This window comes from Alligator mississippiensis, chromosome 3 (assembly GCF_030867095.1).
Source record: "Alligator mississippiensis isolate rAllMis1 chromosome 3, rAllMis1, whole genome shotgun sequence".
Classification (NCBI taxonomy): Eukaryota; Metazoa; Chordata; order Crocodylia; family Alligatoridae; genus Alligator; species Alligator mississippiensis.
Window position 1 is genome coordinate 87,752,694 of NC_081826.1, and position 225,245 is coordinate 87,977,938.

General features: G+C 42.2%; 1 protein-coding gene across 4 annotated transcripts; it reads right to left on the reverse strand.

The window, feature by feature from the left end:
* Window positions 1-78,856: 78,856 nt before the first annotated feature.
* On the reverse strand, window positions 78,857-201,155 carry MIB1 (MIB E3 ubiquitin protein ligase 1). 4 transcript variants are annotated; one of them, XM_019487062.2, is made up of 21 exons: window positions 200,862-201,154; window positions 184,825-184,996; window positions 182,423-182,552; window positions 179,959-180,063; window positions 172,730-172,796; window positions 171,605-171,809; window positions 168,722-168,905; window positions 168,230-168,374; window positions 163,020-163,153; window positions 161,753-161,860; window positions 155,372-155,569; window positions 149,107-149,258; window positions 125,208-125,340; window positions 124,275-124,361; window positions 113,984-114,145; window positions 104,613-104,794; window positions 102,103-102,295; window positions 98,027-98,105; window positions 96,317-96,403; window positions 95,618-95,718; window positions 78,857-85,040 (listed from the first exon to the last, which is right to left on the reverse strand). In XM_019487062.2, the coding sequence occupies exons 1-21, from the start codon at window positions 201,088-201,090 to the stop codon at window positions 84,900-84,902; spliced, it is 2,994 nt and encodes a 997-aa protein (XP_019342607.1). In that variant the 5' UTR covers window positions 201,091-201,154; the 3' UTR covers window positions 78,857-84,899. The 4 variants fall into 4 exon arrangements, with proteins under 4 accessions (XP_019342607.1, XP_006268458.1, XP_019342611.2 ...); XM_006268396.4 differs by having other exon boundaries at window positions 96,290-96,403; window positions 200,862-201,151; XM_019487066.2 differs by lacking the exon at window positions 78,857-85,040 and adding an exon at window positions 85,055-87,435 and having other exon boundaries at window positions 96,290-96,403; window positions 200,862-201,155.
* Window positions 201,156-225,245: the final 24,090 nt, after the last annotated feature.

Consider the following 225,245-nt stretch of genomic DNA (forward strand, 5'->3'; position numbering starts at 1 on the left):
CCAGGATGAGGAGAACTGAGAAAAGCTGCAATGGAGAAAGACAGCAAGGAGACTGAGGAGTGTGACTGAAACACTGTTTACCAGAACAGGGTTGGAATGGGGGCAGAGTCCAAACATAGATATCTGGGGTGAAACAAGAAGGCTTAAGATCTAAAAGCTGCTCCTGCTGATGAGAGAAACAGGATCTACCACTTTTGTCAAAGTTGCTCCATTTGTTCCAGCTCATGGGGTTGGGATTTGGGTTTGCATATCAGCTGGAACAATAGTGTTGTCTCCAGCAACAGAGAGATAAGGCTTGTGGGCTGGTAGACTGGACACTTGAGTATTGTTTCTAACTCTGCCTCTAACCTGTTATGTTGACTATGGGCGAGTTACCTTTACAGTGGGCACATCTGCACATTCATTAATGCACAGTAGTTACTGCGCATTTAGCTTAGTACTTGCACAGTACAGTAGCACTGGCACACAGTTTTTTTGTGATGCTTACTGAGCAGTAGCTTAATAACACTGCACAATAGCATATTAGCAGTTTTTAACCAGCATCCTACTGCGCAGTGTTATTATGCGACTGCATAGTAAGTGTCTTGTGTAGATGCACCAAGTGTCTATTTAAATAGCAAGTACGGCTGTGTGAAACCTGTGCGGGCCGGGCCCCGATCCCGCCCTCGTCGCCATGCACGGCGGTGATTCCGATCCCATTCTGGCCGCCATGGGCAAGCCGGGAGCGAACCAGGGTCGTACGGGACCCGTCTTCAGCGCACACAGGCTGTGGCCGGAAGCCCGGGCACGTGGGGTGGTTTAGCGCACGCGAGTTAGAATTAGTTATGGAGGCATAATGGTTGATTGAAAAGATTATTTACTTACACCCAAAGATGGTATTGGTGTAGGCTGGACAGGTTTCCAGGCACAGCTCCCGCTTGAACCCTCGTTGGAGGACTCTGACAAATTGATTGCTCCCACGGAGTTTGCTAGGCTCCGCGGGTCCGGCTAAGTTGGGTTCGAAAAGTTTCCCCGGAGTTATTTAGGCTCCGCGGGTCCGATAAGTTTTCCCCGGAGTTTGCTAGGCTCCGTGGGTCCGGTTACAGGAAAGGGATACATCTAGGATTGCGCTCAGTGACGGGGAGAGGCGAGAAGCAAAAGCTCCGTAGGCTCGGTTCTATTGCCTCTATTGCCTGCTTAGGGGAGGCGTGTCGGGTCCGCAAGGGTCCACAGCGCTTGGAGATCTTCACACAGAATCTCTCTCGTCCTCCCTCCTCCGGCTTGGGCGGAAACTACCCAAGCCTTTTGTACGGCTAGCAAGCCAATCACTAGCCACCACGTGTGCCTAAATTAGGAATCAGCCAATAACATGGCACGGATCCTAATACAAATCGCGGGAACTTCTTTACAACGTGTATCACTACGGTGCAAGAAAAAGATGCACACTGCAAAGAAGCTGCAATCCGGCGGGAAATCCCCCGCTGCACCAGAGTTCTCTCTAGCAGCAGAGAACTCTACCGTGCAAAGAAAGTGACAAATTGGCGGGAAATAATTTAGCGGTGCCAAAGCGCACACACAAACAAAAAATCACAACTTTGGGTTGTGACAAAACCCAATTCGGTGGCCGAATCTCCAAATCCAAATCGAATCAGAGGATCCTTTAATCTCTCCGAATCGAATTGATACCCTCCGAATCAATTCGGAGAGATTCAGAAAGATTTGGAGATTCAGACATAGACACAGTTTTAAATGTTTTTTTCTACATACCTCTAGGTAGCAGGCAGCTCATAAATGCTGCAATGGTGGGGTGGATGGAGCATCCCACAGAAGGGCAGGGGGCCCCCCAGGGCACTCGGCAGCAGACCCGGAAGTGGAACAGAAGCACTTCTGGTCCTCTTCTGGGTCCGCTGGGGCATGCGCAGGGGGCCCCCCCACACCTCCCCCAGCTTGGTGACTGGTGCTTCCAGGGTCTGGGGGGGAACCTGGGGCCCCCCTGCAGCCGATTGCCAACCCGGGAAGGAGTGGAGGGGGGCCCACCAGCATGCTCCCTGGCAGACCCAGAAGTAGACCATTGAGTATGTCGAGGCCCTCCCTACCTCACACTCCTGTTGGGACGCTCCATCCGCCCCAGCATTGCAGCATTCACGAGCTGCGCCTGCTGCCTCAAGGTATGTAAAAAAACCATTTAAAGCTGTGTTTATGTCTGAATCGCTGATTCTCTGAATCAGCATCAAATCTTCAGATTCGGATTTGGCCAAATCGAATCAGGGACAGTGATCCGAATCAACGAATCGAATCACTGTCCCTGATTTGGGCTGAATCCGAATCTGAATCGACAGTACAAGAGTGATGGAAGCTGCTAAGTCTTGCTTCTCTGGCTGCTGGGATAGCTGTAATCCATTTCAGGTGACATTGTAATAAATGCTGATAATTCTTTGTTACTGGGAGAAAGGTAGGGGGAGGGCAAGACACTCAGGCTGGCAACATTTACTGAAACGCTGTGGGAAAGGGCTGAGGTGCTGGCAAGCCCCAGTGCTGCTATAAATGTCTGAGCAAAGGAAAACTATTTAAACTGCCATCAGGGCCCTACCTTTACTCAACTCCCTCCTCCCCCCCAAAACCCTCCTGTCCAAGTTAAGAGTACTTCACAGACAGCAGTTAAGATACTTCCCTCATATCTCTACATGCCCAGACCCACTCTTCTAGTTTTCCTGTTGCTGTTATAAGACAGCCAAGAAACATCTGTCCTCATCTGTGCATGGACCTCTTGCAAAAGAACTCCCAATTGGGCTATTTATATGAATAAGGACTGCATAATCCGGTTATAGGGTTATTAGCAGGAACTCTATGCAGAGAGGTCCTGTGGGACTAAGCTCTTCATTTGTATAAAGCAAATAAATCTAAGAGCATTTGCCACACACATTCATCACTCAGCTCAGAACTTCCCATACAGGTGTTTGCCATCTTCATGTAATAATTCTGAAAAATGATAAATTACTATTGTGTATAAAAGGAGCAGATCAGAACATGGAATTTACATTTTGCAGGAAATAGTCATTTTAAAAATGTATTTTCATTCTGACATGGAACTTTTTTGTAAACGGAAATTCCAAAATATTTTCTTTGTATAATGGTAAAATGTTTCATTTCAATAATGTCCAAACATAATGCTAAAATTAATAGCTTAATAATTTGAAGGTAAGCAAGATAAGTTAAAGATAGCTGAAACTAAACATTTAGACATTATTAAAATGAAATTGGAATGTCCCAATGATTTGTTTTAACATTTCTCCAATACATAGCTCATAAAATTGACATATTCCCTGACACGTTTAATTTTGAACAAAACTTATTTTCTACTAGAAAACCATTGCATCAAAAAATAGTTTGACCAGTTGTATTCATAATGGTAACAATGTCATTATTACATTTTGCTTGTTTGTCTATTTTATAATTAGCCTTACTCTTTTCTTCCCTTTACAGGTAAAAGTTAGGCCACAGATACAGTTGATTATAAGACGTATTGGAAGGGATCACTTCAAAGATTCAGAGAGGTGATTAGCTGTGTTAGTCTTAAGTCAGGCAGAAAGTAGGGCAGGGTGGCACCTTACTGATTCAGTGAGGCGTGAGCTTTCGTAAATCATAACCCACTTTGTCAGATTCTAACTGATGTAGTAGGTTGTTGCCTAGGAAAGCTCACAGACAATGTCATAAGGGCCCATGTTAGGAAAAATGAAACTAAAAACTGTATTATCAAGTCTTGAGATTCCAGATTCCCACCCAGATCACCCATAATTCTCATCATTTTTTACCATTTTTGTGAAGGGTTTTGTTCACATTCATGGTTAGGGAGCTGTCATTCCTCATTTGAATACCTATATTGGTATATTATCAAGAGTGTTTACTATTTGCAGACACAAATAGTCAGCCATGTTAGTATGAAGTCAGGCAGAGAGCTGGGTAAATTTGCACCTTATAGACTAACTAAATTATGGGTGTATAGTATAAGCTTTCTTCCTGCAGTCCCTTCACAGCATCTGATGAAGTGAGCCCACTGCTTATGAAAGCTTATGCTTTACATCTCTGATTTAGCTAGTCTATAAGGTGTAAATCTACCCTGCCTATTTCATTCTCCCCTTAAAATCAAGATATAAAAACTAGCACTATGTGATTTAGTGCCAACACACCACAAACTGTTTATGATGAACATTTCAGAAGTGAACAATATGCTTTGAACTACTTATCACAAATAAAGACGAGCATTTCCAAACAACACAGATGCAAATCTGAACTGGTTTACAAATGAAGAGAGTTACCAAATGATTTTATCTCCTTTCCAGTGACTGATACGATCAGCTTTTGTCAGTTCATTATTCATAAATTCAGGACCATCAGGGCTATAGCAACACTCCAGCTCTTCCTAAATTCCAGTATTCCACCTCTAGCAGCAACTAGTGTCTGGTGTTTAAATGAAAAGTTTAAACATAAAGCCATAAAACACCTAAATAATTGTGCAGTCCTGTATACAGGTTGCACATTTACTTACCCATCACCTTTCGGCTACAGGTGGATTGTGTAGTTACATAATAGGGAATTAGGAAAGTAAGAGTGGGGGGGGTGAATTTTTCTCTGTAGATGGCATCAGTGATATCTTCACTGAAGTACTAGGTCCAATTCTGGCATCTGCATTTTCAAAAGGAAGTTAAATAATCAGAGGCAGTGCAGAAAAGAAGTGCAATTTTTTTTCCCAAGGACTAGAGAAAATTCCTTATACAGTTATCTTATCATAAAGAAGTACTTTCAAGAGGCAAAGATACCAGGTAGTAAAGGGTTCTTTTAAGTTAGTGGAGAAAAGCATGACAAGAAGCAAGGGCTAGAAGTTGTATCCAGAAGAATTAGGAATTACAACTCAAATCAGAAGGCAGGCATACATTTTTAACTGTGAAGATGATTAGCTACTGGAACAAACCACCAGAAGCAGTGGTAAACTCTCCATCTCTTGATATCTTCAGATCAAGAATGAATGATGTTCTGGAAGATATGGCTTTGCTCAAACATAAGTTATTGGGTTAAAAACAGGAGGAACAGGGTAAAATTGCATGGCTTATGTTAAACAAGAGGTCAGAATAGATGATTTCATAGTCCCTTCTGACCTTTTTATCTATGGGTAATACTGGTAATCAAAGGAGACCTATTTTTCATAGAGCCCACATTGACTAACTGATGTCAGCCATTGTCTGTCAGAGCAGTGGCACTCAACCTTTTTGGCCCACAGATGAGTGGTGCGGGGCCAATTTATGAGCTGCATTAGGCTCTGCAGCCCCGTGCTGCTTTTGCCCCGACCTTTCATACCAGGATCAGGCTCTGCGACCCCATGCTACCTCCACCCAGCCCCACGCCCTAGGATTGGGCTCTGTGGCCCTGTGCCGCCACCACCACATGGCACTATGTGCTGGGATTAGGCTCTGAAGCCCTGTGCCATCTTGTGCTGAACCACACACTGGGATAAGGCCCCACATGCCCAATCTAGTGCATAGGGCCATGACCTGCATGGTGGATTACCTGGCACTACGATTGAGCACAGGCCAGGAATTGAGCACCACTGTGTTAGACCGTTTTTCCTCTTCCACCTCAACTTGTGAAATCATTAATACTATTTGTAGAATTTCCTCAGCTTCTAAAATTAAGGATCTTTATTTTTTAATGCAAACATTTTCATGTAAATTGTCACAGCACAGTCCATTGCCATATACTTTTTATGGTACCAGCTTGCATAGATCATCCCATTTCTACATGTAAAGAAACAGTCACCAAGCAGGTTGAAATTTACAAGTACTAGATATAGTTCCCATATCCAAAATTACACTATGACATTAACAAATATTTTCATGACAAACCTGGTGATAACCACAGGCATATTGGATTTATGAAGAGTATCAGCTGTTTGGGATGTTCTGAGGATGACATATGAGTTGGCATATTCAAAGATATGTGCAGTGGCCAAAATGGGAATGTGATCATTCACATGTCAGGAGCTGAAGAGCCAGTAAAGTGACTAGATTTCATAGACATTAGGGATGGAAGGGACCTCGGAAGATCATCGAGTCCAGCTCCCTGCCCCAGGGGCAGGAAGTCAGCAGGGGTCATAGGATTCCAGCAAGATAAATATCCAGATTTCTCTTGAAGGAGTTCAAGTAGGTGCTTGAACCACCTCTGGTGGTAGGCTATTCCAGACCCTGGGGGCTCAGACAGTAAAGAAGTTCTTTCTTATGTCCAGCCTGAAACGGTCTTGGAGGAGTTTATGACCGTTTGACCTTGTCATCCCTTGGGGCGCTCTGGTGAACAAACGTTCCTCCAGATCCTGGTGAACACCCCTTATAAACTTATAGGCAGCCATCAGACCACCCCTGAGCCTGCACTTTTCCAAGCTGAATAGTCCCATAGCTCTCAGCCTCTCATCATAAGGCCTATTTTCCTGACCTCTGATCAGGAGCGTCTCTTCTCTGAACTCTCTCAAGCTTCTCCACATCCTTTTTGAATTGCAGTGCCCAAAACTGGACACAGTACTCCAGCTGTGGCCTCAACAAGGCCGAGTACAACAGGAGAATGACATCCTGGGATTTGCTTGAGAAGCATCTATGGATGCAAGCCAGCATTTTTCTCACTTTACTAGCAGCAGCATCATATTGAAGGCTCATGTTCATCTTGTGGTCAATCATGACCCCCAAGTCCTTTTTGTCCATAGTGCTAGTCAGCGTAGCACTGCTGAGCCTATAAACATGCTGCGGGTTTTTCTTCCCAAGGTGGAGAACCTTGCATTTTTCAGTGTTAAACACCATCAGGTGTCTGCCCATTTCCTGAGCCTGTCAAGGTCGGCCTGGATCACCCTCCTGTCCTCAGACGTGGATGCTTTACCCCAAAGTTTGGTGTCATCAGCAAACTTGGCCAGTCCACTTCTGACTCCAATGTCCACATCATTAATGAAGACGTTAAATACTATGGGTCCAAGGACAGAGCCTTGAGGGACCCCACTGGTCACAGTGCACCACAACGATTGATGTGAGATGCAAAACCATAAGGTTTGAACACAGTCTTGAGCTGGAATTCTATTTGGCAAACTTGTGATATACACTATATACGAAACTGTCAAGTTGGGGAAGTTTTTAACTTCCCCACTCTCTGTTTTTTTTAATTGTACCTTTATCCACTACCAGTATTTCCAACTCCAACTTCCATCCTCAAACCTAGTTTTTTGTTTCTGACCTATCTCCATTAATAACAGAGTAAACCTTAAATGCAGCCTATGTTAATAGACATGTTAGAAACATGTATTATAAAATACCTAATAATATTGTTATTGTCTTGAAACTAGGAATCTATAGACACAAATGGAATTGTATCACCATCCCAGCACAGCAACTTTCAGCGTGCACTGACAGAACTAGGCTACCTGTCCTATTTACACACAGCAGCACATTTCTTCTCCCTTCCATTCAGTCCAGTTAAAGAATATCGGGCCTATCAAGACGACCTATATTATGACTAAGGCAGAAGGCCACATATTTAGTCAGTCTGTATCATTTGCAATGATTCAACTGTTTTAATGAATAGAAAGACCTTGCGGCCTGTGATGTTACAGATAAGAAAGTGTGGAAAGCAGCAGATGTGTGACCTTGCCTCTCTCATTACTGCTTTTTTATTTGTTGAGTACATTATGGTTCTTCAAAGTTTTCATACCAGAAAAGGGCAAAGGGGAAAGAGATGTGATTATTAGCATAATTTAAAAAATTAATCTGTGGTGCAATCTAGTGTTTGTTGATCCCATCTACTGAAGTTAATAAAAAGATATAGTTTGGTCAAAATTTTAAGTTTCATCCAATGGGAAACAGCAATGTTTAAATATTAAGACCTTTCATCCTAATTTGACATGAAAATAAATATTCAAAGTTTTTGTGGATCAGAAAAGTCCAGAAAACTTTCCATTCATAAATACTGAATCAGTTAAAAGAACATTTAGACAACCCTAGATTGAACTATTTGGCTTTTATTTGCTTTGCTATTAATCTGTGACATTAAGCTGGACTGCTGCAGGGCCTCCTGGGAGCTGGACACCCAGACAGTAGATCTATAAAAGGACTAAGGCACCTAAGCCCAGTAATTAGATCCTCAATACTTTGCTCCACTACCACCAAATCCTTGAGATGTCTGGTCTGTAGACACCTAAAGTTTTCCTCAGCAAAGCTCCCTAGGTATCTAAAGATCTGTTTCTGGGCATACCCCAAGCTACACAACAAAAGCTACTGAGCTACAAAGCAATTAAATCATGTGAGGCTCTACAAAATGGGCATTTCCTCAACCTGTCTCATCTATTGGGCCTGCTCTAGCATTTCCAGAGCACATCTATTATACAAAACACAGATAGAGAAGGAACAGGTGCCTCCAGGACCCTGCCTTTATCTGAATGCTCAGGGGATAGATCATTTCCCCAGGATGTGGTATCTTGGCTTCAATTCCTACATCTCCCAAATCAATACTCTAATCATGAGGTGAGATTGAACAGGTGCTCTGCTTGCCCTGCCCAAGTTATGCTACTGCTTCTACTTAGTGTTTCTGATTGGCTAGTTAAGTGGTTTTCTGTAAAAAAGGGGTTGGCTTATGTGAATCCTGTTCTTAGGTGTTGTATAAGGAACTCAGGTGACTAATTTGAGACTGTGGATTTCATTCAGTAACAAGGTACCTAACCGCTAGGGTTCATAGTATTCAACATTGTGATACCTAAGTCCATTTGTGCATTTACCTTTAGGTACCTCATAACCAGGGATCTGATTAAAAAATATCCCCAATTTTCAGATTTAAAGAAATAACCCAAAATCCACATTTTTCCATGATTAAAATGAAACACTACTGTATATACATCTACATATTAGTGGTGCTTCATTTTAATCATGGAAATAGGTGGATTTTGAGTTACATTTCTTATTCCAAAAATTGGGGATTTTTTTTTTTTATTAGAGAAAACCAGGATCCCTGTTCATAACCTATTCTCTTCTCTGGGCCAGACTTCCTGCCTAGACTATACCTCCCATGATGCACTGTGGCTAGGGGACTTCAACAATGCACCTCTGGAAGGGTAAGCTAATCACAGAAGAAACAATGGTGTATTAAGGGGGGTATACTCTAGCCAGGAAGCCTTCCCATGTAAAGCAAAATGTGTCCATATATAAAATATTCAAAGTCCCATCTCAAAAGAAAAAGCATGTGCAGTAAGCTTCATCTGGCTCTAGCTCTATCATTTGGCAACCAGCACTAAGCCCAGATACCACAAATGAGTTGAAATCCAGTAGGCCCTGTGGATTACTTTGCATTAAAATGGCCAAACACCTTTTTCAAACAAGGCCTAAGCAAAAATTAGGTGATACCTCTTTTTTATAAAATAGAAGCTATCCCAAAATCAGTCATTACACATTTTGATTATTTTTTTGGTCCTTGAAACTTGAGGTTCCCAATGACAGTGGTTATTACTACATTCCATATATTATCTGTCAAGGCTGAGAGGATGACACTGGACATGCCTAGCCCACAAACTTACCATGCTGAGTAGTGGCATACTCAAACCCATCAGGCTGCTCCATACTCATTACAGCCCAAACCAGAAAAACCAAAGTCATTCTCCTGATGCACTATAGATAGCTTAGTTGGCACTGTGCTCAGTGATCAACTGAGAATTTCCATTTTTGCCTTTTTTTTTTTGGAAACAGTAAGTCTCCATAGTTTCATAGTTTGAAAACATGATGGGAGGGTACCATTAAAGATACAAAACCTGTAAGGCAAGGAAAAGGACCCTGAAAACTAGTTGTTTATTAAAATCCCATAGCTGCTTGAAACCTCATTTGTGAACCTAAGACTCTATATCTGCAGAGAAATTTGGAAGGAAAAAATAGATTTAAAAAAAAAATCACCTTGAGCTGAGTGGTATTCTATAACAGGGCCTTATCGACCCCTGGAAATTAGCTTGGCATATGCCCCCAACCGAGCGTTGTCTGATATTTCAGCAGCCAACAGCTCTAAGTAATCCAGCCAGTTACCAACCCCCTTCCCTCCCTATACAGTATTTTTTTAAACCTATTTTTAAAGTGAATTTAGTGCTGGTGAAAGCTGCAGGATAAACATTTCCAAGGAACAGAGTTCCCTGTTTATCCAGAGAGCAGGTAGGCACAGGCAGTGACTGCACTAGCTTCCCATTCACCTCCCAGAAAGCAGTACATTGTAATTCTTATCTGGATGATGCACATTTTTGTTCAAGGTGGCAAAATGCCCAGGAGTTCAGCTCTGCCAGGCTGCCAAGAGTTCAACTAAAAATAAAAATACCAAGTGACAGATCTAAGCTTAGGTCCACTTAAAAAATAGGGAATGGATAGCCTAGCCACAATAACAATTAAGTGAACCAGGAGCAGGGAAAAAAGAGAGACAGAATGAGACTGGACAAAGGGAAATGGCTAGAGCTGAAGCCAGCACTTTACAAGTAGTCATCTTGGCTTTAGCTCAATGTTTGGCTTCTATCACTATGATCCAAGGACAAAGTGAACTGAAGAAAATGTTCAGGCACTTCAGTGTCTGACCAGGCCCTGGACTGTAGCAAAGGTTTGCAGTCAGCACTGTCACATTTCAGTCCTCCTGCATGACCTGGCTGATAAGGCCAAACTGGGAACTTAGCTTAACTTTGCCTTTCCATCTTCTGCTATCCATAGCTTTGTCACCATTAATCCCCCCCGGCAGACATCCTCATATTGAAGGATAGCCGATGATCCATAGTTTTGTTAACAAAGGAAAGGAGAACCTGGGACTAGATGACGGGTATGAAGGTGTGATTGCAGTGGCTGAACACATTTATGGTAGCTTTAATCTAGCTAGCATGAATAACAACAGTGAAAACACAGTGGTATTCACTTCAGGAAAGCCTGCAGTCAGAATATAAACCCTCTGGGCCTATGTATCTACTGTGTGTCTAGTCCATGCTTCCAGGTCTTCACTGTTACCCTTAGATTACACTATCACAGGTGTTTCTGCAGGTGTTGCATACACTTCCACATTTTGCTAAATGGAAGTACTCCACGTGGAATAAACGGCTGAAGTCCCTGATTCTACTTTCTATCATCTCTCCCACTGCTGAGTAGGGTTTGCTTGTATAAACCACTGATGTGTTTACTGCACTGAATGCTGCTCTCACAAGCAATCACTTTGGTTATGTACAGACTGTCAAAAAGCCCAAGGCTGAATCAATTCAATCTTTGCAGGTTAGTCTAAACTGCACAGATTAAATTGAAACACAAGTGAACAGACATTTAACCTTTGATTCTGGAAATGCAGTCACATGCCTGCAGTGGCTCAGGCCAGAAGCTGGGGGGGTGCTAGAGCAGGCTCTCTGGCTGTGTGTTCACTTCCTCTTCCGACTGCCCCTGAGGTCTTTGGGATTTGCAGTCTAGAATTACAGCAGTAGGAATCTGCAGGGTTGCTCATCAATTCCTCTTCCTGCTTCCAGGTGCCTCTGGGATTTGTAGTCCACAGTCGCAGCCAGCAGTATGTTTGAGCAGAGGAAGGGGTATTTAAGCCCCCTCCCTGGCCCCAGACTCAGCTGGGGTTTAAAGGGGGTGGGGGGAAGTGGGGGGTAGTCCCCCTCCTTAGACTGGGCTGCATCCCCAGCCAGGCTTGTCTCCCCTCCCCCTTGTCAGCCAGTCCTTATTGCTCCAGCTAGGGAGCAGAGTGGTGCAGCCAGCCCTGCTCTTTGGGAGCAGACAGCACAGCTTAGCCCAGGGCTGGAAAGCATGCTGGAATGCTGGGGGACTCTGGTTTAACTTAAACCAGGAAGGGGTCTGGGATAGAAGTTTCATAAGCTGGTTTGACCCAAATCAGTTAAGTCTGATACTACATTCAACCAGGTTTATCTTAAACCAGTTTCTGCCATTTTGAAACTGGTTTATGTGCACCGAGCTTCTATTCTGTTACAGGTTTAAACCAGTTTCTGATCACTTAAACTGGTTTATATGTAACTTCTATCCCTAGCCTGTGGGAATGTAAAGCGAATACTTATGACCCCGTCTTCCCAGAATGTTCATTTCCTGATCCCAGAAGGAGTCCTGGAATGAAGTGGACAGAGACCTGGACTGAACAAGAGAAAGGGAAAATCTAGGTGAAGACAAGTGATAGGAAGATAGATCAAAGGAAGCCTGGAAAGGGTCAGGAGTAAGGAAGCCTGGCAAGGAAACAAATGAGGCTTGAAAAAAAGGTCAAAACAGGGACAGAAGTGCACCTACACACATACAAAGATGAGTGCAGGAGAAGGTTGCAAAAGGAGAGTGATATTTAAGGGAAGAGGAGAAAAAGCAAAAGGGAGTGTTAAATGTGAGACAGAAGCCAACTCAAAAAGAAAAATCCAGGAGGGGAAAAAAAAAAGTCAGAGCAAAGCAATCACCGGAGGTAACATATCATGTATCATGAAAAGTACAGCAGCATCCCCTGGCACTACTTTAAGTAAGGGAGTATCCAAACTTGCTTCCAGCCAAGAAACGTATTTGGAGGGAGAGAGAGAGAGAGAGAGAGAGAGAGAGAGCGAGCTTGTAACATATTTTGGAAGCCAAGCAGGATGCCAGCCCACATTTCAAATTCCTTGGCTTTTGTCAATCGGTGCCCCAAAGTTAACCTTAATTCAGTGGAACCTGGGTTGCGTTAGCAATTTGCCAAATGTCAGAAACAGTCCTCTAAAGATGAGAGGGGGTTTCAAGCTGAGAAGAGTTAGTTTTTAAGAACTGCCTAGTCCATTTGTTTGTTTATTTTGCACTCTGGCACTGTATTAAAAAATAATGAGAACTTTAAAACCTTCACTAATACAAACTGTACTTCTTTTTGACCTTGCAGATAACTCTGAAGCAAAATGTACAGCTATTTAATTGTTGTTCCCTATGTGTGCTCCCAGCCTGTGCAAAATTTAATGAGAAGGAGAATTTTACTGAGAACTTTTCCAAATCTCTCCTTCCCTTTGCAGACAGGAGGATTTCCAACATGGCATGATATATCTTGAACTGAAAGCAGCGACTATGTGCACATATTATTGTATAGAGCTAGTCTAGGATGGGATTTCAGCTTGCATATGCATGTACACATGCACATGCCTGTACCCATATACGTCATTATTACATATACATATCTAGAGCATTATTTATACATACACATACACAGAGCATATGTCTTCTGTGTTTCACACACACAAACACATGCTGAACTCAACATCTGGCCTTATCAGTAAATATACGTACAATGTTGGAAAGGCCTTATTTTCCTCCCACTCCCTCCAAATTCCCTTCCCTATGGTCAGACTTATTCTATGACCATGATAATTCCAGAAACCTAACACCAGTCCTAATATATCTTTAGTAGTGCTTTTTACATTTTAAAAGGTTTTTCAACTTGAGGAATCCCAAAGTGCTTGACATCACACGCACTCGCGCATGCTCTCGCTCTCTCTCACACACACGCACCCACACACACCAAAGTAACTTTAACCTACTGCCAGTGTGAAAACATCTCAGAGGTGGATCACAGCAGCAGTTCCACAATGCACACCAAGGCAAGCCAACTAGGTCAGGAGCCAAAGTAGTACTCATGACCAACTGAAGCTACACAAGTAATTTGGGATGTCGCTTTCATAGCTGAGCCAAAAGGGGAAAACCGATTAAAAACTACAAGTGTATAAAATAACTGTTGCAGCATGAAGTTTATCAGGAGCACATGTCACAAAATGGGAATCAGAAGGAGAAGTCTGCCATTTAGTCCCAGCTCTACCACTGACTTCTCTAGAAAGAAAGAGAGGTAGCTTGCTGTGTTAAAAATCAAGCAGAAGGCAGGGCAGGAAGAAGGCAGGACAGGGTAGCACCTTAGCATGTACAGACAATTGGACCGGTCTAAGTGAACAGAAACCGATCTAAACCCATAATTGGACAGAAGTTCAGCACACACAGATGGGTCTAAAAATGGCATAAGGGGTTTAAGATAGATCTGATAAGTGGCACATTCAATTCAGATAGATTTAGGTTAGATTGGTGCAAACTTCTGTACTGTTTCTCAGACTGAGAAAACTAAGTGGTTCAGAGAGCAATGTGCTTTCACAGGTGGTGGTATCTGACAAAGCAGGATATCACCTCTGCCTCTCTGAATCAGTTGGCTAAGGTACCCCTTACCTTACCTTCCACCTGACATCTCTATGACGATGCTTCCCCTCTCCTGCCTTACTGATCTTGTCTGGTTAGACTGTGAGCTCTTCAGAAGAAAGGACTCTCACTGTTTTTCTTCTAGCTCCCAGCACAATGGGATCCAACTTAATTTCTACTTTAACAAATAACCACAGCAAACTGGACCCACAGACAAAGTGTTCTTGATTACAAGGGAGAACGTACTTCGTGCTACACTGCAAGCCAGGTGGTTGTGTCTTTCACAAACACATTTTATTGTTTGGCTCTTTAGAAAGGAGAAATCAATGCCTATGAAGATGGAACATATGCCCATTTCACCATCAAATCACACAAAAATGATCCATCTCTTAAAGTAAGAGGAAGGCTCAGCATATGGAGTAAGAAGGAGAACATAACTGTGCAGAAAAACCATGACAAAAAGTGGAGAAAATATAAGCTGAGAAAACTCCTGTACAGAGCTACAAGAAATAATGAAATGGAAAATAACAACATCTTCTCTGGAGTTGGAAGAGAGTTTTTTTTCCACAAACCAGTGTAGCTATTAGGGACAAGAGAGGTAAAACAAGGGTTTCTCAAGTATAGAAGAATCACGTGTCATGAAGCTGATTTGGGTTTCCCAAAGTGTGGAGCTGGTTACCAATTCCAGAAAGCTGGACAAACTTTAAAAAGTCACTAAATGACACTATGTCAGCCTTCTAATGTTGTCAAAAAGGTTACTAGACAGTTTACCAAGTATTATATGCAGTAAAATGACAGAGGATCTTTAATGCATGCCACTAGGAAACACCAAAAATCATTAGATAAGATCACAGTACAGTAACTAAATTGCTAAACTGGCAATACAGGTGGAGGGACCATCCCCTTCAAGGAGCATCCAGAGACTAGCTAGGGGAAAGGGTCATGGAAGCTGTGTAAATGAAAGTTGAAAAGAGTTTAACAATAGAAATCTGGGCTGAAGATAGCAGTTGCAGTCAGTTTCCTATTCCTGAAATGTGCTCATCTTTCAAAAGCTTAGGAAATGCTGATGTAGGCATATTAGTAAGAAAAAGAAATAGATTAAGTGCATCAAATGACATTTTGTCAAATGCTTTGGGTGTTCTGTGTTTCCATGCAGGACACAGACTCCTGTAGGAACACATCTAATGTTGTATTACATTTCCATTAGTCCAATCAGGTCAGAGTAAGCTATTCACCAAATCACCTGTATAATTTATTTGAAGATCTGAAGCAGAGCCAGCTTCTTGATTTGGTTTACTGTGTCTTGGTTATAGCATAGGACCCTTAAGTGTTACAGTAACACAATAAATAAATACCAACAATAATAAGTAGTAAGACTTAGGAATATTCCTACCCTGGACTATCAGGATGGGTAGGTCCCGCATCTCTAATTTCAACAGTTCTATCACAGATATATATAATCTGTGGGGAATCTCTTTGGGTTTGTATCTCTACTGACATAAATCAATTATAGGTTCTGTCACTGCTGGAATTTAAGCTATTGTGCTGTCCTGGGGAGCCATGATGTCTGTGCTGAAATATAGGTAAGAATGACCACATTAAAATGTTTTATACAAGAAATAATATATTCAGATGCAAAGGCCACTGATTAACACCAGGAATCATGTGGTTAATAATAATCTTTTCATTTTCCTAACTGCCCTGTTCCTTAGGACTTAAGTTAACAATTCAACAAAGCTGTCTACATCTTAGCTTTGAGTGACTGCATTGAAACTAGGACAAACTCAAACAGACGCCTATGAAAAGCAAGGACTTATCGTGTGCTAGGAGGCGGTGGAGAGAAAGAGTGTGGGAAGGAAACAATGCATGTCTGAGTGGAGTGTTTATCTGCTTGACATCAGAACAGACCAGTCATGTTGTTTTCCTTTCCGTTCAATGCATGAACACAGGACAGTGTATAGTACCAGGCTGTGCAAAAGCCTCTGGTTGTGTCCTTCTGTTTGTATGGTTTGTTGACATAAGGTGGAGTTCAGGTTATTGTTATGTAGGCAGCTTCCGGCCACCGTTTCTGATAGCTATGAATCAGAACAGCAGTACAGGCCTTTTTCTCTAAAAGACCAGAGCCAACACTAGGCATGTTGTTAAAATCTATGCTGTGTCCAGCTTGGGGGAAGTAGCACTTTCATCCACATTTCCAGAGATGTTTTATTATGAACTAAACTTTTTCTTTGTAAAGGCTAGAAACCCTGGAAGCAGTTTTTCACAGCAAGGCACCCTTATACATACATATGATCCCACTGAATTATTTTCCCTTGTGGTTAAGAGTCTCTGCAATCTGATTCTTAGGTTATTTCTGAGAACAATTGGTGCCAAGAGAGGTTCAACCTATAAGAAAAGCAAAGAAACTGAGGAGGAGAAATCAGTGGAGCTCCACTGACTTCAGCAGAGCCATATTCATTTACGCCTACTGAAGATCTGACCCCACAACTGTCACTAACCTTGTGGTGATGTGTAGGATTTGACAGTACTAACTCTAGTCCCTCATCATAGGCACCTGTTAAATGGTAAAAACAAATTAAATAAATTCTTTAGTACCTACAGATACCCATGAAATGACTGACATGGGACACAAAACAGCCTGAAAAGAGAGCAGCATACTGCAGCATGTACAGCACCAATAACATGTACAAGAAGATAGACAGTACTTACCCCAGATTTCTCTACCCTATGGCAGAAAGGCAAGCTCCAGTCTTATTCCACTGGGAACTGAAAATTGGTTTGTGTCTATGTAGAACATATTCAGAGCCTCAGAGTTGGAAGCATCCTGAATAAGTGTCTCTAACATGTTTCTTCCATAAAAACTACTCTGTAGTTGAAATAGTTTTGCTGGCCACCTTTGTGGCTGATAATCACACAGCACAATAAGCTAGCTGGTACAGAGAATACTGTCACCTATATTTGATGCCTTCTGTGAGATGTGTATGGATTCCCCTCCAGAAGGAAGACAAACCAAAGCAAGACATTTCTCACTTCATTGAAGTTGACACCCAGAGGAAAATCTGAGAACAAAAAAACAGGTGGTAGGAGGACAAAACAAAAGATATTTAAAAGTCTGCTGACAGCCACAACATGCATAGTTTCTGCAGCATAATCAAAACTGTCTACGAGCCAAGCGCACAAGGCACCGTCCCTCTGAGGTTTGAGAATAGAACAATAATCTTTAAAAACAGCTCCACCATTAACACAGTGGAAGGAACCACTGTCAAGAGCTGCTGGACTGACAGTCTAATGCCAAAGACAATACCAGTGAAGCCATTCCACAACACAGCCTTAAAGAAAGAGTACCTTGCAGATCCACCAACTCTTCAAGAGACCTTGAAAGCCAATAAGGAGATGGAGAGCAATAAAGCATGTGGTTTTGATGGAATTCCAGCTGAAATTTATAAACAAGTTGCAAAACAGCTCTTCCAGATTATTTTGCAGCAATGATGATGGTATTGCACTCCTGCCTATAAGCTTGGAAGATCCTCAACTCACATTCTCCTCAATAAACTCACTTTCCACACTGAGGAGATTCTATTCGAGTATCAGTGTGATTTCAGACCACTCAGTAGGTAGAATAGATATGATCTTTGTTGCTAGATAGCTGCAGGAGAAGTGCCGTGAACAACACTAAGTTCTTTACGTGGCCTTAATTGACCTGACTAAGGCTTTTGATTCAATCAAGAGAGAGGTCCTGTGGAAGATCTTGATAAGATAAGAATGCTCAACAAAATTTGTGACCATTATCAGACTTTTTCATGATGACATGACAACAATCATCCTAAGAAATGGCTCAGAAACAGATCCCTTCACTACTAGAATTGGAGCCAAGCAAGGATGTGCGATTGTATGAAGACTCTTTTCCATCTGTTCTATTTTCATCTATTCTATATTTCATTGGATGCATCTACACATGCTGATTTAAGGCACATTAGACATTTTTAAGATGCACTAAGGGTGTGGGTTTACATGTGCGTACCCTTAATGTGCCTTAAAAATGACAATTTTAAGCTATTTGCTCCTGCAAAAGCAGGTATCAAATTTAGGCACAAATAGCAACGCGCATGTAGATGCACTGAGGCACATTAACGCTGTGTATGTTGACTGATTTGGGACTAACTTTAATCCCAAATCGGTCTGCATACCGCGTTAATGTGCCTTAGCATGTGCACATATAGACATGCCTAAATTGGCCTAATGTGCTTTAGGCAAACATGCATTAAGTTTAGGTGTGCATTAAAAGCGTGTAGACATGCCCATTGTTCCTAAATTTCCATCTGGAGTCAGCATCCAATGGATGGGAATTTCTTTAACATCAATCAGTTACGTTCCAAATACAATAATCAACACTTCCACTACTGATCTTCAGTATGCTAACAATTGTGTTGTGTGTCCCCACTCAATTGAAGAGCTCCAGGAAACTTAATTGCTTGGATTCACTGTCAACATAACGAAAACCAAGATCCTTTACCAACCCACCTTCAGCCAACCAGTTGCTCCTCCACATTTTACTATTAGAGGGCAATCCTTGGAGAATGGTGAGCATTTTTCCTACTTGAGTAGCAGTCTTTCCCAAAAATAAACGTAGATGACAATATTCAACATAATAAAATTTACCAGTGCTGCCTTTGGACATCTCCAAAATTGTCTTTGATGATCATGACATCAGGACCCAAACCACACTTCTTGTCTACTAGGCTGTTGTCAACCCTACCCTGTTTTATGGGTGTGAAGCTTGGATGACATACTAGAAGAATGAAAAATCTTTGGAACACTATTGTCAGTGATGTCTTCAGAAAATCCTGCCTATCAGTTGGAAGGACGGAATAAAAACCAGTGTCCTGGCTCAAGCAAACGCTATCAGCATTGAAGCTATGTTTATATGGCACCAGGTTTGTTGGACAGGGCACATCAAAAGGATAACTGGGCACGTCTACATGTGCAAATGCTTCAGGGTGGGTTTCCTCTAGAGTAACTTACTCTAGAGGCAGTTATTTAAATGTGTGGGGAAGTGGGAGCAGATTTGCTGCTCATGGCAGCAGTCTGCTCCCATCCCCACTGGCCCTGCACCAGCCCCCTGCAGCAGCCAAGGGGAGCTCTTGGCTCCCCCTGGGTGTTAGTCCAGGAGCTGGCAGGGAGCACAGGGCCAGGAGAAAGCTGTCTCCTGGCAGGGGCTGGGAGATTGCTCCCTACCCCTGGAAGCTCCCTGCTGCCAGGGCAGCTCTACCACCGAAGCTCAGATGGGGACAATGTCCCCCTGCCTGGCAGCAGGGAGCTTCCTTCCCCAGGGCTGAAAGATTCAAATCTCACAGCCTCTGCTCTGTGATTTTGAGCGTGGAGCAGGGCCTGGGAGCTCCCTGCTGCTGGGCAGGGGGACATTGTCCCCACCCTGGCAGCAAGCATCTCCTGGGGGCAGAGAGCAATCTCTTTCCCTTCTGCCCAGCTGACCAGGAGCACATTTGCTCCCAGTCGGCTGTCTACATGTGCCATACGATGCAGTAAGTAATCGGAAGTAAATTTGCTATTTGTATTTACAGGTAGCAGATTTACTCATGATTAGAGCAAATTTACTGTGCTGTCTGCATGTGTAGATGGTGACACTTACTGCACAGTAATTTGCCCTAATCTTGAGTAAAGCATCTCATGTAGATACTCCCACTGACAATCAGCTGCCAAACCGGATCCTATACTCTCAACCCATCGATGGTCACTATAGAGGTGAGCTAAAGAAGAGATTCAAGGACAGCTTGAAGGCCAATCTGAAGAAATGTGATATTAACAACGATATCTTGGAGACTCAAGCACTGAATCATCCCCAGTGGCACAAGACATTGCCTCACTATGGAGGTCAATAGACAAGAGATACAAGGGGAAGGAGCTGTGACCCGACATCACCAGGATCTATTTCATCTCAGAACTGTTTGCCACATCTGCAGTTGAACATGCCGATCTGAGATCTGCTTCCTCATCTATGGACTCACTGATGACTTTGCTATTTATTGGAAGACTGCCATCCTTGTAACGAGGGATTGCCAACAATATGTATGAAGCCCCATGCTGACCTTTATGCTGCAATCCATAGCTGCAGTACACATCACATTACCGTCACCTACATGCATTCTGCTGGCTCTCTGAATGAATTTATCAGGTACTTAGGCCAAGACTGTGACAATGATCTGATATGCATGCCAGTTCAGGTCAAGCTCAATTTGTTCCAACCAGTTTTGCAACTGGTTCCTGATGATTCAGAGCAAAGAAAGAGATGGTGAAAATATTTAGGCTCCTTTCTATGGAGGAAGATCCCATAATATTTTGTTAAAAATAAACAGTATTATGTCCTGTTCTGTATAAACTGCTGCAGATGGAGCCCTTGTAGGGACTACCAGGTTTTCATGTTAGTCAAACAGATGATAACTTGTCCAACTGCACATAAGCATCAAGAACCTTCCTGTCACATTCTCCCTGCTCCAGACCTTCTAGGAAACTTTACCTCAATCCACGAACAAACTCTCCTCTGCAGGGAAAGACAAAACCAAAGGTGACAAGCAAACTGATATGGGAAATTGTTGCACTTACGATAGGGAACATGAAGGGGTGGTTCTCTTTCATCCTTCCATCTCTGCCTTCCTCCCACCCAGGACCAGTTTCTTGGTTTTCCACTAGGAAAAACCTGGTCACCCTGTTTTATTCTAGAGACAGGCATGGCAGAGCACAGTCATACTTGCAATCAGAGAAATGAAGAAATTGGATTCCTTGGTAGCAAAAGCTGTGCTCCTCTTCTTAAAATGGCTGTTTACCTTTCTTGGAGCAGGAGATATTTAGGCCAGAGCTCTACTGTCACCATTTTAGGTACTGTCCTGACCATTAAACCTGATTAAGGCTTTGAAATATTAACCCCATTCAAAAAGTGCATTTTTGTGAATCAAACCCTTGCTCCCACAGAGAACTCATTTGCCCTGGTTACACTTATTTATTTATTTAGCGAATGCAAATCTGCAAAGCCAAGCAATAGCCTCCTCAGTTATTAATCTGCCTCTTAGTTTGTAGAGGGGACGTTCCTCAGTAATGTGCAACATTGTTTGTATCTCTCTGCAAGAGCGCAGTGGCTTAGCACTGAAACCCCAGTGGTGGAGGTTGGCTGTGTAGGGGCCTTGGCTTGTCCTGAGCCTGTTTAACAGAAACCACTCTTGCCGTGTTAACTCAAAGCCAGTAAGTTGACAAGCGGGGTTTGTCACAAGGAACTTGTTTGTGACTTCCCGTGTTTCCCATTCCTTGATCCAAAGAGTATCTACAGACAGGTCCTGGTCCGGGAGGTTGCATCACAAGGAGTGTCAGGCCTTGGATAGATTAAACAGATCATTGTAAAGTGGTAGGTGAGGTGCAACATGAACGGTTACTCTGAGAACAGGGCAGTTTGTGAAAGCAGAATCTATTCATTTTCACAGTGAGTAAAATTGATACATGATACAGAAACCAGAGACCTTTCAGATTTATGTAATAAGCGCTACCTGCTCCTCAGACTTGTCAGTAAAACAAAATACACTATCACTAATGCTCCATTACTGCCATCTCAGGAAGCTGGACAGTCCCTGACCCCTCCAGTGAATTTGGAGTTTAAACAGTTCATGCCATTATCCTTTATACCCAGCCACAATGGCTTGTGTTTTCATTAAGTTAACCGGGTCACTGAAGGTATCCCACACTAGCTAGTGAGACTGGACCAAGTATTTTAACATAAATATGAATGGCTCTTGGATTTCAAAAGTTAATTTTGCTGGGTCTTCAATAACATCCACCCCTACAGTTTGCAAAAGAGTCTTTCCATTCATTGCTTCTTTCTATGGAGAGAAAAGCATCAGTCATGCTATTCTATTCTGATTGCAGATTTCACTGAATGCCCTTGGAATTAACCATAAATGCCATAGGAAACATATGAGGCTACAAGCCATAAGTGAACCATTCACTGTAGCTTGGTAGCCATATATAGTGGAATAGTTAAAAGATGGCCTGCACAAGATACAGAACTACTAAGGTATAAGTGGGGTTGAAAACTAAATTAAATTTCGAAATCAGGATCAAATACAATATTAACACTAAAGAATAGACACACACTATGCAGATCAAAGCCAAGAAAGAAATCAGAACAATGTAATTATTTTCAACTAATTTGACATGTCCAGTCATCTCACTATTACCTTGCACTCTTCATCCATTTGTCCCCTGTTCAGAGAGGAGAAGAAATGACTAATTCACAGGGGATTGGCTAACTGGGTTTTTAACTATGGGGATTCACTGCATTCCCAGTGCATTTAATTAGAATTCTGTTAGCTCTGCTTAGTCACAGGCAGGAAAATAGAGAAAAAGGGAAGGCAGAAAAGACAGATTGAGAGAAGGAAGTCCAGATTGAAGAGATAGCAGAGAAAAAAGACACAGTAAGGGATAAAACAATTTAAGAATAAATGCATTGCATCCTGAAATCAGTCCAATAATCTGAGACCTACATTTTCTCATGACTTGGGTATCCACATGAAAACACCCTAAAAGGTCCTGACTTTCCAGATTTGCTGAGCACTCACCTTTTGATAAATTAGGTCACTTTACAGCATCTCAAGTTGAGTAACCCAAATCACTGATCACTTCTGCACATTTCAGGCCTGAATCTCTTGTTATAACACATGTACCATGTAGAACAATGCTTCATGTATTCCACTGTTTTAACAAGACAATGTTTTTCTTTGCCGGAATGACTGTTCTTCATAGGATACGTCCATAGTACAGAGCAGACTCATGTTTGCACAATGCATCTGTGTGCATCTGCATAACAAAGCAGTACATGACCTACACTCCTGTACCCCAGTTCACGCAGAACTGCATCCACACAGGTGTGGCACTTGGATTTCTCAGGTTGCATCTCTGGTTTTCTAAGGCCTCACTAGCTTGAGTCAATCTGCTGCTGGTTCATGGTGTACAGTGTTTGCTTTTCCAGGCCCCCCAACAGGAGTGTATTTTAACCTGCCCACTCAGTTTGTAGGAGGCACATTCCAGATGGCACCAAGCCATGCATCCAAGCACTACTGAACACAGAGGTAGCTAGCTGTACTAGTCTAAATGCATTGTTTCTTCTTGTGACTAACCCGTCATTGAAGCAGGCTACTGATAGACAATATAGGAGGAGGTAGAAGATACTACAACAACAGCTTCTAACCCTCAAAAGATGGCAGTGAGCCTCAGAGAGGAGTTGATTTCTGGCAGAGTAAAGGCCACTAGTGCACAGAGCAATGGCTGTTGGTGATGGACTGTCACTTCTGGCACAGGACAAGTAGTAGAGAATTATGGGATCACAATGTCATGCAGGCCTAAAAAGAGCAGTAAGGCTAAGTACAGACAGTCAAAAAACCCAAGGCTGAACCAATTCAGTCTTCTCAAGTTAGCCTAAGCTGCAGAAATTAAACTAAGAAACAACTGGACACACATTCACTTTTGGTCCAGGAAATGAAGTCGCATATCGGCAGTGGCTCAGGCCGGGAGCAGGGGGGGGGCATGGCTCTCTGGCACATAGCCAGCATGGGCTGTGTGTTCATTTCCTCTTCCTACTGCCCACAAGGTCTCTGGGATTTGCGGTCCATAATTACAGCAGCAGGACTATAGAGTTGCTTATCACTTCCTCTTCCTGTTTCCAGGTGCCTCTTGGATTTGTAGTCCACAGTTGCAGCCTGCAGTAAGTTTTTAGCAGGGCAGAGCAGCTTGGGGGAATGGAAGTACAAGCAGGGCAGGGCAGTACTTGGTGGGGAAGGGAACTTTAACCCCCTTCTCTGGCCCCAGAACCCAGCCGGGGTTTGCCGGAGGGGGGGCAGTTCCTGCCCTCTTCACACCCCCCAACTATTCTCTGCTGGAGCAGACAGCCCAGCCCACGGGCTGGAAAGCCTGCTGGGGGACTGTAATTTAACTTGAACCAGGAAGGGGTTTGGGACAGAACTTTCCTAAACCAGTTTGACCCAAATCAGTTAAGTCTGATATTACATTCAACCAGGTTTATCGTAAACCAGTTTCAGCCATTTTGAAACTGATTTATGTGCACTGAGCTTCTGTTCTGTTACAGATTTAAACACTGGAATTGGGTGTCGGAGGTGTATGTGTATTGTTCTCTCTAGCATTGGATATGTTGGCTGTACATGGGTAGAGTAAACACTGCCTATTCTAGCTCACAAAAGGGTTCAGAGACTGACTGCCTGACTGACCAGTGGTAATGTGCACTATAAGACATGGTATCATGGAAGAGAGTCTTTGGGAAGTGGTAAAGATGCAGGAAGAGTTGAGGATTCCAGCTTGATGACTACTAAAATGTCCAAACATCTCCTCCTGCGTTTGTCCTGCTTCCTCATCCTCCAACTGTGCAATAGTGCAACCATTTTCAAGTCCACCCTTCAGCTTTCTCCCTCTCAGTCTATGACAACATCAGGCAACTGTATATTTGGAGTGTCCAATGGGACACCCTGCTTCCAGGCATGTTCACCTGTCTCCAAGCTCCAGTCATTGCTGACCAAACTGAAAAGCAAGAGGGTGGAGCAGATACAGCACGAAAGGGTGCATAGTGCTAAACAGTAGGGGAGTGGAGAAGCAGAGCATGTGAGAGCAGTCCCATTTTAATCATGTGTCCTGGGCATCCTCCCCAATGGGACAAAAGAGATAATTTGATAAAAACCCATGGGACACCCAGGACTACAGGGCTGACACAAAGATATGTCACCTATATCATATCACCCTAATTATATGTTCCTTTTTTTTCTTCCAGTTGCACAGGTGTTCATTTGACCCTACAGGTCTTTTCTAAGTTTTCTCCTTTTTCAATTCTGGTTCATGAAGGTTTCTTGTTACGTTGGTGGGAAGTAGTAGTAGGCCCAGAGAACGGGCCTGGTTTCTATTCTCAGCTGACTCGGATCAACAACAAACATATTTTTGGTTATCACCTGGACATCCATGCCACTCATCTACAGGCCAGATAACACAGGTCCATAGGATGGATCTGGCCTGTGGACATAGAGAGATCACCATTGGTTTAAACTAAAAGCAGCACCATTACACACAACCAGAGGCTTCAGCTGCTTTGGATTCAATTGCTTGATCAACACTCATCCTGGGTAAGTAACTTTCAGAGAAAACTGTCACTAAGTAGACAATGGGCTTGCAGTTAGCAGAAGCAGCAGCTTCATGTCTAAATGTTTGCAGACACTTGGGTAAAATGTCTCAAGGCAAATTTCAAAAGGACATCCCCACCCCCTACTGCTGCATGTGTTTAAAGAGGCAATCTTAGAGATAAGAGGTGGCTTTCCTTCTGTTTCTGTGCCAAAAATGTCAGAGGGAGACAAGTTTTGTGAATTATACTGTAACAATTGATATATGATCTTCTGTCTCATTTCCATACACATTTGTACACACAAATGTTGTGGAGCTATATAGAGCTATAGAAATCCTCTATAGAGGCTCTGGGCTGCCTTGAAGCATCCACTATATACAACAAAAAATGATGTATACTCAATGATATCCCACATGAGCAAGTCTCCGGGGTGAGTTTACAAGCATCTGAACATTGTGAAAATAACTGGCCCTGCTCTATGGTTTAGTTAATGTATTTCTTTTGACTCCAGAGAAAAGCAAAACAGAACATCAAAAAAGAACCATCAATTTATTTTGCCTAAACTCATCGTTACTCCTCAGTTGTGGATGCTAACTCACTGTCTGAGATTCTGGCCAGACAGATACCAGCCAGATCTGAATATCTTGCCTACATGAAAGTGTTGTATCAATTTATAAACTAGATTAATTAAAATCACCGTGACCCCCTTTTGTGAACATTTCTATTTTGATTTGAAGACAATGCCTTCCAGTAATTCACCCTGAATCAAATCCCTGCCAGTTTAAATTGGTCCATCTTTCTCACAGAGATGGGGCATAATAGCTAACCTTAACCTTTAGTTTAGTGATGATCTTCTGCCATGTTACACAATCATTTTTCTACAGAGCTCTCTCCCTGTGCTGAGTTGCTTAGACTGTTGCACAGAGATCTGAAATATAAAACAGCATCCAAAACACATTTGCAAAAATCTGCTACCCCAAAAATCCAAACCCTATTGCTTTACTTCTCACTCAAAGGGGTCATGCGGACTCATTTTGTATACAATCTTAATCCTTTCTGTTGGTAGAACTTGTGGGGGCATCGTTTTGCTTTACTAGAAATAAAAATGGCTGTTCAGAAAAATAAGTCATTTTCCCATGGCATTATAGAGTACACGTAAAATCTTTCATGTTACACATCTTTCCCTGCTTCCTGTATAGTTAATACAGTACAGTGCTGTCAGACAATTAATAAATTATCCATTCAGTGGCTATAACCTAGCATTCTGACCCATCATGGAACAGCTCCCAAATCAGGACTTCATGATGTTAGGAAGAGTGTGGACAAAGTGGGAATCAAGAAATCTAAGTCATATTCTCTCCTCTCCCACTGACCAGTTGTGTCACATTGGACAAATCACTTCACTGCTGTTTCCCCTTGTTCATTTGGACTGCAAGCTCTGTGTGCACGCCCGTCTGTGCAGTCTGGTTTCCCACTAGCAATGCAATGTTCCTCACTAGTGGCAGCCCTTCCTTGGCAAACGTGCCTTGCATGCTGCTGTCAATAAAGCTTGAATCGAACACTCCTGTCTTTTGACCAAGTACCTTGGCTTTCCTATTTGGGGAAAAAAAAGAGATCTTCCAGACCTCCTGGCTGCACAGAAAAGCTCCAAAATACAAAAACCTAAAGATTCAAAAGCCAAGACGGAAAATAAACTCTGACTGTATCATTTGTCCTCTTAGATTCTTATTATTTTAGACTCAGTCCTGATCTGGGGATGTTTGGGGTTGACTACTATTTGGCCCTGCCAGAACTTAGCGGGACTTTGTCTAGGGGGGCAAGTTCCCAAAGTTACATAGGCTGAAAGTAGTAAATGCTGCCCATTCATTTCATTTGTACTTTTATTGCTTCGCGCTCTCAATAGGCTTAAACTAGAGCCCACAAAGTAGGCTACCGTACCTCAGAATGAGCCACCCTCCATCTATTAATCCATCCTGGCAGTTCTGTTGTCCTCATCCCTAAAATTTCTGAGCGTTTTACTCAAAGGACAGTTATGGTCTCCTTTCCCTGCACTGAGAATCTTACTCTCCTTGATGTGTTAGAGGCCTCTCCTCTCCCATGGTCCTTCCCCTGGGCTGCATGCCTGACTTTCAGACCCCATGCCTTGCATCCCTGGGAGGGTTGCAGCACCCCCTACTTCTTCCATGGGTAAACACACAACCAAAACATCCAGCTCCAGGGAAGCTTGACCCTTCAGCGACCCTTAGTCTAACCTAACACGGGTCACTCTCACCAGCAGATTTGTTTATCTCGAGACCTCAAGGCTCCAAATCCTAAAGCACCAGCTTTGTCTCTAAACTCCAAGGCCTACCCAAGCTCCTAGACATGTACATGTCAACTCTGAGGGAAACTGGGTTGTATTTTCTAGCCTCTTGCTTGCTATTTATGCTGGCCTGTGATATGGAGAGGCCACAGACAGTTGCTTTTAGCAACTCAAAAGAAAACTAATGCAGCGCAGGGAGCAGACTCAACTGTAACTGCGATACTCTTGTTATCAATCTGCCTCTGACAAGGAGTCTCTTCCCCTCTCACTTAGTAAATTATATGTATGCTCTACCTGTGGTACTCCAAGTGCCTGACTCAAGGAGAAGGTGGGGAGACGGGGCGGGGGGGGGGGGGAAGAGGAAGAATATTTGGTTGATAGTATTTTGAAATTAATAGATTTTAAATGGATCTTTATTGTGGTCTGCAGGATCTCACTTGGTAATAGTGACCTTGATTGTGCAAACATGCACACACATGCATAACTTAGCCTATGCAAGCTCTTCCAATATCCAGCAGTACACAAGAGTAACGGATATGTCTGTCCCTAAGTGTTGGCAGGACTGAGCCCAAAATCTGGATATTCTAGGGCCGAAATGATTTAGTGTTGTGAATTAAGTTATTAGATGTCAATATTTGATTAATTCATTGCAACTGGGAATAGAAAAGAATAGGGTGTTTTTGTTTTGCAAAAAACATGCATCAGGTATGAGTTTTGCAAAACTCAATACAAGTTTTGTTTCTCCTCTAGATCCCATTATATCCAAGCATGCAAAACCAGGGCAACCCAATGAAATAACTATACTTCAATTGTTGCTAATTTTAAGAAGACTGGTGAATACAGACATCAGAAAATTTCTGAATAGTTTCTTCCTCTTTAAACAGTATTGGGGGGAAATTAGTCTCATGCTTTCTTTCCCATTTAAACAGAGTTGGAGATAGGCAAAATTGCTGTGACAGCAGATGCCAAAATTCAGGACAACTTTTCTCTTATCATAAGGACTATGCAAAATAGAGGAAAGAAACAGCAGCAGGATGCATCATTTTGGGAATGTCTGCTATCACAGAAGTGGCTGGAAACAACTCATTTGAAATATGCAGAGCCATTATCAGGCCTGGGCTTAAATAAACTTTACTGTCCATTCAGTGATCAACCTCCCTCAGAGCTGCTGGCTCCATTCATCACTGTCACTTTTTCAAAGTGACTGTGATGACAGTTCATGATCATTAACTAGTAATGGTGTGCTTTGCATTAAAAGGGAGGGCACATCAAACAGACTGACCCCGAATTTGAAGTTAACTAAATTATATAATAGACATTCTCAGGCTAACCATATACAGATGGTGACAAAAGGTGGAACAAAATGGTAGGTAAGAAAAACAAGGAGGTGGGGGCACATTTCATGTCATATCTATTGGTTTCTCAAATTGCTTGTTGGGATGTTTAATGATATTAATTAATTTAAAATTAATTAAAGAAATTACCATCACAAAAATGGGCAGTTACAGTGATGCTTCTCGGACTGAAGTGAGTGGGTAAAGCAAAGTTACAAGTATTAAAAGACTTCAGATTTCTGATTTGCTCTATTTGGGCTTTTCCTGATACACATTCATTATGATATTTCATTCTAATCAAAGCTGCAAAACTGGTGAGGGACAACCATTAATGATGGAGATGGAAACACAAAAGGGTAAGATTTGAAACACCTAATTGAACCACATAGCAAAATCCTTCCTCCTCAAGGATGCCAATCCTGCCTCTGCCCCCACCCTCCTCCTACAGTTCACTCCCATTCTCATTACCTCTGTAGGCATAAGGCACCTAAACTAGAGATCTCCCACAGCCCTGCTGCATGTTCCCAGGCAAAATCATATTCTAGCAGGATTTTCTATCATTACTTATTCATGCAAGGAAGAAAGGAAAGAAGATCTTATGATTAAGACACTAAACTAGCATTCAAGGTGAGCAGCTTAGTTCCCAGCTCAGTCAGGGGACATTACAACCCCCTGTGATTTATTGCAGGCAGCATGTTTTATGGAGGCAGCATGAATCTTAAATATCTCTATCAGTTCCTGATCCGTCCACTAATCAAGAATTATTTACAAAAGAAATCTGTGAGCTGCAGATAGCAAATAAATCTGAATTTCACAATGATTATGTAAATCAAAACGTTATGGAAGAGCCTTTTTTTCTTGGCACTGGTCAATATGATAAATTGGACCAAGAAAAAAAATCTCAAGTGTTTAGAATTAAGTCTTAAGTGCACACCATGGGACCTCAGTAAACTGATTTGAAAAATGTAGATTATGAAGTCAGTAGGCACTACTGAATGCATAGGATGTCTATGAATCAGGCTACTGATTGAAACCCATTGAAGTCAAGAATCTTTTTTATTTAGATGCTTAATGAAATATTTAGAAGCGTAACTTTAGATACCTTTTTTTTTTTTTTTTTTAATCTTGGTCTTAGTGTTGGTAAATATTATACAGCAACTGTCCCATGAGGCCTTTGCCTTCATTTGAAAATGGATCAGATAGAGACATTTGAACATATTTCATCTTCAGCACACTCCTTCGCACCTCAATCTCTACAGCAGTCTAGCAAGTTGCATACTTTTATCCTTCAGAAAGAGTTTATTAAAATGCCTTAATAGGAGCATACTTGACAAGAAACTGTCTGGGTGTCTCCATACATTTAGACTGTATGCTTCTTGGCACAGGGATTATCCAGCTACTAGTGTGTACTTTTACAAGGCCCCATACTATGATGCTCTGATCTTCACTAGATCTGAAGGCATTGCTATAATAGTGATAAGTAAGTGGTAGGAAGGTTACCAGTGACCCAAATAGAAGTTAGGTACCTAAATGCCCATTGGTTTTCAAAGGAAGTTGGTTATTCAAATGCCCTTTGTGCCTTTAAGCATACATGTCTTGGAATTGAATTCAACCTTGGCTGGCATCCTGTAACTTTGTCCAACTCACCATGGCTCAAACTGTTTTGGAAGAGACCTCTACAGCTGGATGAAACCATATCTGAGTACTCAACTCAGGCCTGGTTTTCTGAGATGCCAAGTACCCAGAACTCTCATTTGTGATTAACAGGGACAATACTTACACTCAACAGACAGGAGTGTGGTGAGGTACAGATCAAGTCCCAAACAGCTGCAAAATCTTCAAAGCCTTGGGTTTCTTTACTATTCATTCCATCCAGGAAGAGCACATACCAACTGCAGATGCTTCCTCAGCCTGACGAAGATTATTTATACTTGAAAGCTTGCAAAGTAGAATTTTTTCCAACTTTATGAGTTGGTCTAATAAAGGATATCAGATTTACCCAAAGATCCTTGTCTGCCTATGGATGTTCAACATTTTGTTAACTCAGTAATGCAGGCTGAACTGAACAGAGTCACTCCTGATTAGATTAACATTTTCCTTTGCTCAGTGATTCCCAGTTTATTTTAACTTTCCCATATCCATCTTGCATGGTAAGCTATGCGGGATGAGGACTATGTGTATTTGTAGTTTATACTGGGCCAAGTGCTTTGTCAACAGCATACGATGGAATAATGAAAAAAGGGGAAATGAATATTAATGCTGAACTGAACCAGCTGATGAATTCAGCAAATGGCCGTAAGCTATATAGGACACCTGCTGTATGAACTTCTTCTTCTCCCATTTTCCCCTGCTATTTACCATACTCTTTCAATCATCACCTTTAAGTATTTCCTTTAGGGAAGGTTTCCTCCAGGAACAGAGGCTGGATGGTATTGTGTTATTCTTTGGAGAAGCATCCCTTTCAGAAATAGTCCAATATAAGGCAGTCATATTATTTTCAATGATACATTTTGATAACAGGAAATTACTCACCAGATTTTTCCAGGTAATCGTATTGATGCTTGTCCACACCACAGGTCCTACCCTGCTTTTATAGCAGTGTGGAAAAAACTAAGAACTGTGATTTGTAGCACGTTGTTTTAAAACTGCAGGCTTAGAATCTGCACAGACATTTCACATGACAATTAAGAGAGCTGAGGAGAGGCAGCCATGGGCAGATCTAGGATTTTGAGAAGTGGGGTGCAGAAGGTATGGTAGCTCATCACCAGGGATCCAGGCTTTCTGTTTCCCATGGAAAAACAGAGAAAAATGTGGATTTCCCATACTAACTGGAGAAAATGCAGATTTTCCCTTTTAGCAGGGAAACATGTGGATTTCCCCCTTTTGCAAAGCGCTATGCAGGCTGGCTGAGTTTCAGCCTGCAAGAGCTATTTGCAAAAGGGGCAAGAAAGCCCCAGCCCTGCCCAAAGAAGGAGGGAAAGGGGGAAAGGTCAGGACCCGAGGCAATCACTTACCGGAGGCTGCTGCAGGAGGAGGATCAGTCTTCTTTCTTACTGGAGGTAAGTGGGGCTTGGGGGTTGCGAGGCAGGGCTGGGGGCGAAGCTGGCTGGGGGCTGAGGGAGCCAGCATGTGTTGGGGGAAGGCATGGAGTGCCTGCTAGCTGGCAGGCACTCCTGGTGGGGCTTTCTCCAACACTTTCCCCTCCCTTAACCCTGGGTAGGCAGGTGGGCAGGTGGGGAGAGGAGGGGGAACAGAGCACACCTCGGGGCACAGTGGCGGAGGGTACTGCCAGTCCCTACCTCAGCTCACTCTGGCTGCTCCCAGGAATAGGGCCGGTGGGGGTCGAGGGCTACAGTGCCCCTCTGAGGGGCCACACATGTGCTGACCAGCTGGGGGAAAGGGGGAGCTCACACATGGCAGCCACTGCTGCTGCACCTTGTGCCGCTTGCCTGCGGCTGGCAGCAGGAAAGCCGCATGGGACACAGGGTGCAGTGGTGGCTGCCACGTGCAAATCCCCCCTGGCCAAGCAAGCATGTGAGGCCTACAGAGGGGCACTGCTGCCCTCACCCCTGTTCTGGGCAGAGCCGTGGTGGTGCAGTGGTGCTGGCAGCCACCACTGCGTGAGCAGAGGTATGGTGTGGGGGCAGCTGCTGGCGATGGTGCGGTGGCGGCCGCCAGCGGCAGTGTGGTGGCGGTGGCAACCACTGCATGCCAGCACCAACTGCACCGCCACAACCGTGCCCTGTGCCACTTGCCCAGAGCAGGGACGGGGGCAAGGGCAGTGGTGCCCCTCTGTGAGCTGCACAAGCCCACCCAGCCGTAGGCAAGCAGCACGAGGTGCAGTGGTGGTAGTGCAGTGGCAGCGGTGGCTGCTGCCGCGTGCGAGCTCTCTCTCCCCCACACGGCTGAGCAGCAGTGTGTGGCCTGCAGAGGGGCACTGCTTCCCTCACCCCCAGGCCCTACTCCTGGGAGCAGTCACAAAGTGAGCTGAGGTGGGGGCCTGGCAGTGCCCCGCACCCCTCTGCCACTGTGCCCTGGGGCGCGCTCTGTTCCCCCTCACTCTCCCTGCCTGCCCAGACCAAGGGAGGAGAAAGTGTTGGGGAAAGCCCCACCAGGAGTGCCTGCCAGGGGGCAGGCACTCCATGTCTTCCCCCAACACATCCTCCTCCCCCAGCCAGCTTCCCCCTCTCTCCGGCCGAGCAGCACATGTGTGGCCCACAGACAGGCACGGCTGCCCTCGCCTCCGCACCCCCCCCCCGCACCCCAGAGCAGGTGTGAAGATACACTCCTCCCTCATTCTCAATCTGCACCCCCAACCCCTTCCTTTCCCCCTGTCCCCCCACACACACCTACCAGCTGGGGGGGGCCACTAGCAGGGCTTGTGATTTTTTATCAGGGAAAACCAGGAACCCTGAACGTCACATATAACACAACACAGATTTTTCTCACAATAAAAAGAAACTAAAAGTTTCACTAATAAGTAAAGGCTGAGAACTATATTATTCAATTTAAGATTGAAGAAAAAAATAGAATGTACATTAATTTACTATAGCATATATTACAAGAACACAACAAACTAAGCAAAAATATTTCAGTGTTGTTGTTGTTGTTTCATTAGCCCTGGAATCATGAGAGTTAAATATATATCTTTTTTCAGATTCAAAATTCAAAACAAAATTAAGCCTTTTTGAGCATCTGGAGAGTGCCTCCAATGCTTCACTGAAAGTGATATCCACACCTGAGCTGTTCACCTGAGTTAATATTTCCACACATACCTGAGTTAATGTTTTTAGCTAGAGCAGTGCTTCCCAAATTTTTCCTCAGTGTGACCCCATTTATGACCCCATCTCCTCAGCATGACCCCGTTTTCTCAGCATGGCCCCTCGTTCCTAACGTGCAGCCCCTCACAACCCCAGGGCCAGAGCCCACAGCCCCCTGCTCCACCAGCAGCACCCAAGATCAGCTGCCACCTGCGGGAGGCAGCAGCTGCTGTGGCCGGAGTGGAGCACAGAGCCCAGCTTCCCTCCCCTCCCTAACCCTAACCCCTCTGCCCCCCTGCAGGCAGCACTGCTAGAGTGGAGCTCGTGATGTGCCTGCTGCAGGCTTGGGGCTCCCTGCCATGCTGCCCTCCCCCCGAGGGGCTCCATGGCCCAGTGAGCAGGGGCAGTGAGCATGGGAGGGAGGGAGTGCCACACCAGTCCAAGCTGCCATGCTGAGATGCCCCCTGCTCACCCAGCAGCATGGGCACAACTCTGCACCACCACCACCGCTGTGCCTCGTATTGGTGGCCATGGTGCTGTGGCACTGCCTCCTACAACGAGTCCTGCCCACTGGGCCACAAAAGCAGCTCCTGACCAGAGATGCCTTGGCCCAGCTGCTGCTCTGCATCCTGCTGTGGACACAGAAATCTTAGGGACACATTTATTGAGACCCCAGCCACTGATGTTGTGACCCCATTTGGGGTTGTGACCCACGGTTTGGGAACCGCTGAGCTAAACTTAAAAATAAAATAAAAAAATTCTGCAGGGCTGTGAAATGGGAGCTACATTACTAGAAGTAGCTAAAAGAGACCAGCATTGCAGAAGTAAATCATTAAAAACCATTTAAAAGGAAAGATGGTTGTTAACACTTGTGGAATGAAGAGTTTAGAAGGAATCAAGCAAATTGTGAGCCATTAAGTCAATTGACTCCCTCACTACTGCCTGAATATAAGTGCTGCTGCCATTCTTAGGCAGTTGGCTTTAAACTTTGGATGGATCAGAAATCAAACGAGTACCCTCCGCTGGATCTGCCTTTGGAGACAGACTAGCTTAGAGCAAAGGTCAACAATGTTTTTGGGCAGAGTGCCAAGCCCCTCCCCCCCCCCCCGACTTGTAAAATGTTGGTATGCCAGGGGTGAATGGCAGGGGCGCTGCAAGGGGCCCAATCCTTGTTGTGGCAGTGAAGCCCCAGCCCACTCCCCATCATCTGCCCCAAGGCACATGTGCACCAGCTGCCAGCAATGAGCCAGGCCAGGGCAGCCTCCCCACTGCCTGCTGTGAGAAGCCTGACCTCCATGGCCTGCCCAGAACCTGGACCAGCTGTGGTGTGCCAAGCAAAATGGCTTCACTTGCCATGCTCTGGCGCACATGCTAGGGGTTCCTGACCTCTGGCCTAGATAATTCTGGGTTCTGCTTCAGGCTCTGTCATTGTCCTGCCATACAACCACAGATGAGATGCATCCCTTTGTGCCTTTGTTTTCCCTCAAGCCCTCTTGCTCTTGTCTACTCAGCACTAGCCAGTGCTATGAAATTGTACCAACATACCTACATCAGCTAAGGGTGCAAAAAGATAACACTCCATAGCAAACCAGCAAAATGCCAGTCTACACACAGCTATTTCAATAGGAAAGGACTTCAGATGGCTTGGCCAAAAGTGTTTCTGAGCAGCAGGTGAGAAAGGGGATATTACTATATCAGCAGAAAAGGCCCTTCATATCCTACATCTATACTAAACAACAACCTATCTCCACCAGCATTATCACAATGGCTACTTGTCAGCTTTGTATGAGCTTTCTTACATATAAAATTAATTGTAGTTTGTACTACAAAGACAATTCTTCATCCAATCAAGAGCTGTTATTGAAAGAAGTACAATAAGGCCGATCATCAACTCAAAAACGTATCTATATAAGAAAAACCTCCACAGGATAATATTAAACATAGGGTCTGGGCAGCACTGATGCGGATTCTTCACTTTCTACTGAAGAATCATGTTCAGCTAGAAGTTATCATATGCTTTTAGAATACATACAAATGGGGACTTTTTACCATCTTTAATTTTCCCTAAGCCTGAGGAAGGGCATGCGCACCCGAAATCTTGCAGAAAAAGATTTTTTTTTGCGATTTCTTAGTTGGTCTAATAAATGGTCTCTCTGAACTAAGAGTTCTAGAGTTTTGCATTTCTATACACTCTCTCTATTGGAGAAGGCTTTTCTCTCTCAAAACTTCTTGTCCCAATTCCTAGCAAATATATATGCTTCCCTGCTGTGGTTCTTGATACCCTAACAAACCTGCCAAACAGTTAAAACTTGGGGGTCCCAGAGCAACACAATGAAAATAACTGTATTTCAATTGTCACTAGTTTTAAGAATAGTGATGAACACAGACATCAGAAAATTTCTGAAGTTTATTCATTTTGTTTTGAACAAATATTATATAAAATAAAAAAATCCATTTTATTCCAATTAAAACTATATCTATTACATATATATATATAGAACAACAAAATGAACAAATTTTATGTGCGTGTATACACACACACACACGCGCATATATATACACACACACAGACACACACACATGCATATTATATATATATATATATATATATATATACACACACACACATATACACACACACGTGCGCATATATATATATATATATATATATATATATATATATATATATATACACACACACACATACATACATACATATACACACCATTCATTTTGTTGTTCATATATGAACAATTAAAATTATAAACATATATATATGTTTATAGTTTTAATCGGAATAAAATGGAGTTTCTATATAATGTTTGTGTTTATGTTTTTACTTTGAATAAAAATGGAGTTTGCAAACAGAATTAGATTTCTCATTTCCCTGTTCACTTTTGTGGTGACCGGCAGGCAGGTTTGCCAGGGTATCAAGAGCCACGGCAGGGAAGCATATATATTTGCCAGGAATTGGGACAAGAAGTTTTGAGAGGGAAAAGCCTACTCTAATAGTGCCAGGAAGGCAGATTCATGACTGCACGGTAGAGTCTCCACCTGCTGGATTAATGTGCGTCTCCTTATAAAAATACTCATAGAGCATAGGACTGGAAAAAGCTTCCTGAGCCAAAAAAATCCAGATCCCTGTGCTCATAGGCAACCATTTACCCAAGGGTTCCACAAAATTTTCACTTCAAGCCCTAACACACAGCATAAGGCAAAACCTTGAAATACCAGGAGGACCCTGAAGCAGGCCAGAGGTAAAAGCAGAAGAGAGAAGGGCACTGCCAATGCCCTGCTGCTGCAGTGACAGAAACAATTAGTTAATATGATTCCAAGTACAGGCAGAAGGCAGGATATTTGTGTACCTGATAGATTAACTAATCAGAGATGTACTGCATAAGCTTTCATGAGTCTGAGTTCACTTCATCAAATGCTATGCAAGGACATGCGCAGTCATTTCACAGCATCTGATTAAGTGAGCTTGGGCTCACAAAAGCACCTGCCTTCTGCTTGTCTTCAGACCACCAGGGCTAACTATCTCTCTGCTGTAGGTAGAGGACCGTGTCCTGCTCTCTGGAAAAAGACAAAACCTTCCATAAGCCTTTGTCCATCTGACCTGGGGTTGGTGGAGGATCATTTCCCGACCCCAAATTTGACAGCATATACAAGCCCAACATCAAAAATGGTGAAATTGTGAGACAAAATGATTACTAGCTGGAGAGGCGCTTGACCTTGTTATCTGGAAACAGAACTGGTACCCAGGATTTCTTACACTGTAATTGTGTCTTTGATCCTCGCTTCCCCAGATTTGTCATCTTGGGTGAATCCTTAAGGTCCAAATTATCTAAAAGTAGCTGCAAATTTTGGGTTCCTATCTTTGTGGCATCCAGCTTAAGATGCTTCTGGCCTTCCCTGTCTAGGATCCTATGCACTTATAACTCGAAGTACAGCATCTCTTAAAATCTGGCTGAAAGTATTTGCCTTGGCATCTAAACAAAGAGGCATCCAAGAGCAGTGACTGCTTTTGAAAAATGTAGACTTAGCAGCTTTTGTGCCTCGGCTTCTTTCTTTGGTGATTTTGTTTGTTTTAACACAAGCAATATGGTAATACTGCATCTTTACCTTATAGGATGTAGAAGAAGGATTCATTATACGATGGCTTGAGAACAAACATGCCAAATGTTATTTGTTGACTTTGAATTATTAGTGGGGGAGTGTGGGGTGGTTGTCTGGCTGGTTTGGGATTTTGTTTGTTTGTTCATTTGTTTCAGAATTGCAAAAGAAAACATTTGGTCTTATTCATGATTCTCATTCAAAACCTTTTCTAAATTCAGGTGAAGAGGTGTCCCCCTTAGGGCTGAGAGGAGGCAAAGACTATGAGAACAAGAGAAGTTACAAAATACTTCATGGTGAGAAGGAAAGAAGGTATAACCTGCAGCTTTCAGTTGCAAAACATACATCTAGCCCTTTAAACTTGGGTTTGTCTCTTCCCAGTATAAAGGGCTAGCCAAGAAATCATCCTGATGGAAAGGGTATCTATAAAAGGCTGAAGAAAAATTGGCAAGGGTAGTCGTGACTAGGTAGTGGGTCTGGTTAATATTATGAAAGAGGCTAACTTCCCATCTCTGAGGGCCTGTCAAATAGCCTTGTGTTTTATCTATTTGTGCTTAGTTACACAGGTTTATATTTGTATTTTTCCACGATATTCTATTATATAATAAAATTCTGTGGACATTAGCCAATGTCTGTGGACTTCATTGTGACATCCCACACCTGGCCAACTGTGTAGTCCTTTATTGAGGGAACTGGCAATAAAGGAGCACCAAGAAACTGGTTTATGACCTGAAGGAATGAGGGCTGTCATCTCTCTCGGAATTTTTTACTTAACTTGTTACATGAATACAGCTGCCTATGCTATAAAGTACTCGCGTGTATATGTCAAGCCTCTTTTTAAATTCTTCTAAACAGTGTGCACCGCAATGATTTCCTACTGCAGTGCAGGCCATAATTTGTCTATACACTGGTTAAGAAAGTACTTTCTTTCATTCATTCCAAATATACTGAGTTTATTTCATCCAGCAGTTCCATAGTCCTATGTTATGAGCCTGTCCAAAATGTACAAAATCAATTTAATATCCATCATCAAGAGGATGACTTAAGGTTTGCTGTTCCAGAGCTGGGGAATAAACCAAGGGAAAAAAGAAAAAAATGGAGAAAAAGTTAGAAACTTCAGACAAATTTTATCTAGTAAATTAGTCTGCAAAGTAGAAGCTGCCTAGTCTTTTTTTTTCAAAAGAAAAGAGGGACGTTGTGTTGCTGAAGCATTTCACGCATTTACATAGATAATAGATTTATTTAAAATAAGTGGAAGTATTATTAAAGCTTCAACTTTCCCACACTGGCTATATCCTCCTGCTCAGTGAAGTGCCAGTTTGGGGTGATGATATGGAGTAAGTTCTTGCTGCATTAGATAACAGAAAAGCACCTGCTTTAATGAACACACATTTCAGTGGGGATTTTTTTCAGATGGTACATGCCCAGTCTGCTTCTTGGTTTTCTGTAGGTGCAGACAGATTTTTAGGAAACTCTTGCATAGCCCAGTCCTGAGAACATTATTGAGGAGCTAAGCTGTAAAACTCATTGTGAACATCAGGTAAAATGTAGCACCTGTTGTCTTTCTTGCATTGTGTTTGGGAAAGGTGGTGGGGATGAACATATGAACAACTTATTCAAAGATAAAAGGGAACAGAGCTTTGCCTCACATTCACTGCTTCATGGTAACTGCCCATTAATTAGGGTTTTATGAAAGACCTACAGATCTTCCAATAATAACCTAAGGTCATGTGGAAAATGACTAAAGGAAACTTTTGTATGCAACTTCAACTATTGAATCACATGTAAAACATGTCTGAGTCTCTTTAAGGCCAAAAGCAATTTGTGCTCATGAGGAAAACCCATGAAATTCCATATTAATTTTATTTTAATATTGTTATCCATTGATATCCCATCTTTGGTCTGGCTTCAGATCATTATTTGGCTATTTAAAATATCCCTGGCAGTCAAACAGGACAAATAATACTAATACTAATAATAATGCACTCATATAGTTCCTTCCATTTGAGGATGTTAAGGTATTGAACAAATGACAACGAGTGAAGTCACACCGCCTCTGTGATAGAAAAGCACTGATATTCCTGTTTTACAGTTGTGGCAAATGAAGCACGACAAAGTTAACAGCCCTCCTGTTTTCACACAGAAATGTGCCAAAGTCAGAAAGAGAACTTACATCTGATGCCCAGTCATAAGCATTGAACCCCAAATATTTTTCCCTCTATTTGTTGTAGTTCCTCTGCCTGGGCACAGAAATAAACCAGAATGTCTTCTTGTATTCATTCTGAATCTATCCAGAAGCACCTCCAATGTCAGTAACATATGCAAAAAAGTATTATTAAATAACAAATGGCATATTACCATATTGAGCAGAAAACCTGAATATTTATAGATATATAGTTTCAGCCATTTGTGAAAATGTATCTTATTCTTTGAACGGCAAAAAATCCAAGAATAGGAAAACTGGATAACATGGGATGTTGCCAGTACTCTCATGGGGCAATAAATTAGCACACCCTGACAGGTCAAGCAGCAACCTGATGCTGGCATGAACCAAGTTATACAGCTCTTTCCCAGTGCACCTTCCCTGAGGGTAAGAAGGTGCCAAATATAGGGGGCCAAATATACCCCACGGGTAAAAGCCTACAGCAGCTAGGTAATCAGCAACACATTACCCACATCTGTATAAACAATGCAGCACCTAAAGTTTTAATAGCATCCCCTCAAAAAGGACTATTCCAATTAAGTAATTACTGGTCCTACCACAAAACACGCAGTCTGTGAGAAAGTGTTTCTTCCTGAATACAATGCCATTTGCAACTAGGTACTACTAAATGATTTTAGGCTGTCCTGCATCAGGGCATCAATATGAATTATGGATCAATATAACAAGTAATATCAGCTTCTAGGTCATTAATATTAGTGGCATAAACCAAAATTTGCAGTTGCACACAATTCTCTTCAAGTTCAATTACTTGTATATACTATATACTTCAAATTGTACATCTGGTTGCAAGACGAAAACCCAGTTAAGTGCATTCTTGGGAACCAGACTCATTTACTCCTGCTTTAACACTGCCATATAGCTCTGGGCAAGCTGTTTTACCTGTTTCCCTTCCCAATGTGACTCATTTAGACTTTAAGCTTTTTGGTCACATACGTGGTCTTTCCTTATAGTGCCTCATGCAGTGGATCCCTGATAGAGCCTCTGTGCACTCTAGTACCACTCAGCCCACTACTACTCCATTCTCTGGCATGAATCTCTTTTCCCCTTGTTTCCATCAGTTGGATTAGGCTTTTCAGAGACAAGAGGGCTTGTTTTATGTACTTGGGTTAGATTTAAAGTTCACTGGATCTCTTTACTCCCCTGCACTAGGGACAGAAGTTACACATCAATCAGTTTAAGTGATGAGAAACTGGTTTAAACCTGTAACAGCTCAGTGCTCATAAGCCAGTTTCAAAAGGGCTGAAACTGCTTTAAGATAAACCTGGTTGAATGTAGTATCAGACTTAACTGATTTGGGTCCAACTGGTTTATGAAGGGCCCTTGGTGAAGATATTCGAAAAGTTGTGGAACTTGGGGGTGGTCCCAGATGACTGGAAGAGGGCTAATGTGGTGCCCATCTTTAAAAAAGGAAGGAGGGATGACCCTGCAAACTACAGACTAGTCAGTTTGACTTTGGTCCTTGGAAAAATTTTAGTTCTTGAAAAAATTGTTAAAGAGGCCACCAATCACAAGCTTGTAACTGACAGGGTATTAAGAAACAACCAGCACAGCTTTGTGGAGGATAGATCATGCCTGACAAACCTGGTGTCCTTTTACGACCAGGTAACTAACCAGCTGGACAAGGGTCATGAGGTTGACATCATTTTCTTAGATTTCAGTAAGGCCTTTGATTCTGTCTCCCATGAAATTCTCTCAAATCAAACTGGAGGGCACTGGCCTGGACCAGGTGACAGTGAGGTGGGGTGGATAACTGACTTAGAGGCTGATCCCAGAGAGATGTAATTAATGGGACGACCTCATCCTGGAGGACTGTCTCCAGTGGTGTCCCACAGGGATCAGTGCTTGGACCTGTGCTTTTTAACATATTTATTAATGACTTGGATGAGGGGGTGGAATGCTCTACAATTACATTTGCGGATGATACCAAGCTGTGGGGAAATGAGGGCACACCAGAGGATAGAGTAAAGATCCAGGATGACCTTGACAGGCTGGTTCTATGGGCTGAATGGAATCAAATGAGGTTCAAAAGGGAAAAGTCCTGGGTCCTTCATCTGGGGAGGAAGAACCTTTACCACAACTATAGGATAAGCAGTAGCCAACTGACTGGCACAGCATCTGAACGGGACCTGGGGGTCACAATCAACCAGAAGATGAATATGAGGCAACAGTGCAAGGAAGTCTCCAGCAGGACAAACAAAACTCCGGTGTGTATCAGCTGACATGTTGCCAACAGATCCAAGGAGGTGCTGCTCCCTCTCTAACTCAGCGCTGATGGGGCTGCAACTGGAGTACTGTGCCCAGTTTTGAGTGCCACACTTCAAGAAGGATGCAGAGAAGGGCCACCCACATTATTAGGAGCCTGGATAGGCCGTATGAGGAGAGACTCTGGGAGCTGGGCTTGGTCAGTCTGGGTAAGAGAAGGCTGCGAGGTGACTTGATAGCCACCTACAAATATGTCAGGGGGAAACACCAGGGTCTGAGGGAGCAACTCTTCATGAAGGCATCCCTTGGGAGGAAGAGGACCAATGGTCACAAACTAATAGAGGGAAGATTTAGGCTGGACATAAGTAAGAACTTCTTCTCCATAAGGGTAACTAGAATCTGGAACACACTCCCGGTAGAGGTGGTGCAATCACCATTCATGGAGGTGTTCAAGAGGAGGCTGGATAAGTACCTCGTTCAGGTAGTTTAAGCTAGTTTGAGCTCTTTAACTTCCTGCCTATGACAGGGGACTAGACTTGATCTTACAGGTCCCTTCCAGTCTATTGACTCTATGAAACTTCTGTCCCAGAGCCTTTCCTGGTTCAAGTTAAATCACAGGCCCCCAGCATGCTTTCTAGCCCTGGGCTGGGGTGTGCTGTCTGCTCCAGAGAGCAGGGCTAACCCCACCTCTCTGCTCCCTAGCTGAAACAGTGAGGGCTGGCTGACAAAGGGGGGGAGGGACAAGACCGGCTGGGGAGGTAGTCCAATGGGGGGGGGGAGCGGAAATGCCCTCCCAGGCAAATCCTGGCTGGGAACTGGGGTGAGGGACAGGGGTTAAACACCCCTTCCCCTGCTCAAACTTACTGCTGGCTGTAATTATGGACTACAAATCCTAGAGGCACCTGTAAGCAAGAAAAGGAAGTGATGAGCAACCCTGCAGATTCCTACTGCTGTAATTCTGGACTGCAAATCCCAGAGGCCTCAGGGGCAGTAGAAAGAGGAAGCGAACACACAGCCAGAGCGCCATGTGCTAGCATCCCTTGGTTTCTGGTCTGAGCCACTGCAGGCATGTGGCTGCATTTCCAGAATCAATGGTTAAATGTTTGTTCACTTCTGTTTCAATTTAATCTGTGTAGTTTAGACTGCAAAGTTTAGACCTGCAAAGATTGAATTGATTCAGCCTTGGGCTTTTTGACTGTCTGGGCCTAGTCCAGAAGACCCTTTTCCTTCCTTGCCCAGTCCCACAGGGCAATGAGCAATTCATTTCTTCTTCAGTTTTTCTAGCTTTCAGTGACAGCATTGTGAATTTCAGATTTCAGCATCCTCTGCTCTAATCCTGACTATTAATTGGATAGCATAGTTTCAGAACTATTGGCATAGGTACAGCAAAAAAAACATTGCCCACCCTAAACCAGGCTTCTTGGTCAATAGGGTGAAGTTACACATTATACTTAAACAATACTAAAGCTGTCGACTGTTAAGTGATGTTAATGTTAGCATGTGCTGTGAGCAGCTGCACATTTTGGCTAGGGACAGAAGTTATACATAAACTAGTTTAAGTGCTCGGAAATCAGTTTAAACCTGTAACAGAAGACAAGTTCAGTGCAGGTAAACCACTTTCAAAATGGACAAACCTGATTTAAGATAAACCAGGATGAATGTAGTATCATACTTAATTGATTTAGGTTAAACCAGTTTATGGAACTTCTGTCCCAGGCTCCCTCCCAATTCAAGTTAACTCACAGTCCCTAAGCATCCCAGGATGTTTTGCAGCTCTGGGCAATTCTGTCTGCTCCAGCAGAACAAGGCTGGGCCACCCCCAGCTGTCACAGAGCTGAGACAGTAAAGCATCTGCTTCCTAACCTGCTTCCTGCCTGCATCTGTCAGCCCTGCAGCATAGAGGGCAAAGGACTGGACTCCCAGACCCCCCTAGCTCGGGTCTGCACAACATGAGGAGAGGGAAAGCCCCCACACCACTAGGGCTTTTCACCACCCTTAGCCTGAGCCCTGCCCCCTCACCAGCCGCCTGCCTCAGAGGTGGGGGTGAGGGGGTTGAATGCACCCCCCCAGCCCAGCACCATCCTCCCCAGACCCTGCTTATTGCAGAATTATAATTAGTCTTATTATTATTATTATTAATCTCTGAGCTTCCCTTTGTACTATTAATTTTCATCTAAATACCTATTGCTACAGTCCTCAAGGTGGAGATGTATTCTTCCTATACGCTATTCTGATCCTTCCTTATATTGACAGCAATTCCTAATGCCATATCTTCAGGAAATTTCATTAGTACATTCCTATATTTTGTGTCAAGTTTATTTATGATAATATTGGATCAGACTGATCAGGAATGATCCTTACAGAGCTCTGTTAGTATCATCCCCCTCTAGCCCAAGCTGTCCCCCTTTAGCAAGTTCTTGAGCTAAAAATCTGACACTAGTCCTTGTCTTCTCTAGCTTAACTAATTATTTTCATCATGGGACCATATCAAATGCTTTACTGAAGTCAAACTAGAACAGTTCTATCATATTTCTCTTGTCTAGAAAAATCAGTTCTCTAACCAAGGGAAGTTATGAGTTTAATCTACCGGAGTCTACTTTTGATAATCTCATGTTGCACTTTACACCTTTTCCATTCACCTCCACTTCCTTAATTATTCTTTTCTCCAAAATCTGTTCTGAAACCTTGAGGGCTACTGAAGCCAGACTAATTAGGATGTAGGCCTTCCCAGTCTTTTCCTTTTTTTGCCATTTTCTGAACAAGTTAGTTTCTACCCTGCTTTGTTTTCTACCTGACTTCAGACTAACGCGCATAATTACCTGTCCCTTTTCTTCAGTATAGGTACTGATGCGTGTTACACACTACTTCTAAATTGAATAAATTTATTAAAAATCCTTTTTACCATGCTTATAACTTGATGTACCAGATTTTTTCATCATTCTGAAAACCAATATGCTAGAAAGAATTATGCTCCTTTTTAAAGTTCTGTCTTGTTTAATGAAACTTTCATTTAATCTAAAAAAAAAAATCGTTCTTCAATTAAGTAATTTACAGTAAAACCCATGTGAAGAAAAGGTAGTTGTATTTTTAACATAAATTAAGATGACAAGTTAAACTCTAGCATCCTCCACAGTCTTTAACCCAGCCTGCTAACTCATTCGACTACCTTACAGACTTTGTTACCTTCAGTAGGATTTTACCTTAGATTCGTTAATTTAACACATTATTTTATCTGAAGTGAAGACAGGGCCCTTGACTGTAAGAGCTCTTTGGTGTAAGGGCTGTTTTCTATGCTTATGTTCTGGCATGCCCTTAATTTATGTTTATCTAGTTTTTTAAAACTGTAGAAGAATTTTTAAAATTGCTCGTTTATTTTTGCCACTTCACTTAGTTTGAATGAAGTCAGGCTATTTTTACATCAAAACACTGAGGGGCACAGTGGTAAAATGAAAAAGGCATCTTGCTACAACTTTAGAGGAGGGAGTTCTAGACTTGCTCCAAACTTATGCCAAAAGCTGATTTTAATTGACCTGGCTTTCAATGGGGACCTGGTCATTCAGGCTGAATGACCAGATGGCTAAATATGATGCTAGTCACATCCCTTGAATTCTGTTGGTTAGAGCAACTAGAGTGTCATAACTGTAACAGGCCATTAGGTCAAACTGACCTTTACTTTTTCAAATCACATTAAACACGGGATGATTCATGTTTTCAAACTGAAGTCATTTTCACCTCCCACATAAGAGTATTTCTAAAGACTTATTATGCATCTTCAAACTATTTGTCTTGAATATGGGTCCAATATAATGATCAAAACAAAGTATAAAATTGGGATTTTCAAGTAACCTTGCAGTTTAGTAGACTAGATGGAAAAAACATTAAACAGGAATCTTTGGAATATAAAAAGTAGGGCTAGAAGGGACCTCAGGAGGTCAGTCAAGTCCAAGGATGTCAAGCTCATTAGGCCCCAAGGGCGAGATGAGTTGCACAATGCCAGTTTACAGACCAGATAAGACCCAAAGACCATACATGCCAGATATAGCACAGGGGGCCTGTTTGGCACTGGCACTGTATACACCACATCCCACCCTGTGTGCTACATGCAGTTATATGCTAGATATGGCCCTGTGCACTGTGTAGCACATGTATGTGCATGCAGTCTGGAGCATGCTGCATGTTGGCATGCGTATCCAGACTGGAAACCTACAGGCAGCACTACAGGCCAGCTGATACAGCCATATCATTGACACCTGTGATCCACCCCAACTCCCTTCTCAAGGCAGGATCACCTCTATCTAAACCATCCTCAACAAGTTTTTGTCCAAGCTACTCTTGAAAGCTCTGAAAGCAAACGTGTCATACAACTACCAGGCACAATATCCAAAACATCAAAAACACTTTAACTTGTCACAGGTGAAGCAAAGGGATGTTAATGTCCTGCTACTGCAAGGAAAAGAACTACTAACGGTTAAAATATGCTCAAGAGATCCAAGCAGGAGGACCATACCACCCACAGCAGAGGAAATCAAAACTCCCCATAGCCTACTCCAATCTGCCCATGAGGTTAAATTCCTTACTGATGCCAAACGTAGCTATTGGTCTAACCCTGAGCAAAGGATTGAGACCCTCTAAACAGGAACCTCTAGGTTTTTTAAGTCCCAGCAGGAGCATGAGCATGCCCTAGTCAAGTGGCACCATCACCTCCCTTACAGCTAATACTCTTGCTAATCCAGCCCAAAACTGCATTCTTTTTTTCTGCAGTTACATCACATTGCAGACACATGCAAAGTCTGTGATGCACCAAAGCTCCAAGATCTCTCTCCAAAGTGCTGCCACCCAAATAAATCCCTAAACCAGATTGACTACCCAGTCTACTTCTGCTTATAAATATCCTCAACCTTCTACTAAGAAAATGCAGTCAGAGGAATTTCCATTTAACCTCAGTTTAAGTCCAAAGAAAGGTGCCAAAGCATAGTGCACAACTCCAGCCCAGGATTTGCCTGATATTTTGACAAGTGATTCTGTTCAATTTACAAAAATCTGCATGAGTGTCAGACAAGTCACAGACTTTTGCCATCAGCTGTGTGGCAGCCCTGACTTGAACCCAAACTCCACATTCCACCAAAATTGTTGGTGGGCAATGACACTCAGATACCTCAGCAGATCTGTTGAGCTTGAACAATGAAGTTGCCACCTGGGAACTAGGACTAAAGATGTGTACACATCACACTACCATAGTTATCCTCCCAGCAACGTTCATGTCATACTTCTAGAAGGCAGGAAGCTGGGGAGCAGGGGCAATGACGCCAGAGGCAGCTTCAGGTGTCAGAACATCTGAGAATAATGCCCTGACTCAGAGTAGAGGCATCCTATAAATCATATAAGCTCTCTCCTCCTTCTCTTTTTACTGAAGACACTGGCTGCATTGTTAAATCTAACATGGCTAAAATTTGGCACAACAGCATGGGCTTTCTCTTCATTAAAATCAAATGGCAGTATTGCTTATGGACGGTTCAGAGCATGAAAGGATTAGCAGCCCTCCCCCAAGACACAGGTGAGCCTAACCCCCTTTCAATTCACTACATGTCAGTTTACAAGTAAAACATAAGGTATAAATGCAGCTATTGTTAACATGAAGCAGCCATTGTTGCTGGGGAGTTAGATTAGCAAGTCGCCCTTTGTAAAAGGATTAGCCAAGACCCATTGTTTATTTATCAATTTGCATTGGAAAAGGGGGTATATCTGACTAGGTCTGATATTCTTCACCTAATCTGAGCTGTTCCATTTACTTCCAGATTCCAAATGCCAAAGATCTGCCAAAATACCATTAACAGCCCAGAAATCAAACTGTGCCAAAATCCTTCCCCCTGACTGCTTCTGCTCGCACTCTTAATATTTTCAGTGAACAAATGTGCTGTACCATGGCAGTGATGTATGCATGAAAGACGCATCAGAGAAACCCTCCAGCCATGGCTAGTGCTAAGGAAATCTGAAAGCTGACTTTTTCCCATTTTGTGCATTCTGGGGCAGGGTAGGGGAGGAGATCCCTAATTTCCTCTGATAATTATTCAGTTTAAATTGTAGCTGTTTCTATCATGGTCATAGTTTTTGACCACCCAGGCTTTGGCACTTAGTCCGTTACCCATTTGTAATGTTTGGGCAACAAATACCAAGACGATAAGGCACTTGGCATGCAATATAATATATTTCCTATTTGGTAAGGGCCTCAGGCAACTATTATAACTTTCACAGTACCTCTGGGAGTTAGGTTATTAATATTCCCAATTCACCAATAGGAAATCAAAGGCAAAGAAAATACTTGCCCAAAGCATCTGAAGGGGTTAGAGCACCAATGAGGCCTGGACTAGATTGAAGCAGTTCTTGGCTTGCTGTCCCATGCTCAGGATCTTGGACTGTTCCTCAGGTTATATTGTGCTGAGTGCACAGAGGTCATTGGGAACCTTGCAGACTAACATTTATTGTTGTAACTACCAGTTCACTACCTACACACCACAGGGATCTGAACTCGAGTTCAAATTGAGGGAAAAGATTTCACACACAGCAATTTTGAGTATGGGAAATGGAGAACCCCATTGCCAAGCTAACTCCACCAGGAGTGCTGTCTGGCCATGTAGCAGACAACAGCTGTTCAGTTTGCTTAGGTGAAAAATCCTTCATAAGACAGAGCAGGGACTTTTTGTGGACAGGTGGGAAAGTAGACTTTAATTACAGTGACACCGGTTTGTGCGCACAGTGTTTTTCATAGGGTAGTGATTTAGGAAATCATTCTCTTAAACTAAAAGGTTTAAAGGATGCACAGGCATCCAGCTGTGCTGTTAGGTTAGTGAACTAAATGATTTGCCTGCTCTCATGGGACATAGCAGCAAACTAGAGTGAGCATGATTTATTTATACAGAGCCACTTATAGGTATTTGTTTTTGACCTATAAATCCTTACATGACTTGAGGCCCACATATCTGAAAACCTGCTCTCTGCTTAGGCTGTACTCCCCTCACAGTGCACCAGAGGAGATCCATCCAGAGAGAGGGGGCAACTAGCAATGTGCTCTCTCCCAACATCTGTGGGTTTCTGTATTCTTCTCACCCATTTAGTCTAGTACAATCCAGTTTTGTTGGCTTTCAAGCATGCTTCAAGTCTCATTTGCTTTCCTTAACTGTGTAGGAATGGGAGAGCCCTGATAGGTATCATAAAGATCCAACATATATTTTTTGCTCCTGGGATATTGATGGTGGTTGTGGATATACTGATTTACGTGTTACAGCAAGAGTTGCAGGAACAATCTGGATTAAAGATATTAATTTAAGAATCATCGAGGAGTGCTGAGGGCAAGTGTCCGGTATATGATAAAAAATGGACCTGTATAAAATCTAATTTAGTTACAAAAAATAAGGAGCAGGGTGTGCTTCACAAAGTAGACAGCCCTTGTCCCACACAGCTTACAATTTATATGTAGATCTAGTACAATGAACAGCTGCAACAAGGAAGGGAGGAACAGGATTACAACTTTGTGGCTGTTCTGTAAAGTGTGCATCACATAATTCTTCTTTTAGAAACAACGCAATATTGTGAGTTTTGCAAACTAGTGTTACTGTAATTTGAGTAAACTTGAATACGTTTGATTTAATATTATGGATCTTTTCCCAAAACTTAGGCAGACTGAATTAAAATTTGCCGTGCATTAAACATATTTGCAACTGGTCATAGCAAGTATATCAGAGATCCTCCAAAGGGGTATGTTCCAGCAGAGGAGGGCCTCCATTTTGGATTATTACCTCTTCCTAAAACAGGGTCTGGTACCAATAAGCTACCAGTAGTCTGGATCCACGTAGCTTTCACTTGGACTGGTGAGTCTAGACTGATGAAGCTGACCAATGGCAACCCAGGAACGCTGTACTATGACTGCAGAGCCACTGTCACTGAAAACTCATGGTGATTGGGAGAGGTCCCAGATAAAAGGAAAAGAGCAAATATAGAGCCCATTTTTAAGAAAGGGAAGAAGGAGGAATTACAGACTGATCAGACTTACTTCAGCCCCTGCAAAAATCATGGAACAGGTACTTGAGGAATCCATTTCTAAGCACTCTAGGAGGTGATTAGGGACAGTCAGCATGAATTCACCAAGGGCAAGTCATACCTGACTAACCTGATTGCCTTCTATGTCAAGATGCCTGGCTCTGTGGACACAGGGAAAGCAGTGGATGTGATATAACTTGACTTTAGCAAGGATTTTGATATGTTATCCCACAACATTCTTGCAAAAAAGCTAAGGAAGTATGGGTTGGATAGAAAATTCGAGCTCAGAGGATAGTAATCAATGCCTCAATGTCTAGTTGGCAGCTAGTATTAAATGGAGTACCCCATGGGTTGATCCTGGGGCCAGTTTTGTTCAATATCTTCATCAACCATCTGGAAGATGGGATACAGTGCACTCTCATTAAGTTTGCAGATGACAGCAAGCTGGAGGGAGTAGTATATATGTTGGAGGGTAGGGCTAGGATTCAGAGTGACCTGTACATTTTGGAACACTGGACCAAAAGAAATCTTATGAGGTTCAATAAGGGCAAGTGCAAAGTCCTGCACTGAGGACAGAACAATCCCATGCACCGACAGGCTGGGGGCTGACTGGCTAAGCAGCAGCTCTGCAGAGAAGGACCTGGAGGTTACAATGGACAAGATGAATATAAGCCAAGAGTGTACCTTGTGAAGACGGCTAACAGTGTACTGTGCTACATTAGTAGGAGTGTTACCAGCAGATCGAAGAAAATTATTATTTTTATCTATTTGGCACTGGTGAGGCCACATCTGGGGTACTGTGTCCAGTTTTGGGGTACCCCCTACAGAAACGATGTAGACAAATTGTAGTGAGTCCAGCGGAGGACAATGAAAATGGTTAAGGGGCTGGGCACATGACTTCTGAGGAGAACCTAAGGGAGTTGGGTTTATTTAGTTCGGAGAAGACTGAGGGGGATTTATAATAACAGTCTTCAAACTACCGTCCTGAAGGCTGGTTCTAAAGAGTATTAGACTGTTCTCATTGGTGGCAGATGACAGAACAAGGAGCAATGGTCTCAAGTTTGCAACAAGGGAAGCTTAGGTTAGATATTAGGATAAACTTCCTCAACCCTAATTTTCTATGATTCCACAAAGGCAACAAGCTTGCATTATGAGATGGAAATGGGGCTTCTCCCTAAATAAGCATAGTCTAGTTGCAGTCATTGTAAAGAAGTCTCTAACCACACCTTAACAAACCTACCTCTATGTATCACCAGCCACCATTGATGCAAGGCCATACAGTTCTATGAAATCCAACAGCTAGCTCTTACATTTTACTTCATTGTATACCAAGCTTCCTGTTCTAAAAAGGAAGTGGAGATATTAGTTGATAGTAATAATTCTCAACCTTTCCATACTAGGGTCCTCCCTCTCTAGCAATATGGAAAGGGCAAGGTGATCATGACTCCCTAACACTTATTTGCAGTCCCACAAGGGGCTGTGACCACCAGGTTGAAAGCCCATAGCACATTACACTGCCAATGTTAATGGCAAGAACAAAGTTTAGTTCATATAGGGCTACAGTGGTGATACTTAATACTAGTGATGGGAGTGGCTGTAACACTTAAAATAAATACTGTGTGAACTGGTAACAAAAATCACCTGATACAAAAAATGGGGAGGGGGAATGGTAGAAGTGAATTATTCAGAGCTCAGGATCTTCAGACAGGCTGCCAGAAATAGTCTGGTGACCTCTAGAGAATGTTAATATTTAAACCACTTTACTCTCCTCTACTGTAATAGCACTAGATTTCAGCCTAATCAATAGCCTGCTCACAAAACCTTGCTCTCTGGTTTTAAATGAGAAAACAGAAATTAATATATGATTCCTAAAGCTATCTTAGGAATCCATGTTCTAGTAGGATGACAGAACTTTAAATGCTTTGCACAAGGAGGTAGGTCTGCATACTGACTAATATACTGAACTTGGAAATAGTTCATGCTGTACTTTGCCTCTCTGCACCCCATCAATACAGCTATTTCTTAGAACTAAGCATGTAGACCAGAGACAAGAACAATGCAGTAAGACCAAGTAGTCATATTTTATATAGGATTAAAATGGAAGCAGAGAGAAGAGAAATCATCAAGAGAGACTGGTCACAGAAAACCTGAGAAAGTTTTGAAAGTAAATAAAACTTTCTCAGAACTATTCAGATGTGAAACGGATGGAGAGGCCCAAATGACTTCATGGAGATAATGAGCCATTCCTTATGGCAGGATCACTGCATTATTTGTTGGCACAGTACCAGCTAGAACGAACACACAAATTCCTATGTGGAGTCTTTTGATGCTACTGCAATAGTAAAAAAAAAAAAAAAAAATATGAATAGAACTTATAAGAAATATTCATTGTGCTCATTAACCTAAAAGGTTCCCACACTAAGGAGTCACTGGACCTAGAGGGTTTCAGTCCTTGAGTATGAAGGGAGCTCTTTTGTACTCAAGTTGCATAAATTACAGTTTCGGATTGACCTGTGCCATCAAGAGCACTGGGCCACAGGTGACTGGTTCAGACTCAAGGCTATGTGGGCACCTCCTAATGTAAATTCTGGAGACAACTATTTCAAGGTAGATTGATAGAGTTTGGATATCAGAACCAACATAACAAAGATTAACCAAGACAGCCAGGCCAGATCATTATCTAACTTTTGTTAAAGAGGTTGGTAAACCAGAAAGATTAACACCAAGAGAACTGCACCATATAAAAGTTCCATCCTTAAACTGTCTGTCACGATGATAGGATGGAAGCCTATAGCAAATTGGTTAAAAGGCACTATAAAAAACGCAAACAAGCTTGTAATGGCAATAGGTGCTAACGGTGAGAAATCAACAACAGGGTTAATTTCTTGGGCTTCTGCTTCTTATTGTGCTAATAGCCTACAGAAGTGTGGCTGTCCTCATAGAAAGACGTGATCATGGGACTAACATTTAAACAGTAACACCTCTGGTAATGCACTGTATCTCAGCAGCAGCAATAATGTAAACAGACTGGAGGAGTCATCTCTGAAATGTCTAATGGATTTTAATAGCAAAGTGTTTAGGACCCTGACGAATCTATGCCCTGCAGTATAAAAAAAAATGGAATTTATTTACTACTAGCCAGTTAAAGAGATTGGAGAAATAAAGTTAGCAGAAACATGAAGATGACATGCATTGCTCCTCTGAGAGAAATAAGTCAACAGGATCTATGAGAAGAGGACTGGAAAGTAACTCATGGGCTACCAGCAAGTTTCATCCTGTTTCTGAAGACTCACCACAAAGGGGAAGCCTCCTGCACAGAAAGCCAAAGAGACAGCCCCTATACTGATCACAAGGGGTGAGGATCTGGGCTATAATGTTGGAAGTGTTTAAGTTCATACATTATGGAAAATGGGGGAATATTTTGCAGTTTACAAACACAAACATGATAACAAAGACCTAGTTAAAGAACTCCTCCAACTAATATCAGTAGTAATATAAGCATGCTGAGAAATTTAGAAACAAAATACAGACTTCAAATTCTGCATACACGCAGCACTTTAAACTCAGGTTTTTAAAGAGGCAATTCCACATTCTGGTATTTTTGCTTTTGGAGAATCTTCCCACATTAATGATCAATGGTAGGGGAAGAGAGAGATTGGTTAGACACTAACAGTGTCTAGGGTAGGAAATGGAATGTTTGTTCACTATGGTCGTTTCAGCTTCTATTCAGAGGATTCATAACTGATGATCACCTTAGAATTAAGCAGGAATTTTCCCCAGGGCATGCTGGCAAAGGTAAAGGAAGGGTTTCCTCATATCAGGGCTTGAGTAACATTCATCAGTAGCTAAAGTTTGAGTCTAACAGGAGTAGAAATGTTATTTTTCTCAACTCGAATTTTTGCAATTAAATTTGGGTAAATTAAAGGGCTTGGAATTTAGATAATATCTATTGAATATGGATTAAGGGTTTCTGAGATAGTTAGAAACATGCTAACTTTTATTAGCTAGCTCTGAAATGATTCAAGCTCTATATTCTTTAGCCACTTGCTGAGTTTGTTTGTTTTGTTTTGTTTTGTTTTTAAGAGGATGGGGGTGTTTACTTTGGTTGTGTTCCCTCCTCACCATATGTCCTTATTGTCTCATGACATGACAGGTAGTCTGTCCTTCATTCGAAAGTTTAATGATAAATAATACTAGTGAGTAAATTTGTTTCATATTATTTTTACATCAGCAAGTTACTTTTGAAAATGTCGTCTAATCATTTGCTTAGTTTGTCTTTTGGCAATGTGTGCTATGCCTGCAGTTGCTATTTACTCTTCATGACCATATGCATCTACTTAGCATTCAATACAACTTAATTAATAAGCAAAAAAAATACAGCCATGCCTCTTTCCCCAGTGTAAACACGAACCCTCTTGAAGAGAAGCACTCAGAAGACATCAGATGCAACTGACATCACAGCCTACTCTAAACCGCAGCCAAGAAAAGGAGATACATAGAGAAAAATCTCTGAAGTTGAGGGAGTTACTGACGATAAGACAAGACTTTGGTCTCCTCTTAATGATCTCTGCCTCATAAAAACAAATGAAAAGTTAAATATCTCCTAAGCAGAACAGTTATAGTCACGTTTATATTGTTATAAGTAGTGTAGAAAATATTTGATATTTTTAATAAAATATTTAAGTAATATATATGATCTACAGGTGTTTTAAGACATGGTTAATCAATACAGTAGGTATAGATTCTATAATGCCACTACGTTGTTTACACAGTTTATACTAATATCCATAATATGCTTGTAACATGTAGCAAACCTGTGTAAATAAATGGAACCTTCAAGCATGACTGAAGTCACAGTGAAGCAAGACGGGTAAGGCTGCAAACAGTTCACTTTAAGCAGACTGTGGAGGAAGACAGGAATTCAACCCAATCTCTCTTATTATAATCAGAAGCCATAGCAAAACCTTTCCTATGCTGGTGTCAGTGATATTGCAATACAGCAGATTAAAACACACAGAAACCGCTTTACTGCCACATATAAGCTAAACTTAGGGAGGTTTATTGAATTATTAAGTAAGCAATTATGATAACCCGTGATATTAAAGACAGATAGGGTTTTGTCAACTAAGCTGAAATGCTGTTTTTATTTTTTTTATTTCAAAAGTATTGCTGCATAAAACTAAGATGACATTTCCCCTTTCAAACAAAAGAAACAATTTCCCTGGAGGACAGCTAAGAAAAAATTTAGAAAGTACAAAAAAGAAAATAATGCAGCTAACTCCTACTGGGGAATAGGGTTTTAATGAACACACAAAGCAACTAGGTGACATCTTTATCAGCCCTCATAAACCTTGATTGAATACACAGTGATAAGGCCTGTTTAAACTGTCATCCTCATGATAACACACACAGAGACAACTCGGGCCTTAGCAACGACCTGTGTAAAAAAAGTCCTTTCCAAAAGTGCAGGCACCGTTAGGTAATGAATATCACGTAAACAGTTCAAAGCTTGTGCGGCTGGTTTATTTGTGAGATTGTGGGTGGGTGGGGAGTAGGTGAGTGTGTATATGCACATATTCTTGTGGCACCAGCTTTAAGGGCATTTTCTTCATACCTAGTCTGGTTTTAGTGATGGTGAATAGTCTGGGATGGATGTGTGCTTTGAGCCAGAATGACCTTTAGCACTTAGATCTGCAAATACAGAGAACTTCATATGAGTGGTTTTAAAGGATTTAAGGAAAGCTGGCTCTGGTTTTCTACTAACATCATAAACGATGCGATGAACACAGTGCTAGGAAGCAAAGAGGCTTGTAGGGCCAGACCTTCTATTGAAATCAATAGAGGTGCAATTATTTACAATAGCTGAGGCACTGACAGGAATATCTGGGATGGTGGTATGCTTTCATATTTGTTATTTTCTCCAATAATATCTCTTGGACAGTTTTCAAGCATCCCCTAGGAACTGTTTGGCAAATATGTAACTAGCAGGTAAGGACTTACATTTGTACCCTTTTAATTTAGTTACTGCTTTTATTTAAAAATAACTTTGTATCTCTTTCCCCAGATGTTATTTCTTCACTTTAACGCCCACAGTGACACCCACTGGTAGTGGCTAGCTATTTCACTGAACAGTTACTGTACCTTGTAGAATACTGCAATGAGCTACCAGCAGTAGAGCCAAACAAGAAAAACTGGCCTACTGTCAAATAAGGTAGAAAATTAGATAAGAACATAACATAAGAATTGCCATTTACTGAGTCAGACCATAATTGCCCCGTATCCTGTGTCACAGTGGCAGGGAGTGGATGTGGAAAGGAAGAGAGAACAGGGTATGACCATGGTTTTTTTCACTCTTCCTCTTCTACTTGCAGCCTCCAGCATAGGAGGTTCAAATTCAGAAGCTGTATCCCTAACTCCGATGTTCAACAGCTACTGATGCCCCTTTCTTCCAAGAACTGGTTCAATCCCTTTTTGAATATGGCTAAAGTGTCAGCTTCCACAACACCTGGTAGTAATGAGGTCCAAACTTTAATGACACGCTGTGTGAAAAAGAACTTCCTTGTGTTAGTTTTAAACTTACTACCTATGTCCCCCCTCAAGCATCTCTTTTCTAAACTGAATAGGCCTAGCCTCTTTAGTCTCTTCTCATACAGAAGAGACTGTACGAAGAGACTCTCCTCTGCTCATGCTTGTAGGGAGGCAGTTACGCGGGCCAAAGCTACCATGTAGCTGAGGATGGCAACCCAAGTAAAAGACAACAAGAAATTGTTTTTTAGATATATTGGGAGTAAAAGGAAGGCCCAGGGAGGAATAGGACCCCTACTAAATGGGCAGAAACAATTGGTGACAGACAGGGGGGACAAAGCTGAACTCCTCAATGACTTCTTTGCCTCAGTGTTCCTAAGCGAGGGGCACGACAAGTCTCTCACTGGGGTTGGAGAGAGGCAGCAGCAAGGCGCCAGACTTCCATGCGTAGATCCTGAGGTGGTGCAGAGTCACTTGGAAGAACTGGATGCCTTTAAGTTGGCAGGCCAGGATGAGCTCCATCCGAGGGTGCTGAAGGCACTGGCCAACATCATTGCAGAGCCACTGGCGGGAATATTTGAACGCTCGTGGCGCACGGGCCAAGTCCCGGAGGACTGGAAAAGGGCTAACGTGGTCCCCATTTTCAAAAAGGGGAGGAAGGAGGACCCGGGCAACTATAGGCCGGTCAGTCTCACCTCCATCCTTGGTAAAGTCTTTGAAAAAATTATCAAGGCTCACATTTGTGAGAGCCCGGCAGGGCAAATTATGCTGAGGGGAAACCAGCATGGGTTTGTGGTGGGCAGATCGTGCCTGACCAATCTAGTCTCTTTCTATGACCAGGTTACGAAATGCCTGGACACAGGAGGAAGGGTGGATGTCGTATACTTAGACTTCAGGAAGGCCTTCGATACGGTATCCCACCCCATACTGGTGAACAAGTTAAGAGGCTGTGATGTGGATGACTACACAGTCCGGTGGGTGGCGAATTGGCTAGAGGGTCGCACCCAAAGAGTTGTGGTGGATGGGTCAGTCTCGACCTGGAAGGGTGTGGGCAGTGGGGTCCCGCAGGGCTCGGTCCTTGGACCGATACTCTTTAATGTCTTCATCAGTGACTTGGACGAGGGAGTCAAATGTACTCTGTCCAAGTTTGCAGATGACACAAAGCTATGGGGAGAAGTGGACACGCCCGAGGGCAGGGAACAGCTGCAGGCAGACCTGGATAGGTTGGACAAGTGGGCAGAAAACAACAGGATGCAGTTCAACAAGGAGAACTGCAAAGTGCTGCACCTAGGGAGGAAAAATGTCCAGCACACCTACAGCCTAGGGAACGACCTGCTGGGTGGCACAGAGGTGGAAAGGGATCTTGGAGTCCTAGTGGACTCAAGGATGAACATGAGCCGGCAGTGTGACGAAGCCATCAGAAAAGCCAATGGCACTTTATCGTGCATGAGCAGATGCATGACGAATAGGTCCAGGGAGGTGATACTTCCCCTCTATCGGGCGCTGGTCAGACCGCAGTTGGAGTACTGTGTGCAATTCTGGGCGCCGCACTTCAAGAAGGATGCGGATAACCTGGAGAGGGTCCAGAGAAGGGCAACTCGTATGGTCAAGGGCCTGCAGACCAAGCCCTATGAGGAGAGACTAGAGAAACTGGACCTTTTCAGCCTCCGCAAGAGAAGGTTGAGAGGCGACCTTGTGGCTGTCTTTAAGTTCATCACGGGGGCACAGAAGGGAATTGGTGAGTATTTATTCACCAAGGCGCCCCCGGGGGTTACAAGAAACAATGGCCACAAGCTAACAGAGAGCAGATTTAGATTGGACATTAGGAAGAACTTCTTCACAGTTCGAGTGGCCAAGGTCTGGAACGGGCTCCCAAGGGAGGTGGTGCTCTCCCCTACCCTGGGGGGTCTTCAAGAGGAGGTTAGATGAGCATCTAGTTGGGGTCATCTAGACCCAGCACTCTTTCCTGCTTATGCAGGGGGTCGGACTCGATGATCTATTGAGGTCCCTTCCGACCCTAACATCTATGAATCTATAAGAAGCCGCTTCATGCTACTATGAAGCTCTTCTCTGTACCTTCTCTAGTTCGTCTATATCCTTTTTAAGGTGTGGGGACCAGAACTGTGCACAGTATTCAAGGTGTGGACACACCATGGATTTATATGGGGCTGGGGGGGTGGATAATGATACTTAAAATGTTGTTTACAATTCCCTCCTTAATAATCTTTTTTTTTTTTTTTTTTTTTGCTTTTTTGGTGGCTGCTGAGCACTGAGCTGATGCTTTAGTGAACTCTTCACAATGACTCCCAGATCTCTTTCCTGTATACAACCCATCATAGTGTATTAGGTTATTTTTGCCCACATGCATCAGTGTGCACTTATCTAGACTGAATTTCATTTGTCATTTAGTTATGCATTTGCTTAACAGAGCCAGATCTTTCTGTACTTCTGCACAGTCTACCTTGGTTTTATCACCCTGAATAATTTTGTGTCATCCGCAAATTTGGCCACCTTTACTCACCTGCTCCTTCCAAATAATTTATGAATATGTTAACCAGCTGGTCCCAACACAGATCCCTGAGGGAGCCTGCTGTTTACTTCTTTCCATCCTGAAAACTGACCACTTATATGCTTTGCTTCCTATCTTTAAGTCAATTTCTGATTCATAAGTGGACATTCCCTGTAATCCTTTGACTACCTTAGATAGGAGCCTCTGATAGGAGACCTTGTCAAAGGCATTTTGGAAGTCCAAATATACCGTGTCAACTGGCTTGCCCCAATCCACCTGCTTATTGACAACCTCAAAGAACTCTAGAAAGTTGGTGAGGCATGATTCCCCTTTGACAAAGCTATTGTTGATCACTCCTCAGTGAGTCACGTTCGTCCATGGACTGAACAGTTAACATTTTTTTTTTAATTGTTTATACCAGTTTTCCAGGAACAGAAGTTAGGCTCACCAGCCTGTAATTCTCTGTGTCCCGTCTAGAGCCTTTTTTTAAATATTGGAGTCATATTGGCAACCCTCCTGTCCTCTGGTACCAAGGCTGGTTAGTGATCGGTTGCACACTACAGTTAAGACTCCGGCAATTTTCAACCTGAGCTCCTTCAGTATCCTAGGGTGAATACCATCAGGTGGCCAGAGACTTAGGTTTTTACCTCTGCAAACCTACTTTCAAATTTAATCGAGATTAGAAAGGACTGTTTGGCCTCAGTGTAAACTATAACACACAAAAATCTATGACAGAATTTTAAAATCATTGCTGCAGATAAGGAGGAAGACTTCACACACAGCCTTGTCATTGTCTTAGCCAGAGTTTAAAAGGGACATCTTATCATTGAGCTATGCCTTGGGTACAGACAGCATACAGTTTCATCCCAAGTGTAGCACTATAGTTTAAAATACCCTACCACCAATGAGATAAGCAAGTTAAGAACTCAGATTCCTGGGAGGGAAGAAATAAATTTAGCATCACTTTGAACCACTGTTGCTAAGTACAGATAGTCAAAAAGCCCGAGGATGAATCAATTTAGTCTTTGCAGGTTAGTCCAAGATGCAGAGATTAAACTGAGAAACAACTGGACACACATTCACTTTTGATTCAGGAAATGCAGCCACATGCCTGCAGAGGCTCAGGCCAGAAGCCACTAAAGCATGGCTCTCTGGCACCTAGCCAGCATGGGCTGTGTGTTTGCTTCCTCTTCCTACTGCCCCCGAGGTCTCTGGGATTTGCAGTCTAGAATCACAGAAGCCACACTTCGCAGAGTTGCTCATCATTTCCTTTTCCTTGCTTCCAGATGCCTCTGGGATTTGTAGTCCACAGTCAAAGCGAGCAGTAACTTTCAGTAAGTTTAGGAGGGCAGGGCAGGGCAGCTCTGTACCTCGGGGGAAGAGGGGTTTAACCCACCTCCCGGCCCCAGACTCCACCTGGGGTTTGCCTGGGGAGGTGGGCAGTCCCTGCCCCCCCCACCCTTCTCTACTGGAGCAGACAGCACAGCACAGCCCAGGGCTGAAAAGCATGCTGGGGGACTCTGATTTAACTTAAAAAGGAGTCTGGAAAGAAGTTTCATAAACCAATATAAGCCAAATCAGTTAAGTCTGATACTACAGTCAACCAGGTTTATCTTAAACCAGTTTCAACCATTTTGAAACTGGCTTATGTGCACTGAACTTCTGTTCTGTTACAGGTTTAAACTAGTTTTGGATTATTTAAACTGGTTTATGTGTAATTTTTGTCCTCAGCCTGTGAGCTCTCATAATGATGGCTGAGACAGCAACTCCTCCTCATTTATTCTGATGGAGCACTAAAATGAATTCCTCTGTTGATCTCTTTAGTAGCAGTATAGCTGAGGTAGTCTCTCAAAGAGTTAGGCTCCAAACTATTAAGAACTTTATAGGTGAAATCCAACAAAAAAAATATCAGCCAGAAATCTGCAGGAAGCAAAACACAGTAAATATTCTGCAAAATGCTGATTTATTCCTTGACTTCCCAAAAGCTTTGCAAGTCATCCTGTAGGTTAGCACCTTATTCGTTATTTTAAAGAAGTTGAGACTGGCACACTAATACACATCCACCTATGGATCACCAACAAAGATTCACAAATTAATATTAGTGAGGATTGACAAATTCTTAGATGTTAAAGACCATGAAGATTGTCAAACTAAGCCAATGCCTCAGTGTTTGCTAAATATTCACAATTTGTTTCCCTGCTTGAACAGCAGTAGTCTAAACTAAATTTCGCAATTTAAAAAAAAAATTGAAAGCCAAAACACTCAATTACTGAATGGGCCACAAGCCCACTGTTCATACCAATGGAAAGTCCAATTTGAGCACTAAACTTTATACTGTGCTAGATTTTCCACTGAGTCCAATTATCTGATTTTTATTTAGTAATACAATACAGTAATATAAAAGCAGTTATATTTGCAAACAAGACCATAAGCATTTGCCTGCAATATCAATAACTTTGTATTTTTTGTGATGATAAAATTAAGTAAGAAAGTACTGTAATTTGGATAAATTAACATTGTATTTCACTTATAAATGTTTAGTGTTGCAAAATTACCTACTAGTTTGAACATCGGCCCCATTTTAAGTCAACTGTTAAAAGCCCTCCAAAATAGTTTATATTATTCATATGTGTCTAACAAAAACATTCATTAATTTTCACCAAATTCAATTATACATGTAGCTATCTTTCCCCTAATTCTCTTAAAAAATCCACATGCATGACAAACTTAGCACACATGGAAGATACCAAATTGAGGTGTTTGGAAGAGGAAATCCTCTATCGTGCTTGATTGTGTAGCTGCTGAAATCAATAGGAATTTTTCGATTGACTTTGATGGACTGTTGATTGGGCCCCTTTTATTCACAAAACTATAATAGAAAAGGCAACAACAGTCTTACCGTTTGTTCCTACAGAGCTTGAAAATACAGTTTCTCCCTACTTTACAGCTAGACAGCAGTTCACTCACCATGTTCACTCAGGCCTCCCGCCTAAGATTGCTGCCAAACATGGTTGTAGTTTGTGCAATGAAATTCTTCCACTGAGGAAGTGATAGCAAAAAGTCATTTCATCCATCAACCATTAGGATACGGGTTCCTTTCAGGCAAAACTAACCTTGTTTGCACTCTTGATGGGCTCCAAGATGGTACTCTGACTTTGAATGCAATAATATAGTGTTTTTCAACCTGTGATCCACAGACCGCTGGGGGTCTGCAGACTGTCTAAGGGGTCTGTGAACGATGACTAAGATCAATTAAAAATACGTGAATACCCACACTTACAATTCAAAGGGACCTGCACCTCCATTCCAAATTTCCAAAGGGGTCCACACCTCCATTTGAATTTTTTAGGGGTCTGCAAATGAAAAAAAGGTTGAAAACCACTGCACTAACAGATCTATGTTATCAGCCCTCCAGTAAGACAGAAAAGTGTTACATTATCCATCTCACTGACAGGGAAGATAGAAAACAAGGTGATTACATCACTGGCCTGTGATCACATGGGAAAAGTGGAAAAATGAGATCAGAACCCAAACTCCCAGTCTGGTAACCTAAATATAAGATAATCTTTCTCTTGAGTTTTATAAATATGATTCTACATTAATTTTAAGTGGCCATTCACATAAACTAACACAGGCTCATTGGACCTAAGCTGTCGCAATGAAAATATAATTTGTTCCATTATCCATAAAGCATCCTTAGTAAAGCAAGGGGCAGTTTCATTTTGTTTTGAAGGTAATATGTTGGCTTGAAAATGCAGTTCAGCCTCAAGAAATATAAAACATATGAACTAAAAACAAACAAATTAGCTCTTGACCACACTTTTGTAGCTTGAAACGAAAAGGAAACTGATCTGGTCCTCACACATGCAAGGTACATTTGTTTACTGACCAAGATCAAAGCATTATAGAACAGTTTGTATTACTTTGCTCACTTAGGAGCACTTCTGCTCTTTCCACAGGAGGGGGAGAGAGGGAACTATTATATTCAGGGAAATCTCATATTGACGCAGGACTTCCCTCAGAGACTGGTGAAACAAAAAGTTCTTCCTTCTGATAAGAAAATAGTGTCAGTCTGGGTATCCTTATGACCTTAAAGGAACAGCTCTCCTTCCTATGTTGCTCTGATCTTGACAGCTCTGATCAACACAGTTGCTTCAATCCCTGATGTGGCTTACAGCACACAAACAGTGCCATCAGCTTTATGTTCTCCTAAATCAGGGGTAGGCAAAATACAGCCTGCAGACCAGATCCAGCCCATGAGGCCAATCTATCCAGCCCACGGGGCCCTTAAAAAATTTAGAAAATTAATATTTATCTGTCCTTGGTTCCTGTCAAAAATGACAGGAACCAGGGGCAGTAGGACCCAGGGGAAGCCCAGTGGGCTCCCACAACAGCTAGGCCTGCCCGCCCCACTCCTGGGACCATGTGGCTGCACCCCACCGGAAACTCAGGTAAGGGGGGTGGGGAAACGCAGGGGAGGACCTCAGGCAGGAAAAGGGCCCGGAGAAAAGCAGCCCCTCACCCGCTTCATGGCCGGTGCTCCCTGCTGCAGCCGCTCACAGCCCACATGGGGCTGTCCTGAGCAGGCATAGGCAGTGCAGGGCATGGGGCAGGCAAGGGGCCACTTTTCCCCACACTCAGCACCAGCTTGTAACCCACCCCTGATGCCAGCCTAGGCCCCGTGCCAGCTCTGGGCTCACACATCGGGGCTGCGCACAATGAATGCAGCTGCAGCCCCCCTGCTTGCCACGCCCAGCAGTGTTTGCTGCTGCTGCCTGCCCAGAGCTTGCACACTGGGCAGCCCAGAGGCGGCAGTGGCAAACACTGCCCGGTGCGGCAAGTGCAGGGGCCACTCCTACCACAGCGTAGTCCTGACAGGCGAGCCCAGAGCCGGTGCGGGGCCCAGGCTGGCAGTGAGGATGATTACAAGCTGGTGCTGAGCATGGGGAAAAGCAGCTCCTCCCCCCCATGCCCAGCACCCTGTGCTGCAGCCGCTCACAGCCCGCCTGGGGCTGCCTGTGCCTGCTCAGGACAGCCCCACGTGGGCTGCGAGCAGCTGCAGCAGGGAGTGCCAGCCACAGGGTGGGCAAGGGGCCACTTTTCCCCATGCTCAGCACCAGCTCGTTCCCTGCCGGGAAGCAGGGAGTCAGGGCTGCACAATGTCCCCCCGTTTGTACCACAGGGCTGGGGGACACCGGGAGTGAGCGGGTGCATGGGGCCAGCACCAGTGTCCTGGGGCCAGCATTGGCGGGGCCCAGAGCAGGGCAGCAGGAGTATAGGGTCCCGGCCAGCAGGGGCTCTATGGAGCTGGGCCAGCTCCCCCCTCCCTGCTGGTACAGCCCAGCCCGGCTCCATAGACCCCTGCCAGCCTGCACCCTGCTCTGGGCCCCACTGGTGCTGGCCCTGGGACATTGGTCCCAAAATAGTGGGACACTGGTCCCAAGATGGTGACCAAGGGGCAGAGCACCTGTCAAGGTGCGGGACTACCCATGCGGCACTCAACAGCTTGCCAAAACTGGGTAAGCGGCCCTCCACCTGAAATAACTGCCCGCCCTGGTGTAAAACCATTGCTGCAGTCACACAGGGCTGCCAATCCGAGACTTTTTAAATTGTAAAAACGTGTCAGTAAAAAAAAGTTCCTGTCAGTGAAAAAATGTGCAATTTGTCAGTAACAAAAAGAAACGTGTATTGGGTTTGCACGCCTGCTGCCTGGGGTCTGATCCACCCACTTAATGTAATCATCATTACCCTTTCCTTTGTTTACTTAGTCAGTCTGCTGTAGTTAAACAAAACAATGCAATTTTGAACTCGTGTGCATTGTGGCCAGAGCCACTCTTTATTTTTAAAGCATTTCAACAAGTACCGACAATGCTTTTAAAATGCAATGAGAATTTTCTTTTGAAAAAAAAGATTTTCAGTGCCAGTTGGCCAACACAGAATTCCTATTAATTACAAAGAGGAAACAGTGTGTCCTAAATCTCTTCAACTTTGAAAACCTCAGCCAGAATTTTTAAATATTAACAAAACTAGAGAGGCAAACAAACCCCCTAGGATCACTACCTCACAGATGTGAAATGCACTGAAATGAGCATGACAACAAGATTCCTCCTTTCCTCCCCCCCCGCCCCCCAAAATATTTTTCTACGGTTTGTTGGGATCACCTTTTAATAGGCAGAAAACAAAGTCTATTAGGAAGTTCATTCTAATCTTAGAAACCTGCTGTCATTTTATTTTGTACTTGATGACTATATGGTGTTCTGCAAGACAGAAACTCTTCCATCTTTAGTAGATGACAAAGTATATGCATCCCAGCTTGCATGTGATACAAAACTAAGGTAATCTCATGTTTTATATCAACTGCTAGTTACATATTCCATGCATCTGAGAAGTTATGTTACTATACCAGTTAAAGACTTGCATTAGAACAGAGCTAAAGTTTTTGTATGCAAAAAAGCAACAGAAGACCTCAAAGCACTGGAGTGTTACTGACAATGCTGTAGAAAACACGGAGGAGCAAATGAATGCACAAGTGCTTCCTTTTTAGTATCATTCCTTTAAGGAATCGGATGGAAGACATTTGTCCTGTCAATTTTAACTGCCATTAAAATGGTTTCCATCTGCCAATTCCCAAGTGTTTTTAATAGTTTTGATGTACCTCACTGTACAGTGCCTCAGAGGCAAGGATAAAGAACATCGTGCCTGCCCAGGAATGAGGAGAAACTGTGCTGAAGATGCTCTTGACTATCTAATCCTTCCTGAAGAACAAGCTTATGACATATACAAAGAATTTAGAGCCATGACATTCTATCCTTGTGTAACAGTTATGAAAACTGCATGTATCAAGACGCTTATTTGCTTACCTGTCTGCAAAAATGAATCTCTGCAAAAAGTTGTCTGTTATCACTTCTTTCTCAAAACATTCCATAGCTTCTCATGGTTTCTGAAAACTGGAAGTAGCTAGGACTCATGGCAGAAGGAAGATGCATTATCCAAGCAGGTTTGCCTATTGTGTTCTCCCCACCTTCCATCCCTGTCGGAAGTGTACCTAAAAATGCTAGGGTGGAATGCCTGCAGGTGTGTCATTTTCATCCTTGGCCAGCACCAAGGATTGAACAAATACTGTGCAGAACTAAGCTGTAATACAACATAATAAGTCTAAAGAGCTAGGCTTTCAAGTCACAAGTTGTGACACAACACAGATAGACCAGATACCGAGGGAAATGCATAATATCTTAAAATTGCAAGTCACGCAAGCAAAAGATATGACAAAAGACAGAAATAGAAACCTTACTGCAGAGATTCACATCATATTCACAAACCTTTTTTGTTTTTAAAGTTTCTAAATACAAATACCTATGGATGTTATATGTAGCCTCTGCCACACAGAGCTAGTAGGGTTTTAAATCTATACTTTGGATCCCTAAACTTATTTGAGCTACAGGTAACCTCTCCGTATACCAGTTACAGATTTCTAGACTTGCAGAGAACATCCAAATTTACTAAGATGAGAAGGTGAGGTGGGGAAATTTTCAAAACAGTTCTTCCGTGTCTTCTACATTAAGGGTCACAGCCTTTGTCAGTATTAACGGGTATTGAGAATCATGTGGGAATTTAAGCAGCAGTTATGAGAGGCAACATCTGAATTCCTAGGTCTCTTCTCCAGTACAGGAAACTTTCCCCAAGGCTCTGGAAAGAGTTCTCATATAGAAGAGTTTTTTTGGAGTTGTCAAAACTGAGTAACAATGTGTCATAGCCAGTTTAAATGGTGAAAAAAGCAACTTCTGTACTCAACTGAAGTGCTTTATTGCCATGACTTAAAAGAAGTGCCTGGCTTTACAACACTTAAAAAATGGATATAGTAGTTTCAATTAACCCTTGTTAACTTCTATATGCTGGTAAAATTTCTGACCCACAGAGAAGCACCAGGAGGCTGTGGAGTGCCCCTGCCTCTTAACCTGGAAAATGCAGGGACACTTAGAGGCCCCTCTCCCCCACCCCACTTTGCACTTCTGCCATGTTTAAAAGAGCTGTAACATTATAGTGCTATATAAAGTGCTCTAAATTACAGAGATGTAAAACATGCATGGAGCACTTCTGTATACACCTTTTGTTGTCAGATTCAGTTTGTTACTCAGTTTCAATATTGGTTGATATAACAAGTTCTCCAAGACAAACCTCTCTATCTTTAACATTGTGGGTACAGCACTGTCAATTTCTTGCAAAAAAAAGATAAAGAAAGAAACCTGACAATCCAATAAAAATTGCCAAAAAGGACAATTTAAATTTGTATTCTATCAATTTATTTTTTCCTCTAACCACTATAAAAATTCAGGTAGTTTATATTCTGCTTTGTGCTCTATGAGACTTTTCTTTAAAAAAGTTTTGGATATGCTCATGAACCAAACCCAAACCATATAAAACTAGGTGCAGCATCATAATGAGAATTAGGTATTGTGCAGCTACCGTACTTGGGAGAAGATTTAAAACTGATCACATCAATGAAGCTAAAAAAGTCACACAAGCCATTTTGTGATAACCAAAGTGAGTGCATATAAAAATGCCATTACAACTACATGTAGTAGCATGTGAACCTTTAAAGAAAAATGTGCATGTAAAAAAACCATGGCTTATGACTAAGTATGTACTAAGCAAATTTGTAGATGATAGCAAGCTGTAGGAATTAGGAAAGAGGTAATGGGGATATTTCATTATACCAGGTACAAATATGACAATTTTCAAAAATTCATGATCTGACAAACACACACACACACACACACACACACACACACACACACACACACACACACACAGAGTCAAAATGCTCATGTTGGCAGGAAGAAATGTGGTGAGCCACAGATTAGATAAGGCAGGAGAAAAGATAGATGAACAATTGCAAAAAGACTGGCATGCCATTTGGCACCCTGAAGTCTAAGAGGAAGCCCACCAGAACTAAGCAAAGAAACTAGGTTTCTGTATATTGGAAATAGTAAAACAGGTATGTATGCAAGTTTCCAGCTAGATTTGATAAATTTTTAGAACTCAGAAAATGATGATGTAATGAGAAATCTAAAGGAATAAAGTGAACCAAGAAAGAATGGTTCATTGATAGTGTGAGTTAATCTCCTAGAGCAGGGGTCAGCAACCCGTGGCACGCGGAGACGTTTTTCCTGGCCCGCCTGGAGGCAAGCAAAGAAAATTTTTTTTTTAAAGATGCTGCTCCGGTTGCAGCCATAAGTCGCAGCAGAGTAAGAGAGAGAGAGAGAGAGAGAGAGAATATGTATGTGTGTGTGTGTGTGTGTGTGTGTGTGTGTGTGTGTGTGTGTGACCCCTCCTCTCCCCCAGCCTTCCACATACCACTCGCAGGTTGCCTGCATACCACAGTTTAGGAACCACTGAACTAGAGAATGGTTTTAATCAAATGAAGTTCACTAAGGATAAGCGCAAAAATCCTGCACTTACTTGGGATAGAACAGTTACATGTGCAAAATAGGCTGGGAGATGTTAAAATCACATGCTCACACTGCTAATAGCATCTGGGGCTTGTGGCAGGCCTGTGCTGGACTTACTTGATCCCTGCAGCACAGGTGGTTGGGCTGTGCGCAGGACAGGCAAACGAGCTGAGCCCGGATTGGGGCATGGTGCAGTAGGCGCACCATAAATGACCGCCCAGGATTCGGGGTAGAGGACACTGGGCACCCAAGCCAGGACAAGACACTGCCTGTGGCACCAAAGGCTCATTGCCACTACCAATGGCACTGATACCACTGCAGACACAGCTTCCGCTGACACCACTGCTGCCACAGATGCAGCCGTTGGGCCACCCAGCTGGGGGCCCTGTTGATGGCCAGACCCAAGCCGCATATTGTGCACTCACATGCACGGAGACCTTGGACTATACCACCTTTAAAGAGATCATATTGTAATCGGCTAGAAATATTGCCACAGCATTACCAGCAGTGATTTTGCACCAAGAAAAACATGAAGAATCAATGGCCCTGGATGCTAGCCCAGTGCCTCAAGGTTCTGGGAGCCAGGTGGCTCAAGCCCTCAGAGAGACCATTGTCTTCAAACTGTTTCTCTGAGATTTGGAAGACCAAGCACAGAAGTGGGTGCAACAGCATCAGCCCCAGGCCTTGGAAGATGCACATAGTGGAGGCCTTTGCTGAAGCTGGTGAAAAATCCACTTGCAATTGAGCAACTCAGATGGAATAAAAGGGGCTAGTCCATCCTCCTGGATGGCCCAAATGGAAGCTTCAACTGGGGCCTACATCACAAGAAGAGTGCTGTTCCGGATGCAGGGGCACCAGCCATCTCATCAGCTCACAGGCCGAGGTGAGCATGCTGCGGGAGATCCGGGCAGCGGAGGATGAAATTGACCTGTATTTCCATTCTCTGCAGGGACAGGAATCCACCAGAGAGACCCCGCGTGCACAGTGCCCAATTGGTGGCAGCAGGTTCCTGTCAAGGCCAGGGCAGCTGGTACAACTGCTGTGCCTGCTCCCCAGACACCCCTCAGGAACAGGTATGCAGCCCTGGCCCCCCTGGAGGAGAAGGCAGAAGAACAGGTCCCCAGAGGAATTGAAGCCGCTCGACCTACATCACCAACTCAGAAGAGGCATACCCCGAGAAGAAGGAGACACAAAGTTCTGGTCATCAGGGACTCCATTCTGAGGGGAACCAATGGTCCAATCCGTCTCCCGGAGCCCTGGTCACGGCAGGTCTGCTGCATGCCCAGAGCAAGGATTCGCAATGTCACAGAGACCACCCCTAAAATCATCAAGCCCTCTGACTACTACCCATTGGTTGTGGTCCAAGGACGAGCCGGATAACATCATCGAGGACTATAAGGACACCAACTGAAGAAGACGGGAGCCCAGGTGGTATTTTCCTCCATTCTCCAGGTAAGTGGATGGGGTAGGCGTCATGAGGCCTGCATTGACATGGTTAACCGGCAGCTTCGAAGCTGGTGCTATGAGGCAGGCTTTGGGTTTTTTGACAACCCATGTTTTTGTAAGGAGGACATGCTGGGGTGGGATGGGCTTCACCTCTCCCCAAAGGGCAGACGTATCTTTTCCTCTAGGTTGGCTGATCTCGTACAGTGGGCTTTAAACTAGCTTCGCCGGGGGAAGGGGCCACTTCGAGCGGAGAGGATGCTTCACCAGCACACGAGGTGACAAAAGGAAGGGAAGCACAGGTAAGCATCAACGTCCGGGGAGCAGGGGGCCACAACTGTCCTAGGAGTGGGAGGAAGGCACATGCACCCTCAGGAGGCCTCAGATGCCTCTACACTAATGCTTGTAGTATGGGGTGTAAGCAGGAGGAACTGTGCCTCCTGATTGCGAGTAAGAACCCAGACTTAGTAGGGCTCACAGAAACCTGGTGGGACCCTACCTACGACTGGGCAGTGGACATTTGGGGGTACGCCCTATATAGAAGAGACAGGACAGAGAGAAAAGGTGCGGTGGTTGCATTCTATGTCAAAGAGCACCTCACATCATCAAGGATTAGTTTCGGGTTAGAGGAGGGTTAGGCAGAGACACTATGGGTCAAACTACAAGGGGAGCATGGAGAAAGGGACCTTACGGTGGGTGTCTACTACAGAGCACCCAACCAAGGGGAAGAGCTAGACCAGGACTTCTCCAGTCAGCTTATGGAGGCGGTTAGGTCAAGGGATGTTATTGTCATGGGTGACCTAAACTACCCAGACATTTGGTGGGAGGAGCAGACTGCTTTTGTAGGTTCCTGGCTGTATTACAGGATCCTCGCCTTATCCAGGAAGTGCACAGCCCCACTAGGGGTAATGCCTTGCTGGACCTGGTCCTGGTCACGGGGGATGACCTGGTGAGGGGACTGCAGGTCCTTGACCACCTGGGCAATAGCGATCATCACCTGCTGGATTTCACTATCCAACGCAGGGCATCTAGGGCTCACACCAAGGCTAAAGCCCTTGACTTCAGAAGGGCCAACTTCAATGAGCTTAGAAGACTAGTGGGGGAGGCACTGAAGGCCCAGAAGGTAGAGGAGATGGGAGTCCACGAGGGATGGTCGTACCTTAAGGGAGCGATCCTCCAGGCGCAAAGGATAACAGTCCCTGAGAGAAGCAAGGGGGGTAAGAGTGTTCAGAAACCCCCTTGGCTCAGCAAGGGCATACAGGAATGCCTGAGGACTAAAAGGGGGGTGTACAACCAGTGGAAGGGAGGAGCTATCACCAAGGAGGAGCATTCCTCCTCAGCCCGTGAGTGTAGGAGGGCTATTAGGAAGGCCAAGGTAGAGATGGAACTCAGGCTAGCGTCCAGGATTAAGGACAACAAAAAGTCCTTTTTCAAGTACATTGGGAGCAAGAAGAGGGCACCAGGCAATGTAGGGCCCCTGCAAGACACAAACTGTAATCTGGTGGCCACGCCAGACAAGAAAGCTGATATTTTTAAGTTTCTTTGCCTCTCTTTTCCTGAATAAGGACCAGGATATCCCACCTACCAGAGGTAGGGACAATTTTGAGGATAGCTCTATCAAGCCTTCAGTCAGCACAGATGTAGTTAGGGATCTTCTGGAAGGGCTAGACATTTTTAAATCTGCAGGTCCAGATGCCCTCCACCCAAGGGTGTTGAGGGAGCTGGCAGGGGTCATCGTGGAGCCTTTGGCCCGGCTGTATGAGCATTCGTGGTCATCTGGCCAGATGCCAGGGGATTGGAAACTGGCTAATGTGGTCCCTATTTTCAAGAAGGGGAGGAAGGAGGACCCAAGTAATTATAGGCCTGTAAGCCTCACCTCAGTGCTTGGGAAGATCTTGGAAAGAATAATCAAGGTGCACATCTGTGGGGGCCTGCAGGAGAGATCATGCTCAGGGGCAATCAGCATGGGTTCATCAAAGGCAGGTCCTGCCAGACCAACCTGATTGATTTTTATGACCAAGTAACTAAATCCTTGGATGATGGTGTCACTGTGGACATAGTCTTCCTAGACATTAAGAAGGCCTTTGACATTGTCTCTCACCCCATCCTCATCAATAAATTAAGCGACTGCAGCATTGATGCTTACCAAAGTTGGATGGGTAAAAAGTTGGCTGACGGGGCACACCCAGAGTAGTGGTGGATGGGTTGTACTCAACCTGGCAAGATGTGAGCAGTGGGTACCCCAGGGCTCAGTCCTTGGGCCCGCACTGTTTAACATCTTCATCAGCGACTTGGACGAGGGGGTGGAAAGCAGGCTGTCCAAGTTTGCTGATGACACGAAGATGTGGGGCGAGGTGGACACACTTGAAGGGAGAGAGAGGCTGCAACTAGATTTAGACAGACTACAAAAGTGGGCAGACAAGAATAGGATGGGGTTCAACGTAGACAAATGCAGGGTGCTGCACCTTGGGAGAAGGAATCCACAGGATACATACAGGCTGGGGAGTTCCCTTCTTGAAAGCACAGAGGCGGAAAGGGATCTCGGAGTCATTATTGACTCCAAGATTAACATGAGCCGCCAATGCCAGACCGCAGCCAGCAAGGCCAGTCATACCTTGTCATGCATCCAAAGGTGCATCTCAAGCCATTCCAGAGAGGTGATACTCCCCCTCTATGCGACTTTGGTCAGCCAGTGTCCAGTACTGGGCGCCGCACTTCAAAAGGGATGTGGCCAGCCTGGAAAGGGTTCAGAGGAGGCCCACCTGCTTGGTGAGAGGGCAGCAGGACAGGCCCTACAAGGAGAGACTGAAGGATCTGAACCTGTTCAGCCTCAGCAAGAGGAGGCTGAGGGGGGACCTGGTGGCTGCCTACAAGCTCATCAGGGGAGATCAAACAGCAAATAGGCAGAGCCCTTTTTTCCCCAGCACCACCTGGGGTGACAAGGAACAAGGGTAATAAGGTGGAGAAAAGGTTTAGGTTAGAGATCAGAAGGCAATATTTTACAGTTAGGGTGGCCAAAATCTGGAACCAACTTCCCAGGGAAGTGGTCCTCGCCCCTATCTTGGGCAAATACAAGAGGAGGTTGGACGATCAACTGTCTGGGGTCTTGTGAACCCAGCATTCATTCCTGCCTGTGGCAGGGGGTCAGGCTAGATGATCTGTTCAGGTCCCTCCTGACCCTAGCTACTATGAAACTATGAATCTACCCTGGCCATGCCCCATGGGGCTGCTCAGCCATAGCACTGTTTGTGAGCTGACACACTGGGAAGGGGAAGTTAAACCTGGGGGAGTGGAGTATAGTTTTGGTCTGGCCTGATCCCTGCCTGCTCTGGCATATTGTTGATGTACATGTGAGCAGCCACACCCTGACAGTAATGACAGATATGGGGTATGTGCAAACTCGCAAACACAGCAGTGCTGCCAGCCATGGCAGGCATGCCCACAATGGGTAAAACGCTGGTGTGTGTGCACGGCCAGCGGCAGACATATGAGCAGACAGCTGCCGGTCATGGTCCTTGGGCCCCTTCATGAGCTGGCAATGGGGATTTCTTGGGACCTCCCGTGGCCCATGCTGCTAGAGCAGGACTGGACATACCTCACCGAGGTCTGCAGCGTGCTATGGCTGAGGATGCCACCAATGCTGAACTGGAGGACCAGGACAGGTTTGCAGGAGTGCTGAGGCTGTGCAGCTAGGACAGAACTGGCTGGATCATTGGACCTAGATGAGATCTTGAGCTTGGGGCCTTTCCGGGTAGACCAACTACATGACCCACCGTTCTGGCACGCGTTTGGCAAAGGATTAGTGCATTTCAATGGAGCTATTTCATGGCCAGCACAGGCATCTCAAGTCCTCTGTTTTTAGATGGTCTCTTATCTCCTCTATCATATCTCCTGAAGCAAGGGACAAGAAGATGAGCTGCTATAGCTGCTGGTGCCTCAGCCTCACTGGGCAGTCCTAATTAGGTTGGCCCACAATGGGCCCATGGGAGGGTACCTGGGCTGGAATAAGACTGAGGCTCACCTGCTGCAGTGCTTCTGTTGGCCAGGCCTCTATAAGGAAGTCAGGTTATACTGCAAGATGTTTCCAGTGTGGCAGGTATCCATCACTGAGAAACCTCTGGTGGTCCCCCTGGTGCCCTTGCCCCTGACAGATAAGCCATTTGAGTAGTTTGCCCTGGATATTGCAGGTCCCTTCCCCAAGAGTAGGACAGGATACTAGTATATCCTAGTGCTGATGGATTATATATAGGACCCACTTCCCTTAGGCCACAGCCCCCAAAATTGCGGTGAAACTGCTGAGATGGATAGCATGGGTCGGGATCCCTTAAGAGATCCTGACTGACCAGGGCACAAACTTCGTGCTTACGGGACTCCACTGGGTATTCGCCTTCTGACATAGTTTATGGTTACCAGCCACAGGGCCTTCTTGGCATGGTACATGAAGGCATAGAAGCAGGAGCCTGAGATGGGAACACATGTAGCCAAACATTTGACAGAGATAAAAGCACCTAACCTGCACCCATGAGATTGCCAAAGAAAACCTGGAACATGCCCAGGCACAGCAAAAAGCCCAGTACAATAGGAAGGTAAGGGACCACACCATTGTAATATAGGTGATCATGTACTGGTTTTGCTGCTGGACCATAACAGCTGCTTACTGGCCAAGTGGCAAGGGCCATTCAAGGTGACTCGGTGCATGGGCCCAGTTGATTATGACGTCCTGTGACCAGGTAGGCAGTTAGAAAAGCAGATCTACCATGTCAACCTACTTAAACCATGGTGGGCACGTGATGGGTACCTACCGGCGCCTTATCCTGACCCGGCCAAGCTGGGGCATTCTCTGGTGGAGACAGCAACCTGGGAGGGAAAAGTTGGGAGCAGTTGTCCCAGACTCAGGAGAACCAACTCCAAAGGCTAGTGTAGGAACACCAGGAAGTGTTCCACCCAGAGCCAGGAAAGGGTAGGGGAATAGGGCACTGCAAAGGGGTGCATAATACATGAAAGCTGGAGATGGATTCCCAAGCAGCTGCATGAGGCAGTCAAAGCCAAACTGCTGGATAGGGGCATCATCCAGGAATCCTGGAGCCAGTGGCATAGCCCCCTAGTTATAGTACCCAAGAAAGATAGGACCCTGAGACTATGCATGGATTTCCAAAAGGTAAATGCCATGGCCAAGTTTGATCCCCTCCCAACGCCCCACATCAACGAAATGCTGGAAAAAGTGGGACAGGCCCAGTTCATATCCACGCTTGATATGACTAAGGGGTATTGGCAGATACCCTTAGCCACTCCAGACCAAGAGAAAACTACTTTCGGTACACCCTGGAGTTTGTTTGAATTTTGACATGTGCCCTTTAGCCTCCACAATGCAGTGGCTACATTTCAACGGTGCATAACTATTAGCTCCCCACCAGGCATATGCCTCCACATACATCAATGATGTAATTGTTTTCTCAGAAATGTGGGACCAGCACCTGAAGACTTTACGGAAGGTCCTTCAAGAGTTGTGCAAGGCAGGGCTGACAGTCAACCCTGCTAAGTGTCAGTTAGCCCAGCGGGAGACTGAGTATCTAGGGTTTCAAATCAGGCAAGGCCAGATCTGCCCATTAGGAGACATGGTCAGGGCCTTGAGTTTGTATGAAAAACCCCAAACAAAGAAGCAGGTCTGGGCTTTTTTGGGCTTGGTTAACTACTACTGTAGGTTCCTTCCACAGTTCTCCAAGACGACCATAGCTCTTACCAATCTGATGCAAAGCCAGGAACCAAACCAGATTCAGTGGACAGTGATAGCCCAAGAGGCATTCAAATGAGTCAAGCGGGCGTTATGCCAGGCCCCAGTAGTATACAACCTGGATTTTAATAAACCATTTATTTTGCAGACAGATGCTTCAGGGATTGCCCTAGGGGCAGTGCTAGCACAAGGAGAGCCATCCGAGGAATGGCCCATGGCATATGTAAACTGTAAGTTGCTTCCCCACGAGCAGCAGTATTCTGTGATTGAATGGGAATGTCTGGCAATCTGGTGGGCAGTGGAGATGTTCAGGTATGGAGTTGTTCAGTTGTTGTTCAGAGTTGTTCATTTGTTCACTTAGGTAGCAGTTTACCTGGTGACCGACCATGCCTCTCTTAAATGGTTACAGTTGGCAAAGACCAATAATGCCTGGATTACATGGTGAATTATAATTATTTTGTTTTACAGTCCAGCATTGGCCAGGCAGACAACACATGGCGCATTTTCTATCATGCCTGCAAGACACTGAACTGTGCCCCATTGATAAGCAAGTATCAGCACCACACCAATGGGCGATCCAACCACCAAGCAAAAAGAAGGTGTGTGGCAGGTCCCCATTAGACTTACCTGATCTCTGTGGCACAGGTGGTTAGACTGCACACACCGCAGCTGCTGCCACGCATGCAAACAAGCCAGGTCTGGGTGGGGACACAGTGCAGTGGGTGTGCCATAAAAGACTTCCCAGGAGCTCGGGCTGGGGCAGAGGATACTGAGCACCCAAGCCAGGATTCAACACCACCTGTGGCACTGGAGGCTTGTTGCCTCTGTTGCCAATACCACCACTACCATCACGGTCAAAACCGCCACCACAGACACGAAGATTAGTCTGTAAGTTAGGGAAACCAGCCCCAGCCTGTGAGGCCAGGGGCAGGCCAAGGTGAACAGCCAACCAGGCTACCGCCCCAGTGTGGCACAGAGTCTACGGACTGGGCAGCTCTTGCCCAGCTGAAGTTAATGTGAGCACAGGGAGGCCCTCATGGGGAAGAGCCAACCGGGGCTCAGTGGGGAAGGACCTCTCTTAGGATGCATTGCAGCACCCCGATATTCAGTGCTCACACAAAGTGCACAAGTGGAAAACCCCTGAGAACAAGGGGTGCCAAAGGAAGGAGGAGAAAAAGGGGGGGTGAAGTCAGAAAAAATCCCAAAACTCCAATGCTTAGGAGCAAGCAGCTCAGTGTGGGGCAATGGAGCCCTGCCCTGCCCTGCCCATACTAAGGGATGTTTAGTTACTCTTTTCCATTTTTGTTAGCCTTTTCATCTCAACTACAGTACTGCCTGGCCAATGGCCATGGAAGGGACATCACCCAGCTACGCTCCAATCGACCACAAAGAATGCTCAAACAGCCTGTGATCCATCAGAACACCCGAGAGGGAAGGGGTAGGGTGTAGGGGGAAAGCCCCACAGAAGACACCAAAGGGAAGCCCGAGCCTGCAGGAAGATCCTTACATCACTCAAGGAAACTGAGTACATCTCCCATAAGTCGTGGCAGGAAAGTTGGCTCAGGACAATCCAACTCCCCACATGGTAGTACAGAGGCCGGCCACAGGTTCTTATAATAAGACCATTATTTAAAATTAAAGGAAGTGATTATTCCACTCTATTTAGCATCGGCAAGGCATTACCTGAAGTACTTTCTCCAGTTTTGAGCACTGCACTTCAAATTAGAAAGGCTCCAGAAGAAAGCAACAAAAGATTAGAAGTGGGAGTTAGTCTGGAAAAAAGGCAGCTGAGATGGGATTTAATAACTGCTTTCAAATGCCTGAAGGGTAGTGATACCAAAGATGTTGATAGACTATTCTCTCTGGCCACTGGGGACAGGAGTTGGAGTCTTAAATTGCAGTAAGGGAAATCCTAGGCTGGATATGATAGTTTACTTTCTAACTATGAGGATGGGTAAGCACTGGAACAAACTACCTCAAGAGATTGTGGAATCTTCGTTACTGGAAATTTTAAAGAAAAGGTTAGGCAAACACCTGTTTGGAATGGACAGGGATGATCCTGCCTTGGCCAGGTTTTGGACAAGATGACCTCCCAAGATCCCTTGCAATCTTTTATATAATTCTATCAAGCCTCCATATTTCCCATTTCTATAGCACAAGCTGAAGAAAGTCAACAACAGAAACAAGTAGTTACCTATTTAAGAATCTATTACTATAGTTAATTAAAAAATAAATTTCAGATTGCTGTAAATAATCTCTCTGAACAGCTCAAAGAACCAGAATTAAAGTCTGGATAAAAGTCCTTCTACACCCAAGAGAACTTGATACTTTGCTGGCTGAAGTTACCACGACCCAGCCCCCTGATGTGAAGATGAAAGCTTATGAAGTAACTAGGGGTCTAGAGAGCTGCAGTCAGCAGCTGCATGGGACTTCTGATAAGTTCCACCAAACAGTGGAGTAAAGAAACAGTAACCTTTGAAATAAAAGCCACAGGAAACAGTCAAGCAGTTTGTTTCTCATTTTGGCAACCCACTGCAAATGAAGCCAGATACAAATGACCCCTATTACAAAAAGCCCAGGATCTACTGTGTTACGGAACCAAAGTACCCAGTCTATTCTGTGATGTCACGTTCCACTGTTTTGAAAAAATTACCGAACTTTTGCTCAGATTGCTCATGTACTTTTAATAGCTCTTTGGAAGGGCTCCAATGCTATTAGAAGTTTTCACTTTTAATGAAGTTCAAATAAAAAGCAAAACAAATGAATTGATCTCTCCTTTCCAATAGCCTCCACCAAAATATTAGCTCTCAGATGTTAGTTTGATGCAAACACCCTTTTATCTAAGCTTTTTGAAAAAAGTCCAAATACAACTCATTACATAATAAGTTTTATTAATAAGACGATACATTAGCATTTGTTTTGAAAAACTTAGGCCTTGCTAAGCATTTTTAAATCAAAGCAATTATGTAAGCTACTTTCAGTACAGAAAAAAAAAAAATCAACTACATTCACACACACACAACTTTGAATTTAATCCAATAAAACAGTCATATCAACACTTACATTTTACTGAATACAAAGCTGTTTTTAAACAAAAGGAAAGCACATTGCTGTGGTTCAGAAAAATCCATGTTCTACTACAGAATCAGCTGCATTCATAATGAAACTAAGCTTAGGACAAAGAACATTCTTCCTAGAAGCTCAAAGTAAGACTTGTACTTTCTTAACTAGGAAATGCCATGCAGACTTATAATTCATTTTGTTTTTGTTTTATTTTGTGGGTTTTTTTAAGAAAAAAATTACTAGGTCAGACCTATAACACTAACTTTTCTAGAAATCTGTTTATAAAATGATCTCTCCCTTCATACTAAAAACTTAGTTACATAGAATGTGCTATCCACCCTCTCACAAATGCTATTTGTGGGACTTTGAATACTGTCCTACTCACCTCTCAGGTCCCAATGATAATTGCTCTACTGGGTACAGTAATCAAACAATTTGCAGAAAGTCTAACAAAATCTAAATCTGCTAACTTTTCTTTGTAGAAATACAAGTACGTAATAAGTACATGGCACAAATGCAGGAGGTATGCTGCATTAACTCAGTACTTTTATTCAAGCATACTTGCATTCCACAAGGATTCTATGGCTGCTGCCCATTCAATAGTTCTACCAAGGCACTATACAATCATTAAAACTCTAACACTCTCCAAGATGCACTGGAGAACATTTGTTAACATGTTTAAGTTGTTAAAAAGCCCTGAGTCAGAACTTTCATACTTGCTGTAGTTATAGCTATAGAAAATGGCACACAAACTTTTTTAGACAACAGAATTTTGTTTTGTGAATAAAATGAATTAGGTATTATGTAGAAGAAAATAGCATATGAAATGCAGCAACTTAGAAAAAGGAAAAAAACCCAGGAACGTACAGTACTGTGGCAATCATATCTCTACTGTAGATCATTTATACAGTGAGCAGTAACCCATTAGGACATTATTCAGGCACCAAAACTGATGCAAAACAAAAACTGTAGTGTTCTTCTACCCCTTTCCAAAGATAAAGAAGAATTAGTGTAGACTGTAGAACTTAACTCTCTAAGAGAAAAGGAGGTAGTTACTAAATGTAACATTAGTGTTTTGCAAGTTAAAACTTGAGACTTATCCATTCAGCACTAAGAATGGTCCAGGCTTTGCAATTCCCTAGCTACCACTGAAAAGAGCAAAATTAAATGTCTGACATTTAATTTTTAATATTACAGAGTTCAGAGACCAAATACTCAAAGCATCTTCAACAAATTAGTTTATATATGCTGCAAAATTTCATTAACACTGAGATATAAATTAGTAAAATGAAATCTCTACCAACTATCTACACAAAAATAGCAAGGTCAAAGCAGATTTTTAAGAGCTAATTTCACAAGTCTGTAAAATGAGATTTAAAATTGTTAATGTAAAACTAAAATGATAACATTTTACTTGTGAAAATCCACTGTAATCTCTATACAGTTCAAGTTTAGAACTCACCTAGTTTTAAAAGGAACTTTCACATTTACAAAGTAACTTGAGTTTACTGTCTTTCCAGCTTAACAAAGGGATCCTGTTTAAAGTAACCTAGAACTACTTAGTGTTTTAAAAAAAGGAAAATATATATTAAATGGCCCAAATCCTGAAAAGTGCCAAATGCCTTCAAACTGGCGCTCACTATATAGCAGGAGGTACGAACAAGGCAATGGGCCTGAAAGGTACTTTGCTCTAAATATACAATCAGGAACATAAAGAAGTTCTGAAGTGTTTAAGCTCATTAGCTTATTAAAAAACTGCATCAGTTTGGACTTAAGACATCATGCTTCCTTTAAAAGTATGCATGTAGAACCAACTTCAATTTGCTCTTAACACATGGGAAGGAAGATGCTCAAGCGAATCTTTTAGAATATTCTGCATGTAATTGGTACACTATAACTTTAAAGCACTTGTGAAAGTGTATCAAGACATTCAGGAGGCAAGGACTTCCTAGGCGGGTATCTTTTACTGGACCAACTATGTAGCTGAGATAGAGTTAAAGTTAAAGCTATCCCAGTTACATAGCTGTCCAATAAAAGATACCACCCTAAGAAATCCTTGCCTCATATAACTTCTGGACCATCACAGCTATAATGTCACTCTTTATCATCATATCAAGATATATACAATTGAAGAAGTTCTTCCAATATATTTAATTCCAAAACAACTTTAACACTTGGGGAATTGTTCTATGACTAAGAGAAAAAAAACCTGAAAAGATGCCTGAACTTCTTAAATAAGTGCATTAAATTAATGCCAACTATTTACTGATTTTACTCTGGTTCCCTGTTTTGGTAAAAAAGTCGTCTTTTGCTCAATAACGCTCACTCACACTCTTCTTTTTCCCCTACTTGCCATAATTTTCCATCTACCTTTTTGAGTCTTACCTTTTCTTTTCTTTTTTCTTCTTTTTTTTTGACATCCTAGTTACCACATAAAGGGTATCCAAAAGGAGCCTGCAAGCGTTTCAGAAAATATTGGCTAGCACACACACTATTATTAAAGAGTGTGAATACACTGTACAACAGTCTGATAAAGCAGATTTCTTCAGTACTAGCTACATAATTAGCTTCAATCTGTATTGCAATCAGAAAGCAGGGTGTAAATCTAACCAGATTTATATCATATTGTTTATGATGTTCTTTCTTAACTAAAAAGTCATTTTAAATTAAATTTCCATTTTACAGATTTAAAGAAACAGTTGACCTGTAACTAAAATCCAATGTTAGCTTCTTAAACACCAAGTCAAAGCTGTACAACTACTAATTTAATAAAATTCCTAACCAAACTATTAGGCTCAATGTCATGAAAATATCACATTAAATCTCTGAAATGTATTTTTTATTTCCATCTGAACAAAACAGTGTTTACCAAGGATGAATACAAATTGAATAGATCTATTAAGTTGTAATAACAAAGACAAACCAAGGATGTAGAAAGTAAAGCTCTAAGGAAAAGCACCTTCAGCTCTTTTTACTTTTAAAAGCAAGTGTGGAATTGAAAAATATAAAGCAAATGGGTAACAAATTTCTTCTCACCTTCAGATGCAACTTATGCGCTCTAAGAAGCTGCAACGCCAGTAGAATTTCCCTATTTTCTATTCTGGATGCTTTTAGTTCACTAGAAAAAAAATCTCACCCAGGTGACACACTCAACTAATGCCCAGTTGAATCATGTTCAAGTATTAGTTGGATCCTAAATTAACATTTAATCAAACAAAACCAGAAAATCTGAGATCAGACAGAAGAGAAAAAGCACAGTTAGTGAAATCCTGATGCTACTGAAGCCAAAATACTCACTGACTTCAAGGAAGGAACAAGCACTCACTGAATTCTATAGGGGATAAGATTTCACCCAGAGTTTTACTCATGTGGAAAACTGCATGAAAAATAATGGTCATAATATTGGCTTGTTTCAAGGCTTAAGTTTTAGGAAAATATCAGTTGTTATGGCATAGAAATTAACCAAATGAATATAATTGGCAGGGGGTGTCAAGTTTGATCTGCATTTCCCAAGCAGTGATAAACGGACAGTCTTTATACTGATTTAATGGAAACTTTCTGAAAAATAAGGATCCAGTGCTCAAAAAATGTGTCTATTAAGGTGGAAGGATAAGGAAAGAGTTTTCCTATCATGAGGGGAAATGCTGTAGATTACAAGTCACAGAATCAGGCCAAATAACAAGAAGATAAAGCACTAGGAACTATGAAATCATTTTCCTAAGAATTGGAAAATACCTTGCATCAGAGATTCTGTAGGTATTCAAGAGCACAGAATAAAATTTCTCTCAAATTTGAGAAATCCTATATCTAGCCAGGGCAGCAAATTCCAATCTTTGCTGCTAAAGCAATCGGAATCAGTTTTGAGACAAAATGGTCACCAAAACATTGTTTCTTATAGAAATTATGAGAAACTTTTTACAGTAAAGGGTCTAAAAGAAGCAAGCGTGAGAGAACTATTTCATCCGACCAGAAATAATCTATGTATTATAGCAACACATAGGAAGAAGTGACTTAACATCAGAAAACTGAATACTGATTTGGATTAAAGTAAGATTTTGATATTCATTGCAAAACTACTGAAAAGAGTATAAAATTGAGAAAGAAGCTGGAGGGAAATTTTGCTATCGTCTTTCATCACATGATTTTCCAAGAAACCACTAGCGTTTCCTATCACCATCTAGGTTAGTAATTCTCAAGCAGGGTGTCACAAGATGCTGTCAAGGGTGCCATGCAATGTTAGGTGTGCAAAAATGATTCATAAGGTAAACCCAGAGATTTCAAATAGGAATCCACAGTATTAAAAATGCATTGAGACCTGCTGTGGTCTTTCTGAATTCTTTGCAGCAAAAGAATTCTGTAGTCAAAAGAGAGAGAAAGGGGTGCTTTGAGTCTAAAAAGGTTGAGAACCACTGGTCTAGATGGACTGATTGCATATTGCTCAGTCAGTAAGAGCAACTGTTGAAGTGCTTTGGAGTAAATATTTGCCACGACTAGCTGCACAAATTCTGAATTTAACTCCATTTCTGAAATTTGACTTGTGGTCCCATTCTCCAGGAGAACACAACTGTTACTGAGCAGCTCTCTGTGTTTAGGCATTACCGGCAGTAGTATCCGAAGAACCAAGCAGATTTTTAAGTGCCACTTAAATCATAGTTAACTCCCACAACCAGTTTCAATCCTTCTAGCCATGTTTCCTAAAACCCAAAGACCTGTCAACACCAACTTAACAATATTAGCTACTAAATGGTCCCAACTGGGTTCTGAAGTTAATACCTGACTGAGATGAACAGACATAAAATTCATCTCCTTTGCTGCTGTACAGTACAGTACAGCTGCTACTGTTGCCTAGAGACAATTTTTTGAAGGCTGACTTAATAGAGCAAACATCCATTATTTTGTTTAAGGAATACAAAATCTGCAACAGAAAAGACTTTAAAACACATTTAGAATTTTTCAACAGAACCAAAGATAAAACTGTATCACCCAGATTCTTAAAATCATAAGACCCAAAATTGTTCAGTGGCCATAGCGGCTATATTTTAAACATTTCTATTTTAAGGTGTAAAACTAATAAAATGACTAATGGTGTGATTGCTCTTCTTTTCAGGATATTTGAAAAATAATTTTACATATTAATTATTTTGCTAAATGGATTAAAATTTCTACTTTAACTTGATCCTGTAAAACTGAAGTATAATGTTGGGAACACAACCTTTGTAAATTTACTTCCTTTTATTAATTCTAGACCTTAATCTGAATCCACATATAGCTGAACAAGGCACATTAAAAAGTTATCATGGGGTTATTGTCTAATGCCCAATCTTATAGGAACTGTATGGTATTGAGTATTACTTTGAATACTTTGTGCTGATTTTGCACTACTGTACCTTTCAAGACAAAATTACTGAGGTCATTTGACAACTGAGCATACACTGAAGATGTGAAAACTAAAAATCTATATTTGAAAGCAAGTGACAGTATAAAAAGTACATCACTTGCTGGCAGACAGAGTTTACACATAAATAGAACATTTTAAAGATACAAAAACAGAAATCAAGATTGTCCCTTAACACTTGGAACTTTAAGGGGGAAAAGACTGCTTTATTAGGTTAGCCTAAGCTTAAGTGTCTCCTAACAGTACAACTACCAGCTAACTGTTCAAATACTGTTTGGTGCAAAAGAATACACCAAAGTCTTTTTGGTGCATTCACAGTCTTTAAGCAATTACACATGCTGCTTTATAAGAAATGTATATTTGTTAGAACCTTCAACAGCCTTTCAAAGCTTACGGAGATTTGACGAGCAAAACATACTAAGAACTGAAGAAACTAACAGAGGACACTTGTTTTATTACTCAATACAAAAGGATTCTTCGTTCAATAGCCTTGCGGCATATAGGGCATTCACTCATTCGGTCTCCACAAAGCTGACACGTTCCATGACCACAGAGGAAAATCATGTTCTTCAGACGATCCAAACACACAGGGCACATGGTCTGTAAAACAGTTTGACATAATTAATGTCAAAGGGAAGAAAACCCCTACTTTGTAATCTAGGAACTACTGGAAATGTAACAATATGCCACAGAAAAACCAAGTCATAGAATAGATATTCAATAACCTGCCTTTATTACTAAATATAGAATAGCAAATTTTACTAGTTGCATTTAACCTGTAATTTAATATTTCTTCCTGCAGTTTATTCACAAAAGGGTAACAATTCAGTTTTCTCAACTCATTTCTTCATAAATAAGTAAATCCTGCAGTAGGCAGATGAGAGTGTCAGCTGGGCCTTCAAATATGACATAAATAAGCAATATTCAACTGCAGTTTTTTCAAGTTCTTGATGTAATTTTCAGGAAAGAAAAATCTAAGCACACTTATTTGTTTAAATCAGTCGTTCATTCTCAAATGGAGTGCCACAATACTCTTTCATGTGTGCTGTGGCAGACAGCTGGAATTGCGCTATGTGCCTCAGCACACAGCCAGATAAACCAACAGAGACAGGCACACCAGTTCTTTCTCAGTCTGGCTCCCTCATCGTACAGGACAGTTTCTCTCTTTCCATGAGGAGCATGGGGGCCAGACTGGGAAGTGCTAACGCTATAAAAAGGAGAATCTTCAGGCTTTATGCTTACTTGGCTGTGCAATGAACCATGTTGGGCAGTCCCAGCTGGCTGTTGTAGCAGTACCTCAGTTGAGAACTGCTGAGGTAAGCCAAAGGAACACAAGAATGGTTCTCAACCAGGGATACTACCAAATTAAAAAAAATTAAAAAAATCTCTATCTATCTGGGGAGCCCTCCTGTATTTATATCTCTATTATCTCTCTGTCTATGCCTCTCTCTGTCTCCCTCTATATATAGGAGGGCTGCCCTGATTCTAAACAGGTTGAGAACCACTAGTTTAAAAAGTACAACATATTTACTTATCTCAACTTTCCACATACAAACACAAGACCTAGCAGGACCCAAAAAGAGTAAAGGTCAAAAGCTGCATCAGACTAGCACACTGTAATGTTATTACATTAACGAGCTGTTAAATAAACACACTACTTATAAAGCATAGAATTTACAATACCATCTATTGATGTGCTTACAAGACATCTGTATCATACTACTCACAACTATAGCAATGACTAGTAGAATCCTTTAAATAACATACAAATCAAAAATTTTAATATTATACACTAAGTTTCCAAATCCGTTTTCTGAACACCCCTAAACTGTGTACTGTTTTTTCTAATGTATTCTCTAAGTCACTCTACGTTTCCCATAGAAGTTCATTATAAAGAGAGGTGTACCTACAGTAGTATGACTACAGAATGTATCTTAAGTACGCCTCCAATTCTACTGACTAAATGGGCATTAACTTGGAATGGTTAAGGAATAACAATTTCTGCATTTGTATAGGAATATGGGACTAGATAACCCTCAAAGTCCCTTTCAACTATGATTTCTATGTATTAACAAGATGACATTAAATTTGGCTAAATTCCATATAACCATTTAATTTATATGAAGTCAGTATACTGAGGGAGCTACTAAAATACTTTAAAGTGAGATCTTGAACTCTTCAAAGCAATTTGCATTTGCAATTTCATTAATTCTCAAGGGGAAAAAATTGGTAACTCTAAATTAATAAAATTATGTTCTATTAAAGCCTTGCAAAGGACCAACTAAATAAGTCCTTCCACTCCATTCCTCACTCAAGCTAAATGTTTACTTTCATGTTTTATTGGGATACCTATGTAGCATCCTTATTATCTGTGGTAACTGTGTCCAAGTAAAAGAAGATTCTTCATTGATAACCTATCAGTATGAAGCAGCTTTCTCCTGTTGCATATCCATAAATCAATAGAGCAAAAGGAAATCCATGTGGAAAATGACTTGGAATATAAACCCCAAATCTCATCCTCTGTGAAAAGCCTTGAAATCCTTCTTGTATGTGCTATAGTCATGCACCGTATGTTTGAGTCTAATCATAAGATAAAAGTCAGAATCTAGAATCCATTTCTCTCCAATACTCTGAACAATAATTTGAAAATGAATATACACATGATAGAACTCTGTCAATGTACATTCTGCCCAAGGAATGAAGGTAGAATTCATTTTGATTACTCATTTACTTGCAACTTCACAGTTAAACATTAGTGTTTCAACCTCAAAATGAGGACTTCTCCCAACTGTATGCAGTGCTATCAAATAACTCATATTCCACCTTAATGTAACTGGTGAATATTAACTGCAAGTCACTAGTTTCATTTTTAATACAATATTTTAATGTCTACTCACTTCCATAATGTAGCAGTTTTAAATAACAGTCTACGAGTGGTAAGTCTTCTTGCCTGCCTTCCAAGGCTATCCTTATTAGTTGTAAGGCTCCTTTCCATCTTTTGTAATAAGCAAAGCAAACAACTGGTAGGTATTTCAGCTTTATTATTATTTTGCCAGAACACGGTTTAACCTGCTTTTGGTGCCAAGTCAATCTTTTTTATATTTGACATCCCATGTCATATAGATAAAAGATATTTAACTCCTTTCCGCTGAAGGGTAACATGAAAATTCTGTCCTTGGAGCAGATAGATATCTTCATTCTAAAATACCATCAGAAAGGCATCTAGTCTGTTCTTAGTAATATAGTGATCTACAGATAAAGTTAAGATAATTTCAAAAAGTGGCGATTGTAACAAGAAACTATTACCAGCATACAATATTGCTAAAAAGTCTATTTGAGCATTACCCCCTCATCAAAAGTCTGGTAAGGGTGTCAAGTTAGACCCTGTATCAATCCCTTATTTCTGATAACATGCCTCCAAAAAATGTACAGATGCAATGTGATATTGAAGTAAATCCATTTAAAACAGTATACAAATGGTGATTTAATTTACAAAGAATGGTAAAATACAATTTATTTGAAAATGAGAGTGGCTAATATTCAGGGAATCCCTGAAGAATTATGAGTGGAATTTAGCTGACATTAGACATCACTTCTGCCTGACATCAGAAATAGCTTCAAAAGCTTATTGCAGTAACATATCAGAGTAACAGTAAGAGTTGAAACCCAGGTTTATACCTGTTGAAAAGAGCAAGCAAAAATTAAGAACACACAAATACCAAGGTAATATTATGAGTAAACTGTTGAAGCAAATAATGAAACACTACACTTAAAATAATTCTAAGGGCTCTTGGCAGAAATTACATTTATCATGCAATTAACATGTTATCAGTTGCAGAAAACCCTCAACTGCCAGACTTGAAATGGACATTTTGTGCCACACAGACCAATATCAACATCTTGCCTTGAACTCCACACAGTGCCCACCATGTCATGGTAATGAATACAGACTTCATCACCAAGTCTACCAACACCTCCTAATGCACACTTGTGTGAGCACGCAGCTAGACACAGTGACATAGGTTCAGGACCAAGGGTGTGCACTGAAACATTGTCATATAGGGAACAATGAAACCGAAGTATGGGGAAGTGCAATCATGCTAGACGATAGGCTGGGGGTTCAGGCTGACCTGGATAGGCTTGCAAGGTGGATGGATCAAAACCTGATGACATTCAACACTGCTAAATGTGAGGTGCTCTACCTCGGGAGAAAGAACTCACATCATACTTATAGTCTTGGCAGTGCTCACTAGCACCATGACCGAAAGAGACTTGGGGGTCAAGATTAATCACAAGATGAACATGAGCCACGAATGCCATGCTGCTGCTGCTTTACTTGGCCTTGGTGAAGCCGCAGCTAGAGTACTGCATTCAATTCTGGACTCCTTTCCTTTAGAAAGGATGTGGAGAAGCTTCAACAGGCTCAAGGCATTAGTAGGAGAAGCAATGTGGGACCAGGGATGGAAGGCAAATGGGGTGCATGAAAAGCGGCCGTTCCTCAAGGGCATAATCCTCGAAGCACAAAAGAAAACTGTTCCCATGAAGAGGAATGGTACCAAAAGGGCTGGCAAGCCCTCCTGTCTCAATAGGGACATTGCGGTCCTCTTGAAAAAGAAACAAGAGGTGTACATGCAGTGGAAGCTAAGGACAGTCCTCAAGGAGGACTATACAACAGCGATCCGTGCTTGTAGGGAAATGATTAGGAAAGCTAAGGCAGCGACTGAGTTTAAGTTAGCCAAAGGAGCCAAGGACAATGAGAAGTCCTACTTTAGGTATGTAGAGAGCAGAAGCAAAACAAATGGAAGCATGGGTCCCCTGCTTAACACCTTGGGACAGCTGGTAACGGACACTCAGGAAAAAAACTGAACTCCTGAATCTCCACTTTGCTTCAGTATTTTACCAGACAAAGAGGAAAGACAAGCGAGATAAGGATCACAGGGGGCATGGTGGGAAGGACAGCCTTCCCACTGTGGATGCTGAGCTGGTGCAAAACCAACTAGAAAAGCTAGACATTTACAAGTCAGCAGGACCATATGGACTTCACTCTTGCTGATGGAGCTGGCTGTGGTCACTGCAGAACACCTGGCAAAACTCTTTCAGAAATCACGGCACACAGGGGAGAGGGCCAACATTGTGCCCATCTTCAAGAAGAGGAAGAGGGAGGACCTGGGCAACTATAAGAGAATCAGCCTAACTTCCATCCCAAGTAAAAACCTGGAAAAATTCATTAAAGAACCTATGTGCGATATGCTTGTTGAGGGTAAGATTCTGAAAGACAGCCAGCATGACTTCATCACAGGTAGGTCTGGTCTTACCAATTTCATCTCCTCCTATGAACAGGTCTCTCGCCACCTGGACACGGGAGAGAAGGTCAACGTCATATACCTAGACTTCCAAAAGGCTTTTGATCTAGTATCCCATGATATCCTTGTGGAAAAATTGAATGAGTGTTGGCTTAACTGTTCAACAGTTCAGTGGGTGGAAAACTGGCTGCATGGTAGGACTCAGAGAGTTCTCATAAATGGATCTGTGTTGTCCTGGCGAGGAGTGGCCAGTGGTGTGCCTCAGGGGTCTGTGCTTGGCCCAGTGCTTTTCAACATCTTTATCAATGATTTGGGCGTGGGGGTGAAAATCTCACTGACCAAGTCTGGGGACAACACCAAGTTATGGGGGAGCGTGGTCATGCCAGAAGATAGGTTGCAGATACAGGCGGACCTGGACAGGCTAGAGAGATCGGCAGAGCGGAACCAGATGAAGTTCAACACTCAGAAGTGTAAGGTGCTCCATCTGGGGACAAACAATTCCCAACATACCTACAGGCTCAGTGACGACAATTTGACATCCACCACAGCCGAAAGGGACCTAGGGGTAGTGATCGACCATCTCATGAACATGAGCCTGCAGGGCAATGCTATGGTCATCAGGGCAAACAACATGCTAGCATGCATTAACTGTTGCATTCCATGAAAAACTAAGGAAGTGATACTGCTACTGTACTCCGCACTGGTGAGACTGAAGCTGGAATACTGTGTCCAGTTCTGGGCACCACACTCTAACAAGGACATGGAAAAACTTGAGAGGGTCCAGAGAATAGCCACCCATATTATCAGGGACTTGCAAGACAAGCCATATAAGAAGAGGCTGAGGGACTTGGGCCTCTTCAGCCTACAGAAAAGAAGGCTGAGAGGGGACTTGGTAGTGGCTTACCACTACATCAGGGAACTACATCAAGAACTTGGTGAACAGCTGTTCACCAGGGCACCCCTGGGGAAGACCAGGAGCAATGGATACAAACTCCCGGAAGTCTGTTTTAGGCTCAATTCCAAGAAAAACTCCTTCACAGTGCAGGTGTCCAGACTGTGGAATAAACTCCCTCTGGTGGTGGTGCAGTCACCTTCCCTGGAAATCTTCAAAAGGAGACTGGACAGTCACCTCGCTGGGGTTACTTGACCCCAGCTGTCTTTTCCTTCCTAGTGCAGGGGGACTGGACCTGATGACCTACAAGGTCCCTTACAGCCCCTAACAATCTATGAACTTAAGCGTGACAGAGTCCAGAGGAGAGCCACGCACCTGATTAGAAGTCAAAGAGAGTGGGCCTTATGAGGAGAGGCTGAGGCATGGGACTCTTCAGCCTGGAGAAAAGAAGGCTCACGGGTGACTTGGTGGCAGCCTATAAGTATATAAGGGATGTGCATCAGGAGCTGGGAGAACATCTGTTCACCAGGACACCCCAAGGGAAGACGAGGTCTAATGGTCATAAACTGCTGGAAGACTATTTTAGACTGGACACAAGGAAAAAACTTCTTTAACATCCGAGTCTCCAGAGTCTAGAATAGACTCCTCCCAGAAGTGGTGCAAGCATCTACTCTGGATATGTTCAAGAAATGCCTGGATGCTCACCTTGCTGGGGTCACCTGACCCCAGCTGACTTCCTGCCCTTTGGGCAGGGGGCTGCACCCAACGATCTCGCGAGGTCCCTTCCAGCCCTAACATCTATGAAATCTATGAAGCTCTATGGCACATTCCTTCCTAACACGTTCTACTGAAAATGGCTACAAATGAGGACGGCTTGTTCTAGAACCAGCCACAGACTTCTGATTACTGAAAAAAGTATAGACTGATGGGAGAAGGGAGACAACAGCAAAAGTGTAAGAAATTCAGGAAGAGGAAGGGCATTTTCCTTGAAACCTGTGCCAAGCTAGTCCAACAGCTGCTGAAGCAGATCACCAACATTAAAATCTCTAACTGTGAAGAAGTGAATGGCAATAGTGACTTGGAGGGTGGTAACCCCTGACTGCTACTGAGCCATTCTGGTATGAGCAACTGCTGCTGGAATACTGTGTGTAAGGAGTACACAGCCATAAAGAAGGGTTTCAAGTCTTTCCTCCTGACACTTTCAACCCTCCCCCCGAGTTAGGTGGGGGTGATTAGTGGGAAACAGTGCAATTGTTTCTCTCTCCCTTCCAGGATACATCCATGCTTTTCTCCATCATGCTGCTGAGTACTGTGGACCACAGTGGGAACCTGAACCATGCCAGTGCCACACTGTATATGTCCAGCCCTATTGGTCTACTCATTCCATTTGGACATCTGCCACGTAACTACCATCCTGTGGAACTGCTGTGATTCTTTTACACTGGACTTGTGCCCAAATATAAGTACGTGCTTAGTGATCAATAAAGCTCTTTTAACAAGCAAAAGGTCTTATCTAGCAAAAACAAAAACCTAGCCACACAGTGAACAACAAAATGCACTGAAATAGCAAAGAGTCTTCAAAAGACTGGAATTAGGGCAGAATGCAAATGGAAAACTGCTTAACTTTATGAACAGCACAGGAACTTTAAATCCAGCAGGAGGCAATCCTCAGTCTCAGAAGAAAGACTACCCCCTGCCCATTGCAAGGTCAAGGGCCCTATGGACTTGAGTGAGAGGTATCAGGTTGGCACGAAGGAGGGAAAGAAGCAGTTCTCCCTGTCTCTGGTAGGGGAACAGAAGCCTAGGGCTCTGTTGTCCATGTTGTTAACCCTAGAAATCTGTTTTCACCAGGTGCTGCAGCACGTTGAGTAACTGGACTCCCACATTAAAAGCAGCTGCTGAAGACATTCATAGCAAAGGATGAGAGTGGGCAAAGGAGCTAGAGTGGAACTTCCTCAACTGGCGGGTTATGCAGTCCAGTATCAGGCGCTTCATTTACAGCTCAAATTAGAGGCCTCCCTAGAGAAACTCCAATGTCTCTTTTACCACAGTCACTGCTTCCTTGGTCATTCCAGAGCCCTCTTGACCAGGTTCTGCATCACTGTTCTTGCCTGGCTCATGTCCTGCTGCAAAATCTCCACACAATGGTCCTTGAACTGTTCCATCTAGACCTTTTTGAGAAATCCACCAAATTTCTTCCCAGGAGCATTTCGTCTGTCCTCTTCTTCCATTACTCATGTGCACCAGGTACTGGGTGTCAGTGCTTGCAACCCTTAAGCTGTAGGAGCTGCAGCTGCTGACCCTGGAAGCAGAGAAATGTACTGAATGGTCACTGTTCAATCCTCTGCTTCAGAAATCCTTCTCTTTCCTATAATTTGTGGGATGCCATACCTAGAACCTTTTCTGAATACCTTGATCTGAGGCTGGACACCTAAAAGGAGTGCATGGGTTTCGCCACACTTTCCAGAAGGTGGGAATACACTTCTAGGTCATGAGTGTGAGCAAGCAGCTGGGAAAGGGTGGGAAATGCTCTTGGGCATGCAAGTGCCATGCGCATGATACCTGCTGATTTTCCCATGCAATCCTCATTTTGGGAAGAGGGAATCCTGGTGAATGTGACAAAAGTGCAGCAGAAGTATGTGTTCAAAGCCAAAGAGAATCTTGCTAGATAAGCTTTGTTTATTCACCAGGATGATACCCATTGAGGTCTTAGAGGAGTGGGAAGCACAGCCAATTATTCAGCAACTGTGGACAAACCTTCACCTTCTTCCAGCAATATAAAAACTTGGCCAGAGCACTACACCTGCACTTCATGTACACCTTTATTTCAAAGCTGTTGTGATCCAAGTCCTACAATAATCAAAGCAAGATGGGTTTGGAAGACTGTAAGCACAACTCGGGGCTTGGGGAGACTACGCTTGTGCTTGAATTTGCTGGTGTGCATGCACCTGCTAATGGAACTGGCTGCGCTAGAAAATAGTGCTGCTTTTAACTATCTGTATTCCACTCGTAAGTGTGCTTAGGTGCTCTTACAATAAGAGGCTAGGGTGTTGAACACAACTTGATTACTTCTGTGCTTGACACGCCCCCCCAAAAGGGGAAGGAAAGTGATATGCCACTGCCAGTTCTCAGCTGTCATAGGTGTAGGACACAGGGTGCCAGACACTCACATGTGGTTATTGACGGCTCACCTCTCTAGGGATATGCTTGTTCTCAGCTATGAAAAACGGCTGCAGTGAGGCAAGGGTAACATGAATGAGCTGGCACAAAACACACATTCACTTACCGCCTTCATTGGCATCTCCAGTACTGAGGGATTTTCTGTCAAAGGCGATAAGGTGGTTGGCAGTGGGGCTGGACAGCTGAGGTTTGGTTTGACAAGACTGGACACCTCCAAACTCAAAGGCTTCCAGACTCTCCTTGAAAAGCTGAGGTAAAAGCTTGGATTCCTGATTATCAAACAAGGCCTACCTCTCTGGAACCACCTCACTGTTAGGCTCCTCCATGTCATTCATGTACATCTAAGTCCATGTTTTGGCCAGATTCAATAATGAACTATGGCTCACTGCTGGTATCTGCTGCCAGGATCATGCTGAGCTTCTCATAAGACAGATGTGTATACAAATCTGGCAGTTGAGTGGAGGGCCCTGACAGACATCCCTGTTTGAGGTCCTTCACCTTTATCCTGCACTGCTGCTCATCCCACGGCTCTCAGCAGCCATCTGCACAGCAGTGACATCCTAGGTGCCCTGGCTGTGGTGAATTTTTCAATGCCTGTTGTACTTTCACCTTGCTAGAGAGAAATGAGATTGAGGGTCTCCTTCTGGTTCCAGGAGTTAGCACAATGAGCTGAAGCAACCTTCTTGAGGAAAGCACCAGATAGCAAAGCTTAAGAGATGAAACACAGGGTAAGGGTGTTTCTGAAAAGGTTCTCCAATTCTTGAAGTACTTGAGCAAGAAACAGATTCCGAGTGTGCCAGATTAAAAAAAAAAAAAGAAACAGTTTTGGTCAGAGGAGTGATCAGCCAGCTCAGCTTAGCTCAGAGAGGGTGTAAAACTATGTGGAATGACTTGATTAACCAATCAGCTAAGTCAAAGAGAAGCCACAGAGAGACCAATCCTAACTCAAGCCATTCTACACTAATATGGTCTCATTTACACAGGAGTAAATCAGCTGAAAATTGGGCAAAGCTACACTAGTTTCAAAGTGTGTGTAGTCTGTTCATGGCGTTTTAGAACATTTAATTTGTCCAGACCCTTACAATGCTCTTAGTTGATAAACCTGTAAATACAGCCATACCCAATTACTTCTGAACGTATAAATCTGTTAATTTTTTTTTTTTTTAATAAATTTCTCTTTCCCAAGCAAGGATTTTTAAAAGCCTTAACTATAGACTTAAAAAAATCTTATCTACAACTAATTCAAAATTATATGTACATACCTACCAGTATTTCCTGTTGCAACCCTATATGAGACCACATATTTGTTGGAGCCTGAACAACCGACCTGACAGTAAATGTGCAAAAATGGTTCAATACCGTATAGGAAGGCACACCACCCCTACACTGGGACTGTAAATACTGTGCTGTGAAGAGGAACGTCCAATTGTAATGGCACTCGATGAAAAATAGCTTCACTGTAAAAGAACTATATACAATGTTGTCAAGTCAAAAGACAAAAAAAATATTTCTTTCCTCCTTTCATTCCTACATTTATCAGTTGAGTTGCATATGTCTGTACAGTTACACTAATGAAGAAAATTCCAGTAAACAGAATTGTTAAATATGGCTGCCCATTAATTGATGAACATTTATACGTCAGAGAAGCCCAACACTGCTCCTTACTACTCAAAACAAAACTCTCTAGTTAAACAGAAAAAGAGAACTGAAATGTTTATGACATTTTGTTTCAAATTCCAAGAGGTTTTATTATGTTTTGTGTTCAAGAAAAAAGTAATGTCCATTTTTTTTTTTTTATTTACCTGTTCTTTGATATCTTGTAACTGTTGTTGAAGCTTCTGTACATCTGCATTAACATTGGTGTTGTCCTTGTCTTTCTGTAAAACTGGAATGTTTCCACTCGCTATAGTTCAGAGAAAATATTAAATACACGTTATGTAGCACTAACAAAACAGAAAATCTAGTCTGTTGACAAAAGGTATTTCCAGTCATCTGAATTACAGAAATAACACTCTTCAAAAGAAAATGAGTTAATAATCCTATTATATATGACATCACTGGAATGTCAAGCCTAAAACAGAAAATGTATCCGAATAGAATTTTTATAAGCTACTTTTTCCTTGCAATTTTTCCCCCGTGTTGTTGCTTAAAGTGCCAGCAGACATCTAGGGACCTGTCTTACACTAACATTCGCATGGGTGTTACCAACAAGTGAAGTATGCTCGCATATTTCTTTAGTATACTGCTACAGACTGTTGACGATACTCATATTCTACCCAGCAGCATAACTAGGGCTGGTCAAGAGGGGCACTAAGTTAGGAAGAGAACCAGAATCACCCTCCACATCTAGAGTGCATGCCCCAACAGCACTGCTATGGGAACTCCAAAATAGGTTTCTAACTGCTGTTCCACCCCTTTTCAAAGGCTGAGAATGAAGGCTGGATGAAAAGAGCATGGGTTGTTGAGTCACTCACAAATATCATCAGTGGTATCTTCTGTACCTTTCCCACCGCAGCACATAATGAAAGGCACTCTCCTCTCAACCACTGCACGACACTGAACACACTTCTTCATCAGGCTTGCACAGTCTGAAAAAAGAAAAATACTTCATTCTGAAGTCAGGTAAATTTAGGCATTTTTATTTTAAAACTTTACTCTACCCATGAGTTAATCTACCTACAAGATGAAGCAGTTTCTTCAAAATCCATTTGTGTTGTGTATATATACACATGCAATAAAAGCACAAAAGTTTATCTGTAAACTACACATTGTATGTGACCTGCCTTAATTCCATGGAAAACCATTTCATTTATTTATTTTAACATACTTTGAAAAAGCAACTTTCTGCAAATAAACAAGGACAAGAACTCCACTATTAGGATGAAGTGGCATTTGCTTTTCAGTTTCTTCTAGTGTTTACCAGTGCTGCAGAACTTGTATGCAAGGTCATATACATCTGGGAAGACAGCTTTTAAGAATTTCTCAACCACCTGCTTGTTTCTACAGCCAAAAGTATCACTTGTCCTGGGAGCAGAAGAATGTAAGTATTTCTGAAGTCAAGTATGATGGAGGGTAAATCTATATCCTTTGTTTGCATCACAGAAAAATGTAAAATTCTTCTGTAAGAAGTGAATAGTGCATGATTGTAGCAACAGGATATCACAGTTTCGTATACGAGTTCTTGTAAATAGTCTTTAAGAAGTGTAGAGGGACATTAACTCTGTCCTAATGGACTGCTCTTCCTTTCTTGCATCTTCCAGCAAATCTAAGAATGAGCCTCTCAAATACAGAGAGTCTCTATCTTGCTCTTAACAGCCTACAAATTAGTGACATGTATTTCAATGATCAATCATCACGGTAATCCATCTGCTTGATGTGCTCCTCCATGGGAGCTAACTAAAAATCTTTCCCATTATTATATCTCAACTAAAGATAAATAAAGGAGCCCAGATCAGGATGGTAGTAAAGGCAGTAACTATCAGGTCTTTGAGCTACAGCATTGAGGACGAAATTAATCAGATTTCCTTAGTAAGCTGAAGCAAGTCATTCTCTCAGGAAGACTACCTCCCCTCATTTATGTAGCTCCAAAGCATCATCAAGCAATTGGTCTTCTCTGGACAACTGACCCTTCAGCAATGCCTCAGAAGTCCTGGTCACAAGATAGTTCTACATCCTCATCTGGTTACATAAACAAGAGAAAGCCTCCAGAGACTTCCCTAACTGGTTTCCAGATCTTTTTCAGTTGCTGTACCAGACAAATCACAGTTAGCAGAGTGATGTGTTGCAGAAGAATACTCTGACAAGTCTTTGGGGAGAAGATGACAGACCTTGTGGAATACTACAAAGGTATGTACTATTAATGGAATACATAAAAATGTTTAATTATAAACTTACTTAAAAATTATTTAACTGCATTTACACTGCTGGATGCCCTGACAATACGGTTTATAATAAAAAACCTAGTCAGAAATAAGTGACACAGGTAGGTGAAATATATAAATTTCCTAATTAATTATTTGCAGGGCAATGAACAGAGCTGTAGTTGTTTAAATTCACTTACAGATAGGTGGTTTTATGGCACTGGAAGCAAAACCAAATTTCTAATTAATTCTATTATTAAGTCATTTACTAGTTAGTTTTTAGTAACTATTTTTAATAGGAATTCTTTGCTGCAAGATGTTTTTTTTCTGGAACCTGCTAGGTCTACTTACTCTCACAAGCACACATGTGACCACAAGGTTGGAAGAGTACTGCTGCCTTTTTGTCTGAACAGACTACACATTCTTCAATCTGTAAAAAAGAGCAGAGAATATGTGAAAGATTCATCTCCCATTTTTACTGCACTTATTGTAATTTGCTTACTTCCTTTATCAAGGCAGAGGCTTTAAAATGCTCCTTCCTGTTAGCTGATTCACGATCTCAAAGTATGACTTAAATGAAAAGTTACATTTATCTCTACCAGTAATCTTTACCAGGAATGTTTCCATTCTTTTCAATATTGCTTACACGGGATTTCTGGTCATGCACATCAGCTAGGAAACAAATGGAAACAGTACTGATGCACGCATATGTATTTCTGTTAAAATAAAACAGCTCAATTTATTAAAATCTCCCTCAACAGTAATGACTAAAAAAGTTTAAATTTATTTTCAGAGGAAGGAATGTATCAAAGGACTGGATACATGGACCAATTACAACACATTCATGCTTTCCTTGGTCACCTCCTCTTCCATTCATATAACACTTCTGTGACACGTATGACAGTAGCTCTCTGTGAGCTACAGTTTGGAAATCACTAGTTTAGTCAAATTAAGTTGTAAGCTATGTTTAACAAAATATTTCATATTTACATCAAGAATATACACATTTGCTCTGTAGTTCAGGAAGAGGCGAGAGCCAGAATGGCTGAATGTCCCTAGGTAAAGATAAAAAGATACATGGAGCCGTCTCATGGTAGGAGTTTACAATAGACCAGAGGTTCCCAACTCCCAGGTTGCGGCCTAGTATCGGGCCACGAAGAGTTGGCTGCCGGTCCACAGGAGGGTTGGCTGCCAGACCAGAAGTGATCGGCATACTGTGGACTGGCTGCCAACCCTTTTTTATACTGAGTATGAAAAACTATGGGCTCTGCAGTATGCCTGTCACTTCCGGACTGCAGTTTGTTAGTCCACAGTTTGCTGGTCCACGGTCACTTCCGGTCCATGGTTTGCCAGTCCACAATCTAAAAAGGTTAGGAATCACTGCAATAAACCACCAAAATTACAGGTGAATGAGGTATTTTGAACAATTATAGGAAACATTTAAAGGACAGGACCTGGTGGTAATGAGGGATCTGACTCACTCAATCTCAACTGGAAAAGCAACATGACAAAATAAAGAGTGCATCAAACAAATTCTTGGGATGTGCTGAGCACAACTGTTTCAGAAAGTAAAGGAAAATTACCAGGTGGATAGGTATTTAAGATCAGACTCCAAGGTTGCGTCTACACTTGCGCTTTAAAGTGCATTAAAGCGTCACAAAAAGTGCTCTTCAGCTAATACACATTAAAATAAACTAATGTGCATTTTTCTAGTACCTCACAATGGAGGTACTAGAAGAGGTAAAGTGTGGAGTGACTAAAGAATCAATGACTATGCATGAGTTCAAAGAAATTGTAGAAGTGCAGGGGCAAAAATCAAGAGAGACTGAAAGTACAAAATGAGTTATAGCTATCCAGGAACATGCAAAAAACATTTCTTTAAATACATAAGACAGCAAAAAAAAAAAATTCTATAGATACAGAAGAAAGTATAGGCCTATTAATTAAGGAAGCAGAAACACAGATTTGGAGGAAAAAAACCCATGCTTTACTGGAAGCAGTGCGTTAGTTCGACCCAGCTCTGCAGCATCTGTATAGATCGTGCGCTTTAGTGGGGCTTTTTTGGCACTTTTATTTAAAGCTGAGTCAATCAGCAACTATATAAACCACCAAAAAAGCCCCACTAAAGAGCCCGATCCATACAGACACTGCAGAGCTATGTTGAAGTAACCCACTGCCTCTTTTGGGCATGAGCTTTCCTCGACACGGGAGTGCACCAAGTTTAAAGTAAAGAGTGGATTGTGGGGGGGGGGGGGGAGGGGAGGGGGGTTTGTGCGTAAGACAGCTCTGCAAACTGCTTGAAAAGCCACACGTAATACACAATGGTCAACCATCAAGTCAAACGAAAGATGTAGTGGTCTGTAACGATCTGAGGAAAGGCGTAAGCCCCACCATATACAAAAGGTTTGTTTCCAGGTTCACAGGGGTAAGTTACAATAACTAGTAATCTACTTAATTGACAGCTAAAGCGATATAGATATTGGGGATAATTTAAATACTAAAACAGGTTAACTAGAGACACTGAGGAGGGTAGGGTTTTAAGAACAAGTTAGGTAAGGAATCTCTCTGGGATAATCTGCCGCCTTTGTTTTTCCTTCAGGCTTACTAGTAACCTATTATAAGTCTGTGAATTTGTCAAACTCCCACTGCTTCAGCAGGAAAAATAAATCTGAGGGTGTCAGGTAGCCTCTTTGCCCTCTGTTCCGCCCCCCACACTACTTCCTCTTGCAGCGCTTTCCCCTGATCCATATGGTCAGATCCTGCTCTCCCTTCGACATGGAAGTGAGAGGCAAACCTGAAAAAACTGACTTTGAAATAAACATTGCTATATCAATTTGCATATAGTACCATGGAGTTATTTAACCTAGAACTGATGCATTTTACTTTTTCTGAAAACTGCTGCAGATTTTAGCACAGGTACTCCATAAACACACTTTTCAGTAGCACATTAGCACCTACTTCTATATAGTACAAACTATGTATGATATTAGTCCAAAGCCAAAAGATTCATGATTTATCATATAGTTCATTGGGCTGGGCCCCACCAGAGTCAACAGCATTTCAAGCCATGGTGAACCCATAGTTCAGCACTGCTCAGTATCCATGTGCTAATCAGCCCAACACACACGAGTGGAAATGCATGTTCTTGTCACAAAACCTGGGATCCTCCAGAATTTATATGTAGATGAGGTGCAGGGCAACCTCATCCAGCTTCATCTCACGGAAGGCAGGGCCACACTAGTTATATGCAACAGGCTGAGAGAAAAGGCAACAGAAGGATTCTGGGTGAACTGTTTCGGGTCCCCCTGTTTGGTGATGTTTCAAGTGAGTGAAAAAGTAAAAATTATTGGCAAGGGGAAAGAAAGATGCAGCTCAGCTGTGAGAATAAAAAGAAAGTCTAAAAGTAAGCAATGCAGTGGCTCACCATGACTTGAAAGAGTCAGCATTGAGGGAGAGTGCACTCAATAGGCACTACCATATATCTTATTCAGATGGAATGCATTAACCTATTCTTGTGGTAAGTTCCCATCAGCATGTTTTCCTAATATGACCCATGTACTTTATAGTTATGCTCAGTGTTGGCTACATTTAATCAACTTCATAGTTGGTTTCCAATACTGAGCACGTAAAAGCAGCAGTTTAATGATAGACAATATATTTAATACAATTTCCTTGTATGCAAATATAAAATGTAAAACAAGGGGCTTTTCCCCCCATGCCAACTGGAGAGGGAAACTTTATCTTGTATTTGGGGAAATATGATAATTGATTTTTTTGTCTTTAATTTGCAGGATTTCAAATCTGACAGGTAGTCCTTGCAAAAAGAAAAGCTTAAAAGTCCATTAGTGGATATAACTCATTGAAGTAATGATTAGTGTTCCAAGTCTCTCAAGGATTGGGTAATGTACCAGAGCTGCAAGTCTGGTACATCAAACTTCACTAGAGAAGGCAGTTAAGATCACAAGCTATGCAATACACTTGTGTAAGAACCTGAGATTGCCTCAAGCAGAGGTCTACATGGAGTATGGACATGAAATAGAACTGGTTTGAAAGTCCTAGGAAATTTAAGATATCCTGAAAGTAAGCACTGAAAATAGGGAAGACGTTTTAACAATTTGGTGTGGCTGTGACCTTCCAACCTTTATACTATTGTCAGTACAGCTTATTATAAAGTTTCAGTCATCTGCCTAACATGGATAAATCTTCTCTCTAACCTTTGTTGGACCTCTATCATTTACATATGGCAAAAAGGAGATGTCACACAAAATACTGAGCTTTGCCTCAGCCAGAGACAAGACTGATATAAAACAAATAATATCAGCTGCAAACGTTAGTACATCGTTTCCCTTTCATGATCAGTGCTCAGGAAACTCATTAAATAGCAAAAAGAATACAATAATTATCAAAAATAAAAAAGTGTTAAGTACCTTTGTTCTGGACTGAACTTGTTCTTTACAGATGAGGCATTTCTTGACCCTTGGGGAACACAGAGAACAGGTGGCAATGTGTCCACATGGGCCAAATAAAGTGTCTCTCTTCATATCTGAACATACCATACATTCTTCTAACGTTTCTGAGTCATTGCTGATCATAGAAGGACTTCGGGAGCCAACCTGACCACTAAAAAAAAAAAAAAAGGAAAGAACATGATTTATGCACAAGTTAGTCTTGGTCATACCACACCACATGGGGTCTTGAATTATTTGCTTAGGCCAGGAGTCAATAACCTCTGGCCCATGGAGTGAACCCAACCCCCAAAAAGATTATATGCGGCCTGCAATCCACTCTAGGTTCTTCTAAAGGCATACTGATCTCCTGTTAACAGCTTAGCCATCAGATCCGCCCCAGATTCTGCATACCCCATTTTACTAAGGGCCAACTAATCCCCTAGCTGTCGACACTATCCTGCATGTGATCCATGCAGAAGGCTGCTCTCTCCCCCAACACTGCAGCCTCCATTCAATGAATTAGCAACTCTAAAATTGTCCCTTGCCACATCTTTCAGAGGAGGCTGCATTTGTAGGGGTGTGGTAGAGGGGCAGATCAGTGCATAGAACAGGAACAAATGAGTTTCACAGGGGATAGCCAGGCCATGCTGCCATTGGGTCATAAGAAGCGGTTAGTAAAAATAAAATGTTAGTAAAATATAACCATTCTGCCAGACACAGGACTGTAGTAGCCAAGGGCCAAGCTCAGTTCAGGAGTTTTAACACAAATTTATTTTCCTGGCTCAAGCCCCTACCCGAAAATGTGGGAAAATAGATTTTGCCTGTGTGTTCCAGTGTCAAACAGACTCTCCCATTTGCAAGCCATATTAAACTATAACAAGGTTTATTCATGGGGTAAAGAAAACAGGATATCAAACGGATTTAGGAAACCTTTAATAATTAGTAGCCCACCTCAACATCTGAAGAAGTGAGCTTCAGTCCATGAAAGCTTGTTATATTACATACACATAGAAACCTACTTTTGGTTAGTCTGTGAGTGTGTCTTCATGTCACGCTAAAGCGACATAGCACTGGCAGACACAAACCATGCTGTCGACACTATGTTGCCATAGCGACGAGCTATAGAGTGTCGCTACGGCAACATAGCTGCTAAAAATAACTGTGCACTGCCGGGATGGCACAGTAATGGCTGTTACTGCGCCATCCTTTAGTACTTCCTAAAGCAAGTACTAAATGATGCCACAGTAACAAGCGCACCATGGAAGGCACATGTAGGACTTCCAGTAAACAGTTGTCAACTCTAACTTAGGCATATCCTATTACAGTTTGATTGCGTCACTTCTCTTGCTCGTTTTATAAGCTGTTGAGGAAAGATACCTTTGTATTTCACTGCCATTACAGAAACAAGAATTCAAGTTTTATAAGAGATATAGACATTTTCTGCCAGTGCTTGCTTTAACAAGATTCATGCTTGAATAAAATGATCTGCAGAAAGCATGAAGCCAGTGAACTGTCAAAGCAGTTAGAGAATTTGAGAAGAAAAAATCTACCACCTTCCTATGAACTTTAATATTGAAGGGACACTTACCTTAAGTTCAGAATCTGACCTAACCAAGACACTATCATAACCCCATATGAAAAAATATATATATTATAAAAGCCTACTTATAGGCAATTAAGAAATGAAGCCCCAAATGCTCAAACCAGTATTTATCTGGAATCTTTTCTTCTATGCTACTCCATACCCAGCAGAGGGAGTACATGTTAAATACATTTTTATTACCAGAACTCTGACCATGCCATAAAAGGCATTAACGCATAAACAGAATAAGCTGCAATGATCTGCAGTCTACATGGCAAGAAGGCTAAAAAGAAAATTCCTACCAAACCAAGACAGAACCAACAAGAACACTTTTTTCAGTTTTTATGAAATTAAGAAACTATTACATACTTCACAATACAGGGATAAAAAGTATAAATCTGAGATGGCTACAGGATTTGTGAATTAAGGGAGAAATTATTTTATTTATTTTTTTAAATCTAAACCACTATTGCTGGACAAGCAGTAAATGGAAACTTATCAATAAGTGGGTATTTGATGATGCATGGCATTTTTTTCAAATCAGAGTACTTTCTAGTGGATAACCTATTCAACAGGTACCACTAATTATTAGTATGTCAGAAATGGAATAATGAATGGCTGTGATACAGAATTACTCCAGTACATTAAGTATGAAGTGTAAATAGTGCCTCAAACAGAATAAAGAAACTGACACTGTCACTACTCGCCAGCTACAACTAATGTTTTTGTACCTAGCATTTAACACATTGCAGAATACAACTATGCTTACCTTTATCTTAATCTTCAGCTATTTATTGCGATTATTATTAGGGAAAAAGCATTTTGCTTTCAACTTTGATTTAATTCACAGAAAATAGGGTTTGTAAACATGATGCTTGAAAATTCCAGATTTTTGTGGTATACAAACCTGACTTTTTCTTTGTGACATTTAGCCAGTGCTTTGCAGAGGCTAGGATCAGGACAGAGATCAAGAGGAGACTGTCCCTTCTTGTTACGAATACTGAGATCAGCTCCATTGGCTGCCAGGAAACAGGCAATAGATGCTGCGCTCTTCTTCTCTCCTCCCTGTGTGCCAAGTCCCATTATTAACTGAAAAAAAGTAATTAGGTAACAGCCTTGAGATTCTCTAAATACTTGCGAACACAGATTTAAGGAAAACTAACCATATAACATGTAGACATCTGTATAAATCCAAGGAAGGATTTTTAGCTTATCTGCCCATTCTAAGACAAAAATTATAGTCAAATTATATTACCCAATAAGGCATATTCCATGCACAGGCCTACTTTCATGTCTGTACTGCAGACTACTGAGTAGAGTTACATTAACACATATTGGGTTGCAACTGCTCAGCTGTTAGTTTTATGCAAGCTAACAATTTTAGAGCTCACATGGACATCTCCCCAATGTATTCAGTAAATGGAGTGCAGAAATGCCGGGGTTTCAACCAGAACAAAAAACTTTGAACAACTGTGAGACCATAATATCACAAAGGAAGAGAAAACCGAGTAAATGATTTCCTTGTTAACTATGATGCTTGATGTCAACTGACCAAATATTACTAAATTACTACCTCAATAAAATACGAATATTCAAGGCTTAAACCAGCACTGTCCAACTGGCTGCCCCTAGGCTCCCAGTCTGGGCACTGTCTCCCTATTAGTCTTGTACTGGTACCTATGGAGTCTCCAAACTTCCCCTCTCTCTTCCAACTTCCACTTTTGCCTATGGTGGTGGGAGAGAGCACCACAGACAGAGGGGCCAAAGGACCTCTAAGGAAGACTACTTGACAATGTCCTGCACTTGTAGAAACCAGATTAGGCAAGCTAAGGTGGAAACCGAACCAAAACTAGCTACAAGAATCAAGGACAACAATAAGTCCTTCTTTAGCTACATAGGGAGTGAAAGGAAAACTAATGGGAGTGTGGGGGCACTGCTCAATGCCTCAGGATACCTGGTCACTACCACCCAGGAAAAAACAGAACTCCTAAATTACTATTTTGCCTCGGTCTTTCACAAGACCAAGGGGAACACCACACCAGGTAGGGCACAGAATGAGCAGGGTGGGATTGACACCATTCCCACCACTGTCATAGAACTGGTATAAGATCAATTAAAGAAATTAGACATCTATAAATCAGCAGGACTGGATGAACTGTACCCAAGAGTGCTGCAAGAGTTGGCCGAAATAATCGCAGAGCCCTTGGCAAAGGTCTTTCAAAAATCATGGGCCTCTGGAGAAATCCCAGAGGACTGGAAGAGGGCCAGTGTTGTGCCCACCTTCAAGAAGGGGAAGTATGAAAACCCAGGAAACTACAGGCTAATTAGCTTAACTTCTATTTCAGAGAAAATCCTAGAAACATTCATTAAAAAAGGCATGATACTGAATGACAGCCAGTATGGCCATGTCACAGGCAGGTCTTGTCTGACCAACCTCATTTCTTTCTATGGTCAGGTGACTCATCACCTGGACGAGAGAAAAGCGATTGACATCATATACCTTGACTTCCAGAAAGCCTTTGACCTAGTATCCCATGAGGTACTAATCAGAAAACTTGAAGATATCAGGATCAACTGCGAGACCGATGGATGGGTACGAAACTGGTTGCAGGGTAGGACACAGAGTCCAAATAAATGGATCAGTGTTGCCCTGGCAAGATGTGGGCAGTGGCGTACCCCAGGGGTCAGTACTTGGCCCAGTGCTGTTCAACATCTTCATCAAAGACCTGGATGAGGGGGTGAAAAGCCCATTGGCCAAGTTCACGGACGATACCAAGATATGGGGTTGTGCGGACACACCCGCAGGTAGGCAGCAGATACAAGCAGACCTAGATAGGCTGGCATTTTGGGCAGAATGGAACCAGATGCAGTTCAATATAGAGAAATGCAAAGTGCTGCATCTGGGAAGGAAGAACCCCCAGCACACCTACAGGCTGGGCAATGCTAACCTGACCAGCACTACAAATGAAAGGGATCTGGGGGTAACAATAGACCCCAGCATGAACATGAGCCAGCAATGCAACAATAGCTGCTAGGGCCAATAAAAGTCTGGCATGCATCAATCTATGCATCTCCAGTAAATCCAAAGAAGTGATTCTCCCACTTTACTCAACGTTGGTGTGGCCGCAGCTGGAGTATTGTGTCCAGTTCTGGCTGCTGCGCTTCAACAAGGACGTGCTAAAGCTCAAGAGGGTCCAGAGAAGGGCCACCCTTATGACAAGGGACTTGCATGGCAAGCCATACAAGGAGAGCCTGCGGCATCTTGGACTCCTCAGCCTAAAGAAAAGACGGCTGAGAGGGGACCTGATTGAGACTTAACGCTATATCAGAGGTGTACATCAGAGGCTCGGTGAACAACTGTTCTCCAGGGCACCCTGGGGGAAAACTAGAAACAACGGCCACAAACTCCTGGAAGATAGTTTCAGGCTGAACATTAGGAAAAACTTCTTCACAACTAGGGTGTCCAGACTATGGAACAAGCTCCCCCGAGAGGTGGTGCAACCACTTACCCTGGAGGTCTTCAAGAGAAGACTGGACGGTCACCTGGCTGGGGTCACCTGACCCCAGATGTCTTTTCTGCTCATGCAGGGGGCTGGACCCAATGATCCTTCAGGGTCTCTTCCAGCCCTATGGTTCTATGACTCTGCACCAAAGGTGGTGTGGGGGTACCAGTGAAGTACAGCAGAGGGAGGACCACCACGCTGCACATCGTGGCATGCAACCCCCAACCACACAAAAATGGGACAGCCCTACTTAAACAATGACAACGTTTAAGCATATCTTAAGGGGTGTTGACAGATGAGGAAAAATAATGCATTCCACCGGAAGCAGCAGCATGTTACTCCAACCTGGCTCCACAGCACCTGTATAGAGTGCGTGCTTCAGCTGGGCTTTTTGGTGCTTTTAGCCGAACCCGATTCAACCAGCTATTAGATAAAAGTGCAAAAAGGCCCTCCTAGAACATCCAATCTTTATAGACTTTGGGAAAACTGGGTGCAACTAAGGCACTGCATCTTCTGGGCATGTGCTGGGCTCAGTGTGGGAGCACACCGAGTTTAAAGCAAAGAGCTTTTGTCTGGAGGGTTTTTTCATGTCTGCAAGCAGCCCTAAAGTCCACGTGGCAGTATCTGGAGGAAGAAAGGCCAACCACAAGCAGCCAGCTTGGATTTAAGAGCAAATCATGTCAAACAAACCTGATATCCTTTGACAAAGTAACTACTTAAGTGGATGAGAGGAATGCTGTGGATATAGAGTATCTGGACTTCAGCAAGGCTTCTGATAAGGTATGACATGACTTTTTCATAGATAAACCGGAGAAATGTGAGATAGACAAACTACTATTAGGTGGATAGACAACTGGCTGAATAACTGCAAACAAAGGGTTATTATAAACGGATCCATGTCAGAACAGCAAACGGTTTTGAGGAAAGTCCCACAAGGGTCGGTCCTGGGCCCAGTGTTGTTCAACATGTTTATTAATGATTTGGATGCTGGCATAGAAAGTTTCTTGAGCAAGTCTGCAGACGAGACAAAGACAGGAATGATCCCAAACACACAGGAGTATGGGACAGCAATTCAGAAGGATCTTGACAGATTGCTGGGCTGGAGCTAACAGATTTATTTCAATGCTGACACACGCAAGGTGCTACCCCATGGGAGGAATAATCAAAACTACAAATACAAAAAGGGTAGCTGGATGGCAGCACTGCAGAGAAGGATCTGGAAGTCTTGGCAGATCACAGATTCAATACAAGTCTGCAGTGTGATGCAGCTGCACAAAAAGGAGAAAGCAGTTTTGAGATGCATCAACAGACACGTTAGGTGCAAGACATGGGAGGCCTCTACTTGGCACTGACTAGGCCTCATCTAGAGTACTTTGTGAAATTTTGGATTCCACATTTTTAAAAGGATGTGGAGAAGTCAGAGAGGGTGCAGAGGCAGGTCCCACAAATGATAAAGGGCTTCAAAGGCAAGTCATTCAAAGAGAGGTTGAAGGAGCTAGGCAAGTTTAACTTTTGGAAAAGACACTTAAGAAGAAGGGAAACGATAGCAGTTTTCAAATACCTAAACAGCTGCCATAAAGAAAGGGGAAAACACGTTTTTTTCTCTATTAGTACAGAGTAGGACTAGGACCAATGGCTTTAAGTTACAGGAAAACAGTTTTAGATTGGATATCAGGAAAAACTTCTTCACTGTTACCACAGTGAGGCAGTGGAAAGGATTCCCTAGGGAAGTTGTGGAATCTCCATCACTGGAAGTGTTCAAGAGAAGGAGAACAGACATCAGTCAGGAATGACTTGGGCACAGCTATGCCTATCTTCTACTATAGATATTTCCCATGTTTCTGGGCTTTTCTATTTGCTGCATGGGGTCAAGATTTTTCCCCCTCCTGCTACTCCACATGTGAGAAGGGTTTTTTAAGCCTTCCTCAGAGACACTGGGAGTTGGTTGCAGTCAAGGCTGGGGATTTTGACTGGGGTTTGCCAATGCTTCTGCTGGGACTTATACCCAGAGGTTCCTGGGTAGAGGGTCTTGCCCCTCTGTTCAGGGTCAGACTGATCATCATCTTTGGGGTCAGGAAGGAATTTTACTCCATGGTTATACTGGTATGGGCCATGGGGATGTCTGCCTTCCCCTGAGGAGGGTAGTATATTGAGTACATTTTTAACAACTTTTGCAGCAGTAGGACATTGGCTGCTGTGGCTCCTGTTTTACCACTGGCAGATTAGGGTGTTGTCTCATGTGGTGTCAGAGTCGACTATGTACGTCTGGTAAGAGCTTCAACAATGGGTCTGCATGGGATGGTTTAAACAGGGATGAGCCTGCCTCAGGCAGGGGGTTGGACTAGATGACCACTCAAGATCTCTTCTAGCCCTACTCATTTATGATTCTATGACTTCTAATGTAAATAAGCAGAGCAAAACCCTTACGGTTTACTCTATAGATCATAAAAAATAGAGAGGACAAACTCAATTTAACTTGGCATGTCGCCTCCCAGGCCAACCCTTTTTACAACTACGCCAATTCTAACTTTTAAGAAAACCAGTTTTCCATCTCCAATTCTGTTTGCAATATGCAGATATAACCTACCACATATCTGTCATAGTAACAGAGACCTTCAGACTATTATGTCAAAAAATCACAGTGTAAAATGATCATTAATCTAGCCACAGCAACTTTATTTTCAAAGGCACTAAACGTTTAGAAGTTGTGTTTTCAGAAGTTCTACATGAATTTTATAATAGATGACCATATCAAATTAACTTGTCTTGCAAAATTGACAGGGGAAGTCAGAATAGACCTTGAGTAGCATACCCAAGAATCTCATCTCCTATTAATAAGGTCTTGAAAAGGAAGTGACACAAGGCGCATTTCAAATTCCAAGATCAAAAGGCTGCTCACAGAAATGACATCTTTTCTTTTTCCATTGCTTTTAAAATGCATATTCAGCAAACTTGTCCATTTTCTAGGCATAACAGACAAGTTTGTGCAACTGCCAGGAAAGAGTCATGTTGGAAAAAAATGTTCATGACCATTTAAAAGTAAGTCTTTCCCTTTCAGGTGTTGATATCTTCCACTAACAGTTCAGGATAGATTTTTCAGCCATTGTGGTATACTTTCACCAGATACTTGTGTCAGTCAGAACAGTCTATGAGAGGTTAGTCAAGAATACCAATGAAGCACCTGAACAATTCTGATAACTCTTCTGGATTATATATATATGACAACCAACAGCAACTACCACAAATGTGAATTAAAAGGAACTATTATGATTACATAATAAAGACATTAATTCAGCCTCAGAAGAGCTCCAAAATATTTAGTAAACAAGAGATTTCTATATTAGATTTGCTAAAAAGTTCAGACTACAGAAATCTGCTAGCTTACCTTAACAAAAGTGGGAGGGAGGGGAGGCACGCTGGATAAATTTGAATTATTGGAAATTAATTTACCCAACAAGCAAGATGCAGATTTCCTTTCAAAACTTAATCTTGTCCACCAGAAATTAGCAAAGAAAGTTCAGCAACAAAATTAAATTACTAATTCAGAAGACCAAGTCATCATTCCGATTATTAAACGTTACAAAGACAATTACACAACTTCAATATTTTGTATCACTAACCTACTTGAAAAATATGATAACGTAAATCATTCCTGAAATGACCTTTACACTCCAGCAGATGCAATAAAATCTAAACATGCTTCTAACAGCTGAAATTTTACCCTTTTGTATGCTCACTATTCCAAAATTACTTGAATGGAAGCAACATGTCCATGTAAGAGTAGGGTTTTGTCCCAAAAGATCTCATTTATTAAAATAATTAGCTGAAATCTTGATTTATTACTAGTAAAGCAAGAAAATAATTTGGTACATAAAAAAAACTAATACAGGGGAGAGACAGTATCATTGCATATTACCCTTATTGAGTAACAGGTGAGCACTGAATTTATCTTCTTAACATCCAATTACTGGATATTTTCTGCAGTAGTGACAATTACATTGAACACTATTTTCGGAATAATGTGAGAATCTGCAGATGTGACATGCAGCTAGCACTTTCAATATACAAAGCAGACAAATAAAGGAATATACAAAACCCTTTCCATTTCAACAGCAGCCTTTTTCACACCCAGCCTACTTTCCAAGTATTTTGATTGGTTACGTAAAAAAAATTCTTGGGTCAAAGGAAACTTGATCTAGGGATAAACAAGAAAAGTCCTAGTCTGTTGTTCAACTTCCATGGGAGGACTTGCTGTATATTATTTTTGAAACCCAGGGCACTTGGAAGTTTGGGTATAAATTTAAGAGGTGACACTTGGGCCATTTAAAAAAATTGGTATAACACAATTCCTAGAGTGAAGGACATCTCATGTATGTAAATCATGGCACGTCAAAGACTGGAAACCCAAACTCTGAAGCATAACCGGGAAATCTTGAGAAGAGGTTGAGAAGACTGGTAGCCAAGCAAAAAAAGAAACATCTTCGCCATCTAGCAGATGCAGTCAGTGGAAAACATCCATGCAGTACTAAATCTGAGAAAATTCATATACATTCTATCCATTTCATATTTACTATATGATTGCTTCATATTTAAAATACCCCCACCACTCCACTCCCACCACTTTTGGTTAAGTTTTGCAAAGTTCATCTCAGACCATGAAGCTGAAACTAGGTCTGAGATTAATCATTCCAAGTATTAAAAAAAGTTCTATAGCATATTTTACAAAAAGTTGGAGCAGTTTTAGAGCCACACTTTGAATCCCTCTCAAAAGTACTTTTAGTGCAGTTTATATTAAACTAGGTATATTTTAATATCTTATTCATAGCTTTCAAATGTTGATAAGTGTGCTTTCCTAATGCATCTAATTGTTACTTCATTTATTACCTTTTACAGTGGATACCATTAGAGTTACTTACCACACATGGATAATCAAAGTGACCTTTTCTTTTATAAATAGGATTGTACATGATCAACAAACAGTGTGCTTTTTAATATTATTATACAATGAATTTACAAATTAGAATTTTCTCCTATAAAGCCTGTTTAAATGAAATACAAGAACAATCACTTAGAATATCAGGAATCAGAACAACTACATACATCTGGCATCCTGCTAACTCAACAAATCTGCTGTCAGTATATTTTGAACCACAAATATTGTTGTGACAGAAAAAAGTATAATTTTGTCGATGTGCCTTCAGTCAACACAGACCATCAAGATACCTGAATTCTACTCTGACTTTCTGCATCTTCAAAAAGGCTGCCCTATTCCTAACTCATATACATATTTCAGTCCCTTACACCTTCCCAACAGCAGGGTTTACAGGAATAACTGAAGTGGCAAATTCTGCTTTTATTAAGGCAGGGAGGCTGGAAGTTGCAATTGGTATAAATTTGTTCCAGATTCTTTACTAGGAGATTATGCTGCACGATTAGTATCTAAAAATCAGGCTGGATTCCTTAAGCGGAAAAAAGGGGTTCTATGGCTAACAGGAAAAAGTAACATTTCATTGTAAGCCAAGTATTTTTTGTCTTAAGACAGAGTTCACATCGTGTCTAGAACACTGTCAAAAGCAGAAATGAACTATTAGATTATGCTTTAAAATAAAGAATCATGAATTTGTGTGTAGGCACCCTATAAATGTATCTTGGCATATTTACAGATGACAACACATCAATGATGTTTTAAATAATTGCCAGCATGTTGATGTAGGTATTTTATGCACTAATACTCAATAAAATAAAATGATGGAATACTCAAATGGCAGATCAACAGGAAAAAAACCAGTATCAACATTTGTAATTTTTTAAGAAAGCAAGTCAGGTACTAAAATCAGTAAATAATTTTAACACAAAACAGATAAGTTTAAAAAGAGACAATCAATAAAGAACACTTTGTTTCTAAAGAGCATGCAAGAAAAAGAAATATCTAAAAACCCCTCAACTCTAAAGAGGGCACTATGTATTAATTTTTTGTCAAAAAAGCCTACTGAGTCCCTAAATTAGAGGCTTAAAATAAGCATCTCTTGGTCTCAGTATCAGCATTAGTGGGCACAGCTCTTAGACTGAAGAGGCAAACTGTTACAAAGATAGATCTTTTTTATTGTTACAACACAGATCTTTATCTTTGGAATAAAATTTATTATTAACATTTTTAATCACCAGAATAAAACAGTTGCCTCATTTGTTATTTTCACTTGCTGAACTGATGTATGTATCCCCAGAGCTTTTTATTTATTTGAACATTAACTTTGACCTTGTTATTAGTTGAGAAGACACCCATGTCACTTGAATACTGAAATGAACTCTGTGAAGAGAGTACGCATACATAATATACTAGCTAAAATGATCAAGCTATAGCTAGACACAATCAGACATGCAAAAGTTCTAAGAAACATATAGAGAGGAAGAATAAAATAAAACAATTGCAAGCTATAAATGAAGACATGCAAAATGTTAATTTTTAGAAATCATTTCAGTCTCACTCTACTGTATTACTGTTTGTTTCTTAAAATTTCTTAACCCCCAGCAGCCATCACGCACTGGCTGACAAATGTTTTGTTGCATAGCATATGCATTTGTCTCAAAAAAGGTGCGGTAATTAATGAGTAAATATAAGAATATTCATGTGATAACTTCATTTTATACACTGTGATCTGACATAGAAGATCTTTAAACAAAACTATGCTGTCAACAAACAGTTCAACAGTACAGGATTTTTAAGTTTGATTAAAGATAGTGTACGAGGAAAAAAGGAATAAATGCATGTATTTACTGTGTTCTTTGATGGCTCCCAAGCAGTATCTACCTTGCCCACATCTTGCATGTCTTGGAGCTGGCGAAGCTGTGACAGAGTATGATGTCTCAGGGCTTCATGCAAGGGAGTATCCCCATCTTTATCCTGAATATCCAGTTTAGCACCTGCACGGACTAAAAGCTAAAAGGGAAGGAATCTGGTTGAGATCTTGCAAATAAAAGCTACTAGGAAGAAAAATGTTAAACACATTGACAGTTTCAACAAATCCTAAGCAACTAAAATAGTCTACTTCCAATTAGGATATCAGTCATTTTCAACTGCTCTCAATTGTTCTGTTTCTGCAACAACCTGATTTACTTGGAGTTTTTTGATGGACAGCTACAAAAGAAGAACTATGTAACAGAGTGGAACTTTTAACACTTCTAAGCTGCTCTATAAACAGTGCAACATTACATTAACAATACACCAGAAAAAAGGAGTTACCAAGGTAAAAATTTCTATAAGCTTGTATCTAATTTTCCTTATCAAGGGTTCTCGTGACATTTTCATAATAATGTATTTTCATGTTATGCTAATTTTACACAAAGAAAAAGTTATTTCCCCCCAAATCAGCAAAGCAGTAAAGCCCCTGATTGAAGGATTAATCTTTTCCACTACAGCTTGAGACATCCGTCTTCAGCCACTAGCCAGTGGCAAGATTCTATTATGAACATTGCCGATTTCCATCACTTTCTGCTTGGGGTTCACCAATAGAGATTTTTTGAGCTGATACCAATGGCACATTTTAACAAGTCATATCAGCCAATACCAATCTGATTCTGTATTGGGCTGGAAAGTATGATGTAGGGAAAGCAAGGGGGGGGGTGGAAGGGTACAGATCAGGGCCCCTGCAGGGAGGGAGGGAGGGAGTAGGGCTGGGGCATCCCCAGTCAGGATGGGGCATGGGACAGAGCTGCGAGTGGCTCGTCTGGGAGGCGCGGGGGGGGGGTGGCGGCGCGCACGGTGGCGCACAGCAGCAGCTCCCACCCTGCATGCACCCCAAGAGGACATAGGGGCCTTGTGCCCCTGAATCTGCGTGCAGGGCAGGCAAAGGGCGGGCTGCCGCTGTGGGCTGGGGCCAGGGGTCATCACTGGGCTCTTCCTGGCTGGGGCTGGGCTTGGGGCAGGCAGTGGCAGTGCTGTGGGGGATTACAGGGGGGGGGCTGCAGCTACCCCAAAATTTGCTGTAGCCCCCACCATAGTGCCCTGCTAGTGCAACCGCCACCCATCCCGAGCACAGCCTGGAAATCATGAATTTTGCCACAATCTTCCAAAGGCTTTCCCAAATGACTATACCAAATGATTTTGTCAGGTCAATGAAAGTCATTTACAGGTTGGAGCTTTGTTCCTGGCATTTCCCCTGAAGTTGACAAGCTGCAAACACCATGTCTATGTCTATTATTTATAAATAATAATAAATGTATTATTTACAAAATAAATTATGATATTTGATTTCTAGTCTATATTTTCATAACACCTTATCAAAAATAACTTATGCAAAACGTAAAAGCATCATGCTTAAGAGAAAATGAATCTGTAGACACCAGACATTATCCCACAACATTCATAACAAGTATGGTATTCTACATTAGGGAGTGACTGCTGAAAAACAAAATGAAGTGTTTACCACTGCTACTGCAAGCTGTTTGAGAATAAAGATCTTGAGTTTCTAACTCCTCACAACAAAAAAATAGAGTTGATGTCACCTTGCTTTCTTCAGGGTGCAAAAACAGTCCCAGCACAATGAAAAGTGAAATAGTTTTATTTCTGCTATTAAGAAGCCTGATAGTTATAGTTAAAATGTGACTTCAACTTTCTGCTGCTTAGCAAAACAGTAAGTACCAGCAGATGCCAAAGGAAAGCAAAAACTGAGGCATTTCTGCACCCATTCTTTCCCCCAAGATGACAACATGCTTTTTGAGAGGGATAAAATATAACACATCTCCCCATCCTACACCACAGCATACAAAAGAACCTAGTCTGTTCTATGTACGAGAGACAAGACAGAGTTCCTTCTTCCTTTCAGAGTCTGAAGGGATTTTGATCTTGAACTTTCTCAGGAACTTATCAGCCAGAGTCCAAAAGAAAACAGAGTCCAAAAGAAAACAGGTAAGTATTTCCAGCTGGATTGCCCTAACTTGGGAAATGCCCTTAGTGGGTTACCCCTGGATATCATAGGTAGCTCCACTATGTTCAGCTCTAACACTGGATGGAGCCTGCAACTTTAAAACTGTTATTTTAAGTGCTGTTTTCCTCTGTGATTGTGGGAGGGAGGGATTCATTTTGAACTTGTGGAAGTTTCCCTTTATTGTTACTGTTGGGTTCTGGTCTCCACTCCTGTATGAAGGGTAAAACTTAGTCTTCTGTCTGCAGCCATTATGAAGTGTGCGTGGAACTCTGCAAAACCATGGAAACCCAAAGTGTCAGCACAAAAATCTGAGTCACCTTTCCCACTGAGGGACGGCTTTTAAAAAGAACAATCTGACTGCTACTGCAGAGATGCATGAGACTCTGAAAGAGACCCAATAGGAATGAATGATTTTCATTTATGGTAGCCAACGTATTGTTTGCACAGCTGTAAAAGTCATTTTCAGGGTTTTCCAAATTCAATCCAGTTCTAAAGTATGAATGTTCTACAAAGACAGCCAGTTCAACATTTCTGGATGTGAGCAAATCAATATGATGCACATTACATACTAATTCTTTGACATGCCTATTCTCTACTCACCTGTTAGGTCAGCACAGGTGTTTTCAAGGTAGCCTACTAGTTCCAAAAGAGAACTAGGGGCTCACCAAATATAGCTTCAGGAAAGCCTTCAGAATGCAAGTGACATTTATCTTGTATATAAAGTCACATCACATGCTTCACTATCAACATGTGTTGGCAGAAGAAACCCTACAAAACAACACTATGAATACAAGTATATCCATAAAATACAAGTAATATTTACTACTAGTAACAGGCTGTTTCTGGAGGAGGAAAATGGAAGAGAATGACAATGGATTAGCAACCTCCAGCACATGTGCCAGAGCATGGCATGTGAGGCCATTTTGCTCAGCATGCCACAACTGCCCCAGGCTCTGGACAGCTGCTGCTGGCCCTGGAGCCTGGGCTGCTTGCAGCAAACAGCGAGGAAGCTGCAGACCCTGCTGCAAGTAGCCCAGGATCCATGGCAGCCCAGGCTGGATGCAACCAGTGCACTGGGGTCTGGAGCCCTGGCCTGGCTCCGTGGCAAAAGCAGCTGCACACACAAACCTAGGAGCACACAGCGTGGAAGGGGCCTGAGGCAGTGCAACCACAGTCCCTTCCCCACCATGCACCCTTAGGGAAAAGTGCAACCACTGTCGCCATGGAGCTGGGCTGTGGTTCAGGACCCTGATGTAGCTGTTTGCAGCCTATCTGCCGCCAGCAGCCTAGGCTTCACAGCAGGTGGCAGGAGCCTGCCCAGAGCCTGGGCTGCTTGTAGCAGGCAGCCACAAGCCTGCAAGCTGCTGCACCAGGTTACTGAGCCCCAGCCCAGCTCATTGCTAGTGATGGCTACACATATGCCTTGGAGCAGACAGCAGGGAAGGGCCAGGGGCAGTGCAGCTGGCACTCTGTTCTTCTCCCTTGCCCGTGCAGGTCTGAGCTGCAAAAACAGCTCTGGCTCCCAGGACTGCAGCCATTGAGGGAGCACAGTAGGGTGAGTGCCTGTGGGCCTGGGGAGGGACCCAGCTTCTAAGCCCTCAACTCCTCTCCCTCTGCCTCAGCTGCTGCTACAGGCACTACTATGTGCTGGGCTTTGGGCACTTTTCCTTTCCCCACAGATTTGGTAAGTGTCTGCACCACCCCCAACCCTGTGGCACATGTTTGTGTCTGGCAGCTGTGGAGAGGCAGCACAGGAAGCAGAAGCCCCACTGCAGTCATGAGGGTCGGTGCTGCATGGTGCTGGCTGAGCTGCTGTCCCCACAGAGGCCCTGGGCCAGGGGCGGTCTAGGGGAAGTAGCAGCAGCAGCACTCAGACACCAGCGCATCTGCCCCTGCACCATGCTGCCATTGTGGCTGCCTGCTCCCTGCCATCACCTACCAGTCCCACAGAAGCCCCCTGCTCCTGCCCCGCCATCACACCATGCCGGCCTTCCACTGCTGGGGGGAGGAGGAGAACTGTTGTTGCTTCATGTGGCAGAGGGAGGGAAGGAGGAAGGAAAGGGCAGGGAGGCATGTGCATGCACTTGTGCAAGACAGGCAGGAAGGAGGTGATTCCCATCAGGATCTGGCCCCGATACAGCCCCTCCCACTAGGGGCAAAGTGTGGGGGGGTGCACCCCACCTCCCAGCTGCCCCCGATCAGAGACACACACACACACACACACACACACACACACACACACACACACACACACACACACACACACACACACACACACACACGTAGTCCAGTAGGGCTGAGGGTCAAAGACTCTGTACCTGGGAGTGAGGGGTAGCAGGAGCCTTCCCTGCCCCACTTGGCAGCTCCTGCCTCCCCGCCAGTCCCTGAGAGGACGGGGCAGCTGCTTCCCACCATGCCCCACCACCAGGTCTCAGTGCAACTCCCTCTTCCCTTCCTGGCTCCCCTGCAATCTCCTCCTCCTCACCTAAGCTCCAGTACAAAGGAATAGGAGAAGTCTGGAGCATTTTTGTCAAGATAGGCTTGGGAGCAACACCACCACAGAGGAAAGGGAGAGAAGAGACAGCATGGACGGCTTCAGAACAGGGCTCCTCCTCTCCCTGTCTGGTCGTCCCCCCCCAAATAAGAACTCTAAAGAGCCTGGGGGCCATGGCTCCCTCCTGTTCCTACCCCCCACCATTGGTCCACTACTGCTTACATGTATCAAGTGATCACTACAATTTGTACTTTTCTAATGCAAACATTTACAATCCAAAACTGATTTCTAGGGTCATGTGATAGAAGATGGCTGCTTACAGGCAGAGCTTCAGGGAGGATCTGGCATAATCCAAAGGTATCACCTCTCCCTGACCCCTTTCAGGCTTCAGAAACATTTTCCCCTAAATGTTAGAGGGCAGCTGCATATAAAGCAGACTGATACGAGAAGTTATCTTCTCCAAAGGAACTCAAAATAAGAAACTGCGAAGCAGCAAGCAGACCTGGAGCTGTAAATAAAGCAAGCAAGGCAGAAAAACAGGACCAAAGCAGCTTCCAGTACCACAGATGACTTTAGTGAGTTCATATCAGAATTCACATTTTTTAAATCCTTTATAGAAGTAAATCTTGGTAAAACTGCATCCGAGATGGAAGAATTTAGAAACAGAATTACAGCTACTGAGACAAATGTGGATAAACACTTTCATGCTAATATACAACTCCAAAATAAAATTAATCTTATAGGAAAAAAAGAGGAGCTCTAAGAAAAAAGTGGAAGATGTGGAAAATCATGCATAGAACTTTGAAATCAAGAATCTCCCTGAAGAGGTAGAGAAAGGAAATCTTACTACATTCTTAAAAGAAGTACTCCAAACCTCAGCACTAGATACTGACACACCAATATCCCTCCACAAACACACACAGAGATAACATTCTAAGAATAAATGACTTTAAACAAAAAGAAAAGATCATGAGAAGATCTAGAGCACTCTCTGCAGTGAAACTGGGTGGATACAAAGTACACATTTTTTAAGATAGATCATACTCCACTCTAAAAAGAAAAAAGTACTGAAAGATTACAACTTCTCTCAGAGAAGCAAAAATAAAATATTATCCCCCTTAAGTTTCAGGAAGGGTAATAACACACCATTAAAAGATATGGCAAAAGGATTCAGAGTACTCAGAAGATTAACAGTTCTAGAAGACAACTCTGAAGGAAAACTAGTGTCTAGGTGTCATATTTAAAAAAAAGTAGCCAGGCTATTTATTGTAATTTCAGTCAGAAAAATGCATGTTCTTCTTCATAAACCTAAATTAGCATTGCATTTCTCTCCAAAAATGACAGCCAAGTATGAAACTTGCTATAATTGAAATAACTAAACTAGAAGTTAAACATAAGCCTTCTGGCTGGATTTTAAACAATACAGGAACCTCTGCATCACTTATCCTTAGCTAGTAAAGCTGAATTAAATGGGTAGCATGAGATCCAGTTCAAAGTTCATTTAAAAAAAGTAATTCACCTCACACAACTGCACAACCTTTCAAATGCAAAATAATTCTGTAATTTTGCTAATAGGATTTAGACAACAGATCTGTATAAAGATGAGATAGAGATGATTCTGCTCAAGCATGGGATTAGACTGGATAACCTATGGAAGTCTTTTCCAGCCCTACTTCTCTATGACTATATAATCTGAACACTGTAAATAAAGGCAAATATCTTTGCCAAGATAAAGAATAAGATCTGCATCAATTCAGAACACTGATCAGCAGTGAAACAAAAAAAAAAGCTGCAAGCAGACCTGGACAAGTTGGACAAGTGGGCAGAAAACAACAGAATGCAGTTCAACAAGGAGAAATGCAAAGTGCTGCACCTAGGGAGGAAGAATGTCCTGCACACCTACAGCCTAGGGAATGACCTGCTGGGTAGCATGGAAGTGGAAAGGGATATTGGAGTCCTAGTGGACTCCAAGATGAACATGAGTCGGCAGTGTGACGAAGCCATCAAAAAAGCCAATGGCACTTTATCGTGCATCAGCAGATGCATGACGAATAGGTCCAAGGAGGTGATACTTCCCCTCTATCGGGCACTGATCAGACCGCAGTTGGAGTACTGCGTGCAATTCTGGGCGCCGCACTTCAAGAGGGATGCGGATAACCTGGAGAGGGTCCAGAGAAGGGCCACTCGTATGGTTAAGGGCCTGCAGACCAAGCCCTACGAGGAGAGACTAGAGAAACTGGATCTTTTCAGCTTCCGCAAGAGAAGGTTGAGAGGCGACCTTGTGGCTGCCTATAAGTTCATCACGGGGGCACAGAAGGGAATTGGTAAGTTTTTATTCACCAAGGTGCCCCCGGGGGTTACAAGAAATAATGGCCACAAGCTAGCAGAGAGCAGATTTAGATTGGACATTAGGAAGAACTTCTTCACAGTTCGAGTGGCCAGGGTCTGGAACGGGCTCCCAAGGGAGGTGATGCTCTCCCCTACCCTGGGGGTCTTCAAGAGGAGGTTAGATGAGCATCTAGCTGGGGTCATCTAGACCCAGCACTCTTTGCTGCTTATGCAGGGGGTCAGACTCGATGATCTATTGAGGTCCCTTCCGACCCTAACATCTATGAATCTAAGAAAAAAGAATCAACCTAATTTTGTTGAGAGAAGAAAACTATGAACAGCAGCAAGTAGCAGTAGCAGCACTGTAACCAGTCATGAGAGGAGCTGGAAGCTGTAGCAGGGATAAGGCATTAAAAGACACATCCCCTGCCAAAAAACTAGGAGAGAAGCAAAGCAGGACATCCCATCACAATACCCACAAGGCTCTGTTAACACAGTGAGGAAGAATGCATTCCTCCTTTCCAAAAGCAAGAGACATGGTGGAAGAACTGAGAGACTCCAGACAGACTCCTACTACCTAAAATCCACAAAAAATAAATCAAAAGTAGGATCAGGGCAACAGGAATCCTAGCATCCTTCCCATTTGTGAACGTTATGTTGGCTTCTCCCCTGCATGCTATCGAAAGCTTGGTTCATTTCTGGCAAAGTACAGATATGGACTTAGGAAATGTAAGTTTTAAAGTGACATAAGAGTAAATGACAAACAAACAAAGGAAACCCAAATGTTATGGCTCTGTAACACGGTAAAAAAAAGGAAAGTGGAGTGAATTCATAATGGAAAAAATAAAACAACAACAACAACAGAAGAAAAAGAATAGAGTAACATTTTACAATATGGAAATATATAAACAGGAAGTGATTGACAACAACTAGAGTGAAGAACAATTTCATTTCTTTAAACTGCAAGGGTTGCGATTTTGGGGAAGAGCTGCCTTGAGAGGCGTGGAAGTAGCCAGGGAAAAATGTAATTCAGGGAAGCTTACATATCTGAACTAGGAGATGCTTGATAAATTTTCAAAACCTGGGTCAATGCTGTCCTATCCTGGGGGATACTGAGCAATGCTATATTATCAGTTCCCAAAAGTGGAAGGCAAAATCACAGGTGTTCACAGTCTGGAAGCAACACTGACTAACAGAGGATAGTGTTCAAGAGGTCAGATACAAGTCTAGTATATTTATATATATACATACACTTTAGAACATCCAGCTGCTTTTATTTTTAAAAGGCTTTACAAAAATCTTTATTTTTGCTGATCTTTATTTTGGTATTTATGCTGCTGCAGTACCAAGAAACCAAAACAAGAAGAATTCGGCCCAAATCACAGGCGAGATTTGCAGGAACATCTTCAGCTCTGAAGAACTTAGAATCTACAATTTGATTCCACGATGTATGGAACGGTGCAGGAGAGTGATGCAAGCAAAGGGAATCTTGAGGCAGGATTCAAAAGATAAGACTGCTGGCCTTGTACGTTTTTTTTAAAGGGTATACTCTATGTTTAGTCATGGAATGGAAGAAAGGATCAAGGTTGCTGTGCAAGGAACAACTGCAGGAGTAACTGAGGTTAAAAGCAAGGATGAAGATGTCCTTTTTAATATTTTATATGGATATCATTTAACTAACATGCTCCAGTAAGGATCATGACAACAGGCAGATCAAGAAGAGACTTGAATGAGGATACTCTTTAAAACAGAACTCAAGTTCTAGACCAGGGGTGAGCAATTATTTTGGCTGCAGGGCCACTTAATGAGTTTTGGTGAGCTCCTGAGGGCTGCAAGGGTAGCTCTACCCCTTGCCAGATGCCCCGCTCCCTGGTCACCATTTGGGGGTGTTTGTGGGGATGTAAGGGTGTGTGAGTAGGGAGAGTGGCTAGGGGTGTGCATGTAGCAGTGAGTGGGGCTCCCACCAGAAGCGTGCAGGGGTGTGTGATAGTACACAGGGAAGGTCGTGGGGTTTGTGAGTATGGTGGGGTGTGCGTGGGAGGCCCTGCATATGCCCCCCAAGCTGGTCAGCACCTGCCTCAACAGCCCAGAGCCCACGCACCCTGTGGTGCCTCCCCGCCACTGCCAACAGTGCACACAGTCGCAGCTTGCCCCAGACTCACCCCAGTGGGAGTGAATCAGTTGGAACTTGTGGGAACAGCCCTGACCCCAGCCCACCCTGCACCTGCTGTGTCCTGCCACACCTGGACATGCAGCAGGGCTTGGGTGCCTCTGCAGCTGAAAGGCAGCCCAGGCAGTGGCAGCTCCTTCCACCTGCCACTGGCCCCAATCCCATGGTACCAGTGGGGACCCATGCTGCACAGCCCCAACCTAGCCCACCCCACACCTGCTCTAGACTCGCCCACCCAGGCTCAGCAGCAGTGGCAGCCACATAGCAACTGTTGCTCAATGTGGGGGAAAAGCGGCCCTTCCCTCTCACCGCTGCCAGGCACTTCCTGCTGCAACCACCCAGAGCAGACCCCATAACATTGACCCAAGAAGGAAAACCTGAAGCCTAGCTTCTCTCCTTGCTAGCCCAGGAAACAAATGATTTGCAAACATGTATTTCTGAAGAATCTGGGACTCTCCCAAAACAATGAACAGCCCGTGACAGGATAGCCCAATCGCAAGAGGCTCAGAATTTGAAACCAAGACAACCTGGAGGAAACCATTCCAAAGATCAAAGGAAAGACCTATTGGGAGGGAGACGGGGAAATTCAAGAAGTCATGTGTTGCAGGTTAACAGATCATCAAGTCTTTACAAGGGGGGTGGGAAAGAGAAATAGAACTCAGGAAGAAAACAACTAAAGAAAGAACAAAATACCCAAGCAAAAAGGTGAAAGAATAGGTATTACGAGCAGTTGGAGGACAAAAACATGGTCTATTTAAGTCTGCGGAAACTCGATCTTGAGTGAAGGTAGCTGAGAAAAACTAAGGAGTGGAAAGAGCTCACCTTCCTGTATGCCCTCAGCAAAAAACAGGGAGAGGCAGAGCATGTGCTGAACTGTACTAAAACTAGGAGAAAAAAAGTCACAGAGCTTAAATAACTGAAATACCTCACCCCACTCCCTCCCCACCATCAGTGTAGCTTTCATATGGACAAGCAATTGAAGAAATTAGGATTTTTCTACACCCAGGAATGCACTCTTTAAATGTTAAGGGATAGAAGAATGTAATGGACATTAAATATATCTTCAGCCTTTCTGCTTCATAAAGTATGTTTGTCTAAAGTCAACTTAAGCTGAATAAAGTTAACTTGTGGCTTATTATAGGTATCTTACCCTAACTATTTGCGTATGTTGTCGTTCAACGGCAAGATGCAGTGCAGTTTGCTGGTTCACATTCTGGATATCCAGATTAGCATTGCCCTGAAAAAGATGTTTACAGTCAACATTTTTATTTTCAACGATAAGTATGCAAGCAACATAGCCACTTGGAACATATGGTAAAATCCTGAAATAGAGAAGATTTAGAAGCAGAAAGGAAAAAAAAAATAAAGAGGGCCAAGTTTTCAGGAGTATCTGGTTTATACTTAGACTCCAGAGTGGTATCCCTTGCACCACGAGGCAGTGCCCAGGAGCTTCTTCACACATCTAAATGGGAGGAAGCCTTTTTGTAAAAACAGGAATTCAATATTAAATGTTGAGTATTGTGAAAGCTTGGCTCGGCATGTATAAATTATGGGAATAGGTAAAGGAAGGTAAAGCCAGCCTTAATTCTCTAAATGTACTAGGCATATCCTTAGTGGAAAAAAAGGCTGCAGGCTTCTTAAGTAACATTTAATTTTTAGTTTTGATGACTGCATTAAAAATGTATTAAGCTATAAAAGGGTTGGAGTCATCCTTAACCATACTGTTAAACTCAATATTCTTAACCTTACAGCCATCCATTCAGGGTGCTGGTTAACTGCCCCTTGGCTTGTTCTATTTGACTAGCAGAGGGAAAAGGAAAAAAAATACACAAATGGTATACCTGTTAATTACTCATTATTCACACAAATTAGATTATTTGGCTCTAAAGAGTTAAACTTGTTCAGGAAAGTATTGGTGTAGTTTAATCATGGTGATACAAAGGGCAAGTATGACACAGCTAGTCACATGCCATTCGCTGTGCCAGCTCTACTTTTGCAGTCATCTGCCTGAAGGAATAAACTGTTTTCATGGTGCTTAAGCAAAGATGTGTGACATTTAACTCTTCCTAGTGGAAAGCATTACCTGATGTACCAAAAGTTCAGCCACTTCTACATGATTATTTAGTGCTGCCAGATGTAAGGCAGTGTAACCATCATCTTTCTTTTCATCTACAATCCATGGTCGTGGCAATTTGGACAGCAACACACGCATTGCACTGAAACATAACATATTAAGAAATATTTACTGGATAAAATGAGCAGTATCAAGAAAAAGTTTTCATTCTCATGACAGACTGACAAAGAAAGCAACTTTTAAAAGGGGATATGAATAAAAAAAAGATTCCAGAACTTCAGAAGTAAAAATCTAATGTTAAACTATTCTGACAAAAAACTTGTATTCTGCAATTTAAGACCAATCAATCAAGTAGAAGTCTGATATTTTTTGGCTGGATTTTTTTAGATTAAAACATCAATAGCAAAGCAACTGCATGAAAAATATTAAATAAACTTATTTAGACATTTAATTTTTTAAGAGGAAATTATGTTTATATATCTACTGAATATGAATCCCTTCTTCACACTTCATTACTGAATAGGCAAGTTCCACTTTAAAAATCTCAGAAATTTTTAAAACTTCACTTAGCTCACTGTGACTCAAAGAAAAAAGACACCACTCCATTTTTTAGATAAAATGCAAAAAGAACTCATAAGATAAATAGTTTCCATTGCTTGTTTTATATGTTAGATAGTACCAACATATACGTATTGTCAGATCAGACCTAACAACTTATCTAGTCTAACAGATAAACCTGGCCCCGTGCTGTCACCACACCAAGATCCCAGCCCTGGCCCTGGCCAACCCACTCCCAGATGCCTCTCCCTGCTTGCCTGCAGCCCCATTTCATCTACCTGGCCGAGCACACCCTGCCTGCATGTCCCAGGTTGGTCTCCATGGAGACCTCACCTGCGTGCTCTATCTGGCATGCCTGGTGATGGGTGTGGGGCAGAGGGGCTGCGGTGCCCAGGCAGTGGAACCCGATCCAGTGGGGGTGGTGACACTACCATCAGCTGGCACAAGGGGCCACCACCACCAGGCCTGCCAGGAAGCGGAGTCCAGCTGCTGTGCTGTGCTGCCCCAGCCCTGCTGTGTGCCCACATCCCAAGATAATCCCCATGTCTGGGCCAGGAGGGGCCAAGGGACCCACCACATCCAGATCCAGCTTGAGACATTTTCTACACCCCAGAGGTTAACTACGTAGAGGTATTTGCAACACACTGAACTCACAAGTAAGGATACCCAATAAAGTTTTTCATTTTACCACCATTATTACAACCTAATGATAGTTAAACAAAGGCCCCTGGCACACATTCATTTAATGGGGCCTTGGGATCTGATCTCAGAACCCAACAATCACACACCTGCCATGCTACACATGCATATACTCTATGTGCTTCACTTCATCAGCTACGCACTGCACTAACCTCCTGAGCTCTGGAGTTAATTAAAAAACAGAGACTCTGGGCAGGCTCCACACTGACCAGCTGGTGAACTCACAGTTTCCAGTATATGCAGAGTGCCAATAGGGGCTGCCATTGACACGCTAGTGAGAGCTCACTGGACATGTGATACAGCCAAAGGGTGAACAAACAGCTGCACCCCTTTCTCCCCTCCAGAGCCATGCTTGGGATTATGGTTTAGCAGAAGATGCATGATCTAAATTTTAAGTTGGACAGGGATTGCACTTACTTTTCCCTCCCTCCATGACAGAGAGAGAATCAATTCTCCTTTACCCAAAATAAAGCAAGGCTGTCCAAAAAGCCAAAGTGACATAAGAACACCACACTTGAAAACTGAGTTAGTGACAGATGCCACCAGGGCTAATGAGTTTCCTTTTGCTTTTGTCTGCGTTTCTACAAGCTTACAATTCTACCCTCTGCTCTAGTTCTCCTTACCTAGGCCCGTTTTAAAACGGAGGGTTTGCAAAACAAGATTGGGTAAGGCAGTATAGCAAACAACTAAAGATGAGCACATCTGGTCAGCAGGATGGAGACGATCAGGGTACAAGTAAAGACTGCACACTGGAAAACATCATCTTCAAAGCATGTTGAGATCTTGCAGCCTTGCCTGCTGTTCTGATTAAATTTGTGGGGTGGAAATATATCTCCTGGTTGTCTCCTCTTTGTCTATTATGTGGGCAGTATGCCCCCTCAAGCCATAGGGTTCCCAAAGAGTTGAGACTTCCAGAAGCAGTAGTAACTTATATTCTGGCAGCTTCTGTTGATATTGTTCTATCCTCTTGCTTGCAATGGGATAATTTGCAGCTCCCAGAAAAGGCACAGCATGTATCTGAATTTGTCATCAGAGCACCAGTTAACAGAAGCAAAAGGCATAAACTGACACACACAACCTAGAATTCAAACAACTCATTAATTAGCCATGCAAAATTAAGAACTACAAATTAAACATGTTAGAAAGTGATCCTTTCCACAATGAAACTCCAAGCCTGGCTTAAAATAAAAAATGCCACAGATCTAGCTGAGCAACACAGTGAATCACACAAAAAACCTGACTTTAGCACCCAACATACTGATTGCTCTTACTTCTGAGAAGAACCAATCACGGATGCGGCATGATGAAGCTGGAAAAACATTTTTTTTTTTTTGGCAAGTTCACCATATGTTGTATACAGTGTTGGTTCCTTTCACCTCACAGTTCATATTAAAATATTTGAAAGCAAAACAATATTTTTGTTAAAAGTGTATGCTGGTCTTTGTCAACTTTGTTTTATTCTTGATACTTCAAAACACAATAAAAATGTACCAACATTTTTTAAAAGGCCTAGCATAACAGACTATGGCATCTGCTATTAACTCATTACAGACGCATTTTCTATGCAGATTAACAAAGCGTAGGCTGCCACGGTTTTACTGACATCTAGCAAAATAAGGAAGAATCTGTTGAAATGGTATCCCTGATAAGGCATGCTAACAGAGTTTCAACCCAGGAATGCAAATATATGGAATACAATACAATCTATGGCCAATTATAGATTCCATAGCTTTTATAACAGCATCCAGTAAGGGGAGGCAGCAAAGAGTGGGTCTGGAACACTGCACTTCTTGTCTGGACTATATCAATGCAATATACCTAGGCATGAAGCCATCAGCCCTTAGGAAATTCCAAGTAGTACAGACTACTGCAGCACATTTCAGCAACAAAGGCACATTTAACCTATCCTCTGCTTGCTACATTGACTTCCCAGAGAAGGAAGTCACATGCTAAGACTTTGTCCTCGTCTTTAAGATGCTCAGTTGGCTGAGTTTGGCATTTCTAAAAGAGCATCCACAACTCTGGAGAACTGGCTACTACTCTCCACAATTCCATAGGCAAAGTTTGTCCTAAAAAAAGGATAATGTTTGTTTGTCCAAAGGATGGTTCTCTCAGAGACCAGAGAGAAATTGTGAAACCAACTCCCACAGCAACTAAGGACTATCACATCATCATCATCTACTTTGAGTGCAAGGCACACTTCAACTTTGCCTTTGCTCACTGAATGCGACCCTCACCACCATCAAAACACCATGCTCTGCACATAATTCTGCCCTTGAGAAGAGGATGAAGGAGAATGTAAACTCTGATGGCATTTATCACATTACTTACCAAAGGTGCAGAACAACTAGAACATACAGGAAGAGATAAAGTACTCTGCTAAAAAAGTTTATGTGGTACGGTCTTAGACTGTTCAATTCTGAGTGAATTACTGTTACATCTTTTGTTAAGCATGTTAAATCACTGTGGAAGAAAACCTACAGGTAATGTTTAACTAATTACCTGGTTGCAAGGAATCATTTGAGAAATGTGCTTACATTAATAATCAGTTGGAAAAGTCAGAGTAAACTTCACAAAAAACATTACAAAGCAATCACAAAAACCCAATTTTGAAGGAGATTAACGGTGAATGACACACTAGCACAGGGTTGACAGTTTGTATGCAGAGCTCCACGAGGATGTTGAAATTTGGAGGCAGGGGAGGGGTGCCAGCATTAATTGCTGCCAAATTTCCAGATCCATGGGAAGCGCCACAGGTCAGAATACTGCCCTATATTGTTTTAACTTGCATCTTTAAAATTGTGCCATTTATATAAATCAATGGCAAATTCCCTTAAATCCCAAGTTCCCATAAGACTGTATCTCAGATATTTGATAATGTGAACTGAATATTCACATTTGAAAATATGAAAGAAAGGGGAATAGCACAATATATACCATAAAGCCTGTTTAAACTGAAAGTGTTTCAATTTAGTATTTTGTTATAGTCAATGGCTGTACCATAGGGCATTAAATCTGCTCACCAGTGGCTAGCTGAAACATCCTGCAGGGTCTGGAGACCTATAAGGGCAATTTACAGAGAATTTTAGCTTCCATTTAAAAATAAACCAACAGGAAACAAGGTTCGTTAGTTATAATCCTTAGGATGAAAATCAGTGCCAATCTCTTGCTGACACTCAAACAGCTCTACCTTCTGCTAGGCAACATCAGGGTTAAATTAACAAGTCTGTGATCAGTTTGGTTTTTGTGTTTGATGAAGTTACTGACCTAGGATGATGTAGAAAACAAAGGCTGGACAGAGTCTAGCAAAGTAATTCCCTTCCCCTTTTCCTTCCTGCAGGCAGGACCCAGACTGGTAGAAGGAAAGGACAAACAATGAATTACTGTGTCCTGTAAGTAGCTGGAGTTTCTCAAAGAAGGGTTAAAGTTATTACAGAGTTCTTTGAAAGATACAAATGTACCAAACTCCACCTAAGTTTGCCCCCTGGCTATTTGAATAAAAAGGAGAACAGTCTGGCTACTGTCTGATAGGAGTGTTAGCAATTCACGATTTGCCATGTAAAATCATAACATCATAGGAAAACAGGGTTCAAAGGGACCTGTTTAAGGCAGACGCATCCCTGAATGAGCCATTTTAGCTAAGTGTCTGTCTAACCTGCTCTCAAAAATTCCCGGGGATGGAGATTCCACAACTGCTTTTAGGTGGCCTGTTCTAATGCTTGACGACCATAATAATCACAAATTTCTTCCTAAAGTTTAAGCTAAATTTCCTCTGTGGCAGCATGAGGCCATTGTTCCTAGTTGTCCCCTACAGCCTCAGAGAAAAGCCTATCTTGATCCTCTATGATCACTATTCAGGTATTTGATAACTATTATCAAATACCCTCTCATCCTTCTCTTTTCTAGACTAAATAACCCTGCTTCTTTCAGATTTTCCTCCTAAATCATGCTTTTCAGGCCTCTGCTGGTCTCTTTCCAATCTGTCTTTCTTGAAGTGTAGGGTCCAAAACTGAGTTTGGTTTCTTGGCAAGACCTTGCCACTAGGTTTCTCTAGTGCAGTGGTGCCCAACATTCAGCCATACAGGCCAGATGAGCGAGCAGGCTGCATGCAAATGTTAAAAAAACAAAACAAACAAACAAGAAGTCCTTTACCAGAAGAAGCAGCATATTATTTAGACCTGGCTTCGCAACATCTGTATAGACTGGGTACTTCAGTGGGGCTTTTTGGCAGGCCAAGAGTTTGAGCACCCCTGCATTACTGGGTGATTCTATGTTTATATCCAACCTCCTCTTCAATAACTGGGTTTTTTTGGTCATTTTGTAATGCTATTTGTGAAGTTCACTCTGACTTTTCCATATTACTCATGCACATTTCTCAAATGATTCCTTACAAGCATATAATCAGTTAAACATACTTGTAGGTTGTTTTCTTCCAGTGTTTTAACATGCAACACAAAATATTTTAAAATGATTAATTCTGAACTAAACCCCGTGGGACAGGCATTAATTGGTTGAGGGAAACTGCATTGCTAAACTAGATCAGTATGCCCAACTGGTAGCCTGCAGGGAGCGTGCAGCCCAAGAGGAGTTAACATGCAGTCCCTGGGCTCCCACCTAGGTGCTACTGCCTCTATTGCAGCAGCCAAGGTTTCAGGGCTCTCCCTTCCTCTGCTCACCCCTGCTGCAGGCCTGTACCCCACAGAGCAGGGCAGAATAGCACAAATGCCAGGACAGCTGGAAACATGGAGCACCCATGTAGTACAGTGCCACAGGGGAGCCAGCAAGTAGCTTAAGGTGAGGCCTAGTGCTGCACTGTATGAGGAAGCACTTGCCCACCCACATGTGCCCACCTGCGCATGCATGCATGACATACACAACCTGGGGAACCCATAACCTCTCATTAGTGCTGCCCCCACATTGTGCAGCTCCTGTTGGTGCAGGCTGTGGGCCATGTAGCCCATGGCCCTTTGGAAACTGGATGGCCCTGGACTAGATTAATGCTAAATCTGAATTTTGTCAATGAAATGTGCAGTCCACTTAAAAACAAGAAAAGCAAAATACAGACAAGCTGGTAAAGCCATCTTTCTTCCACTATTGAGGTTATAAAATGAAGTGAAGAATGTTGACAGTCTTTGCAAAGTTTGTGTGTTGAGGTCCATCTGCCAGGAAAATGGCTAGAGTATATAGTATGACATGTAATATTGGGTGTTTAAGCATTTATTTCACATTCTCTACTAAGTTCCCCAAAGCCAGTGATCCATGACAATGTTCATATTTAAAATGTTAACCTCTAATTTTCATCTAATCAATTAATCATGGTGCTGTGCTCTGATATCAAGTAGCAGGGTTCTAGCAGGTTTCTTTCTATTTTTCACCACAAAGATTCCTCATCCCACCCCTCTTCTTTTAAACTACTACAAATATGCTTAAAGGAAAGCACCCTAAAGAAGAATGACGTATACAATTCAAGTAAACATTAGTAGGCCTAGAGACACTACAGGATATTTCTAACTTAACTTTGGGCCAAACAATGTCCGCATTTTGAAGAGGCTAATGCTGCCCCAAATTTTGATGGGTAAGACATTGGATTTACAATGTAGTTTAGCTACAACCTCAGCCAGGGTAGAGAACCAATCTAGAGCCCATCATTGTCAGTATTTTGCATGTCAACCCTTATATCTTGGAATACCATAACTCCAAGTATCAACAAGAACAGTTACGGACCTGCAGAGAAGTTAAGAATGAACCTATTTCCTACTTTTGTGAAGCTAAATTTAGCTCTGCATTAGCCACTGGTTCATTATGCTTTGCAATTATTTTTTTCTCCTTGCTGCTTTTAAGATTATATTTTGTGTTTTGGGAATCAGAAATACACTGTTACAAAAAGATTTTTGTCTAGACATAAGAGGTTTTAGTAAATTATTTTGGCTTCAGTTACCACTAAGTATTGTATAACACTGTCTAAACTGGCAAAAGATGTTGGCTAGTCTAGCTCTGTTACTCCAAAAGAAATATATTGTCTGCTCTATTTTAATACACAAAAATGAGCTTCCAGGTTGTGAAAGCATCAGTAGTGACCTTATTACAAATGGCTTGCATGCATCAAAAATCAGACCTTCAGACTGAGTCTTAAGTTTTAAATTTTCTATTCCTGAAAAACATTTCATCTGCTTTAACTGGAGTGTCACTACTTTGAAAAACTTAATTAAAAAAAAGCAATTTTAAAGATTTATAATCCATAGTATAAAAATCATTCACTGTTTAAACCAAATTTATTTCATTTCCCAAATCATTTCTGACTTTGCTTTCATCTGCAGGCAGACACAGCATTTTTTGCTGATCAAAAAGTTATACAATCTGTTGTGGCCACAGGGGGTTATTTATTGTTTCATATCTGCCTAAAGACCTTGTGTCTTGCTACTTGCAGAGCTTTTTTCTTTTTTGCTCCGCAGTGTTGCTAAGTATAGTGGCAGCCGCATCAGGCTTTATTAGTAGCAGCGCAAGCTCAGTACAAAGCTGGGAAATGTAAGTGGAAACATGAGAGACCGCTTTATTTGGCAGTGCTAAAAAATATCAGAACAAATGGCTAAGCAGCACTGGAACTCCAGGATGAACAATCAATAGGCAGAGAGCAAGATAGAGCCTCCCTCAGTTTCTGGATCGACAATCGACAGCTGAGAGACTATTTTTTGCAATGGTTGACTAAATATGGTCAGGGAAGAGAGAGACACAAGAGAGCCTGTTTGCCTGGGAGTGCGTGTTTCAAATGCTTAGCTGCCTATAAAGCTGTAACAGTTTTGCTTGTGCCCCGAGTGGGAAATACAGTTAGTCTCTTCTATATTGTGCATGTGGGAGCCCTGACCTCGCGCTAAGAGACTTGACCTCTGAAGATGGAAAGTAGCTTCAACACAGATCTGCCTACAGTTAAGCCTGGAAATTTAACTTCAAGCAAGAAAAGATGCAGTGCAATGTCTAAGGAGCTAGAAGAAACCAAATATTTGCTGGGGGAGGGGGGCTGCTGCTTGTTTTGTAAGTCACTCCAACTTTTTTTTCCTCTGATTATTTTAATCTAACAATGGGCTAAGTTCACCTTCCCTGGTTTCCTAGCATCCATCTTTGGACACTTAATTCTCAGTCCACCAGGCGCAAGGTACAATTTCTATGCAACATCATCCACATTTTATACATTCCAAGAAAAGCAGCAGGTGCCAATCAGGCATCACTGTTCACACTGTTTTGCTTTTAAGTTTTTATCTATTTGAAGTGATAAGGTGGTGAATTCACCGACACGTCCCTCCTTGCTCCCCCCTCCCACGTAACGAAGAGCTGAATCAGCGAATAGAGTGAACGAACACTCAGGATGAGATGGCTGCTGCTGATGTGTCTCTAGGTCATTACCTCTCTTCCAACTGCAAATGCTGCATGATACTAAGCTTACAGGTAACAGAACATCAGGAGGCCTGCCTTATTCTGCACGTTTAAAGGATGCCTATGACTTTCTGCATGCATAGCTATTATTTACTAGATTGTTTTTATTGTAATATTAACCCCTCTACTCTGGGCACAGCTTAATTTCAGTGTGTTGAAGTATCAAGCATTTGTAGTGCAAAGAGCAGGCTTAAGACAAAACAACAATAGTTTAGTCCAAATTTCATGGCAAAAAAACTTGTTTGAGAAAGATCTCCTATCTCAGATGTACTCAAGGAATTTTATTACCATGCATGGATTTCTGAACATTAAAGTAATAGTTAATTTTAGTGGAATACATCCTTACCTTCCTTTGCAAGTCACAACTAGAACTGCTTTTAAAAACCTGGTCAATAATATGATAATTCAGCGCTTGGTTCCAAAGCATATTTTAAGTCAGATTTTCAAAGTGTTTTATATCTTAGATGTACACAAAACAACCCAGTAAAAAAACCCAGAATGTGCATGCTGTAATTCTAATGCTGCATTGCTGTTTCTCCTTGTAGTACTGTGCTAGCTACTGCTACACTCTGATTTGCTCTCTATCAGCTGCACTAGGTTTTTGTCATGGGCTGCAGAAATTTTACTTCTACTCTCCCCTTTGCTCAGGGCTTTTAAATTCACTGATTGTTACACCTATTTCAAATTATCCTTTCTAACACCACAAAGATAAAGTGCACTCAATAACTCAAACAAATTCTTGAAATATAATCTACGTCTGACAGGTCTTTAAAAGTCAAACCTGGCCAGCACACTAGGACTATGCACTGGTCATTAAAAGATGGCCTTGCATCTTAAACACATAATAGAATATGAAGAACGGAGAACAGATGAACATTTAACGTGTCAATTATGTCAATTGTCATTGATACTGCAAGCCCAGAAGAGATTCTGACTGAAGCAGGTGAGTGACTACACAAAGTTAAAAAAAAAAATTTGTTCCAGAAGTGCTGAACAAGTATTAGTTTTCACATGTGACCTACAGCTTGCTAACAGCCCAAATAGTTTCCCCCCTCCCCCATAAATTCAACGTCATCATCTTTTCAATCAATAGGCTCACTGGCACTCTGGGAGATTTCTTCTTTTTAAGAAAAAAAGCAAACTATTGGATCTGCAGCAGAAGGTGATACTAGACCTGGGAAAAGTTGACAGGAATTTTTTGTTTGGGGGGGGGGTGCAAAGGGGTGGGGGGAATGAGGGGTAAGGTGGAAGGCAAGATAATCTTCATATTAGATGAGTTTATACTTCCCTTCAGGATACTAGATACAAACCATATACCAGCATGGAAACCTGAGAGAAGATCTCACAGAAAGTTGAAGTTCTTATGGTGGAATACAACTATCCACTCCAGGAAAATACTTTGCAAAGCTACCCATCAATGATCCAACTCTTCATTCAAACCTGGCCAGCCAGAATGAACAGCAAGAGGCAACCAAAACTTGGGATAAGTGCTTCAAGTGTTCATGTCATCACAGAACAATGAACTGTAATAGACTTTAAGCCACTTTGCAGGTAAATTGTATTGTAAATCTTAGTAATAATATTAGCTTATAAACAAGTTTATTGTAAGGTTATTTTTCTAAAGAAGGAACAACCTGCATTTTGCTTAGTAGAAGGACAAGGAAGCAAAATACTTTGCAGATTCCTCTGATAGATAGCTGTATACCTGCCCAGAGTACATACTTCTTTATGTACCCATATGAACATACAATGCTATGGAATGTAAAGAAGTATGTATTTTTGGCAGGCACTGAACAACCAGTAAGAGGAAACTAAAACAGCTGCTGGAAGAAACAGGTCTCCTTCCTGAGTTGCTTTCATGAAGTAAATTAATTTGGTGAGGGTCAGATGATACATGCTACTGCCACTGTAACACATTTTTTGCTTACAAATTGAAAAGAATTAAATGTTACCCCAAGTCACTTAACAGAGCAAGCTGCTATGAAAGCTCTATTTTGGTTGTATAAGTTTTGTATATAATCTTGGTGTTTTCATTTTTTAAAAGCAACAAACACAATGAACTAAAAGTGCAAACATTCATTAGAATGTATTAGATACAAAAGCATAGCTTATCTGAAAAAAAAAATCAATGGAGACCAATTCTACTTAAAATCTATTACATCCACATTTAGTTTCTTATTAATCAGGCTTCCCTTAATGATCTAATTAGATGCAAGACATATTATTTTAGCATCTTAAACATGCAGAACTTGCCCTGATTTCAGTAGTTCTCAAATGTATGTCTTAATTGTTAAATAGTAATTAACAAAGTGTCAAGAAGCTGCTCGAGGTTAAGAGCTTTTGCTTCATAATGCAAAACTGAAAAGTCACCAAAATAATGTTAAGTAATGATATCACATAAGTCTAATATTTGAAATTTAAAATGTGGTCTTCTTCCAAATCAACATTTAAGGCTGGCTGAGCTCTTCAATGGAACAAAATGCAGTGTCAGGTTTATGCATGGAAAGTGACAATGCAGAGATTTCTAGGCCACTGCTGCCAGTCAGTGGATTAAAGCTATTGAGAGATTCCTAAACGAAAAACAAAGAACTACAGGTTGCTATTTAGAGACAGTAATTTGCCAGGTCAGGTTTTAGGCTTTTCTGAAAAATGTACTTTAAAAAATTTAAAAAGGGATAAATAATTCTGAATTACACAAGAACATTAAGCTTAGTAATGCTCCTTTGACTTAGTTTTAAACTATGAAATGCCCAATAAGCTCTAACTGCCAGAACCATATGAAAACTAACGAAACGGTAAAGCTTGAAACCAATTTGAAATTAGCTTCTAAAACTAATCAAAATACACCAAGATATCCTCCAACTAAAACTGTTCAACACCAAAATATCTAGGACTGACTTGTTTCACCAGCTTAACTGTGTACAGATATTACAGCAGTCTCTAAACATCAGTCCCTTGCATATTATATCGGCTTGAGACAAACAGGCACATTTAACACAGATTGATTTGTTGCTATATACTTTAAGTTCTGGGGCCATTTTGAATCAGGTGATGGGGAGAAGCTCTCAAATACAAGGAACCTAACAACGGATAAAAGTGCTTTAAAAAATATGAGTGTGAATTCTTCAACAGAAATATTTTAATTCCTATAACATACCAAAAGTTAATAGACAGTATTATGAATAAAACTGCCAGCTTTTTAAGAGTTTAACTAAAACTGAATAATTATATACATTTCAAAGAAGTATTCTTACAAATAGTTTTACATTAATCTAGTTGTTTTCATAAAATACTTTTAATAAATTTGTCTGCAAGTTATTTCTCTTATAAACAGATACTTTGGCATGCAGTCTCTATGGAACTATAACACGCATATTACAAGCTGGTTTATAATGGAAACAAACTAAACTACAGTAGCTCTACTGGGTGTCATAATGTTACTTAGGTTGGTAGCACCAAATTGCTTTTAGACTCAGAGCCAATAGCTTTACAAACTAAGAGCCAAATTTACTGTTGGAGTAAGTGAGGGTAACATCACTTATTTCTATGAAGCTGTCCTGTCCTTCTTTATGCCTGCAATAATCTGGTTTTAAGATTAACTTTCCAAAAGCACACATTTAGTTTGAAAGGTTTTTTATAATGAGCCACTGGATTGCAATATACTTCCCTGCCTTGTCAGTGTAGCACTGCAATGCTATTCTGAAACAAAATGACAATTCTGAAAGTCATACAAAAGTTAAAATTATGTTGATATTGCTTCTTGCTAGTTCATGTTAATATCTGTCTAAGAATATATACCCCAGTCATTCTAAAATGTCACATCCATCACTTAGATCAGCTGTTCAATTTTAACTGAGCACAAGTTGAACTCTGGGCATCTGCTGACACAGTTGTAACTCAAACATTTCGACTGTGTGACTGACAGGGATAACAGATGCTGACATTATCAAATGCTACGCTACTTTTTTCCATGGCCATTTTTTGCCCCGATATGGCCAGTATACTAAACTGTATTGCCATCCAAAAGCACACTTGAGCAGCTGGATCTGTAAAACAGTTCCTGTATAACTGGTAAAAATAGCAACCAGTTTTATGGCAGTCTTTAATGCTTAAGTCCAAGTGGCACACCTGCTATGTTTCTATTAGGATACATGCTGTAAAGAATATATTTACATAAATCTCATCACCAACATCAGACATCACAAACAGATGCAGACTATACTTGACACATTGCATTATTAGGGCATAGTTTGAATTGATGCAGCTCCCCCCCGGCCACAAAAGTACAACAGGTCTTTCAAATACAATCATCACCTGTTCATCTACCACCACTAACCAGCACCTTGCAAGAAAATGCCTACATCATAAGCACATTTACAGAGCCTTTTATGAGTTGGGCTAAGGATCTTCATCTAGCAGAAGCCAGAGGCATTGCTTTAGCTATTTTTTGTTTGTTTGCATTAAGAGTTTGTACAGAAAGAGAAACATGTAAAAAAAATCTCCTTGTGTTACATTAAAACATTGGAATTTCTAAAGCACATCCTGACCAGGGATATACTTAAAAAAAAAAAAAAAAAAAAAAAGAATTAAGACCATCTGACATTTATAACTGAGGGTCAGAGATACTCCTCTTCCCACAACCCAGTCTGTATTAGTGCTAACCAACTGTCATGAAAAACAGCAGCAAGGGGTAAAACTAAAATAACATGCCTACGCAATGTGATTTGTTATGATAAAAGATAATTACTATACATTATTTTACACAAAAAATACAGCTATTCAGTACTCTGGAATTAGTCAGAAGTTAATACTGTAACTGTACAGTATTATTAGGCCAATCTACCAATTCTAAAAAAACTGTGCCTATAAAAGTGCTCAAGAACAAACTGGTAGATTATACAAGCCATTCTGGTGTAACTTTCATTCCTGTCCTCCCTAAATTTGAGTTATATGTAATGACTTAAAAATTTAAAAGCAAATGTAGATGTGTATAATTATTTGAAGAAAAAGTCATATATACTTTGTAAAATTATATGCATATGGTAAGGAAACTTGGGGCTGTTTTGTTATGAAATAAACGTATTGGCTGCCTACGCTCCAATGCTTTGCTAAAGCTGGTAAAATGGAACCAAATCACCTGTTCAATGGATTTGGTCCCCTTCAACCAGCTGTAGCTATGCATTGATCACTACAGGACATCAAATATTTTCAGTGATGGTTATTAACACGCATGTAATTGCAAAGTTGATGATATAACCACTTTGAACATGCTTAAACTCTTCTGAACAAATTAAGAATAGGCATTTTGTAGGTTGAACACAATTCCAGAGGCTATATTTCAATGTAAACAGTTGCTTCTGTTTCACTTTCTGTTCTGATTCAAGAGAAAAGCGTTGTGATAATTTCACTACAAAAAAAATGTGTAGGCAAATAAATTCATTTTTCAATTATTATTGCTTCTGGGTTTTTTAAGGTTCCCTCTCAAACCTTGTTTTAAAAAAAATGGGGATGTAAGCTGCTTTTACAAAAGTACTCTAGGGCAATACCCTACTTCACAGGCATATTGCACTACTGAGGCTAAGTCCTCAGGGTAACAACTGTGTTTGCATCTCATACATGCTGAGCATATTATATACTATTTAAAGATAATAACTATCATTGACCTCACTGCTACACTCTAATTTGCTACTTAATTATGGGTCTAACCTTGAGACGATATGCCTTCCCACACTCCACTGTAGAAATGTCTCCTTCCAAAGCGTTTTAAAAGTTAGTTCTGTACTTAATACCTCATTTTAGGGGTACCTGCCTTTTACACTGAACTCTTCAAATTGCTTATCTGCATTTACTCTATGATGTATAAAATCATGATTTTCATGCTTCTTAAAAAAAATAAAAATTATAGCATTCGTTTTCAGAAAACACATTTCTCCAATAATTTACCAAAGAATAAAATTCCATCACCAACTAGTTCAAGACTTAAACCAGTTATGAAGTAACCAGAATATAACTATGTGAAGAAACGCAAATTCACAAAACACTAAATATTAATTGGAAAAGGGTTACCAACTCCATTTTATAATTTCGCAATTACTAGTTTGTGTACAAACTAGTTGTGTACAAACTAGTTGTCTCCACAAAATGACATGCCACATTACTAGAGAACGACATACAAATCTGATGCTTACTCCCACATCCAACATCTCTTCCAGGTTAAAGCCTAATTAGTCATATAGCTTCTAATTATTCCTGGAAGAAACTGGTAGCATGGCTGTTCAACAGCACAGTCATCCATATAAGGGACATTCAGGTATTTTGTGTAAATATGAAATCAAACTTATTATTACACTATGAATGAAGCTCTCTTCATAACCTGACCCAAGACTGTTGAGACTGTGTAAAGACAAATGAAACACTCACCAGGTAGACCTCAATTAGTTGACTAAAGCCATAATTACAGTTGTTTCAGAAATGCATAATCACTAGTATATCTTTGGTATATCTATTTTGGTTTCTATTTACTATCTAGAAAAATCTGGCTAAATGTCAGGGACAACGTTTGACTTTAAGCAGCCTCGATCAAGGAGGTTCAGAATCTTTGGCAAAAGTCTGAAGCCAATTAGTGTACAACAATCCAGCCAATTTATACACACTAAACTACTGAGGATGGTCTACTTACCAGAACTGCAGCTTTTTACACACTTCGTTCACCTCAAACTTATTCTTCCTCATCTTAGCACCACAGTTCTTCATTTAAAAAATAAGTGTATGGCATTTAATTTTAGTGCAGTTTTACACATTTCTAAAAAACTCAACTCTCATTTTGTACCTATTGCTGTTCCTTCACTCGTACATCAGAGCAGTCTTCACAGAACACATTATGCCTATTAAAAACTTACTGTGCTATCATATTCTCATAGAAAAATAACACAGGCAAATTCCTAAATATCTAAACTTAAGCTACATACTACTTTCCTATCATTCAATACTTGACATCCAAACCTTAGAATTAGACTGATTTTACCAAATTAAAGAAGCATTTAAAAGAAAGCACTCAGAAATAAACATAGATCATATAAAGAATATCACGGACTTCAACAGATTACAATCTTGCAAATTCAATGCAACTAATTATATCAGATATAGAATAACTGTATCAGAGTACAACTATGCTTATCTTAACTTATAAACCTGAAAAATCCTCAGTAAGAGACCATCAAGATGAAAGCTGTACTATAATCATAACACAGTATGTATCTATTGCCTATGACCAAATGGTGCTGTACCCAAACTGGCAATTTTGTATGAGCCACCCAAGCTGGTACAGCATTGTTCTGTTAACTCTATTCAAAGTGACAACCCAAATAAATCAGGGGCTGGGGAGAGGGAAGTTGGGAGGCAAAGGTAGGATGGCAGGGAGGAGGGAAGTAGAACATTTCTCAAATTTTATTCTCTGATATTCAGATGTTTTAACCCTCCCTACTGGTAGAAATCAGAAAAAGGAGCTCAGGGTATTAAGGAGGCAATTCTAAATACCTCACTGAAGAATATTAATCAAAAAGATCCGTCTTCAAGAAGATAGACCTCAAATTTAAGAATCAAGATATTGCTTTACTAACTCAACTACCACTAGGATCACAAGTAATTAATTTTGTGAAAGATTACTCAGTCATGAAAGAACTTCTCCAGTAATCTCTAGAAATCTTGTGTCTTATCTCCAAGTCTGTTTAGTTTCTAGTGATTAGCCTGCGTGGGGTCATATGGCACTGGCCTTCTTTAAAGCACTAAAGCATTAAAATGAGAAAAATACACATACAGCAGCTTTAACAGTTTAGAGTAGGAGATAGAACAAATGTGTAGGTTAAATCTTAGATCAGTTAGGTTTAATGCCACTAAAGGTCCCTTTACAGGTGCAGGGATCCAATACATGATCCACACAATTATACCTCCTGTCATGCCACATGTGCATGGCAGGAAGCACAATTGTGAGATCCAGCATAAGATCATATCACACTTTATTCCCAGTACAAGGGGACCCCAGGATTGCTGTCAAGGCTCCACTATACCAGCAAATAAGCTCCCACAGCTGTGAATCCCACAGTTGATGGGACTCAGCCCCAGCTGCGCCCCAGATTTGTATGGGGTGCAGTTAGGGTTAAGTCACAGGAGTCTCAGCCTTGGCAGCTGTGGGGTGCACCACCATGGCTAGGAGATCGCAGCAATTGGTGTCTCCCAACCACAGAGGCACAGGCTACAGGAGCAAAGTAAAGCTGGACAGAAACCAGCTATAAAGTTATTACACATTTCTGATATCTGGTTGGACCTGTTTTTAAGGTGCCATAGTTAAATTTGCCGATCTAAATTAATTGCGCAATTAACTAGGTAACTGCACAACAGATGAAACATGTAGCAGAGACCTAATAATATGCTGATATATTTGAAAACTCTAGCAGAACATATATACATGGTTGCTCTTGAAGAGGTTTGCCTGCTAAGGCTCAGAACTTGGCATGGAGTCTAGTGCAAGGGTTGTACAGGGCACCCAGTTGCCTCCAACACCCACTTGGTAACAACTGTCCAGAAATCTTTTTCATAAGTTTTCTACAATATTATTTGCTTTTTAAATGCCTTTTTGCCTTAAGTCTTCACAAATAGGATCAGCTAATCAAATGATAAGCATGCTTGTCAGCAAGGATAAGGAAGGAGACAATCAGTCTAGAGTACTATAACAACAGGTTAGAGATTCCTTAAAGAAGCTAGATGCTTTCAAAGTTGGCAGGGCTGGATGGGATACATACTAAGCGTAAGGAATCGGCTGAGGTATTTTCAGAGCCACCGGCTAACCTCTTTGAGAACTCGGAGAGGTCAGGTGAGGTCCCAGGTGACTGGAGAAGGGCAAATATAAATGCTCATCCTTAAGGAAGGGAAGAAGGATGTTCGTGGAACTACAGACCAGTCAGCCTAACCTCAATACTTGCAAAGATCACAAAGCAGGTTCTCAAGGAATCTCTTTTGAAGCACCTAAAAGAACAAGGTGATCAGCAGGGAACCTGGTTTTCTCTGTTTAAAAATTGCAAATTCTGATTAAAAATCCCAAATCTGCATTTTTCTGTGATTAAAATGAAACGCCACTATATACATATGTATCAGTTAAACACAATGTTTTATTGCTATATTTGCCATTTTAAAGCAACTTAAAACCCTACCAGTGCCTGAATCACCATGGGTGCCTATACATGTGCAGACAGGCTCCTCCAACACGCTGTAATTACAACGTCAGATCAGACTTGATTAATCAAGTCTGTTGGAGCTTGGCAATTATTGCGCTATAGAATACTTCAGGCGTCACGTGCATCAGCATCCCCGCACTGAAAAATGGCAGCAGGGGTATTTTTAATTAAAACTTGTTCAACAAACTTTAGTTAAAGCACCCCCACTGCGATTTTTCAGTACAGGGACGCTGATACACATGACATGCCAGGCTTTTTAATCAGAGCAGTTCTCAGAGCCGCTCTAATTAAAGCACCCCTTCTCCCCCTGAGCACATCTATAAACATCCTATTATAAAATAAATTCTAAATACCTATAAACTTTGGCATTTGATATTCAGTTTATCGTGGAAAATCAGTTCCCCCTTACCCCTTCACTCACCAGGACACAGGTCCATCTGCAGCTGTCCCCCCATACCCACTTTGTGGTGCTGAGCAGCTCCGATATGCTAGTGCCCTGCCCATGCCATTTCCCCTCACTCCAGACTCAAAGCCCCCCAACCCCCATTGGTGCCCTTCACTCCCAACCCACAGCACCCTGGGCCCTGCCAGTGACCCTCATTCCCCACCCTCAGCTCCGTAGGTGCCCCTCACTCCCCATCTACAGACCACCCGCAACCCTGCTGATGACCCTCACTCCGCAACCACAGCCCCCCGCCTTCCAGCCCTGCCATAGGGGAGCCCCAGCTGCCAGGGCTATGGGGACAAGGACCTGGGTCTGCATTCCCTGGCCCCCTCCAGCAGCACCTGAACCCTGGCTGTCACCAGTGGGAGGCAGCAGCTGCTGCAGTGGAGCAAAGCCCAGCTCCCCCTCCACCATGGGCGGCACAGCTGGAGTGGAGCCTGTGCAGAGCAGATACATGTGGGCTGCCTGCTGCAGGATCGGGGCTCCCCACCCTGATGCCCTCCCCTCAGGGCCTCGACAGCCCAGCAGACAGGGCCCAGCGCAGCAGGGCACACAGGGCTGGGCATGGAAGCTCACTGCCACCACTGGGAGCTCCGCGCCACCATGATGAAGTTCCCCCTGCCCACCTGGCAGCAGCGAGGGGCACAACTCCACACTGCCATCTCCAGCTAGGTAGCCAGGGGATGCCTCACCATGGTGGCGTGGAGCTCCCAGATGCAGCAACAAACTTGCCCAACAGGCCCCACTCTGCCCTGGCACACCGAGTCCTGCCTACTAGACTATGGAGGCCCCAGGGGAAGGGCAGGGAGCGCCGAGCCTGCAGCAGGAAACCTTCATCCGCCCCACACACAGATCTGAGGGACGCGTGCCTCCTATGGCCACCCCTGGGAGTGCATGCAGCGGCAGGGAGCCAGGCCCCTGGCCTGCCCCCTTGGACGAGCTGCCCACAGCCCCATCCTGTTCCCTGCCTGGGCCCTGCAGCTGCACATTCCAACCGCAGGCCCCAAGTCCCATACACTGCCCCAGACAGGCAGCAGCCCCTGCCCAAGTCTTAGCCCTAGCTCTGCCCAACTCCTTCCCTCCCTCACTATGGTGGCCTCAATTCCCAAACCAACTCCCACCCTCCCCCTGGGACTTACTTGTGGGGACCTGCTCTCTAGGCTGCCTGGCAGCCATGTGGATGTGTGAACGAGCACATGCACACAGCATCCCCTGCCTAACAACCCTCTCCTGTCCTCCCCAGCCTCCAAGGGGAAACCCACTGTTTTCTGAGTTTTTCTCCTTAAAATGAGAAAGTCCAAGTTTTATTGTTGGTCTAATAAAAGATATCAAATTCACCAAAGGAACCTTGTCTGCCTATATCCTTAGACCAACACGGCTACAACCTAAACCCCTGCAAGTTTTATTGTGTTTTTCCACTGCAAGTGGAAAACCCGGATACCTGGCGATCAAGAACAGTCTACACAGATTCACCAAAAACAAGCCATGCCTAACCACTTGATTTCCTTCTATAATAAGGTGAATCTCAGCATAACGGGGAGCAGTGGATGTGACATGCATTGACTTAAACAAGGCTTTTGACGTAGTCTCCCATAACATTCTCATTAACAAACTAAGGAAATACAGATTAGGGGAAGCACTGTAACATGGATATATAACTGCCTGGATCATCATGCATAACAAATAGTCATTAATGTCTCAATGTCTAGTTGGGAGGAAGTATCAAGTGAGCTTCCTCAGGGATCTGTCCTGGGTACAGTATTGTTTAACACCTTCATAAATGATCTGTATCATGGGATTGAGTGAATGCTTGGCAAATTTGCAGACGATACCAAGTTAGGTGGAGTTGCAGATGCCCTGTAGGGTAGGACTGGGATCCAGAATGACCTGGACAGACTGGAAAGGTGAACCACAATCAATCAACTGAAATTCAACACAGACAAGGGCAAAGTCCTGCACTTGAGATGGAATAACTGTGTGCACAAATACAGACTGCCTAGGTTGCAGTACTGCAGAGAAACAGTCAGGGGTTCCAATGAACCATAAAGCTGAATGTGAGGCAACAGTGTGCTCTTGTGGCAAAAAAACCAAGAGCATACTAGGCACTGTTAACAGCAAATCAGGCAAGTGATTCTTCCATTCTGGTCAGTGCGGGTAAGGCCTCCTGACAGATTGGTAAGAACCCAGCAGAGAGTGACAACAATGATTAGAGGCCTAGCAAGCAACACTTAGGAGAAAAGAGTGAAAGAACTAGGGTTATTTATTCTGGAAGAGAGAAGACTGAGGGCAGATTTGATAAGTCTTCAAATGCCTGCAGGGCAATTACAGAGAGGATGGAAATGGGCTTTTCCCTAAGGCCACAGAAGACAAGACTAGGAGCAATGGCTTTTAAACTGCAGCAGAGGAAATCTGGGTTGGAGATTAAGAAGAACTTTCTTACTATGATGGCTGTCAAGAAGTGGAACAGGCTGCCTAGAGAAGTGGTGAAACCTCCACCCCTGGAGATTTTCCAGAGAAGGTTAGCCAGACATTTGGCTGGGATGGTTTAAGCAGAGATGATCCTGCCCTGAGCTCATAAGGTCTCTTCCAGTGCCGTTTTCCTATGAATCCGCTCATGAGATCCCTTCCAGCCCTATTTTCCTATGATCCAAACAACTGAAAGAAATGCTCTGTATTTAGCAAAAAGATGAACCCTTCATTCTGATAGACTGGCACACTTACTTCTGTTTGTCACCTTGAGGCTTAATTATTGCAGTGTTCTCTATACAAGGTTACAGCTTCAAGGCACATGGAAACTGCAGCTAATACAGAATAAGGTGGCCTACTTAAGCAAAGTTTGTCAGTATGTTTGTATCGTGCCTCTGTTTTAGGTGGTTTGTGTTTGCCCAAGCCAGGTTTCTACATCCAGAAAGAGGCTAACAATAGGGCAATGAAACCAACTGAACAATGAAGGGAGCAATTGTGAATACAGTTTATAGGACTTTCAAAGAACCTGAACCTAGACTAACAGCATTCTGGCAAGAGATAAGAAACCTAGGAACTTCCATAACTAAATGTGACTTGTGTTTTCCTTTTGTTTCCACTAATATCTTCTTATACAGGTGTATAAAACATCCACCCACTCCTGCAATAACCCATCATACTCCTAAATCAAACTATTTTTTGCATTAACAAAAAGCAAAATGCTATTTTTTGCATGTGCAAAAAGCATTTAATTTCTTTTTAAATGCTTAGTAAGTACTTTATTATATTCAGAAGAGATTAACATACCAACCAAATTTAACCATTCCTCTCCTACAGCAGTGGTACCTAGTTACCACTTCAAGGTTCATGTATGTATATTTTGGATAGTTTTCCACTATCATTTAAATGAAGAAAGGGTTCTGCATACTCTGAGAACCATAATTTTAGAGCTGATTCTGATTTATTATTGCAATGTAACTGATTATAGTAGTCAAACCGCAAAGACTACTTTGCGGTTTGAGCAAGTGCAGCAGACATGAGCAAGTGCAGCAGAATCTAGATTCTTTCTTTGGATATATCTTCTTGCCAAATACAGACAGTTTGATTGAATTATTTGGCTACTATAGCAAGGAGTACCCTCAAGTTTATATATGGACAGCAAGCGATTTCTGGACAGTTGCTACCAATGCATTTCCGCAAGCATGTATTCCAATATTGAGGAGAAAACCTACAGGAACAGATAGCTTTTCACTGTGGGAACAGATAGCTTCACTGTCCTAATAAATGGGGAAAAAAAAAGTTTCACTGAGCTGCATACTGGTTTGACCCTAATTCCAGGTAATTACAGTACATAATATAGATGGGATGAATCCGTGTGTCCAGTACCACACCCTCAAAGGGCTTGGTCTCCTGGAAAAATGGAGAGAATATGGTACTGTTCAGTGATTGATTTATTAAGAAACCATAGTTCTGACGTAGAAGCAAATGTTTTCAAAAGAGCATATTAAAATCCTGATCGGATCCTCGAAGAATTTCCTTATATTCTACAACTATGAGCACAGTAGAAAGATCTAGCGGTGTCATTTATCCTATTGAGTACAGCATCATTTCTACTTCTCTACCTCCTCTGATTTAATGTGCCACTCACAAATATAGCTATAAGTGGTATTATGTGGTTTTGTGTTTATTATATGAAAATCAACATTGCTGTTTACAATGCCTTTTCTAATAATCCACCCTAACAACTCGTCTGAAAGTCAAGCTAGGTTCTCTTCTGCATCAGTAGAGGTGCCCTCTGTTCTTCCAAATTCAATGAGCTGAAAATTAGTGGAAGCATTTCGGAATTGCAAAAGGAAATAAGTGTTTGAATATGAAAATACTAAGAACTGTTGTCCTGACAACTCTGAAAAAGTCATTTATCCATAAGAAGGTAACCAATGATATAATGAAAACTCTCCATACAGCTCCTCATTTAAACTGAGCAATAAACCAGGCATTAAAAAAAACTATATTTAACTGTAGATTAGAAAAAAGTATGCTGTAACTGAGCACAACAAATAATGCCTGAAATGAACAATTATGGAATTAACTGCTGTGAAGGCAAAATGCCAGATCTACCACAGAAAGTGTTCGATTATACATTTTTTGTATTGGATGAAAGTAAATGTGTCATCCCGATGGCTACTTAAATACAGTGATAAGTTCAATACGATTATTTTATAGCTATGTGATGCTTTTACTGAAGAAATACTGACCAAAGTTGATGAAACTAATGGCTGAAATAACCATCATACAAGGGGGCAGAATTAAGGTTGCTCATGTAACTGTATCCATGGTATTATCTGAACCAAAGGCCTAATTCTGTAAGTGTACTAAAGAATTTCCAAGGCTTTACAGAAGTTAAATCAGGCCAACGAATGACTTTCCTCACTAGGTACACACCCTGTTGCTCAGGAAACGAAAGACATGCAAGTGAATTTGCAACCAAGCTTGCAACCCCATTCCTATGGACCCTCCACCACTCACTATGCAACGTTGTAAATATCCTCATTAACTATGTACATGTCAGTCAGACAGAATACACATACCTTCCTTCCATTAACAGATTATTAAATACTTTTTATCAGTCACTGTAACTGTACTTTGCATTTAAATAAAACCTCCCTGCTTCCAAATAGAATTGCCACTTGAATACTCAAGGCTTTTAATAAGGGTTCACCCCCTTCAAAATTCCAAAATTCTAGCCCTCAGGTGTTTCAACTGTAAAACTTAAAAAATAGCACAAAACCAAGAGTTAAAGAAAAGTGACTTGAAGAATATTTCCTTCCCCCTTCAAGCTTCCCTTCATATACTCAAACAACTGGAGCATTTTTCTAATAAATCTACCCTAAAAACAGTACTTTGAGGCAGAAGTACATCAGGATACATTTCAACTTTCCAGAAGTTATGAGCAACTGAAAATGACATAGGAATGGGACTGCTGTTTGACAACTATATAAGTTTCCTTGACCATAATACTACAGTTCCCTTCCTCTCCCAGATAATTTTTAGCAAACATTATAAAATCAGAAACAAAAACACTTACCTGGGATTTCCCCTTAGTGCAGCATGATGGAGAGCATTAAATCCATTGTTGTTTGTAATAGTTACATCTGCTCCAGCCTCCAACAGTACAGCCAGGATGTCATCACGCTTTTTACTTATAGCATCATGGAGTGGAGTATCCCCTTCAGAATCCTAAAAACAAAATTGGTTTCCCATGAATCTCTATCTTCAGGAGAGTTGAAGGAAAAAAAATGCCTTGAACAACACTAGGAGAGTCAAATAAAATACAGTTCATTAATGCCAGTTCTATCATTTGAATTAATTCCAGTCTATTACCAAATATTTTTGTCTTCATGTCTGAGATATACTGTGTTCTTTAAAAATCAGGAAATAAACCTCATCCAGTGAAAAGTGCATCAAGAAGGCAAAATAATAGATTCCCCACATGACAAGCTTTAAGAAAGAAATAATTTTAAGGGAAATATACCATTTTTCAGTTAGCAAAAGGTTACTTTCCTAGTACTTGATAATACAAAGTGCTAGAGATGGTTCTGTATATACCAAAACAAATTAGGAATGTACATTTATCTTATCTTACCAGAGTTTTACTTCTAATAAATCCAAATTAAGTGAAAAAAAATTATTCCATCCCAGAAGAAATTTGTACAAAATGTATTAAAAACTCAAATGCACATTTTTGGACTGTCCATATGAAGACAGTTTAAAGGTGAGTTTATGGTGTTGCTGAATAGCCACAAACTCTGGATTTAGGCACAAGGTGATATCCTGGCCACATTTAATTATAAATAAATGTTTTGTATTATAAATAAATAAGTGTTTTGTCATTAACTTAAATAGAACCAGAATTTCATTTGTGTGTGTTAGCAGTCCACCATACTCTGAAAAGGCTCTCTCAGTATTTGTACTGTCAGAATGTTTCACATACAAAGCTGTAATGTTCCAAACGTGGAAAAATGTCTTGTGCAAACTTGCATAAAATGACCTGCAAATGGAATGAATAAGATATTTTTTCAAATGATCAAACTCCTCACATTTACCGTATATAAAGTGTATTTTTCATCACATGATGATTTGGCTAAAACTATGGGTCTACTTTCTACATTTCAAGAGAAGATGCAACCCCAAATATACCTCCTGCACTTTCATCTACTTCAGTGAAATCAATTTCTTAATGATGACTGCAACTTCCTCTACATGTGACATTATCCCAACAATTTTTATGGCAATAAGCAGACAAGGTTTTTTTGGGTAAATGTGATACCTTTTAGTTTAGTAGACCACCTAAATAGTTGGAAAATTGTTCCTTGCAAGCTTTTGGGTATAAACCTCCTTCTTCAGGCAGAGGGAGAATCTACAGTTGTGCTGTGGTCTCCTGGATGGGTTAGAAGCCAGTTTGCAGGAATGCAGGCCAGGGAAAATGCAACTATGTGGTAGTGAGACATCAGAGGGGGTAAGAGACAATGGGGGGCAGGGAATAGTGCTGGAAAGTAGCTGGTAAACTGTAGAGGAGGTGCCTGAAGTTATGATGGCAGGCAGATTATAAATGTGTCATAAATGTCTATATTTAGTCCATGATTTTTTGTATCCAGTAGACTGATTAAGTGAAGTTCGTAGGCTCATCTGCAACAAGTGTTTTGTAAATTCCCTTTGAGGATTATAACAGAGATTGGAGTGAGAGTGGTTTTCTTATGAGAAATGTGCCCCCACAGATAATTGAGTATTTTTGTATTTGACAGATTTTCAGTGTGTGTTCATTCTGGTATGCAGTTGTTGTTTGGTTTCTCCTACAATTTTCCATCAGGGCCTTTAATGCACTGGATGAGATATGTTACATTTCTGGAGGTGCAGTATAAGATCCAGAAATGGTGATGGTTCTGTTGTGGGATGTAGTTATTGTGGGAGTGGTGGAGATGTGTTGGCAGGTTTTACATTTCTTGTCCTGGCATGGACTGGATCCATTCGGTGTGTTTTAGCCCATAGAAGTTTGCTTCTGGTGATGAGGTTGGTGAAGTTCAGTGCTTGTTTAAAGGCTAGGATGGGTGGTTCTAGGAAGATCTCTTTAAGAACTGGGTCTTCCTTCTAGTATGGGTTGCAATTGTTTGAGGATTTTCCGTTTAGGTTCCAAAGAAGGATGGTGTGTCATAACTAATGGTGTGTGATTCATCGGGGTTTTCTTTTTGTACTGCAGCAATTCTTCATGTGGTATCCAGGTGGCTCTTTCAAAAGTATGACCTCTCTCTCTCTGGAAGACTGTCCTTGTCGAATAAAAGCTCTTTTGAGATTTTTGAGGTGATAACTGCAGGTGTTCTCCTCATTGCAAATTCAGTGTTATTGGAGGGCTTGGTGGTCTATTACAGATTTCTTAGTATGTTTAGCATGATTGTTAGTTCTGTGCAGATATGTATGTTGGTCCATGGGTTTCTTGTAGTTTGTATTTTACCATTCTGGATATTGATCATACTGTCTAAAAAAGAAATGTTGGTGCTAGAGTACTCAAGTGATAGTCTGATGGAGGGGTGATGATTATTGAATTTGATGGAAATCAAATCAGAGATTGCAGGTTTTCAGTCCAAATGATGCATATGCCATCTATATATCTTAAGTGTAATATGGGTCTGATAGTGCAGTCCTTGAGCAATTCTTCTTCCAGGCAGCCCATTAAAAGGTTGGCATGTTGTAGGGCCATTCTGGTGCCCACAGCTGTGCCCATGGTCTGGAGGAAGTATTGGTTACTGAAAGTGAAGTTGCTGTATGTGAGGATGAGGTGTACAAGTTCAGTAATATCTTTAGGTCTGTACTCTCAGTTGTAATCTTGCTCCTGTAGATATGTAAGATAGGTCTGGATGCCATCCTGGTGTGAGATGTTGGTATATAAGCTAGTAACATCCATGGTGGCTAAGAGGTTGTTGCCGGGAAGGTGGTCTATGTTTTCAAGATTTCATAAAAAGTTTGTTGCATCTTGGACAAAACTCACTCTTTGGGTGACAAGAGGTTTTAGGATGGATTCAATAAAACCTGGTATTTCCTCAGATAGGGTTCCATGGTTGGATATCATAGGTGTGCCTGGGTTCCCTTGCTTGTGGATTTTAGGGAGCATGCAACAAGTCCCTGGGTTGGGTAGCAGGTGGCGGGGGAATCAAGCTCTGTAGTTTTTCTTGTTCAGATGGAAATGATTTGATGATAGTTTTGAGTTTTAAGATGAAAAGGGGAGTTGGATCTTCCTCTATTTTTTTGTAGTAGATTGTGTCAGAGTTGTCTTTTGGGTTGTTTTATGTAGTCTTCACGGTTAAGGATAACTATAGCTCCTCCTTTATCTTCTGGTTTATTATTATTTGGTGGTTGGACCTTAAGACCTTATGGCTCTTCTCTCTGAGAGGGAGAGAGGTTGTATGGTGGCATGTGTTATTGTTTTTTTCCCCTGAAGCAGTCGATATAGCATTCAAGGTTTGGAATTTTGTCCACAGTGAGGTGTCCAGCCTGATAGGTTTTTGGGGGTTATTTTTTCCTTGATGTTGTCAAAGAATGAAGTGTTGTTGCAAGCAGATTCATTTTGGTTGTGGAAATATTCCTTTAGACGGAGTAGCCAGAATAATTCTTCGAGTTCTCCACACTGTAGTATTTTATTAGGGTATTTTTTCCTGACAGAAATTCAGACCTTTAGAGGGGATAGATTTTTCAGCTTTAGTACGCATATGCGTGGAGAGATTAATAATATTTGAAAGTTAATTTGTTCTTTCAATGACATGGAGTATGAAGCTGGAGTGCTGGTGTTGTTTCTTCTTCCTGGAGTAACTGGTTCCATATCTTTTTGTGTTGAATGGATGTTGTAGACAATCTTTGGCAGTCTCTTTGTATATATTGCATAATTTTTGGGAAGATAGCCGGATTTCTCTCATTTAAATTGTTGCAGCACGTGTTGATTTCCTTCTTGAGGTGACCTCTTTCGGAGTAGGTTAGGTGAAAAAGATGATTTCTAAGGTTTTCTGAAGTTCTCCTGCATAGTTGCAAAAGCATATTTGGAGTTGTATGTAGACATCAGAGGTTCAATCCTTTGGGAATGTTGTGGTGTTTCTTGCATAGGCTTAAAAAATACATGTCACTGTTGAGTTTGGCTTCTTTCTTTTTCATGTTGTGAAGTTCCTATTTTATGGAAACTTATGAAAATACTGATTTTGTTTTCCACTGACTCTACATGACTTTTCATAGATTCAAGGAACTTAAGGCCAAACAGGGTTATTAGATCCCATACACCACAGACTATTACATTTCCTCCATTTATCCCATTACTGGGCTGAATACAACAGGTCGGTTAGTATATGTAATGCTTAGCAGAAGCTGAAGTTTGAAGGAAGCCGTCTAGCTCAGATATAAGACAAAGGTAATGCATGTAAGCCAGATGCAAGCAATTGAAGTAAACATTACATTTTTAAATTGCCTACTCTAAGTTTGCTTACTTTTATTATTCAGCTGTTCACCTTCAGAAGACAGCTGGTGTCTTTAGTCTGACAGGATATCCAGACCGAAACAGTGAATCAGAGTGTCTACATTGACCAGGAAGAGCACACACCAACTGCTGAAACTTCCTTAGCCTGACAAAGGGTTTCTGAACCCAAAAACTTGCTTAATAACTTTTCTCCAAGTATTTGGGTTGGTCTAATAAAAGATATCAGATTCATCCAAGGAACCTTGTCTGCCTACAATCGACCAGGACATTTCAATTTTTCTCATTATCCAAGGTTCACTTCAGCATTTTACATAGGTCAACACACAGGCAACAACTTGCACACCAAATAATTGCCCGGTTGTTCCGCTTCCTCATTTTATTTCATTTTTTAAAGAAATATCATACTATACTTAGGACTATGGGTAAGTAGGCCTGGAAGGGACCTCATGAAGCCACCTAGCCCTGCTCAGGGCAGGAGCATCCCTGATTAAACAATCCCAGCCAAGTGTCTGTCTAACCTGCTCTGCAAAATCTCCAGGAATAGAGATTTCACAACTTCTCTAGACAGCCTGCTCCACTGCTTGACCACCATCATCATAAGGAAGTTCTTCCTAATCTCCAGCCCAGATTTCCTCTGCTGCATCTTAAAAACCATTGCTCCTAGTCTTGTCCCCTCTGGCCTTAGAAAAAAGCCCATTTCCATCCTCTCTGTAATTGTCCTGCAGGCATTTGAAGACTTATCAAATCCACCTTCAGTCTTCTCTCTTCCAAACTAAATAGCCCTAGTTTTTCCACTCTTTTTCTTTTAAACATTGCTTCCTAGGCCTCTAATAATTTCTGTCACTTTATGCTGGGTTCTTACTAATCTGTTCACATCATTCTTCAAGTGTGAGCCCCAAAACTGGACCCAATGCTGCAGGTGAGGCCTTGCCAGTACCGAACAGAAGGGAAGAATCACTTGCCTTGATCTGCTGTTAAGACTGTCTAGTATGGTCTTGTTTTTTTGCCACAAGAGCACACTGTTGCCTCATATTCAGATTTATGGTCCACTGGAACCCCCACCTCCTTTTGCACAGTACCGCAGCCTAGGCAGTCTGTATTTGTGCATGTAGTTATTCCATCTCAAGTGCAAGACTCTCCACTTGTCCATGTTGAATTTCAGATGACTGACTGCATACCATTTCTCCAGGTCACTCTGGATTCCAGCCCTACCCTGCAGAGCATCTGCTCCACCCAACTTGGTGTCATCCGCAAATTTGCCAAGCATGCACCCAATTCTATTACCTAAGGCATTAATGAAGATAATAAATAATATCAGATCCAGGACAGACTTCTGTGGAACCCCACCTGATACCTTCCTCCCAACTAGATGTTAAGTATCATAGCTGTGTATCACAGTTAACACTGATTTCCAATGAATATGTATACACATTTTTTTCCTCCTCATATAAACCTGGTATTTGAGGCTCTCAAACTTGCTGTTTAGAAGGAGGAGCTGATGGAAGACCACTCTCACTGATGAAGTCAGCTCTCAAACTTTTTTTACTTTATATGATAGTAAGTACACTGACCCTACAACTCAGGTCGTAAAGTCTCTTTTCTAGGTCATATCTGGTAAGGGAGAATAGGGAGTTCCAAGTAGATGGGAGGTTTAATCTGACTGTTTATGAATGGTAAAGCAAGAAGAAAAGCATTTTATATTTAAATAAAATACGCAATGTTCTAGAAAGCAATTCAGATTATAGCCTTTAGACATATTTATAAACAGCATCCATGCACCATGTTTATATAAACATTTTAGTGTGAAGACAAAAGCGAATGCATGTCAAATCTGTTTCACCTGTAGACTAGGGTGGCAGCCGAAGTCCAGTAAAGTCTTCACAACTTGCAGATGACCTTTATTAACAGCAATGTGGAGCGGAGTCTGTCTGCGCTTGTTTCGAGCATTCAGATCTGCACTGCCTCTGTGCAAAACCTCAATCACAGCACCTTCATCTCCAAATGCTGCATGGTGAACAGCTCTGTCTCCATCTTTGTCCTAAACAGCAAACATGAATTTGAATCAGTCACATTTCCTTTTTCTATGCAATTACAAAAAGATTGCTTCAAACTGATTAAGGGATTTTTAATTCTACTTCCTCAATTAGATACAAATAAATAAGCGTGGATGCTGCATGGTCTTGGAGGTGCCTACATGCAAGTGTTCCAACACCTAACATTTATGTACCACAGTGCAGAATAAACCAGTTTGAACAGGTTTAGGTATTCAATGACAATGGAGACACTTTGGCGATTGAAGGGCAAACTAACTTAACCAAGCTAAACCTGTTCTATAAAAAAAGAACAGGGAGAGCTCAGCACCTCCAAAGAGCTTTTCAGGAAGCTTTAAGGTAGCCAAGAGGAAAAAAACTGAAGCACAGGAATATCTGAACTCCTGCTCCTCTCAATAGTTTGAAGCACCTGACTTGAGCCGACCACTATGTTTCCATTCATTGTATTGTACCTAATTCATTCTATTGTACCTAATCCTATTTGAGAGGTAGCTGCTGAGGTACCTTGTAGCTCAGAATGGCTAGCCTGATATCTTAAAGAGGGAAAGCAGCCTATATCTTACCAAACAGCATCCTGCTTAGAACAGTAGCTCAAGAAGATCTGGGGTCTAGACCAGTGGGCTGGATGGGCAGTGGCCAGGCTGTCCACAGGTTAGACTCCGATGGTGAACCTAATCTGGCACAGGGTGGTCATGGCAGGGCCCAATCTGGCTGTGCAGAAGCAGACAGGGTGAAGCCTGGCTCCAGCCTCGCCCCACAGGGGGAGGAGGGGACATGGCCCAGCCCCACAGGGGAAAGGAGTGTGGCCTGGCCACACCGTATTTCCTGCTGTTGCTCCCCCACTGCCAAATTTCCTGATCCATGGAAAGCCTCACAGGCCAAATACCTATGGCTCCACAAAGCCACATTTGGCCCATGGGCTGGAGATTGAGCACCCCCTGTTCTAAACCTACTTCACTCTGAAGAGATTTTAATCTACATCTCCCATTTCCCAAATATGTGCCCTAATTGCTAGGGCACAATCATACAGAGTAGGCAAGGGCACTCTTTCATCTCCCCATCCTGCTGGAGCTGGCCACTAGTCATGCAAAAGTACAAGAGCGATGAAGCCAAAGAAACCAAGCAAGAGGAAGTGTTATTTTGTAGCCTACTGTTTATGGCCCTCCTTTTGGAAGTGAGAACACCCGAGTACCACAGTCCCTACTGCTAGGGTTATTTCTATTTTTTAAGCAATGGTGATCTAAAGTCTAATGAGAAGGCTAGGAACAGAGACCATACAATGAAAAGCAAAATGGAACCTACACCAAAACCTAGCAGACTGATCCTTTGGGTAAAACCTTAATAGGTCATATTTTTTTATTCTATAGAATAGCTACTGTCAGCAAAAATGTTTAAAAGCAGACCATCCTCATTCTATATACTTTAGTCAATACCTGAGTATATCATTCAGCTATTTGTTCAAGTTATGGCATAAGATTGCATTCACTTAACTATGATATAACACCCACACAGATTTAATTTTCATTTAAGTTTTCTTCCACTATTTATTTTCCAAGATAAATCTGTTTAATCCTTTATCACGTTAAAAAAGAAATAATCATATTCTACAGTCCAGTGCATGTTGCTGAAATCTTAAGCAAATGTTCAACTAAACATAATCAAATGGAGAACAAAAAATACTCTTCAAGCCTTTAATTAGTTAATGTAACATCCATAAAAGCAAACTGTACCACTACATTTATATGACTTATGTACATATAAATTCAGAACATTGCAACTGATAATAATTTAGATACAGAATATATGCTAAAATACAAACTGGTGCTATGCAAGTAATTGCTAACATTAGCTTGCACTTCAAACTAAAAATCAATTAGGTAGGTGCAAGGCAAACAATAAATTGACGAGATTAGTAGCTGATGCTTCTGAATGGTCTTCCTCTATTTCTCATCTATTGATAGTACGTTCAGGACCATTGTGTAAAAGAAAGTTAATCCTCAGTAGTGTTAAACTCTATAAAAAGATATAACAGCCTAGATTATGGAGACATAACATAATTACTAGGAGTAAGCTACCCTGGGTTTTACCAGACAATAACTTTATGGTAGGAGACACATGACTGGGATCTCCCTAAGCAGCTGTCTAGAGTAGGTGCTATTACAGCCCCTGGCCACTAGGTGGCCATCAAGCCACTTATAAGCAAACAAATACCATGGGAATTAAATTGTCTAGAGCAGGGGTGCCATACTCATGGAGGCCACAAGGAAAGCACCATGGACATACCTCTCCCACACTCCATCCACACCAAGGCCCCATATCCTGGACTGGCTGGGGCAGAAATTGCATGCAGACACACCCAGGACCCTGAATGAGGCTGGCCCAGGTCATGCTGCATGCAGTGTGGGGGTTGATTCCGGACCCAGAGGCAGCACCACAGGCCAGATACCAAATACAGCCTGCAGGCTGTATCTCTGACACCCCTGGATTACAAGAATGGACACATTGTAAATCCCACATTTTTCAAGATGTAACTTTATCCTGGACTGAGACACTTACTATCCAAGTATGGCTGTATGTAACGTGTCCACTCCATTTTTTTCCTAAGTAATAAATGAGCCATGTGTCTGCACTCTTAATCTACAAGTCTACATTAAGAATCTCTGCAATGAGTCAGCTAGGACTGTTTAAACACACATGCATGTGAACACACTAAATGTAGCTACCCAGACCCCTCCCAAAGTTCGCAACTCTTGCCTACTGTTCAAGGAACTGGTATAACCACAGCAGAAAAAACCTCCTAGCACCATATTTAGAGTGATACCATTTCCATAATGTAAACAGGCCCTTTGATAGCTTTTGAAAGATTAAAATGTTAACCCCAGTGTCCTGGCCAAATTCTAATTTGGGTAATTATGTTCTGCTCCCTCTCATCTCCCTTGCATTTTAGCCACATGGTGTAATTGCCTTCAGTCCCTATATCTTGAATTGATGTAAAACATGACTGAGTCATGTTTAACAGCAGCTACATTTCACTCCAGAGAGTGCTTTGTATTTCACTGGTGAGTGAAACAACTCCTTTACATATGCATTTAAAATCTGCAAAGTGCTTTGGGATCCTTCAGCATGAAATATTACATAAAACATGTCATTTTACCAAACTATCATTATAAATGAGGTGCTCTAACCTCATTTATTTTAAGCCAAAAAGCCAAATTCATGAACACTTAATCAATAAGACACAAATACTTGCAATTATTTTAAAGTGTGGAGTTCCAAGTACATATGGACATTATTCCTACCCCTATTTCTTGATAAGTTTATCTCTAAAAAAAAATAAAGCATGTTGTAGTGTTTATTATACCACAGAATATCAACTGTACTAGCCAGAATCAGCTTCTTAAGCAGCCATGCCCAGCAAGTCTCATTAAAAAGAGGCTGAAAATTAAAATGAACATGTACTGAAAATGTGAAATATTTTACCTATTTCTTTACTACCCAATAATTTCTTCATACAGATTGGAATTCTACATTATGTCCCTATTTAATATCCAAATAAAAAAACATTACATACAGTCATACTGATGTGACCAGCCATGTGTCCTGATTACTGTGTTACTGATTACTGATTTACTGAAATCACTATTCAGCACCAGATCAACTATTTCTTAGGGAGACAACAAAATGAAGCTAACACCTGTGCAGGCAGGTCCTAAATAAATGCAATCCTACAATTTTCTCTATTCCCTACCATTTTCATGTACTCTCCAACCAAGCCAAAGTCAGTTAACACAACCATCCATTATTCAATCATCCCAATCACATGCTGCATTCCAACCCACACGCCTGCTCAAATTGCATATAAAGTGTCCCTGGATCCCCAAATCTACACCATTCAGGTACTTACACGTAAGTCACAGAAGTGACTGAAATGTAGATATGCTAGGGTTTGTTATAGATTAGAAGTTTTAAACTACAGATACCAGTAGCAGTCTGGCTGTGCTAGTATGGATCCAATTTACCCACTTTTTTGTAAGTACAGTGTAGACGTCTCTTTAATGTTCACCTCAAACACAACAAAGGGAGAAAAGGCAAAAGAAAGCAAATACCAGCAGCAACTTGAAGTATGGTTAGATTTGCTTTTAAACCCACAGCACTATTATGCCTTTCCTGCTACACATGACTACAGGCAGCTCTAGCACTAAACTGTATCAATTCTCGTGTCCCAGTATTACTACCTCCAAAATCCCCAACTTCTCATTGTTCTCTCAGATTCACCTAAATTCTATTACCTTACTGCAAAAGGGAGTCACACCCAGCTTTATGGAGCCTTCAAAGCAGTGGTTCTCAAGTTTTTTACACTTGAGACCTCTCAAAAATGCCAGCTCTTAGTTTTAACTCTTTTTTTTTTTTGACTACAGAAAAACTGCAGAGCAATTGTTCTGTCGCAAAGAACTTAGAAAGACCACAAAAGGTCAAAAATTTATCTAACACTACAGATTCTTATTTGAAGTTTCTGGGTTTATCTTGTGAACCATGTTTGCAAACCTACCAGCGCGAACTCTGTGACACACAACAACATGCTTGGCAAGATTTTATGGCACCCAGATTAAGGATCACTGCTTCAGAGAAATAGTATCTCCTTCCTGAAGAACAAGATTCAGTACCCATAGGACTGCAACCCGACAGCAAGGCCAGCTAGGAGAAATTCAGATTTGTACACTGTTGTCCTGTCCTAACCCCTAAAAGGAGTCAGACCTGTTTCCCCTGGGCCCTATGACTTTTGGAACACAAGGATTTGACAAATTATCCTTTCTAGTCCACTGATGAATTTCTCTCCCCTGAGAAGCCAGGCCAGCACAGATATTTGCTTCCTGATAAGCAGCAGATGAGAGGATAAACCACACTTCTTTCTTCCTTCCATGACACAGGCCAAGGCAGGAAAGTAACAGATAGAACCTGACTTTTGCCTCCATATTTGTAATGCTGCTAACTCAATTCTATTAGAAATCTCACATTTTAAACCTTATGATCTACAATTATATGGAAATCTCACTTTTCATTAAAAAGTTATGAGCCCTCAAAGTTGCAGAGAAGACTCAAGTACCAAATGGGTAAGTCAAATGCCTGTTAATCAGGTTTCTGGCCAACTATGGTTTCTGGAGTCAGACACAGATACACATGCAGAATAGGCAAGCATGTGTAGGTTCCTGGTAAGCTGACCATAGCTTACTACTAATGGTCAATTTACATGCACGTGCTTACATGTCCACAAAGCAGGGAAAAGTTGAATCACTGCTTACACATAAGTACCCACAATATCAGTTACGTGACTAAAAAAATTCAATTTAGATGCACAAAGGGAATCTTGTACTAAAAGTACTCCACGTTACAAAAACAGCCCCATCTCACAGGATCCTGATGCCAATTAAAGTGAGTGGCTAAACAAACAAACAAAACCAGTTGACTCAGGAATCCCTTCCTTCTCCCAGGGCCATTTACAGTCAGGGGTCGACCCAACTCAAGGCTGGCCTTTTTCACAGGCAGGCTGCAGGGTCAGCTGCCATTTTTGTGGGCTTATTGTGGTGGAGCCCCCATGCCCCCCACCCCCACCACTGATTGGTAGAGAGGGCTGTCATTGTACAGCCCTGCCCCTTGCTGCTGATTGGCTGAGAGGGGCAGGGCTACACAACAGGTACCCCTTTTAGCCAATCAGCAGTGAGGGGTGGGGATAGCAACCATCTCATCTGCTTGTCTTTGTGCTGGCTTGCACAGCCAGGAGGACCACTGGCTTCCGCTGGGGAGCCAGCATTTTATTTTTAACAAGTCCCCCCCGCTCCCTCTCCCCTACGGATTTCCACAAAATCATGATTTGAGTAGGTCTCTATGGTATCTTACCACCCATCTTGTAAAATAATTACTTTATTTCAACATCTCCAGCATTATTACGATTGCAACAGAGTTGAGTAACCAGCCAGACAAGTAAAGTTACCTTTGGAAACAAATCATCAAAAGAATGACTACACGTTAAACAGAGGCACTGCTGATGATCCATCTGATCTCCCCCAGAACTGGATATTGGCAGCTAAATTATAAAAATGTGTAATTATGACTTCTATCTGTAATGAAGTTTGGAACTTAAAGAAACTGCATTTTTTCAAATGTTCCTTTACCTCTGCTTCCACATCTACATTCTGTTTCAGAAGCAATTTTAAAATGTCGACATGTCCATTTTGACTAGCTGCTTGCATAGCTGTGTGTCCAGCACACTGTCCATTCACCTAAAACAGTATATTAATAAAGTTAATTTACAGAAGCACATATTCATGCAAACACAAATATGAAGACATGTAAAACAGTTAGCCCTAGCAATATTTCATGTCATAAATAATTTACCGTGAAGCTCCCATTTCACCAGTACTCTAAGAAAAAAAAATCTCCATCTGGCTGCTAATACTCCACATATCTTAACAGCTTCCAAAAGAATCACTCACTCAAAAAAATCTCTCAAAAATGTTCAGCATTAAGAATGGATCAGATAATCTATTAAGATTGTTTTGCCCATTTGACTTCATAAGCCAAATAAAAGGAAAGTAAGATTGTCTTGCTTTTTACTTATTTCAAAGAGGATTATTGCTAAATTGAAAAGTTTAATCTTTGGATTATTGTAAAAGTTGTCCTTTGAGGAAAAACAGGTTTCTGGGAGAGTGACCAGTTCTATGTTCTGGAGGAGGATTCGATTTAGTATTTTATGATGCATTCTGAGCACCTTGGGTAAAGATCTTATTTTACTTTATTTTTGCATAAGCCTAAATAAACTCAAAACTCAAATTAAACTTTAAAGCCAGAAATTTCCAAACTCTGGCCTTTGATGACTACTCTATTGAAAAAAAAAAAAAAGCAGTATTTGATTATAAACTGAAACCACTCTCCTGCAAGTCTTTAAGTATCTGTTTTAAGTCCTGTCGACACTGGAAGGGAAGGAGATTAAAAAAAAAAAAAAAAAAAAAGGAGCTTCCTCACCAAACAGCAAAATCCTTGTGAAGAGCAAATTCAGAACTTGACTACAGCAACCAAAATAAAAGGCTAGCTGAGAAGGGCTCCTGCTCCCATACAATAGTTATCAACTATTAGAAGCTAGGGAATTATCACCTACCCAGCGCTGCTTTATTCTTTACTATATCTCAACTGAATAACAACTTATGGGCCATTCCAATACCACAGATAGTACAAAAATATGCCTACTGGAAAAGGCGGCAACTCCATCCCTGCCTATCTAACCCTGACACACTTATCATGCAAGTTTTAGGGAAGGAGGTACAAGAACCACGCAAGCCAGGTCTATGATAAAAGAAATCAAGCATGCATGAGGAATTCCCAGCAGTGAATTTGGGATGGCTTCAGCTCCCTTAGTCAGAAATTCCAATAAAGAGCACTCACATCCACATCCGGTCTCTTTAGCAGATCTTCCACTTTTGCTACATCTCCATTAGCAGCAGCTTTAACCAATTCTTCATTGAGATCTCCAGATTCTTGGGTTTCAAACAGCTTCTTCAACAGCTGGGACAATCTCTCTGGAAAAATTATGCATAAGCATTGTTAGAACCACAACTCCAACAACTGGGAAACAGAAAAGAAGATACATTTGTTGTGCTATTTACAAAAGTAGCTATAGTCAGGGGTGGAACCAGCAGGGTGCATGTGCAGCGCCTTTTGATTTCTTTTCAACCCCAAATTTAAAACCAACTGTCTGGTACTGATAGCAGCTTTTCTAGTCAGGCAGTCCAGAGGGAGTCAACTGACTTTGTGGCTCACTACAATCTACCTGATCCTTTCTGAACACTTTATTCCACAGGCGTTAATAACCTTCAAGGTAGTATGAAATCTAACTCTGCAAAGAATCTGGGTTCTGCTGTACTATATAGTGTTCACCTGGCATTTTCTAATTCTGCATGGCATATATACTATAGCACCTCAGCATTAGAAATTTGTAAGTCAGACAGTTAATTCAGAAATCACACAATTTACTCAAAGATAATCAATCAATCTGACACTGCTGCTAAAACTCTCATAGAAGTTATTACCATACAAATAAATGGGACTTGCACTTAAAGAAAATATTAGGAGAGTTATAGGCCAGTAAATCAAATTTCTACTCCACTTACCCTGACTGTCATGTTACCAACTCTTGAGTAAAGTCAACAAGGTGGATAAAAATCAACTATTTTTAAAATAAAACACAGATTTTTTTAATTTAATAATATTCTTTGATTTTTTTTGTTACGATGCTTTTTTCTTAAAAATGAACCTATATAAAAATAGTTTTAATTTAAGATGTGTTAAAGCTCAAAGATGTGTTAAAGCTCATTTAAGATGTGTTAAAGCTCCTGGAATAGGGATTTTGAGACAATATATTCATGTAACCTTTTTAGAAAAGTTTTATAAATAGGTCACAACAGGCCACGGACTATATTAGGGGGTCCAATCTTATGGGGCTCCCAGAGGCTCCTTTACAGATTAGTAACGATTAAAGAAAACCACTTGTCCCAATGGGACTCAGTGCTCAGTCGAGAAGATCCCATTAAGCATCTCTGCGATGCTCAGTTTCAGTTCTCAAACTGTGGGTTTGTGTCTCCAGAGATAACATCCTTGTTAACAGCAGTATATGGAGATGAGAGATAACACATCTGATTACCTACCCATCAGCCCTCTTGTGTCTCTGTAAGTTTGTGTACACATAGCCAAGCCCTTACCTCTCCCTCAAAGTTTCAAGAAGCTAAATGAATAGAGGATTGTTGGGGGTGGAGTACATCTGGGCAAGGAAGAAGAGTCTGGAGGTAAATTCAAGGAGGAAGGGGCAGTAGAAACAAGAAACATTTTGAGCAGAATATTCCAGAAGTCTTGAGGGATATGTTTCCCCATGTAGTCTCTCCATTGATTTGAAAGCTAGTGAGGAAATGGTATGGTAGAAGGGAAAACCTGTCATTGCAGCAGGCTTGCTAGGCCATAAAAAAGAGCCTGTTTGAGAATATTTTAATGAAGGTAATATCAACCAACAAAAATGCACTTTTTGTAGAAAACAATGATTAAATCGAGGCTTCCTGCCCAGTGAATTAAATCAATTTGATTTAAATCAATCAGATGTAGCACCCATGACTGAACCACAGGGATAGATAGCTATACCCTGTACAGGAGGGATCGTGTACAGAAAAGGGGCGGGGGTGTGGCTCTCTATGTTAAAGAAAGCTACGCGTCCCTGCAAGCCGATATTGGCGACCAGGGTGGACGGCTGGAGACCCTCTGGGTTAAAATCTGTGGGGAACACGGCACAGGGGACACAATGGTGGGAGTCTATTACAGACCTCCCACCCAAAGTCCTGAGCTTGACCAGGAGTTTGCCCAGGAACTGGCTGAGGCAGCTTGCTCCAGGACCATGGTTGTCATGGGTGACTTCAATTACCCAGACATCTCGTGGGAGGATCGCTCAGCAAAATCTGAGCGGTCGCAGAGCTTCCTCTTGTGCGTGGATGACCTCTACCTGACTCAAGAAGTCTATGGGCCAATGAGAGGCAAAGCGTTGCTCGACCTGGTACTGGCTACTGGGGATGACCTAGTCGGCGACCTAGTGATCGATGGGAAGCTGGGTGACAGCGACCACGAGCTGATCACCTTCACCATCCGCCGAAAAGCTGGCAAGTCGGTCAGCAACACGCAAGTCCTTGACTTCAGGAAAGCCGACTTTGACAAGCTCAGGAGGCTTGTCAGTGAGGCCCTAAGGGACTGTGACCACAGGGAGAGGGGAGTTCAAGAAGAGTGGTTGCTCCTCAAGGGAGCAATCCTCAATGCACAAACTAAGTCTATTCCATTTTGGAGGAAAGGCAGCAAGAGGGCACAGCAGCCCCCCTGGCTCTCCAGGGACCTAGCAGACCTCCTGAGGCTAAAAAGAAAGGCCTACAAAGGATGGAGGATGGGAGTCACCTCCAAGGAGGATTATTCTGCACTGGTCCGGTCCTGTAGGGAGCTGACCAGGAAAGCCAAGGCTGCAACGGAACTCCAGCTAGCTTTGAGCATCAAGGACAATAAAAAGTCCTTTTTCAGATATGTGGGGAGCCAGAGGAAAAGCAGGGGCAGCATTGGACCCCTGCTGAACCAGATGGGGCAACTGACAACTGACGCCCAGGAAAAAGCCAACCTATTAAATAGGTACTTTGCGTCGGTCTTTCATCAGCCCCATGGGACGCCCATGCCCGCTACTGGGCCAGGAAGTCCGGGTGAGGGTGATCCCCTGCCCTCCATTAATGCTGACTTCGTGAAGGAACATCTTGAGAAGCTGGATACCTTCAAGTCAGCCGGCCCTGACAATCTTCACCCCAGGGTACTCAAGGAGCTGGCGAGCATCATAGCCCAGCCTCTAGCGCGGATCTTTGAAAAATCTTGGCGCTCTAGTGTAGTGCCCGAAGACTGGAAGAAGGCCAATGTGGTGCCTATCTTCAAGAAAGGGAGGAAAGTGGATCCGGCTAGCTATAGGCCCATCAGCCTGACTTCTATCCCGGGGAAGATCTTAGAAAGTTTATTAAGGAGGCCATCCTTAATGGACTGGCCGACGCCAACATCTTAAGGGATAGCCAGCACGGGTTTGTTGCGGGTAGGTCTTGCTTGACCAATCTCATTTCCTTCTACGACCAGGTGACCTATCACCTGGACAGGGGAGATGAGATTGATGTCATATATCTTGACTTCAAAAAAGCCTTCCATCTGGTGTCCCACGATCGTCTCTTGGAGAAACTGGCCAATTGTCGCCTTGGGTCCTCCACGATCCACTGGCTGGAAAATTGGCTCCGGGGTAAGACCCAGAGGGTAGTAATTGATGGAAGTCACTCATCGTGGTGTCCTGTGACCAGTGGGGTCCCCCAGGGCTCTGTCCTTGGACCCATACTGTTCAACATCTTCATTAATGATGTGGACACTGGAGTCAGAAGCGGACTGGCCAAGTTTGCAGATGACACCAAACTTTGGGGCAAAGCATCCACACCAGAAGACAGGCGGGCGATCCAGGCTGACCTGGACAGGCTCAGCAAGTGGGCGGACGAGAATCTGATGGTGTTCAACGCCGATAAATGCACGGTTCTCCACCTTGGGAAAAAAAAACCTGCAGCATCCTTATAGGCTCGGCAGTGCTATGTTGGCTAGCACTATGGAAGAAAGAGACTTGGGGGTCATCATTGACCACAAGATGAACATGAGCCTGCAATGCGATGCTGCAGTTAGTAAAGCGACCAAAACGCTGGCTTGCATCCATAGATGCTTCTCAAGCAAATCCCGGGACGTCATTCTCCCCCTGTACTCGGCCTTAGTGAGGCCGCAGCTGGAGTACTGCGTCCAGTTTTGGGCTCCACAATTCAAAAAGGATGTGGAGAAGCTTGAGAGAGTCCAGAGAAGAGCCACGCGCATGATCAGAGGTCAGGGAAGCAGACCCTACGATGACAGGCTGAGAGCCCTGGGGCTCTTTAGCCTGGAAAAGCGCAGGCTCAGGGGTGATCTGATGGCCACCTACAAGTTTATCAGGGGTGACCACCAGTATCTGGGGGAACGTTTGTTCACCAGAGCGCCCCAAGGGATGACGAGGTCGAATGGTCACAAACTACTACAAGATCGTTTCAGGCTGGACATAAGGAAGAATTTCTTTACTGTCCGAGCCCCCAAGGTCTGGAACAGCCTGCCACCGGAGGTTGTTCAAGCGCCTTCATTGAACACCTTCAAGATGAAACTGGATGCTTATCTTGCTGGGACCCCAGCTGACTTCCTGCCCTTTGGGCGGGGGGCTGGACTCGATGATCTTCCGAGGTCCCTTCCAGCCCTAATGTCTCTGAAATCTATGAAAATCCACCCTGAAAGTCAACTCAGTAAAAATTTTCTTCGTTATACTTTAATTCACACACAGGTTCTCTCATATATCAAACTTCTGCCTTTTTAGATTAAATTTATAAACTGAAATTCATTTCCCAAGGCTTGGAGCACAAAGTAACACCCCTTCTACCAGTGATTTCATAGGTAATGCAACTTCACATCTCAGAAGTAGAAGGCCAAACAGAGGTGCACCTTACGGACTAACTGAAATCAGAGATGCAGAAGCTTTTGGAGCCACAACTCGCTTCATCTCACCAGGTCCCAGACCTGGGGCTGCCCTCTGCTGATCACTAAAAGCAGCCCAGGATCCCCACAGTTCAAAGGGGCATCCAGTATATGCTGCTGGGGCTCAGGGAATCGCACAATAAGGATCAAAAGATTTTTTATCCCTGAAATTGCAGGACTCATGTTATTTGGGATAGTGCATAAAATTCCTCTGATCCCAATCATGCGATAATATTAATGTCTGCCAGAGGTCTCAGATACCAAAAGAATGTAAACTAACTACGCTTTTACTTTTGAGGTCTGGATTAGGATGACCCTTGTGAGTGGTTTATATTACTCCAAGTCAACTTTTTGCAGGATTTTTTTGCAGCTCCCTTTGAAGCCAGATACTGGACTAATTGTCCTCAAAATTGAATAGTATCACCCCTATATACAGATTTCAAACCAGTATTTGTCAATTTGAGCCGACACATTCATCTTTAGATATTTCATATATACGGTACTAAATATTCACTTACCACCAGATGCATTGCTTATTGCAGACCCCGCTGATGCCACTTTGGAGACAGCTGCTGGATTGTAGGTCCAAGATGTCCCGCAAACTTCTACCTTTAAGTCACTGTCTGAATAAATCTGCTGAACCCGACCAACTTTGCCCAAAGTCTACCCCCAAAAAAAGAGAGAATAATATTTAAATTAAGACATTTAGATATTCAAATACTATAGCAGACTGGCACCTGTATGAAGTAAAATAGTTTTAAAAATCATACTTAAACATCAGCATACGCACAGTCTAATAATTTTACCACGAGTTCAAACAGTTTGAGTTCTAGGCTTTGCAGACTGCTAAACCATGTCTAAACTGGCATCAAGGATGGTTTTCACTAGAGTTACACTAGTTCAATTTAGCTAACAATTAAAAAAAGCACCACTACTCCACATTCAGTCCTTTCCCATCTGTAATTAGAAATACCATGCAACATACACCATTTCGTGTACAACACACTTACAGGAAGCATTGCTTCAGCCCATTCTCCATGACCTCTTTGAAGCAGCTTGATTCTTTCTAAATCATAACAAACTTGAACAAGATCACCCACTTGAAACTGTGAGGTACCTCCCTCTGCACCTTGAGCAGCATCTCCACTCCGGACGACATTGGCTTTAGTGAGAACAGCTGGATTAAATGTCCATCTAGAAATAAGTCAATTAAAACAAATTATTTAACATGAAAAGGGAATGCTAATTTATAAAAAAATCACTTACAAGAAATGGTTGCATGCCTAAACACTTCAAACAACTGGATATTATGGTATAGCTATTAGATGCTCTTTCCATAGAAACTTTCCTTTTATGAGAGACAGATTCATTTCCCATAGTAGGAATTGCTGATTTAAGAATCTGATGTACCTCCCAACACGTTGGTATAAAAGGAGAGGACCAGCAGAACTGAAAAAAAACAGATTTATCGAGAAATAACACTGGGGGAGAGTAGTTTATACAGATTCTTTTCATAGTGTCAGAGGCTAAGTATAAGTCAGAAGAGGTTTTTCAAAGAGGTATGCCCTGTACTCATATGCTCGATTAAACTATATTGACTTATACTGTGAAATCTATTGGTTTATCTGCCCTTTGAAGCATATAACTAACAAAAAGCAAAGAATAACCTGCCCCTTTACAGGGCAGGAGACCTGAGGCCAGCCAGCCCTGTTTAACATTCAGACCCAGTTGGAAAGTGAAAGTGATGCCTATGCAAACAGAAGCTGAGAACTAAGCTGACGGAGAAGCTTCAGAAGACAGCTCAGTTCCTGTACCCCCAAAACAATGAGAAATAGAATAAAGCAGGTCCAGGACCTGAAGCCTGTGCAGTCCAAGACAATAGCTTTGTTTTGTATTGCTTTTTATAAGTTTTTCCTTTGAATTAAGTTTCCTGAAGGAAAGGCCTAAAAAATAATATGGAGTTAATCTTTTTCTAGGCAAAAGAAACAAACCAGCAGGACACATTTAAGCTTGTGTGTCTGCAAGTTTTTTGGCTTGGTTTGGTGATGTCTATTTTTATATTTTGCTTTTTAAGAGTATATTTGCTGTAGATAGTCCATGTACCTTTGATACCATATAGCCAGTAACACAAAAGTATATTTTGAGATGAAGAAATATTGCTTAAAATGTTAGAGCAGTGCTGTTGAACTCATGGCCTGGGAGGGCTTAAATTGCAGCCTACAGGCTCTCACCTGGACTCTACTCGCCTCACTATTCTGGCAGCCGTTGGCTCCCCACCTTTCACCTCTGGTTTTAGCTTCCTGCTGCTGCCCCTGGGGGTGGGGCAGCATGGCCCACAGGGAGCCCGTGGATGGCTCAGGGGAGCCCAGGGAGGTGCAGACAGGGAAGAGGATGCCAGCAACACAGCACATGGGCTGGAGGACCTCCATGGGTGCAGTCTCCAGATGTAGCTCAGAAGTTGGACACCTCTGGGTTAAAGAATCCTCTGTGCAGAGACGTGCCCCTACTTTTGAATATCAGAGTAGTTTATATATTCTCTCCACTATTTCACCTTTGAAATAGGAAAACCTTTTTACTTTTGAGAGACAAATATTTATTATCTTTTTTGTTAATCAAGAAAGAGACATCCATATTCCAACCAATACAGTACAGGTTAGCTTTGAATGTCAAAACAAAATTTATCATCTACAAAATCATAACACACTAACAGCTAAATAGTTTACTGAAAAATGGCTACCTAAAATCTGAAAAAATTTAGAAGCAAAATCCAAATGAATAGTATTTCTACTACAGCTAAATAGTTGAAAACCCAAGTCATTATTTTTAGCAACATGACTGCACTGCACTGGCTAATTTTGGTCACTTTTCCCCATCCTTTGACTGCACTGGCCAATTTCAAAGTCAATACGTGCTTACATAACATAAAAGTATCATCCTTTAAAGCTTAGCTATCCATGTTCAGAAACACTTATACCACCTACTATGTAGGACCAATGTCTTCTGTAAATAAGAACCTGTTCAAACCTAAGCAGCAGCTTGGATTAATAAATCTGGAAGTGAAAAAGGATAAGCAAGATAGAATGCCAAGCCAAGCAGATGGACTCTGCTGTGAAATCTCACAACAGTACGTTTAAGCATGTGAAAACTGTGCATCTTGGAATATACTTATTGCACCGTCTACCTTTATTATTTTTTTTAAAAGAAAATATGTGCATGCATATTACAGTTGTCTTCACAAATTTAAATTATCTGGAACCATAATTTGTTCTCAAACTTACATTTCAGACTTATTTGGAAATTTTATATGTGAATCAAGGGATTGCCTACCTCCAAACAGGACATACACATAACATTTCAGTTCTACTGTACGGTAATTCTTTTTTTGCAAGTTATTCTTTCACCCTCCATGAAAACAGAACACATCACAGCCAAAAGAAATTGACAGATAAACAGAGTTAACTGCAGTCACATTTCATGCTTAAAGTACGTGGCTGTGGAAAATACCCACAATTTGTGAAAGTCCTGGAAACTAACAGAGACGGTTACTAATGTTAGTTATCTGACAAAAAGACCCAACAGACCACATTTTATGAAGACAACAGACAAATCTGCCACTTGATCATAAACACAAAATACTGAACAAGAGTCAAGCAGTAGCAACTAATCCTTTCTCTAGCAAAGTATCTGTTACAAAATAGAAAGATTTTAATTTTGTTTTGTGGTAGATAAAACCCTTATTACATAATTCAGGATGATGATAAACAATTAATTAGATGGTAGGATGCAACAAGAATCAAAAAGGAGAGTAAATAAGTTTTCACACACCAAATCCCTGCAAGTGATAAAGTCAAAGAAAGTTTGTCAGGGTAAAGTGTTGAGAACATTTAACAAACCTGTTGCCACTTGGATACTGTACTACAATGTCATGATCCTCATCAATGCCACAAACTGTGCCAGTGGTGGTTAAGGTCTCAAACATGCCATCGGTCCATCCCCCATGACCATGTTGCAAAGACTGTACAATTTCTAAATCAAGGTCAATGTTAACTAGATCACCAATCTGCAACCCACCAGGATTCCTGTTACCATTTTGCTCACCTGAAATTGAAACACAAAACAGTCTACATGAGGTCAGGCTAAACATTCAAACCATGTCTAAAATGGCAATTAACTTCTAGCAAAACTGATACCCAAGACCAATTACATGCAAAAAACTAGTGTTCTGAAACCTTACACCCTTAACAGTCAACCAAAGTCTCAAAGACCTTGTTAAAGCCGCTGCATAGCTAAATGAATTTATAGAAGCATATGATAAAGGTGATCAAGCAAAAGACAGCAGTTCCCATTTACTGTAAAAGTTTAAGCTTAAAAAATGGACATGATGCATTTTAAAAAGCATGTAGGCTGTACTGAAAAAAGGGGGGTGGGGAACTACATTTTAGAAACCAGTACTCTAAAAATGACACCAGATTACTGAAGAAGATTAATTACAGTGGGATCAGAAATGGGGTAATAGGAACTATTTCAGCACCTGACCAACAAAGGAGCAGAAATTAGCATGTCTGTGCTCAGCAAATGGTTACTCCAGGATAGAAGCAGGCAAAAAACCCCACCTGAATCACAGTAACTCACATTGGCAGTTTTACCTTAAATTGTTTTTTGACAATTCTTCATCAGATTTAGTGAAATTATCTGGTTTAGGCATGTGCATCATCTGTCCACTACTTCTATGCTAGCAGAACACTGACCACAATAGTATAGAAGTTTAATCCATGCATACCCTCACTGTATAGCCAGAAGTCTTAATTTGCCTGTTATACATCTGACCTAGTTTGGTACATTTATTGCCTATTACATTACAAATTATTGCAACATTTGAGCACGAAAACACACAGGAGTGCTGTCATTTAAATCATAACTGTTTAGACCATTCTTTTAAGACCTCTGATTAGGAGCTCATCTTTTGATGTTGACACATTTCTAGTTACTACCAAAATGACATATTTCCTTTAACTCACCTAACACGGGGCAGTGGTCCCTGTAGAAAGAGCCTCCCTTGGCATCTTGGACACATTTCAGATCAGACTAAAAATAATCAAGAGAAGTTTAGTTTGAACACATTAAACCCGAAGGTTGATACGAGTGTATGAAACTAAAAACAAAAATTCACTAAAATATAGGTTCAAAGCACATGTGTAAAAAATAAGCACACTACTGAAGTCTGGGTACGCAGAATTAATATAAAATATTTTCCAACATTGTATTTCTACAAGCCATTTAAACAAGCCCTTGACATTCACAGAATCCATTAAACTTTATTCTTGTTTTTATGCTTTCAAGCATTATTCAAAAAACATGCTTTGAAGAAATGGTAAAGCTGTACTGACTAAGCTGTATAATGTTTCATAAAGTTATAAAACTTGGTACAGCTTGGCAAAGCTACCAAGCTGTAAAGCTACAAAATAACCAAGAGAACTCTTAACAAAAAGATGCTATTACACACAACCTGAAACTGTTTGATAATGTTACCACTCTTTAAAAAGAAATCAATGCAAGTAGAGCAAGTATAACATTTATAAATATCTGAATACAGTATGGGACACTACACTTTATTTGCACAGTAGCAGCTTCAGTGCGCATTTGTCAGCATTGCCTTTAATAAAGCCCCCTCTTTTGTTCATTGCGATTATTACATAATAAATGTTAACCTTTAATTTTAAGAACATTAAGTTTGTTTATTTTTTCTTTTTAAACAAAGCAAGTAGCTAAAGTTGCAACTTTCTTTTCTAAGGAGCAATGTTATTTTGGTAATTTCCAGAATTTTCTCCCCGTAGGTAAGCAAAGATATCCTCTTTAGAAGTCCCAAAGAGTATTTCTGCAGCAGAGCCTGTTCCTACCTTATATGAAAAACAAAAGTATTTCAATTTGATGACAAGTTATTATACATATAGCCAGTAACAAGTTCACATTGCTGCCTGGCATTACTCCTTATTGAACAATTCTCATAAAACAAAGGTAATTTTGTGTGGAAAGCAGGAAGGGAAATAGAGAATTGCAGGGGCAATACAATTCAGATTATGGTAATGGGGGGGAGGAAGAACAATGGAGGGGAGGAAGAACAAAGGAGCAGGTGCTGGAAGGTATGTAAAGCAAATGTGCTTTTATAAACACCTTGTACATCATTCTCCCTCTTCCCCAGGCTTCTCATGAGCAAGAAAGAATGAACTGATCTCTATCCATGCCTTCCCCAATCATTAACACAATACCTCCTCTGAGCATTCCTAAAAATTTCAATAGCAGTAGAAGCCAGAAACAATATACAGTAAAGAAGTAGTTTGCAAAGATTATTTCCTCAGTTTTAGAAGCTGTACCACTACTTATTCTAAAATAATCATTCATGCTAGCAGGTTGTCATATTACACAAACACGCTCTTAAATTTCTGTACAAACGTTCTATTTTTTGATCTATCTTACACTTCCTCTAATCCCAGCATCTGTTTAACTGGAGTGCATGGGCAATGCAAACTATTACTGCTGCTAAATCTAATAGTTAAGATATTAAAATATTAACATGTAAAATGTGTATAACCTATCAACCTGCAGTAGCAGGACACAATGTGTTAAAGCAAGGATGTCCAATTTATGAGTGGCCAGGGACCACCCCTCACCACCCCCAGGGATGCACAACACCCCACTACAGTGTGTGGCAGGCACACCCCCTTCCACTCTGAATGGCAGATGACTCCCTGGTGCACTGTGCCAACATCTCCACACCCCGAATGCTGCACTACGCCTCATGGGCCCCACATAAAATGAAAAAAGAAGTTTACCAGATGGTACAATTTGCTGCTACTAGATTTTGTGGTCAAGAGCTTGGTGAGATTTAAAAGAATTATTAGTAATTTACATGGAGAATAAGGCCTAAAATATAAGGTAAGATTAAAAGTCTTTATGCATCAAGTCATACATCAACCACAACTTGAAATAATGGATTAAGCCTCCTTTACAGGCAAGTTATTCCATGGTCATCCACCATCTAGATTCTTGCCATTTCCTCATTAATCATCAGTGCTAGGCAAAAGATATTACACTGGATGGACCAACAGCTCTGATCCATTCGTTAAATCCCTATATTCTCGACTGCAATGCAAAGTGCCAATTCTGTACATGATATAACCCTCAGCAATGCCTGGTTATAGGATGCATTTTAACTAGGGCTGTCAAACAATTAAAAAATGTGATCACGATTAGATGTGCGATTAACAAAATTAGTCAAAATTAACAGCGATTTCAATCACACAATTAAAACTCAAAATTATAAAAAATTATGCAGGTACTTTGTATGTTTGGGGCATAGGTGTGGGATGCGTGTGTGTGTGGGGGAATCTATGAAGGTGTAGGGTGCTATGGGTGTGTCTCTGGGGTTTGGAGCCCGGGGGGTCCCACATGCCCTAGCAGGATGCAGGGTACTATGGGTCAGAAGCAAGGAGGAGCAGCAGGGCTGGAGGGGGCTATGGCTTGGAAGTGAGGGGCAGGCACACAGACACAGACAGCACCCACCTGGTAAGTCTGTGGAGGGGAAGGGGCAGGGGGAGAGGGATGGAGGGGCATAGAAGCAAACACGGTGAGGGAGGGAGTGGGGTAGAGGCTGAGATTAATGGGGCCTCAGGGCCAGGGCGGGTTGCGGAGCTGCAGGCAGCTCGTCCAGGGGCACAGGGGGAGCACGAGTCCCCACTGCTGTGCACACCCCCAGGGAAAGCATAGGGGAGCAAGTGCCACCTGGATTTGTGCACAAGGTGGAGGCAGGCTGCCTGCTGAGGCTCTGTGCCCTGCTGTCTTTGCCCTGGGAACCACACGACACCATGTTGTACCTCCCGCCGCTGGGTGGGCAGGGGAAGCACGGCGCAGCCAGCCCATGGCTCCCGGGGCAAAGGCAGCAGGACACAGCCCAAGCCTGAAAGCAGGAAGCCCACCTCTGCCCCGCTCACAAATCCAAGGGGCACATAAACCCCCATGCCTCCCCTGGGGGTGCACGCAGTGGCAGGGAGCCGGCTCTGTCCTGCACAAGCCACCCATGGCTCCGTCCCACAACCCACCCTGGCCCCAGCCCTAGGGCCCCATTCACCTCTGCCCCACTCCCTCCTTCATGTGGGGGCCTTGATCTGCCCCCCACTCCTTCCCTTTGCCCCACCCCTTCTCCTCCACAGACTTACCTGCTGGGTGCTGCTCTATACGCCACTGGGCTGCATTCCTGGCCATGCACATGCTGCAACTGCATGTCTATGTGCCCCAAACTTCCACTTCCTGTTGCAGCAGCTTCGAGCCCATGCCTGGGCTGCCCTGCAGCTCATCTGCACTGCCAACACTGCCCCACTGGCGAAGCCCAGGCACAGACTCCAAAACCACATGCTCAATTAAAGCATTAAAAAAATTAATGCAAGAACCATTTAACGAGTTAATTATGCATGTTAATGGCAATTAATTGACACCCCTAATTTTAACTATGGATGGCAATGGATTTTAACTGTGGATTTAAAGGTTTAGTTCTTTTAATTCAAAAACCATTTTAAGTCTCAGCTTCAAAACCTACAATGGGTGTAGATAAACAGGCCTCAGGAGGCACTCAGGAAGAATAAGTTTAAAATGGCAAAAAGAAAACATAAGGGCAATGGAACCTTTCATTTCCTTTACCCTCTCAGCTATTGCAGTGTTTCAGACTTTTTTGAGAAATAAACACACACAGATGGCTGTGGCTATGACTACAAATCTGACAAGGATTCCTTTCGTACTTTTCACAGACAACAAGGAACACCGTCTATAATTAAAATCATAGAGGTGGGTGATCACTAAATTTTTCTGCCTTTCTGTTAAGCTGTTAAAAGTAGTAGACAAGTGCAAACGTGACTTTCCAAGCAATTCGATGCATGCACAGATTTAGGACATCCATACTAGAGGAAGACCCTAGGGTTTAATTCCCAAGCTATTGGTTAAAGAAAGTTGAGACTGGAGAAGGTAAATAAGTTGCAATTGAGACCAATACCTATCAGGAATAAGGATGTAACATGAATTTAATTCTTACATGTACATTATAAAGATTTAAAGGAAAGCAAAAGTCATCCCAAGACATTAAAAAAGCCAGTTCATAATCTTCTCCTGAATTCACTACAATTTGTGTCTTGCAACTCAGTGTTGAAGCTGGCTGTCTCTACAAAAAATTTCTGCAGACTTTGAGGTTATTTAACTGGCACTGCAATGTTTACATATCCACATATTAAGTTTCCAAATGTTGTCATCTTACCCAAGAAGTAGTATTTTGCCCCTACCAAAGACTTTAAATGATAGAAGGCTATATTCCTTTAACTAGTTATACTGGGATGTGGGGATAAGGGTTATAGATCATCTTCTTCTCAACAGTATGCAGTTATGTACACCAAATTCTGTTACCTTAAACTAATGGTTCTCAACCTTCTTAGACTGAAGACACCCCCCACCCCACTCAGAAAATGCCAGCACTTAGTTTTCACTCACTTTTGGCTAAAGAAAAACAATAAAGTAATTCATCTGTTGCAAATCACTCAGAAAGATCACCACAGGTCAGAATGTTTTTAAAACTCCGGATTCTTATTTGAAATCTCTGGGTTTATCTTGTGAATCATGTTTGCACACTTAACGGGGCTAATATTGCATGACACCCAGCATCACACTTAAAAGGATCTCAGCACACCTCAGGGTGCCGTAAGACTGGTATCACTGCCTTAAACACTGCTGCCAGACAGACACTATTCCAGAGGCAGAAAAGGATACCTCCCCAAATTGCCCTTACGTGAACATGGCAAGATGTTAAACACAAAAACTGATTATGATGGCAGCACTGAAACATACTACTTGATATCTCTTAAATCAAGCTCGTCATTAACAGATTACAAAATTGTGCTTAAAATGTACTGCACTTGAGAGAAAATTAAGAGCTGGCATTTTCGGGGGTGGGGGCTTGAGTCTGAGAAGGTTGAGAACCACTAGTTTAAGGCAACAGAATCTGATGTATAACTGCAAACAGGTCTCACAGGGCCCATTTGCTGCAGGTGTTGAGCCTTCGGTTCTGCTTGCAGCTACAGCCTTAGCTGATAAAAGCAAAACTCTAATTCAGGTAAAGAAGCTCTTCAATAAATCGTTTACAGCCAGATAAGCATTACAGTAGTGCATAATTTCAAAGACCAACAGTAATCCTCCAAGGATAAAAATTATCCAGTAGGAACAGTCTAAGTATTTTTTTAAATAAAGATTGAACTAAAAGTTTTAAAAACATTTTCAATGGTCCTTTTTTATTAATAATTGATCATTTTTTAAATTTGTAAATGCATTAAAGAGGCTTGATTGACATCACTTAGCCATTCTATTTATAATTAGAAATTTATAAAATTTCTGCAGCTAGAAGATTAAACAGACTGCAGTTGATTTGTTACTAACAGGTATTATAATTGGGAAAACAAAGTATTCTAGGACAGAACATAACCAATGTTATTTCATTTTTGGACACTAGAGGGACCATTATGATATACTCAGCACAATTCCCTGCGTTACACAAACCACAAACTTCAATTTAGTAATTCCTGAATTAGTAAAATAACTTCTGATTGAATTTTATCTTAAGTTTTGGTAATGTGGCTCCATCTGCAAATGTGCCACTGCTCTGATTCCAAACAGAAAAATACTGTATTAGAGAGAGAAAAAAAAAAAGGGGGGGGGGGGGGAGGAAGTCTAACAAGGTTAAAATAGGATAGCAAAACTACAATGCTGTTAGTAACCAGGAATTAAAAAAGAAACACCTAGATGCTGAAATTAGGTTATTATGCAGATCTGTCAGAATTAAATATAAAGTATGCCAACAAAAGACCAACAACACTAAAAAAAAAAAAAAAAAAGTGGTCAAGGAAACAAGTTCAATTTTTAATTTTAGGTAAAAACAGGCAGTCATGCTTGATTTCTGCATAATGTAGTCAGACTACATATTTCACTTGGTATCTGCTAATATTTCTCAAACTACCTAAAATTCTTGTTCAAAATTCAGTTAGAGATACTGTAGCAACTTATTTAGTGAAAAAAAAAAGCAATTTCTATTTTATTCACAGTGTACTGTTAGTGTATGACCAATTAGTTAATTAGTGATGACCAATAAGCTTCATAATATGTACACTGGTGAAGCTGAAATATTAACTTGTTTACATGTCAAATAACTGATTTTAATCAGATGGAGTTTGCTTGGGTCAAAAAATAGCAATTAGCACACTAGGATTTTGATTTTATCCAAAATTAAACTAAATTTGGTAAGTGATAATATGGTGAAAAAAACTACTGTTCTTAAAAAGCTGAGCCAATCTGTACAGTTTAATCCTTGTTACTGGAATGTGACAAGATGACATTCAAATCTAATTTAATATAGCTCTCCTCTGCAATACCAAAGCAAAGAAAAAATTAAACAGAGACTATGCTAATTGAGATGTCACAGCGGGGACTAATCAAAGTAACCTTTCCTTGACCCACAGGACATACCCACCCACAGAAGGGTATAAACAGTAAAAGAAAAGCTAGCAACAGAAGGCACCCAGAGAAGCTGGCCCATTTATGAAAGCTTATGCCTTAGTCCCTAATGTGCCACCCATGCCCTGCCTTCTCTCCAAAATTTATAATCATTAAACTCCAGAAGCTACTAAATTAGCACTAATGCAATTTAATTTGAGAAGCAGCTTCGTTCTAAATGTGGGAAAAGGTAATCCAACACTGAAAATGCCCTCAATATTCTTCTTATATTAAATTAAAAGTATGACTTCTGAAATCCTTGCAAGTATTCTAACCCAGCTGTTTGGGATTCTGGCAATATTTAAAGGCTGCTTTCTAAGAGAACCCAATTTCCTTAAAAAGTCTGTTAATACATTCTTATTTTTATCAATTTCATGGAAATAAAGTATTAATATAGGGAGTAAGCTATATTTGCAAAATAAGCCTTGTACTTCGGACAGAAGGCAGTTCTAACATTTAAATGATTTGCATGTTTAATAACGCTCAGATAAGACTTTCTTCCTAATGCATATGCATGATCCATACAGCTGTATTCACAATGAACTGAATAATAGCATGTGAACTGACAGAAGGATATCACAAAAGCTGGAGAATAAAAGCACAGCACAAATTATTCTTATTGCCCTTCCCCCACCAAACAGTTTATCCTTTGTGCTGCTTTACTACTTACCATGCCCTCAAAGCCAACCCTGTAAAGGTTTTTAGCTCCATTGTCCCAAAGAACATATGCTGCACTGTGGGGGCTTGATGCACTCCAGTCCTGGATTTCAGTTACCTATTTAATTAAAAAAAGAAAATAAAAATACTGCTTCTAGTACAATGATCCAGTAATCTATTTTGAATGTTTAACTTCATCAACCACTTATGGATAAGAAGTAAGATAGTAGTTGTATTTTTTTTTTAAACCAAAACCTCTTTTTCTCCTAACAATGTATCCAGAGGTTAAGGTTTTCTGTGAAGTAAGTATTTCAGATTGCCATTTCAATAAAAAGCCTAAATATTTAGCTGATGTAAACAGAAAAAAAATGCAAAGTTTTCAGGCTTACGGTGATTTGAAAAGTCCAGACCTAAAAAAAAAAATTCACATAAGACAGCAAACAAAATTATTCTAACAATTTCAACCTTTAAAAAAGGCAACTGTCTTAAGCTAACTAAACTGGTTCAGCATAGTGGTAGTTTTAGATTATGTGAATATATTTATATTATGTAAAATATATTATTTAAGTGTTTGGATAGTCTTTCAGTATTAGGACAGAAGAGCTTAAGTAGAGAGGATTTTTTTCCCCTTTTCTGAGAAAGCAAATTTAGCAAATGCAATCCTCAAAATTCCATTAAGCAATCAAGCAACTTCTTGAACTTGTTACCGAGTAATAACATTCTAACTCTACATCTATCCAAAAGCCTTGTGTTTTTCAGTATTTTCAGTCTCTTTTTTTTTTAAATTTATTTCTCTTATCCTGAAAAGACCATGATGGAAGAATTTCCACAATAGCAGGGGATGACAGCACACAAATATGCAGCAGCTGAAAACTTCCTTTAATTCTTTTTCTTTTTTTTATTTTGATTTTAAATGTGTGATCCTTGTTAACAGTTAACTCACTTACTCATGGACTTAATTATTAAGCAAAAGCTAATTCCAGATCAGCGCTGAGGCACCTCTACTTTGAATGCAGCAACATATAAATTCATCAAAATATACATAACAAAATAAACCTGATAAAAAAAGCATGAAAGCGTCAGTTCACTAATAGGTAAGACGATGAAAAAAATCAAACTCAAACAGGAAAATCCTCCAAAATTACCGGACTGAAGTATGCAAGATTTAATTTAAACACAAAACAAAAACAAACACACACTTGTAAAAAAATAGCACTGCACAAATTCAGAGGTATCCCCACAAGCAGTTATACTGCAACATCCTTTATTTGGAAAACTGATGGATAGCGCTCTAATTCCTGATGGTCATAAGGCTCATCTGTAATCTAAACTGTTTAGAGGTGCACCAGTATATTGGTCCGTATCGTACCTGCACCAGTAAAAGGAAAATTGACATGATCGGCAATCAGCTTTTTTGACCGATGAGGCCGATGTCACTGATAAATGCCGCATACATGTGCACAGCTGCAGCATGCATGTAGCCGGGAATGCAGCACAGCAGCTTGGAGAGAACCATCTGACTGGTGAGTCTGTGGGGGAAGGGGGTGGGGCGGGGCATGGGACAGAGCCATGGGCAGCTCAGCCAGAGCTCCGGCTGCTGCATGCACCGCAGGAAAGGCATGGGGACATCTGCCAGCAGATTTTTGCATGGGATGAGGGCAGGCAGCCCACTGCAGGCTGGGGCCAGGAGCTGTGCTGGCTTCTTCCCAGGATGGGGACTCTGCTTGGGGTGGGCGGCAGCTGTGCTGGGGGGGGCATGGGTAAGGGGATGCTACAGTGAACGTTGGGGCAGTTGCAGCACCACCCCATAACCTTCCCACCCAGCTTGCCCTGCCCAGCTCCACCCCCCTCCCCTCCCCCCCCCCCCCAAGAATACGCTGGTGCAGTCCCCAGCCCCAGCCTGCAGCTGGCTGCCCGCCCTTGCCCTGTGCACAAATCCAGGGGGGCACACGCCCACCATGCATCCCTTGGGGGTGCATGCAGCAGTGGGAGCCGCTTCCCTTTGCCCCCCAGACAAGCCACCCGCAGCTCTGTCCCACACACCCCCTCCCCCTGGCTGGGCAGCGCCTGCCCCAGCCCCACTCCCTCCCTCACCACGGGGGCCTCAGTCTGCCTATGCCATACCCCTTTCCTCACTAAAGCCCAATGCTTCCCCACCAGCCCAATGCTGCTCTCCAAGCTGCCGGGCTGCATATTGGCAGTTGGATCAGTACTGGACAATATGGCTGATTAATAATCAGCAGGACAGGTAGTTTTAAGACTAAATAATTGGCCATAAAAAATTTAAACTCCTATCTATATTTGATAACTTATAATTGTATATGAGCTAGCTATCTGGGGAATGACAGTGAGTCTGAAAAGTGTGTAGCTAATTAAAATGTTATCCAAGTAATCTAGAAAGCTCTTGGACATTACCATGCATTATGCGCACAGAGGGAAAAGTGTGTGTGTGTGCATGCGTGTATGAAAGGTCTTACCTTCCCCCTACGTCCATTGCCACCATCTTGATCTTCCCACTGCCAATCAACTCCACGTACAACCCTGGCACCTGCAAAGATTCCTCTTGCTGTGATTTTTTTTGATTTACGACGAGACTCTAATAGTACCCTGAAGTGGAGGGGGAAGAGGGAAAGGAAAAACCCATTAAATTACAAGTTAATAAAAGCTACACATGAGTAGTCATGAAACAGGACATTTAGCCAGAATTTAAAATAGATCATTGCAACTATAACACTGTAAAACATCAGGAACTAAGTATTTCTGTGTTTATATTCACTTTTTAATGCAAAAGCTCAGAACAACATTACATTGAAATCTTAGCATCTGAGAAGTCACAAGATTAAAAGATCTTCTTTCTGCGTTTGAATTATATGTTTTTGCAATTTATACTTTAAATTTCATGTAATTATTTCCCCTAAGCCTCCTGTTAACCACCATACTGAAACAATTAAAACCTGAGTATGTGTGTCTGTAACTCAATGTCAGAGCTATATATATTTTAGCATGAACAGGATTCTGCACTGTTCCTTACCTGTGTTCTATTTTTATTCATTTTATTTTAAAATTAAGCTATTTAAAAACAAAACTGTCTTCCTCAATGTCATTCCCTGAAAATATTTTTTTCTTTCTTCTGGGTGCATTGGCATCCTTCACTCAGCAAGTGTTTCCTCATTAATGTTTCAGCATAACTCTGAAAAAATAAATCTCTTACCCTTCCTCTGTCTGCAGCAAAAACTATGCTACATGTACCAAAATCAACCCCTCTGAACAAAGCACTTCTTTATGAGTACCTGAGACGATGGGCTTAATTTCCTTTCAAGGCCACTATCCTCAGCAGTGTCACTCTCCAGTTTCATGGCATGAAATCTGAGAACGTTGCCAGACAAAGGATATTTTTTGGCAGAACCTTAGATTTTTTTTCCTGATTCTCTTTCAGAAAAACTCTCCTGCTGAACTTCTCATAGCCAGCAGATGGGGTAATAGAAAAAGTAAGTTGCAAAGTCAATTCTTAGCAATTCCTACTTTTTCCATCCAGCAAAAAATAAGCCTGGAAGCACATGAAAATATGTTTTATTTAAAATAGATATCAGCGATCTGTCTGAAGAATTAAAATGTCTCAGTTTTCTCAGTTATTAATAGGTTTCATATCAACATGCAATTCCTATGTTATTATGCACTCAAGAATGACAAACTCCGCATTTTGCTTCACCCAAGAATAATCTGATGTAGTTGGATGCTTTTCTTGTGAGCTGTCCCTCAAGCTCCATAACAGGAAATATTAATTTAAGTCTGCTTTTCACAGATATATTGGATCCAGGAACAACAGTTCCTTGGAAGCTGAAATAGTCTCTTTATTTATGAACTACATAAAAGCAGAAGTCAAAGTGGAGCAAAGAAAGAAGCCAAGGGAATTAAACATTGAGATGGCATGAATATTACACTGACTGCTATAATTACCTTTCTGCAAAGCCAGAAGGAAACCAATGACCTGTACAGGAGTACACCAATTAAAAAGAATGTTTCAGAAGTATAAAAACCCTCTTTTAACAGAGATGAAATGTGTAATTACCCAAACAAAATGACTGGAATAATATTCTCTGAGGCAGTGAGAGGTTTAAGCAGAAACAAACTTTAATATGGGGCATTTTTATATCAATCATTTTTTCTTGCTAGTCATTTTATGTTGTACTATAAGTAACTGAAGACCTCTTGCCTGTACTTGGCCCAACTTCTACTTTAAGTTTTGGCCTACAGCAAAGTTACCCGAATAACATCAGACTGATGTCATGTGGTGCCTAAATACTTCACTAGTGAGAATATTAGAAATGCAGAGATAGGGGATTTGTTAAAGAAACAATTAAGACTGGCATCTGAGTAGTTGCCAATTAGCCAAAATTACAAAGAAACAGGAAAAAATTACTCAAAAGACCCTAGTAATCAGTTACTAAGCATATCCCTTCAAGCACACACCTGTTATACACAAATTTAAGTATGAAATCACAAATATGCATGGGTTTCACCCATGGAAACCTGCTTCCAAATGACATGCTTTCCATAGGCCTTAATTCTAAGATCTCTCTTTAAAGAGGAACAAAGATCAGTTCTTTTTAGAATAAGGCATAAGCAGGCAGTTATATCCCCCTGTTTTTTATGGGAGTATAGGTAGCGAAGTAGTCTGGGCCATACCATGACACTGGAGAACGTTCTAAGGAAGAAGTGAAATACTGAATATGCGATGCCATTATATTTACCGTTTATATAATGCATAAAATGCAAATCTTTTCAGCAATTACCTTACACATACTAAAATTATATAACCAAATCAGAGCTTAGAAAAGATAACAGCAATAAGTGTCAAGGGAAACGCATACACTTTTACCTTTCACTTCCTGGTGTGGTTATTCTGTAAAAACGATGTCTCAAATGATGTTTGTCCCCATGATAACAGACTGTGCACAAGTCATAATTTGTACATTCTGCACATTTCCATCGAATCCCAATGATTGGCTGTTGGCGACAAGTATCACACATAGTTCCATCATGCTTGATTCCTATAAAAGACAACACAGACCCTAGTAATAAAGAGATTTCTTTATTATACCTCCAAAATTAAGATTACAAATTACAATGTTAATAGGCCAATGGGTTTTAATTGAGACACTATATCAGTTTGGGTAAATCAAAAAATAATTAACTGAAGGGAAAGTTCTGAGTACTTTCCTTACTATTTCTGGTTGCCAGTCTATGACTGAAAACTTTTAGTTTTCTCATCTATTAAATTTTGTTGACAGCAAGGTTCATTTTTCCAGTTATTTATTCTGGCCAGACAGACTGGCCTTCCCTTTGGGACAAAGTTCTTCAAGCACAGAACAAATTACCAGGAAGCCATGTTAAAAAATACCAGGAGCTATGAAATTACAGATGTAAGGATTATGGCTATCCACGTGTGATATACAATAATGGACTAAAATGATTAACTATACAGTAACCATGGTTGACAGCGGATGCTTTAGCTTAATTTATATCTATTGTCTATAGAACAATCAAGGGTCTTAAACTCCGTTTCATCTGTATTTTAATGAAAGTTCAAAGAAAGAGAGTGTTTGATTGTAGCAAGAAGGAAGCTCTCCTCAGCAACTGTCGTTAACTTCAGTAGAATCTATACTTTGATTTAAAAACTTTCTAGCCTTTATGGTATGAAAGATAACGCATCACAGATGAAACAAGTTCAAACTATTAGAGCAGCAGTCTGCAACCTTTCTAGGCTGTTGGCCAGAGTGACCCAGTTCAGATCCCACTTGTCCCTACAGCAGCACAGGGAGAGGGACTGCAGCAGACACTTAACCCTAACAGTGACATGGGAAAGCAACTGCTGCCAAAGCTCTCCACTGCCAAGTGCCATCAAAGTCCCCTGTCTGCAGTCCAGATTAAATGGGCTTTGTGGGCCGTAGGTCACTGATCTATGTACTAGAATATTTTCTTCCTAATACTGACAAAACAGAGCTCAGGTCTCTCTACATATGCTCATAGTTTTACCAAGCTGCAGCAGAGTGAAACTGACCTGCTGAACAATTTTCATTACTGCAATTTTTAGTCCTATGGACAACTAAGCTAACAAACATGTCAACCTCATGCTACTTAAGCAACAGAAGAAAAGTACTGGAATTATTCAGTGTGTAGGACAATGCAAAAATTGATACTGTGACAGATTACAGTAGCACAGAATTCTCGCACAACCCTTGAAATAAATAAATGCCTTGAAATTGAGACAGGAAACAGAATATTTTTTTTCTGTCTAGGATAGTAAGCAGTTTAACAGTCAGGGCTTTCAAAAGTACCTTCTCACTAGACACTGATGCAAAAGTTCTCATGAAGATTTGCAAGCAGGTAAAAGTAAAATAACTTTTTTTCTCCCATCTGGCCATTTATCCTAGAAAGAGGTTCATTCCTCTTACCTCATCTTTTATCAGTATTTGGCTATAAAGGCATCTAGAAAAATTTCCTGCTTGGGTGTAAATATTTCCTTCATACCAAAACAGAGGAAGAAAACAAAAAGGCTGCCTCCTGAGGACTACTCACAAGCCCTAGCATAGGCAGCAACAGGGGCAAGGCCCAAAGCATGGAAGACATTTTAAGCTGCACTATAGTCACTTGGCAGTCTGGGCTGCCCACCATAAATTAGATAAATAGATCTGAAGGTCTAAATTTTTATGCCAAAATCTCTCCAAATATAAGAACAGCCCATGATTAGGTATGTACAAAGTTGGCTTAAAGACAATTTAACAGGCAACACTTCTCAGAGCAGCATGAAATTGTACCCATAAACTATGAAATGCTATTTTTAATAGCAATATTCTTCTAAACAAGTGACCCCCAACCCAGGACTCAGATAACATGCTACCTGCAAGGACTTCCAACACTGCTCATGACCAGAGGACATTAAAAAGTTAAAACTGAGCTTGAGGGGGACAATCAAGTATGATGCTGATACAGTGAGTTACTGGATTAGTATCTTTGTCCATCAGACAAATAATTGTTCACCTCTGTTCTGGCCTTGTGAATTATCACCACCTTTGGTGGTCTAAAACCTACAGCAAAGCTTGTTCATTGCACCAATTTAAGCCAGGGGGGTCAAAGATACAGCCCATAGGCTAGATGCTGCCTGCAGAGCCATATCACTGGCTCTCAGTGCTGCTTACCACATGTACCACTCCCTGGCCCTAATCCCACTCCATCGAGCACAGGCTGCACACAGTGCGGGCTCAGTCTGGAGCGCAGGCTGCACATGGCACCCACACAGAACCAGCCATACACCCTGGATATGGGACCAGTCCACATGTCGGCCCACAGATCAATCCAATGGGCCAGACCCAGCATGCAGGCCAATCTGGCACAGGCACTACATGTAGCTCGCACACTGGACCAGCCTCACTTGAGAGGGCGGGATCCATATATGAGGGGCCAGGGCTGGCACATGCTGCATGTGGCATGTGGGGCTGAAGCTAGTACAAACACTGAAAGCAGCACATGGTTGGTGCAGGGTGCATGCGGCACCTGCTCCAGACCAGCCCTGCAGGCTGGATCCAGCACATGGGGCTGGTCTGTAGAGCTGATCCAGCCTGTGTTCCCTCATCAGGGCCATGAAGCTGGATGTTTTGAAACTCCTGATTTAAGCAAATGCTATTGAAAAGGTTGGTAGCTGATAATTTTAATCTTGATAGTTCACATCTAAATACTAAATAATACTTATTCACAGAAAATAACCTGTTCCAAAATTGTTGAGGGAAAAAGCAAAACAGGACTAACATGATGGAAAATTGAGTAAATCCATAGTTGGGCTCATAAATTAGAGGGTAGAATATTTTTTGTTGCTTTTACTGCTACAGAAGCTGTCTTTAGAGCACTTCATATAACCCAAGTAAGAATGTATAGATACAGATGTGATGCAAATCCATTTTTCTTCCAAAAAACCAAGATGAAATACAAAAAGAAAAATGTCAAACACTTCCGCTTAGAAACTTTCTACTGGCCACTTTATTATCCTGGAGCTTCCTGATCATTACTTGAACCATTTGCTTGATGGTTACATTCCTCCCCACCCACTCTACCAGGTGTTTGCAGAAGTATCTCTTAGGCTGGAAACAGATGTCCTCTTTGGAGCGCGATCAGCTGTCACACATTATGTCATGGCACAGCTGATCCGATTCACTGACTGTCGTGCCACAGCCCCTCCTGGAGTTTGAAAGGCCCAGTCCCAAGAGAAAAGGGCCCTGGATGCTATACCCCAACACAGAGCACAAGTCTGCAAGTGGGAAACCCCCTGCTTGCAGTGGCATTGCCTGGCACACTTCTGCAACACAGACGGGGAACTCCCAAGAGGGTATATGTGCACTAGGGGCAAACAGGGGGGGGAACCCCTATGGGAGTTCTCCTTCTATGCTTGCAGACATGTGCCACAGGAATGATGCGCATCATGGGCTGACCCCCCTCTCCTGTCATAAGTGAACAGATATCAGCTGCAAAAAGGAGGCACAAATGATTACTAGGGTTGCTGTTGTGATAAAATTAAAGCACTTTTGGTACAACAAAGGACTAAGACGTCCATTCTCTCAGCTACTGTGCCATCATCAAAATTTTTATCATAGCACAAAGTCAACATCTAACGAGCCTTAGAGACTGGGAGGGAGAAACTTAGCTGTTGCACTCTGGTGGTGAGGGGTTAGAAGAGAGCTATGCTTCTGCAATGGGCAAGTAAAAAGGAGGATGAAAAAAAATGTGATATCATCAGATCATGAGGTAGACGTGACTGATTCCTCAAGTGTGTATATGTGGAATATTTTAGTTACCTAGCCGCATTGTTAGGAAGACATAAAGAAAAATTAAAAAGTTAAACTAGGTTACAATATGTTAACATTAGTACATGGCTGTCTAACACGACAAAACTGTTTGTGTGCATCTCTGTATGCAGACAAGGTTCCTTGGGTGAATTTGATATCTTTTATTGGTCTAATAAAAGATATCAAATTCACCCAAGGAACCTTGTCTGCCTATATCCTTAGACCAACACGGCTACAACCTAAATCTCTGTATGCATAATTTCTCACACACATACCCCCTCTACCTCTGTTCTTGTACATGACAGCTAAGTGCATACTATTTAAAAGAGAAACAGGATTTACTCACAGCCAAAATAATTAAGACAAAAAATTACAGAAAGAACACATTATGCCTCTTCTTCCTCCTCTTAAACCTTTTTCAATAACTATTTTTATTGTTTTTTAAACCATGAAAGCCAATATCCCTGATCTACCCTTAGCACCAATGTCCTCACTATTTGCACATGATATGCCTTTCTTAAGCATTCCTACCCTACTTCTCTTAAATCTTTTTTTCAATCTTCTCTTCCCTAAATTAAGACTGATTATTGTTTTGACACTGCTGCTTGCTTACAAGTAACTGGCACTACTTATTTGCTTTTAGAAGCAAGCAGTAGATTAAAGCAACAAAAAAGAAACAGAAACCACCTGTTTTACACAATAATTGGATAACATCACTAAACAAGGGAAATTTAAAATTATTTTTTTAAAAATCAATAAACTAGATATGCTTTTTCGACGTGGTTGGCATGCACAAAAGTGAAGTACCAGAAGCAAATTACAACAGTAAACTAAGATTCTGTGTGTGATCTAACCCTGTAAGAAGCTAAAAAAAATTCCATACCACTCAAGAAAGTAGGGCAAAATTATGGGTAAAACAAGATGAACAACAACACAAAAATCCCTACATGCAATGACTGATGATGTATAAAAATATAAAAGGTATAAAGTGGAATAGCCACTATAATGCAACTCAGCTTACTGCAGCTGTATGGAGACCCTCAAGGCTTTTTTCTCCCACCTAACACTGAGTAAGTATTTCCATGAACAAATGAACACCCATCTGAAATCAGCTGCAGAAAGAAACAAAGGCTGTGGCAGAACGCTTTAACCTCCCTGGACATTCAGTCCCTGATCTCAGGGTAGCTCTTCTCAGGAAGCAAAATTAAGAAAAAGAAAAAGTTTGAACGGGTAATTGCAAAACAAGAAATCATCCGCACACTAGATTTGGGGGCAGGGGGGTTAAGTATGTTTTAAAACAGGGACTACAGATTCTTATCCCATTACCTAAAAAAATTGCCACCCCTTTGTTCCCACAGGTTCTTTGCTTGCCTGCCTCTCCCAGCACTGCCCCCATCCTCCCTTCCCACCTTTTGTATTCAAATCATTTGCTCCATTTTATACACCATTTTATACTTGTCCTTTCACGTCATGTGATGAAGACTCCTGCCTTTGTGGAACCCTATGCACTATATATGAACTTATTTAGTCAGTCTGTAACATGCATATTTACGCTGACATCTCACTGTAATGCAAGTCATTCCAAACTAATAAAATAGATTTATCACTGTAAGCATTTCACTTGTTCATACATACCATAAATTAAAAAGAAACCTTTAAGAACATTGGCAAAAGTTTTCATATATCTCTACTCATAAATCTGCTTTAAATATAAAAACTTAGGAAATTTCTAAACCATTTAGAATAACTAAGTCAATGTGTTACAGATGTAGGCAACCTAGGCCAAAAGGCAACCTTTTTTAGCTGCAGGCCTAAATGATCGATCCATCTTTGTCAGAAGCAGGTAGGCACAGAGAAAACCACCCACAGGCAAAGGCTCCACTGCTGAATGCCAAAGCCAGATCCAGTATCTTTACAGGCTGGATCTGACCCACAGGCCAAAGGTTGCCTATCCCTGGCTTCAGGCGATACACCCCAATAGTATTAAAAGCAATTCAGAGGTTTTAGATGCTTACAAAAGATACTTATCTTCACTGAGGTTCACATGTATGTCAATTTTTTCTCTCAACTTCAGCTATTTGAATTACCCATTCAAAAGTAACTGGCTAGAAATTTTAAGCAGAAATGCATATTTCACTTTCAGGTAGTTCAAATTACTGATAGGTTTTTCTTAAACTTGGTAAAAATGAAGCATGTCTCACATAAAGCATGTCCCTGATTATAACATATCCCATTTTTCTGGAAGGCCCCACAAAAGAAGAGAGATCTTACCTTGGAGCACAGGCAAGTACCTGAGGTCTGGGTACTCCAGAGCTGGGTGCTGCACAGTAGGGCCCAATCTGGCAAGCAGGGGTTGGGGACTAGCATGCTAGGTCCAGAACCATGTGCTGGGTAAGACTGGTCACCCCAGCCATAAACTAAACTCACACGAAAGCCTGATCCAGCATACAGATGGGGAAACGGCTCCAGAAATTTAGCAGGGGAAATGGACCAGTGGAAATGTTAACTGCTGTGGCTCCCAGAACCTGCTGACATTGCTCACCCTTCCTCCCACCATCAAATTTCCAAACCTGTGGCGAGCCCTTTTCCTAACATATAATGCACACCCCAATTTTCCCGAGCTGGCTTTGAGGTTGTATGTAGGAAAATACAGTCCATCTTCAGAAACAGACTAAGCTTTGTAATTCTCTGTGACAACTGTGAATGTTAGAAGTACGTGAAAGGTGGTTTGCAACCCCGACTCCAATATAGATGCTACCAGTGCTACCATCACAAAGCTTAATGACTTTTACTAGCAAAGTATGTCTATGTTAATGAAAGAGGAAGGAAAGATGCAGAAGAACAACCGGAAGGATATTTTATGCCTGATAGCTTGGGTGCGGACGCATGTAACTGAACCATTCCCAAATGTTACTAATCGGGATCTGGTTCACAGTGGCTCCAAAACCACAGGGAGGAGGTGAGCACCCAGCCCAGTAAGCCCCATGCTGTGCAAGCCAGGTGGCGAGTGGTTGCACCCATGCAGCTAGGTCACCTGTGACTGGGGGCCTTGTCACTTTTCTACTTTCCATTGCTTCCTAAACATGAATTCAACGAACTGCAATAGCCTACAGAAGACTGAAGTCTGTAGTGCATTTGCCCAATTTGGGGGATGGTAGAAGGCTTGAATCCACGCTTTTTGGTTCCCCGGAGTTGTGCAATATGATGATAGGCTGGGGTCAGGATGACACTGGGAAGCGGGGCCATGATGATGTGAAAAGGAGTGGGAAATATAGTTGTTAGAAATATAGCTTTTACTGAACAAGCAATACAAGGAAGCTCATTGATAAAAAATGCCAATAAAAGGCCGGGGGGAAAGGTGGGCAATAATGTTCTGGCTATGTAGGAGAACAGCCAGTTGCAGTAGTCATTGGGAAGTGAGAAGCAGTGCAGTATGGGATGTCAGGACTGACCAGACTCGTTTCAGAGGATGCATGGTGTCCACACATATCACACCAAACTGATTCAAAGTGAACTGGATCAAAATAATACTTGATTTTCTAGGTGTACTTTTCAACCAGCCAAGGCAGATTTAAACTGGTTTAACCAGCTTGTATGTGTGTCCACTTCAGGTTTAAACCATTGGTAAACTAGTCTAAGTCTGTCCATGCCCTAAGGGTGTGGATGTACATACATTTGGAAGCCTTTCAGAATGGGAACATGGTACTTACTTTTACAAGTGAACAAGCCAAGAATTAAACATAACACCACCACTTTAACATTAAACCTGGATGAAGCCGTATTGGAGTTGAAGCAGCTTTGCTTAATTTGAATCATCCTTGGCTTATTCACACATAACAATTAGAAAATACCAGCTGCTGCCCTTTTCAAAAGGTTTCCTTCTTAACGGCTCCAAATGTATATGTGCCCACACCCTAAAATCTCTCCTAACTATATAGTTGGCCCAATAAAAGATATCACCAGCAAAAAGTCCCAGCCTCTCATATTTCCTATGAGTCAGGCAGGCAGATATTAAAGCCAACTATTCTTTGCTTGACACGTAAAAAAAATATAACTGGTCAGCAAGCAAGAACAGCATTTACATTTTTCAGGAAAATGAGACCCGTGTTCTCTTTTATATGGAAATATATGAATAAGTTAGTTAGTTTGGTAACTGGAAAGTAGACACAGGAACTTCTCTCACACATGCTGGTGTGCAACCTTTCCTTTATGTAGGACAGTGGGGAGGGGGACAACTGTTTTGGCAGACACGCCATGAATGATGCACTGCACCCACCCACACCAAGTGCTGCTCCAAACCCTCTTCCCTTGTCCTTTCTACTGCTGCTCTTTCTACTCCTTGCCCTGTGATCCCTGCCCAATTTGCTGCTCTGCTGTCTGCTCCCTGCCCAATTTGCTACTGTGCCGCCTGCCCCTTCCTGATCTGCTGCAGGCCACACGCAGAGGTTGTCTGTGCCACTTGCAGCACCCATGCTGCAGGTTGGCCACCCCTGCCATAAGAGGATCTTTCTCCTTTTAATGAGAACTGAATTATGATTTTCCCCAATTGTTGCTTATAGTGAGATAACACCACAGCAGCAAAACCATTCTTTTCTACATTTCCCTTAACACACTAAAGGAAGCAGCACACCCACTTTACAAAGAGATGAGGATTTATTTTTTATTCAGCTTGTAAAGCCTGCATTGTTATCACACCAATTCTGTTATTGGCTTCAGCCCAGAGCCTATCATAAAGAGACCCTCCCTAAACTACCTTACATTTTTATTATTGTTGGGATCTAAACATTTAGATCTAAAAACAAGCATCTCTTCAGTGACTATTTCATCTTCCTTTTCACATCCCTGACTCAGTAACCCTTCTCCACATACCATAACACTGCTTTGGTACATATTTCTCAGGCAAAAACTGAACTATGCTTCTAAAGTCACTAAATACTTTCAGACAACTGTAGTTTTTAGTAGAGAATGTCATCCTGGCCTGGAGTAAATTGCTGAGCTAGAGATTATTCTCACAGTTCATCAGGACATTTTTCATTTGCCCCAAAATAAGTATTATAAAGCTCGAATCCTAAAATACTCTGTTATTTCCATGAATCTTCCAGTAATGATTATAGCTAAAACATTAGGGGAAAACAGTGTAACAGGCCTTAAGAATATATATTTTTCTAAATTATACCTACACCCTAGTAAGTCCTAAATCCACAAAATGCTGTATTCTGACAACTATCAAAACAAAACAGGGTACATAAAAATCAACATTTAAAAAATAAAATAAACAATACAGATTTTTTTATCATTTAATCATATTTTTTATTTAAGATACCTTTAAAAAAATAAACTGATATATTTTTAATTTAAGATATGTTAAAGCTCAAAGATATCATCATGGAATACGGATTATAACTTCCAATTATATACTATTTGAGACAATATAATCATGTAAACTTTTAGAAAAGTTTTAAACCCTGGGGTAGGGTTGGTGGCTGGGGCTGGGAGCACCTCCCAGCCAGGGAGATACACAGTGCCTGGGGCTGGGGCAGCCTCAGGCACAGGTGCATGTCTGTGTGGCTGCCATGAAGAAAGCCTAGGCCCGGAGGGAGGGGTACCCGGCGCAGAGTGACAGAGACCCCAGCCCCTCTCTGCCACCTCTCAGGAATAGGAACCACATCCCGCTTCTCCCCCCAGCCCCACACCCTGGCTGCAGTGCCAATGCCTGCAGATGCTATTATGAGGCTTGCTTGCTCCCCCTGGCTGGAGCAAGAGCCTGGCACCTCCCCCACCACCTCCTTCAGGCAGGTCATTACCGCTGCCTTCTTGGAACCCGCAGTCCTCCACCTGCTAGGCCCTGGGCTCTCCATGCACTGGAGTGCTCGTGGCAGTGAGCAGGTGGACAGAGGAGGCTGGAGCCAGGGCTGTCCCTGGCTGTGCAGATCCCCCCGCTGTATTAGAGCCATCGGGGGCTCCTTCGTTTTCTGACACCCTTCCCCATTTCTCCTCTCACTCTTGTTCAGCCCTTCTGCACCTGCTTCACGAACTCCCAGGAAGCACAGGGCAGAGGTTCCTGACACCTGCCAGCTTTTCCCAGTGCCCCAGCAACACAGGCGAGAGCCACACGTGTAGCCGTGCCATGTTGTACCTTCCCCACGACCACTATCTGTGCAATCTGGCCAAACTGCAGCCCTGTGCCCCGTTGTCGGTGCAAATATCTTGAGGGGCATGTGCCCCCCATTCCTCCCCATATGCATTACCAATGGGGAGGGCAGAGCTTGGGGGCCACCCCTGCACCATCAAGGCTGGGAGCCAAGCTCTGGTGAGGCCAAACTGGCCCTGCATCATCAGAGGGCACTCCCCTTGCCCAATGGCAAAGGGGAGGTTCAGACACACCAGAGCCTGGCACATGGCACAGATGTCACGGGACCAGTCCAAGAAATCAGGGACCAAGCTCTGGCAAGTCCAAACCAGCCCTGCATCATCTAGACAGGGGCCAAGCTCCAGACAGTCTCACTTCCCCACAACACCAGCCCCTGCCCCATACACTGGGGAGCTGGGACCTGGGGTCAGGGGCAGCTGGGGGACCCTTCCTGCACAGCTGGGGAGGGGGCAGGGGGGAAGGCAGGGGGCTGCAGGTCATGAGGGAGAAGCACCAGCAGGGATGGAGGATGGGGGGGGTTGGCTGTGGCTTGGGAGAGTGAGAGGCATCAGCACACCAAGGCTACTCAATGCCACAAAGCAGCGGCAAGGACAGCCACAGCTGGACCCACAACCTTGGGAAACTCTGATTTTCCATGACAAAAAAAACAAAAATTAACCATCAAAATATGTAGGTATTTAGAATAACTTTATTATAATGATTGAGGCTTCTAAACTGCTTTAAAATGGTAAATAAGTCAATAAAACATTGTGTCCAACTGGTGTGTGCGTGTGTGTGTGCGCGCGATTTCATTTTTATCGCAGAAAAAAGCAGATTTGGAGGTTTTTAACCAGAGAATTTTGGAATTTTTAACAGAGAAAACTAGGACCCCTGAATTCATAACATCCTAAAAAGAACAAATTTAGAAAAAACCTTTCCTTCAAAGCAAAACACAGATGTTTTGGAAATGAAAAGTCGTGTGCCTAATACAGGGGCAGGCTGCATCTGGCCCGTCAGGCTATTCTATCTGGCCTGTGGAGACCCTAAAAAATTTAGAAAATTAATTATTATCTGCACGTGGCTGCCTGTCAAAGATGACACGGCACCAGTGGCAGCAGGGCCCAGGGGGAGCCAGCGGCAGGACCAAGTGGCTGAGCAGCAAGATCCACCCCCTGCCCTCGCCAACCAAAAGACTCAGCTGCTCCTGATCTGGTGACCATTTGGCTGTTTCCCACCCAAGTGGAAAGTCAGATAAGATCAGATAGGCAGAGGTGGGGAAACCACCGTGATTACCCCACATTGCAGGACCCAAGCTGGGCCAGATCCATGGAGTCGGCAGGGCCCAGCCAGAAGGGAGGGAGGGAACAGAAATTACCACAATCTGCCCATGTTGTGGGGACTGCACTGGGCCAGGCTAGTTCCATGCCACGTTGTGCAGTCCTGGTCATACAGCCAAGTACCATGTGATGCTGGCTGGAGCCGGTGGCAGGCGGGCAGGGGTGTGACAGGGAGCCAGCGGGAAGCGGCAGTGGGAGTGGCAGGAAGCGGCAGCAGGCAGGCAGGAGGGTGATGGGAACCAGCAGCAGTCAGGGGGTGGCGGAAAGCGGTGGTGGCAGCTGGGAAGCAGAGGCAGCAGTGGTGGGTGGGTATGTGGGAGAAAAAGTAGGGAAGCAGCAGAGGAGTGGCGGTGGCACCCAGGAGCATGGAGCCCGTGCCGGTGTCCTGGGTCTGGTGGGGAACCAGGGTAGGGCAGCAGGAGTGCAGAGCCTGGGCACAGGGTCTACCTGACTGCATCACATGAGGCTCACATGCAGCCCACAAGAGCCGCACGTGATAGAGCCAGAAGTCTCGCCCTATGTCTCTCTCTCTCTCCCACCCCAACCACCGTACCCCCACACCCCCTACCCCAACCACATACCCCACACCTATCCACAGTACCCCCCACTGCACACATCCTCACTCCACACACCTGCATACCCCCCCTTAACGCCCACACACTTTATACAAGAGTAGGACTGTATTTTGGCTATTATGCAATTGTCTCTAGATACACTATGCAAGCACACACAAATCAGGACAAAAATATTTTTAAATAAAATTAAAATAAGCTATAGTAGATATTTTATTTTTTTAGTATGTTTTAGGGGTAGGGTTTAGTTTCAAGATAGCTGCACCCTCCCTCCCAAAAACAATACTTCTGGGGCAAGGGGTGAAACTTCCAGTGGCAAAGGTCAGGAGTTAGAGGTGAGACTTCCAGTCCCAAGACTGTGACCAGGGGGCAGGCTACCCATCAAGGGAAGGAGTTACCCATGCAGCTCTCAATGGCTCACCAAAACTCATTTAAACAGCCCTCCAATTGAAATAGTTGCCTGCCCCTGGCCTAGCATAATAGTGTCCTAGTCCTAACTAGGGCTCTGAGGCACTCCAATAATCAGTGTTCAATTACATGATTTTATAACTAGTATTGACAGGAGCATAACTCTGAAGCATTACAATATACATCATATCATTTAAAGATTCCTTTATGCTCATAAAGACAATTCTTGATGATTTAGGATGCCCAAAAACAGAGAAGTGGAATGGTATTTTAATTCACTTAGACAAAAACACTTATTTCTGTACCATATATATTGTATATGGTACAAAATCCCTATCAAAATAATGATACAACTTGGGGGTCCAAAATGTGTCAATTATTATAAAAGGTCATGGCTACCTCCATATCCTCAGAAACAGATAAATAGATTTAGGGCTCATTTTCTCTGCAGAATGGTCTCAAGTCATAAACCAAGATGTAACCACACATAGAAATATTTTGGTGGTGGTTTTTTAACCTTGTGTTGGTTAGTGCCTTCTCCTCCCCGTCCTTTCTAATTTAATCTTTTTAATGAAGGTTTTTCTCCTCCTTTGATATATAAGGAACAGTTAAGCATGTCCAAAAGCTACCTCAAATATATTTGGATATACTTCTATATACACACACATTTCAAACCTTGTCCTTCTTAGCAGTACTGAAGTAGGAGACTTGCTACCTCTAGCCTTATTTCCCTCCTCTTACTATTTATATTAGAGAAAAGGCAGGACAGGGTGACACCTTAGATTAGCTCACTCAGAGAGGCATATGCTTTCATACTTGCATATCTCATAGCAGACGCTTTTGAATAGAAGCTGTAATGAAGTAGACTGTCACCTATGAAAGGTTATACCTTTCCAAATGAGTTAGTCTCTAAGGTACAACACTGCCTTGCCCTCTAGCTGACTTCAGGCTAACATAGCTAACTACCTATCTCTTTGTATCAGATTAACATCTAGAGGCTTTAATGGTAGGCAATGCATAATCAGGGAGTGAGAAAATATTTGCACCAAAGAGTTTACAACCTTCATAAAATAAGACAAAGGGTAGAAAGCAACACTGTCACAGTGACGTGCTGTGATTTGTCCAAGGTCTCACGAGAGATTAGTACCAAAACTCTTATTATAACCCAAACTGTGTCTTATTCTGGTGACCTGTCCTTTAAACAACGGGTGGCCAAAAAGCACAGTGTTAGATATGGCAGGGACAAGCACAGTGTCAGATATGGCCAAAAGCACAGCAGCAAATCAGGCAGCATAGGACAAGGAGCAGGAAGCAGAGCAGAGGATTGGCAAGAGAATCAGAGTGGGATTCATGGAGGGTGTGGAACTAATTTGTGGCACATCTGCCAAAAAGGTTGGACCCCACTACTTTAAATACTACTGTCCTTCTCCTTACTGCTTAACATACAAACCCTCACCAGCTAAATCTAGCAGCTTGCTAGCTTCATACAGCAGTTCAAAGGGGATGTCTAAATGGGCTCAAACTCCAGGAACAGAAAGCCTATGTTGTTTTAACAGTAAAAAAAAACCATGCAAAGACTTTAAAAAAGCATGCTATGAGTTTCTCCAAAGCAGCATGAGAGTATGATTTGTCACCAGTACAAAGCAGGAACTCTAATATAATTTCTTGCATGGAGTAATTCATTTATATGCATATTGGATAAGTGCATAATTTCCTTGACCACATAATACAATAACCCATCCCAATTTTGTCTTTTTTTTACCTCCTGCTTACAGAATTGTAAAAAATTCTGGTTACCTGCATTTTAGTTAAGTGCATGAAGTGCTAAAGCACATGAAAACTTGAACTGCACTCCTTGTAACTGGTGAAACTATAAATTTCTATGAGAGCCACAGATTTCTTAGGACAATATCTTTTATTGGACCAACTATGTAGCTGGGATAACGTCAGACAAGCTTTTGAATGGAAGCTGCAACAGCTGCTGCTGTGACTGCGCTCCTGCAGGCCTCACCATATTTGAAAGCTTGTCTAACTTTACCCCAACTCCACAGTTGGTCCAATAACAGGTACCACCATAAGAAATCCGTGCCTTGCATAATTTCTGGACCATCATGGCTACAACATCACCCTTACTCTACCATATCAATGTCAAGGTTGCCGAGGCATCCTAGTACTAACTAGGCCCTGTCAACTCCAACGCTATTAAGGCCCAGAAAGCACTTTGGAAAACCAGGGACAGGGCTTTTCACTAAGTGTCAAAAGCTTGGTACAAGCAGTTCCTGTAATGAGTGAGCCTTGCTGTTTGAGCATGGCCTGAGGCATCAGCCCTGAGGCTGACACCACGACAACTTTGAACAGGGAGGGACGCCTTCATGAGGTCTTTCAGATGCACAAGTTATGTCTAAGCAGGTTCCTCCCTTACGGCATTTGTACACATGCTTGCACCATGGCACCGGGTGCTTTTAAAAAACCCCAGCACTGCGGCACATGCATTTGTATACATGGCAAAAATGCATCAGTGCTAAGAAAGTGGCGGCAGCACACTTTTGAACTAAAACACATGATTTGTATGAACGGCAAAATGCACATCAGCACTGAAAAAATGGTGACAGCGCACTTTTGAATTAAAACACATCAAAGGTGTCTAGTTCAAAAAGTTCACTGCCACCATTTTCTCAGTGCTGACACACATTTCGCCATGTATACAAATGAATGTGATGCAGTGCTGGGCACATCCACTCTCGCGCTGTATTTCCAGTGCATCATAGCCAACAAATGTACATGTATAACTGCCCTCAAAGCCCAACCCAAACAAGGAAAGTTGCAGATAGGCATGAGGAAAAAGTCTCTCGCAAGTAGGGCAGCAAAGCACTAGCGCATGCTGCCCAGAGAGGCTGCAGCATCTCCACCCATGGAGATTTTTAAGCCCTAGCTAGACAAAGCCTTGGCAGGGATGATGCAGTTACAGCTGGCCCTACTTGGAGCAGGAGGCAGGACTAGACCTGTGTTTCTCAACACGTGGGTCACGACCCAAAAGCGGCTCACAAGAACATACAAAAAGGTTGTGCACACACTTTAAAAATGGATTCTCCTTTAAAGCAGACAGTGGGAAACAGTGGCTTTTCCCTTTCAGGATGGCAGTTTCAGCCTGCAAAGAGCTGCCACATGCACACCCCATACTGCCCCACACAATGGGGGGTGGGGGCAGTGGGTCAGGAGCGGGGAGCACTGGGTTGCAACTGAGCCATCAATGTTTACAAGTGGGACCTGGTCCAAAAATACTCATGGCCTGGAACTATACGGTCCTCCCCCTACCCCCACCACATCCACGAGGACCCATCCTCCAGGCTCAGACACCCCCAACCACTGCCAGGCAGCAGACTTCATTACAGGCAGCCCCAACCCCCACCCCAGAAACCCGGTTTGGGGTGCCCGGTTCTTCGGGCAGATGCGATACCTTTCATGACACCGACCAACCAGCTGGAAAAAAATGGTTCTCTACAAGCCTTCAGCACAAGCGCCCTTTACTTAGGGGAGAAACGTGCCAAGCAAAAAATAAGAGGGGTGCGTTTTTTTTCAAAGGAGACAAACACGCCCCCCCACACTTTCCCTCCCTCTCCCCCCCCACTCACCGGTGGGCGCGCTGTCGAGGACGCGCAGGTCGTAGGCCCCAGAGCAGCGGTAGTTGGCGGCCGTGCCGTTGTCCCACACCACCACCACCTCCTCGGGGCTCTCGAAGCTGCGCACGGTGCCCGCGTGGCCCTCGCCGCCGTCCTGCTTCCCCCACTTCCAGTCGGGGCCGCGCACCACGCGCGCCCCCACCCCCTCCACCATCACGCGGTTGTTGCGCGAGCTGCTCATCGCGGCGCGGGGCAGCGGCACCCCGACCTGCGCGGATCCCCCCACCCACCCCCGGCTCGAGGCCCCGCGGCAGCTCCCCGGCCCTGGCCCCGCCGCTACATCCGGGACCCGCGCGGGCCGGATCCGGGAAGCCGGGGGAGGGGCAGGAGCCGCTTTCCTCAGTCCTAGCCAATGCGCATGCGCTGCCCTCAGTTCTGACCAGACTGAAGGGGAGGGCGGCGCCCCCTGCTGGGCCCGGCCCGCCCTGCGCCGGGCGGGAGGCCGAATCGTGCCCACAGCGGCTGCTGACCCGCACAGCCCCCGGCGGAGGGGAAACTAGTGGTTGTGTGTGACACCGAGTGGACGAACGCGTGTGTATCCGTCCGTCCACAAGGGCACGGACCCACACACACTGTAGTCCACAGAGTAACAGACACGCAGGCACGTGGCAGTGGACTCGTGTGTGTTACACTAAATGAACACGCACACGTGATACTCCATGGACCAACGTGTGTGTATGTGACAGCGGACAAAAATGTGTTGTGTGTATGACAGTGCACTGAGTAGCTCACAAACACATGTATGCACACACACACTGGTCCATGGAGTATCTCACACACACACACATACTGTCACATGCACACAGTCCACCGAGTGTCACACACATACAAGTGAGTCCAGTGTCTCACGCACCTTAGTCCACTGAGCATCACACGCACCTTAGTCCACTGTCTCACACCCACCCACATTAGTCCACCAAACATCACCCACAGCCACACACAGACACTTTAGTCCACTGAGCATCTCACACATGTTAGTCCACTAACACACACATTTGTCCACTATCACACACACATCCAGTGTCACTCACACACACATTAGTCCAGTCACTCATGTACATGTTCACTGTCTCTCTCTCTCACACAGTCACTCCACACAGTCCACTGTCACTCACACAGATATAGTCCACTATGTCACACATGTACATTACTCCAGTGCCACACACAAGCACATGCATTAGTCCACTGTCTCTCACACACACACGTACATACATACATTAGTCCACTGATTATGACAAACACACATTGTTAGTTCATTCTCACTCAGTCACACCCATATTAGTCCACTGAGTCTCAAGCAGGGTGTTAGGGTGCCCTGGGCTCCTATCAAGAGGCCATGCTATGTTAGCTCTCTTAGGGGGTTGCGCATGATTCATAAGAAATAACTAGGATTTTCAACTAGGAATCCAAGGTGTTTAAAATACTTTGCCCTGCTGAGGTCTGAGTCCTTCACAACAGAAGAGTTGCTCAGAATTTTTCCATAGTCAAAAAAGGAGGGAGAACTAAGAGCTGGTGTGTTTCAAGAGGGGCCTTGAGTCTATTGAGGGGCATTGCAAGTACGAAGAGGTTGAGAACCACTGGGTTAGTCCATAAAATGCGCATGTACCCTGTTGTCTGCTATGCAGACAGGCAGACAGCTGCCAGTACATCTTCTGCTGCCAACAGGATGTTTGCTGTTGCAGCAGGGTATGAGCCTTCCTCTGAGGATGGAGTGTGCTTCCCCCCCCCTTTTTTTTTTTCTTACCAAGACAAAAATAATATCAAAATCCATCAAAACACCAACAATACCTGTAGAGAATAAGTATCCCCAGCACCAGACTTGTTAGGAGTACTGCTCCTGGCAGACATCCACATGTCAACCAGCAAAGTCAGAGGTAAGTAGGAGGATTAAGTAAGGGCATGGAGAAAACACCAAAAAAGATTTTTAAAGATATAAAAAAAAAAAATGAAGAGGGTGAAGAGGGGATGGACATAATTTTGTAGGGAAGTGCTTCAGACCTAACAATGCATAACCACCCAAAAAGGGTAGTTAAAAGTAAGCCCAGGCTCCATTTGGGATGGAAAAAAGGGACACAGAAAAAATTGGACTGAAAAATGGTTGCTAATGGAGATCCTCAAGGATTGGCTGAGGGACAGATCTTATTTAATATTTTCATAAAAGGCCTTAAAAGAAAAGGTGTAAATGTTCTAATGATCAATGCAAAAAGCCATGTCAAAAGTCAGGTGGAGTTAGAGCCTACCAAGGAAATTAAAAGGAAGACCGAAACATTCTTTAGACATATAAATAAAAAATGACTTCATGGAGGCACCATGAACGGAGAATAGGATTGAAAATCAAGGTATGGCCTAAAAAATAAATGAATGCTTTACCTTGGTTTCCAATAAGGAATAAGATGTAGAACATGGAACAGGATGACTAGTAAGAATGAATGTGTGAACTGTATCCAAGGGGGAACCAAAATTCAAAGACTTTAATGTGTTCAAGTCAAGCAGACTGGATAGACTCCATCCCAGGAAACTGAACCTCCCCCCTTCCATATGTGAAATTGTAATTCGCAGCAAAAGTAGGGTAAACAGTGGTCCTTTAACCTTGCATGTTCCCCCACATACATCTTGCCCCTTGCTCCCAACCCTTGCTGCTCATTAGTAGAGGACCCCACACTCCATCCTGATGAGCAAGGAAGCTAAAACCAGAGTTTTAAACCTGACATGGTTTTTGCCTCCCTGCCAGTCAGCAGCAAACAGCAGGGCCACCCTGGGCCCCTCAGCCAATCAGTGGTGGGAGGCAAAAATGACACCATATTTTAAATCACAGTTTTTGCCTCCCTGCTGATCAGGAGTGAGCCACAAGCAGGACCCCTCCACCAAACAGCAGGCGGGGGCATGGGGCACAGGAGAACCTGCAAGATTAAAAGAGCCACAGCTCTCTTCACTTCCACCATGAATTTGGCAGGTCCCTACTCACGCTGTGATGCATAAGAGTAAATGCATCATCTGTTTGAGGAAAGGAAAAAAATATGACTTAAGTAACTAGGGCTCCATTAGAGTAAATTCACTAGTATGCAAGACTTTTTAAAAAGTTATAATTCAAGACATGAAGGCAAATGGGAAATGGTATAAAAGGCAAAATAGTTTTTACCAAAAGTAGGTTGTGTCAGAAGAATGCAATAAATTTGATAAAACAACTGACTTCCTAAAACAAGGAAATGTGGTGTGTTTCAGCTCTCTGGACTTCTACAAAACATTCAGTCTGGTACCACAGAAAATGACTAGTTCTACTGCAGAAGATGAGGGTTCACTCACTGAAGAACCATAAGGAACTGGCTATAAAGGAAACAATAGGTCCCCATTGAGGTTGTGCTAAAAGAGGACCTACTGAGCTGAAGGGAGGTAGCTAGGGGAGTTCCTCAAGGATTGGTCATGGGGCTATTATTTAACATTTTCATTAAAAGCTGTTGTACAAAATGTGCCAAGGATATTTATTGGTAGCATAAAGTTGTGGCATGAAAGATCTTTATCAACACAGGCAAGGATCATTCAAAAAGAACTGGATGACTTTGTGGCCTGGAGAAACAGAAACTGGCTTAAATCTAATAGTATGAAATGTAATGTCATGCATTTGGGAACTAATACCAAGAATTTCCAGGTTGGGAACTCATCAGCTGGAAACAATGTCATAGGAGAAAACCAGGTTGTGTACTAATCAATTACAGGATCATCATGAGCCACCAAAGTGATGCCACCATAAACAGGACTAGATTAACACATAGGCAAACTAGGCACATGTCTAGGGCCCTAAGTGAAAAAAGGCCCAGTTGTGCTTATTTTATGTATTATAATTATTGAGTGAAAAAGTAATAAGTATACAGTATCAAGTAGGGACCTATGTGTTTGTTTGCCTGGGGCCCATTAAAGGGTTAATCTGGCCCTGACCATAACAAAAGTGAATACTGGGTTGTATTATGTGAGGCTTTTCTAGTGGAAACAGAACAGTATTAATACCATGCCACAACATTGTGATGAGACTTCATCTGCAATACTGTGTACAAATTTGTTCATCCACATTTAAGAAAGATGAACTGAAATAGATGCAGAGGTCTACTATGATGATGAAGGAAATGCAGGTGTCTATACATTACATGTATAACACAATTACTGAGTTAATTGTGCAATTAAATTTAGACCAGCTACAGGTACAAACTAACTAACATGCCATTAAAGGTCCAATCTACTATAAAGATCCAACTCACTGGAAAATGTTTAATAACTTTTATAGCTGGCTTTTATCAAGCCTTCATTTGCACTTGAGGGGACTCTCCCTCCCAGCAGCACCTTGTAGCTGCAGCCACTGGGTCCTGCTTGCTGGGTCTAGGGCAATCCTAGGTTCTCTCTGTACCAGCAATAAGGCATGTGACGCTAGATCCCACAAGCATGCACATGTGGCATGGCAGAAGGCACAACCGTGTGGATTGTGCATCAAATCCTATCACACCTTCACCCGAATGTATAAAAGGTTCTGCAGAATCTACCTTTTGGGAGAAAACTAAAAGTACTTGGCTTCTTTAACCTAGCAAGACAGAGGCTTGGAGAGTATAAAACACTACACTATGAAGGGTGAAGAGCTACTTAGTCACTAAAGAACACTATAGGCACATGAACAAGTAGGTATTAAACTGGCCAGAGATAAATTAGCTTGGAAAATACAAAACATGGGATGAAAACAGAAGACAGAAAGAATGAGACCATTAAGTGTATTTAGCTAAAAAATGTTCACATGACATAAGCTTGGAGAATATGGTTTTATCTGACTCAGTTATGACTCAAGCAACAAGAACTGTTCCACACAAACCACAGACTTAAACAGTTGTGCTTGGTATATTGCCTTGTTCCTCCCAGTAGTGTATCACTTTACCACAGCTTTAATTTTGAACCTATAACAGAATTTCTGCATCTACTTAGGACCAAAATTCCTCTTTCAACTGATTACTGAGTAGTGCTCCATGGCCGTAGAACCCTGCTGCTTCTTTATGGCTTGAGAACTGAAGGAGTAGTTGAGCAGGTTTTTCAATAAGACATGTGCTATGGAGTTCTGCAGAAGGTGGAATTATGTACATGACAAGAGACTAAAAGCAACAGAACAATTGTATTCATGATCCCTACGTAGGTGGAGATGTAGCAGACATTTCTGCAGGTCAGGACTTATCAAGCATGTATAGAAGTATTTCAGGCCCTGTATGGAAAGGACCCTCCTTCTCCATCTTCCTCCCATAGAGATACCTTGCCCAACTTCTACTTTTTTGCACAGAGATGCAGAATATGGCTCTTAGCAAGCTATTTCACTCTAAATATTGATTCTATACCTACTGTGTATAGAATCAAAGTACAAGAACTTATTCCATTTTAAATGTTTTCCTTGTTGTTCTCAACCATCCTTAATACTATTGGACATGTTTATCTTCTATGTTAATAAATTTAAGCTTTTAATGGAGAGAAGCAATTAAGCAGGCAAAAAAAATACCACCTCATAGTAAAGAAAATGACCTAGAAAAGGAAGCTGTGCTTCCCACCTGTCTCAGGTATTACTACATGTCTCTGCCCCTGCTTCCCCCCCCCATCTTTGAGTGGCTACTCATATAGCTGGAAAAGCTTACGGAAGCATCTCCTAATATTTTTGTTCCATACCACTCTCTCATGGTATGTATAGCATACAACCACAATATAGACATATAGCTTCCAAACTATCATAGTATTAATTTACTTAGCAACTTTTTCTTAACCCATATTAAGACTACAGAATGATAGCCTAGGAGGAAGAGTTTCTTCTCTTTAACATGAAATTGTTCATCTTTACCATGAAATTACTCTGTGTGCAGTCACTCCATGTCTGTGTCAGAGTTCTTTTTCTGCAGTAGAAGTAGCAAAAAAGAGCTATGACATCAGAAAAGTATGTAATGGTTGAGCAGATTTCCTTGCAAATTGCCTTTGCATGGTCAATTTATTAAACTTATGCAAGTCACTGCAAAGGTATTGAGCCAGAACTAGGCAGATTTACAAGTCGTAACTGCCAGCTTCCTAAAACATTCTCTCTTTGCCACTGGATGCGTTTGCACCCAAGGGGCTGTTGATAAGCCCTTGGAATTTTCTTACCTGTCATTGTCTACTGTTCAGAAATGTGATAGAAATGGATACTTGTCAATAACCATCTAAGAAGAACAGAAAGCAATAATTTTCTAAAATTATTCCTTGAGTTACTGCTACAAGGGTCTTCATTTTCTTTTCCTGGGTGAGATCTTTGAAATAAAAGGTGCGATTTCTAAGCCTCTCTCTATTGTTTCCCCACACTTATTGGGCTCATATGATTAAATTGCAGTTTATAAAGATATATTGTGGTTTTAAAACATGAAACAGCCATGATATGCAACTCCTATAGACACAAGGGGTCTATTTGTGTATAGAATTGTATGGGTTGCAACAAATGTGAGAAACTTTCAGTAGCAGTGAGGGAAAGGACAGACCTGCATAGAGACCCAATGCCAGTAACAAAGTTTTACAAGCACAAATGGTCTCATCCTATGAAACATAGCTATCAGTACTAACAATTAGAAATAGAATGAGAGCTACTTCAATGTTTTTCCTTACGGCTTCATTGTTTCACCCAATCCCAGTCTAAACAAAATGCAAATGCTAAAATATCTATGCAAATGCTACATTAGTCACTTCCTCTTTCTGGTCACATCAGGCTCATATTTATCCTTATGTTCAAGGTTCATAGACTCTCAAAAGGTCTGGAACTTCAAGGGTCATTATTCCAATCTCTTACACAAATACAGGATATGCTATTCTATTCTTAAACCATGATAGACAAAAGCTTATCCAGCTGCTTTGTAAAAAACCTCCATAGGAAAAGTTTGCACAAATTCTCCAGGTAGCTTGTTTTGGAGTTTTAATCTAAAAGTACTTTGCTTTAGTTTAAACCTATTGTTTCATGTTTTACGCTCCAGGCAAGGGACAACAGTTCTTCTTCATGGCAGATCCGCTCTTCACTTCCCTTTCTCTAAACTAAACATACCTAATTGTCTGAACCGGTCTTCCTATAGCTTGCACATCAACCCTTTTATCATATTTGTTGCTTGGGTCTGTATCTGCACCAGTTTCTCTATATCATTCTTAAGATGTGGAGTTAAATCCATACATTACTCCAGTTAGGCCCAAACTGCTCATAATAGTCTAGCCCATAACTTCATCCTGTTTGCATCTCTGTTTTGCTTCCATTTATTGAGTTGTAGGTGCCATACAAGAAATCCAACATCTCTTGTATAAGAGAAGCATCATTTAAAATTATTATTTAATAGAGTGACTGCTATTAGTTATCAAAATAAAAAATTAGCTTGTGCATTGGGACTGTGTGCTCCGAGTGAAATCTCTAGATTTCCACATTAACATTTTACAAAGAAAGGGTGATAAGCCTTGTTTGTAAGTTGTAATCAAGCTTGAATGTTAGAGAATACCTATAAAAACAGTTGTTACAATTTTGCAGACATTTGGCCTAAAGTCACCAAAATCAATTACTACTGTAAAGTAGCCATACTGAATTAGCCTGAGAAGTCACAGCCTGAAGTGGGACAAACTATAACACTTTGTGCATCCCCACTTGTAAAGCAAAACCACCCAGAAAATCTTGAGGATGTGTGTTGACTCTAGAAGGTTAAACATTGCCTTGCAAGTACCCAGAACTGCTTAACCAGTTTGTGTGTCAGTATGTGGTTTAGCTTTGCTTAGAAAAATCTGGTGATAGAAGCTGCCCCATCAGATCACTCAGTTTTAAGCTTTGCATCTAATCATAACTCTCCAACTTATCATTATTCTTGGCCCCTCCTCTTAGGCCATCTATTTTTATTTGGCTTCCTTCTGTGCATATCTTTTAACTACTGCTAAAAGCAGCATGTGCTCAGTAACAAGAAGCCTACTATGAAGTCAATTAAATACAATGAACAGTGAGCATGACTATAACACACATGGCCTATATAGGGGAAACATGCTGATGGATACCTTTGTTTGGTTTTTTTATTTATTTTTACAAGTTATTAAAAATACACTTTTCACCCTAGACTTGCAGAGCTACACAGATTAAGCACTCTTGTTTTACCAAGACTTCCTACCACAGAAACAGTTGCATATATAAAAAAAAAAAAATAGCTCCATTTATTAAACGTTTAAACATGCATGAACTTCCCATAAAAAACAAGCTTTTACAGAAGTAGTCTTCTTCATACAGAATCCCATGAAAAACCTGTTACCTCAGTAACCACCTGAAACTGTCTGCCCCTCCCATCAGTCCTGTTGGTTTAGTGAAACAAAAGTGTCCATGACTTTTTCCTCCACTTCTCTGCCTCTTCCTCTAGCATCTCTTCCTTGTCCCAATCGATGCAGTATTTAAGTTCATGCAGCCCCAGCTTCAAGCACTCTATTTCAGTGAAAGCCAGCCCCTTACAACCCTGGTTTCTTACTTTCCATAAATTAGTTTTTAACAGGTATTAATGAAACCCTTAATGCCCTTTCTTCTGTTCCCTTTGGTAGGAGTCCATATAGTACTGTCTCCCATGCCAATGACAGCTTTATTTTGGTTACACTCAAAGTGGCAGACTCTCCCACACCCTTTGCATATGTACACTCCAAAAATTAATTCTTTCCTGCACCTCTCCTTCAGTCACCCCTGTTGCTTCTCCATACTCCAATGTATGCTTTAGCACCCTTTCCATCAAAAGCCTCTTTAGCTTACTAAATTTATATCATCCATGTATAATAGAAAAGGACTAGTTCAGATGCTGTGATGAGAACAGGATACTAAGGTCAAGCAGAGGGAAGGACACAGGGAATATCTAGTCAAATATTATTAGGGAGAAATGCATCAGATTTTGTGAATGCCATACACTTTCAGTGAGACCAAACTAGCCATGTTAACTCTTTGTGGGTACCTGCAAAGTCAAGTTTAAAGCAAGAGGCTATGCTAATGCTATGCAAGGAAAAGAGGTTATGTAGCATATTCTAGTGGAATCAACCACATCCAGATATAGGAAAGATTTCAAAATGTGCAGTTATGACCAAACATTTGCTGCATGACTGAAAGAGTACTAGTCCAATGGAACCTTTTCCGAGTACATGGGATTACAAACAGCATGTTCTAATATATCAAATTACATTGCATCTCAACCTAAGCATGGCCAAAGTACAGTTTCTCTTCCCCAGCTCTGTGGAATAATGTTAATCTATGCTGGAAGGTTATACCTGTCCATTTAGTGAAAACAGTAAAGCAAAAAAAAAAAAAAAAAAAAATCACATTAGTAGAATTTTTTTTCTTTTAAAACTAATTGGACTGGAAGAAGAGACATCAGCTAGTAATGCAGAGATGCTCATGTCCATCTCTCATTGAATAAGTACCAAACCACTAAATGAACAAGCAAGTGTGCTTTCTTCACCAGACTTTACATTTCAAATCCTATTCCTGGCCATCTGTAATCCAGTCTTAACTAGTGATGCCCCAAGCCAAACACCACATAAGCAGTTTCTTTCCTGTCTTTTCCAGGGGACAACTCATAGGGTTAAAGTGAAGCACCAGCTTAAGTCCTTTGTAAGCCCTACAGGAATCCCTAAAGCAACAGGAGACTGCTCTCAGCTGAGAGCCCTGTAACCCACTGAACAGAAACATCTGGCAGTTTGGGTAAAAGGAAACTGGCCTTCTAGCTATAAGCAGATCACCCAGCCAGTTACCTCCCATTTGGTATTTGTGTTAGATTCTTTTGAAGGTGAACAGAGGCAGGCAATTATTTTGGGCAGAGGGCCCCTTACTAAGTTTTGGCAAGCCATTGAGGGCCACATGACAGGCAGCCAGGGGCAGATAAATATTAAAGTTTTCAAAATGTTTTAGGGGTCCCATGGGCAGGCTGCATTTTGCCCACCCCTGGTGTAGAACTTTGCACTTGTCAGCACCAAATTTAATTCTGTTGGATCTTGATAAATTGGAAAGTTAAGCTAGGAACTTCTGAATTCTACTTCTACCCTCCAATATATTTGTATTTTCTGTGGACATGCTCAGGAAGCTACTGCATCATTCTAGTAACGAGTAAACATGTTAAATAGCACTGGATCTGACAGACCCCCACGGATGCCCATTCAAAGCCTCACACATCATTCTAAAAATGCTCTATTTATAATAATCTTGTCTCAACAATCACAACCAAAAGGTAATCTGTCTTTGGGCAGATGCAATATCTTTTATTAGACCAACAAAAGATAATAAAACATACCACATGTACCCAAATAACTTTGCCTGCTTATGTCCTTAAACCAACACAGCTACAACCAACAGCCCTGTCTACTTTGTAGTAATTTTATCAAAGCCCACATTTCCTCAATCAGCTTGTGAGAAGGATGTGGGACTTTATCAAAAGCCTTACTGAAATCCAACAAGACTAAACACCCTGAGTCTGCAATGCCCTTTATCCACCCAATTAATGATTCTGTCAAAGGATATTAAGTTGTTTTGGCATGACTCATTCTTACCAAGTACCTGCTGGCTGCTCATGATCAGCCTTTCCTCCTCCAGATGATTACAAATAGACTTCTTCATAATCTGCTGCAGTTCCTGAAGTCAGGTTGACTGGTGAATAGTTCTCCAGGTCCTCCTTTTTGACTTTTTAAAGAAAGGCACTATGTCCCATTTCCAGTCTTCTAGGACCTTGCCCATCTACCAAAACTTCCTAATATTACTGTCAAGATCCCTTCTACAGTTCATCAGGCCCTGATGACTAAATTAAAAGTTTTGACATTTTCACTATAATGACCCTCACTCTTTTCCCTTACTTGCCTAGTAACTTTTCTTAGTAGTCTGGCTGCATGCAAAGATCAAGGCAAAATAGTTGTTAAGCAGCTCCATTTTTGGGGACAATCTGTTAATAGCTTCTTAGCCTTGGACCCACTGCTTTCATTCTTGATCGATGTACCTGTATTTACAGAACCCCTTCTTGTCCTTGCATCTGGGAAGAGAAGCCAATATTTCCCCCCATCCCTTTCTTCCCCGATTTTATCCCTGCAAGTTCCTGCTATTTTGACTCCAAGATGAACACAACAACTCCAAGATCAGCCAGCAGTGTAATGAGGCTATCAACAAGGCCAATCACACCTTGTCATGCATTAGCAAGTGCATGATAAATAGAACAAAGGAGGTGATGCTCCCCCTCTATGCAGCACTGGTCAGGCTGCAGTTGGAGTACTGTGTCCAGTTCTGGGCACCACACTTCAGGGGGGACACAGAATCTGGAGAGGGTCTAGAGGAGGGCCACTTGCATGATTAGTGGCCTTCATGATAGACCCTACAGGGGGAGGTTGAGACAGCTGAGGGGAGATCTTGTGGCCACCTATAAATTAGGGGAGGTCAACATGGAATAGGAGACATACAGTTTACTAGGGCACCCCAGGGAGTGACTGTGAATAACAGGTGTAAACTAGTTGAGAGTGGATTTAGGTTAGATATTAGGAAGAAATGTTTCACAGTAAGGGTGGCCAGGATCTGGAATGGGCTTCCAAGAGAGGTGGTGCTATCACCTAGCTTGGAGGTCTTCAAGAGGCAGCTAGATAATCACCTGGCTGGGGTCATCTGACCTTGGTCCTCTTTCCTGCCAGGGGCAGGGGGTTGGACACAATGATCCATTGTGGTCCCTTCCAACTCTACAATCTATGAATCTGTTGTACACTTCCTCAGTGAGATTTGAACATCTTTCTAGTACCTATATGTTTTTCATTTGATTTGAGGCATCCAAGGACCTCCTTGTGCAGTCACACTGGTCTGCTATTATTCCTGCATTGCCATTGTGTCTTATTTTTTAAGTTTCTAATACCACTTTGGGGAAGACCTAGCCAGGCCAAAGTAAAGTTGCAATCTCTCTCTCAGGACCAGATTATCTTCTAGTTCTACCCACCATGACTTGCATGTTAAGCAAGGAATCAAATGAATAGTCCTGGGAGACAAGGCCAATGTTAATTCATGCAACTTAGAAGTATGGCTCCTTTACACAGGGCTCCACCAGCCCCATCCCCTCTCCTTACCACATAAGATGTCCCTGCATTGATCTCATTAGGTCTCCTCCATGGGAGTCAGATTCTCTATGATGCCTTGCTTGAACTCCAGAAAGCCAGTTTCTGGTTGTCTGCCTCTTGTCCCATTCTCCACCTCATGGGTTACAAATAAACAGTCATAAGCTGCCCTCCCCACCCCCTTACCTTTACAGGAACAGTCTTGGGACAATGCCCCAAACTCACAGTTTAGATCTGCCTCTTCCTCTCTCAGGCCTGCAGAATGAAGTCTTGCAGCCACCTGACTCAAGCTCACTGGTTCAGCTGTGGTAGCTTCCCACTGCCCCTGCTCTTCAGGCAAGTCCATCAGCCACAAACCACTGCAGCAGCTCCATTCCCCACAAAGCATCCCAGGATCTCCCTCCCCTCACTGGAGGAGAGCTGAGTGCTCCATCAGCTCTCTTAAATTCCCACACTGATCTGCTGTGTGTACAGTGGTAGCATCCCATTCACTGCTTTGCCAGTGTTCTCAGCTGATGGCATTAAATTAGCATCCAGGGATTTCTGTGAGCTTTTTCCTCCATCTGGGCTCACCATGTCATTTCCCCCATCCAGGCTCTCTGCCATGGTAAGTTTCTTTTGTTCTTTTGGCATCTTGTGACAGGGTAGGCTTACTGCCCCATCTCTCACATCCATTAGAAACAGCCAGCCATCCTGACCCCCTTATCCTTCAGTTCATCCTTCCATGGAACCTTCCCTACTATTTCCCTTAACTGGATGAAATCCACCCTTTGATATCCCTTAGCTTTGTTAAACCCATGCCTTCCCTCATCTTTGAACGATGAATTCAGTCATGTCATGATCACTTACTCCAAAATTTCTTACTCCCCTCCCATCCTCAATCATTTTGTCCTTACTGGTCAGAACAAGATCCACTAGTTATATCTTCAGCTTTCTAGAATAGAATGCTGTCTTCCCCATAAGTTAGGAACTTGCTCAATATTTCCCAGGATATTAAATTAATAAATTAGTTACTCAACATTAACTATGCAACAATATGTTAATAAATAAAGACACTGTACCACATTAAATTAGCCATCACATCAATTAAAATTAATTAGAAAGACCAAATAAGTTTCAAGAACACACCATCCTTTGAAATGGCAATATGGTATTTAAAAGAAAATCCAAGTCCTAAAAACAGAATGAATGGTAGATACCCAGGACAGCCACATGTTAAACCAAAATATAAACACATACTTCATTCAGCAAAATCATAATTACTTTTCTATATAAGTGATGGAATATTATAGCCCATGGACTTTCTGTACTTCCCCCTGCTTATCATTACCAAGTATCCAATTAATAGATTAAGTTCTAGCTTGACTCCTGCCCATATTGCATTTTTTCCTGCAACAGTTCACAATGCTACCACCATTACCAATACCATGCCAACAGAAAAGAATTACTCGTTGTTTATTTACACTGAAAAATAAAAGTTCCCATCTAAGACCAGGCTCTAATTGCAATAGTATTTATATTAAATAATTAATTGCTTGCAAGGAGCTCAGTCAGCCACAGAGAGAACAGTTTGTCACCTTAATTTTGTATCATACTATTTAAAATTTAGTTTCTGATCTATGACCATTCCATTATTTTTATATAAAAATAAAGACACCTACAAGGGTGTCCTTAATTCAAATGATATTTTCAAATTAAACATTAGCAGTTCATTCAAATAACTTTGCTTGGCAGGCTACATCAAAAACTAAACTGTTTAGGACAGGCTTAGAACAACCTTGTACTTCACAGCTGCTAGATTCTGCTAATGGCAGGAGGCCTCCTGCAGTGCTATTAGCCCAAAGTGAGGGTGGGGGGAAATCTATCTCCATGAAACCCAGTCAACTTGAAAATACCTCTGCAAAACTAAAATCATAAATTTCTTAGGTTTAGGTTCCTGCACATTGTTATTTAAGTTACAAAGAGTTCTAGAAAAAAAAATCATAGGTACAAGTTCCATGTTTAACCAAGACAGACTTAACCTATATTGGTAGTATTTACTTTTCTATGGGGAGCGCTTTGTACAGTAAGGATATAGTCATCCTCTGTCACAATGTCATACTCCTCACTGCAGTATCTCCTGTAGGTGGTAATTCCCATCTGCAGGGGAAAAAAATGGAAGGCTGTTCTCTGTCTGTCAAAGAACTTATTTTTTAAATGTTTTCTACACTCCATGGACACTTGGGATCATAACCATAAATGATTTCTAGTAAGCTTATATTTTCAAGGTGTAATGAAGTGTCAGGTGTTAACTCTTAAATGGACAGAGCCTTTAATCAAATGATTTAGTACACAACCAACAAACACCTATTTTTTTTCCAGAGATTTTTCATTGCCCTGTAATACCAAACTTGGAATATTTATATGTACTTCAGGATCAACATTATAATTCTGCTTAGTGAGTTCTTGCACTGATCAATTCCATGGATCAAATGCATCACAGCTATTACTAGTTGCATCTTGGGTCTCCTTGAAACAATGCAAGTGCCATGTCAGGACTAAGACTGCAAGTACATTACACAAGATAAAATCTGCCCTTACACTTGAGACTTAATACAAGTTGATAGTTTGTATAACGTGCCATACCAAAAAATGAATACCCCCTTCCTGATAGATTATTTCACCAGTTTGTCATTGCATTATTCTCAAATAATGATCAATATTTAGAATTATTTTATTATTTTTTGTTTATATCCTATTCTGTCTGAAAGGCTTGGAGTGGATATTATCATCACCCATCTTATTGATGAGATGCAAAAGCAAAGAATAGAAGAGTAATATCTGTAACACAGGAGGCTACTACATTTTTAGTAATACCTTGATACCAACTAGAGTAGGACTGAGACTTGCTGAGATTGCTCACATGAGATAACCAGCTTTCAGCTGGCCTCATCCTTCATTGCAATAACACCTGGCAAGTGAGACATTTCATGACAATAAGATGAGGCACAGATATTCAAAATGCCTGAGGCAGAATTGATCCTAGTTGTGCTGTTTTCTGTAAGCAACATAATTTAAAACTGTAGTAAACCAAAAGCACATTTGACCTTTGGTGGTGTGGGGGGGCATAGCTCAGGCCAGGTTCCACCATGTTTAAACCAGTCTACATGTGCTAAACTGCTGTTCTGTTACAGGTATGGACTGATGTCCGATCACTTTTACCAGTAAGTGTTATGTCTGTCAGGCCTCGGTGTCTAGCCAGGTGGAAGCCTTCCCTTTCCACTTTAATGGCTGCAGGAAGAGGCCTAATTACTCTATTCCAAGAGAAGTAAGTGTCCAGAAGTTCCAGCTTTACAGAACAATAATCCTCTTGCAATGCACTGACTGCAATATCTGAAATCATAGAAAGCATTACATTAAATGCCACATGCATAATTTTTTCATTTCTATTTTCTGCTTGTAACTCAAATAATTATTCCTTCCTCATCAGTAAATACAGGAAGTACCTTCCATTTCCTTTGCTTACATAAGGAAAGCCTTACTGAGGCTTCTTTGCAATGAACATCTTTGGTATTCAGAGGAGAAAAAAAAAAAAAAAGTCAGCCCCAGGGAAAAAGAAGAGCTCACAACACCATTGAAGTGTGAGAGTGTCTATGAGGACATTTCTAACAGAAAGTTAGCAGGAGTCTGACAACAGCTTTACAACTTAGTCATTACAATTTTGGACATATATTCTATTTAATATATGAAGGAATTTAATCATAGTTCACCACATGGTTTGCTACTTAACTTCCAATTCTGCAAAATATGAAAATTGCACAAGTCCCACTGAAGTCAACAGAGCCACTCATGCAAGCAATGAGTAGGACTTAACTTGTGAGTTAACAGTGCTGAGCAGTGCAGTGATAAACAAGTTCCCAATGCAAACTTAGAGGAAATGATGTAACAACTATTATTACATACATTCCAAGGGCAAGGAAAGAACTTTTCCAGTTCCTCATCTTCCTCTTGGTCTCAGGTCCTTCATTGGCCCTCTTCTCCTGTGGACCTCTCTTTTTCCCTTGGTGTCTCAGATACTTCTCCATCCTTCCAATCTTGGTCTTTCAGGCCCTTCTCCAGTCTTCTTCTTTGTTCCTTTTCTCAGCTGTTTCTCCAGCCTCCCTTCCTGCCTGCTTTGTTCCTAAGGTGCTTCCCTAGTCTCTTCTTTCTTCCTTGCTCAGAAGGGCTTCCACAGCACCTTTTGTTTGCTTCCTGGCCTCTCAGGTGCTCCTTGAACCTCTCTTCCCTGTGGTCTCTCAGGTGCCTCCCCAGACTCTTTACTTCCCCTGCTGCTCTTTCTTCAGCTCCAAAGTGTTCCTCCAACTTCTGGTTTTCCCCCTTAGTTCCTTACATATTTCTTCTACTTCTCTCCCCTTTCAATTGGGGTCTCAGGAGATCTTCAGACCCTGTCTTTCCCCCTTGGTCTCCCCAGGTGCCTTGCATTTAACCTTTGATCTCTCACTTCCTTCAGCTTTTCTTCTCTATCCCTTGCTCTCAGGTGCCAGCCTCTCTTCCTTCCTCTCCCAGCTCTGCCATGGCTTATGTGCTCTTGCAACCTCTCCAGGTTCTACACTTCAGGCTCCCAGGTTCCTTTAGGCCTCTCCTAGCTCTGCCTTGGGCTGTCACCTGCCCCTTTGGGCTCTTCCTTGGCTCTCTGGTGCACCTCCACTTCTAGCTCCACCTTGGGCTCTCAGGTGCACTTCCAGCCTCTCTAGGCTCTGCCTCAGGTTCTTCTCCATTCTCTAACTTTGCCCTTTCATGTGTCAATTGTTTCTGAAGCCCCTCTGGTTGTCAGAGGCAGTCTTTAATCTTTCCAACTGCTCATGGATATACTTCTCTGACAATTCTTCGCTCCCCCTTGTTCTCAAAAACTTACTTTTCCAATATGCCCTTTTTCTTGGCTCTGACAGGGGTGGGCAAAATGCAGTCCAGGGCCCAGATGCAACCCATCAGACCATTCTATCTGGCCCACAGGGCCCCTAAAAAATGTAGGAAATTAATATTAATCTGCCCTGAGCTGCCCATCATGCAGCCCTTGATGGCTTGGCAAAACTCAGTAAGCAGCCCTCTGCCCAAAATAATTGTCCATCCCTGCTCTGTGAGGTATTTCTCTGGCCACTTCTCTCAATTGATAGTTCAGGGGCTTCCCCACCCTTTCTTCTCCCCAGCTTTTTTGGTCTGTTAAGGTCTCCTACAGCCTCTCTCAACCCAGACCCCCCCCCCCTCCCCCGTGGGAGACCTCTTAGCTCCAAAATACCTTTCATTAAACCTGGCTGAAGTATCCCCAGGTTTAGCAAGTAACACTGGAGCAAGAGGCAGGGTTCCTTTAATAGCCCTACACCAAATCCTTACAGTAAAGTGGTGGGATATAAGAATCCAACAGACATTCAACAATCCTCCAGCTCCCTGTCCCAGTGGGTGGTTGAAAAACAGTTCAATGCCAGTTGGATGCTTGTCCTATGCTTTGACAAGGGACCCTCCCTAATTCACTTAGGACTAGGGCTTCAAAGCTTCCCCATTCTTAACAGTGACTCACTTCATTAAGCTCCCTCAAACCCTTTGCCCCCACCACACTAACTCTGTCTTAACAAGGAAACTCCTTCCCTTTGTCCCAACTTTGGGCTCCTCAGCTGCTATTTGGTAGCCTTATGCCCAGAAGCTACTTGCTTATTTCAGGACATAAGCATTTGCCTGGCCTTCAGCTCTCCTCTAGATCCATATTTATTTGTGCCCCTAGGTTTGCTGAGGAACTCTCCCTGCTTCAACCATCAGCCTGCTCTCACATGCCTTCCCATAGCACAAGCTATTGCATCAAGACATGCCTGCTGAAATCCCATCAAGCCCAGGCCCACAGCAAAACCCCCCCAAGACTCCAAGAACTTAGGCAGCCTCCAAACCCAGTGCTTATGACTCTGGCTGTGGGATCATAAATAGCAGCAAGATTCATTGGAGCAATAGACATTTACTTTCAAAAGCATACACCAAAACCTACTTCCAGGTGGCAGGACAAATATCCACCTGACCTTGAACTTATCTAGTGCTCTTTGCACTTTAACAGCTGAAGTAGGAAAAGTGCTTCATCAGAATTAAGTGCCTCCAAACTTTCCCCATTCTTTAGCATTAAGACTTGCTTAAGGTCCCTCAAACTTCAGGCCCAGGCCGAGACCTGTAGAGCCTCACAACACAGACCCTTGCTCATAATGGCCCCAGACCCAGGCCTTAAAGTGATCTTGGAAATGCACAGCAGCATTATGTACCACTGGACCTCAAGTGAGGGTGCCTTTGGTAGCTGTAAACCCAAAATCTATTTCAAAGGGCTGGGATATAAGCACCCACCTGGCCTTCAAGTCTCCTCTTGATCACTGTCAATTTGTGCCCCTGGCTTGAATAACTCCCTGGTTTCAGATGTCCCCAACCCTTCCTCATTCCATGGCATAAACACTTTGGCCTGCTTAAGCTTCCTCAGATCCAGGCTCAGGCAGGAAGCCTCCAGGATTCCAGCCACAAAGACTTGCCTAGAGGGCTCCCCAAGTCCTTTTTCCTGAAATCCAATGGTTGGATCCCCAGCCACAGGAAGTGCTATTTGAGCCAAGTGTAGGGACCCTTGGTAACCCAACACCAAAAACTGACAACCAAATGGGATCTTATAAGCAGCCACCTGGCCTTTTCCCAGCATCTTTGTTGGGGGCAGGTGAGAAGATAACTTAACAGGAGGAGAGATCAAGAGGGGAAAGGCAGGTCAGATAAGGGGACAAGAGATTAAGTGGGCATATGAGGCAGGACACAGGGAGACATGCCCAGACTTGAGAAGTGACTAGAGAATAGCATGAGAAACTAAGAGGTGATTTGAGGCAGCCTGGGGTAACAGACAACCTAAACAAATCAGATGAAATTAATGGAGCCAGAAGAAGGATACAAGGATGGAAGAAGGCACAGAAGACCAAAAGGGAAAGGAGGCCAGATAAGCATACCTCAGACAAAGGGGTAATTGAGACATGATTAAGACTCTAGCCATCTCTGAAGAGGACAGACCAAGAGAAGAGGGTGACAACTACAAAGGACAGAGGACCTTGATTCTATTGACTGGTGAAGGAAACCATGAGTAAATCCCTGCTCTTCACCCAAGTTCCCTGCTTGCTACCAGCCCAACCAAGTCAGATCTCCCCCACCCACCTCCAACTCTCAGGACCCCAACACCCAAGTCAACCCCCTCTACTTGAAGCAAGACTACACAACATTACAATCATGCTAAGTCCCTGGGCTGAGCCCCAGACTAAGCAAGCCAAACTGCACCTCCCCAATCAGTGACACTGCTCTCAACTAGCACTGTCCAGGAAACACCTAGGAGATGAGTAAGGCTGGATACATCCTCACAGCAAAGAAGGAAGAGAGGTAGGAGCACTTGATACCTTAGGGAGAAGAGAGGCAGGAAAAGCATTTGAGCCACCAAGGAGAGGAGAACAGGAACCTGGAGAAGAGCCTGGGACACCAAGGAGGAAAGGGTAGAAGGGAGGCTGGAGAAGCAACTGAGCCATGATAGAGGAGGGGTGGTGAATGTCTTGAGGAGCACCCAAGGCACCAACAATGAAAGAAAGGCTCGAGAAGATACCGAGACAAATGAGGGGAGAATTGATTTGGGAAAAGTGCTCATGATACCAAAGGACAGTGATAAGGGATGGAAACCATCATGAAGGGGGCACCTGCTTTGACTGGCCAGGGTTGAAGAACCCAGGCCCTTGGGGCTTGATAAGCGGCAGACTAAGCACTGGGATGCACCAACAAGAACCAGAAAGAAGACCAGCTTGAGTATCAGCTGGAGGAGTCTGTTTGACACAAAGGGGGAGAGAAGGCAGCCAGATAAGACCACATGCCAATGGTGGGGGCAGAACAGACACTAGGGAAAAAAGCAGAAGACAAAGGGCCAGAGTGAACAGGTTGTGGAAGCACTTGACCAAGCAAGGAGGAGGCTTCAGGAGACCTTACAGGGCCCATCAGGGCAGAGCAAAAAGGCTGCTGAAGTACAGAAGGGGCTGCAAAGAGGGGCACCCAACAAATAAAAGGGGGGTAAAGGGACAGGAGGAGCCCCTGGCAGGCCACTGTTGAGCCAGCTTGGGACCAAGCATACAAACTAAGTCAACATGAAGCAAACAAGAGGGTAGAAGCACAGTACTGGCAGGCTTGGAGGCCACTGCAACTGCTTGAGCTGGCTCAATTGCTGGTGTTGAAGAATGGGGTCAGGCACAGGCCTTGTTAATGGCTAGGGATGGAAGGGCTCCTCCAAGGTAAGGGCACAGATGGGTCCAGCTCAAGGCCAGGTAGATGCTTATGTTTCACAGCTGAGGGTGGGGAGGGTCTAGGCTATCACTGCCACTGGCCTCAAGATGCCAGTTTGCCTATGCCCGCAACTTAAAATGGGCAACCCTGACCTCCACACCCATCAGCAGTCTGAAACACTCCCCATTCTTTAACACCAACACTGAAGTCCGCTCAGGCAGCTCTAGCCACCTCCAGGCTGGAGACATCTAATCCACATGATCTGGCTTGAAGGGGGTGACAGAATGGGGTTAAAAGGAAGCAAAGACTTGGAAACTACAGATTGAAAGAAAACAAGATACAAGGATGGTGGTAAGGAACAGACCAATAGAGCAGGACATGTAAATTAAGAAAATGAGAAGACCAGTACTGGGCTGGCATACCAGGAGGGGAAGGGAGGCAGGGTTGGGAACACAGGGACAGAGGAAAAACAGGTAGAGGGGGAAGGTGGACAAAGGCAGGCAGGGGAGAAGTTAATTGAGACAGGACTAAGGAACTCCTATCCAGGTGGGCAAGGGGATCAGGTAAACTGGACCCAGAAAATGGTGCTGACTATGGAAGAAGGGGACCAGATGGGGGTAGATGATGCATCTTGACAAAAAGAAAGCAGACAAAATGTAGCTAAAGAACAGAGGAAGAGAGGAAAAGCAGGTAGGTAAGACCCTGACAAGACCAAAGGAACCAAGTGGCTAGAAAAGTATCTGTGGCACCAAGGGAGAAGAGAAAGAGGCTGGAAGAGTACCTTAAAAACAAACAGGAGTAGTGAAGACTGGAAAAGCAGCAAGACACTAGGAGCCAATGAAGAGAGGCTGACAACCACCTAGAAACAAAGGTAGGACATCAACAGCTGCTGAAGCATCTATGTGGCTTGATTACAGAAGAAAGGTAGGGGAAGAATGAGTGATCAAGAAGCAGAAATGAGAAGTTAGCAAAGCACTCAAGACCAAGGTAGCAAGGGGGACAGGGGAGGAAGGGTTGCTGAAAGAGGTAGAGGAGCACCACAAAGGCAGGTGGAGCAAGAATAACTGGAGCCATACCTGAAACACCAAAGAAAGTAGAAAGGGTTGGACAAAGTGCAGCAACACCAACACCAGTGGTGATGGAAGAGAGCCTGGAGAAGCACTTGAGAAAGCAAGAAAAAGTAGTGACAGTGGCAGAGCAAATGAAAGAGCATGGGGGACAGAAGAGTCTGGAGAAAAATGAGGACCACCAACAGAGGGAGAAGACAGGCTGGAAAAACCCAAGAACACAAGGGGGAAGAGAGGCTACAGAAGCACATGAGATGCTAGAAGAGGAAGGGAGGATGACCAAGCACCTTAGACACAAGGGAGGTGGAGTGGCAGAGAAGAAAAATGGGAGGCTAAAAAGATACCAAGGAACAGGAAAAAAGGCTAGAGAAGCATTTGGGGGCACAAGGAAAGAACCTGGATATGTACCAGAACACCAAGGAGGAGAGAAGGGAGGAAGGACAGCCCACACAAAAAGACACAAACAAGAACAGTGAGGCTGAAAAAGCACAGGAAAGAGGATAAAGGCTGGAGAAGCACCCATAACCCAATGAGAAAAGTAAAGAGGCAGGAAAAGAATTTGATGTACCAAGCTGGAAAAACACCTGAGAAAAAGGAAAGGAGAGGCTGGAGAATCACTTAAGACACCAAGGATTGGAAGAGAAGTGGGACAAGCACTGGAACAGCAAGGAAGGGAGAAGAGAAGCTCCAGAATCTATAGAGAGACCATAGAGGGAAGAACAGAGGCTGGAGGAACATCCCAGGCAGTCAGGAGTAAAGAGGGACTGTATAAATACTAGACACTACAAGGAGGGTAGCTGGGACACTAGAAAAGCTCCAAAAACCAAGACCAAGAGGGTGAGTAAGAGGGTTGCACAAAAACCTAGAAGAAACATGATGGAGAAGGAGCTACCTTGGACAAATACCCAAGACAGCACAAAAGAACTGCTGGAGAAACACCCAAGATCAAGCAAAAGAAATAAGGCTGGAGGGCGGAATATCTGAGTGATGGAGGAGGAATGAAAGCAACACCTGAGCAACTAATGGATAGGGGAAAAGTTGAAAGAGCAGCTGAGGAGCACCAGAGAAGCCAAGGCAGGAGGGGGCAGGTAAAAACTAGAGCAGCACCAGAAACAGCAAGGGAGAGAGGAAAGAGGCTGGAAAAGAGGCAGCAACACCAATGATGGAAGACACCAACACACCACCTGAAACACCAAAGGGGAGGGAAGGGAGGCTTGAGGAACACTTATGACATGACAGAGGTGGGGACCCCCCCAGACAAAGGCTATGAGAAGAGAGGCCAAAGAGATACTAAGGAGAGGGAAAGAAGCACTGGAGGCAAGAGAGAGAAGGAAAACAAAACTTTGATAAGTATCAAAAAACCCATAGGTCTACCAAGGAAAAGGACTAGAAAGGCACCTAGGAGAGGCTGATTGATGGTGGATACCAACCAGAAAGGAGGAATGCACATGTGGGGAATTGAGGAGCAAAGACAGAAAATTGAATGAGATGCTACCAAATAGAGGAGAGGCTGGAAAAGCACAAGACCCATGAAGGAAGAGAGGAATGGAAAGGGGCAAGGAAAGCAGCAGAGAGCCCAGGGAGGAAAGGAGAGAGGCTGGAGAAGCAGCAACAAACTTATGGAAAAGAGGAGAGAGGCTGGTGAAGTACCAGCAAGCCCAGGGGAGAGAGGAAAGCTGGTGTAGAAGCATATGGAGATGTTAACAGGGACAGGAGAGCATGGAAAAAACACAAGCAACATCCAGGAAGGAGAAGAGAGCCAGAAAATACCCTATATACTCACTACGTAAGCCTAGGGGCTGGAGAAGCATGGGAGAGTCCATAGGGAAAGAGGAGAGAGGCTGGAGAAGTAGAGGAGAGCTGAGAAGCTAGGTAAGCACCAAAGAGCCAATGGAGGAAGACAGAGCTGAAGGAGCCGAGAGCCTTGCAAGTCAAGAGACTGGAGGAGCAACAGAAAGCACAAGGAGCAGAGGAAAGGAAAGAGTCTGGAGAAGCATCAGAGAACAAAGGAGATGAGGGAGACTGAAGAAGCAGCCAAGAGCCTAGAGAAGAGAGGAAAGAGACCAAAGGAGCACCTAAGAAACTAAAGAACAGGACAGGCTATGGAGAAGTAATGGATAGCACAGGTAAGACAGGAGAGAGGCTGGAGAAGTAGCAGAGAAATCAAGGAAGAGAGAAGAAAGGCTAGAAAAGTACCTGAGATGCCACAGAGAGGAAGAGTGATGACAGATACAGACCAGAGACAGGAAGGAGAAGAAACAGACAGTTAAGGAGTTTAGATAGAAAAGTAAGAGATGCCACAGAGCAGAAGAGGCTGGAAAAGCACAAGGGACACCGAGGAGAGGCAAGACCTGGAGAAGCAGAGCCAAAGAGTAAAACTAAAGAGATAAGTAAAGATAACAAAAGGTAAGTAGCCGAGAGCCCAGGAAGGAGGGAAAGAGAGGCTTGAGAAGCACTGGAGACACCAAGAAAGAGAGGAGGGAGGTTGAAGAAAGAACTGAGAACACACTGAAGAGAGGGAGAGGGGTTAGAGAAGCAGATAAGACCAAAGGGGGAAAGTCCCAGAAAGCCCAGGAAGGAGAGGAGAAATTGTGAAGCAGATACCAGTGCCAAGATGAGAGATACTAGAGAAGTACTACAGAGCACAAGGGAGAAGAGGCAAGAGACTGGGGGAAACAAGCAGGGAAAGGAGAGGAAAAAAAAAAGATGGAGGAGCAGCAGAGCATCAAGAGGTAAAACCAGAGGTTTGATAAGCTGCTGAGAGCCCAGAAAGGAGTGGAGAGAAGCACCAGACACCAAGAAAGAGGGAGCCTGAAGCAACCCATTGAGGGGAGGGGTTAGAGAAGCAGATAAGACCAGTGTTTCTCAACCTTTTAAATAGCAAATA

Excerpts from the sequence above, each read along its gene's own strand:
- MIB1 (XM_006268396.4), bottom strand. The coding sequence starts at position 201,090 with ATGAGCAGCTCGCGCAACAACCGCGTGATGGTGGAGGGGGTGGGGGCG. Across the intron at positions 182,553-184,824 it reads ACCACACCAGGAAGTGAAAG|GGTACTATTAGAGTCTCGTC; the intron begins GTAAAAGTGTAT and ends CCTCCACTTCAG. Across the intron at positions 102,296-104,612 it reads TGTCACAAAGAAAAAGTCAG|TGGTCAGGTTGGCTCCCGAA; the intron begins GTTTGTATACCA and ends TTTTTTTTTTAG.